Source organism: Sebastes umbrosus, chromosome 8 (assembly GCF_015220745.1).
Source record: "Sebastes umbrosus isolate fSebUmb1 chromosome 8, fSebUmb1.pri, whole genome shotgun sequence".
NCBI lineage: Eukaryota > Metazoa > Chordata > Actinopteri > Perciformes > Sebastidae > Sebastes > Sebastes umbrosus.
The window spans coordinates 20,508,134-20,796,491 of record NC_051276.1 but is presented as its reverse complement, the minus strand read 5'-3'; the positions used below and the strand labels follow the sequence as shown (position 1 = coordinate 20,796,491).

General features: G+C 43.6%; 4 protein-coding genes and 1 long non-coding RNA gene across 10 annotated transcripts in view; 1 reads left to right on the top strand and 4 right to left on the bottom strand.

The window, feature by feature from the left end:
* Positions 1 to 8,375, bottom strand: part of LOC119492259 — an 11,604-nt gene extending 3,229 nt beyond the window's left edge. Inside the window, exons 1-2 of the long non-coding RNA XR_005207749.1 lie at positions 8,240 to 8,375; positions 1,544 to 1,548 (exon numbers count right to left, since the gene is read on the bottom strand). This is a non-coding gene — a long non-coding RNA (uncharacterized LOC119492259). The remainder of the gene's footprint in view (positions 1 to 1,543; positions 1,549 to 8,239) is intronic.
* Positions 8,376 to 58,065: 49,690 nt separating this feature from the next.
* On the bottom strand, positions 58,066 to 75,479 carry mn1b (meningioma 1b). The gene is made up of 2 exons (XM_037777526.1): positions 70,765 to 75,479; positions 58,066 to 59,709 (listed from the first exon to the last, which is right to left on the bottom strand). The coding sequence occupies exons 1-2, from the start codon at positions 74,318 to 74,320 to the stop codon at positions 59,441 to 59,443; spliced, it is 3,825 nt and encodes a 1,274-aa protein (XP_037633454.1). The 5' UTR covers positions 74,321 to 75,479; the 3' UTR covers positions 58,066 to 59,440.
* A 5,569-nt stretch (positions 75,480 to 81,048) lies between these two features.
* LOC119493132 (phosphatidylinositol transfer protein beta isoform) lies at positions 81,049 to 100,918 on the bottom strand. 4 transcript variants are annotated; one of them, XM_037778233.1, is made up of 12 exons: positions 100,790 to 100,918; positions 95,975 to 96,005; positions 94,181 to 94,326; positions 93,858 to 93,949; positions 93,684 to 93,691; positions 93,463 to 93,537; positions 93,286 to 93,369; positions 89,969 to 90,046; positions 87,212 to 87,322; positions 86,826 to 86,948; positions 85,448 to 85,526; positions 81,049 to 83,865 (listed from the first exon to the last, which is right to left on the bottom strand). In XM_037778233.1, exons 1-11 carry the CDS (start codon positions 100,807 to 100,809, stop codon positions 85,479 to 85,481), a joined length of 816 nt encoding a protein of 271 aa, XP_037634161.1. In that variant the 5' UTR covers positions 100,810 to 100,918; the 3' UTR covers positions 81,049 to 83,865; positions 85,448 to 85,478. The 4 variants fall into 4 exon arrangements, with proteins under 4 accessions (XP_037634161.1, XP_037634158.1, XP_037634162.1 ...); XM_037778230.1 differs by lacking the exon at positions 100,790 to 100,918 and adding an exon at positions 100,565 to 100,692; XM_037778234.1 differs by lacking the exon at positions 85,448 to 85,526.
* Positions 100,919 to 102,215: 1,297 nt separating this feature from the next.
* Positions 102,216 to 280,093, bottom strand: LOC119492824 (tetratricopeptide repeat protein 28-like). 3 transcript variants are annotated; one of them, XM_037777599.1, is made up of 25 exons: positions 279,554 to 280,092; positions 275,982 to 276,281; positions 172,506 to 172,653; positions 166,533 to 166,805; positions 164,503 to 164,633; positions 139,068 to 139,575; positions 129,011 to 129,807; positions 128,330 to 128,874; positions 126,620 to 127,143; positions 121,600 to 121,709; positions 118,538 to 118,667; positions 118,207 to 118,425; positions 116,097 to 116,256; positions 113,033 to 113,173; positions 110,062 to 110,206; positions 109,769 to 109,948; positions 109,050 to 109,594; positions 108,468 to 108,715; positions 108,242 to 108,366; positions 107,892 to 108,123; positions 107,571 to 107,647; positions 105,909 to 105,932; positions 104,935 to 105,064; positions 104,717 to 104,824; positions 102,216 to 104,585 (listed from the first exon to the last, which is right to left on the bottom strand). In XM_037777599.1, exons 1-25 carry the CDS (start codon positions 279,581 to 279,583, stop codon positions 102,967 to 102,969), a joined length of 7,449 nt encoding a protein of 2,482 aa, XP_037633527.1. In that variant the 5' UTR covers positions 279,584 to 280,092; the 3' UTR covers positions 102,216 to 102,966. The 3 variants fall into 3 exon arrangements, with proteins under 3 accessions (XP_037633527.1, XP_037633528.1, XP_037633530.1); XM_037777600.1 differs by lacking the exon at positions 105,909 to 105,932 and having other exon boundaries at positions 279,554 to 280,093; XM_037777602.1 differs by lacking the exons at positions 275,982 to 276,281; positions 279,554 to 280,092 and adding an exon at positions 222,861 to 223,914.
* A 4,301-nt stretch (positions 280,094 to 284,394) lies between these two features.
* LOC119492285 (L-serine dehydratase/L-threonine deaminase-like) lies at positions 284,395 to 287,023 on the top strand. The gene is made up of 8 exons (XM_037776631.1): positions 284,395 to 284,545; positions 284,659 to 284,818; positions 284,983 to 285,022; positions 285,119 to 285,258; positions 285,396 to 285,487; positions 285,967 to 286,194; positions 286,306 to 286,430; positions 286,526 to 287,023. Exons 2-8 carry the CDS (start codon positions 284,663 to 284,665, stop codon positions 286,717 to 286,719), a joined length of 975 nt encoding a protein of 324 aa, XP_037632559.1. The 5' UTR covers positions 284,395 to 284,545; positions 284,659 to 284,662; the 3' UTR covers positions 286,720 to 287,023.
* Positions 287,024 to 288,358: the final 1,335 nt, after the last annotated feature.

Sequence of the window (288,358 nt, the reverse complement as noted above, 5' to 3'; positions counted from 1 at the left end):
GTGCTAATTAACACTGAATAGAGCTCATAAGCGCGGCCCTTTTGCCAACAAATCAGCCGACAGCAGCACAGCACAGAGGCGTTTGTCAATGAGCCGAGGCAGGGTCACACACTCGGCACAAAATCCAGCTCATTCCAAGGAAAAGCGCGCACTGGCACCTCCAGACACATGTGCAGCACATTGAGAATACATGCTCCTTTATTATGGGTGTAAACAGCATGACAAGGCACGAGACTTTGAGGGAATCGTGTCCTTATTCAAGTGCCCTTAAGCTGTTTTCACTCCCTGCTGCAGTAAACAGTATCATTATTTATATCACCATTGCCTATGAGGGTGTGTGCATACACTGGGAAAGCACAACACTGGCTGTTAGCGGCACACAAATTCAAACACACACACTCGTACACAACCGCTGGTCTCCTTTGAGATGTCAGCGATCTGCTCACGGTTTGGTGGAGCCATTGTTCAGAAGGGCTCATATTCTTTAACGGGGGGCCTTTTGTTGTTGTAAACAGCATGAATTTTTAATCCAGCCCAAGATTCTGGGCTGGTAATGAATGTGTCTCGGCAGCCAGCCTCTCTGGGGAGGGAGGCCCCTGGCTCCTGTTGCTAAGTTTCAGCAATGCCTGAGTTCTGGAGGAATCAGCCTGTTACGCCCCACCAATCTAACACACACGCACACACACACACAAATATATATATGTGCGTGTGGGCACACACGAGTACACTCTTGCACATACACCAACAGTCAATTGGGCACACAACCACTGACTTAATAGGAAGAAGAAATTTACCAGTGAAATTCCACGATTCTCGATACCAATTCGATACCACGGGGAAAAAAACAAAAGTAAAACAATAAATCCCATGTACTTCAACATACACTCCATTATTACCGCTTGCATACTGGTGTTTGTTAGGAAGTTAAACAAGTCACAATTCCCTCTCTGTTATCTATTTTATATTGCTGTGAAATCATGTCCTTCATACAACTGTGTTTATTCAGGTTTCTCATCAAAAACTACATTTTACAAGATTACATTTGAACACATCACGATAACGTTAGAATTCACCTCCACACAATACTTACTGAATAGAGCCTGAACGCATCATAATGTAAATCAATGGCACTTCCCGTGTTGAAATCGGCAGGACGAGAGCTAGTTAACGTTAACTGTAACAGCTAACGTTAACTAGCTCTCGTCCTGCCAAATTCAACACGGACTTGTTGTTCGCAATTTAGCATTATTAGGGAAAAAATAGGTTACATCCATAACACATTTGCTATCGTTCCGGGACGATGGGACACCGTTAGTCTCAAACCCTGGCGGTACCCGCAGTACTGTAAAACGAGTATCGTCACGTTTTCAGAATTTTGGCATCGACTTGGTATCAAAGTATCGGTTCTTGTGGCATCTTTATATACAAAGAACCTAAACTTGCTAATTTAAGACATATACACAATATAATGTATATTAATCATTATATTAATTAAATGAAAACAATACATGGACACACACAGGGGCACAATTGCAAAATATACTGACACTCAAACACCCAGGCATTCACAGAAAGACTGCAACATTTTTCAATTAACTCACCCCCTTCCTATTAAGTCTCTTCCTCAAGCCAAGCTGATTTGAAGAGTGGTTCTACGTTTCCCTTTTTCCAGCTTGCTTTTTTCCTCCTCAGAAAATCCATATCTTCGATTCTACAGCCAGAGGCTGTCAGTCATTTTATTAGTCTAAAGCTTGCTCGTTCAATAGTGTCAATTCCGAGCCTCGGACATTGACCTAAAGGAGTTCCTCCTCAACACCCAGCCCCAAATCAACCACTTCCTCCACAGAAATTTTCCTCCATCATGCACTTTCTCCATCAACAGTAAAATGCCCCACAACTCCTCCCTAAGAGCTCACCCCTGACCTCACAGCTCCAGCTAGAAAGAACGTATTTATCTGCATCTTTCAGTGCAGTTGCTGACGCTCTCAGATTGCACATAACGACTGTGTGCAAGCTTTGACAAAAGCGTGCACGTAGTTAAAAGCAAAAGCTCTACAATGGAAATCTCTCATTTACGCCTTGCTCTATTCCTGACACATTAACCGCGTCTCATCTGAGACTGTAGAGAGAAACAGCAGTTGTGTGATCATGAGTCTGAAAATAGATCTGCTCCCATTGGAGCCTCTCCTGTCATAGAGGAAAGCTTCAATAAAACTGAGAGATGTATACTATATGTCAAAGGGTTAAATCAAAGTGTTGCTTTTTTAAGTAAAAAAGCGGTGGAATTCTCCCCTGCCCTCTTTTTTTTCTGTCTTCCCCTCCCAAAGCGATTAAATTGCTGATTGATTTTTGTATCTCAGCTCGATTCCTTGCCCCTCGCTCTCCGTCTCTTGCCATTGATCCTCACAAGGCTGCTGACTCCAAAGTCAGAGGACCCATCCTCTCTGGCCTCCGGAAATGAACTTGTTAGATGGGCTGTGCGATTTATTGCTCATGAGGCCGGGGTGTCTCCGTGTGAATGTGTGTGTCTATAGGGGCTGTGTGTGTGTGTGTGTGTGTGTGTGTGTGTGTGTGTGTGTGTGTGTTAGCCAACTCTGCTTTCACAGGGCTTGAAATTTATTGCATGTCTGCATTTCTCTGCACACCAGTGCATGCGCGCGTGCGTCCGTGTGAGGGGAGCTAAGTGTTGAATTTATACCAGCATGTGTTAGTGTGCATGGATATTATTCATCTTTGACAATGTTATATATTACGCCACACAAGTTGGAGATCTTATTGGAGAACTTATGACAAGTTCCCGACCCACAGTGTCTTGTTTAACTTCCACTCTGTCCGATCTTGTGTAGCAGGTTGTGTAGCAGTTTGCCATCCAAAATGCAGAATTATTGATCAGGTTGAGGTTTTGTTTGGCCGTTTTCTGTTGAGGTAAGATGTTGAGATGTCCTGGTATCTCTAGCTGTACTGTTCACTGATGTGCCCCGTCCACCTGTGTGTGGCGTCAGACACAGCCCTGTCCTCTACTGCAGCCTCCTCTGACATATTGATTGGGTTCCGTTTAAAAGCCCTGTTCTCCCACTGTTATTTACTCCAATAGTAAATCTTTACAATGCCGTAAAAGACTGTTTTACGCACTCGGATTATACAATCTCCCTGCTGCAGCGGCCAGACAGGCGTGTGTCAGGCAACGAGAGAAGAGGAGAGGAGAGGAGAGGAGAGGAGAGGAGAGGAGAGAAGAGAAGAGGAGATGGGAGGAGACTAGAGGAGATGGGAGGAGAGGAGACTAGAGGAGAGGAGCAGAGAGGAGAGGAGAGGAGAGGAGGCGTGGGCTCAGCACCTCATCTCTCCCTGGAGGCAGATGCAGAGCAATGGCACCAGAAAGGGCCTTGGCACTACTTTAAAGGGTGCTCCGAGAGAATGAGCTGCCTGCTCTCCCTCAACTTCACTCTCCTCTCTCCAGTGTGCTTTGGCACTCCTCCATCCTTTTGTTTTAAGCTGCCGAATTTTTTTCTGCACTTGATACTGTGGCATTTAATTTGATAAAAGTGCCAGCTACTGTTATTGGTTTATAGCTCTGCAGAAACCAATCTTGCATAACTGACCCAGACAGACCTCAAATAGAAGCATTGTCTTACAATATCCGACTAACTGAAGGCCTTTTGTGTGGTTTCAACCATCAGCGTGATGGGAATATTTTAGTGATTATTTGAAGTGTGTGCCGCAGCTGAGAGGTATGGAAATTATAAATCCTCTACAAACAAACACAACAGAAGGGCTGAATGATTAGTGTGCCAGGTAGTGAAGAAGTCACACACAAGCTTTGACTCTCAGAGGTCACTATGCATCAGCGTAAATCATTCAGCTTGGATATACCCGAGGTCTTTATTTCATTAGAGGACATATGCTCCGCTTGTTCCCACTGCCTCTCTTCATTGCCGACCCCAGGCCTTCAGCCCTGCCCCGGCGCAGTGTTGCTATGGTCCACATGGCCAAGTCACACCGGGGGTAATAAGTACTTAATTTAGGAGCGGGGAGGCGGGCCATGGTTGGCGTTTATTGGTGTTGATGCCGAGCAGACTTCAAAAAGCCACTAGGCCCATAATTTATCTCTCTCCGCGGACCCCGAGTGTTTCAGGAACAGAGCGAGGAAGACGTGGAGAGTAAATGAGTGTGAGCGGGAGAGGAAGAGAGAGAGTTTGTGTCTGTCTTTTAGTGGGTGTTTAATACTGCTTGGCTGTTGACTTTGGTGTACTCATTCTTTGATGTCAGTAACACGATCATCAAGGATCTTTTCCCCAACCCCCTGCAGTAGTTTTGCACCGGCAGCCACGCATTTCCCCCCTCACAAACTCATCCAAGTTGAACTTGGCTGTCCAAATCATCCGTCGCTGGTTGCGCTCACATGGGATACCCAAGCTGAAAGTGTACACTCAAAAAAAAAAGATCATTTGGAATAAACAATAAATAATTCAGAAGGGCGGGTAAATAAGTAATAGTGTGATATCTATTTCTTTGGTGGCGCTATTGCCTTTCTTTATTTATTAATGGGCTTAATAGACACCGTGTCTTGCCATGAGGAGCAGTCTCTTGAACTGAGTCCTTACGGGAAAAGAGAAAGTTACGGCTTCGTTTATCTTGCCTATCTTCTCCATATGCCTTTTTGTCCGTCTCTGTGAAGTGGCGAGACGCAGAGCGCAGTCTAGACTTTTTATTTTGTGGGGGATACGCGGGGGGGAGGAAAGGGTCAAGGAGTGACATGGGCCAGCTGTGGAATCCTGATCACGGCGGCTCCCCCAAATCTTCCCCTCCTTCGCATCACACACACACACACAAGCATATTCCCATTCCCAGGTCTCCTGTAATAGCCATGAGATGCTCCAAAAATACCCTCCCCCACCACATCCAGAGGAGGATATCCACCCCTCTCAGGGGAGATAGAATGTCTCTCTCCATATCTGGCAACCATGACCGCAAATTAAGTGAGGGCTTCTGTGAAATATTCCCTTCGTGTGGCTCTGGGTTTAAAAGCGCCCAGAAGGATACAGGAACTCCTCAGTCTAGAAACGAACATATGTGTGAACACTTGAACATCAATTCACAATTAAGTGATACAGCAGCCTTTTCAAGCCCTCTCTAACTAGAGGGCTTACTGTCTCTGAGCCACCCGGCTTTGGCTCACAAAGTTGGGATAAGAACATTTGGGTGAATGCAGCTCACCACACAGCACACCTCTGAGCTGAGCAGATGTAAGGAAAACTATACTGTTACATGTATCCATGTGCCAGCAGATGTTTTCCTCCCAAAACTACTAACTCTTAAATCGTGAACAGTAAAATGTGATTAGTTTTTAAATGATTATATATGAGCTAATTGAAAACAAACTCATTAAAAGTTAACCACAAACAGTAACTATCACCTATACTAATGGTGGTAATGGCACGCTTCCTGTAATTCTGAAGCTAATAAAGGTGGAAGGATGCAAGTGGCAGTGAACTACGGTGGGTGGGCTGATGGGCTGTTGTTCAAGTGTTGACACCTTCTAATATGTTGACAAATGTGTGCTTCAGTGGCCAGTCAACAACTTGCTAATATACAACCACAACACTTTCTGCTGCTGAGGAGGAGGACGGAGGCGGTAAGAGGCGGCGCGGAGCAGGGCCGAGGAGTGTAAGCGTTTTAGCAGAGAGGTGGACGAGAACACGCCGTCATCCTGAAACATGGCCGGCTGCAGCCAGAGGCTGTAAATCTAGCAGCGCCAGGATTTCAGCGCTGGCTACAGCGCGACCAGGCACCTGCGTTCTGCAGTCTGCAATGTAGACGCCGCAGCGTTCGGTGGAAAAACACACTACAGACAACGACAGACAATTATGCATGTTTCTACCAGGATTATTACTATTATTCACGCACTCCAAGCAGAAGTTTGTGGCCGTTGCACAAAAAATATGTTGATACAGGTATATGCATACATTCAAAGACACACAATGCACACATCAGTCGCACGCACATCCCTCGCCATCTGAGATTGCCTGGGGTAGAAAGAGGATAAGAAAACATAGCCAGGTCTGCCCCCTCTGGTCTGTGGCTGTTTGGGAGGAGAGGATGCCTCTCGCCTCCCATTTCCCCTGGTCCACAGGAGGCCCATCTCCACACAGCCACTGACCCATCTGTCCCGCATGGCTAACTGGGCTCCTGTGTATTCACCACAGCGGAGCAACACTGAGGGGAAGGAGAGGTGAGGGAGGGGGGGGGGGCAGCTACAACATCTGGGAACCATCAAGCCAAAAGAGCCTTAGATCCTGAGATTCCAGTCTCCGACCCCTCTACTCTCCTCACCTCCCCCCCGTTGCCTCTACTCAACCCCTCCACCACCACTTTTCCTCTCCATCTGTCTCCCTCCCTCTCTCCTCTCCTCTCCTCCTCCCCTCCCTCCTCTTCCTCTCCTCCCCTCGTCCCGGCTGCCCATCATTTCCATGTCTCTTCGGCAGTGGGCCTAATCCAAACAGATTGTCTAACTGTTTCAAAAACATACTCCCTTTCTCGGCCCGCTCTGCTCCCCCTCTCTGTCCTGTGTTCATCCCGGGGAACAGACACTCTCTTTCATATAGTGGAGGAGGTGCTGGTGTCAGTCTGGTCCGGGTTAGCAGGTTACTGCAGCACAGAACCATTTCGGGAGGAATGAGCTTGCTAGGCCCCAAAGCACTTTGGCAGATCCCCATTTAATACTCAATCCTGACACATTACACGCCATCCAACCCTCTCCTCTTCCTCTTCCTCTCCCTCTCCCTCCACCTCCCTACTAGGTCTGTATAGGAATGGCCACAGCTGGCCACATAGGCACACTATGTGTGTGGTTCAAAGCCCATTGTCTCAGGCATATTGTCCAGCCCTGCCACCCTATTCCGCAGGCTAGTGCTGGGCCAAGAAAAGCCTTCGGGGGGAGAGCCCCAGTAGGGGGCTCGGGAGCTGGGAGGTATCCCAGGAGACCACCAGGCCTCCCACTGGGTCGCCTGCCTACATCAGAGGCTCCCCTGCCACTGCCTGCTGAACCCCTGCATACTGGGTTTTGTTTAGAAGGAAGCGCTGTCCCTATTTACCATAATTGAATTAAAAGGATTAACATGGTTCCAGTGTTGCTCACATCTGTGTTCTCTATGATTCCACCTCTCTCTCCCCGTGTCTTGGATTCTTGAAGGAGGGGAGACTGGGGGATTTGGAGCTTCTTAGAAAATATTTTTCCAACAAAATAAATGCAAGATTTTACATATTTAAAGCCCATTCTACAAAAAGCAAAAACATGCTTTAAAAAAGTCCATTAGATTGTACTGAACTAAATGTTCAGCAAAGGCTGAATATAAAGATGTTTCTATATATTGAGGTTTTAAATCAAATAGCATAAAGCGGTAACATAAGATGAAGCTGTAAAAATCCAGTGGAACTAGCAGGAGGATTCTCTGTGTTGATTTTAGCCCGTTGGTGAAGCTGCTGTCCCAATTGGATTGTGACTGAGGGTCAGGAAAGCGGTGGCCTGCAGATCAGAGGCTGGATTAATTGTTGACACTCTCCCAGTCCAAACAGAACCCCTTCTACCCCCATTACACACACACACACACACACACACACACACGCACACGCACACACACACACACGCACACACACACACACACACACACGCACACACAACCCCTCCCAACTACATCGAGGTCCTGACAGACACTTTGATTTATGTCTAGCCACCAACAAAAAAAGAGAACAAAATCAATTGGCTATTACCGCACTTAGCACTGGGCTGTCACCACCTGGGAGTAGGGTGTTGAAAATAAAAGACAGAGTCCATACAACTCTTCCATACCACTCCATATACTCATTCCCACTGGGGAGACACAGATCAGTGCTCAATCTCCATATACACACAGCTAGTCTTCAAACCGAGTGTCTGTAACACTTGTGCTCAGGGGGGAGGCGGCGGTAGCCCAGAGGTCAGAGAAGCTGGCTTGTGACTGAAGTGTCGATGGTTGAAATTGCCAGACTGGCTGGAAAACTGTGGGTGGAGAAAGCAACAATCGCTGCCACAACACAACACCCCGAAGCAAGCCTCTGACTTCCATCTGGCCGACAGAAGAGCAATGTGGTTGGACTGGACTGCTTGCAGGTGTAACTGTTTGTAACTGCATGAATATGAAGCACAATGTTAATGAAACAGATCAGACATTCAACATTAAATAAATGCAATATCTGAAAATACTGGCCATCTGGAACTGAAGCTAAGAGGTGAGTGAGAGCGGTGTGAAAATGGTCGGCAGACGCCGCTTTGTTTCATGTACGTATCATAACAACGACTTGTATATCCGCCGTCCTCGATCTTCCGGTTTTCCTTTTTGAATGACGAATACAGACTACCGCCGCCTGCTGGTGTGGAAGGTTATTTCATAACGCAGAATGTAGTTGGCCGTCAGCTGTAGTCTTTGCAGTGTGTTCGAGTGCAACTTTTTGGCCAAAACAAAGGAGACGTGAGGCGACGCAGCTGCTAGTTCTTTGATGTGGGCTTGGAGTGTTCCCAGCTTTAGACTGAGGTGACTTCCAGAGTCTCCCTTCTTTTTCTCTCATTCTCTGGCACTCTTTCTAATCTGACTGAGATCATCCATTCAATGCCAAGGGCAGCATCGGCTCGTTTGCACACCGGGTCCTATTCCCTGACATAATACAATACAGTCAGCTGTGTAAGGTTGGCTGAAATACCTTTTCTGTACTGTCACTGTACCCCTTCACCTTCCCCCAACCTCTCCGTCCTCCACTCGAAATTGTCCTGCTGTATTTAGGTCTTTATATTCCCAATGGAAGCTATTCCAAGCATGCATCATGTAAGCAACAGTGGGATATTTTTATGGTCAAGCTTCGAGGGGGTTGGGCGTAAGGAGGTAGGAGGTCGCTGCATGAAAAAAGCAGGGATGTGTAGTTTAGGGAACCATGATGATACTATGGGCAGACTGAGGCAGAAACGCTTACTTGGATACAGTGAAAGACGGTAGGAAACCGAGAAATAACACACTTCTGTATAACACCTTTTTCCCCTTATAGGGGCGTGCCAGAGGGAGCGCAGTTGTCGGCGGTAAAATGGGCCATATTGCATCACTCTCTCCCCCCCACCTCTCCATGTCATCTTGTCCCTCGCCGGCCCAGGAACCATGTCTGACCCAACAACTGTGTGTCTGCCAACTGGAATGCAGGCCAGGGTCAGTGGCGGGGGCCTCATGGCCTCCGAGGGACTATTCTGAGAGCAGGAGCTCATCTCTGTTCTAACCCTATACTGGCGTCTTGTGACTGTGGTTAAAAATGGCCCTATGTGCTCACTGGCTCTAAAACACAATCACTCTCTCTTGCTCTCTCTCTCTCTCCTTCTCTCATGCAGTCACACACAAGGCCTCACTGGGGAGCTGCAAAGTGGAAACTAGGGGATGTGAAGCCACAGAAGCCTCATGTGGTCCTGTGTTAAGCTTATTTTACATTTCTGCAGTGTTAGTCACAGGCATCATTACAATCAAATGTTCTCTGGGTACGAGGCATAATGATAATGTGGGGGGGGGGAAACGTATACGATCATAACATGCATGCTTATACAATCAAGCTCAGTCAGCACATGTTAAGTGGTGTTATGTTAGTAATGCATTAGATACATGCGGACTCACCCACACTTTGTCACAGTCTCAAAATGCTCATACATGTAGCATGTAGGCTACAATCTGCAAATCATCTTTGTGTCCATGTGCAGTTCCAAGTTCCAACCCACTGACCGTACACTGTAATCACTGTGTGTTTAGCGTTATCTTTAGAGAGCTGGCCCGCGTGAGACCTCTTTACGACACTGTAAACTTTAACTGCCTGGGTCTTACTGCTTTAACTCCAGTCCAGCCACCCGAGGGAACCAGGGAGCTTACGGAGGGAGCTTATGGGATTGAATGGGAGAAAGCCACTGTTGTCCATCTCGGCAGCAGCAGCAGCATGACAGCCCACAGCCAGCTGTTCTCACACTGCCGTGTAGCCATTAAGATGCAGTATTTTTGCAAGTTATGTTCACATGGTATACCTGTCTATACGCAATGGGGTACAATTTTTTGTTTTATTCATATTTGAAGACAATATGGATATGGTCTTAACAAGCACTTAGCTAAACAGTCCTCGTGATGTCAACCCCACCCAGCCCAGGCGTATACGCTACGTCAGACATGTTCAAAACAACCGCTAACTATAATTTGTATATTCTATTTCATCCATGGTTGGAGGATATGGATAAACTGATTCCCAATCCCCTAGTCTGATAGCTTACTGCCTCTCCAGCTTGAGTTGGCTTTTATCTCCAACTCTGCATGTGATGGAGAGGCTTCTTGCTGTTAAATCATCTATTTCATGAGTTGCCGCCACTCTAAGAGAAAAACCTAAAGGAGGCTATTAGAGCCCGGCTGCGTTAATGCAGCCACCCATTAAAAAATCCCCACGGAGCTAAGGAAAGTGGACTCTTACACTTTAAGTATTTGAAGGCTTGCACTCACAGATAAATTTGCATCCACACACAAAAACATACAATCATAGACACAGACATGTGCACATATACTATGTGCCTTATAAACAGGCGGCATCACAGACATCCACTGAATCCACACGTTGTTAAAATGAAAATATTTCTTTAAACATTTCCACAGATACTTGGGTGTAAACAAAGTCCAGAACAATGATATGGTACATATGCACGGACGTTGTGCAACACATTCCCACAGAGACACCTGTTGTGACACTCAGATTGCCGTAGCCCCTAGATAGTCGGTCATCTCTGAGTGCGCACTCACGTGCACTCCTGGGGGTTGGGACAGAGCCGCCTTCTGGTGCAATACAAACAGGACTTTTATAGGCATGTTTACGAGCGGGTGGTCGTAGTCCCCCGTTTCGGGACAGGCTGGGCTGAGCTGGGCTGAGCTAAGCTGAGCTGGGCAGAGCGAGGGGGGGGGGCAGGCAAGGATTGATGTCAGGCAGGACAGTACGACCCTGTCTGGGCGTCTGGGTCATATACCATGGCCTCTGCTCTCTCTGGTTTCAGCTCAAGTTGCTGTTTCATGTGGGCTCTCCTGCAGGGGGACACTAACTGTCAACATAGCTCCTCTGTGAATGGCATAGGTCAGTGCACACATGTGGTTGTAGGGTGTCTAGTTGGTGCTCACAATGGATCACGTGGAGAAAGCACCCCACTGTGAAAATGAACCCTATAAATAAGAGCTAAACATGCTGCTATTCCCAGTCAAACACGGTTATATTGCTTGGGTCGATGCATTGATGTTCCAATCACATCAAAGTTTACATTTAAGGACTGGATGAACTTTTAGCCAAGGCATGGCTGCTTTCTAAGCTTCTATATTGTGCAGTATTACCACAGCTCTGCTAAAGGCCAGATGAGGCCCTGACTCCGTGGGCTAAGGAATCATTATGGGCTCATAAAGCGCCCTGCGCCAAGCCTCTACTCAATAAGCCTGGATCCACATGGAGCCAATGCAGCTGATTAATTAGTCAAGCAATCAATGGGCTGCGCCTTCCATCCACTGATTTCCTCTAGTATTTTGCCCAGGTACTGCAGCAATTACTACACACGTACAAACGCACGCACACATGCACACTGTATGCAGGAAACCATACATACAGACAGACAAGCCATCACACACTTTTCCCTCCTTTACACTCACATACACTTGCCTACAAAATGATAATGAGATACAAAAACAAAGAAAAACACTTTGAATTGGGGATAAGAGGCGACGAAGGGAAAAAAAAAAAAGCTGTGGGAATAAGTAAGAAAGTTCTCACCTTCAAAGCGGTGAGAGCAGGCTGGCTGTCAGTCAGGAGAGGGAGGTGCCATTTGAAGGATCAGTCATCCCTGACAGTGCTGTCATGGAGAGCCTTAATTAGCCAGGATTACTTCCTCACTTAATGAAGCATGCGCTTCTTCGTCTCGGCCCGAATACCACTCTCCCCTCTCCATATTATTCCCTCCCTCAGGTTTTCTCCTCCGTCTATCTCCCTCACTCATTCTCTGTATAGCTCTTTCCTGTTCTGTGCGCTTCTCTCCAGGCAGGCTGCTCAAATCGCTCTTCATATTGGAGACTTCTCGCATCCCCTATCACAGACGCTCTGTCACTTTCACTAACCCAGGTGGGTGTGTGATCACTCTCCTCTCTACTCTCTTTCTTCCTCATGCACCCTAAATTTCTCCTCAATTGCAGCTTAAACTTTCACAGTTTTACTCAAGCAGAGCTCACACATCGTGCTTGGACAAGACCTGTTGGTTTGTTGTTTGTCTATTTGATTATCGGCCGACAGACAGTCTGAGTAATAAAGTTATTGAACAATTAATTTTGTGGTCCTTCCAAGGCCGCATTGCAATGATGCACCACATGAGAACTGAGATTTGAGCTAATGAAAGATGGTTGCTTCTTTAGGATCTTGCAGCAGATGAAGGCAGCATCCTTCCTGAAAATTAAGCGTATGACCTCAAAAGGGTCCTTCTCTTATCTCTTAACACTTTTCACTGCATTCTCGCCAATAAACGCAAATGCATTACAATTTTTGTAAGTATTTTAAACCTGTTGAAGGACTGCAGACAAAGATGGAATAGTTACGTAACACAGCGAGGATGGGGTGGGAAGGGAGAGGAGAGTGGTGATAGAGAGGGCTGACTAATAAAGTAGTGAAAGGATGGGCAGAGTATGAAGAGAGGAGGAGGAGGAGGAGGAGGAGGAGGAGAGAAGTGAAGGAGAGGTATAGGGCTCGGAGGAGCAAGGAGAGCAATTTGCCGCCACAGCGCACACAATGTCCCCTCCATGCCTGTGGGCCATGTGAAGACTGCTCCTTCAATTACACTTCACACTGGTCAGGGAGAAAGAGAGAGACAGACAGACAGACAGACAGAGAAGGTAAGAGATGGAGGGAGAGACAGAGAGAGGCATAGAGATCTCAATGTAGATATAGAGTGGAGCGGACAGCTAATGGGTCCAAATACACAATAATGATCTATGTTTGTTGACTAGCACCGATGAAACGGCTTTGATCAAAACACAGAAACTCAGCTGATTGCTGGCTCTTCAGTCAGCGAGACAAATTCCGAAGAGAAAAATGACATCATCCGTCATTTGATCGCATGCCTAAAATGGTGGAGAAGTGTGATTTGGTGGATTACATTCTTGGAAAATGTTCGCTGTTCTGTGGTTTACAGTATGATCGTCCAGGATTACTTCTGTTGCGCGTCTCGTACATTGTTAAATGCCACTCTTACAAACCATTAATGTTTGTGCATATTCCCGGGGTAAGAAGGATTCCTTAAGTGTGCGATTTCATTTCATGAATGGATGGTTACGAGGCTGGATTATTTGGAAGAGAGAACGCCAAATTGGTACAGAAAGCCAGTTAAAGTAACAGTGAATGATTTTCTTTTCCTCCCTGTCTGCCTGTCTTGTATTGTGAACAAAGAGCTGGTAGTGTTGCGTTATATATTCAAGAGATAACTTTTTTCTCCCCCTCTACCTTGACTTTGAGAACGGAGCCTCCATGCAAAACGGTGATGTACGTCCCAGCGCGACTGGTGGCAGCTGTGCAGCCATCGGCTACTATCAGAGCCCATTTCCGATACGATAGTTTATAAAACGTCCTATCGGGCGCCAATTAATTGGCCAAACCGATTAAACGGTCTGCCTCTTGTCCCAAGCCCAATCCTGACGACATCATCAGATTCATTTTCTCAGACTTGATAAAGTTCCTCCAGAACCCAGACATTGTAGACATTGTACAACTGTTTAGTAGTAAACTGATCTCCAAGAGTAAAATCAATACAGAGCCCCTTTAAAACTAAATTTGTGATTTTCTATATAAACGTATCCTATAACTGCACAGATGAAAATGTGGCCACACATGGTCCGATATGCTTCTACAGCATCATCCACATGAGAGTAAAGAGGATGGAGGAGAGTAAGACATCCAGTCCACATTGGACAGGACAACAGGCACAGAGGGACCTCCAGCAGGCTGCTGTCAGCTGGCCAGATGAAGTGGTAGAAGGACCACAGCCTAGTAGCTAACACGGCTAACAGATATGAAGCCAACAGAGTGGCTGAGTGAGGGTGACAGGAGGGCACGCTCTAATACAGGCCACAGTCAAGATGGAGGCTGGCTCCCCCCTCCTCCACCTCCCCCTCCTCAATAGGTCTCTCAAACATGCCCACCAGGCATGGGCCGGCTGCTGACGAGGAAGAGGAGGGAGGGAGGTACAGGGCTGGAGGGATTGAGGGATGGAGGTGGAGGTTTGGGAGTGTCGGGGGTGGGGGCGGAGGGGTGTGGGGTGTCTGTATCAATCCGTCACAGGCTGACAGCTGACTCCTGCGCCCGACGTGGCCACGGGCAACTGACCAGAACCAGGCCAGAGCTGGCCAGCTGTATGTGTTCGTGCATGTGTGTGTGTGTGTGTGTGTGCATTTGAGCTCCGCAACCCCCCGACACACACATATATACGTCTCATCTTCCATCCAACAGTAGCCATATCCTTCTCGCCATCTCTCTGCCTCTCTCACTCTCCCTGCCTCCCCAGCCTGTCCGTGACATCTTACAAGTCAATCAATCAGTTTCAGCGAGCTGGCATGAGAGCACTGCATTTATCCAGAGCACACCCTGCCTGTCATACTTGCTGAAGTATTTTTATTTAAACTGACCTTCAAACCAATCCACTTTTCTCCCTCTGTAGTGCCTCAGGTATGTGCAACAACATAAGAGAGTCTTCGGAGAGAAAGGAATGGCGGTGGGAAGGCAGAGAGCAACATCTGGTGTCTTTCAGTTCCACCCTCGGTAGCTTTTTACCTGCGCTCCTGGTATTTGAAAACCTCTGTCTCTGGTATGCCCTCAGAAAATAAAGCGATTGTTTCATCTGCGTCCATTTGTATGTGTGTCAGCTCCTGTGTGTGTGCGCGCTAGGGTTTACTCAAATGTTCAGGTGCTCTTTGGAAAAGAATTTGTTGATCCACTGCTGCTTAATTTAAAATCAGTATGTGTGCCCAAAATCATGGACTCTGTGTGAAACTAAAACGATGTTGCTTGGTTGTTTCTTTTTAGTATTGTATTACACAACATCATATTACAAATATATTATTATATATATTATGCAACTAGCAGCATAAACAGATAGTTTAATTAATCATAATTGTCTACTGCAATTTGTTGGAGTTGTCCACCTTACTCCCACTTCCATTGAGATTCTTGTGCTCCATATGTTTCAGTGTTTATTCTACACTCTTTGCTCTAAACACTCACACACACTGACACACACACACACACAGTTGCCCCCTTCCCTTCCTCCCCTCAGCTCCAATTCAAATTTGGGAGGACCCCGTGTTCCTCATGTCTGTTTTTTCGGCCTGATTTTACCCCCCTCATCCCCATTCTTTAACGAACCTCAACCCCCCCCCTCCCGCCGGCCCCTCCCCATCGTGCCCCCACAAGCCTCCCCTCCACCACCGCCACCGCCACCCCCTCCGGCTTCTGACAGTACCTCAGCGGGAGAGCACAGCCCTGATGGATGCCACAGATGGGCCTTTCCCTTGGAGCTCCCAGCCATGGCGCAGTGTGTGCTCGGCAGGGTCAGAAGCCAGGCCTCCCCATGAAATGCATGTTGTAACAGGAAACAAAAGAAGGGCCCCCATCCCCACCAACAGCCACAGCACCCCCTTTAGCCTCCTCTCCCATCCCAAAAACATGGGGGGTGGGGGGGCTGTGGAGCTAGCCAGGGAGGGTGAGCGAGAGTGAGGGGTGCTGGAGGGTTAAAAGTCGGAGGGGGTGGTGGGTCACAGAGAAGGGGGAGCAGTACTTAAAGAAGAAAACAAGAGGAGATGTGAAGGGACATTTTCAGCTGGGGTGTCAGATGGACGACTTCGCTCTCTCGCACAGGGGCTTTGTCTTTCGCTCTTTGTTCCGTGTAACAGTGTCCCTGCCACTGCGTGGGTGCGCGGCTTTCACGCTAATGCACACGAGTGTGTTTATAATTGGGTGTCTCAGAGCGCGTACATGTGCGCTTGTTGTTCGTCGTATTGTGACATACAGTCGTTGTCCTGTTGGAAGTCCACCCACATCCCACCCAGTCCTCAGCAGCCCGCATTGCACGTCAGTCTGCTGAATAGATATCTTGAATGACATTGAGAGACAGGCCTTCAAAGTGCAGCTCCTTCAGTCTGAAAGAGAAAAGCCTTTGATGCTGCGGGTATCGCTACCAGCATCACTTCACACTCACTGAGGGAAGCTGCTATCAGCTTGGACTGTTGGATAGACCCTCTAAAGGGTGTGACTAGTTATATAATAGCTCATTACAAACCGATACTGTAGATACAGTAAATAGAATAGATTACAGCGCATTCATGGATACATGTAGATGGATAGATAGATAGATGTAATGCTCCAAGTCTTATGAAACAGAAGTTTCTGGGGGACACTGAAAACTGATAAACACCCAAGTAGTTAGTAGATTACTGAATGCTAGATGTATAGCCAATAGTTCCGGTCATATTGAACCATTATAATCAGAATGTTAAACTAAAATGAACAGTGTACGCTAGTTTTTCAACATCATTGACGAGCGATTGACTCCAACTCTGGGCATTTCATCCATTTTTAGTAGGGCTGATTACATTTTTTAACGATTAATCGCATGATTGTCCATAGTTAATCGCGATTAAATCTCAAATTAATTGCACATTTTTGGTTTTGGTATTTCTGTTCAAATGAACCTTAAAGGGAGATTTGTCAAGTATTTAATGCTCTTATCAACATGGGAGTGGGCAAATATGTTTGCTTTAAGCAAATGTATGTCTATATTTATTAATGGAAATCAATTAACAACACAAAACAATGACAAATATTGTCCAGAAACCCTCACAGGTACTGCATTTAGTATAGAAAATATGCTCAAATCATAACATGGCAAACTCAAGCCCAACAGGCAACAACAGCTGTCAGTGTGTCAGTGTGCTGACTTGACTATGACTTGCCCCAAACTGCATGTGATTATCATAAAGTGGGCATGTCTGTAAAGGGGAGACTCGTGGGTACCCATAGAACACATTTTCCTTCACACATCTTCAAGGGACCCCTTTGAAAAAAGCCATGACAGAAACCTTAACAAAATTTAGTTTAAGTTTGGAGCGTTATTTACCCTCCTTTGCAACAAGCTAGTATGACATGGCTGGTATTAATGGATTCATTTGTTTTTTTTAGCTTTAAAAGTGAGCCCGCTACAACCTACATATCGCAAGTTGTGTTAATGCGTTAAAGGAATAAGTAGTGTCGAAACTATTTTGCGTTAACGCATTATTATCGTGTTAACTTTGACACCCCTAGTTTTTAGTGATGAACGTCTGTTGCGTTATGAACAAGTTCCAGCTCTTCCATGTTTTCTGTAGTTGCAGTGTGCTTCTTTATGCCGCATATGAGTTGTCAAATTGGTGAATACGATTTTCAATTCGCTTGTTTTAGTTATTTTTGCTGCATCTTTTTCTAAATGTGTCGTATGCGTTGTCAAAGTGGTGAACACATTGTCCATTGGCATGTTTTCTTAAGTTGCAGTGTGTCGAGCTATCTCAGCAACAGTGATAGATAGATATACAGATAGACATACCACATAAATGGACCGCCCACCTTCTCTCTGTGTCTCACTGGGTGGGTGCAGTGCCATGTGTGTGTGTGTGTCTGCATTAAGTTGAGCTAAGCTGATCCTAGTTAGATTCCAGCCTGTTGGAGCTGAGAGTCGCACCAGGCAGCATAGCCAGCCTCTGGCTATCCACTAAATTAAAGGCCTAATGCACAATCCTTCGTGCAGGCTGACAAACTAATGAAATGGAGAAGTAGGGGCCCCCGGGAGGATTGGGCGGCAGATGAAGACGCCTCCAATGAGGGATTCAACCCAGGAGCAACCTCCCCACCTTGTCTTTTCCATCCACGTCTGCCTATCTCTCTCTCTCTCTCTCTCTCTCTCGCTTTCTTGCTGCTTCTCTCCATTATTCTCTTTCTATCACTCACTTTCTCTTGCTCTGCACAAAGCCAAGGGTGTCAACAGCATGTCTAAGTGCATGGGGAAGGTGCAACACAGTTCTGCAATATGTAGCTATGTGTGTGTGTGTGTGGCATTGGATTATGAGAGATGAGGAGGTGGGGCAGGTTTTTTTGGCAGCGGCCTGTTTGTTGCCACCAAACATGACGGTCCCCACAGAGGACTGAACAGACTTAACCCACTAACCTTGAAAGAGGTGCTTTGTCTATAAATAACTCCCACCAATTAAAGCTGTTTTTCTGAGTCCTCCCCACTGAGCCTGGCACCTCGGAGTCCCCGACGACTCGTCTCTCGAGCAGCGCAGCACAGGAGCCACAACCCCGCTAATTAGAGTTGCTATCATTCACCTGCCCCTGTCTTCCTGCCTGGCCCTACTGTCACACACACACAAACACACACACACAGACAACTACATGCACATGACATATAAATGCAAAATACCTACGTTCATCCACAAAAAAAAAAGCTACTATATTACAATATCTTAAGCAGAGGATTAGCCCCGAGGAGATGACCCAGTAATTTAGTTATTTGCCCACTTGTTCGACATGGGTGTTTTATCAAAACTGCCAACAACGGCGTGCATGAAGAAATTTAACATTATAAAAAAAGAGGATGCGTCACAACCCTCCAGTGCTTTTGGCGAGCGAGAAAAGGCAATTGGAGGCGAGGGAGAGCGAACGCTACAGAGGGAAATGGGCTGAATTACACTTTAATTGCCATCGCTATTAATTAGAAGTCTTGGAAATCTGTTGCGGTTCCCCCCCCCCCCCTCCCTCTGGTTTGTCGTCCTTATGAAGCTATCTATTAACATCTTAATTGCCGCCTGGTCGGCTGTGTTATGCTGTGGCAGCCACAGTGAGTTAAACACAGCATTCCTGATATGCAGTTCTGGAGGCTGGCTGACTAGTTAGCTGGCTGGCTAGCTGGCTGAGGGAACACTTTTTGGCTGGATCATTAACACAAACAACAAAATATCCAATCAGCATTGCCTGCTAGAGGTGGGGGAAAAAAATCAATTCACCTATGTATCGCCCTTTTTTTTTTTTTTTTAAATGCCACAATCAATATATTTGCTTCATTTGAGTCTATGCGGAGGTAGAAGGAAGTTACTGCTTTCATTGTTGTAGTCTGAGTAACGTGACATCATATCCGTTCCGTGTCCGTCAACCAAAACAAACCGCAATCGAAAAATGGATATGACTTGAACTCTCACATTTTAAATCCAAAGTGGTAAACACTACACATACAGTAAAGTATAGAAACACATACACACGGTTTCACACATTGCCAGGAAAAGCAGAGCTAGACATCATGGCTAAGGCTGCATGCTGACTCTGTCATGGACAGGAAACATTATCATATTGCAGTAACGTGCGGTCAAGCCAACGGTCACTCGCATCTCCGTGGTCAAATCGCCCGATACTACAACTGTAGAGCACCCATATACTGATATTTATGTTAAATTCAAACGGCCCCAATGGAGCTGACCATGGATGTATAAAGAGAACGGAGTTGATGGTAAGAGCTACTGACGGACTTGGCGAAGTTAGCGAAAGTATACACGTGTGACTACGTCCGGTTTTCAAAATAAGGTGTTAACAAAGGGAACTGTACATACTACATACATATATGGAAATAAGATTGATGGATTATATTCACCAGAAGTATAAAACATTACATGTCCCTTAAACCATTAAACAGAAAATACCACTAATCTGTGAGGGAAATGTCTTTATTCTTTGATTTTTGAGTTGCTGAAAAAAAATTAATAATTCCTGACAATGATTGATAAATTTAACTTCAAGACATCTCAGACTATACAGATAGTGAAAATCAAACATTTTTACTGTATCAATTTAGATATTTTCCAAAGTAAAAGTCCCTAGAAATGTATGATTCAACTTTTTACCATGATCTAATGTTAAAAAAGTTAACAAACATCGCAATAGATCGTAATATCAAATTGCAATAATTGTAGAATCGCAATATTTAAAAACCGCAATATGTATCAAATTGGCACCCAAGTATCGTGATAGTATCGAATCGGGAGATAGGTGTATCATCCCAGCCCTATTGCCTGCATGGTGCAATGACAATTGCAATGAGTTTTATATTCGAGACAGAAAAATAAATAGCATCTACTATGGGGCATTGCTGAAATGCCTCATGCCTTTTTCATCCCTCCGCTCGTGTGTTTGTCATTGTCATGGGTGTGAAATTGGTCAGTCAGATGCTGATGATGAAGTGGGTAAAATGTAATGAATTCTATCTAGCCTATAAGTGGTTGACCTAGGGTTGATCAGAGGTTAACACCACTTCACCCCTAAGACAGGTCCCATTAGCAATTATATTGTGCATTAACAATCACAGTGTGTGGGTTAATGTTGGAGTTTGTGCATTGTCTTACATGTGTGTGTGTGCTGGTGTGTCCTTGTGCGCCATTTAGTGGGTCCGTTATCACTGCACAACTATTCCACAAGTAGAAAGCTGGCTCCATGATTGAGCCTAAGCATGAAGAATGGCTTGTGTGTCATTGACACCCACAGACAGGCCACAGCCGGGGACTGTCAGTCAAACCCTATCTGTCTATCAGCGTCTGCTAACCAGCCCGCAGTCGGATGTGTTGTGCTAAATGGCATTTTTACACATTAATGCATTTGATTACACTGAGCGATGGATGGAAGGCTGTGGCAGCTACACAAGACGCCCCCCCCCCCCCCCCCCCCCCCCCCCCCCCCCCCCCCCCCACCACCCACCAACACCATGCACCACACACACACACATGCGCTAATAACCCTGGCTTTGACATTTGAAGTAACATTATTATAGGGCTCATTTGGAGCACAGAAGCCCCAGGCAGGAGGCTCTGTTCATCAGGTAGGCCAGGGCTGCTTGAGACTGGAGGGTCAGGTAGGGTAGGGGGGCGTAAAGGGGGGGGGTTGGAAGGGCGGCGGGTGTCAGAGCCTCTGGGTTTGACATTCACAGCACAACAGACAGCAGAGAAGGATGCTGGGTAGCATTCCATCTATGCACGCATGACAGAGTCCCTCCCTGCACACAACCGCATTCAATCCCACATGTGACCTTTCAAGAAAACTGGGGTCAACTTCAGGGGTTTTTCTTCTGTTGCAGCGGCACTGACTCTAAAAGGCGAGACAACAATATCGCAACTCGTTTTTGATTCATGTAGTCAGTTCTCCTTTGAGTGGGTCTTTTCTCCTTTAGCTCCACCCTGGACACATCTTGAGAGAAGTTAGCAGCAGGCGTGCGGTCTGGATTAGTGCCAAGCTGCACACTATTACTAGCAGATCTAAAAAACTGGCAACAGGCTGGGTTGTGCGGATCAGGATCAGGGTAATCGCCTCGTTGTGGCTCCTTGTCCTTTCCCAGTCTTTAGCCTTTGGTCAGAGGTAGGTTAGGTGTGTGCATGAGAGTGTCTGTGTGTACATACGACCCATTTTGTGCTTTGTGTGGCTTCATATACATGTGCTCTCCGTGTGTGTCTGCGTGTTCTTGTGCAGGTGCATGTATGTGTGTGTGTGTGTGTACAGGTTAGATGGGGCTCACAGGGTCAGGAGATGCTGCAGGGCTCTGCTGACGGCTGCAGGAAACCAATCAACCTTGTCTGTGTATTCCCCGACCCGTCGTTTTCTTAATGACCTGCCCTGACAGGCCTGCTGCAGCCCTGGCCAAACCTCCCCGCACCGCTCAATGGATGACCGGCCCCCATCAGCAACATGCTAATGACCCAAAGAGAGGGAGAACAGGAGGGGGGGGGGAGAGGTGAGGAATGGGTGGAAGAGAAATTGGTGGAGGCATGTAGAAAGAGAGTAAGAGGAAAACCGAAAGAAAAAGAAAGGGTGGGGTGAAATAAAATAGACTGGTTCCCATTTTTACAAACAATCGAGGCTATCAAGGCACAGCTAGCGGGCAGGAAATGCATCTTTGCATGACCTGTATGACGTCATGATGTACAATGTTGGTAGCATTAAGAAATATTGAAATACATTAGAATAATAATACAAAACTGTTACGTCAAAGCAATATTATATTGTGTAGTATATATAATACACTTCTTTTACTAAATAAGTGAAATGACTCTTTATTTAACAACATGGTGCAGGGCTGTACAGTGCAAAACTTGCCACGAAAAAAGTAGTGTCTATCGAACAATTAAAATGCATGTCTCTGGCTGCATAGAGTCCATACATCTTTGCTGCCGGAGGAAAAAGAAAAAAAAAACAAATCACAAAAATAGTTGCTACTTCAGTTCTATAAGTAATAGTACGAGAACTACAAGGAGAGGAAGAGGGAGTGAGACACAGGCGAGAGATGTTATTTTATAAAAATGCAGCACAGTGACAAGACTAGGGAAAATCAGAGAATTAAATTATCCCCCTGGACTAATATATATATAAAAAAAGAGAAAAAAAAACAAAACAAAGCAAACTCACCACCACAAATACGTGTGTACAACACATATAGCCTGTATCCCAGTAAGAAAGGAGAAACACTAAAGTTTAAACACGAAGTTTAAACTTTTTTGCCAATTGATGGTTTTTATAATACCTGGTTTTGGGGGGTGCTGCAGCCCCCTCACCATCCTTACTTCCTACATCCATGCTTTGTATGCTATGGGCATACATAATAATAATAATAATAATAATAATAATAATAATAATAAATAAATACATAGGCCTGTATTTAAAACAATGTATTTTTTTCAGTACTAGAATATTCCTTTAAAAGTTCATGGAAAATTACTTTTTAAACTGTATTTTCGCATGCTCCACGCCCCCCAACACAGAATTTGAATAGTCTCGAACTACAGAGGACTTACTTGATAAACTTTCAATCTCTGTAGCACCAGTGCAAAAAACATAGTGCCCTGTGGTGAGAGTTTGCAGACAGAAATGAATCCTAGTTCAATAGTCAACTTGTATGATGATATGCAAAACTTTAAATGTAAAAGTTAAATCAGGGTTTAGTGGGTTTTCTACTTGCTTCCTTCCTTTCCACCTATCTTTTTTATCTTCATCTTTTTATCATCTTCCTCTCGGTCCGTGTTGATAAATTCCGTCACCTCACTTAAACCGGGTGTGTGTTCATCCATGTCTAGTCAATCAGAGTGCATTCAAGGGATCATCACGCATATCAAGCCAATGTTTCAGCAGGAACTTGGCCTGTTTTTCTGTTTTTCCATCTGAGCCAAGCCTCACATCTGTACAACGTACAAAATGGTGGACTACAGGACATGCGTCAAACACTTTTTCCATCCTAATTTTTGGCATAGTACGTAGCAAAAGATTGTAAACTTATGTAAGTGATTAAAACTTTTTGTTCCCCGTGTAATTTCAGTGAGGTCAGGACGCTTCTGTCAGTAGTGAAGAGAACACTAAGGCAAGTGTACCAATCACAACACCTCACTGTAAAGGAGCCAAGGTCAATTTACTTCCATAATCCATAATTATCATGAATTTGCTTTGCTTTTTTTATTATGTCTCTCTTGATGTTGCCAGAATGACAGTATCGTCCATTAGCATCAACATGCAGAGCCATTATAGAAAACCTTCTCTACAGCCTTGTTTAATCATTCTGATCAGCACATCTACAAATAGCACAAAGAAAGAAGCATCATGTAGGTGAACCTTGTCACACTCCTATTGTAGATGTAATTACAGTACTTATTGTGACATTGTACATGGCCATCAGGGCCTTAAGTATAATTGTACCACAGCCCACACTTTTTAAGATTTTTAACATTTTACATCATGGCACAAAATTATATGCTTTCAAAAAGTCAATGTGTGCATAATACATTTGAATTTCATTTCATAATAATCTAAATGTCAGGTTGTGTTCAATGCAACCTCTCTGGACTCCTGCCTGTTCTCAGAAAGTTTAATACCAGGATGTAAGTCTGTTTTTTGAAACAAAAATCATATAAATTTTCTATACTTTTAATCACACATGCCATATATAGTTACTGCTCGAAGAACACACCGTTGTTAGAAAAAAAATCTGGCAAAGCAGCAGCACAATGAGTAACTAGACACAAACATGCACCCAAGTTTATTCCATCCAGCAGAGCTCCTTCCAATAACTGTATTCGGTTATTGACAACATTTTGTACCTCTTCTCACTTGACTGAGTTACCTACTAATGGCACACTAATACTATACTTCTCTAAACTTACTGTGAGTTCCAGTACCCATACTACCATACCATATGCCAGAAGAAGATTTAGTATGTCCCAATACATAGTATGTCAAAAATACCAGGATGTCATACTACATCCGGTCGCATTTTACAGTGTGCAGGCCGGCATGCTTTTCTGGCTATTCTCACCCACAATCCTCTGCGCAGCGGATATATGAGCAAGAGTGTCAAAGTTCAAGACGCAATGTAATGAAGAAGCAGTATGTACCAATTGTATGCAAACTGCATGCAACAGTACGTACTTTGTAAAGGCAGCTGCAGTATGTACTAAAGTAAAAAGAAAAAGTATGCGATTTGGAACGTAGCCTTAGTGAGTTTTCTCTCTGATCAGCTGGAAGGTTGAACAACCACAAAGACTAGGGAGAGCTTATTTGCTCTGAACTGCACAACTGAACAACATGTCAGCAAAATGTGTTGCTATGGGGTCAGGGTTTCAATCAGGGGTTTCACCAACACTGATGACTGGCACTTTAAGCATATGGAGGTTTGTAGCAATTAACACTGCATTAATGTATTTACAGTGTATAATACAGGTGCAATACAGTGAAAATTGGCATGTTGCTCCATCGCAGAGTGAGCACGCAAATACTGTGTTAATGCAACAACTTAGCATCAACTATCTCCACAAAAATGGTCAATGATCGAGGTAGAATTATCAGAGGGAAAATTAGTATGTTGAATCACCTAATAATTTGCGACACAGCCAAATTAACATGCCGATATCATGCAGAAATAAACCTACAGTTTATATTTCTTCCTCATTTGATTGGGAAACGTATTTTGGCGTGGATTATGTTTGTTTTTTATGTATCACAAATACATTTCTAATGATAGTCCACGCATGTCCACGTAGGGAGGAGGTCGATGGTGGACGGGTCAAACAAACACAGGACTTTCACCCAGCTGTTCATGTCCCATGTGAAACCAAAAGTCAACGTTCATTTATATTAATTTACGTCCGTAGCTTAAATAACTTAACAATTATAGTAATTTTAATCCAAACCATGATGTTTTTATTAAACATAACCAAGTAGTTGCATTTTTGTTTTGTTTGAATTGACGTTAACCACGGGTTTAAAACTTTTTAAAACTGTTTAAAACTGCAACTGTAATCTCGGAGAAAATATGTTTACCTCGAAACGTAACTGAGAATGCAGTTTAATTGTTTGGGAACATAACTTTGTAGGAGACAGGTTTGCGCATTGTTGATCCTGCATTGTTTTGCCATAACCCTCTGCACTGACACCCTTGCTGCATCGACGGAGCTTCAACATTTAAATAAACGAGGGGGCGTTTGTTCAAGCAGTGCTGTTGTCTGTTTGAACACGACCTAACGAAGCTGAGGAATGAACAAGCAAGTTATTTACAACTAGAATGTTATTATGTCTGCAAACTTGAATGACATTCTTACCGTTTCAGTTTTTTTCTTTTGTCTTATAAACCATCGCATAGTGTAATATATACCAATTTATTGGCATATTGCTCTCACTGTGCGCTGTCTCTTAGTGCTGGTTTTTACACTTTTCCCCTTATTTGTCAAACTTGAAATAGTGTTGCAGTGAAACCTGCCAATATAGCAGATAGATATCTCTTCATCTGTCCTTCCCCACATTCAGGCATCCATCCAGCCAACCAACAAACCAACCACGCTGGTGTTCATTTCTCCACTTTCCATCCCTGCTCTGTGCTGCTGTCTGGTCATTAAGGTCATTGACCTGTAATCTGATAGCAGTCAATAAGCTAACCAAATGAGCCACCTAATATCTGAATCCTGCTGCAAGCACAGCCACTCTCAATAATGCTGTGTACATTAACTGCATTAACACAGAGGAGGAGGAGAAAGGGCGGCTGGAGAGGGAGTAAGAGAGGGAGTAAGAGAGAGAGAGAGAGAGAGAGAGAGAGAGACAGAGAGAGAGGCGGCAACACTGAGGATGAAAGAAAATAAGAAAACCTTATCTATCATTGAAAACACTGAGATTTTTTTTCCTGTTGTACGAGACACGGCTGTGCGTGCAATTCATCATCTTTTATTTAGAAGATGTACGGAGACCCATAAAGCCTAGTAAGATGAAATATGTCTCTTGAATAAATTGTGAATATTCTGTGTTTTCTCTCTGTGATGGAACAGTATTTCAATCCCTGTCATTATGATGCTGCCAGAATCCCCTGGCAGGCACAAGGAGGTTTGGGACTTTTAAGCCGTTTGTTTCATCTCAGGTATTAACCCCAATTTTATACCTACGCAGTGAGATAATCATGGTTTCAAGCTGTTAGTATTTTCTTCACTCACCAAATCTGCAGACTTTTAATCCCTGGAAACTAATTAAGATTTATATAATTATCATTTTTTTGCCAGTTTAGTTCAGTCGGTTTGTGTGCGCCTGAATTGTGTGTGTGTGTGTGTGTGAAGATTGAAGGAGTGGGCAAAAGAGACAAACCATAGAGGAAGAAATCGGAGGAAAGCGTGTGGACGTCTCGGAGAGGGAAGTGAATGAAGGTAGAGCGTTAGACAAGGCTTCTTTTATGTGTGTTAGGAGGCATCATGCTGCTGCGGTGCTTTGGGTGGGCACTGACTGACCACCTTCCTGAACCCCCTCACTACACTACACACACACACACACACACACACACTCCCCTGTCAGGCCCTGGAAATACCTCACATTCCTTCCACTTCACTGACTGCTTTACCGCCAAGGAGAGATAACAAAGGAATGGGCAGGCATTGAATACCAGCCTGCAGTGTGGGCTCCTCTTATTAAAACCACTGGACACCCACACCTTATCTCGCGCATCCCACACAGAGATGTCACTGGCTGTTCTGCTAATGAGATAGGGTGTACTGTACAGCTAAGCGAGCCACCGGCTTGGCTCACCTGTTAATCCCATTCAAGTGAAACCTCATCCTACTGTCTGCACAGCGTGTTGGCTCGCATTTGTACCTGGGCCCCGACTCGTACCCTGGCCGACTCCGGCTCCACCACTCTCCCCTGGGATGAGCTTCTCTCTTTCTCTTGGGCTCAAGTTGCCAGCTCGGGTGTCCTGGATTCCCTGGGTCTACACTCCTCCTGTTTCACCTCCTGTAACATGCCTCCTTTCCTTTTGCCATGCTCAGGTCATCTATACTATTCACCCCCACGAGTCTTCATCAAGATGACAAAGAGGGATGGCTAACAGATGCAGTGCTACTCATTCACTTGTATGTTTTGGTCCACTGATGCACAATCAAGATCAAATAGATGATATTGCTTGAACGGGAGAGAGCAGATTGATTTCCAGGGCCAGTTCATTATGGTGTAAGGGGAGAGCTTTGCAGTCAGGTGATGTTCCGGCTGAAGTCTCTCAAAAACCTCTGCTGTATGTTGGCCAGAAAACAGGGCTGACAGCGGAGGAGCACGTAGCCTGGAAGTGCGCTTCGCAACGAGACTGGCAGGTGGAAATATACTGTGATTCAACCATCACTAACCAGCTCACACTGTCTCTTATTCTAACTTCACGCTCTTACCTCTCCAAGACCATGGCCACCAATGAAACTGAATTATAAGCCGCGGTGTCTTTTTTATCTTTGTTCATTAGAGATATACTGTAATTATTCGTTTTCAAGCGATGATAATTCTATGGGATAAACAAATCAGTAATAAATTTGAGTGTGTACTGCAAACTCCTGCAGGATCAGCTGCCCTATCAAGTCAGTTACTGAAGGTGTAGTCTGACTCACCGCGTATTTTACGAGGCATTCTCCTCCCCTTCCACTTTATTTTGTGAGGCCACCATCGCTGCATTCGGTGCTAAGCGCCGCCCAATACGATTGTGAATGGTTTAAAGAAATACAAACAAGCAAGTGTTTTTTACCCATATAGCAGAATGATAATGTGTGGAGCCAGACCTTTCTTTCGTACAGCGCTGTGGAGATCTGAAGAGGTCTGGCTATGCGAGACTACTGAAAGTGTAACATGTAAACTTTTCCTGGATGAGGAATCTAAACTGCTGATCCTTGGTTTAGTATCTAAGGTATCAATATCTGGGGTTCTCTAAAAGACCCAAGATACCAAGATCCAAGATCTTACAGTTTGATTTGGTCACACGTTGACTTGGTGACGCGGTGAAGCGCCAAGCAATCATGTGTTTTTGTTTCACCCTGTACCATTCCGTCTGCAAAAATGCCATTAGCTAGTTCCCAGTGCTATTTAACGATATAACTACGTCAACGAGCGTTTGAGCAACACTTCCAACGGAAACTCTGCGACAATGTAGCTGGACATGATGGCCGTTTTGTTGTAGTTGATGCTTGTACTGAACATAGCTCCTCACAAAAACAACCACTGGCTTAGGAAAAATAATAGAAAAAAAATAGATTAAAAGGTCCCGTAACACAGTAACAAAAATATTACTGGCAAGAGTCAACAGCTAGGGGAAAGTGAGCATAATAGTTGCCGATGGTAGATACATATGTGGTTATAATGTAACTGCAACATCTCCTAACTTTAGTTATACTAGAGAGCACATGTGGATAAAATTCCTTGGCTCCATGCTGCCACGGATTTGTAAAGCAGCCGGCACCGCTACAATCTACATCAACCACTGCTTGCAAAGCACCACTGTACAAAAACTTTCTGATGTTGGCCTTGAGGCAAGAGAAATCATGTCAGTGACAGGGCATAAATGTGAATCGCCCCTTCAATCTTACTGGCGCCCAAACTGCAGCGAGAGAAGATGCTGTAGCGATATCCTCACTCCTGGCACCGCACAATTAAAATACACCTGTCCAGAGACAAACACCCCGGTACCAGCAAAGAGGAGTGCTAACATAATTGAACACTACTTCAACAATTGCACAATTAATGGTGATATCCAGTTAAATGTTAATAGTCACCCCTGCGTCTGAGTGTTGCTCGGCAACCGTTCTGCTAAATGTTGTTGAAGAACTACATTGCTTGACAGAAGAGTCTAAGAAAAAAGGGGTACATAAATTTTGTTCCTACCGGCCCATTGGAATGGCCCAACATCCAGGTGTCAGCGTCCAGACAAGATGAAGGGATCCACAAGCAGCGATGACGATCCGGACAGCAGATGAAGCAACTCCATCCCTCATTAAAAAACTGCACGCAGTTGGACAAGTGTGGAGAACAGGTATCATATAGTTTCATTATCCATATTAGAATTTATATAAACAATGCTTACATCAACTATGATCAATAAGTAATTTATCTCATTCTCTGTTCTGTTATTTCTATTTCAAAATAATGTACATCTCTGGCCTTTTACATATTTTGTTCTGTGTATACAGCTTTAACCTCAATTCACAATACTAACAAACTACCTTTATGTGCTTTACTGGAGCTACAGCAGCAGCTATATAGTGGAACATGTTTATATCGACAATGAGGTAAGAGGGGGGAAACATAAAATAATGGATAGAGAATTAATTTCTTGGGAACGTTTTTTGAGTTTTTGTATTATTTTGTGTTTTTGCTGCTTAGAAAGCCATTTACCCCAATAACAGCATTCAATGCAAAGTTCTGACATTCTATCAGATACAAACTGCACAAAGTTACGTTTATTCTGATAAGAGATGTTGTTATTGTTGTTAGTCATATAATATATCATTTTAAAGCTCTTTTTGTGCTCTCTATGGAACTATCCATGGGCACATACGATCAATATGAAGTTAGTTATAAGGGCATTTGGAGTGGCATTCAGAATTTGCCCAATTGCAGCATTAGAGGTCAAAGGTCAAATTATCTTGACCTCAGTGTCATGACAATGTGACTGATGGATAGATTATAGTCTAAGCTTTACAATGATATATGACTTTATGATATTGTGTGTTGGTTACCCTCTTTTATACTGGATGTATGTGTAAAATGGCAAAAACAGATGGAAAGATTTTAATGATTGAGGGATGAAAAAAGGAGTGATAGCACATAGAAAGCTACCATTCCTGCAATGCTATCATACATTTTCCAACACTAGGGACATTGACCTTTAAAAAAATCACTATGAGACTTGGTCCCTCCAAAGTGGCACGACCAACCCCCTGGCTACATACACATGCTGCACTTATCTGGGCTTCTAGGCTACAATTAAGCCGACAGAGGTGGGCAGCTAAACAGCTCATTAAGAACAACCATATTTACTTCACATCACACACGAAAAACATTATATGCAGCTTGGTTTTGCAAAACAATAGTGTATAGTAAAATAACACAACTCTTTTGGGGCGAAATTGTTATTCTAACCAGCTAGATGACGTTAACCTTTCGTATCTAACTCACAGGATAATCCACTTAGCGTTAATTGGAAGGACAAGCCAGACGAAGTTTCTCCCAGCATTCGCTCTACAGTTTAGCAGTTTTCTCTCTCTGGTAATAATGTCAGATCCACTCAGTTTCTAGTCCTGGAAACCACGTTATAATTGTATGATTTCACTCTTTTCACATCTAACAGAGCGTGTGTCAAGCACCTGTCTGGGTTGCATGCTGTCAAGACTCACCTTATGCTGCATTCAAGTAACGTCGCTAGAATGGGAAAAACAGGAAGTCACCCCAGATAAACAACCTAAATTAGCTACTTTTGTTGTATTATGTATTTGAAGTGCTTCATTAGCAGGTGAAACCAGATACAAACAAAAACAGTCGCCTATAGCTCCTACAAAATTAGCTGAATCGATTGTGTTAGTTATTTGATGTTATTGTGATCATGTCACTGACAGCAGTGGTGCATTTGCAGCCAAACATTAATTGCCAACTCGACTGAAAATGATTCCTGTTTAAACGATATGACATGAACGCATCATTAGTTTGTGTGGCGTTTAGGGAACATCTGTAAATTAAGGAGGCAGAAAATAACCTGGGGTACACCAGCATTTAACTTTTTTTTTTGTAAAAATTAACACATGATATGTCAATTGTATTTAAAGCAAAGTTTGACATTTTGGGAACATTTTAGGCCTATTCACTCTCATGTATCTACGGTAAATATGAAGTGAAACCGAAATGTAAAAACAACAATTTGCATTTTATGACTCATGGCCAACCATAAAAAGGCAATTTGCTTATTTCAAACATGTTTTTTTTTTTGTATGAATTAAACAAACTAGTTAAAACATGTTAATTAATGAGTTTTAGTGAGTCAGTTAGAGTTTGTAGAGTTGCTGCTTAGAAAATTGTGTTACCTTTTGGACAGAGCCTGGAATGAGAGTAAATGAAGATGGTACTCTACAACACAGGTTCCCAACTCGGGGGTCAGGATCCCCTCTAAGGGTTCGCAAGATAAGGTTTGAAGGGTCGCGGGATGATAAACAGGATAGAGAGCAGGAAAAATAATCTATTCTACACAAAATTATTTTATTTTTCCAAAATTTCTTCCCATCTTTGCTCTTTTTATCTTCTGAATAATTGGATAATTTTATTTCTTCAGGTCGCTAAAATGTATTTGTGTAAAACAGTGTTAAAAAGTCACTCATGCATAACTGATAGAGAACAGATGATGAGGGGTCGCACATAGTCATTGCTTTATTTTAAGGGGTCACTAGCCAAAAAGGTTGAGAACCACTGTTCTACAATAGCTACAATGGCATCCAATGTATGATATGCCAAATAAAATGAAATATGAACAAATGACATAGCCTACTGTACAATAACAACATTAGTTTCAAACCAAGGCAATAAATAACCACAAACAATTTCTTTGTGTGCATGAAAATGTCATTTCTCAGCATTATTCATGACCCAAGAAGATTCGAGGAGACAGACAGAAAGGAGGAGTCACTCAGATTTGGGTGAATTTTGGAGGCGTATGAAGAAATTGGGAGGGGGGGAGGGGGTTAGTGCATCGGGGCCGAGCTGTGAGCCCAGCAGGAGGCCATGTCCCCCAAGGGAGGGGTGTCCGAGCATGGCGACCCCCCTGGGGGCAAGACAGACAGACAGAGCCACATAGGGTTAACATGATGGGAACAGTGGCGGGCATCAGCCTCGCCTCCTCTCATTGCCACGTCCTTGCAGAAATGCCAGGCCTTTGGGTGTGGTGGGAATGGGTTTTTGGAAGACAGTGGGTGGGGTAGTGTGGAGCTAACGTGGTCCAGTCGTAATCCTACTTGGCACAGGCAAAGCCCCAGGTAGTGTTTTAGGAGAGCAGTGGCAGCTCTGTGTCATGGCTAGCCAGGGCTAATGTGTCAGCTGGGTGTTTCCCCAAATCAGCCTCGTCCTACACCAGGACAGCCCTCAACCACAATGAGCTGCTGGAGATGACATATGCTGAAGGCAGAGACTGACTCTGTGTAATGTGTAATTTATGTCACTTCATGCACACACACATGCACGCCTGTATGACTTTTTTTTTCATAAACATACGCATGTATTCATGGAGGTGTGTGTCTGTGTGTAAGCATCTGCCTGCCTGTCACTACATGTTTGAGTGTATACAGTGCACGTGTATGACTGAGCCTGTGTGTGTGTGTGTGTGTGTGTGTGGACCCAGACTGATGGTGGGGTGGTGGGGGTCTTATTGATGTTGATGCAGTCCAGACATCTTTATTTAAAGCTGATGTGGTTAAAGTAGCCTCTTAAGCCGCCCTCTCCACGCCTCTGTGGTCTAAGCCAGTGTGAAGAGGTGTGCTAATCGCTCTGCCATGTCTGCGTGCAAGACAAGCGGGAAAGTTCCCTGTAGCCCCGGCGATTTGATCACAGCTGATTAGAGACGCACCCATTGCCCACAAGGCGAACAGGTATGAGGGCAGATTAGAGCTGAAAAGTATATAAGGATAGAGCATTAGTTGTTAGCTCAAAGGCGACAAAGTATCTTAAAAGATACCACAGTGTGAAGTGGCAATCTGAGCGACACAGTTGGATCCACGAGTGCAGCGTATCCAATGGGAAATCTGTGGAGGGTTGACTCCGAATAGCAGCAGCAGCAGATCCTTCCCCTGCTTGCCAGCTCCTCTCCTGACAGAGCTGCTGCTGATCGCGCTGCCTCGGGCCTGTTGTGACTGGATGCTGCCGTCCAAGCCTGCATGTCAGTGTGAGACAGGCTCTCCCTGACCTCTCTAGCGCTAGGGGCCTCCCAGCCCCAAGGAGGGGCCCCCCGCTCCATCACATCCCTTCCAATTACTGACATCCTGCCGCCTTTGAACACACAGGAATCATAGTGAAGAATAGCAGAGGTCAGACTGCAGATGGAGAGGGGTGGAAACGGCAGAGTCTAAGTAAGAGGGAAAGAAAGAGAAAAGGGAGGGGGAAGAAGAGTGAAAAGCTATTTGTGTCATTGATGCCTCTGTAGCCCCTCCACCAACCCTCCATCCTTTTCAAGGCTTCTGACTGAACCCTAATCAGGAGCAACTGTTTCAACAACAAAGATGGAGGGGCAGTGAGAGTTAAAAAAAAAAAAAAAGGCCTTCCGATTGGTTTAAACAGAGAAAACAAAGCACAAACATGCCCTTTACCTCCTGACAAACACCAGCTTGGGTCAGTTTAAATGTGTTAAACATCTGACATGTTAGAAAATAAAAGACATTTTCTTCTCCTGATTACTATTCAAGTTAACATTCACTCATTAGGCCTCCCTAAGAGAGCATTTACTTTTAATTAATATGAAATGACATTTTACAGAGTGGCTCATAGACTTTTTGGAGTAGGGGACATGTACGGTAAATAAGCAGTTTAGTTATGGGAATGAGACACACAAGCTGCGACTGGTTTCAACGTACAGTTTGTTTCATAGCTGAAGTCACTGATGAATGAATGACTGTGCTCAGGGAAAGGAAAGGGGGGCGGGGGTGGAGGGTGTGCATGTTTGCGCATGTGTGCATGCAGGCTGTGGCTGTCCTATAACGAATGGCATATGAGATTGGTTGGTGCGCCTGGCAAGGGCCCAGTGCCCTTAAACCCAAATTAGCCTTTCCAAACCCATATCCCCCTGGCACAATGAAAAATCCCACACGCACATATAAGCCCACGCATTCACATATACAAACACACACACATATGCATTCATACACACACACAAAAAACACACACCAATGACCTCACTCTGACCAAACTGTGGTGAACACTGCCAGGCCAGAAATCCCTCTAAGGCCTCCCTTTCAGACTGTAAGCACTGTACTGCTGAGTCGCCATATCAAGGGTCATTATGGGGTCAGAATGGGCTGATATTAGACTCCAGCAATCCCTGCAATTCAAGCATATAAAATGTGCATTGCATTTGTGGTAATAGCATTACATCAAACTAGTTTTGACGTGTTCGCTGTGGTGCGGAAAGCATAAAAATAGCTTCCCTTAAACTTTACCATTTATTCTTTTTTGTATTTTTTGCCTAAGCAAATGAGTTTTCGTGTGCTTTTCGTTTCACCGAAATACACGATGTGTGTGTGAGCATGTGTGTGTGTGAGTGTGTGAAAGTAGAGTTTAAAGGGTGTTGAAAACTATTAGCCTGCTGCAGAGAGGCGCTGTGCAGAGAATGAGTGATGAATTATTGAAGTGGCTCTTTGGTGTGAATGAAGTGTTGAAAATGTCTATTGCCACGGAGCACTCTGACAATCCTGCACAAGGCTTTCAAAAGCATGTGTTAAAATGCATGTGTTGGTTCAGACGACTACCGTTCCACCACGCCTATTTCTTCGGAAACCATTAACAAAATGCAGAAAAGTGGGTGCCTAACTGGTCCCCTCTTTTATTAATCTGCACTTCACCCCTCGTCCTGTCAAAACATTTCACTTCCTTCTGTTACGGTTTCTTCTTCTTTTTCTCACTGTCTCATTTTCTGTCTTTTTCTCTCTTCCCCTGTTCTCTTCCTACAGGGGCCTCCAGAATTTCCTCTTGTTACAGCACATCCAGTGATCAGTCACTGTGATTCCACTCTTTCAAGTCTTCCCTGTTTCAAAGAGCCATTGCCGTTGGGGGGAGAGTGAACAGGAATCTGAACCAATGCTTTTCGACAGCAGGGCCGCTCCTGCACGTTACAGCCCAACAGCACCAGCGGAGAAGGGCGGGGAGGGGGAGGGAGCGAGAGAGAAAGAGGAGGAGGAGGAGGAGGAGGAGGGCTCTCAAATACACATCACACATGAAAGTCACCTCACTCCAACCGGGAGAAATCACGGGGCCCTGACGGAAAGGTAGCAGCCGGCCGCAGGCACCGGCCGAGTTGCTAGGAGACAGGGAAGCACTGCATGGTCGACGGGATGAGCGGATGGCTGGTTGGTGTATTCGCTCAAATGGAGCTCACTGACACGTACAGACACACTGACAACATACAGCTAAACGTAAACACACCGAGACATGAAGGAGAAGAGACGTATAACAGAAATACAGAATATGACATGACTGCATGGAATAACAAATTGGGAAAAAGTGTTTTGATAACTGGATTATGTTGCTGAATTTACACAACATAAAGACATTTTTAGCGTGGTAACCACAATACCAATCAATTCAGCCTCGTAATATGCATATTAATGCCAGATATATTGAAGGTGAACACAAAGTGTTGATCAGCGCCGCGTCCCCAGAGCTGCATGGATGCACACATACACTCAGTCTAGTAGTAAGGTGTTTTATGGTTGTGGGTAATAAGATGGCTGCTTGCCTCTCTCCTTGACCCGCTGCTGAACCTGCCATAGTTGACACGACTCCACTGGACGGATGGGAGATGGCAAGAGCCGAGCAACTATACCTGACAGTCAACAAGAGAGCCCCTGACTCATTCAACCTCTTAATTTCAATCTCTCCTTCTGACCCAGAATTCCTTCCCCTCAATCCGACACGTTAGCTCCTGCGGAGGAGAGCATCCTGGGGATTACAGGCATGACGTGATGTGTTTCCAATGATTTAGCCCCCTTGCTACGTGGTGAGAGATGCTCTGTGGAATGAGCCCTCAGATAGGGTTTTTTGGATGAGGAGCAGGGGGGGGAGGCTAACTCGCCTTATCTAAAGTATTTGGAGGGGAGGACACGGACGCCTTCTCTTCCATTATATCATTATGTAAACACAGGGCCGTGCCACAGGTTGACAGGCTGTATTTCATAAATCGCCAGAGAACAAGCCCGTCTTGATTAAGGCGCGCTTACATCACTGTGAGGAATCAATCTGTTTAATTGGTCTGCTTTTGTCAAATATATTAGCTTAAGACCTGTGTGAGACCATTATATTGAAGAGTGTAAATGAATATGCTTTCAGCAGTTAGGATCCACTGAGCTTGTTGTTGTGATTTATCATGCTTACTAAACAAGTTTCCCTTAGTTGACCACGCCGAGGCTGACGGAGGGAGGAAATATGAGGGGAAAAAAAAGGTGTAAGGACCGGCGCAACTCATCTCCAAAGTGGCTCATTTCATGATTGCGGTCATAATGATGCAAGATCGACTGAGTGTGGCCACATTGGGTGAACCGCTTATAAAATTAAATTCAATAAGTCTATTGTGTAATGCTGCATAGACCATCACCTGTGTTTGAAGCATATATCTACTTGACCTGTTTTGCATATTTTTTTTCAACAAAGCAGGCTGGGTTTATCTTCCTCTACACTGTTTTTACGTCAACCATTTTAGCATTCATGGCAAGCCACAGCAAGGCACAATAACAAGTGGTCTATTCAAATTAAATCAGTAATGGCATTGTCCATATTTCAGGCAGGTCATGCGTTTTTATTTATTCAAAGAATGAAGACAGGTCGGTTCCTCTCACAATTATCTCTTTTCATTTAAAGAATGAATGTGCATGTCAGGGCTTCTTTTACTCTCTTTCTTTCTATTCTGAGTTCCCCCCTCCGTCGCCGCTGCCCCCGCCATCACTGGGCGACAGTAGAGGTCGTTAGTGGAAGAGGGATGATGCCAAACTTGACTGGAGTCGAGCCTTATCTCTATTCTTTACACTCTCGCTTTTGTTTCAAGGGCTTTGTTTACACACGCCCCATTAATCACCTGCTGCCTTCCCACAATCCCATAGCATTTAAAGTGGGTGCTCGTCCCGGGGACACTGTGTGTGCAGCGCAGGTGCCAGTGTAAATCTCTCTTTCTTCTCCTCTTAAGAAGGAAATGAAGATTCCCAGACCTCTGGTCACCTTCTCCTCTCAGGTTCCCCTATTATCTCTTCTTTACTCTGCCCTTGGCCCCGATCGCTATCTCGACGTATCACTCCAACTCGGACGGGCCCCGCAGCGGTCTGATTACCAAACATTCACACGCTGCCTCAACCTGGGCACGAGTCGGTCTGGCCCACCGACGCCACCCTATATGCCGTTTAATCCAGTCCCGACAGCTGACTGACACTGCCCTCATGTCTTGACGGCGGAGTGTGAGGGTATGCAGACAGGATGTTGTTGAGCAAACATTAATCACACCACAGGAACCCACAGGCTGAGAGGAAGATGGAGGACAGGAGGAGAAACCGCCCGCCAATGGCTCCAAGGACTGCAGGGTCACCTCTAGAAGGACACCTAAACCCCAAATGGTATGCAGACAGTCCTCCATCTGCCTCACCGTAGGACGGAGGCCACAACATTGTCATCCATGTTCCAAAGTGTCCACATTTTTTTCCTTGTTTTCGGATAAAAAATACTGCATGCATTCCTGCACTGCCTTTGACACTCAGAATATCAATGAATGTGTGAAAATAGGTGAAAACAGGAGGCTATGTTATGCCATAATGAACACAGAACATGTGAAAATGTGTGAATTAATTCTCTGTGTCTTTCTGCAGATACACGGCTGCATTTGAATATTGGTCTTAGAGAGTATATATGTGCAATCCATGTATGTATGGGAGCTCACTGAGAGCGCTTTAATGCATAGCCCTGTTTAATTGCATAGTCAATGCATTCATCATTCAGAATGCAGAGCCCGGCTAAAATGAATTGAATTATCTGGCGGGGAGAACAAAGAGATGTACATTGAGTTTGTGCGTAATTTATTGTTGCAGAGTGAAGCGAGCGGGGAGCAAAGAGAGGCTGGAAGAATAAGAGGCAGAGAGGGAAGATGGAGAGACCTGGAGGAGGACAGGAGAGAGGGGGGGAAAAGAGAGAGAAGAGAAGGAGAGGCAGACAGAAAAAAAAAAGATGAGGGAGGAGAGGGAAGATAGAGAGGTCTGGGGGAGGAGAGAGGAGAGGCAGGGAATGAGAGAAATGAGTAGGAGAGAGGAGATAGGGAGGCCACAGAAGTGGAGGAGGGAGAGAGAGAGAGAGAGAGGAAGACAGGGAGGATGAGGAAGGAGAGAGATAATAGTGAAGCCTGGAGGAGGAAGAGGAGGAGAGATGGAGGGAAAGAGAGAGAGAGAGGGAGGAGAGGGAAGCTTGTGCGCAGAGCCAGAGATAGACCAGAGACAGACCTGACACCTTCCTCCAGATTCCTAAGGGGATAAAACACAAGCAGTGTGTGTGTGTGTGTGTGTGTGTGTGTGTGTGTGTGTGTGTGTGTGTGTGTGTGTGTGTGTGTGTCAGTTTCCACATGCCTGCACAAGTATGGAATTTGACAAGAGAGGGTTTCTGGGAGATTTCTTGTGTTGTTATACATGTAAATGTTGAATGAGTGGTCCGCACCTTTCCCAGGGTGAACACCTGGACGTATCCACCTACATTAAATCTCCCCTTGTCCACGGTCCCTCTCAAACACACACACACACATAGACACACATTTACTCTGCCAGGTCTCCATCTCTCTCCGTTGACTGTGAAGTAATTGCAGTGAGTATTGAAGAGAAAGCTTGTGGAGCCCGTGGTGATGGAGAGAGGGGGGGGGGAGAGCGGACTGAGGAAAATCTATTTCCCAATACTATCTAACTGCAGCTTTCCTCCAATGGACTTGCATTCCTGGTACTGGCTGTGTCCCATTGATTCCTTCCCAACATCATCTGAAAATCTATGAGCATAAAGGGCAGCTCCGCGAAGTACAAAGCGCACAAGTGCACACATCGTGTTCTATACGGTCACTGTAGGAGGAAACTCTCGATCTCACCTTCTCTCGTTCTCTTATTGCTCTGTGTTCTTCCTGCTACTTCTTCCCATTATTCTCGGCCCCGTCCTCAAACAGCGGGGGGTGGGAAGAATAGATCCAGACAGAAGGAGGGGAAGTAGAGGTGGAGGTGAATAAGAGGGAGAGGGGCAGAGGAGAGGCGCCGGGGAAAGGCCGTATGGATTATTCTGCGCAGGTTGTGACATCTCCTGACAGTGCATTATACAGCAGGGAGCTAAGCAATGCATGTCCACAGCCTGTTTCTGTGGAATAACTCAAACCTGGAAACCTACATGTAGCGCTGGCTTCTTGTGGCTTTAAGACTTGCAGATTATTTTACTTAAATAAGTCTCTTGTATTTAATTGTCTTCTTTTCTGTCTACACATTTCCAAACGAATGACACTAAACACAAAGGGTGTCTCTTAAAGCAAATATACATGTGCTTCTTTTCTGCTAAGATACAATGTCTAGACCTAAGCCCTTAGAATATGAACATGGCATCGGTACAACATTCCTTGGACGGATCTATACTGTCCTACACACATTCAAGCAGATGGAGTCGGTGCCAAACAGCTCAGTGCTTAGACTGGGAGTAGGCTAACTGGTTCCTCCTACTCCCAACGCTTGCCAAGGATTTAAAATTAGACTGTGAAGAGATGCACATTGTACTGTATGGTTTAGAGCCACTGCTGAGCATAACACCACCTTTCGATAAAGCGGTCTCGAGGCAAATATTCCATATGAAGATAGGGAGAGAGGGGGCGAGAGTGACGGGGTGCACTCAAAATTCCTGGAAAATTGTCAAAGCTGAAAAAGTGTTTCAAGGGACTTTAAAAATGTGTCAATAAAAAGCGCAGCTATCGATTGCCTACACCATGCTGCACCTAATGATGATTATTTCCTGACTGCAGGCTTTCCTCTAAGGCATTATGGGAAAAATATAAAGAGAACTTTAATGTTGATGGAGAATGCTGCATTTACGTGGAATCAGGCTGACGGCAAATTGGATATCACACTGTCCCTTTAAGATTATCTCTGCTCAAGTTTGATCTGCTCTGAATAGTGTCAACTGCAGTTTACATCTGCATTATTTCAAATTAGGTGAAATCATTTATTTTTTATTTATTTTATTTGAAAAAAAATTGATTAAGCCAAATCATCTCCATCACTAACTCCATTTTCATATCACTGCTAATAAGCCCATATGGAGGTATCATAGAAACAAACAAAGGAGTGGAATATATCACTTACTATTTAACACTTACAAGCAGAGTCATTAAAGGGAAACAACATATCACATACACACAAAGCTTACATTGGCTCACTTTACATCCCTGTGCTTGCTGCCTATTACTTTACCCCCAAAGGAACAATTCTGCCTCATCGCTGAAGGGAAGGAATACCCAGAGGCCAGAGGTCATTTGATGAACAGAGTGAGATTAAGATGCATTAGTGGTGGCTCAATGGTTGACAGGTCAGAGTTCGTCAGCAAAGCAGGTGTCATGAGTCAATGGAGTTAGGAACAACAGAACAGGTGAGATCACATTCTCCTCAAACACAGGAAGCTCCACCGTTATCAGCCTGAGGTAAATCACTCAGTTACAACTTAACAAAACTATATGTGTGACGTAAAATACTTAATGTCACCACCTCAAAAGTGAGACTGATCCATTTTTATAACCCCACACGCAAGAACGTGTGACTTGATGAGTTTTGACACACCCAACATGCCTGCAAAATAAACTATCATGCCCGACAGATTAGTTACGTTGCTTTGCCTCACACATAGGCACAAATAAACAACGACCAAACTGCCCCGTGGTGAACAAGCATGCAGGCACGGAGCCACAGCTGTGTCCCACACAATCGTGTTGACTAGAGGGCCTCAAAGACAACATGTCTGTGTCAAAAAAATGACAAAGCAGTGTCATACATGGCTACAAGCTGGAGCGAGGAGATAGGACGATCGTGAGCGATGTTAAAGTGACTTAAAGCTGGATGGAAGAGAGAGGAGAAGAGAGATAGAGAGCAAAATGGAGAGAAGAGGTCAGCGGGAGACGTAACAACCAACCACTGGCCCTGTCGTAAGAATTTAGTCAGATCACGCAGTGCATTTAGGTTAGCCGCTTGTGCAACTCACAGACACTACTATCCTGCAGTTTTAGCTCAAGGAAAGCTGGCGTTTTCAGAGAGGCTTAGATGAGAAGATGAATGGAGGGAGAGAAAGAGGGGCCAGAGAGGATCTCGGGCCCAGAGGAGGAATGCAGAGAAAGGACGAGTCCTTTTCTAAGAAGATGGGGGACAGCCAGAGCCGGGCGCAAAAAGAAGATCCTGTTTGCCGTCCCTTGATACAGTATACACACTAAATAGTCTTTGCAGCAGATTTCAGAGACAGACCCTTGTCTTTGTTCGGCTAATAGGCAGACCACTCTAAATGGGCTGTTTTTCAACCCTCTGACACAAAGACACTTTTTCATGACTCCTCGGTGCCATCGTTTTCCTGCTCCTCTTCTTCAGATATCTGGAACAGAGCGCTCTCTGTGTCTTGATGTGTCGCTCCCACAGCACAGGAGCTCCGAGCGAAAACTCTCTCACACTCTGCTCCCCATCGCCAGTAAAACTGCACTGCACAGCAGACACAGGCCAGGAGTGAGTAACTAACAGGGTCCCATAGAGTGAATATGTGAGCCATTAAATGACCAAAATGGTCAGTCATAATACCCAATGGCTGAACTCAACATTTTACTGCAGCCCATTAAGTTTTTTGCTCATAAAGATGGAATCAATAGTAGAAAATGATATCCCTACGACAGCTTTATACAGATTTGTACCATTTACAGAACAGCTCCACGACTGACTCACTCACTACAATCAGGAAATACATTTTAATGAGGTATGTTGCCCTTTCCTAAGATGGTCTGTACTTGTTGTCAGCTCCACTGTATACCCAGGAGTTGTTGTTACTTGACTGCTCTGAACCCTCAGGCTGTTTGGCACCTACTGGAGGTGAACAGAGTTCATTATCTAATAGCAATTTCCGCTGGTGGTTCTCAGCCTGTATCCCTGCATGCAAACAGTAAACAGACAAGCTCCCAACCAATACAGGCGAAGAAAAAAACAAATTACCTATACATCTATATTATATCTCCACTAGTACTCCAACTAGTGATAGATCACTGCTGTCAGGTGTAAGAATTGCCAATGCATGTGGGTTTTTTTCATTTTCAACTTTGGATTTGAGTGGATTTCATGGTCCCCAGAGTCATGAAACATGTTCCACGTATAATGAACCGTGTAAATATTCAGCGCGGGTAAAATCCATAAAACTCACCGAAAGCCAAGTTGCGAGGGATTTCCCTGACAGCTGCTTCCTCCTCAAAACTTTCAATTAAGTTGACTGAAAAAACTGTTTGATTAACAAATCGTTTCATCCGTAATTACGTCTTAAATCATTTTGCCATTAAAAGATTGAGATGTGTCTGATATTATCATTATTTCAAATAGAGTAAAATGTGTTTGGAGAGTAATGTTTGTATCTCTCTCTATGGCAAAGAAAACACGAAAAAGCGAATTGCAGTCCAAGTGACGATACAGATTTATTTCCAGTGTTGCCTTTAACACTTTGCTTCATAAACTCTTTAACCATCAATGTGCTGTTTTCATGAGTTTGGCATCAAATGTCACATAGGGCTGTCTGCAGACTTTGATGGATCAATCTCTCTCCCACCAGCCATCCCCGGGGCTTTCATCTGCTTATCTCTGACCACTGTCTGTCTGACTGACCGCCTCACTGCTCATTCACACTCGGAGGCTTCCGCACAGCCCTGCAGCTCTCACTCAAAAAAAACACCTACCACACATACCATACTCAATGACCACAACCATTAGCGGAGGCAGGTTTGCAAGTGAAACATCTCCCCCACCCCGTCTTCACTCTCTCCCTGTGTGCAATCTATGTGGTATGCAGACATATATACGTGAGCGCTACATGACTACTCACTACCGTTGTTGGGCCTCCCTCAAGCCCATTCATGTCCTGAACTAGAGTCATACATGTATAAGCAATTTGTCATCCTCTTGCGGAAATTGGGTAGATTCCATGCTCCCGGGCCTGCAGGGCGCATTGGTACACATCCATTATCTGTGGCATCTTTATGAGTTTAATCTGCACTCATCAAGTTGTAAGCATGTTTGTTTCATCTCTAATGTGTTTCTCTAAGTTTGTTCACGACTTCATCTCGGTCTCACACACACACACACACACACACACATACTCATACTTGCACTCAATCTTCCCCTCTTTTATTAGAAGTATACAGGCTTATTTACATATCCTACAGAGGCATATTCTCAATGTGACTGCTGCTGCTGGAGGCTTTCCCGCCCTCTCCAGAGGGTCTTTTCAGCCCCGGGGCTGCCGTAGTGATGGGATTAGGGGGAGGCCTGGAGCGTGTCCACGTCTGGAGCCGAGCAGGACCGTGCTCCGACGACCCACCAACCCCAATGCTATTGTCCTGCCTCCCAGTGACCCACTCCAGGTGCCAGGCAATAGAGGAGATGCTCCAAACTTTCCCAGGAATGAGGCGGACGGACTAAAATAGTTCACCTCCTTCCACCACCACCACCACCTCACTGAGAATCTGAAAAGGAGACTATCGTCAAAGGCAGAGGGGATGTCTTTCTTGCTCTTTCTCTCTCTCTTCACTTGCTCCCTCGCTCACTCTTTTAAATCTAAATTCCCTTTTTTTTGGTGGGGTGTGGGGGCCAGTGGGAGGACAGTTGTTTTGTCTCCCTCCATTGGCTGATTTACATCTCCACAGCTTCTCTATCAAAGTGGCCATTGTCAGTTCTGACCTATGAAAATTACAGAGGACACTGGGGGCCTTTCTCCTTTGACAGGCTAGCTAGCACACAGACAAGCGAGCACACACTCACACACACACACATGAACACAAACAGTATAAACACACACACCCACAAGATACACCCTCAGCTATTTTATTTATTCAGATTTTACACAGATGCTCAGCCCTTTTCTCCACTGTGCCCCTCTTTCTAAACATCCAGAGATGACAGAAAGGAGGGATAGAGGGAGAGGATGGAGGGAGGGGATGGAGGAAGAGGATGGAGGGAGGGGACGGAGGGAGGGAGGGGCGGGTCATCTAGGAATAAGGGGAGAGGCATCCATTTGCACACCAATTGTTTTTCCTTCTCTCTGAGCCAGGGAGAAGAGAAAGACCACCTCTCTCCCTCTGAGACCACCGTCCCTCCTCCTCCCTCCACCTCCCCCCTCCTTCCCTCCCTCCTCTGTGAAAACAGCGTGAATGGAGAGCCACATTCAGTGGGGATGAATGGGATGGGGTGGAAATGGGTAGGGGGTCATTCTGACCACCGCAGCCCTCCAATGCCAGAGCCACATGTGCTGCATATTAACATATGAAGCCTTGTCACTGCTGTGTGTCCACCCTCCCAACTGACCTCATTCACATTCACTCCCACACACACAAACACACACACAAACACACACACACACACATGGAGCCTTTGGGTCAGGTGTGATGGTGTTTTATCGCCACAAATCTCTCTTAGAGGGCTTGTGCACCAACAGCGGGGTGAACTTGTGGGCAACAAGGACACAAGAGTGGCAGAGGGTGAGTGGGGCCAGCGGCAGGCAAAGTGGGAGTCATGCCAAAAACGTAGATTAAAAAAAAAGAAGAAAAACAGAATGAGCCCCACAATAGCAATAAAAGCCAAAGCTTCCACCACCGGAATTAAAAGAGGAACCGTGCAGCAATCTTGCAAATCCGAAAGCCATTGAACTGCAGTTAAGCAAATTGGAAAAACAAGTGCAAAAAATGCGAGGAGAGGGCCAAAGAAAACGTACCTTGGGCCCTCGCTGCACAGGGACCTTTTTTAGACTGCCTTTCCTGTTAGACTTTCCCTCATCGAGACAGTGCGTCACACGCGGGGAGTCTGCGAGCCCAACACATGTTAACCCTTTGCAAGCTAAACAGCAGCTTTCCTGCAGGAGCGCTCCACAGGGCCTGTTCGCACACTGTCTGCTGGGTCCGCTGTGTTTGGACTGAGCCTCTTACTACTCCACCATACTCCACTAATCTGTTTTACAGCACAGAGGGTTTAATGATCATATTACAGCTTCTACCTCTCAGGAGTGCTTGTCTGCTATTTAAAAAAAAAAAAACACAGGTTTGGTTTGCGGCCAACTGGCACATGTTGAGTTGTCGCAGCCTTAAACAGTTGCATGGTAATATCATAATGTGAAAAAAGCAGCACATCCTCACCTCTGTGCTTACTGCCTGCATGTTGTCTATGTGTGTGTGTGTGTGTGTGTGTGCACTGGTAGGGGGCTAGTTATTAATCACTGCCTGAAAGCTGACATCAGGCAGCCAGTAAACGTTAATTAGGACCACCCAATGGCCAGGCCAGTGTCATTAGCTAATTGAGTTTGTTTATGTGTTTGTGTTTGTGGGGACTGAATGAAAAAGAAAATAAAAGAGAGAGAGAGTGTGTGTGGAGAGAGGAAGTTGGGAGGCAGAGGAGGGAGGGAGAGATGTGGGCCTGTCTTATCCAGTGCCCTGTTGTGGTGACATGTCCTTCAGCTCAATCCATAGGGAGAAAGAGAGATAGAGAAGGAGAGAGGGATGGAGCGACGGAGAGGGAGAGAGGATAAAAATACAGCCCCCCACCACTCGCTCACCCTCAGGAACCTGAGGCCTCAGCCACGACCGGAAACTTTCCCCACAGGCGAGCCGTGGAAAGAAAGACATACTTTCTCAGATATTTTTTTTTCACATACATTGTATTCTATATCCCTCCACAACCGCTGATTTGCATGCATCTTTTAGGAAATACATTCACACACGCATGTGAGAGCTCATGCTCCCTCCAGTCTCTCCCTAGTGTGTGTTTCACACGCCACCTCTGCTGCCTCCCCTGGGTGTTTAGAGCGATGCTGTGTGTGGAGAGCAACCATGCCTTCAGCGCCGCATGGTCTCAGATGGCCTGGTGTGGCTGGCTGTGGTTATGCCTGTTGAGTCCGGCTGACCACCACATGATGAATCACATCCCTCTGCTCCGTCCAAAACGACACAGGCTAACCCACCAGCACAGCTCAGAGCGGCCCAGGCAAGAGAAACAACTGTCCCTCTTCCCTCGTCGTGCATGGAGATTATTTTTAACAAGCCAACAGAGCTCTGAACAGCAGCACGGAGAGCAGGAAAAGCAGAAAATCCACCAAGGAGCAAAGGGGAGGAGGGAGAAAGCTGAGCCGCAGCCCTCTGCTGTCAGGGCCTCTCTTCTTCTCTCTCCGTGATTTGTGCCCTCGGCCAGGTCCGATTCATGTCCCACAGATAGCTCAGCTCATGCCCCAGTAGGCTTGTTAGAGCAGTTGAATGAACGCCTACATGTAAGGATTTCGCCCCAAAAGCTAGGACAAAAAACAACAACAAGAAAGCAAATCCAGGCGGACAGACGACAAAGTGAGACATCGCCCAGTTTGTTTTGTAACTTTTCCGCCGCTGCTTTTTATAGGCAGCACACAGCGGTCATTGAGATCATTGTTGTCTGCTGGTAAAACACTTCCAATTTCAATTACAGCTCGTGATACAAAAGAAGAAGAAGCTCGATTTGGAGGAGAGCATCAAATGTGCTCGTCCCATTTCTTCCTTTCTGCTTCGAGGGGCATAGCCTTTCTGTCTGAGCTAACATCAAACAGGAAACAACAAACTCACTGAAAGTAAGAAAACTGCAAAATGCCTTTGTTTATTACCCATTTGCACTAGAATGCGTATGCCTATGTCCATGTGTTCTACAACAAATCTAACGTGAAACATCTGGGCCAAATATTGTTTCTCATCAAACAAAACCTTGGAAAAGTAAAGTTACAAGCAACCCAGTGCAAATTGACATCTCTGTGACCCCTTCCAAAACTCCACACATGGATATAAATCATGAGCACAAGCTGGAAATCAATATCACCTCATACAGCTATTAGGTGCAGAGACTCATCTCTTGTTCAGTCTTAAGTAATCAAGGATTTTATTTGGAAAAGTCAATTTTATTCATTGACAACTGATGGTTTACAATCAGACTAGAAACTGTAATTTCAGGGAAACCCCAGAGCTCCTTTTTCCCACATTAATCATTGGTCTATGTGTGTAATTCTCCAGAATTACACACATAGTGGGTAAAATTACATTACGGCACCGTACCCAGTAAAACTATCCCAGTTAGGACACATTTAGCACTGACACCCGTGCATGTGTGTAAATTGTGTGTGCCTGTGCAGCTGTGTGTGTCCCATTTCGGTTCGCCTGACAGAAAGCTGCCTCTAACTGTGTTCACCACACTATTTGGTGTACTCCCTAATAGACCACCAGGGACCCTGCTTAGCCAATCACCTGCAAGCTTACACTCCTGAGTGGAGAACGGCACTCTTCCAGTGAATGGGGTGAACGGGGGAAAAACAAAAACAATGGAAAAAGAAGGAGAAAATCACCCATCAGAGAGGTAGATTCCTGTTACCATGGCACCTTGGTATGGTTAAAGAGCATAGAGCTCTGAGCTAACCCACCTCCCCCCAATGCTCCACCTTCCCTCCCCTCCAGCACACCTTTTTACATGCCCTGGAGGAGCGCTGGAGCGCTCGGCGGAGCACATCCACGAGAGATGCTCCCCAGCTAGGCAGGGGTGGAGAGACACTTCCAGCTGGATGTTGGGATCCAGGGAAGAAGCTCTAAAATTAGCCCCAGCATGGGGTGCAGAAACAGGGGGAGCAGGGGGTTGAGGGAGGAAGGGAGCGTGGAAGACGAGTAAAGAGAATGAGGGTGGGAGACTTGTGGAGGAGAAGGAATGCTGGGAGGCAGAGAGGGGGGCGGAGAGGGTGGTGACAGCACACATCTACCGAGACGCCTCTCTGCACATTCACCAGGCTGTGGCAAATTAAATGTCTGAACTAGCACTTCATAAATACACACACCTCTCCGCACACAATTATCCACGTTCATAACACCGGCTCTCACACATCCGCACATTCACTTCCCACTCACATACAGTACCGCGCACACACGGGCAGAGCACAGCACATCATTAAATGATTTGCTCATTGTGAGATCACTGGGTGGCTACGCTGGTGGCTTAAGCTCCGTGAATGGTGCAGTGTCAATGGGCATCTGTGTCCCCGTGTCCCACTTAGTCCCCCGCCGAGGAGCCCAACCTGCCGCTCAGTGTGGGAGAGCAGAGGGCAGATGGGTAGAGTCCGATTATAGAGTTGTCTGACCTCTCTCACAGGCAGCTCACTGTGCTCCGTGCCCAGGGCCGGCACAGAAAGAGTGTTTGTTGTTGGTATTAGGAGCTAAACGGCTTAACGGTTAGCAGACGTGCTTCTAGAGGGTCGGGCACATAGTTTTGACTTGCTGCCAGGGCTCTGAGAACCGAGGCAATTCAGGGGCGCGTAGACCGAGAGGGAGAGGTGGATGGAAGAAGGACTTAACTATAATTAAGAGTCACAGGTGTGCATAAATGGACAGTGTGCTTCGGGAAGGGACAAGATGTACTTTTACGAGTCTACACACTATCTTCTACCAATTTTGTTACGACCAAGTGTCCAGTAACACAACCTTTTATCACCTGCGTGTCACTGCAGCAACACGTATAAAGTTCTATAAACACGGCTGTGAAATTGAACACTCTGGCCCACGTGTCACTCAATCCACTGACTTCCTATTGGGGCTCTCCACTTCCTGTCTGGGTTTGATGTCTCTACAGCACACTGTACATCAGAGACAGCCTCTGATGTTGACAGAAAGTAGCAAATACATGTCAACATCTCCTTCAGCTGAGCTACTCAATCACACGTGTGCTGCATGTGGCTGTTTATTAATGTAAGTGTTGTACGTGGATAGTACGAGCCAGAAGAACACGAAAACTGACGGCTCCTGTTATTTCTGCGGATTTCGCTACAATCAAGTCTATGTACAAACCATAAGTACACAAACTAAAAAGTAAACCGCGCTCAGATTAAGTTGAAGTACCGCTAACAGACTGTGTCAACTGTGAGCGCGGGGCGAGATGAAAAGGGCTGCTACAGTAATCCCCTCCAGCCTGTCGATTTCCCTAATCTCCTCCTTTTGTTGTTGCTGGAGCCCAGAGGAGGGTGTGACAGGGTCAGGGGTGAAAGTTAAGAGCCTAGATGGATGCAGGAGGAGGAGGAGGAGGACAGGACAGATGAGGTTTCATGCCCTGAGAAGACTCCGTGCCTTTGGCTGAAACCACTACTTCCCCTGCAGCCCTCCCTCTCTTCCCCCCCACCGGGCGAGAGATAAGAGCAAAAGGAGGAGGGCCCTTTTGGAAACACAAACAGGTTTCTGACTCACAAGGGTCAAGGGTCAACGGGAGAACTTCCAGCAGTGAACACCTATCCCTATTGTACATCTCATCACATATACACATGCACATACATGCCCTCTGACTGAAGAGGGCTTTTGTCTCGGTCTATAGAGAGCAGAGCATCTATGAATTCCTTCACAGAGGGATTCCTCTTGTTAGATATGTTGCACTCTGCTATTATATTGTCAAACTAGTTTTAAACTTGTTTTGACAACTGTAGAGACAGCATAGTCGCGAGGCAAAGACTTAGTGACTATGACTGCGCTAATACCTGAGAGAAATATCTCGTGAATGTAGACCTACAGGAAAAGTTGAGACAAAAGACAACAGAGAGAATGCCGTCTTGGCTCTTCTTGCCTTTACCGCCATTTTGACGGAGGTGTGAAGGTCTCTCCCTCCAGCCAAATACCTTTGGGATTATTACCGCGCAGCCTGAAACACGCCTGGCCAAAAGACCTACCCGCAATCTGGGTAAAAAACAACATCCGAGCCGGGGCGCTGGAGAAAATCCCCGGCCTTTATGTGAGAGGTGACTGGAGGAGATGAGGTTGCACTAGCATGTCTTCTCCTCTGTGACCCCGGGGGTTGATAGGTTGAGAACAGTGGCTCGCATTGTTTGCCTGTACTAACCCCCCCCCTGCCCTGCTCCTCCACCCTGCCTTCTCTTCACCCTGTACCCCACCCAGCTGAAGATCGAGTTAACTCTTGCCTGCGGTCACTCCACCTCGCAGGAACTCAATCCTGCGCCTGCTCTGTATTTTTTTCTCTCCTGGGCCGGCTGGCGAGAGGTTAAAACTTCAGCCCCCTTTTCTCATATGATTCATTACCACCAGAGCCTGGCGGAGGATGAATAAAAGCCATAAGAGAGAGCTGCTGCACCACTGCAGGCAGATATCAATCAGCCAGCGTGCTGATATTGCGCGCTTTTGTACTCCTTTGAGAATTAATGTGCAAATGTATTCCTTGGGCCTTGTATAATTATCAGTTTGTGTGTCAATGCTTCAGAGGTTGCGATAATGTGTGTACGTGTGCGGTGTACGAGCGTGTGTTACAGTGTATGTGTACAGAGGGAAGAGGTTCCTTTGTCTTGTTCCCGATGCTAAGGGGCAGAGCAAGGGGAGCAGGGCCGGGCCTGCGACTCATAAATCACAGGAGAGGATGGAGAGTAACAGCTCAAATTAAGATAAAACCCCCTTAATTATCAGCTAAACAGCCTGGTGTCCCCTCTCTCCCTGGGCTATCTGTCACCCAGCAAGCAGGCCCAGTCACCAGGGGACAGGCTTTACTGCTCCTCACACACACACACAGAGTGGAGCTGCTGACACACACACACACACACACAGACACACTCCCTTCCTCTTTTTCAATCGCTTACAATCTCTCTCTATTTCACATTGCATCCAAAACTTCACCGGTGCATCTGGGGTTCACACACATCATCATCCCACACGTGGCTGTCAATCAAATTAACTTGTAACGTATCACCTCTTTGCATCTGTTAACCCCCCCCCACACACACACACACACGCAGACACACACACACATACACACACGCATACACACACACTCTCCTCCCCCTTTTCTCTCTTTGCTTATTCACCGCGCCAATTATCATTACCCTAATGACTTCTCAATGGCCCTCAGTCCTCTCCCTCTTCAAAGGCTATCTCTACCATGTCCTCCTCCACTCTCTCAATTTGCGGCCCAATGAGATGTCCTGACATTCTTGTGTGCCTGCAGTGACACACACACACACACACACACACACACAAGCAGCTCCTTTTGCCTTCCCTGGAGGTGTATTGTGAGGCAGTAGGTGGGGAAGTTTGGAGGTCCGGGTCTACTCAAAGCTGGAGAGCGTGGTTGAAGCACACTGAGGCAATGTGTGTGTGTATGTGTGTGTGTGTGTGTGTGTGTGTGTGTGCACATATTTGTGTCAGAGGAGAAGACAGAGTGAGAGAGTAAGAGGAGAAGAGAGAGAGAGAGGGTGGAGAAAAAAGGAGACACCAAAGAACTCTATTTTGGCATTCGTGGTGTTTGAGTGCTCTTTTTTTCACCAACTCTTCTTCTTTTTTTCCCTCCCTTCAGTTCTCTTGGAGGCAGCGTATTGATTTTATATTAGGCCTGAGCTACCATCTGGCTGCTTTTCATTCCTCTGTTTTTATAAAGCAAGGAGGAACAGAGAGTAGAGAGAGAGAAAGAGAGAGATCGAAAGAGACCGGGCTCAAAATTCATTATGCGTTAAATAAAGACAGTGAGAGAAAGGGGAGCATACAGAGTAGTGTGTGCATGTGTGTGAAACTGAGATAAAGTGTGTGTGTGTGTGTGTGTGCCTCAGCATGTATGTTTATGTTTGTGAGCATTATCTATGTGTTATGTATTGCATGCATGTATGTGTAGAAGGAATGCCGGGCAAACTGACAAAGTACAAAGAGTTCAATTTGACAGCATTTTCACAGAGATCTCTTCATACACACTCCCACACCCCCAAGTCCCCTCATCCTTTCCTTCATGGTTGTCCCCCATCTACAAAAAAAAGAAAATAGATAGTACCCAAGAGAAAAATGTCAGCCCCTGAGAGCCACAAATCTCCATCTCCCTCCATCTTTCCTTCCCCTTTCCCTCCCCATCCCTTAGGAGCTGCTAGGTAAGCAAGCACGCCGCCCTTTCTCATTCCCTCCTATCATCCATTGATTTGTTTCATCAATGTGTGATCGTCCGATGACAAATATTTAACATCCTGCCACGGTATTGATCTGACTGCTCGGAGTGAAAGGGGGGAATCGAGGATGTGTTTTTCTCCCACGAGGTCAGGCTTGTATTTGCCCTCTGTCTGGGGTTACATTCTGCAAAATGCATGCATTGGTTCCGTGTCTTCACTGTAAAGCATCGTCTAGGTGGGCCGCATCTGAAGCTGTGAAGTGGTACATTGATTTAAAATATCTATTTTAGATGTCAAGAAAATAGCTTTTAAGGTGCAGAGTGCAGAGTCCCAAAAGTCTAAAAAATTTGGAATATGAATCCCCTGGAAAATAGGAAGTAAAGTTAATGATTTGAGTTGGAAATGCACACAAATTGAAAGACAATTGAAGTGACAACAACACAGATGTAAGCATTAGTAGCTGATTGGCTCATCTGGTGTCACTTTGGGGTAAAATAATTTATGATGTATCTATACGGTTAGTGCTTATAGTGTGGCAGAAACTTCATGAGACACAAAAACAAAACAGAATCTTATACGGTTGCATTGAATTTTATATTCAATGGCCATGACGTACGGATGCTGATGCTGAGTGAACTGCCAGTGAGTGCTGGTCTATGGGGTACTCACAGCACTGCGCTGAGATCCAGGACTGGTCTGTGATTAATGGTAGGGGACGCGCCCCACTAATTGTGGTTCCTGACACAGGCACACGTCCCCAGACAAAGCAGGACAGGGCTGGAGCAGGGTGCCATGCTCAATCACCTTCCAGCAGAAAGCCTTGAGTGCTGCTCCGGGGTGGGGGGGTTCGGAGGAAAGAGAGGTCACGGGATATCTGGTGATGACAGTAGAGGAGAGCTCAGTAGAGACACAAGTAGAGAAGTAGAGGGGGATGTTTGAAGTTTGGCCATACGGCTGCGACGGGGATTTACCAGAGACAAACAGAATAACAGAAACTAGAGAGGTAGACCGTCCCTCACACGGAAGGGAGAGATTTACTAGGCCTTACTTTATCCTCACTGGATTATCCTCATTGGATTTGAATTTAAGTCTGCTTCTGGTCTGTGTAACTACATGCACCTGTTGCAGCAATATTTATCTTTACAACCGCATTGTTTGATTGCACACTGATGTGTTTTGGAATGATGTAAACGTATAGATATATAAGGAATTTATCACAAAAGTATGTTATTCCACTCTGGTCCCAGATCCAATAAACTCTCAGGAGTCTTTTTAATATACTTAAACTCTACAACATTTTACTCAGCTGACCCATGGACTCTGTAAAGGCAGAATAAATGGCCCCATAATGCAAATGCTTTGTGCCTCTCTTCCACCTGCCGGCATCTTTTGAGAGGACAGATGGAAGTCATGAATTGGCTGCAGCGAGGGACCCCAGACACTCAGCTCTATCAAGAAATCCCTTTATAGGGGGGAGCGAGGGAGGCAGACTGTTTTCATATTGTGTCTATCAGCAGAGAGAGCGCTACAATGGGAAAGTCGTCAGAAAGGCACTAACTTCAGATTGGTGATTAGAGCCCAATCATTTTAACACATTCACATTTGTGCAGTCAGTGTCTATACTTTAAATTGATAGTCATATGTTTGCGTTTTAGTGTATTCAAGTGTATGAACATTTCTTAATTGTACCTTCCCTATCGTCCTGGGTCCAAGTCATTCAGGCAGATCCCCCTTCGGTCCCTCTTTGGCCTCCTAGGCCCCCCAGGCCCCCGTGAGCTTCCCACAAAAAAGTCCACAATGCTATTCAAACAATAGACCAAGGGACAAAGAGCACATTTACACAAGTGGAGCCTTCTTTGAAAGCAAAAAGGCACTGTTTGGAAGATTTCCAAACCCCCCCACCACCACCACCCCCCAAAAAAAACCAGAGCCCCTTTTGCCCCTCCACACCCCACCTCTCAATTCCCTAGCTTAAAAAAAAAGTTCACCATTTCAGTGATGGAGACGTGGGAGCCAAATATACTCCACCAAGCCCAATCCCACCCGCCAATCCACAAGCACCCCCAATTTAGCCAAACCCCCTCTTTATAGGACAAAAGCCCTTTAGAGGCCGAGTGTATGTGAGGGCTCTGGTGGATACCATAGTGGCTTAAAGACCGTGGAGGCCTCTAAGAGACACTTCTTTTACTCCCAGTCTCCCTTCATTTCTCTTTCCTTCTCTCTCTCAGGCAGTGAAAGGTTCAGCAAGGGGTAGAAAGAGTTTGGAGAGGGGAGGGGGCAGTAAAAGGGGAGGAGGACAGGGGTGTAGAGGGTGCTCTTATGTCAACATTGTGGTATTTTCCCAAAGATGCATATCGCCTCTATACAAATAGGAGATGTATTTATAGGAGTACATAGAAAGCTGCATGAGAGGAGAGCGTTTGGCCGAGCTTTCTGGCCGCGGCCCCCACGGCTCCACGGATGGTCTTCATGGCTAGTGAAATTGTTATTCTTTAGATGCGCGTTGGCTGGGAAACACACAAGTTCTCAGGCGACCACACAGTACTCTCCCTCCCAATATGGCTGCCGCGCAGAGGAGCCCATTGAAGGAAAAGGTCCAGCGCCATACATCTTGGCCGGAGCCAATATCGCGAGGCCTCTTTGTCAGCGTGCCTGGCCACACGGCCGTGGCTAGGCAGCAGGCATGTTTCGGGAAAACAGGGTAACTTCTCCGCTTCTGGCTCCGTGAGACACACACCAGACAATTCATCTGCTGGTTTGGACCTAAAGTATTTGTTGCGTTCAGATCTATCACAGCAACGAAGTCTTACTGTGGTAGATAATAGAGTGATGCAGGAATGAGATATATATTTTTGTAGGCCAACCAGGAAGTTAGAATCACCCTGGGTCCCTCAACAAAAAGCCAATGGGATTTTTCCACTGGGTTTTGGATTATTGCAGATAATAAGCTCCGTGGCAAACAAACGTTTATGATACTGATAATATTCACAAAGGAACGCCACTTTTTTTTTAAGTGTGAATGCAATCGCGAGAAGTAAAAAGCTAATGCTAGGCTGTAAACGAACTACACCACGGTCGCATGAGCGCGAGTGAACACAACGAGACTGTAAAGGTGGACGAGTCGGCGTGATGACGTTTAGTAGTCTCATTTAGCCACTTGTTAGCAACCACCAAGACATAGGCCTATAAAAGCTTCAAAATTCACAAGGGACATGTACTAATGTATTTTATATTGTAGAACAAAACGTTAAAATCTCTTAAGCTTGTGTTAACCACTTTATTTCAGGCATCTATCTAAAAACCCATTGACTTGACGAGGGAACCGGAAATGCTCAAATGCTAACTCATTTCCTGGTTTTAGCGGCTCATTCTTGTTCATGTCTAGATGGTCAACGTTAGGCATTGACCTTGAATAGTTCAGGGAGAATAGGTCGTCGGGCAGCGAGTCTCGCGAAAGTTTTTGTAGATTTCAGATCAGATTTCGCAACTTGCGGGTTACCTTCTAAACACGCCGCTCATTCCTGCACCACTCTATGGGGACAGCATGTCATTTTGGACTGAAATTCATTCTTGCATTTTGTCTCCGAGAAGGCAAAGCTAGTCAACAGAGCTGCGGTGTGCACAACAATAACCTGTCTGTGCTCATCACCAACCTGTGAGCACAAGCCCTTTACCTGCCGTTAAAGAGGTCAGCCAAACCAGATAGGCAGGTAGTGTGTCACCACAGGAGTCTCTCCTGGCATACACAGACTCTTTAAGGAAATGTAGAACCTTGGCATGCACAAATACAAAGCACAAAGCACAGCTCAAGGTTTAGTCAACAATAGAGAAGCACTTGATCCGTAAGCAGTCGCCTGACCCGCCCCTGACAAAGACATACCTTTTGATCTATTAACATATGTAGTCTGTCGTGTTTGCACCATTGCCAAACACGACAAACCAGCGTCATTAATGACAGCGAACATGTTGTCACTTTGTACAATGTGTCCTCTGCGAACAATAGAAAGGTGACTAAATGACACGCACCAAACGTGTTATACGTGTTGCGGGATTAAGTGCTTAATAATATAAAGATATTGACATGCAAACTATTGTGTACACAAAAGCAGAAAACGCCTCAAATATTCAGACAATATTTGACTGATTCAGTGACTAAACCTTACAGAGAATCTCCGGCTTCAATTTCACAGTGAGCAGTGTAATCAGCATTTATTCCCCCAGCCGTTTGCCACTTTCTCTCCCCCACTCTTTCCCTCCCTAAACAGGCCCTCCCAGGTGACATGACAGCCTCTCACAAAACCAGTCTCTGCTGTTTGCTAACGCTGCAGCTCTCCGAGCATCACATTCACAACAGGCTGTGCAATCCTACACAGCGGGCGGGCGGGTACAGCAGCGAGCACAAACACACCTGAATAACACAGACAGGGTCCTGCAGGGAGCTCCAGTTTGAGTAGTGTGTGCATATACAGTATGTGTGTGTGTGTGTGTATCCTGGACAGCAGCGATGCAGGTTGATCACTAGCCCTGTTAGGTAGCATTGACGTCTCCACCTCAGAGCTGGCACACAGGGGAGTTATTGATTAGCATTAAGCATCCATGCAGATGGCCAATAAAGAGCAGGTGAGCCAAAGAGAGCCTGGGGAGAGGGGAGGGGTGTGTGTGTGTGTGTGTGTGTGTGTGTGTGTGTGTGCGTGTGTGTGTGTGTGTGCAGGGGGAGGAGCGGTTAGTAAGATGGTGCAGGGTCGCCAAAAACAACAGAGATGATGAGGAAAACAGGCAAATCAGAGAAGTCTTAATATTGGCGAAAACAAAATAGTGCAAGAAAGAGAAATGATTTTAAATTTTCATTTGGTTACATGCATCGTCTTTGGAGTAATATTCAACATAACGACTATTCTGAAGGTAAGTTTGTCATTTGTCATCGCAGTCAAGATGTCAGGAACGATGGGAGGATAAAATGCGACACAGGCTGTGAGCAGGTGTACATGGCATTAACCGTCATGGCTTCCTAAGCCACCAGGAAGCCACATTTTCTAGTTCTCCTGATGTTGCTGCTTCGGGTTCAAATATGGCGCAGCTTCCTGCATGCTTGTAGGATATTGTGCATCAATCCACAACTTCCCTGTCACATCTATTTCTGCAATTCTCTGATGATTCTCAGGGTACACACACACTGCGCTAGAGTACTGAATATTCCTTGAATAGAATATTTACTGTGCACAGAATACCAACTTATCTTTAGGGGTGTAAATAACAAGTTTCATCACGATAAGATATATCAGTTCTTTGGACAACGATACGATATTTGCTGCGATTTCGATTTGATTCATTCAGGGGCTTGCGATCGGCATGAGACAATATCATATGCCCATTTAACACAATCAGTTATATTCATATAAACTCACAAAAGGACACTAAAATATGATTTGACATGTTTATTAGTAGGAAGGAGGTGCGCTTGGACGGAAATGATGACACAGACTTGCCATTGGAACTTCAAAATAAAGGCGTATCTTAAAGATTGACGATATGTATCGAAGATTTCAGGTTGCATCAATGATATTGGATTGTTGGTCATTGAATCGACATATCGATCCAGATCGGTGTATCATTACACCCCTAATTATTTTTTATTTCATATTTGCTGTTGCGATATAATATATATTTTAAAGAATATTTTTTTATAAAGAACAAAACTAATCGCCAAAAGGAAATGCCACCAAATGCCACCTTTAACGTCATATTTATTGTTATTTAGTTACTCAATAAAACATATACAGATATATACAATATGCAGGAAAACAGACGACTGCACTTTACATATTATTAAAAAAAGAAAACAAAAAAAAAAATCAGTTTGTAAATTGCCGTCACAGTCCTCCATCTATTGTTTCAGAAATTCAAATTCAACAGAAGCTTTAAAGATTACAAGATTGCCTAACACACAGCAAATTTTTCTCTTATTATACATGTGCAATACCAATAGTCTTTTTTTTCAATTCCCTTATTAAACAATCCCTTGACCTCCATTTTCAGTTCCCATTGGCTGAATTGTACTCAAGCGGTTGAGCTTGTGAGGTCGATAGCAGAGGTTAGAAGAGAAGAGGGAAAGTTGTTCTTGCCGATAAAAATAATAAAGAACTCATAAATGATTAAGAGCAGCAAATGATAAAGTTTAAAATGTTCTTTGACAAGGAGGGGGAAAAGTTGTGTGTTCACAAAAAAAACAAAGTTGAGTTACATTCATGCAAAATTCCCCCTCTTCCTATCTTCCTCTAGTTCTGCCTCTTCTATTGAAACAGTAGGCCTCATTTGAGTGTGTGTGTGTGTGTGTGTGTGTGTGTGTGTGTGTGTGTGTGTGAGGGGGAAATCTCTATATTTCTGTGTATATTAGGAGACTGTAAATTTAGGGGGCAGATTTTGGGCAGCAAACAGTAGAGTAGCCTTTAATGGGAGGATAATTAGAGCTGTAACCAGAGCTGAGATGAGAGCATGCCGGCTGTAGTAAGCAACAGACTAAAAGCCATGAGATGACGGTCGCATCACAAGACTCAACGCTGGTATACAATCAGAGCCAATGACAACTGAATATCTCTTCTTCTTCTTCTTCTTCTTCTTCTGCTTCTTCTGCTTCTTCTGGTTTTGTGTTCTCCTCCTTTTGACATTTCTTTATTTTTCTTCAACAAAGAAAATAAAAGAGAAAAAAAAATATTGATTTGAGGTTTTCCAGATGTGGGCATTGTTGGGTAGAGCCCGCGCTGAATTGTCCAGCAGTATGTGAGAGAGTGTCCTAAAGTGTGACTGCATGTATCAGGAAAAAACATGGTATTTGCATGTGTGTGTGTGTGTGTAAGTGTGTGTGCGTGTGTAGGTGTGTAGGTGTGTGTGTGTGTGTAGGTGTGTGTGTGTGTGTGAGAGAGAGTGAGTGTCTGTTTGCGTTTATGAGTGTAAATGTCTTTCTGTCCCTGAACAGGCAGGAGCTGCTCGCAGTTGCCTCATCAACACTTTATCATCATCATCATCCTCATCATCATTATTTGTCTCTGAAGCTCGTCTTCGTCTTAATCTTCTCTGCGTCTTCCTGCTGGGCCTGCTTTTTCGTTCAAGTCAGTGCCGCCACAAATGTCCCAAATCGGTTGGAGATATCAGAGTGGAGAGAGCGCCAGGACGAGACGGGCCCCCCTCGGCCTTTACTGTCCCCCAGCTCGTCTGTGCAGTGGACGGACAGGCACTGCAGGTGGTTCCCTCCGCTGCTCCCTCCTCCTCCTCCGCCTCCTCCTCCACCTCCTCCACCTCCCCCTCCTCCTCCTCCTCCACCACCCCCAGCTCCTGGGGCCCCGGCTCCAGCCTTACTCTGGGACAGCTCTGATTCTGCAGACAAGCACAGAGAGGAAAAGGTTAATTAAGACAGTGTACAAAAAAAATAAAATAAACAACTTCAAGCGAATTGGCATTCTCCGATACAGATGAAGCATTTAAAATACACACTTTTAATTAAACCAGTGTCATTTTCACTTCCCACTCTAAATCTGCACTGTGAAATGAATTCAACACTTTTCCACCGCCCCGTCAATACCACCACCACCACCACCCGAAAAGGAGGCTGTAAGCAAAGCTTCCTCTGCTCACACTCCACCTCCTCCTCATGCCCGATATACACAAGTGAAAACACACACACACACACAAACATACATTCATTTGCTCCCAGTCAAGCGTGCAAATCTAGAGCGCTCCTGCATGACCTCCGGTCAGAGGGTCAAAGGGCGCTGAGAATACTGGCCTTTAACCCTGCTTGACCCAATTTAGTGGTATAATGACCACGCCACGGTATCGACCCTGTGTCACCAAGGTGTGGGGCCTCACATTAAATGGTTGCACCAAAATCCATACACAGGTTGATTATAAGTCATATAAAAAAATAGTAAATGCTGACGTCTGAGATGCTTCACATATGGAGAAAAATCACTTTGTGCCGCGTAACCAAAAAATTAGTCGCGGGGAGAAGATTGACGAGGACAGGAAGTGCTTGGCTAAACTATACATAAAAGCGCAGCGTCACACTTCATCTGCTGAGAGACATGCTGAGGGGAGAAGAGGGCAGAAATGAAGGAAAAGTTTTGAAGACACAAAATACAACAGGGGAAAGAGACACACAGCAACTAGGAGAGAGGTAATGTGTGTTGCGACACTAGTGTTGCAGCGTGTGCTTTGGGTTTTGCCTCCAAGGAAGCCCAAAGCGCAGGGAAAGCGTGTGTGAAGATGTTAGGGATCCCTCGCTAAAATCAGTCCGCTCATCTCCTCACCGCACAAAATCTACGCCTGCCTTGCTCCGTGTGGATGGTGAGCGGATCAGTGCGCTGCACAAAGACACAGAGCTTTAAGGTGCAGGGCGTCTTGAGTGTAGAGACAGGCAGAAAACAGCTCTGACAAGCTGAGTTACATGTGTCAGAGAAAGGGGAGAGGCTGTGATAGACGACACAGTCTGGGCACAGAGGCTGCAGATCACAACACTCCAGTCAGTCTGCTGCTCACCTGAGAGAAGCGACGCTCCGTATCATCCATAACCCCCCCTTTTTTTCTTTTTAGCTCATCCTTCTCTGCTACTTAAACTGTTTTTATTTTGTTTTGCGTACTGTTTTCATCTCCCTCCCTCTCTCTGCTTTCACAAACCCAGAGGCAGCAGTGACACAGTGTTAACAAAACACAGCCGGGGAAGAGAGAAGGCCGACCCAAGCCGGGCAGCTAGGACAACCAAGAGAGGCAGGCAGACATGCAGGCAGTGAGGCAGGCTTGCCCCCCAGCCTGTCTGGGCTGCGACCACTGGAATGGAAAAGTGGGGAGGGGGGGATTTGGTAAAAGGTCAAGCAGCCAAGCCTCCCGTTGCTCCCTGTTTCGTTTGTCTCTCTGACTGCCGGTCTCTGTAAATTTCTCTTTCTCTCTATCTCCATCTCCCTCCCAAGGACTAGCGACATGGTGGAAGTGGGGGCTGAGGGTGTAGGGGGAGAAATGAGGATTTAGAGCAGTGTTGGTGGTGGCGGTGACAAGATCTAACATTCGCCAGAGGGTCCAGTCATACACCTCAGCATGGCGGATCCCCACCCCCTGCCAGTATCAACCCCCCCCTCCACCCACTCACACTCCCTCTTCCCAGCGCTGTGCCCTCCAGCAGCCGCCAGCAGCTCATGCTAGCTGGGCACAGCAGGGTCCGCACCGGCCTGAATAGGCAGCCAAGCGTTCCCCTGGCTCACTGCTGACACACAGCAAACTGACAACACGCACAGCCGAAAACACACAACACGCCAACCGCTGCCGCCGCCGCCGCTGCCTCCGCCGTACCCACACCAGCCCTCAGCTGCTGCTCCACATGCGCACACACACACATACATACATACATATGGACGTGCACACACAATCCCAGCTAGACACGTCACTCAGTTTCAACGCAAGGACAAGAGTGGAAAATACACTGAGAAGAAAATACACACAGATCAAATTACAAACTCTCTTTTCTTGCACACACTCACACAAATGTATTGCTTGTATAATCCCAGGATTCATGTTCAGGTATGAGCTCATATAAAAACAGGACTTTTTTAAAAACATATAAACACAATTTAAGAAATGCTGTAAAAAGGAAAAATATATATATATATATTTCTGAATGGGCTGTTTGTTACAATACACTGTTCATTTAACAGCAAATGCAAAATCCACCACTTGTAAAATAAGCCAAACATTTGACCACCACAGGATTTAAAATATCACCTAGTATTACAGGGTAGCCAAAGGGGGATTCAAGAGATGTGATTTTTTTATGGAAAAATCAAGACACTACCCTTAAATTGTAAAAGCATTATCCATGGCGGCGCATTCCTTCAAAAGTGGAAGCGGCAGTGTGAAATTCTACATCACACAAGTCTAAATCCCAAATCACCATGACATTTTACAAGCAGGGAAATCGTTTTTTATATATATAATAAAGATCCATCTTGTTATGGCTGCTCATTGACTAACGCAGAATTCATATCCACGGTAATATCTCAATAATGGCCTATTCATCTGAGGGGGAACAAGTGCTTAGCATCAACAAGCGAGGGGGAAAATACCTAATAAAAAAGGGAACAGTAACAGCGCGAGCAGCTGCGCCGAGCCACAAATACACCTAAATATCCTTAACCACATTACAGCCAGACAAGATTACCACTGTGATGTGTTAAGTAAATACGGAATTTAATGTGATGCACTTATATCACTATATCTCTCGCCCCAAGTGCAGTACTTTGTTATTTAGTGCCTGGCGATGATGCTCACACACACACACACACATACACACACGCACGCACACACAGCAGTGGGGTTTTGGAGCCGTCTCACAGACGCAGCCAGAGACGATTTACAGAGATGAGTAGAGCTTCGAATGCCATGAAGGCTGGGAGCACACACAGCGCACAGCTCCGGTTGTCTGGATGACACCAATGTGTCTGGGAGCTGACGGCCTGACACGGGTTTACATGTCATATCACACACACTCGACACACTCCGAGCAACGCATGGGAGGTAAACAATGGCTGCTCGGAGACCGTGTTTTCTAGCAATTTAATAATAAGTGTTACAGCGTGCAATTATTTTTTCAATTAAGCCTACAAAACAACAAAATAATAACAGAGAAGCTGACACCGATATTGTGCGTATTTGTAAAAATAAACAAGTAGGGCAGAGAAGAAGCTGAATGAAATAAGTTCCTCAGAGCCGTCACATTGATTTCCCAGGCTCCAGAATCCCATGCGGCAGGCCTCTCTGCCCTTTCTATCCCGAGCTCTATACTTCCATGACGACACTTCACCTTTGACCCCGTGCTCCGGAGGGCGCGACCCCGTCCTCTTTAAACACAAACCGGCCCAATCAGGAGGCTCCGCTTCGCTGACAAAAACACCCAAAGGCCTGCGCTCCTATGACAGTGTGTGACATCAGGTCAGATTCCTTTAGCATAACAACTAGCACCACTATGGCCTTGTGAGAGGATTCTGTCTTTGTCAGCACAAAACGCCCCGTCACAATCCACAGAGAGAAAGTCGGATTCAAAAAAAAAAAAGTGGGGGCAGAGAAAAGGTCTGATACGGAACCAAAGAAAACATCTTCTCTGGAAATATAGCAACTTAAAGTTTTCCCATATCATCTCAGACAGTGACAGGACACGTCTGCCGAATACGTGAGCCACCGAGAAAATCAAATAATGTCCCTTAAGTGCAGTTATGTTGAGTTAATGATGTATGTGGGGGCTAACAGAGGTATTGCTCCAGCCCAGGTATCCCCTGCCTCAGGGTGGGTACTGACCGTTCCCTCAGAGCAGGGAGGATATCTAGAGGGAGCGAGGGGGGACGTTTCTCACACAGGGGTTATTTTGGTTTGAATTTCCTCTCTGTTGTTCTCTGGCCTGCAACATAAAGGGGGAAAAAACTTGCCCAGGCAGGCATTGCCCCCAGCATTCGTTACCTTCTCTTCAGCAACACACCCATTCCCATCCCCTCAAACTCATACCCACACACACATATATATACACACCTCCCCCTCTGGCCACAAGTGCTTAGGAAACCAGACACAAATCAGAACATGGGAAGTGATTTAGTGCCTCCTTCATAACTCACAACCATGTCCAGGACCTGTCCAGGATGTCGTCCAAGTCGGTGACATATTGATCTACTTCGCTGTCTCTATTTTGCTTCAGCACAGTGCTGCTGCAACACTTTGTGTTTTCACCTTTTTGGAAAAGGTCAACCGCATGTGAAAACAGTTACGATTTTGAGGTTAGAAGCACATGCATGACAGAGACATTTGTTTTAGATGAAAGTAATAGTCGGGGTAATTATTATCAATTATGTTCCAGGAGATGCAAAAAAAGTTAAAAAAAAAAAAGGTAATTTTAATCATTGTAATTAAATTAAACTTAAAAATGATATTCTCTATTTCATCTTTTGCTGTTGTGTGTTATAGTTATTTTAAATAGATAAAGATAAATATGTTCTTAAAACTCCCACACAGACTGAGAATGAACAATAGTCATGGAGTATGAAACTGATGGAAAACAATGTTTTAAATTGAATTATTTTCTCTTCCATACATGCAAACGGTAGCTATTACCCAGCCACTCGCCTCGTGAGCGAAACTACAGATGTTCTCTGAAAAAAAACTCTATCTCTCTTACTTTCTACTTCACTCCATCAGTCTCTACTTCTGTCACCCAGGAGAAACAGCTCCGGTGTCATAACCCATTTGTCAATTGCTCAATACAAATTAAAGGCGTCTGACGACTACCTGTATGGTTAATAACATAACCGCTGCTGGCAGCGTGACAACACCTACACCTCTGAAAACACACACACACACACACACACACACAGCTTTTAAAAGCCGTGCTTGTATCCCGGGGAACATATGAATGAACCCAGGACACCTTTCAAGCGCTGCTTTTTTTTTTCCCCTCGTGTCTAGTCACTCAAGAAGACAGTGGCCATTTGGAGGCACGTCACATACATCCACGATCGAAGGGTCTGAAACTCCTCGTTCTGTGCATCTCCCAGTCAGATAAACTCAGCTTTCCGTTCCCTGCTGCATCCGAGGAGAATATTTACCACATGCTGAGACAAGTTTTATTTTATTCTAACACCCTTCCCCAGGGAAAACAAAACACCGGATGAGCTGCTAGTTTTTTGAAGAGTTGAAAATCCAGCAAGGCCTGACACCTTTGTTCATCTTTTTTCTCTCTCTTCATCAGTCACAAGCTTCTTTAATAGGCTTCCTTTGACTGTCACTAGTGCTCAATGTCTTGCAAAAAAAGCCCGAGTACATGGAGCACACATGCACACGCATAGCATAATGTAACAAACACGAATACACACACTCGCAAAAATTCTAGACGCTTTAAATGCATGATAGGCGCTTTTCAGTCCCGCACTATTTAAATTACAAGTCAAGTAAATACTCTTAAATATTTTTCAACACATTAGAATTAAGTGAGCGCGTTCCACCGAGCGAGACACCTGAAGCCGTGAGCCTGACACCGAGTCTAAATAAATCAAACTTTATGTCTACACCTGACAAATCCACACTATCAAGTTGCAGTGTCTACAAACCTGCCCTTCGTCGTACACTCACATGCACGCCAGCACACAAACATACAGCGAGAAAGTGTTTTCTGTGTCCACATCAGGGACGATTTTGCTCAGGAGGACGTTAGTTTGCTCTGTCATTACAATCATGTACTTATGTTGCTGAACTCAGCACTTGTAGACATAAACTAGCTGTTCTTTGTGGCCGCTATGAACCCGTCAATAACAAAGTCAACTTACAGGAGTTGCCCGAGGATGAATTATGACTTTTGGAAACAATATTACCGAGGCTAATTGCTATGATTATCATAATGATTATCATTACTGCAGTGCGGGAGTGTGCGAGGGACTTGGTGGATGTGTGTTGTTGTAAAAAAGTCAATATGAAACACCTTGTAATGACAGGTAAAGAACATAGACTGCCCCGAGCTGTTTTTTTCCACATTCAAGCATGTGCCAATCACTTTCTCCTTATTTTTTTTTTTTTTTTAGAAAAAAGGAAATAGAAATTACTGGTGTGATTTGTGGGGTTGTTGTCGTGCTGAAATGTCAAAGGCAGCCAGTCTCACAGGATTGTTCTCCATGGTGGAATATCAATACGGCTCTTTCAGTGGATTTAAGTGCTTTCTAGTAGGTGTGATAAGATGCAAGTTCCCTCTTTTCAAACCTGTCAAAGTCAGAGCGGAAAGAGATTTGATCATGATTAGAGCTGTTTATGGGCTGATTATTGAGAGTGAAGAGTGAAACTATTCCACAGGGTCAACTGTGAAGTGTTTTAACTGCTGATTAAAAAAAAAAAAAAGTAAGTGTGTATGTGGCAAAAAGTAAAAATAACTGAATCACTTCCTACGCCTGCTGGTTTGCCTGTTATCAAGACTGCGCACGAGTTTCCAAATGAACCGTCGGCTTCTGGCTAAGATATACACAAGAGAAGGGAAGAGGAAGAGCGTAAAATAATTTTTTTTTTATTTTAAAAAGGGGAAATAATATTAACTGACGCCGTACAAGGAAAGGTTGCTCGCATACACCTCTCCCCCTCGCCTCTGTGAGAGCACACGAAGAAGACGTGTTGCACACACGAGACTCTGCAGGCCATGAGCTTACAGCGGCAGGTAGAACTGTGCCTTGGTGAAAAACTTGAGCTACATGCTGTCACAGAGAGATGAGGCCAAATATGGGGTCCAAAGGGGGCCATTAGTGCAGCACGCATCACTTTAAACAGGCACACAGGGAGCACAGAGAGGGTGAGCTGGGATGCACTGGGTGGACAGACATCAGCTCCGAGAGCACAGCTCCTCACATTCAAACATTCAGAGGAAGTTTGCTAAATATGGAATTTTGTATTCGAATCATGGCAAGATTTGTGGCTCCTGTCGTCTCTACAGTGCTGACACAAACGCACCTGGCAACAAACTGATCTGAGGTCCCTCTGAAGTTTCACACAACTTCGCTTTATAGTGAAGCTGCACTGAGCGATGGAAACATTCACCTCATACGACCACGCTGACCTTTGACCTCCCCAGCTCTTTTACTTTCACTGCAATCTACTCATCTGAAGCAAACTCTTCTCCATCACCAAAATACACACAACACTATAATTCACCACTCAAGCAGTTAAAAGTTAACTTATTATACAACAGCGATTAAAAACACACTACCTAAAACACAACAAATAATACGCATCATGTAGTTCTCAGGACAAAATCTCACCAGAAACAGATAATCTCATATTTTTAGTCACATTGAGAACTGAGAAATCACTCAAAGTTCTGCTTATAATTATAATATATTTAATTTAAATGAATTTTCAATTACATTTTCATTTTTAATTAGGTATTAACAATACATTTTTTGGTGTTTAATCAATGTATTAATTACGGTTTATCGCTATTGAATTTAATAACCTGATAGAATGCTAATTGTTTAAAAAAGAAAATAATCTATGCATGGTTCAACAACACAACTGAGAGAGAAAATAATGCTGATGACAAAAGGAGTTTTGGGAAGTGGACAGAAAAAAAAGTCCTATCATATCATATCTACCACTTTAGACAGCTAATTTTCTTAGTCTATATTTCAGACTTATATAACCCTTCAGAATATTTCCACTGCAAAAAATATCTTAACTGGTTATGTCATCTTGTGCTGATGATTAAAATGTTATTTCAACTTATTATGAGTGAGAAAAAAAAAAAATTCCACTGTCACTGGAATTACATCAATTAATTTCATCCTAATGAAAATGATCATCTTTTAAGAATTTTCTTGACCAAGCTACATTAAGTTAATGCTAATGGACTAATGAATTGGCCTAATTTAGTGTCACTGACATTATCTCCCTAATGGCAGAGTTTTTCTTCACTAGACTGAGGACTAGACTGACTGGCAGAGGTGGATATTTTTTTGCAGTGTGCAAAGCCTGTGGGATGCTGGCTCTTATGGAACTACACTGTGGGCTATGACTTATCTTAAATTATTATGTTATTTTGCTCCCTTCTGTGTAGCCTAAGCATCAGATTCAATCTCGAAATCCCCCTCCCCTCCCAAATACACCTCCACCCTTTTTTTCATCTTTGCTGTCTGAAGCACTCAAATGAGAAACTGTCAGGAGCCGTGATTTGTGCTAACTAGCTATCGATCGCTCCAGAGCTGCATGCCTCGTGTCCATGCAGGGAGGGCTGAGAGAGGAGAGGAGAGGAGAGGAGAAGAGAGGAAGGAGAGGAGAGGAGAGGAGTGGAAGGAGAGGAGAGGAGAAGAAGGAGAGGAGACAGGAGATAGGAGATAGAGGAGGGGAGAGGAAATGAGAGCAGAAATCAGACTATTCTGCTTTTAAATACCTACTGATTTTTATGAATTTATAATATTAAACCTGCTATCAGCCCCAGAGAAATTAAAACAGTGAGAGCAACAGGGTGACTGCTTATCAGTGTTGGGTTTCCGGCTCAAAAGAATACTCATTAATCAATATCAAAAGTGATGATGTTAGGCTACTTATCATCTCCTGGCATCAGTGGGCTTTTTCTTTTGTTTTTTTTGTCATCCATGCTCTGTTATTTTATTTATTTATTTTTTACACATATATATATATATATATATATATATATACATACACGTGTATAATATATATATATATATATATGTATATATACATATATACATATATATATATATATATATACATACACGTGTATAATATATATATATTATACACTTATATATTATATATTATATATATAAGTGTATAAGTGTAAGAGTATATATATATATCTATATATATAGATATATATATAAATAAATTAGTAGAACTGGGTTACCAATTTTGTAAATGATCATGGGAACAAAAAAAAGCCACAATGTTCAATGATCTTGTCATTTGTCCTGTAATTTAGCTGAGGACCAGTGGAGTCCAATTAGGAGGAAAACAAATAGCTGCAAGTGAACTGTAGCTGATAGTTTTGATCATTGTGGCTCAAATTAAAATGCTCACTGCTTGTTATTTTTCTGGTGATGTTATAATTGGGTTGACCTGTGATATAAGTCTGCTTCATCAGTTACAGTGCTGCTCGTTGGAAGTAATGGCATTAGTGTTAGTGCCGGACACCCTGAGCTCAGTGAGGCTCATATAAACAATGCGCTGCGCCTGCATGGGCTCCAGACTCGGCGCGCGCACCCGCCCCTCTCTGCACCCGCACCGCTCAGAACAAAGAGGCGCTCGAGACGCGCTAGGCGCTCTCCACAATTATAGCCTATATACATCCACATGACTATATATCCATACATCCATATTATTATATATATCCATACAGCCACAGGCCTGTCGGGAGCTTTAACCCTGACAGTGGGGAGCTCTTCCACATTTTCTTATGTTGCAACGTCAAAACATTTCCGTCTGCTGCTTTGGTTTGAAATGATTTGGAAATAACCAACGTTAAAAAAAAAAAAAGTAATAATAAAATAAAATTTAAAGACAAGAAATGTTAAAAAGAAATAAAATTATAAACATATAAATAAAACTAGCATATTCTAGTACATAAACTCGCCTAATTCTGCAATTGTAATGCACACTAATGCATGCAATTCGTTTTCTATTCAAATTAAAGCACACAAAATAATATAATAATGAAGTAGTAATAATATTAATAATAATAATAAAAAATATTATTATTATTATTATTATTATTATAGGAAGAAGAATTAAAAGAAGAAACTAATCCGCAGCAACGTAACAGTAAAATAGTTCATCTGCATTTAGATTTAAGAGTCACCATAAAAACAGAAAAACTACTTGTAACCATGAACCTCCATCTGCACACTGTAAGATCTCCGTCCTCTTTGCCTTTAGGCCAGAACATTTTACATTTTCCTTGAGAAACTTTATATTCTATCCTAAATACTGCCAAAAATATTTTTACACTATAAAAGGTATGTTATAATATTAATAAATTATTTAAAAAGACAATAATAAATAATAACACATTTCGTAACAATAATAAAACTGCAATTTTAAACTAGATACTAAATCATATTAAAAAAAAAAAATTCTAAATTAACTATTTCCCACGTTAAATAAATTTAAAAGTATCTGTATTCATTTCACCATGCCATCTAATCCTTGAAATCCTGTCCTGCCAATCTCAAATCAATCGTCGCTATTATCTCATGGTAATAACAAAAACAAACACGGAACAAGACGAGGGAAACCCCGCTGCGTTCAACGCATATCCTCAAAAAAAAGCTATTAATCTTCTCAATGTAGTTGTTCACCCTGAAAACCGAGATAAAGAACCGCAGGAAATGTTGACTTTACTTGAGCTCTCCTTTTGAAGAAACCAAGAAAAATACATGCAGTCGTAATGTTGACTTTGTTCAGTCAGATGGCATTTAAAAAGTGCTCCACTCTGGAAATATCACTTTTACATTCTTCAACACGCAGCAATTTAACAAGAAAAATACCACATAAATCTTCTTTTTTTATTATTTTCTTTGTAAAGACTTGAATGGCGCTGCCATTAAATTTATTATCTTCCTATAGGCTAAACCTCTAAAATCCAAAGAGCCTAGTTAAACAGAGACGGCTGCTTTCTGGCGCACAATATGGACAAAAGGTTCTCAGCGTTCCTAGAGCTTTTTACCTCTTATGCATGTCATGTTACACTGCATTTCACATCAAAATAAGAAGCATTTTAAGGAAGAAAACTAATTTTATGAGCAAAAAATGGATCAGGTAGTGTGTTGCATGTGTGAGACACACAGAGGGTGAGAGGAAGAGAGAAAGGAAAAAGTGGGTGAAATATAACCAAAAGGAATGAGTTTCATTTACCTTCTTTGCTGTTGTTTTGGCTCTTATTTTTTTCCCATGGTCCCATGGCCTTGTCATCCTCTGACCCGTCCATCATGGCCTTGTCACTGGGCACGTACCAGGTGGCGTGCTGCTCTGCCATGAGGGTGTCAAGGTCAATAGTGCCCATTGAGCCCTTCCCAGCATCCGGGCTGCAGCTTGCCAGCTCATTGTCTCCGTTCTGTGAGGGACAGTCGCCATTCTTCTTGCCATTCTTCATGGCCAGGGGCTGGTCCTCAGAGATACTGAACTGCTGCCGCTGGAGCTGGATCTGGGCCTGCAGGATCTCCAGAGGATGGATGTCTTCCTGGCCAGAGGTGCTGGATGGGGTGCGTACCTGCTCCACCCCGGGAGTGCCCGGGTGGCTCACCCCACTGGACCCTGTGGCCCCACCAGCGTTCAGTCCGTAGCTGTCTGGCGGCGAGGTAGTATGATTGTTAATGCCCATGCCGAGGGGCTTCTGTCCATTTATCAACCCGTGGTCGCTCCTCTGCATTTTGGGTGAGCCGGTGATCATGGGGCTGCGATTGGGCTTGGTGGCCGAGGCCCCTCCTGCGTCGGAGCTGGAGGACACCTCGTCCTCGTTGCCGTAGTGGGTGCTGACATCGTCAGGAAAGTCCACTCGTGGTGAGCTACTGTCAGACTTGGCGACACTTTGAATGCCACTGTCCAAAGAAGACATGAGGTCGGCCTGGTCCCCCAACATTAGGTCGCCTCCTTTTCCCCAAGAGGGTGATTGGAGGTGTTTCTCGTGGGGCGTTCCCCCACCCCTCTCCCCAACGCCAGCAGAGGGGGTCTGCTGGCCTGGACTTACAACAGGGTTACCATTGTCAGGGGAAAAAAAAATTCCAGGGCTCACATGTCCACTGTCTCTTTTTCTCCTGCCTCTCCCTCTCCCACTCCCTGTTGTTGCCTTCCCCTCACTGCATGGGGTAGCGTCCATGTTGTAATTTGGGGAGAGGGCACTGGCTTCCCCCTGCACCGTCTGGCTTTGACTTGCAGGCTTAGAGTTGCTATTCCCAGTGCCAGGCATCTGGCTGTTCTGGGAAGTGCTGCTCTGAAAATATTCAGGTCCAGCACTGCCAGTCCCATTAGATGTGCTGCTATTAATGTCCTGCTCTGTCTGACTCAGTTTTCGCTTGCCCTCATTTTGGTTCTTCTTGTTGAATGTTACGTTAAGATTGGGGGCCCCTAGGCTAGCGATCATGTTCTGGCAGGCCGTGGAAAGGGCCGCCAGGCAGCTCTGGCCGAAAACACTGTCTTTAGCGCTGGTTTTGCTGAAGTTCCCGAGGGACAGCGCTCCGAGCTTACTAACAGACGCCCGCTGGCCTGGGGGGAACTCAGACTGAGGAGGGTAGCTCCCTGGTGAGGTGTTCACCCCCTGGGGAGCACTGTGGGCCGGCCCCTGACGGTTAGCCCCCCCATAGGGAAATGTTGGCTGAGCTCCCATTGGAGGTGCGGGGAAGTCAGCCGGCCGCCTCTCCGCCGGTGCGTTCGGGTGCCCCGTCCCCGCTCCTGGAGACTGCATTTGTGAGAGGTTGCCCATGTTGCCGCTGAATTGTGAGTGCATGCCCGGGGAATGGAGAGCCTGTACATGCCCATCTCCTGGTATTCTCATGGGCTCCTGCATGCCCATGCCTGGCCTAAACATCATCCCAGCCCCGTTCTGCTGTAGCCCCATGTCATGGGGCCCTGATTCATTCCCCGCTCCACCCATACGCCGTGACATCATCTCCCCTGGTGGGTGGGACCCTTGGAACCAGGAGTTCTCCTGAGTTACATGAGGATTTTGTCCATCAATGTTGGGCATCCTGCCACCATTCTCCCTGTCGAAGCCAGGCTGGGGCATGCTCCCGACCGGGCCTCCGTGAGCCATTGGGCCGGGAGGTACATCGCCGTGGTGACCCAGCTGCTGCAGACTGGGCTGCCTCATCCTCTGCTGCTGGTTGCGAGAGGCCATTTGTTTTATCATCATAGCTGCATTCTGCCGCTGCTGCAGAGACTGCTGCTCGGGCCCCGGATGCTGCAGGGGACCCGGTGGGAAACCTTCGCTTACAGGTGGGGTGAACTCTCCAGGCAGGCCGGGATAGGCCGAGGGAGAGAGGTGGTTATCCATACCACCACACCAGCCCTCACCGCCATGTGCATTGGGAAAGTCAAATCTAGGCCTTTTTGCCATGTTCATATAAGGAGAGTCAAAGTGTTGCAGCCTCTGATTCGGGGGCTGCTGGGAGGGAGGGGGAGCTGGCTGTTGCATATTAAACATGGGGTCCCCATAGGGGTTCAGACCCCTATTTTCCAGTCTGTGAATGGGATATTCAAACTGGTTGTGTTGGCCAGGCATCATGACCCCTCCGTCCAGAATGTTAGGGTTAGTGGAGCCGGGCTCAGCCTGAGGGGGTCGGGGGAGGCCAGGGGGGCATGAATTCTGTCTGGCTATCAAGCCAGCCTGTTGTTGCTGCTGCTGCATGAGAGGATGCCTCGCGTTGACCCCCGGCTCCATTCCCACGGGCACCTTCCGGCCGTTTCCAAAACGCTCAAAAAACACTCCATGCTGAGGCTGCTGGGGCTGTGGCGGGGGCGGCTGGTGTCCTTTAGAGATGCCCGGCATACCTGGTGTCCGTGGCATGCCAGGGTTCCCTGGGAAATTACTGCCGGGAACAGGCCTTCCTGGGCCAAAATGGGGTAACTGAGATTCTGATTCTGATGGGGAAAATACATGTACATCAAAATGTCCAGATGGAGGCTCACTTGGGAAGTTATACTCTAATCCCTCCACAGCTCCCTGGTTGGGCATCCGCCGAGGCTCCAGGCCGTGAGACTCGGAGGAGGAGGACGAGGAGGATGGGAGACCGTGGAAGGATGCTGCTCTGTTGGGCGACTGGTCCAGGGGTAGACAGGGAGCAGGCACAGCATGGCTGCCACTGGGAGGCCCGTGATGTGTAAAGTCAGGCATGTTACCAGGCCGCTGCTGCTGCTGCTGCTGCTGCTGCTGGGGAAAGCCATCCCCTGCCTGTCCCTCAGCGAGAGGATCAAATCCTTCTCCAAAGCCCTGCTGTGGTCCCATGCCATTGTTGTTGTAGCCCATTAGCCTGCCACCATGCAGGCATGAAGACCCCGGCTCTGGGCCCCCAAAATTCCCACTGAAATGAGGGTGAGGTTGGTGGGGGTGAGGTTGATGGCCATGAGGATGTCCTTGATGAGGTTGTTGGTTGTTAAAAAATCCATGCATGGGTCCTTGCTGCTGCTGCTGCTGCTGCTGAAGTCCTCCTCCTGCATGCATGTCCGAGTGGCCCCTGGGGTGGAAGCCCCCATACTGCTGCTGCTCTCCGTTCATGTTCATGTTGAGCCCGAGCATCTGCGGCTCGCTCAGAGGGCCCATGCCGGCTTCCACGGCTCCAGGAGGGCCTCCAGAGTGAAAACCTGCTGGGCTTTTATAATGGGAGCCCATGTTCAGTCTCGGTTGGCTTATGTTTCTCTCTGACTGGCCAGGGTTTCTGCTATTAATCTGAGAACCAAACTGCTCCAGCCCAAACATACTCCTCTGCAATCAATCCCACATGACGGCCAGTTTGCCAGACATTGGCAACCACTGTTTGTCTTGTTTTTCTCTGTCTGTCCCCAAAAGCAAAAAAGCTAAAAAAAAAAAAAAAAAAAGATATACAAGAAACTATTCAAATGTTTGTTTCACTCTACTGATCAAACTGCTTTATCTTTTTTTAAATGTTAAAACTCATCAACTTGAGTTCTCATTGTTGTGAATTTTTGTTTTTTAACTTCTCCAAGGAGGACAGACTGTGTCCAAATACTGTGTCCAAATACGCACCTAAACTGTGTCCCTGCTCCTGTATTTATGCGTGCACTTGACTGCTCTTCTTTTTTCTTTTTTTTTATCTTTGACTAAGCAAACAAATATAAAACACTGTTATTTAACTTGCTGCATGAGTGACCTACCATATTCCACAAAGTTTTTTTTCTGTGCGCATTTCTTCGGTGCGAACATGACACAAAAACTAACAAACTCAAAAAAGGAGAAGGAGCGCAGGAGAAGAATTGGAGCGACCGAACAGGGAATATGGCAAATTACTATCAGCTAATTCATTATTCCAGTCCAATGTAACAAATGTCCCAGAGCGACTTTTTTGTAGAAGGTCCCATACTGGAAAACAAGGGGGAAAAGGAAAAGTCCAATTGTGTTGTTAAAAACTATCTCTGGTGGCTTTGAGGAAAAAATATATTTCTTTAAATAAATAGTGCCCACTGATGTCCTTAGACAACTGCTGAGCAGGCACGTAGCCAAAAAAAGTCCAATTGATGGAAAAGTCCACAAAAACACAGATCTCCAACCCAGGCACCGGAGAACCGGAGCGTCCGACCGGAGCAGCGCGGAGTGCACTAGCCGCACTCCACAACCACTTTGCGGCTTGACAGCATCCTTCACCCCGCTGCCGGTCGCTCGGTCATGCGCCTTTTTTGCAGTGAAGCGCCTTTTTTTTCGCCTTAAAGAAGAAGTCCTCTCAGTGCGTGTGTCCGCTCCTATAACGTGTGTGTGCGTCCCTCCGGTTACCGAGTCCTGTCTTGTCTGGTGATGGTCTGACTGAGTGCACTTTTGGAGCAGATTCACAGATACACTCTCACTCCGCTCTGCCGCTTGGCGCTGTGTGAGATCAACGCGTCCAAGAGGAGCCAGCAACAAGTTTTGCATTTCTGCAGCCGCTTCCATCCACGAGGGCTCAGCCAATCAGGACGAGCGGAGAAAAGCTCCGAGGGGGCGGGACAAACGCTGTTAAGGTGGTCCAGGAGATTGGGTAAAAAAAATCAGATGGCTTTCACTTAAAATAGTATTCTCACATTAAAACCCAGCATCACATTTGAGCTGGTCTTGAAGATAATTATAATTTCTCCAAAGGGATCTTTTTTTTTTAATAATAATAATGTAATATTTTTTTATTCTTATTTTATTCTAACGTTTTTATCTATTCTTTTGTTATTATACTGTTTACTTGCACCAACAAAACCAAAGCAAATTCCTAGTGTATACCTCTTACACCTGGCAATAAACACGATTCTGATTCTGATTTGTTCTTAATACCACTGAATTGTTTTACAGGTGAGGTGAGTGAAACACTTTCTGCATCTCTCATATCCTCCACTGGAATAATGCTTGAAGTGAAATTCAGCCCTCTTCACCTATGATTGGATTAGATTGTTTTATGATGTCTTAGGTTGTTTTATAATTTTTTTTCTCAGGTATTGTCTTATTTATTGTAGTATTTATCAACTGTACTATTTATAGATTTTAAGGGCTGAGAGAGAGCCAGGGTAAAATGCATTTCATTGCATTTCACTGTACTTTTAAATGCATATGACAAATAAACTTGAAACTTGATGAACAAACTTTTTCTAGCCTTTGCACCCATCTCATCCACGCAGTGACCACTTCAGTGGACCTGCATCATCTCCTACTGCAACAACATATAATAATGCAATAACTTGATATAGTTCCACACAATAACAAGCAAACCACCAAATGTTGAGGATGTTAAATTTGTTCTCAGGTGTAAAATGAAAATAATGTGCTTTTGGCCTCAGTAGATTATAATGTAACCTAAATATCTGTGTCTGTTGGAATGAAAGTATAAAATAGACTAATATTATTAAGTGTCGCTCTAACCCCCCAGTGACCAATCAAACTCCAGTCTTGTATGTGAATGTGTCCCAAGAGGGAGAGAAAAAAAATCCTCCTTAAAAGACCATCTGAACTAAATCATGTGGATGATATTGGGCTTCGGTTCCGATAATCAATAGCATTCTCTTAGTATTACAGTCTGTAAAATAGAACAGTTTTCCAAGGCCAAATTAGGATCATTTACTTTACAGGTTAATTAGCTGTATAAACCTACAATGGTCGAGGTGATCTGTGCAAGGTTAAGTGGTGCAATAGCCTGAGATAAGACATTATAATTGTTGCAAATAGCCTCTTCATGTTCATGGGAGTTTGAGACAAAAGTCTCAATTTATAGTGTAAAAATGTCAGCCTAAATAATGTGTTCTGGTATAGTAAGACAAAATAACCTACTGTCTGATATATTGTAATGTTATGCCAAAGCTTAGAATTCTGCAGAGGCATGTTTCACATGTATTTATTGTTATTATTTATTGCTCTTTTAGTGTATTTATCATATGTGAATTTTTGGAATCCCTTGGATCTTTTCGTCAATTTTGAGAGTTCACATTCATTTTCCTGTGTAAAATTTAAACTACTTAAGAAAAATGCTAATAAAGATGTATTAAAAATATCCTACAATTAATCCAGGACTGTGTGTGTGTACGTTTGTGGGAATCTTGCCTCCTAAAATTAACAATCATTATTTTGGAATAAAGGGAACATATGGGATTACTGAACTCAATGCACTTCCATTCACCACCATGGATATTTACTTTAGTGAAATGAGAACACCACATTATCCTTTTCCCGACATTGTGGACAGTGGGCATTTAGAGAATCTGGTGTCAGACAGCTCTGTACCTTTGGGGGTGAAAACCAGGAGGACTTCTACCAAACAGACACAGTGCCACCTAGAGGCTGATCACCATCATGCTGAAGCATTCAGGGAATAGTTTTAGAGGACATGAGGCATGTAGCTCTAAACTGGTATACATGCTGTAAATACAATTTTTAAATTTGAATAGGAATCTATTGCAAATAAATACTACAATTGTGGCTTATAAAACCAGATAAAAACCATATATAACACTTGGGTGTGAGAGTGTAAATAGGGAGATAATTTACTAGTTATCAATTATGGTTTTGTAGAATCTGTTCTATTTTTTTTTAAACTGTCATATATTAAAGCAGTGCATTGTTTAATTATATATATATATTAAAAAAAAAACACTATGTCCAGTCTCACTGAATCCTGTTATTTTAAGGGAATATGAGGGAACATAATCACCAACTAATGTCAACATGTTTCCTTTTCTTCAACCACAGCTGAGGTAAATGTAAAGTAAATGTAACGCATGTGTATGATATTTCACAAAAAATGTCTTAGATTTGCAAATAGAATCAGATATTCTATACTACACTGCATTTTCAAATTTTATGGATGTCTCAGGTCATTTTTAGCCATAATGTGTGTAAAGAAATAACCAGCAGACTATGTGCTAGGAGGCGAGGGGCTGTATATGTCAGGGCTGAGGCTGGAGACAGGTCAGGACAAGGCATTGGAAGGTGCTGGGATGTGTGTTATATTTGGAATTTTTGGGGTATGTGTGTGTATGTGCACTCCTCGCAGCGGAGAGGACAGCAGCTCAAGAGCGAGGAGGCAGGGGGAGAGACGGTGGTTGTGTTGTGTGAAGGAGACATGGTGTAAAGTACCTGTCTTCTCCAGAAGGAAGGAGAAGCACGTTGAGATGTTCTGAAAGCTGCTGTGCTCGTGTGGTGTGCTGCTGGATAAGAAAAAAAAAGAAAAAACACTTTTTCCTCAGTTATCACCTTGCTAGAGGACCGCTTTCATATCCGAGAGCCAGCTGGATGTAGCATCATTAGAGTCAGACAAACACAGAAGTGTGTGTGCATAACGCACTGTTTTAGCCGAGGCAGCCATCACTGCTCTGTGAAGCCCCTCAGGAATATCACGATTCATGTTCATTTCTCAACTGATAAAGGCCCGTTGTATCACAAAACCCCATCAACAACACTAGAAACAAAAAAAATCAAGATATTGTTCTGACTGTAATACCCCTGTGATACAGTTGCTGCCAGCTCTGACTCCAGTCTTCTCAGATGGAGACAGACAAGTTAAGTATGACAAACCGATGGCATGGTCTCTTTCCCCCCCTCTTGTCCCCAGTGATGATAAATGCAGCTCAGAGCTGCTGCTGCTGCTGCGGAGGCGACTCCATGACAATGGACAGTCTACGGGCTTTCAAGCACTGTCACAATACCACTCTTCTCTGTAGTGATTTAGGACTCAATTTGTCTCAATATTTCACTCAATAGGACAAGATAGCACAAGTGGGTGCCCTCCTCTACCCTTAATTCATGGCGTTCCTTGGGTAGACGTATATTACCATGGGGGTTGCCCAAAGAGACTGTTTCTTCCGTTGTTGGAGGGGGGGCGGACGGCGTCCTGTGCCGTTCGGAGCGGAGCCCAGTGTGTCCTCTATGGGCCTGTCACTCAGCGGAGCCATCACAACTCCCTGGGTCAGGGTGGGTTAAGCAGCATCTGTCATCCAGAGAAGAACCATTGTATTAAGGGGAGGGATGCGACAGAGACGACCTCCTCCTCCCTCCCCTCTAACCCTCCTCTCCTCGTCGGTTGGCTCCACACCTTTTCCACCTCTCCCAGAACAACAGGAAAACTCCGGAGAATCTCTGGAGCTAAACTTGACCCGAGCCCGGAGGATGAGGAAACACTCGTGACATCACTGCCAACAAACGGCCAGAAATAACTTTCCTCTCCAAGAAAACCTGCAGGCCCCTGAGCAAAATCTGGCCGCAGGGGAAGGTCACATACACGCAAACACGGCAGGGGTGGACCTGACTTGGAGCTAAATCTTCACTGCGCCTTTTCCTCCAAAAACAGACACTCTCACCCCCAGTCATGTGGTGCAACAAACAGTGGAAGAGCTTTTTTGTTTCTCGGTTTTGGAGGCCTACACAATTCATTTTGACATGGTAAAAAATATTGTTGCTTCTGTGTATACGTCGAAAGCAATAAGCCGGTCGATCTGGCTATCACAAAGTGTTTTTAGCACCGAACATCGAGTCTTTCCTCGGCATCACGCCTGGACGTCCTGCTGTGTCAAGTCTCGAGCCTCCCTTCGAGATCCATTCCCTCTCTTCATCTGTTGCCTCGTCTATTTAAACGACAGGGGCTCACTCATGACATGTCCCTTCATCTTCCCTGCGAGGGAGACACATGGATGGATGGATACATGCCTACTCGTAGACTAACTGCGAGCTGCCACTTAACAGGAGGTGTGTGGGCGAGCCTGCCCATCTCCGCTTTTAGAAACAGCATCATTTGCTTGTTCTGGGGGGCAGATATGACTGGTTTCCTTGCAGCAGGCGCATGTGACCATTCCTCCGCAAACAATAAAAAAGGCGGATATCTCAAGCAGCAGACTGGCGGCTCTTCCTGCTCTTTAGCACGGATTCCGCTGTTATTGTGTGACTCTTGTGACCTGCGGGTCACTGAGAGTCTAGTCCATGCTGTAACTTTTTCTGAGGGGATGTTTATCCTCTCTGATGTGCGTTTTACAGTAGAGAACTAGTATTTTTAGTCAAGCTACAGCCCTCGTCTAAACTACTCAAAATGAATTCAAGATGGAGCTCTTGCTACATTTTCAATTAAAATCTGTTATTGCGAATGATTCAGAAGTTAGTGGACAGTTGTTTTAAAGCTGTATATGTTGTGAAGACTGTATCCCAAGCTAGTATGCACGTCTACGGGCTTGCTATTGTCCACCCAAGGTTTTTATACGAGGGGAGAAACGGATCTGATTGCCCATTGGTCTAAAACAGGGGTGTCCAAATTTTTTCCTTTGGAGGGCCAAAACTGGAACTCGATGGGGGGCCACAGGCCAAAAGCAGACACCTATTGTATTGTATTGTTAAGATGCAAAATGGTACTAGGATCCCAAGCTCCCCTAAATGAATATTATTTTAGCTTTTACATAGTCAACCCCTTAAAACCCACCTGCTGAATACAATTGGGCTCATTTCCAGTAATACCCAACTTATGCAATTCCAAAAAGTATTAAAATACACTATTTTAGAACAGGTGAAAATAACTGCATGTGTTTATCATAAAGTGGGAATGTCTGTAAAGGGGAGACTTGTGGGTACCCATAGAACCCATTTTCATTCACGTATCTTGAGGTTAAAGGTCAAGGGACCCCAGTGAAAATGGCCATGAGTTTTTCCCTCGCCAAAATGTAGCCTAACTTCAGAGTGTTATTTAGTGTCATTCCCGACAAGCTATCATGACATGGTTGGTACCACTGGATTCTAACTCTAAAACTGAGCCTCCGAAAGACAGGAAAGTTGGTCGGGGTTGCCAGTGATTATGAAAGCCTTTTTAATCTAATTTTTTTTTTTTTTTAAATCGCAAACATCTGGCAGGCCAACTTTGGGCAGCCCTGGTTTAAAAGCAAACTTGAAAGCAAAAGGAAAGGAGTATTACCACATCCCCTTTAGGTTTAGCCTTCAATCTTCAACAACCACCTGCATACAATCAATACAACAGAAGCACAATCTGGAATTCAATTTTCCAGATGAAATTTATTTGATATTAAGATACAATATGTAGACTTAATGGCACACAACAAGATTCTCAGAAAGAAAAGGCACAAAATCTCATACATTCACTACCACGTCCCCTGAATTTCAAAAAGCTGATCAGAAACATTTAAAAAGCGAGCAGTTCAGAAATAAACGATTGTAGATTTTTTATAAATTAGAATACAACTGTACAGTTGCTTTGCGAATACTTCCCCTCTCCCCATATCATTGTCTTGACAGATGGCGAACCATTGATTGAGGCTGTTCTCTTTAGCCACTGCTTCTCTATTCATCAGACAGCAGGAATCATTAAGATAGACTTGGAAACACTGAAGATCAATTGTTTCGCTCTTTGAGACGTATGCATACACTCCCAGTACGGTAACAGAAACCAACTGGCTTTCTCACATACTGTGATGAAACGAAAACAGGCTATATAGCAAACCACGTCCCATCAACATGTTGACACTGTATTACCATATTTCCCACAGAAAAGAATACGGTATGGTGAAAAGAAGTCAATTGTTTGGGGCAACTGATATCAACAAAAGATCCTTGTGTCATATTGTTCACCTGAGATTTTGATTGTTTACAAAAATGTTGCCTCGCACAAATCGCTTCCAAATCTTTCCTATAATACCAGCCTACAAATGCTGAAGTCATGTAAACATTTCAGAAATCCATTCACACTCTTTGGACAAGCCAATAACCCATTTACTGAGGAGGTGATCACACTCCCTCATACGATTTACAGATAATAAAAACATTAAGCTCTTTGAACCCAGACTATTTCATTACGTAATCGGTGTCTTGAAAGGAAAAATATGGAAAATAGATCTCTTAAAAACAAACCCCAATTCCTGTTGCACAATTTAAGACATTGACACATCACACAAAAACAAGGATGAAATGAGGAACCACTTGTACTATTTAAGTATGTAACACTAGTGGTGGCCAACACTGTAGGCCAGTGCCACACCATTCTGAAGCCTGAGGGGAGAAAGTGCACTATGGAGTTTTGAAGAATCATTAATATGGCATATCAAAGATGTAAATCTGCAGCTCTTTGCACCAACAGCGGTGTACAGGCTGTTTCTGGCTGCAACTTACACATCATTTTTGCTTGCTGAAGGAATTGCACTGGCAACACATATCAGGAAACATAAAAGGGAGTCACATGCAATTCTTTCTGCAACCCAGAAGAAAATAAAGAGTCATCACAAACAACTCATAAAGCTCTGTCTGCCATGATTTACTCCTAACAAGTAGCAGGCTAATAGCTCGTGCTAACCTTTAGGTGTCAGGAAAAACTGCCAGACAGAAACAAGGGAGGTAGCTAGAGCAACAGCTGGCAGCAGAGGTACAGTAGGTCCGATAGGTCCAACAGGTCCGGAGATTAAGGCAAGCAGTGTGCGGTGCTGGTGTCGACTGACTGGTAAGGCCGTTATGAATCTGTAAACACACCTAGAATGAAGCAGGAGAGACGAGGCCTTTTTTTGGAAAACCGTCTACCTCGGAGAACCAGATGAGTGAGACGGGCCTCTGGGGGTGGGCCGGGTGAGGTGGGGCGAGCGGTGCGCTGCAGTTTGGCTTGTGACAGAGGCTCAAGGGGTGTAGCACCATCTGTGGCTGTTTTTCAGTGCAGTTTGTCTCTGGGGACATCTGTTAGGGAGGTGAATGCTGTGTTGTATGTTATGTGTGAACGTCTTCAGAATAGGGAGTGTGTGTGTGTGTGTGTGTGTGTGTGTGTGGAGGGCAGGGGGGTGGGAAAAAAAAGAAAGAAAAGGAAATCAGTAGGAGCTGTAAACACTTCCAAAGTAACATCCTTTAGCTGAACAAGCTTGCATGGATCTGCCCAGCTTGAGCTTTCAAGAGATCAGTCACGGCAAAGGCATCCACACCTGTGAGTGTGTGAGAGTGAATTCACATGTTTATCCTCATGTGCACGATGTATATGCGTCATATGCATGTGTGTATGTGTGTGTGTGTGTGGGTGGGGGTTTCTATTAAATCTGTATTTAGAGAGTGAGAGTGAATACCTGTACGGGCATGATTGTCAGTGTTAATAAGATGCAGTGCTTTGGGTGAGGTGGGGTGATGGGGGGGGAGGATTACAATGGGCCAAGGCGCCGAGGGTGTTAGTAATCTCTTAATTGAGGCTGTGGCAGGAAGGAACATGAGTATGACAAACAGACAGACTCATGCCGGGGAATGCAAACCGCTGAGCCACAGTGTGTACGGTTAAGACCGAGGAGGAGACAAAGAGGTCAGACGGGGCATCATCTTGAGAGGAATGTTTTTTGGAGAAAAAGGAAAATCTAAATATGACAGGAGGAAATATTTGGTCCAACATCTTTCACTGTGGAATCAAGAATTTGTTTTTGTAAAAATGTTTCTCTGCTGCAAGTAGCTCCTCTTCATACATCTCTCCAGGAAGGCTAGGTCTTGTCAATAACATGATGCTGATAGCTGGCCTTTCTCTGCCCAGGAGATCAGAACGAAGCAGAGTCTTATCAGCTACGATCGTGTTGGTTTCTAGAAATCAATTCCTCAGTGTATAGAATGTCTATGATTGGATGCAAGTCAGGGATCTGCTCTATTGATTGCAGGTAGCAGAGTTGCCCCCCCCAAACCTCCCTCTCCACAGCCTGGATCAGTTCTGGTTAAAAAAGTGGCACCAAAGGAGGCCTCTTAGCCGTCTCCGTCGCTGCCGTCATCGCGGGCGTTTAAAATCCTTTGCCTTTTCATTCGTCTGCAGCGCTGGTTCCTCGCACTTCTCCCCGTCTGCGAAGCTGTGGGGGAACAGAGGACACCGCGTTAGATTTATGTGAGCTGAACAGGTGAGAGGAAGGTTTAGTGGATGCATTTCAGTGGAACCCTTCACGAATGGCTGCTGGTTACTGGCGCACAAGTTTCTATTCATTATGCATGACTGAGTTTTACTTCTTGCATCATAAACCATAAAAAATACAACAAATGTCCTTTTTGCAAACTGAAATCTTTCGCCTTCTCCTTGGAAATCTGCTCCAACAGCCCTCATCAAGCCCCTTGTTTGTCTTCTAGGTAGATAAAAGCATCACTTTCAAATTCTCCCACCCTGAGGCTGATGGCTTTGGAAAGTCAATTAGTGGGAGAATCTGATAGCCGAACACCTTAATGGAACGGTTCAAACCAACACTGGCTCTAAACAGAGGAATAGACGGATCTGATGAAATGGCACGAGGATTCACCCTCCCGACTTCTCCATCCTTTTACCCATCCTCCTCCCCCCTTTTTTCTCAATCACAGCACAGACTCCTTCTCAACTGCAGAATTCCATTTGTATGTTAATGAGGAAAAAAGGAGCCATCTTGGAGACCCCCCTGCCCCTCCTCCTTTCTTGCCCTTTCCTCTCCTCATGCCTCCCCCCTTCTCCACCAACAGCACCCAACCAGTATACACGAAAAAGAGGCAGACATGACTGTTGGTGCATCTTCTCCATAGCGTGGAGTTTCTCATTCGCCCAGTGCATCTGTATGTAGGTACTGTGTCCTCCCATGCAGTCCCAACTGCTAACCCTCGAGTCCAGAGGTCCAGGCCTCGTCGGCCTCCTCACCACATCCCTCTTTGATGGCACCCGCCTGTTTACTTACTCCAAGGCAAAATGAGAAACACATGCTGAATTGGGCGAGATGTGAAGGGGGGTTGGGGGGCGGTTGGTAGTAGGCCAGGAATGTTTGAGCCGGGCCCACTTTGGCCAGTCCAGCCCGGATTCCTCCCTTTTTCTCCTTGTACGGCCAAAAGCTCCCAGACTGATATTTAGAGTAGTTCCAAGAGCAAACCGGTGGTAAGCTTTTACAGAGAATGTGATTCACAGAAATTAAAGCCTGTGCTTTAAAAAGAGGACTGTTTTTCTTCTCTGCCTTGTTTTCCTCTGAGGGGACGCTGTAGTTTGCAGGTACTGGTTGTGAGCAGGTCTTCTGTGTATGTTTTTAACTGCTGGATACCTCTTAAAAAACAGCGTGTGTGATTCTGAGAAAAGTTTGCCCAGATGTTGAGGCACTTGCATATACAAGTGTGTACACATACGCAACAGGCACTTATACAAACCATGGTAGGAGGTTTTCACTGGGTCAGCAAAACACCAGCCTAGCACATAAGTCATATTTCTCTGCGATCTGGTGTTATTGATTAACTAATTCAGAGTGAGCTATGGCGGTGCAAGTGAAAGCATACACACACACACACACACACGTGCACATATAGACATAGTGGACTTAAATCCCTTTCACAACACCGAAGAGTGAAATCAGCATTAGGCGTGCAGCAACACAGAAACCCAACAGCGAGCAGAGAGAGCACCTAAGAGACTGGCTTCTACTAGCAAGAACTTACACAGCAACACTCAGACCTACACCTGGCCTGGCTACTCTTCTGCAGCCTTTGTGCCTCGCACAGAGCCCTTCTTACGCATCTAGACAAAAATAAAAATACAGCAAATCACAGAAACAGGGATTAGGAAGCATGTGAGGGCAGCCAGGAGTAGGTAATCATGGAAAGTTGTTAATTATGCGTCCCAGAATGTATTCTGAAATGCAATGGGGATCAAGGAAGTCAAATTTGTACAGCAACATATCAACAAAGAAAAGCGTGCCAAATTGTTGGGAAGCCAGTAAAAAAGTTGTGTTTAGGGATATCAAGAGAACCGACAACGTGATGGTACTTGTCTTTCTACTGTACCGCAGGTAGCGCCGGGGTTAGAAACCAACGGCGTCCCAAGGACGATGGAAGATGTTTGGGACGCAGTAAACTCACTATTGACGCGTCCAGGGGGTGCACCATATTTTTCCCCAGATACTGCTACATTGAGAACAATAAATTGTGTTGAAATCGGCAGGACGAGAGCTAGTTAATGTCAGCTGTTAGCTCCGTGCTCTAACAGCTAAAGTTAACTAGCTCTCGTACTGCCGATTTCAACACGGGAGGTGCCATTGATTTACATTATGATGCACTCAGGATGGGTGAAGGTAAATTCTAACGTTATCGTGATGTGTTCAAATGTAATCTTGTGAAATGTATTTTTTGGTGAGAAACTTGAATTAATCCAGTTGTTTGAAGGAGATGTTTTCACAGCAATATAAAATAGATAAAACAGAGGGAATTATGACCCGTTTAACTTCCTAACAAAAACTAGTATGCAAACGGTAATAAAGGAGTGGATGTTGAAGTACATGGGATTTATTGTTTTACTTTTGTTTTTTTACCGTAGTATCAAATTGGTATCGAGAATCATGGAATTTCGCTGGTATTGGCATCGATTACTAAATTTCTGGTATCATGACATCCCTATTTGAGTTAATTGGGAAATCAACATCCTTCTCTTCCACCTCAATATTCTGAGTACTCCATGTTTCATCAGTGCAGTAGTTATTGTGATCAGGACATTAAACAGCACACAAAAACATGGGGTTAAGCCACACAATGTTTTCCAGCAAGCTTCCTGTTCTATCACGCTAGCATACCACTTGTCTATTCAACTTATCTGATGTTTAGTGATTAGAAGACAACCGCTCCACCAGGATAAAAAAAAAAAAAAAATCACTAGACGCGTGCTGCACTGGTTCATTTCAAGCTCGGGCAAGTTTTCAGAAATGTATTGCCAGAGACTGTACACTCTTGATGTTGGAGACAGTTCTGTGCACAAGACCCATCACTGACCAATAATAAGAACTTCAGATGCACAATGTTTAGAAGCTTTTACTTATGCACCCACCTCGTCCAGCTCCTTCTGTGTCTCTGCCTCCATCCGCCGGATATCATCCATAGTCAGATCCACCCACTTATCAATCCAACAGAAGAGCTGGCGGTGGAAATTAGTGAAGATCCTCTTCTCTTGCTGAGGGAGACAGTGGTAGTCTTGGTTAGGACTGGGGGATCACAATATTAAGAGTATTCTTTAAAAGATGTGTATACTCAATATGGAAAATGTACATAAACTGGCATAAATGACGTGTCAAAACTCTTAGCATCACGATACATTTACACTGGAAGTGAAAAAAACAATACTACTAAATGGAACTCACTGAACCAGAATGCAACTCCTGAGCCAAGATAAGCGACTGTGTGAAGTTTAACTGTGTAAAAACATGTCACGCTAACCTCGTGGATGAAGTTCTCCACTTTGCTCTGCAGGCCCCACCACTTGAACTTCACAGTGACCAGTTTGTAGGCACACATCCTCGGGCAGTCAGTCTTGCTAACCAGGTCTCTCTGTTAGGAGAAGAACAGCAAAAGAACGACAAGACTTTTAAAAGCTCAGGATCAGAATAAATAAGTCAGGACTTGACAGAAACTTCCCAATGAGAGAATAATCCTAAAAACAGACGGCTGAGAGAATATTATTTTAGACTAATCTTGGCCGCATTCAAAGCTAAAAATCATTAATACATAATGCTTTGGGTATGGAGCTTGCTGAAATAATTATCAATATGAAGATGTGCTGTGCAGACATAAAAGTGCCTAATCTACAACACACTTTCTAAATCCATCCGCAGCTTGCACTCTGTCTCCCTGTGAAGAAGAAGAGAAGAAAAGGAGGAGGGGGGTTGGGGCAGAGCAAAGTGGATAAACTCCAGATGAAGGGACCATTTCTCTGCCTCCGCCCTGACAGCGACACCGTTCCCGACAGGCATGCCTTTGTGGCCACGGAAGGCAGATAAAACGGCGCTCGCGAAGCGATAAGGGCGTCGCGGTGCAAAGCTGGTTACATTATTAACACCTAGGACCTCCTCGCCCCCAGAACACACACACTCTCCCTCCGAGAACACCTGTTTAATTAATCACTTCATTCTGGCTCGGCATTCCAAGAGAAAATGCCACAGACCCGCCTCAATCACCCTCATCCCACTGCCGTTTGATGCCGCGATCATGGAGGGGAGCGGGAAAATGAGAAACATTTCTAAATTTGCAGTGGGTTTAGAAAAGTTGTCATCGCTAAAGGAGAACTTCACATGAAACGGATTCTACATCAAAACACTTACGGTGACATTTCTTCTCTCCCTCTCTGTGCCCCACTCAAAGGAGCAGAAGTTTTCAGAAATACAAAGGGTACCGATATGCAAGCATGTGTGCATGCAGAGATAGACAAGAGTTTTATTGCTCTGAGAAGCTGGCAGAAATTGTGCCTCTGTTGTCACATAACTACTTTTTTTTTTTCTCCACCTTTTCAAAAACAGCCTTTTTCCATGTCCACAGCGGACGGGGAAAGTGATCTAATTAAAAAACACAAAATAAAAAGTTGTGCTTCTTTATTCATACTTTTTAAAGTTGTTTGGCTGCCTTTGTTCTTCAATTCTTGAAGCAGAGGAAAGTTTCCCATGGTGAACTTTGAGGACTCCGCTGCAGAGTAGAAATTCTCAGTGCTCTAACAGTGAGCAGGACCCGTTTGAGGCTGCGGGGTATACGGCGGGGTTTAGAGGGGAACGCAACAAAACTCCTGACAAAGTTTCTCTGTGTGGATGAGCTACGTCTTATTGTCTTATCACCCTCCATCAAAAGTACATCAGTCTTTATACAGAACTGCCGCTTGTCAAATTTAGAATCAATGTCCATGCGCAGTTTTTTTTTCTTCCCCATTTCTGTCTTCATCTACTGTCACACACGAAGTCTGGCAGACGGAGCTCCGAGTAAAACCTTTATCTGACCTGGTGACTAGAAATTTCTATTACATCCAATTAGGGCTGAGAAAGAGGTGATTTGTCTTCATCAAATTGCAGCCGTTACAGTTCTGTCGACCCCACTCCAGCTCTGTGCTCTCCTGTGCACAGAGCTATTCTGATTATTACAGGGGATGGGGCTGCTGTGGGGGAAAAAAAAGACTCTTTAATGTTTATGTGAAAAGAAATCTCTCTAAATTGATCTAAAAATATAAAAACACAAAAGAACTGATTGTGCAAGTATTCGCCCCCTTCACGTCAAATTTAGTGGTGATATCTTTGTTCAGAGTCTACCGTTTGTGAATAGGTCTGCATCCGTTTTGCACATCTGGACACTGCGATTTCTCTCCATTCTTCTGCTCACACTCTGTCAAGTTGCGTAGGGACCACGAGTGAAAAGCATTTTTCAAGTCCAGCCACAGATTGTTGATTGCATTGAGGTCTGGACTCTGACTCTGTAACCCCAGGACATGAGCATTGTTGTTTTTAGGCCTTTCCCCGAGTAGCTTTGGCTTTATTTTTGGGGTTGTTGTCTTGCTGGAAAATAAATCTTCTCCCAAGTAGCAGTTCTCTTCCAGACTGCAGCAGGTTCTCCCTCAAAGATTCCTCTGTCTTTTGCTGCATTCATTTTACCGTCTAAGACCTGCTGCAGAGGAGCATCCCCACTGCATGATGCTGCCACCACCAAACAGCACACAAAAAGCTCCATCTTTGTTTGGTCTCAGACCACTGAACTCACTTCCACTGTGTACCTTCTGGCAACACTAGCCAAGATGTGTTTTGTTTTTTCAACAGTGGGGTTTTGTTTTGTTGTATGCGTTCCGTCTCCCATCCCCAGCCATTGAACCCTGTAGCTTCTTCAGAGTTGGCACAGGCCTCTCTGTGGGGAGGACAATCTGCTCCAGACAGATTTACAGATGTTCCATATTCTTTCCATTTTATTATGACCCACTTTGCTTTAGTTAGTGCTTTGGAAAATTTCTGCACAGAATTATACATGGTCTGCAAAATATGTGTAAATAATAAAGCTGCGGATCCGGGTCTTGTGTGAGCGACAATGACCAGGTATAAACCCCCGTCATATAGTCTGGTATACAGAGTTCAAACATGGGTTGAATCTTTGTTTAGTCTCCTGTGACATTAATTACCATTTGGGTGTCAATGTGATATATGCAACTTCCACAGCTCACAAGAGCCTTACCTTCCAGGTGGGCCCAAGGGGTCCTCTGCCGGTCTTAACTGACTTGAACTTGGCAGGGTCCTCATCTGGTTTGTAGTCCTACAGCGAGAGCAATTTATATAATTAATACAGTACACAGCACATTGTATTTAGCTGACACAAACTGTTCAACAAGTGGAGGTAATCTGTATGACTGATTTGAATGTTTATACATGAATACTGCCATTCTATCATGAATTGAGTAAGTATGAACTGAGTAAGTATGAATTGAGCAATAAGTAGGTGTTTTGTTTTATTTGGCAACAAAGGTGTTAAAGGTACAGTGTGTAGGATTTGACAGCATCTAGTGGTGTGGTTGCAGATTGCAACCAACTGAGTACCCCTCCGCTAACGCCTGCCTTTTGCAAGACTGCGGTAACACCGAGTGCAAAACCGTGGTAATGCCGTACATCTCCCTCAGAGGCCATCCATACCATAATAACACTACTTTAGGAGCAACAGAAGTCAGACGGCGCCTGGCGGTACCACGGTTTTGCACTCTGCAGCTCATGTTACTGAAATTTCACAAGTGTGTCGAAAAACTACGGTGGCCTTGAGGTAACATAAAAACACAAAACTCTCTCTCTAGAGCCAGTGTTTGGTTTGTCCGTTCTGGGCTACTGTAGCAACATGGCGAACTCTGTGAAGAGGACCCGCTCCCTATGTAGATATGAAGGGCTCATTCTAAGCTAATGAGAACACAACGATTCTTAGTTTCAGGTGATTATATACTAATGAAAACGTAGTTATGAATATTATCCATCTCTGCTAACAGATCTCCTGAAATGTTACACACTGTTCCTTTAAGAAATCTGAATGTTTTGTCAAATTTAAAAAAAAAAGTCTGTTAAGATCATTTTTATTATAATTTTCTAAAACAAAGCATCAAACAAAAGAAAGTTTCATTTCATGATAGCATTCAATAGGTTACAGAATTGGTGTTGTGTTTGCTCTACACTGCTGTTCGTGCACTGTGCTGTAAACTAAGCAGCACAGCAGTCGCTGCCACTGAAAGGCCAAAGAGTACCGCACTCATTCTCCAAAAACCTCCCACCCCCCGGAGATAATGTCATGCAGCAAGACCAGAGCACAACTCAGCCTTAAGTGGCTCGCAGATAAAAGTGTGTATGGGGCGTTGATGCCACCGGCAACATCTGTTTAATTAGGGCGACACTGGTGCCGCTTCATAGACTTGAATGTGCTTGCATCTAGCTGCATGTGTGCTAATGTGAGGTTGTGTTGCAGCACACAAGTTGCCAAGTACAGCTGCTTTAACTGCAACAATACTCCCTACTCTATTTTTTTTTTTTTTTTTTTTACACACCCACACCCACACACTACATACAGTCATGTCCTGCTAAACCCATTGTAGTGAACTAACCACTTACTGCCCATTGCACTGGAGAATCTTGGTCCCATGGCAAAAAGATTTTAAAGCATATAGAAAAAATACTGAGCGCATATGCCAAGCACATGAGCACATGACAACGTTGACTTCATAAAAACAGGCGAGAGAAATAGTAATACAAATAAATGAAATGGCTTTCAAATTATCAACAGCTCAAGGGCCCAGCAATTTTAAATAAATCATGATGCGCCTGCAGCTAAAAGCTACTTTTCAGGGCTATCGGCCAACAGGAGGGTGCCAAACGTGTGGAAAGAGATAGAAACCCACCCCTACACATACACACACAGACACACACGATAATTTGGCTGTTTTAATGCTGAGAGCTCCATCACTATAACAATACACTGTGCTGCACTAATGAGGTCTGTGAATCGATATGCCGTGCTAGACGAAAAGGAGCTACTCCACAAGTAAAACAGTGTGTGTTAGACTGCGAGCGTGTTTGTGTCGTGTGTGTGTTTGTCTAGTTCCGGCATACGAAGCACTGTGAGCCTTAATTACACTAACAAACTCATCTGTGCTGGCGGTACGCCCCAGGCCCTGCAGCCATGCCTGAGGCTGAGGGCTGATAGGGTCCTCAGACACAACACACTCCTCCAGCAAGGCAAACACCTCCGCCTCGTTAACTACCCACCACAAACAAACACACACACACACACACACACAGAAACCAATGTTTCTCAGCCAAATAGCCTCACATAGATACACACACACAGAGAGCCACAGTGAAATGAGGCAATGTGATGTCAAATAACAGCAATAATGTGTAACATCTTCAAATGAGATTTCAGAGATTCAAAGAGTATCAAAAGCTCATATTTATATTTTGAAATATTACTGAGGCAATCTTAGGATGCTCAAATGGTGTGTGTGTAGTTTTCAAATGCTTTAAAATGAATTCAAGCTAGTGAAGCTCATGTCAAGGGGAGACCAAATGTTAAGATAATTCACATTTATTGACAACATAATGAAATGATTAAATCAATCTACTCCAACCGTCTAATGTGACTTTCTGCTGTCAGTTCTTCCCATCCACTGTCAGCCAGACAGTTATGTGTTTCATGGTATTTCACCTTCTGGTAATACATTTCACTAAAATACATTTTCCCGCTTTGGATCCACTATTTCTACTAAAACAGTTCCACTAAATACAACAAGTACTTCATCACTGTTCAGTGAGTGGGTTCAATAGCTAGATAAAATTATTCAGCATTGCTAAAAAAGTTAATTTTACAAAGGTAGTACATAGCACAACTAATCAGTCGATTAACAACATATTAATCAACAATTTAAATATTGCTAACTTATTGAGGTAATCGTCTAATAAATATGTCAAACATTTGTAGATTCCAGTTTCTCCAATGTGATGATTTGCAAGTTTTACTTATTATAATTTTAAATTTCAAATAATTTTAAATAAAATTAATTTATTAAAAGTTTTTTTTTGTTCTGAAAAATTAGCTACAGGATGACGTCGCCCCAGGCTCTGGGGATTTGCTATGTTCTTCTGACATATAGACTACAAAAATAACTGATAAACACAGACATAAATGAATGCTGATCTGCTGTACACATACAATTATAAATGTGACAATACTTATGTTTATCAGTTATTTTGTTCCTATTTATTAAATCTCCAAAATTTCTGAAATCCATCAACACAGAAATTAAAAAGTTCTTGTGTCTCCAGAGTAAAATCTGCTTAAAATGAAATGAAATGATACAATTACTGCTCATCATAAATAAACCAATAACCCCCATAAGAACAGTCCTTATGTAAAGTGGATTGGGTTTGGCAGGTAGCTTGGTAATGATCAGGCTTGTCCACACGAAGGCGCCAAACTGCATTTTTATCTTACACTGGAAGTTTGCCAGAAGAGTTTCTACTTACAGCATTGGACACTTGACTTCTGTCTGCAATGTCAATGGGCACAGTCGATACAGTCTTCCACGTGTAATTGTCTAGTTTGTGCACCTGAACAACCAAACAAAAATAAAACTGTAAGAAGAAGAGCATACAAACTCAGATTAGATTGATATTTGCTCATTAAGATGCAGAGGTACTCACGTTTTCTTGCGTTCCAAGGTCTGGTTTGTGCCAAGTCTCAATTTTAATAAAGAAACTGTCTTTCATATACTCATTCTAGAGGGAAGAGTAAGGATATGATATTACACAACTGAATGTATAGAAAGTACATGGAGTGTGCATAAACACCTTAAACTTAGTTGAAGGACTATTTTGAGAATTTAATAAATGCAATAAAACAAACGCTATTTAAGGTTACCTACCGTCACAACTGGATCACGGTTAGGCATGAGGAGAAAAGAGGCGGGAAAAACAACATTATATATAGAATAAAACAAACACTATAAATCCACACCAACAGAAAACACAAGTGTATTTAACAATGGAAAGGACTCAGGGTAAAGCAAAGGTAAAGTGATATGGGGAGGGGGACTCACTGGTTCTGCAGTAGGGGTAGGCATTCCAGGCTTTTTCGTGGAATACCAGGGAGCCTTCAGGGGCAAACAGCTTGACATACCCGGGGGCTTTACTGTAGGGTCGGGAAAGAGGATGGGAACGGGTTGATGCAAGTGGAGAAAGGGAGTGGGAAGACATATTGCCTCAGTTATCAGAGGTTCTACAGGAAAGATTGTGCAGGTGGAAAAACAAACAACTTGAAATGCCTCACAACAAAGCTAAGACAACGCTGCCACTGCCTGGTAGAACGATGCTATTACACTGTGAGAAGGTGCAATTATGGGATTCTGATTGAAAACGGTACCTCTCTAGGTGGTAGATTTTGTGTGTATACTGTCCTTTCTCGCCGTCTTTTTCATAGGGCTCATTCTTGAGTACCTCGATGCCCTCACCACCACCTGTCTCATTTTTACTTGCTTCAGCCACTGAGAACAGCTGCCCCACTTGATACTGTAACACATAAAAACACAACCTTAACACAAAAATACATCAGTCACTTACAGTACATCCAGGAAACAAAATAAAGCTGGTCTAAACCAACGTATTGATGCTCCAGGTTCAATGAGGTATAATAATAATAATAATAATAATAAGTAAAATATGCTCTGTTTTCTATTTTTATTTATATAAAAAGATATAAACAGAATCTCAGTAAATTTAAGTATTTCTTATTACAGGCTGCCTGAATTACTAGCCATGCCAATGATGTCAGAAGTTTTTCTATTCTTTGCATTTTATTTGTTTTTCAATGTTTTAGGCCAGTGGTTCCCAACCTTTCTTTGCATGTGACCCCTTAAAATGAAGCAATGTCTACCTCATCACAGACCATTACTGTGCCCATGACATGTGAGCAGTTCAGACAAAAAATTATGTTTCCTTTTCAGACTGTTTCATTAGGATTTTTTTGCAGGATTGTACAAGAGAAAGAATACTAATTGTAGAAAAGTCAGAACAAATATATAAAGCCCAGGTTGGGACCTACTGTGTCGTAAGTTGTGCTTATAGAGACATAGCACATATATCACTTTTTTTGTGTTTTAAAATTGACCACAGAAGCCAACATAAACTTACAAAGATGTGTTATTACACTGCTGTCACTGCAATAGATTGCAGATTTATAGAACGTGCCAAGAAAAACTACCGCAGAACTCAATAGTCAAATAAGCTTGTGTCGGACCTATTGTGTAGGAGCAAGGGTCTTTTTTTCCAATTGTACGGCTGTCTTTCCAAATTAAAATACAATAAAGAGCAGCCATAATCTGTACCGTCTATTTGCATATCAAACTTTAAGTCTATCCCACATTCTGCAGGTTCCAAGTTAACTAGTGTCGCATGACGGTGCAACAGAAGGGTGGATGTCTGCTTATATTTCAGCTACCAGAGCTCTTATTAGTGTTTCTCCCCTAAAGAGAACACTTAGTTTTCAATTATTTGGAATGAGCTTTGAAAAAACGCAGCACTAACTGCCAAGAGATTTTAATCACCATATAAGGCAGCACGGTGAATGTCTGGGATTGATGACATGAACCTTTATAAACACACTGCTCTTCATAAGAATTACAAATGATGATATTTTGAGACTGTGTTGCCTTAACTTGCAACCAGAAGCCAAACACTGGAAATGATAAAAGAGTAGTGCATTTGTTATTCACTGCCTTTAACCTTTGTGAGGATAATGCAATTATTTTTAAGAAAGGTGCATTACAGAGACTTGTTGTAAATCCTATAAACCCCCACTCTGTGACACACTTAAAGCCCAAATAAGGGATCATCCGGTTCTGCTGCATGTGACACTAACAGAAAACATGATCTAAGTGTAAAATATCTGAATAGTGGAACTGGATCAATTCATTCATATAGATTTCTTTAATTAAAGTTAACGTCGACCAATATTAAGGCTGCAAGAGAAATGTAGGAGAGAAATAAAGGCTAGTATTTCACATCCTCTGCACTGACTGGCATAGACTTGTTTGTTGTCATTTATAATGAGGAAAGAGTACAGGAAAGAACCCACAAGTTCTAAAATGAAAATAATAATACAGCCATTTTCAACATTACTCATTTTGTCAATGTAATAATAATAAGAGGGATTACTCACCTCCTCAACACTACAGGGTAAAACCACACGGCTGCGAGAGAGAGAGAGAGAGAGAAAGACGTTTGGTAACATTCACACAACACTTGTTTCTTAAAAGACACCGCTCAATAAGCACTCCTGCCAGAAGAAGCACTATAATTTTACTTTAAAGTGAACGACAAATATAGCATTACCACCAAAAATAACATTACACTCAAGGAAGATGCAGAAAAACATGATTCAATTCGATGTTTAGCTTGGACCATGATCCAAAATGTAAAAAACACTCAAATAATAAAAAAATCTCCACACATTATGAAAAAAATAAAATTAACCCACTGCAGAAGAAGCAGTAATGCCGTAGCTACGCATTAGAAATAACCTAAACAATGCACAGAAACCATCTCACTGCTAGAGAACAGGAAGCCAGTCGAGGTCAGCTCCCAGTTCAACACAGTAGTGCTGACATCAGCAAGATGAGAGGAACCCATCACTAAACCAGAGTGGAATAAAGCTGAGATTGTATATGGTTATGAGATGAAGAAAACTCCAATGAAAGGAGGCGAAAGAGGAAGAGGAGCAAAGGAAAATGAAAGCAGTGAGGGCTAAAAACATTGCTTAAAAACAACAAATGTGCTGCACAGACTAGTGACAGCACGTACAGCTGTTTGAAAAAGAAAAAAAACATTATCTGAATCTTTATAAGACAAGATATCCAAACTTTAAAAGACAGTGTTTACTCTTTGCATAGTTCAGGACACGGTAACCTTTTTCTTCATGTCTCAACAGACTACTACTTCAGGGCGTGGTATGCCAAAACCAACTGCATCATTTACCCCGATGAACATGAAGCTTCAGTCAGTGACCACTAACCTCACATTAGAGCAAGAGAAAAAAAGTAGGCGGAGGAAGTTTTCTCAAAGTATAAATCTAAAGCAAGGGCTGTATTCTACGCTGACATGTAAAACACTTGGTACAGCATTTTTGTTGTATTATTTCTGACTGCACTTTCCCCCCCCCCCCCATGTGCTCTTTTGATGATGAGCTGTGGCAACCCATGACAACAATGAGATTTAGCATTTTGTCCAGAATTAACTCTTTTAACTTGTGTGGAAATTAGGTTAATCTTAATGACACCAGTGACAGATGATGTTTTATCTCTCCAGGCTGCTGCGACAAGGTCACTGATAACTCTAAAGCAAGGCTTAATGATGAGTGACGTTGACTTTCGACACAATCAAGGGCACAGGGCACATCATATTAGTTCTCAAGTTTGATAAATGAGCTGGACAGGAGCATAGTTAGTGAGTAAATGAGGAGTAGTGGTCTTAAAACTATGCACGGCATTTGCTACAGCACTTAAGAAGAACATTACATGGGTGTGGATTAGGGGTGAAATTTTTTTTTTTTTAAAATCGATCCACCTATTTATCGCGATTTTTTTTTTTACGATTTTGAAATTGATTTTTTAATGCCAGAATCAATATATTTGCTTCATTTGAGTCTATGCGGAGGTAGAAGGAAGTTACTGCTTTTATTGTCGAAACACTTTGGGTTCCATACATTGACAGGAGAAGCAGAGCTAGACATCATGACTAAAGCTGCATGATAACTATGTCATAGACAGGAAACGTTATCGTATTCAATAACGTGTGGTAAAGCCAGCCGTCACTCTCATCTCTGTGGTCAACATGGCTGCCGGGTCACAAACTCTCATTTTACAGCTAAACAGTACACTACAAGATGTTTCTGAAAACATTTGAGGTGAGAAATAGACATTACAGTAACATAATATTGATTCATATTTGATCAGCTCTGCTTAGTTTGACCGTTTGATCAGAGTTTGTGAGTGATTGACAGCTGCTCAGAGACGGCAGGCTCCAGATCAGCTCTGATTTGTTGTTTTCCTCCGGTCTGTGAAATCTTGCAGATGCCGTTAGGAGCACCGGAGGACACAGAGGAACATGATTTTTTTCAGATTACCTGTCTCATGCACTACGGTTAGGATATAGTGACTGTTTTATAAAAACAAAAAACTAAACTTTTTTAAAATCATATATATATCAATTAAGGCCATGCAGCGTTGAGGTGCAACTAAATGTATTTCTAAACATGTTAAAAGTATTGCTGTATAATGGTTTTGACTTGGACACTGTGGTAACACGGTTTTACTGTACTTAGCTTAACTCTAATCTGTATATTGCCAGAGTTTCTGTGGTATGTGGAATTAAAAAGAGCAATAATCGTCCTTGCATCCACTCTAATATCCAAATGAACAACAGGGTGTTAATACCAATTAGTAGGGTTGGAAATTAAGTGTTTTGTCCACCTGCCACTGTGGCTGGATGATTCCAAAATCTACCATCCACCCAATAGATTACCGTTGTTTTTTTAGGCTGGTGAGTGAAGCAAATCTAGCAGCCATTTGCATATTTTATCAGCATTTGGCTGGTGGCAGGTGCTAATTTCAACCCTGCCATTTAGGCATAAACCACAACCACTGTAAGTGCAAATAAGTGGTTGCAATATGCATAAATACAAGGACATCTTAGGTCACATGTTAAAAAAAACAAAAACAAAAACAAAACAAGCAAAAGGTAAAGGCCTGTTCCTGAACAGAAATACAGTATGTAAGCACCTTTGAAAACCTAGGCTGCAAAGTGCCTTACAAAAGGATTAATGATTAAAATGAAAAAAATATGAGTACAACACAAACATTACAACAGGAGAAAATTGCACAATAAGAACAAAACAATAGAAACATCACAGCTCAATTTAGAGTACATGACTCAAGCACAAAAACACAGAAAAAAGGAAGGTATGGAGTATGGACAGGAATAAAGTTCATTAAGAGAGCCAGATCAAACCACTAATCATGCCACACTAATCTTTTTAACATTCAATCAAACAAATCTGGGACTTGTTTGAAAACGTTGCTGATCTTGCTTAATAAAGTTTACAATAAACTTAATATAGGTATTTCTCTATTACATTCTAGCATTCATTTGTTAGACTGGTGTCACGTTCCTGTGCTGCAGGATTTTGACTTATAGTTAATTTAATTTGAACAGGAGAAAAGAAACATATATTTTTTTTTATACTTTATTTTTTCGAGGTTGTTTTCATATATGCAATTTACAGTTCGGAATTACAAAAGTTTATAAACCAATTTTTAAGTAGATGAGCTTATAGACAAACTCCTTACGTACACTAGAGAAAACAACTAAAACATTCAAATTGAAATAAAATTAAGAAAAGAAATAATAATAATAATAATAAAAAGGAATAGAGTTAAAAACAAACAAAAAAAACAATAATAATACAAAAATACGAGAGTAATAATAAATTAAATCAACAAAATAATTTTATATTTGATTTGTTAGACTGGTGTCACATTCCTGTGCTACAGGACTTTGACTTATGGTTAATTTAATTTCTCCCTCAGATATCGTGGTGTACAAATATGGAACACCAAAATACATGTTATCAAGAGCTCGTTATCCTTAGAACATTTTAAAAGGAAACTCTCATCACATTTAATTAATGTCTAATTATCTTTTGATATGTTTAGATATATTTTCTTTTCTTCTGTACTGTTTTTTTGTATGCATTTCATTGTTTTTATTGGATTGTTTTCCACTGTTTGGTTAGGATTTTCTGTATATTTTGTGTACTTCTTGTTGTTGTTTAACTTTTGTTGTATTTTTGATGTTATGTTAGTTTAGATCTTTCTTCCTTTTTTGCTATTATTATTTTTTTCCTAGGGTTGGGGGAGGTACTTTGTATACCTCTCCTGACACATTTCTTGTTTTTTTTTTTCTTTGACTGGATTTTGTGCAGTTTTATATATATGTGCAAATAAATAAATAAAAAAATAAAAAATAAAAATTGAACAGGAGAAAAGAAAGTAAGTCTGGGAAGAATCATTTTGTAAACAGACTTCCTGCCTTGATTAAAACACACCTTTACTGATGGAGGCAAATTAAAACTAACTAGCAGGAGTATGATAGTTTACTGCTGTGGTTTGGCACATCTATCTCACTGATGATGGCTTTAATGTCAACACAAACATCTGTTGCTCCAGCTGCATACTGTAGCTCACACAGCTAACAGCTAGCTCACTCACTACTGCTAGCAGGCTAGTTGATTGATATAACATTAGCTTGGTTTGACCATGGGTTTGACACCAGAGAGCCTATTAATCAAAGTCTCTTATCTTGTATAAGATTAGTTGGCGCAGCCACAAGTGTACATGTGTGTCAAATGTGGTAAAGATAACATTAGCAGTGCTAATTCACGCTAACAGCTATACAAGGCCTATGGAAGGAGGATGGGACACGGGTCTTGGGGGTACGGGGTACTGCACATGCGCAGTGTAACTCAAATGTTGCTGCGCATGTGTAAAAGACACGATGATGACGAGTGTCCCATCCTCCTTTATATAGGCCTTGAAGCTAAACCGTTAGCTCAAGTTTTACAGCTTAAAAAGCACACATGCTGCAACTCCTATGTTCAAAACACACAACACAACCAGTAGACTGAAGTGTTTAGAAGCCAGCTACCTTTAAGTGAACACATGAGAAGATAAACAGCAGCTGTCACACACTGTACCGCTTGTCAACGCCGGTAGGCCGGAGCAGCAGCTCTTGAGCAATGCCTCCACCCTCCTGCCCTCGTGTGTGTGTGTGTGTGCGCGTGTGTGTCAGATGAATAAAAGTTTTCATCAGCGTCAAAACACACTGAAGAAACTGCCCCTGCTTAATCCAATCTGTTACCACGCGATGTAGTTGTTTCAACACTTTCAAAAAGAAGAGTTTAAAAGAGAAAAACACTTACAACTCCTTGATGAGGACCATGGTAGCTTGTTCCTCTCGGTAACTGCTGGTACTGCCCAGAGAGACCGCTATGGCTGCTGACGGATGAGCTGCTGAGCTGCCCCTCCTGCTGATTAGTATTATAACCAATAGAAGCTCTTTCTGGGGGCTTTTAACCCGCCTACTGCACAGCCGAGCAGCACCAGTTCTTTTAGGTCAGTCAATCATATTAACCACATTGGTTCCTAAAGATTTTGAGCATGCATTTTCATTATCTGCTGCACAGCCCACATGCTTAAACAATGACGTGTCCTTAGACCTGGTACCTGTCATGGGTGGCAGTGGTTCCAAACTTTTTTTTTTTCTTTCTGCAATCTACATTTGCATTTATCACAGACGGTGCATATCTTTGCAAATAAAAAAGTATTGACTAAGTTAATCTTTGCTTGTAAACTATTAATTCGAATTCAATGCAGAGTTTTTGAGAATTGATAGATACAGTATCACAAAACATAATATTGCAATACTCTATATTTTCGTCCACCCCTAGTAAACACTGAGTCAGTGGTAACAGACAGTAGAAATATGGATCATGTAACCTTAATCCCTGACTATTTTTAATTTAGAAATTGCTTTTTAAAAATAATATTTCTTAATATAAGGAATATGGCAGGTGGCCTGAAATGTTTACCTGCCACAGCCAACATTTACCCTGTATTTGGCAGGTGGCAGGTGCTAGTTTCATTCCCTGAGCACCAGTTCTTTTAGGGTCAGTCAATCATATCAACCACATCAGTTTCTAAAGATTTTGAGCATGCATTTTCATTATCTGCTGCACAACCTACATGCTTAAACAATGACGTGTCCTTAGACCTGGTACATGTCATGGGTGGCAGTGGTTCCAAACTTCTTTTTTTCTGCAAACTATGTCTATTTGTGGCCCCTCAATATATACTGTATATGTTCTTAATTTGCCTGTATATGTACCTAATATGCCTTGTACAAAGTATTTCTCATATATGCACATGCATACTTCCTGATATATATATGTTCTTAATATGCCTTGTACAAAGTATTTCTTATATATGTACGTTCATACTTCCTGATATGTATATGTTCTTAATATGCCCTTGTACAAAGTATTTCCTTTTATAATTGTAATATAGCTTATTATTTTAATGGAGCTTCACAGCAAAAAGCATTTCACACGATTGTACCTGTATAACCGGCGTGACAATAAACATCTTGAATCTTGAATCTTGAATCATATCCTTACTGTGGACATGTGATTTTTCCTTCTCAGACTGTTAAATTTGTTTTGTTAAAAGCCTGAAGAGGTGAAAGTATTTACCAAGAAAAAGGTATAAAAAAATACAAAGCAAAAAAAAAAAGTAAATCTCAATGGTACCTTACATCAGAATAATGTAAAGTCAGGAATACAACAAAGCAAACATGATGTTTTTTTTTATTGAAACAGTTTACTGATAAATGACAGATGGTTGTCATGAAACCTTCATGTTTAATCTCAAAAAATCATGGGCTAAAAAGTCATACATGGTACTTAACATTGAATAGCAAGAGAATCCATGCTTCAGAGCAGACACTCAATTCACAAAGAAATCAGGCAAAGTGCCCTTTTGATTTCAATAAAAAATATTAAATCTTTTTTTCCCCCACTCTATCCATCTTTACATGGTACAGGTTTGTTCACTTTTTAATAATATAAAAACGCTTAATACTGATTGTGAAACACTGGAATTAATTTACAAAACATAATAATAATAATTATTATAATATTAATAACAATAACAAACAATAATAACAATAACCATTCAATTTAAAAACAAAACAAAAAAATAGAATGGAGGAAATCAGTCATAGCTGTTGCATCTTGGCCCACACAAACAGCAAAGAAAAATACCAAATGGCATTTACATCTACCTGACACACAGTTACACACAAACACAGTATCAGGTCGTTGAGTATTTCTCATTGCCATTTACAGTGTTATGGGCACAAAGACAAGACACTCTCTAAAGCATTCATGTGCCTCTGCAGGATCACACTCACTGACCAATCGAATCCTTCTCACTGCCGGTCAAGCTCGGCGGACCAACAGTGATCCTCAAAAAGTGCCCTACTCCTCCAGCGCACAGGATAGTAAATGATAGATAAAAGTATAGGACCGTTTTAAATGTCTCAGCATTTAGAGGAAGGGAAAAATCTTCCAGGCGACAGGAACTTGTATCCGTTGCCAGCAGGTAGTCGGATAGAACGAGCACCAGGGCTACTGCTTGTGGAAATAGTAGGTGACGGGGCCATTTTTCTAGGGTTGGAGCAGTGGTGTCCATTGGAAGAGTTCTTGCTGCCCCTATCTAGTGATTGCAGCCCCAGCTCCCGCAGCTCCAGGCTGTCTTGGGTTTCATTAGGGGAGCAGTGGCGTGGAGAGAGGTTCAGAAGGCTCAGTACATCCCTACTGGCAGAAGCGAGGGGTCCGGGACCGCCGTGGACGCCTCGGACAGGACGTAGATGTTGCTGTTGCTGGGCTGCAGCGTTAGCCCAAAAGGTCTTCAGATTGTGGATAGCTTGGACTTTTTCATCAATGACCCCTCTTCTTAGCCGGTCCAAGTCCGGGACATCAGCCGATGTAGAGCAGGTGGAGCCCGTAGAGGAGTACGACAGGGCAGGGGATGGAGCGCTACCGGACGGGGACTGGTGACCAGAACTGGGAGACACATTACTCGGGGAGCGAGAAGAGATGTGGCCGCTGTACGGAGAGCTCGGGTACTTTAATCTGAACTGTGCGTGGCTGTCCAGAGTGGGCGAAGGATGGCTGCCCTCCTTTTGGGAAGACTCAGAGATTGCAGGGCTATTGTAGCCAGAGCTTATCTTCTGCAGCGAAGAGGAACGGGAGGGAGGTTTGGGCCGCGGGGAAGATTGAGCTTGGCCACTAGCGCTGCTGTTAGGGCGGCTGAATGCGCTAGTTTCAGAGGAGCGGAAGGCGCTGCTCCGCACCGAGGTTCCTCCAGCTGTCGCGCCCTCTGGCCCAGCCCGCTGAAGACTACCCACAGCCCGTAGATGGCTCTGAGTCTCCTCCAGAATCTTCTGGGCCAGCTCCTGAGGATCCAGAGGGACAGTTTTTTCTTCCTGAGACTTGACAGTACTGTCCGTCTCGGTACTGGACTGGTCAGATTCACCTGTATCTGAGCTGGTCACCTTACCAACCTTCTGGAACGGCGAGTTTGGGCTGGGCACCAGGGATGTTTTAACAGGGGATGTGGGGGTGCTGACACTGCCCCTTGACGATACTGATACAGTGTAGCCTCTCCCTGCTCCTGTGCTGGACCCACCAACACTCCCCCTGCCTCCACGGTGGTGGCGCTGGCTGTGGCCTGGCGGCAGGGGCAGTGAATCACAGTGGCTTCCCAACGGCTCGCTGCTGATAATAGAAAAGCCTTCGTATTCCTCATCCTCCCCCCGGGCTCCTGCCACTGCAGCAGCAGCTGCCCCATGAGGAGAGGAGCGACTGCGGGGAACATGAGGGTGCTTGTGGATAGAGTAGTGTGCGGTGGCCCCGCTGCGTTGCCGATGTCCGAGGAAATCACAGTCTGACTTGGAAACAAAGCTCATGGTGGAGGCTACAGAGCTGAGGCTATAGACAGAGATGGCATCGGACGCCTGATTGTCCAGGCAAGGAGGAGAGAAGGGAAGGCTTGAGTATCCCATGGGCATGGGGTTGGACACAGACTGGGCTGAAGCTAGAGACTCGAGGGAAGATGAGCTGTCCAGGCTTAGACGCTTGGGCAGTTCTGTGGAGTCTGAACAAAGACAAGAAGAGAAAAGGAAACAATGTGACACCTGATAAAAAGTGGTAAAAAGGATGAATGTACATTTTGGATGATTCCAATGTACAGCCAAGTGACTGAAATGTGCATATGAGTATATTTACCAAACAGCGCCAGCAGAGACTGGAGCGCAAAGTGCAAGGTGCGACGGTTGGCTAGCTTGCCTGTCTTCAGCACCACTTCTTCTTGGCCTACCTCACATAAGTCAAATCCTGCACACACACAAGAGCACCACAGTTGTAACTTACACATTTGACAATGTGTCTGTGAATCCACAGGGACACATGGATGCATGATGGGCAGGAACCGACAGTTGACTCACCTAGAGCAGCCAGAAATTCATGGCATCCTGGCAGTCTCCATAGCTGCACACTGATGGACACCTGAATGGGCAGGAGGGAGAAATCCTGTTCTTTCTCTCCTGTCTGGAGTTGGACTAGCACCTGGTGGAGCTGGAGAAGACAAAGGGGAGAAGACAAGTAGGGGAAAGAGGCATGGAGCGGTTAGGAATGAGTACAATATTACAATAAACTGGTGAATTCTACTGGAGATGTGATTAATGGGTAAATTAATTTGTGTGATCAAACCATTTCTATTCTATCGAGACCTTAAATCATCCAACTATTAAGTTATATAGTTCCATGCTCTCAATGAATATTGCTTTTTTATCTATCTAATATAATGACTAATGACAGCCACATCTTATTGTGGAACTACTGTAAACATATTTTCTGGAGTAGATATTGAGTCGTATGCATGAGTACTCAGGGCTACAGAACATCTGCAGTGAAGCAGAGCTGAAAGGGTATCAGCTTTATGGGGGTTTACAAGTGCCCTGGGAGCACACTGGCCTGTTTTGTTTGGGGATTACTTGGCTCGGGACAGAGACACCTTTGTCAACCTGACCTAACTGTGCCGAAAGTAGAAACATGCCTCGTCTGCTCACTTCATAATTATGAGGTTTGTTTTTTACATCATAGCTTTATCCCTTCTAGCACCCTGAAACATCTGACCTGTAATGAACCTGGGTTGTAAATCCTTTAATACTCAAAATCCCTAAGATCTGACTGCAGGGAACCAGCAATGAAAACATTATGAACACAGTAAATGTTTGCTCGGCTACACTACATGCATGCAAATGCTAAACGGCATGAAAACAGCAAAACTGATCATTAAATTGTCATGCAGCTCCTACGCAAGAAGGTAGTTTGTAGAAAAGTTTAGCAGGGCAGACAGTGGAGAGTGGAGGAAAAGGGTAGAATGGGATGGAGAGCAGGTAGGTGAAGGCACACTTACCATCGCCACCATATTTTTAACAGCCTTCAGACCGCACGTTAGGGGCAGGGGAGAGAGAATAGGCTTTTAATTGCATGCACACAGGCCATTCACAAAGGGTACAAGGGTTCAGGTCAACAAGAAGGATAACAGCAACAAGTAACAGAGGTGTTTAATAGTTTGATGCAATCAACATACATAGATTAAGCTGAACTTGTTCCATGTTCTTTGCATTGAGACCAGAAAACAAAAACTAATCCCCAACTAACTGGACTTTCGCTTAAAGCATGTGATAGCCACGTGTTACACGTAAAGAGGGATAAAGGCGTAGGATTAATTCTCTGGTGTCACAAGCTCGAGAACAGGACTCAGATTGTAGTTAAGACTTTGTACTTGAGGGACTGCTAGTTAGGCTTCCATGCTGCATTTCAATGCAGATTAAGCTGCAGCTTGAGTTGCTAGTATGTTAGTGTGTATCCAATCCTGACATAACCAAGTTATGCAATGATATATCCCTGATATTGGGCCTCATGCAGGAAGCAATATAAGAACAAATTTCCACATATTTTTTTGTTCGTATCCACAATTTGTTCTTATTTTGTTAGTACTCAGTGATTTCTTGGATTCACCAATGTTTTCTTATTGTTGCTCTTCTCTTAGGTAAGAAAACATTGTACGAGTGGTCGAGAGCCCTCTTACCAAGATAAGAAAAACATTTTGTTTTCTCAGTCCACAAATTGTTTGTCAAACGCAAGGAAACATGAGGAACATTAAAAACACATTAATATCATATAATAACATTTTGATTGTTATATGTTTTATTCGTTTTTTATATATAGCACTTTTAAAGACCTGATTCCTTTTATACTGCTTTACTCTGTTAATATCCTGTCGTCCACTTTTTATTGTGCTGCACCATCGCACTTTGTTCAATGTTATGTTTGTGACTGTTTTTGTATGTCTGTGTTTGCACCTTGGTCCGTGAGCAACGACATTTCGTTTTAACCGTGTACTTTGTATGTGGAAAAATTACAATAAAGTTGAACTTGTAACTTGTAACTTGTAATGTTTAAGAGTAATTACAATGGTTGGATTATTAAATTTATGGGCTAAAGAAATATTATTGGTCCTTTGATCCCAATTTTCCTCTAATGCCAGTACTGACGCTCTTGAAAATCATATTTACTTTGTTTAAGTTTATTTAACAGCATCTCAATTTCACTTCTTCTTCTTACAGCCTATTCTGGTGCATGTGCCAGAGTATTTGCACACGGCACAACACCTGCCCTTATGTAGTGTTTAGGGTGCGTTATCTATGCTAATAATAAACCATCGGCCACACGGCTCCAATTTATTATGATCATTCATCATTCATCACACCTGGTAAGAGGGTTAGATGGTCAAGAACGTTTTGTGCATCTGGAAGTTGACTCTTATTTTTTCTCTTAACAGAAAATGTTGAGAAATAAGAGAGAAATCTAAGTAAATGTTGCTGCATGAGGCCCATTCTCTTCCAGCAAGAACTGCATGGTACTACTAAAGTTTGAGAGAAAGGGACTGAGAGGGACTGTCTCAACAGCTCTTAACACTGAATAACAGCATTGGTGTTTGTCGTTTTGAGCCAAAGACCAATTTCTAACTTGTGCATTAGATTCAGAAAATTCAGTATCTGCAGGGGCCTACCCGATTGATGAGCTGCTCTCCTGCCTCTGAAGCTGTGATGAGTTTGCACAAAGCCTGGAGAGCTGGCGGCGGCAGACCTGAGGGACGGGATCAAAGGAAGTTCCTCATTATTCACACACAAGGCACGTCTTTTATACCCCAAACTAAGGAGCACTATGACTAAACAGGTGATCTGTGGAGTGATATGAGAGGACTCGCTATGGTGTATGTGGAAAACAATGTTAAAGAAAATGAAATAAATACAAAAACACCATATCAGTAAAACACTGGACAGATTCTGAATCTTATTAGACTGTGTAGAGCCTCGTCTCAGGTGCATACCCAGTAGTGATTGTAAAGTGGTGCTGCACTGCTGGAGCCTGTCTCCTGGATCAGCAGTGGGAAAGAAGACTGCAGAGGGCATACCGGTGCCCACAGAGTCGAGACGGAAGCCCACAGCTGTCAGCAGGGCCTGCCAGCCAGGGACACCTCCTACTTTGTTCTCCACACTTTGCTGAGATGTATACATGGAGTTACGCTGGCCGTTCTGTATCCTCTGGAGAGACTTCTCCACCTGCAAGTACCAGGGAAGTGCAGCATCAGTATTTTTGGTTGTGATACTTTGTATAGTAAGTCCTTGTGTGTGTGTATGTGTGTGTGTGTGTGTGTGTGTGAGTGTGTCCATGTCTTACCAGGTGGAGTAAAACTCTCAGAGCATCACGCGCTCGATCTGGATACTGTAGAATCTCTGCCAAAGCTTGGCCGATGAGGGAAGACGGGCTGTTAAGCTTCACATCGTTGCCAATCAGCATGTATCCTGGACAGAGAAAACATGCAATAAAGAGAGCTCCATTACAAGGTCATCTCTTTTTATTACGTGAATGTAGAATTAACACATGAGTGAACAACATCTCCAACCTGCCCAGTTGGAGGGGTGCGAGTACTGCTTGCTGCTCTGGACAGTCTTCATGGCGTCGGCCAGCGCTGCGCTAGCCTTGGTCCCGTTCAGCAGGGCACTGTAGAAGGCGTGGACAAAAACTTTGGAGGCCGCGACAGGGACAGGCCACAAGGACACGAGGGCGCACTGAGCCCCAGCGGCCAGGAAGGCCCTGGTCAACCCCACGACACCGTCTGCCGTCACTTTGCTGCTGGACTCCTGGTACGACCTGTAGCCAAAATGACACACAAGCGTATAATTGAATTAGAAAGCTATAAAACATTTAATAGCAATATTTCAAGCATTATTTGCTTTTATTATCTTTCTAGGCTATTCAATCCCATTCTCATCAGTAACATTATACAATCTTTGTTTTAGTACTTCAGTGTTTATAATGCTTTTCATGTCTGTAAATCAATCCTCAATTCACATTTACAGTGTGACTAATTTGATCATAGTTTTAGACATAAAATAACCTAATTAATGCCATAGAACTTAAAATGCCTGAACCTAAAACATAAAGACCACTATTTAAATGTGTCTCCCTGAACCAGCCAACCTACCCCAGCACCACCAGCTTGACAGGCAACCTCAGGTCCAATATATCTGCAGCTGTAAGCAGGAACTCCTGCAGGGGCGGACTGTCAGTGATGCTCTCCACGTCGCTGCTGTCATCCTGCATGTGGAGAGACTCTGGGATGGTGTAACCGCTTCCAATGGATCCCTTCCTGCCTCGACCGCTGCTGCCTCTTCTCCCCCCTGTACCTCTCCCCACTGTTCCCACTCCCCCACTGGCACTTGCCCCACCAGGCACGCTCTCCGGGTTTGGGGTGAGCACCAGGGCTGCCAATTTCCAGGAAATGTGGGTTGCAAAGTGGGCACATTCGGCCTGTGTGAGGGCACTCATCACCCTTTCCTTGGTGGCGGCAGGGCCGGCCAGGGGTTGGCAACCCAGCAGCTCAGCCACCATCAAGGCCTCCTCCTCTGCAGAGGGCATGGGTCCCCACAGCCAGCGGTCCATCACAGGTGAGGGCAGTCTGGGGTTCCCCACCACTGCTGCCATTGAGACACCACCACAGGGAGCTGGTCCAGGGCGCCGGGAGTGAGCCTAGGAGCACAACAACAAAGGTTACCTCTAAAATCTAACAACAGTAGTTCAGTATTTTGTTAAAGATGACTTCAAAGTAGAATTTGTGGCCATTAAAAGTCCTCATCAGTTTTTAAAGGAGTTTCAAATTGAAGTATTGCATTATTTTTCAGTAATCTGAATGAGAAGGTCAACCTTTGCACTGGATCCAAGGCCGTGGATGGAGGGAACAGCGATGAGGCTGAAGCGTTCATATAGGTATTCATTAGAAGAGCTTCCTTTTAGCAGGGCGAAGGGAATGAGGTACAGTTCTCCCTCCAGCACCATCACCAGTTGTCTGTGTCTGCCAACTGGCCCACTGGAGTGCATCAAGCCCTGTCAGACAAAAGGATTAGTATGATATAATTGCATTCTCTCTTATGCTCTTCTCTCTACCACACAACTACTACGCCAACAGGCAGGCGATGACCCGTAGAGGCAGCACTCACCCCCTCCATAGGTGCAATGAGCAAATCATAAAGTGCCCGGAGCGGAGGCTTTCCGAGGTTGCTGGAGCGGCGAGGCAGGGAAGAGTTGCCATCTTTGGCAGGTGACATGGTGTTACTGAACAGGCTGGTCATACTCTGGCAACTCCTGCACAAACACAACACAGAGGAATGCTGTTTTTATTTTGTACCTCATGCTTTTATGCTGCCAACCCAAGGCAGTTAAAGGCATCTTGCATTTACAGTTCAAGCTCCTGCATATGCATGGATAACATCTTTTTTTTCTGTTTTCTTTAAGTTACAAAATGACTTTCCCATTCTCCAGATATTCAAGATATCATAATGCTTTAGTCCCCAGGAGTGTCCTTGAGTCAATACCGGTATCAGGTCTAATCTGATATTATTCTACATAAAAAAGTTGAACAATGCACATTTAGTCCGAAGAAAACTATAGCTGCTTTTGTAACCTTAAGGTCAACAGAGGGTTTGTTATTGAAAATACTGTGTAATAATTAAAGTCTCCATTGTAAAAAACATGCATAGGCTGTAATAAGCAATTTAAAATCTATGTAAAAATCCTGCATACAAACCACCCTGCTGCGTTCAATGAGCTTTGCATATGAGTTGGGAACATGGCTCTATGTCTAACTTGCTGCATAGTGTTACATCAGATGCGGCTCTAGCAAGACACAAACTTCTGAGTTTGTGTGTGGTAGCAGTACAAAGCTGCAGCAGAAGAACTCTCTCTATCACAGAGGCCTATCTTTCTTTTTCTAACATGCTCCCTGTCAGATCTAAATCACACTGATGAAGGCAGGCCACACTGGATCTCCATTGTGATGTGCTGTAATAATCCCTCTGCGAACACGCATGTATAATTTCACATGACAGGAAGCAATACCAGTGGGAATATGATGCCAATATGAAACGCTCCACTAGATGGCAGTATTGCACTGTGGTAGTCTAGCGCTTACAGAAACACGAAGGAGCTTGCCAGAATCCCAACCGGAGGAGTCGGAGAGCGGGGCTCATCCCATCTTAACAGGGACCTTCTCTGCATGCAATCGACACTCAGAGCTTCCAGTTAATGAAAGATGAGAATGTGATGCACTGCCAATGAGTATTTTGCAGTACTAACAGAAATAAGGTGTGCGTTTGAGACGTGTCTGCTGTGTGACAGGGGTGACGGCTCCCCGCTCAGGCAGAGACACACAACATACTGAGAACTGTGCTAATGGTGGCCGCGGGGTTAGGAGCCTTTGGTGCTGTAGGCACACAGGGCTGAGCTTTACGGTCGCACTTGTCACTACTCTCCATCTGTTCCACCAGCCAGAGTTTCCTAAGGGCCCCAGCCAACAGACATCTATCCTGCCCTTCTGGTAGCCCCCGGCCACTGGCTTCCCTCCAGCCTCCCAACACTCTGTCTCTCTCTCTCCCAGGCCTTGGCATGAGCCTCCATGGGAAAGCAAACAATCGTTTGTTAGCCTGACAGGAAGAATGAGAGAGGAGGAGAGGGATAAGCCAGGAGAAGGTGAGTGTCAAGTGTAGAGGGAAACAGCGAAAAGAAAAGACTGCAGATTGCATTCAGTGACTGCCTATTTTGGGCTCCAGTTGAAAGACGTGTTGAAGTGTGATCTTAGAGGTGATACAAGGGTAGACAAGTTGGCCTCTATTACACGCACATTAAGCTTTTTATACTGACCTAATTTCTAAATTATTGCTAACGGCCACTCGGCTCTTTTGATGCAGGCGTCCTGCTCTATCAGCGCTTACTGCTTCTTTACTGACAACTTCATCGAGATCCTCAAACAATCTCATTATGCCATCAATGTGCATAAAAACGTATTCAATTACACAGTGAGAGGATTAGACACGAGAAGACTTTCATTATCACCTTCCCATAGTAATCCTTCCAAGCTCCCCGGTGGAGATTAGATCTCCGTGTTGAAATAGGGCAATCGATGATAACACCAAATGAAGACACCAAGAAGCACTGATCTTTTAATGTGAGTATATTGTACCTATTTTGATTTAAATGTCATTCAATTTAGAATTCATTATATTTTTTTATCCTTTCTCTTAATTATGAGTAATTGTGGAAATACTGAGGTATTCATACCACTAATAGCCTAAATCTTAACATGTTAGGGGAGGGGGATGTGAAGTCAAAGCAAGCCTTTGAGAAGCACATACATGTTCATAATCTGACATGAAACCCCGGGACGGATGACTTGAAATGACAATGAGCTTTTCTTCATTTTCCCTTGCTTTAACACTGTGATAGACGATAGGCTCCCAAGCACGAGGAGCTTTATAATTCAGAGTTTTTTGAGGCCCAAAAGAATGAGCGGATTATTACCGGCAGCCCATTAACGGGGCTTAATGAGCACCGAGACTCAATTAAAGCTGGAATTACCCTCTCATCAAAGAGCAGCTCAACTGTGGACGAGGACAGGGAAATATGACCCAGACACACATACATGCACACACGCGCTCTATTGGTATACATTACCAATCAGCACAAAGTAAATGAATACTTTGCATCGTATCGTTGAATAATATTGTGAGCGAGCCACTCTGGCAGGCTCCACACTGAAATATCCACAATCATAAATCTGCACCGCAAACAAACACAGGCAGGGCAAACATCTTAAAACCACATCGGTGTCTGGCATGCACACACACACACACACACATGAGGCCCCATCAGAGTAGGCAGTTGATAAGGGCTTTAGCAGCTTGGCTCTACTCAGTCTATTTAATAAGGAGGATTCACATGCTGCCTCTGCGCTGGCTAAACAATGGAGAAAAGACTCCTTTCACAGATGAGCCACAATACCCACCAATCTCCTTACCCAAGCAGATATTTTTAATCTTTTTCTGTGTGCGTGGAAAAGTGGGTCTATGTAGCGCTTGTTGATGAAGGTTGTCTCACAGTACGAGTGTAGGAACGTCCAGGTGATTTGCAACCCACCTGTTGAACAGGTTGTTTCTGGACACCATGCGCAGGAAGCCTGTTGGATCGGTGACGGAGTTAAGCTTGTTGTTGAGCTCCTCAAATTGTTGGTCCAACAAATCTCCTGCCTCGCTCTCTGTCTCGCTGCTCGAACACCCTCTGAAAGAGAAGAGAGAGAGAGAGATGGAGTGAGAGACATGAAACGTTGGCAAGAAAAAGGCCCTTCAGCGAAGTAGACAATACACAGACTTACATTGTCTCTCTGCGGATAAGTCAACTACACACACACACTCCTGATCTGCCCGACACACACACTGTTCAACCCACACACACTTGGCCTAATTTCCAAGGCTTGGTCCAACACCCTGATGATGATAAGCAGAGTTAAATCCTTTCATTATAATGCTGGTGATGCTGATCCAGTCAGTAGGGAGTCAACCACCACCCCCGCCCCACAATCACTACCTCGCCACCGCTTCCCCCTTCCCCATCTCTCCCTTCATGCCTCAACCTCTCCTCTGATGCACCCATATCATGTAACTCTTATGTCAGCCTCTTGCTCTCATGGTAGTTGAGTGTGAACTTGCACCATGGGATCTCTTATCATCTTATGCTCCCACTACCATTTTTTTTTTTTTAAATCCTTGCAGCCTGGCTTCATCTGAATCGCTTACTATGCACTACATATCCAATAGGTGTACTATCGTTCAAAATACTTTTGTGTGAATAAACAGTAGTATGTATCTTTTTGGACGCACTGAGCAGTAATTTACGTCGTCACTTCCTGAGAGATCTCCTAGCCGGTTGGAAATGTGTAACCATGGTAACCGGTACCAACCTAGTGAGACCAAAACAACGTTTTGTGAGAATCAAAGTCGGAATTAATTTAAATATATATTACGACTAGCAAAGTGAAATCTTATACTTACAGTTAAATTGAAAAATGATTAATGTTACAGAGCTGTCCGTCAACGTCTGTTATGAACGTTGTCCTCACTACCGCATTGCATTGTGTGATATTTATGCCGCCATAGTTTCCAGCGTTGCAAATTGTAACATTTCACCGAAAATAGTATGCAATTCACGGTTTCATACTAAGATTTTGGACATACTAAAATATCTCACATACTGTTTTAGCTTACTAAATAAATAGCATGTTAGTATGGAATTTTGGACGCAACCCATGTGGCTCATTTGAGATTCATTCTCTCAGGGTGTACATACTGACAGACCTATGTGGCCTGAAGAAATGTTGAATGCAGAGTACAATGCAGTTTTAAAAGATGATAGTAATAGAAAAAAGTCAATTTGTTAATACATAGATTTGTACTGTCACAGAGGCTGCATCCTCCCCTCACTATATCATCCTTCCTTTCACACACACATATGCTCTCCCCCATTCTTCTCCATCCCATTCATTTTCCCTCTCCACTCATTTCCCTTTCTCTCCACTCTGGAGAATGAATGGGCTGGTAAGTGGTGCCATATTGTGCCCATCCAGGCGCGGTGGCGTGTGTGCAGCTTCCCATTGGAGTAGTAAATGAGCTGGTAATGGGGCAGGAGGGCCAGGCTGCTGGGGTGGCGGAGGCTGGCACTGGGCGGACCAGCTGGGCTCTATGGATCAAACACCAACTAGAGAACGACGGCAACGCCAAATGCGGTGTGTAGACACACACTGATGTCAATGTGTGATTTTTAGCTGTCAATATATCTCGCCACATTTTCCATCTCCTCCTGCAGAGTCCCTCTGGCTGCGTTCCCTGTTGTCTGTTCTGGTCTTTAACCACCAGCCTCTGCTTCTTTGAATTTTACTCCATTGATTTTACCAGCGCATCTTAACCTTCTTCTTCCCATTCTTCCTTATAGTCTCAGGAAACCCCATTCTCTATTCCTTCACTTGTCAGGTTCGATGTTTGTTTGGCGGGTTCAATAGTCTGGCTATCCAAAGAGCCATTATTCCGTCTCATTTATTCCCACAGGAGGAAGAAAGAGGGGAGTACTTTAGGAAGGTAGTGGAGGCCTGTCATCACAGGGTGTAATGGGGCAGAATGACACTCTTTTACTCACACACACTTTCTGAATGATAAAATAACACTTCCTCAGAAATCTCTGTGGAAAAAAGTGTTGATCTTTGTTTTTGTTTGGGATACATTTTTAATGAGAAGTCATGTTGGTTTTACACTTGTTTGTGATGACAAACATTGTGATCTGTGCTGCCTTTCCTTCATTTTTTGGTCAATAAAGTGTATGTGGGTGTGTTTTCTTCTTTGTCTGCTCAGCTGTAATTACTATCCCTGCTCAGGACAAAACAAAAACAAAGAACAGGGTACAGACTAAATGGCTACCGGCTCATATAAATCAGTGATAGCAGCAAAATGGAATCTTTAGACTTAGATTAGATACCAGAGATGGGGACTCGAGTCTGCAACTTGTACTCGAGTCGCACTTAAGTTGCACACACAGTGACTTGTGATTTGACTTGAGACTCATCCTCAAAATACCTGAGACACCTGAGACATTTGGAACTCATGAACAATCATATCTAGACAACCAATGTGTTTAATTGTTTACTAGAGCAGAAAATTGTTTACAAGAGCAAGTTCTTCATAGATCTAGCCTCTTAATTTTGCTCTCAAAGTGCACTAGATTGATGCATTTAACTTGTTGTAACCATGTTATATTTATCTTTTAATAAAAATGAAAAATGTTATTCCCTCAATGTTTTTTATATTTATCGAAAATGGTATAGAATAGTCAATATTTTTAAGGAAGTTAGAAGTAGTCCAGTATAGTGACAACACTAATACTGTATGCTAATAAATAAAGGAGTGATGATGATACCGTACATGCTTTGAATTCCTTAGATGCAGTGATTTAAATCAGACCGGATGGCAAGGAGCAGATGATAGAACGCTCATTACAACCGTAAGAGACTTGAGATTTGACCTGTTAGATACCAGCAGCTGGCTCATGCAAACATCCTAGCAAATTACTCCTAAACAAGTGTGTTATGATATAGATAATGAGCTAACAAACAGACAGAAGAATTTTCATTTCATTGCGATAGCTGTAAACATCTCACCTGCTGTAATAAGACTCTACTCCCAGAGCCTCGCGGGCGCTGGCGATGTGCTGCTCCAGTGAGGAGCCGCTGATCACCCCGCCGCCGCTTCCCTCCTGGAAGTCTGACCCTACTTCTGACACGCCCTCGCCCAGATACACCTCATGAAACTTCAGGATGCCTGTGGAGACACAAGGGAGGGCAAACATGACCGGCTGCTTTCAGGTGTTCATGAAGTGAAAAGCTTAATAAGTAATACATGTGTATTACTCGCTCCCCGACAGGAGGGAATATTGGATGGTTTCAACTGGAAGCTGTGAGTGAGGCTACGTGCAGTAGCACATCTGTTGAGCAAAATGAATAAAACAAATAATGTTCAATAAAAGATAAGAGTAGGCTGCCTGTGCCATCTGCTGCCCGCCATGAGAGCTCCGCTGAGTTGCGAGCAGGAACATCAGAGCGGGGCGGGGACGAGCACACTGGGAGATGCAGTACAGGCTGTGTGTGTGTCAGTGCTGCATAAGTGGGTGTGCTTGCATGTAGATTTTGTATTAAATGCAATAAAATGAACACCAGTATATGTGATCCAGGTCTATAGAGTGTGACACTACTGAAGTAATTAGAACCCTTGTAGCCCGCTGTATTGCCTCTTTAGAGCAGGCCATGTTTGTGTGCCAGCTGGATGCCAGGGAATGCCAGGAAGTGACAGACAGGCGATTAGTGAGCAAGTGGCTCCCTCTTAGCCTAGGGTAATATTCAGCACTTTGAAGATCTCCACTGGTCCCTGTAGTGTTCCTCCCCTCCGTATGACTAGTAGTGCTGGGGGGTCAAGTTCATCTGATCGCCTGGGAGCTGGATTTGATCAAATGTTCAGGCTTGGCGTCATGGGACGTGGGTCACGGCTCTCATTTCCTCTCGGAGAGCAGAAGAGAGCCAAAGAACAGTTAACAGTATGGCAGCCACGGGAGTCACGCAACATACACTGTAGTTCAACCACAGCTTCGCTCATTCTCCTTGTGAAACTGGAATCTCACGAGTCATATAAACAAGCTGCATCTTAATCCCTCTGCCTCTGTGTTGGTGTTACTCGGTGTGTCAACACAAGAGACAGAAATGGAGAAGTAGATAAAGAAGTGCAAAAAACACAGCAATACCACAAAAAAAATCAAAAGAAAAACAAAAGAAAACAAAAACAAAAGAGACAGGATGAAAAGAGACAGAGAAATTATGTCTTGTCTTGGTGCAACAGCAAAGCGTTTTCCTGTTGGCATGTGCGAAGATTTTGCCGATGTTGTTTGGCTGCGTCACTTTCAATTAGCATGGTTCATTGGCAGATGCCTTCTGGGGTGAGAGGCAAAGCGGGGGGCAAATCCTAACAGCAGAGTGGCAGGTGGCACTGCCGCTCGGTGTTAAAGCTGGCCTTCTTACCCCCGCAGCTGAGAACAAGCTACAGCCTCAAGCCCTTTTATCCGCTTTGATTTGAACAAGCAAGTCTGTGTGTTTATTTTTGTGTACGTGCTTTCACCTGTGTGGCTGTTACAGCTTAAAACTATGTACAAGAAAGCTGCTTCAACACAGAAGAGATCAGCATTATTTATGTCGATATATTTACAGTATATGTTACATTTTAGTAAATATTTCAGTCCATCCCTGCAATTACATTGTGTTTGTTTGCTTTAGCATCTAGCGTTCACCGAGGAACTATTGTGTTATATTTGTTTGAATATGTTAATGCGGGTATTACAAGAAGAATACATGCTGCGTGCAATTTTTCACAGTGAATATAACAACTTCGAAAGAGAAATAGTAAAAATTGCAGAAAGTCTGTGGCTTAAATGTGTTGAACAAAGAACTGTGAGAAAAACAACTACAATCAGGAGTTATTGGCTAAAGTGTAAAATGGCCAGTCATAGTGGGACCATATGGCCAAATGGTATCATTTCTTTTACCTGAGAAAAAGGGGGAAATTGAAACCAAGTCACCAAATTTAATTGTTCGCATATGGTGGCTGACGGAGAAAATGTCTTAAGGCAGAAAAACAATAACAAGAGGACAGACATGATAGGATTTCAACACCCCAATAAAAACAATTTACAACCTGAGCAGCAGCCCAAGCAGAGTCGGTCCTTACCCGCTCCTGGAGCCAGCAGCCAGCTGTACAGGTAACCAGCCGCCATGGAGAAATAAAGCACCAGGGCCCTCTGGCTGTTGACGGTGTCCAAGATGTGCTCCACTGTCACTGGGGTGTAGGGGTCTGATTCCTGCTGGCCTGTCTGCCTCTCTACCAAGAGGTCGGCGAAGGCTCGCGTACGACCCCGCTCCGCCACCGCCAGAGCCTCATCATGGTGGCCTGTGTGTGTATTTGGAGATCAATGCTGATTAATAGCTAAACGCTAAAAGTTAATCTTTCAACAAACTGAAGGAGTGAAGGTATGAGAAGTGTCTATCTATGGGTGTCATACCTAGGCTGACAAGGACCCTTTGGAGTGCCTGGTAGCAGGAGGTTTGCAGGTCAAACAGGGAGAGTTTATAGTCCGTGCTGTGCTGGGCTTCATGGCGGATGGTCTCAAACAGTGCAGAAGCCCGGTAGAGCTGAGGATAAACAACAACAACAACAACAATCAGATATTCTTTGTTTGTTCACTAACAAAGTAAAACATCACACTTCGAATCAGTTCTGATTATTGAGGGAAGCATCACCGCTTGATTTACAAGTTTGATTCCTACTGGGTTGACCCATGCTAAAATTGAAGCTACAGTAAGACACTGTGGATAAAATTCATATACAACAAGCATGTATGCTTAGACTTCTGAAGAATGAGAATGATTGTGGCCGCTAGATGGCACCATCCCACCTCACTGGTCACCACTGAGGAGACCTGCTGCCTTCTAATCCTGCCTCTCTCCCAACTGAGGAAAGTACTGTAATGTAGCTTGATGAATCGCCTCCCAACACAAGTAAACCTCTCTTCAGCTCTTATTTGCCTCGACATGGGAAAGGGCGATGAGGAGCTAAACCATTAACCTGGACATCTTGGACAGACAGGAAATAAATGCTTTGTGAAGTCAGTAGGCCTGTCTGTGTTATTAGACCTTTCTCTTCAGTGCCAGATGTTGGATTGAGAGACGGAGAGAGACAATGGAGAGGTGGGGCGGCACGCGGTGTTGCACATTGGCCGAACAGAGCTACCCAGGACTGCTGATTCATGGGAGCCTTTATTGATTTCCTATTTCTGCGCCTATGGCGGCCCCGTAGGGTGACTGGGACTGCTATAGAGCCACTCTCCGGGAGTCCGGGGCCAGCAGAGAGGGTAAAGCACTCTGCTCACACTGCTTGACCACAGTTCAAATAAGACAAAGAGCTGCAGTGGAGAAAAGATTGTTGGTGTGGATGAAATGGATTCTATCAGCACAATGGGTTGGGTAAGAGAAAGAAAGAGCTCGTGTGTTTCTTGTGCGCACACATAATATGCATACACTGTAGCTCGTCTGGCGTATCCCAAGGTCATGCAGGAAAAGTGTGTCAGAGGGAGTGAATGGGGAGAGTAGAGATCAGCATAGAATCAGCGAGCTCTGCTGCATTAGAGCTAGTAGATGGAGCTGCTAGTCTCAGGCTGATTCTGCTGATAGGACTGTGTGGACGGATTGCTGCAGTGCTAGTTTAATCTGTTAGGCTCGCAGATATCCCTTTAAGAGTGAATCTAATTTCTCACGGCGCCTTTCCTCTGGGCTTGACCCCTCCTGGCACAGATGAAAGGGAAACAATCCCAAATGTGCTGCGTCCGCAACAGTGACTCGCCTTGGCTGTGGTACAGGTGAAATCTGCTACATTCTTCAGCTGCTATGCATTCAGATGGCACTCTCGTGTTTTACCGTCACTGACACTTACATGGCTTTTATCTGACATGTTAAGTGAATGTCAATGTCACAGTGAACCCGAACCAAGCTTGATACACACTAATGATTTTTGTAAAGTAACCTCCTCGTAATCTCTCTCTCTGTTTGACAGATGATATCAGAGGTAAAAAAAAATCCACAGAATACCACTGATACTTAAGTAAACCTGAATTTATTGATTCATGTTCTCCTCAGATATATGAAGGGAACGTGCACTGTAGAAATAGCTGATTAGAATCAGGACACGTCAATCTGCGTGACACGGTGAAGAGCGGGATCACAGCTACGGTGTTAAGCTTCAATTGGGTTCAAATATATAGAGAATGAGGAACAGGAGGTCAAGTACACTCATTCTTCCACACCTGTGGATGCTTTATGAATTTCAATACAAGCCTACACAAATGAGGTTTGAAGTGGGTCGGGGTGTTTACCAAGGTCATCTGTAGCAACAGGCCAGCTCATGAATAACCATTTGATGTGTACTCTGAGGACAACAGTGTCCTTTCCCACCACCAATTCGCCCCGGGGGCTACAAGCTGACACAGGGAGAATCGCTGTGGTATATGTGGGCAAAACACTGGATCTCTGTATGTTACAACAAAAACAACACAATGTTAATATGCACTACTAAGGTCTTAAGGGCACGCGTTAAACTGGAAAGCAAACACGCAGTGGAAAATATGTTGCATCGGCTTGCTAGAATAATATTTAGCTTTAATTGAACACAAATTCCTCAATATGACTCATGAGCCTCCGCGCTAGTCACCACCTTGGTCCAGTCTTTCTTTTCCAACTCCTGTTGCAGATAATTGCAAACAGACAAAGTTACTTTTTTGACAGAAAAAGGAGAGCTATCTGGGTCACATAGATGTACGTCGTGTGCGTGTGTATCATAACAGAAATGTTTTGGACTAGATTTTGAAAATGAAAGCAGCTGAATAACATCCCCACAGACACACGTGACAGCCACTGCTGTTGGCTGACTGTTCACAGACTATACGTGGATACACAAGCTAAGGGTAAAAAAAAAAAAAAAAAAAATCAAATCTTGAGCTGTGGTGTGTGGACAGACTGCAAAGAGAGATGTTAAGGGGATATTCCATGCTTGCCAGGTGGGCAGTGGGCTGAAGAGGAGCGAGAGTGTGTGATGCGGAGGCTTGGGACTCCTGAGACCATGCACGTACTGTAGATACAAAAAAGAAAATCTTCAGTCATCTGTCGCCTGTCTGCTGAGACGACAGCATTTACCAGCTCAACAGACTCCACAGCATATTGCCAGCAGCCGTGTTCGAGCTCTATAGCCACCTCTCCTTTATCTTCTCCTCCTGTTGTTCTCTCTCTGTCCTCTGGGCTCTTTCTTTCATCGTAAGGGCATTACTGAAAACTTATATTTCACACTCCAGGTGTTTGGACGTCTGCTTCCTGCTCTCATTTGTAATCTTTGCCGACCAACAGATGTGTGCTTATTAGAGGTCAGTTTTAACTACAAGAGGTGCTGGATTTGCTGGAGGGAGTCCAGATGGAGGATAGGATAGGAGAGGAGAGGAGACAAGAGGAGAGGAGACGAGACGAGAGATGAGTCAAGGTGAGTCGAGGCAAGAAGAGGAAGGCGAAGGAGATGCTTTACCTGATGTTGGGCCTCCTCCAGATTCCCACTGGCCCACAGAGAGAGCCCGAGACGATGGCGGATCTTCGCCTCGTCCTCACGCCGAGCCAGCTGCTCTGCAAGCCGCAGGCCTGTCAGGAGGGGAGGAAACGGGAGCAGGCGAGAGTACAGGAGAGTCAAAATTATTCAGAGCAGGCAGACTCTTAGGTATCTTTCAGAGTAACAGATGTAAGCATAGCGTGGTACTGATGTTCTGACAGCGAACAGGTTTGGATATTTGGCCCCAGTTGTAAGATACTGCTCACACTGGGGCTACAACACACACACACACACTTTCTTCTGCCATAGAGGGAAGCTGTTAGAGCACTAATCGGACTGCATAGTAATCAATGCTAAGCATCGACTGGCTGAGCAAACACAAACACGCGCTTAATGCTTGCAGAGAAGAAGTCAGACAATATCACAAAGACGTCTACAAATATTTGCAAACACATTGATGAGCTAATAATAGAGCGTGTGCAAACTCGCGGTGCAAAAGTCGACTTAATTGTGATATTTTGTGTGAGAGACTCTCACAGTTGTTTGGGAAGCCAGAGGAGGTTTAAATGTGTGTGTGTGTGTGTCTAGGTGTGTGTGCTCAGTGAGAGCGCCTGTGTCAGATCACCTGGCGAGCGCGCGGTTTGTTTTTCACTTCCAATCCCTCAAGCAGTGAGGCGTATGTCACATCTTTGCATGTGTCCTCAGTCTGGCTGCCGAGTACTTGGTTCTGCCCAATTACTGAGATGAAAATGCCACTCCGCAGAGGACAATGATGAAAAAAAAACGACAGCTGCTGGGCCACATATCACCCACAAGGTGCTAAACGCACAGCAAGCAGTCTGCCGTTTGCAATGGGCTATTGCTCATGCACAGTCTCAGTTAACGCGGGCTCTGGTATTTGCAAGTCCGTTCTCTCCGCTCGCTTGTGCGACGGAGGGGTCTAAACATGCTTTTGGTCAAAGAGAGGAAGAAAATGGGCCAAGCCACCCTCATCCGAGTCTGCTTTCCGCGGCATTCCTGGAAAACAGTCTGTGGCTGGACCAGATAAGCCAAGAACAGAGAGCGTGACCCGAAAACAGCCAGCCTATTCCGCAAGACCCAGCACACCACGCAGCCATAGACTTCATGGCTCCTCCATGGCCACGTTAGCCGGCAGCCTTTGAAGCCTGCAACAGTCTCCCCTCTCGCCTTATCTTTCCACACACCCTCCCCTCTGTCTGCCCTCTTCCCCCATGCATCTGCTGTGCTCCTCGCTCTCTCCCTCTACCTCCCGTATTCATTTTCTCATCTCCGTTCCTGTGTCTCTGGCCCCCCCTCTGCTCTCTCTACCTGTTTCATCTTGACTGTGGTGGCAGTGCTTGCGGGTACTCGGCGATGCTTAGGGCTCATTAGGCGCTGGAGCAAGAGAGAGGAAACAGATCTAAATTATCCTTTTCATTCTCTGACAGCCTCACCCCTCACTCATCTCAACTCCGGCTCTGAGCCTTTCATCTGCGCGCACACACAACCTCACACAAGAAATACTTTCTTTCTCTGAGCTGCTCTGTGATAGTTCTTTATGATCAAGCCTGAATGTCAACCAACTCTATGTTTTCTTTATTCTCCAGTTGACAGTGAAATAATACATGTGAATTATGACTCACGCCGATCTCTGTCTTTCCCCTACGCCCGCCCGCCCGCCTGCCATTCTCTTTCTTTCTTTCTTTCCCTCCATCCCTTCTTTCCTCCCCAACTCTCTTATTCCCTCTGTTCTCCCGCCCTGTATCATTCAGTGTCTGTCACTGTCACCGCGCGTGCCTTTGGTGCGCCCCGCAGGCACAGTCACGTAGCGGCGGCTGACACGAGGATGTGGCCGTGGCTGGCTGCACCCTGAAGAGCAACTAGAGAACACTTTAAAGGCTGCTTGACAGCTGGGTGAGAGATTCTCTGCAGCCCCTGAGGCCCGCGCACCTCTGGCTTCAGACACAAGCTTTAAATGCAGACACCACATACACGTGCGTTGGAACAAGGCAGCGAAATCTCATGCACTGTGGAACCGCAAGTGCGTTGCGCCGGAAACAAAATACCCAGGCTCATGACAGCGCAGTACTCTTTGATCATGACCACATGTGGAAAAGAGACAGTGTGTCATATACAGCAAGTGTAGCATAAACTATTTTTGTAGAGTAAAAATCCTGGAGACATTTTCAGGATACAAATTCTCACTGCTGTGACTCCCTCTTCTCCACTCCACTCCACCTCTGACTAGTCTAAACACTGAGCATGATGGGAAGTGTGACACTGACACCAAATTCATAAAGAAAATTCACATTGGTAGTAACAGTACAGACATTTGCATTAAGTTGAGAAGTAAATATTGGTATTTGTGAGAGCTTGCTTAATAATTTATGAGATAATGCTACAATAGGCTAGGTTTGTTTTTCCCCTTAATCAGATCAGGCTAGGGCTGGGCAATATATCGATTATATATTGATAGTGTGATACAGATATTGTAATATGTAAGTATATAAGTGTTGTTTCTTTCTGGTTTTAAAGGCTGCATTTCAGTAAAGTGATGTAATTTTCTGAACCATACTGTTCTAGCTCTTCTGTTATTGTCTTTACCCTCTTAATTATTATATCCACATTACTGATGATTATTTATCAAAAATCTCATTGTGTGAATATTTTGTGAAAGCACCAATAGTCAATTTTACAATATCGTTGCAATACCGATAATTGAGGTATTTGGTCAAAAGTATTGTGTTATTTGATTTTCTCCAAATCGTCCAGCACTAGATCAGGTCACTTCATATTGTCTTGTTTATTAAAATATATTGAGGTGAAGTGAAATATTTGTCTGTTTTGAGCCTAAGAAGTAAATAAATAAAATAAGAGAAATAAAAGCCTCAAAGATCTACAAAAGTTGAAAGAAAAAACAGTATATCAGCTGCTCATTATGCCACCAGTCAAACCCCTACTGCCACTTTAACAGCAACCAACATCCAAGATTTATAGCATAAAAACAGACACACTGAGAACTGTGAGGGGTCCATATATGATGATGAAAGGTCATTTCACACTGTGATACTTATCATCCAGCTGCATTAAGATTTATATGCCTCCTGACAAGCTGTCCAAAGTCCTAGCTACTCAAATGTGTTTTATTACAATTATCAGTGTTTATAACACTGCATAAGATCATCATTTATATAGTCTGTATATGAACCTACAATGTCTGTTTTGTCTTACACACGACTAAGGCCCCTTTCTTATAGATTATGCAGATAATTTATACAAGCATATGGTCTGTTCGTATGCAAATTATATAAATTCTACATTTTCTCCAGTAGGGTATATTCTGAATATTCCATATTTGTTTTTTATTTCTATTCTGCGTGAATCGATATACCACTTCATTTTTACAGGTTCAAATATTAAGCATCAAGTACGTTTTGACCAAAAACAGTCTCTGCAGGTTAATGTTGTATTGTTATTCCATTAGTTGTGGTTCCATAAACGAAGCGTGTAGAAACTTTAATACCTCCATTAGTCGCTACAATGACGGCATTGATTTAATGACACCGTCGCGTTAATCGTTGAAAAGTGCATCTTGGTGTGAAATGCCTCTTTTGTTTAAGATTGAGACAGCGATGTGCAATGTCCTTTAATGTAAAAACACAGAGAGATAACTTGGGGAGCAGTGTGAACACTTGGAAGTGACAGAAATTATGTCTAGCTATCAGCAAACTAATTGGTGTCTTCACGTGTCTTCCGCTGTAGCCTTGTCACTCCGTATTACTGCGCAACACAGACTAACCATCAGACAAACACACATAAATACACACGCACTGATTTGGAGGTCACATGTTGTCAACGGTATCTGCACTAGTTCAGAGCTGCCTTTCTATCCCTCCTTCCAATTAATCTTTTTCGATAAACAAAAAACAAGCAGTGCAGCATGAAGAACAAAAAAAAACACAACAACACACACAACTAGCAGTAGGAGTAGAAAAAATAGAAAAACTGAAGGGAAAAAAACCTTGCCAACTTTTCGGTCTGGGTAGGTTGGCCAGAAATAATTGGCTGTCAAGGATAGTGAAGGCACTGTTCTTTTTCACAGCCAGACCGAGGAACAATACAAGGACAATGCGGGGGACAACAGGAGGACAGGGTGGAGACAGAATGGCCTGTCGCCTTTGTTTCCATTAAAGCTCAACAAGCAGGCCTGCAGAGGGTGTATGGGTCACTGCAGGCCCGGCTAACTCTAATAGAGCGGACGGAGGAGCGGTAGAGGAGATACATTCCTGTTCCCTTGCATTCACTCCCCGCAGGGTGAAATATACAACTGTCCTCTTGCACGAGCTGCAATTTTCCCGGATTCAAACAGGGTTTGGGTCGTAAAAACGGCGGGTGTGCCTGAGAATGAGGTCCGCCAATGGGCACGGGCGAGGCTGGTGGTGTGGACATTCAGCTCACATCCATGGACGCTCTCACTTATCACATCCTCGGTGACAAACCCTTCCTGCACTGTCACTGACATAATGAATTTTCGAGGGCAGGCAAGCTGCAGGTTTTTATTTCACCATAATCTGCCGGGGACAATGAAGCATGAGAGGCAGGAGTCTGTCAGCCACTGTGTGAAAAGATCCTTTGGCACCTCGCTGCAAAGAACCCTCTGAGAAAAGTAGATATAGAGGTGTGAAGAACAGCTAGGAGTAAACAGGAAAAATGCCTTGGCGTGCATCCTGATGGGTTTGCACAGACACACACACACACAAATGCTGGTATACCTATACAGCATAGAAGACAACACAGACGCATAATACGCACACAAAATCCCCCTGTGCACTTATAACACATAAGCACAAACACACACACATGCACACAGACTAATAAAAATGTGGCAAAGGCTTAGCAACAAATAGTCTCTGCATTTCATATTCATGAATTCACAAACTCTAAGCCTATCAGCTCAGGCAACAAAGGCAATCCTCTCTCCCGTTACCCCAGACTCACTCACCTTCCTGCAGGTACATGACAGCTTGTGAGTAGTTTTGCAGTGCGTGGTGTGTTCTCCCCAGGCTGCCATAGGCCAGTGTCTTGGCAGCCAAGTCATTAGTCTGAGCCGCCACGCTTAGGTGCTGCTCCTGGAACACCACTGCCCGCTCGTAGTTTCCAAGCGACTCGTAGGTAAGGCCCAAGTTCCCATAGGCGCGGGCCTGGCGCGCGGGGCTGCCCGTTTCCTCTGCGATCTCCAGGTCACTTTGATGGCATCGCAGGGCTGTCTCGTACTCTCCCATAGATTGATACACAACGCCCAAACCGCAGCTGGCGTCGCCCTCCAGTAGTCGGTCCTGGGTGTCGCGGGCGATGGCCAGCTGACGCTCCAGACAGGAGATGGCCTGCTCGTAATTTCCCAGCTGGCTGTGCAGTGCGCCCAGTTCGCCGTAGGCCTGTGCCTTGCCTCCACACTCCCCCAGCTCGTGAGCCACTACAAGCCGCTTTTCGAAACACACCAGCGACTGCTGTAGGTTTCCCATGGCCCTGCAGGTACAGACAGAAAACCAATGAGATCAGGAGGGAGATATGTGAGATAAGAAAGCAACAAGACAATCTCAAAGAAAAACTGTCATCGGCTTTTTCTGTCCAAATTTAGCAAATACTGAGATATTTTTAATGCCCTCAACACTCTCTGCTTATCTCATATCTCGGGGCAAATGTATTCTGGATTATCATATAGATATTATTCTCCTGTAACAGAGTACTATTAGTGTGTCCAACACACTCCTGATAGCTGCTGATGTGGACTGACTGGAAGGCTATATGCGAAATGTCTGAGCACTGAATTTATAATTGAGGCTGTGTCTGAAGAGTAACACTGTCTACCCTCCTTTAACACGAGATGGGTCATCATCTGTCAAAGGATCCTCGCTTCCATACTCTGGTGAATGTGTTGACAGAGTGGCATTCATCCCATCCCGGCATTTTGTTCGCCTTCACAGCCTTCAAACAGACTTTATTCACACGCTCAGGCACACCGACAATCGCCGGATGCCGGTTCAAATGGAGCATTAAAAGAATAAAAGCCTTAAGCTTAATTAATGTTGTGTGATAATATATGTGCTTGACTAAGAGCTGTTAGGAGACGAGAAGGGTTTGAGTGCGATGTCTATTATTCCCCCCTGAACTCATGCATGGCTAATACTGCCGTGTGTGATTGCTGTGGTGCCATGCTGATGCCGCACAATAAGAAGAAAATCATCTACGAAATGAGGATTTTCAGCAAGCCTTTCGTGTTTTATTTTGCAGCGTAGTCTCCCGGGATGCTATCAGCTCTTTGAAGCATAAGGAGAAATAGAAAGGGAGAAAGAGACACGAGATGTAAGAGGTTGCCTCGAAATAACTGCGCTTCTCAGTTTCAGACGTCTGTGTGCCAAAGCCTCTTTGCATACAGATAAGGCCGGGACCACTGACGAGGCTGCTGCTGAGACAGCTAGCACTAGGCTCACATCCAGGCTTTGCTCACCAGCAAGGTGTCTCTAAACTATGGTGGTCCTTTATAGTGAGCGCGAGGAAGAAAATAAAATGCAAAGTAGGATTACTGTGATTATTAGTCAATACAATTATCTGCTACTGCGACGGCTAGGGGATATTGATACTGGAGTGTGTTTTCTAGCTGTGTGAAATAGTGAATTTGAAACAGGATGCCTTTCATTTAAAGCAGACTCACCTGTGCCCATTTCCTAAGCCTCTGTAGGCCTTCTCCTGGTCCTGCATGCGGTTGAGGCTCTGAGCCACTGACAGATACTGGTCATAGTACTTGATGGCCTCCTCAAAGTCTCCCAGCGCCTCATAACAGTCTCCCAGGTTCCCATAGGCCCTGCCCCTGTCCATCATTGCCTCGTTGCCACTCAGCTGCTGTAAAGTGGCCAGCTGCTGCTCCAGGTAGCCAATAGCCTCCTCCATCACGCCTACATTCATTTTAGTGATGCCCATATTTCCGTACACCTGAGCCTCCACGACGGGATCCTTCAGCCTCCGCCCTAGCTCCAGTTGCTCTTCGTAGCTCTTAAAGGCCATGGCGTACTTCCCCAGGGCCATGTAGACAGCAGCCAGGTGACCGTGGGCTTTGCACTCTCCCGGCACGTCGCCCAGCTCTTGATACACCTCCAGCTCCTGGGTGTGGTAGCCCAGGGCTTTGTCATATTTCTGCACGAGTCTGTAGGTGGCCCCGAGGGCGGCATAGGCACAGGCCTCCATCCTACGCTCCTTAACCTGAAACCAGATAGAATATCAGCACGAGGGACGTGAGTGAGTGATATCGACATTACATTCCACATGACATTTCCTATTTATATGATGAATTGTTCTAGTATATGTTGTGCTACATTTATTGTGTGTGTGGGCGTACCTGGTGAGCTAAGGCCAGTTGCTGCTCGTAAAACTGAATGGCTCCGGCCACATCTTTTTTACAGACAAATATGTCCCCGAGGTTCCCCAGAGCTCTGAAGCGAGCCTGTGCATTGTTCAGGGACTGGGCCAGCGACAGCAGGTATTTTTGACACTCCTCCGCCTTAGTGAAGTCTCCCAGGGCCTTGAACGCCAAACCGAGGTTACAGTATGCCTTGGCCTGGCTCAGTTTGTCATGAAGGTCCTTGGCCAGAGCTAGGTCTTGCTCGTAGTATTTGACGGCGTCCTGGTAGTTGCCCAGACAGTAGTGGGCATAACCCAGGTTGTGACAAACTTTCCCTTCGCTCTCCATGTCTTGGAGGTCGGGGGACAAGCGGAGGTACTGCTCGTAGTAGGGCACGGCCTGAGGGAACTCTCCTCGAGAGCAGTGGAAGTTGCCGAGGTTGCCCAAAGCCCGCGCCTCGCTCTGGACGTCTCTGAGCTCGCGAGCGATGTTGAGGTGGTTCTGGTAATGTTGCAGAGCGCGGTCATGGGCTCCCAGGGCTTGGTACGCTACAGCCAGGTTTCCATGAGTGGAGGCCTGCGACGCCCTGTCATTGACCTCCATGGAGATCTGCAGCTCCTGGCGGTGGTAGCGGACAGCCTGGTCAAAGGCTCCCAGGGCGTTGTAGGCGTTACCCATGTTACCATAGGATCGGCCCTGAGCAGCATAGTCATTCAGCTCCTGAGCGATGGCCAGGTGTGTTTTGTGGAGTTTCAGTGCAGTTTCATAGTCCCCCTTCATCTGGTGGATGATGCCTGTGGAGAAGGGAGAGAGCGCAACAGCACGAAGTTAAAGACCCATTCGGGGGGAAATTGTAATTGAGTGAAATTCAAGTGCCTAGTCAGCTCTTCGTGTACAAAACAAGTCATTTGGCTGTTAAAATATGCTCTCTGAGCCATCTGTTCTCTGCTTACACAACACGCTCTTCCACAGAATTATGGTCATTAAAACGTAGTGCAATCAAACAGAGTTATTGTACCACCAAAATAGAATCTTTTGATTGTCTAAACTGCCTTTGATGATCGTGTCTTAGAGGGATTTAACAAAACCAACAACTTTTCCACAGGGTTGGAAATGGTTACGAGAGAACAGGAAAGAAAGACAGAGGAAGTAAAAGTGGGGGGAGAGCTTGAAGAGCTGATGGAAAGCTCAGCAAACAACTTTAGAAAAACGAGATAAGTGTGGAGAAACAATAAATAATGGAGGAGCCGGTGCATTGAGAGTATTATCTCTGATAAAATACCATCCTCTGAAAAATAATAGCTTTACCCCACAGCCAGGCACACATACATACACACAACATCCAAACAAAATGTGCTCCCACGCCCACTCATACACACTGACTAATACACAGCAGAGAGTAAAGAGACATCACAGCATATCTACCGTATATCTCTCCTCCTTCCTCCTGAGACTCACCGCTAATCTCTGGGTCTCTCCTTTTTTGCATCGTCACCCAGCTTTCAATGATAATAATTGAGAGAAGACAGGATGGCTGCAGGCTGGTGGATGGAGACTGAGAAACCAGCTACAAGGCAAATAACTTCATCCACCAGCCTGGCCATCATTGCTTTGCTGCATCAGCACGGAGACTAATGGGCCACTAGGACGGGGGTTACAGCCGCTGATGGGACACCGGGGATGGAGAGGGCTAGAGTAGGTGGGAACCGGGGGGGCGGAGGGGGGCTCTGTGGCTTGTGGTGAATATGCGATGGTGCCGCCGGGATTAGTTACCGCCATGTGTGTTTTCCCATTTATTTCATCCGAAACCTGCCACATTACGGGCCTGAACACAGGCTACATAAACAGTGGGAGTGAAACTAAACAGACGGCTCGAACGACTGCAGAAGTTGAACGATAGATGTGGCTATGCATTCAGATGTTGGCTCAATTAAAATGAAGCACATTAGGCCAACGAGAAAAGGGGAAAAAAAGCTTTGGCGCCTCTGAAGTATGAGCCACTGGGCTGTATATTGGTTTGACACATTACCAGGTATGTATGGATATTAATACATTTATACATACAGTATATACTTTTGTAGGTTGGTGGACACGGAAGAAATCCATACGGAGTGAAAGATGCATCATGGGTATTTCACTCTAAATCAAGCCTAAATGAGGAGATTAGTTTCAAACTAAACCTGCCTAAATTGGGTGTCTGAGAAGAAATCTAACAGCTTTTTCTGCAGACAGATTGGATTTTTTGCTGGGAAAACATCATCAAAGATTCTCTGCCTACTTAATTCAGACCATGATTCAGCATGCAGCAGACACCTACTGACAAATCAAAACCTGATTTGCTGTTTGTTTGTTTGTTTGCTTGCTTGTTTGTGCTCTCAGGTTAAAGTGGTACAACCTGAACTCTGACCTTGTAATCATCAGGTCGCCGCCCTGAGGAGTTGGTATGCTCGGCGTATCACAGAGTAGAACACGGAGAGAAGCAGCGCTGCCAAATAATACGGGAAGAATTCAGATTGAAAATGACATAACTGTACAACGAGTGGTTCTTTGGACTATGTACAGGAGAAATACTGTAAAACTGTCTTTTGCTTGAGCCAAAATAAATTAATGAGGCGTTTGGTCTTTAAGGTTCCACTAGCAGAGACATTTCCTCCACCTTGGACAAACCCCTCAGCTTTGCCTTTCTTGGGAGTCTCTCCTAAGAGTGGGAGCATGTTAAGATTCACAGCAGGCTAGTTGGAAGAGCACTGACAGCTCTCGCCACAAAGTCACTCCCAAGGTTATGCTTCCCCCAACGGAGGCTGATCTTTCTGAGGATATAATGCCTACTGATGTATTACCAGCAAACATGTTCCATGCTGCAGGCTAAAAATGGATCTGGGGCTCGGCGATGGACGGAGGGGTAGGAGAGACAGCCCGGGACAGAGGCTGGGGGGTGTATGGCGGGGTCTGAGGTTGGGCTTGGAAGCTGCAGCCAAAATTGCCATAAGCCTTAGGCTATGCCTGGAGCCACACTTGAAGCAAGAAAATATTTTCTGCCCTCCCCCCCATATGGCAAGAGGATTAGGGAACCCTCTGGGAATAGCATCTAGCAGGATAGTAAATAAAACCGTACCAAACGTGCCGGTAAATACTGCTGAAACACAAAAATTTGGAATTAGTGCGGGTATTCTGGCTGAGGCGGTCACTGTGGTGTGGTATCCAACTGAAAATGACTCCAATCAGATTCAATTTAATTTGAGTCTTAACATTGTAAGTCTGTGGTGCATACTAAATGCACTTGACTGTAACATATTAAACAATACGCCTCAATTATTTCTCTTTTGTGCACAGCTTGAGACGACGCCTGTGAAAAACATTTCACACAGGGCCCTATCCATCCATAGCCCGCTCCATCCCCCCATAACCAAAGACATTAAAAGCATGGCAATGTGTTGTCACTTTTCATTACACAGCTGGCTGTACATAGAGGGATATGCAGCAGTGATGACTTTGAGGGATGGTGTCTTGTTCTGAGTAAATCACTGTGTCATTCTTCCAGGGAGCTGTGGAGGTCCAGAGCGCTACAGTCGGCTAAGAGGATTTCACCAACAATGGTGCGGCTGCCACTGGGCCAGCGTGATACTAGGAATAGAGCGGAGATGACCAGCCTGAGCCCGAAATAATGACTTGGGTGTGTTCCTCATTTATATTTTAGAATGAGGTCAACATTATAATTTGCATTCATGTTTGAGAAGTGAAAAACCAGAACCGGATGCTGGAATTGTGGTGTTGGTGGAAAACAGGTCTTGGCTCACAGAGATTGGCACGTGTAAAATACCATAATAGGGAAGTCAATGTTGGAAGGAAATTCCAATGAAACTGAGCTGCATTCACAAAACATTTTATTCTGCCATAGCTAGCATACTTAGTTTAGTGCTTCTGAATACCTTTTATAATTTCTAGAGCATTTACTTTAATTATTCAGTTTAGGGATAGTACTAATGGATGCAATGTGTCTGACAAATCAAGGCTATATCATGCTATATAATGGTTTTAAAATGCAGAATAAATAATATGTTTTTAAGTAATTGTGAGGTAAGTGAAGTAAGTGAAGAGACGCACTTAAAAAGGTAAAGGTAGAAAACCCTTCACGACCCTTTTTTTATTAGATGCACTAGTTTTGATTTTGTTTTCCTATTTTTCCTAAGAATTCTTCAAACAATAATTCAGTTCTTCCCCCACACAGTACAGAAAATCATAAATGGCAAACGGGACTAACCGCCTTAACCCATTTTTATACTTAAGGGTTCTAGTGTGAAGTCAAAAAAATAATCTAAATTCGCACCACCGAGCACAGAGAAAGGGAAACACCGGATTGAAACGGCTCATACCGAGTTATGTGCAACCTCCACAGATGATATATGGATGACTGTATCATAATACGTTGGATTACTTTCATACAGACTTCCACTCTAATCGCATCTGTGAAAATGAAAGGGTGAATGGAAGTTGAAAGACCCCATTATAATATGCAAAGTGTCTTAACTGAGTTGTATGATTTGCACAATATACATTAATGTATTTGTATGATCTGTGGGGGGGAGTAGTGAGCCGAGGCAGAGTCTAGATCCTGCTTGGGTCTGCAGGAGTCGGGAAGGGGCGGAGCTGGGGGGGGTTTCTGGGCTTGAGGTAGCAAATCCTCACCAGCAGACTCAGACATCTCCTACAGTCTGACTGACAGAGAGACAGGAAGGACGAAGATAAAAAAGGACAGGGCATGGATGCGTGCAGCGTGGGTGGTCTGCCAACAGAAACACACAGATCTCTCTGAACGTGTCCTCCTGAAGCACGGGCTGAGCTCTCATGACCCTCACCCCTCCTTCAAACCAACTGTCGCTGTGCTGTCCACACGCACGACATCTGATTCCTCCGACCACGTAATCCAACAATGTTCAGTCTCAGCGTCTCCACTTTTTTTTTTTTTTTTTTTCGCACAATCGCCTCTCCGTTTAGGAACAGATCACATTTCATGCTGAATCTGCAGATGTGCTTAACACAGGGCACAGTTGCTTAACGCAGAAGAATGCTACGGCTCTTTTGTTTCACTTAATAGCTCAGCAGTGGGGAGAATAAGTCTGCGTACAGTGAGCTAAAACTTTAGTGTAAGCATAAAGACTAGGGTGAGTGTGTTTCGCAGGGCCTCTAGTCCAGTTTTCTGGCATGGTCCTCTGTCAGGAGATTGAAGGGGGCCGTGCAGGGGGAGGCAGGGAGCGTCTGCTGCTTTTCCAACAAACAGAACATTTGGGGCCAGCTAGATAGCTAAAGATCTCTCCAGGACAGTAACATAACATCCTAAAAAGCCCACCTCCTCTTCTTCAACCATTGCCCCCTCTCTCCTTTTGCAGGATAATATTTACTCAAGGTATTTACCCAGTCATTAACGGAGAGTTGAAGATGTCACCGATCTCAGATAAATGCACTTCTTTATGTATTTGTTAGGCTCTCTCCCTGTCTTCCCCCCTTACAGCGGCCTTTCATTCATCCTGTCTGGGCCATTAGGCTCGCTAAATTCCTCTGTAAATTCAGCTCTCTCCTGCTCGCTTTCCTGGTCAGACTAATAATATATCTACAATCAGTGCTGTTTCCGAAGGCTTAGGTACAAAACGGAATAATCTCTATGCCTCAGTGCCCCAGGCAAGTCTATTCCACGTCTGTAGTTTGTCCCTGCTGAGAGGCAGTCGGAAATCTGTTTTGAAAAGGTACTGGATTTATGTTCATGTAACCATTGTTGTTGTTATAATGATGATAATGATGGTGATGATGATGCACTGGTGGTAAAAGCATGTCATGAGAAAGGATGTTTATCTTATCTGCTAATTATTTGATGATTCTGCCTATTTAAATGCCATTCACTTAAAAGGCTGACATAATAGTTCCTTTCACGATGCTGAAGAGCTCTCAGTCTCAGGGTCGCTGTTGCTATATTTCAACCGCCATCAAACACACAGCCTATTAAAAAATACAAATAACAGTGCTTAATCCACTGGTGTGACATTGTTACCGTCAGACACGTTACAACACCTGGTAATCAGATGTCTGGACGAAGCAGATTTCCGGAAACTGATTTTCTGGAATGTAGATTCTCACATGATCCGTAAGTGGAAAAAGCTGTAAAAGGGGTTTAACATAAAAGCTCTGAAACTAATTAAATGCAGAAGTTATATGCCCTGTTTTTAGATACCACTGATGCGATTTGAATACAGAGCATCGTAGTGCACATTGTCTGATTCTCTGTTGAACTCTTCTTCCTGTTGTTTTCCTCTCTCTGTTGCTTTGTTTTTGTGAGCATAAGCAGAAAGCAATCCCCGGGGATGCTGGATAAAAGGAAGGAGGAAAAAAAACGCTTAATTAGGACTGTTACCTCCGGCCTTTGTCGCCGATGGAGTCGACATTTCGAGTGACTTCTTTGAGACACATGGTCAAACGAGGAGGTGTGAATCGGAGGAGCACAAGAGAGACCGGGCTACAACACAAACGCTATCAAACAAACTTATTCAAAGCCTCTTTGAAGTGAAATGCAAGGGGAAAATAATACAATTTAGATTCTGTTTCATGAATACCAGAAATGCGAGCTACATGGGAACCCACCACTTCAGTCCTCTCCTCTCAGATATTAAATATTGCTGACTAGGGGGTAAGTTAGCCAATTAATGAATAATAAATGGGGCTGGAATGCAACATATTCATATGCTTTATAGGTCAGAGTGTGCCGAGCCGGGGCTGCTGGTACCGCTGGGCATCATGGTTAGATATTAAAGCATGGCCATCTCTATACTACTGTACCTCCGAGCCGTGTCAGCTGCTGCTCCACCCACACTACACGCAACATTAACGACAAGCTGAGAGGGCATAATAAAACTTTCTGCAACTTCTCCTTCCCATCTCTTGCACTGTGTTTTTTGCTTTTATCGCTGGCTCGTTAATCTTCACTCGATCATCCTTCCCCTGTTTGAGCACGGCGTAAAAGGCATCATTTTTTTTTTGAAGTCTGAAACAACATCCTGTTAGTTTTAGCCCGTATCTTATTGTGCTAAGCAGGCTCGCGGGCGATGACGACGGAGTAACAACGCACACTCCACCGCCGCAAACAAAAACAACAACATTGGGGCAATTACAGACTGATGCTTCGCAACCCTCCACTTCATTCTCTGTTATCTTCATTATTCAGCTCCTCTTGAATCAGCTATTAAAGGTAATTAAGCGATTCATCAAGTCAGTTTCAATTACTGGGAGCTTGACAGCTGCAGATTACAATCAGTAGGGGTGAGGGGAGAAAGTGAGAGAGGGAGGCGTCAAAAACTGAAAAGAGGAGAGGAAGAAAATAGACAAGAAGTAGTAACAGATCAAGCAGCACTGAGATGGGCAGGAAGCTTCTCGGGGTGTCAGGAGATACTGAATCCACATGATGGTGCAGCTTGTTCAGGCCGTCTTCATGGAGCAACAGGCCTCATAGCTACCACCCACTCTTTAGCTTCTACCCTGTCACCAGCTGGAGGTCTCTGACACTGCGTCAACTACACTATCATTACTCTGTCATGGACTGGCAGGACTGTAATGTTGCAACTAATAATGAACAAGAGCGCTCTTGCCATCATAACGGCGATCACACTACAGATAGGAATACATTTGCTGCATGACATATAGTCATTCGTAATAAAACTCACGTGTACTGTGCTGTACTGTAGGATCATAAAATGTTCTCACCCCCTAATTTATGACAACCAGTTACCAGCTCAGTTTTAAAATCAGGTGCATGTTGGTGCTAAGAGCACTCCAGGATGTGCGAACATTAGGCCGGTCAAAGGACGACTTCAATTTATGTTTGGCTGATTAACCCCCACTCTGTACTTGCACACTTTTACACATTAGGTTAAAGAATAACTCATCTGGGAGGAACTATTATGCCTTTTAGTTGTCCATTAGAGTCAGGTTTACAACGGTCTCGATGGCTATCATAAGTCACCCAGCGCAGGTTGGAACTACTGGACTAAATACAGGAGAATTGGCCATACCATTTATCTCATGGGGTATTGAATACCCAAAGGGACACCTTTATCACCAAGGTTCCTTTCATCGTTATACTCACACAAGGTTACCTTGCTAATAATGTCATTCTAGCAGGGTTTGGCTGTGGATTGTAAAAGGAGACAATAATTACATTTTAAGTTTCAATCAAAAGACCTGATTGTACATATTTAATTTCCCCCCCATCTCGTTTTTATATTTATCTTCACACCACTTTTCATTTCAAGACGTGATTAAGTCCAAGCTAGTGTGAAGGTGAGAGCAGAGCAGATTAATGCGAAGAGATTTCTCGTGATAAATTAAACATGTTTTACGTGGTTTATTTATACTCTGACAGTGTGCGTTACATGTTGGCATTCTGTCATCATATAACTTCCCGGGCTCATGAATAACTGTTGGCTCTCTTACATGCACCGTGTTCTCTCCTGGCTCCCATGCAGAAAAGCCTGCACTCCACTACCTTATGCTGCTTACATAATCTACTGGGTGCTGTTCACTGTAGAAACATACATAATGCAACCCTTAAATACTGTATCTAAAAACAACTTTACATAAAATAGTGATGATGATGATACAGTAACATACTGCAGCTGGCCTCGGCCTAAAAGTAACAAAAACACTCAGGTCTCACTAACCATAAATATCATTGGGAACAACTGTAAGTAAACAGCTCATTTAAATGAAGACAAACAAAGGACCGTAGCCAGCAGCAGCACAGTGAAAACACTAGCAGGAAATGGAAGCTCTCATACTGTATCCTCACAACAATAAAAGGGCAGCAAGCGCACCTTTCACACTGTCTTTTCTACCAGGTGCTTCCTTTTCTCTGAGGATGTGCTGAAACAGAGATTTATCACGTGCTGCTGGACACTAATCTTTACATTGTCCTTGAAAGGGTCTAGGAGAAATCTCAAAGGACAACTTTCACTAGATACTGTACATGCTGCGAGTGGATTTCCATTAGAGGTGATAAGATGATCTGTGTAAAAGGGATGCCCAGTATTTTGGGGGATCCAACTACTCAATTCTAAGGAGAAGTCTAATACCGAAGTCAGTCATGTGTCCCTGTACTGGGAGATTCACTCCAGTGATTAATACTCATACATTAGAATGGACAACTGCTGACTGATGAGGCTGCGTTCAGAGCAACAATAGAGGGCAACAGCAAAAATGGCTTAACTTTTGCCACAACGCAAAACAGCACCTCCAGCAAGGTGCTGCATTGGCCAATCAATGCATGCTAGTATACATCCCTGGTAGATTGCTTTGTATCCTGAACAGCATCAATCTACAGTTTGTGTCTTGATTGTCAAGACAGAGGATAAAATGATTGTTGCTATACTAACTTTCTGCAGTTGTAAAATCCAGTCATAGCATCATAAACCACTGTGCAGTGTTTTGGTGTCTGAAAGAAATATGGATGTATTACTTGTCTTAAGGATGGACGGCGTTATTAGCTGTAACCGCCGTATGAGAGAAGTGCAGAGCGGCGGCCGTGAGCTAGCCGGTGAGGCATGAACTTGCACAAAAAGCACGTGCTCAAGGCCCGGCTATGTCAACAAAGCACAGAGAAACTCAGATTACAACACACACAGAGGGAGAGGGACTTACTCCTCTATATATTTACATAGCAAATAGTTGTTTGCTGCTATATTAATGCTGGATAACGTATAGAGCACCTTCAACAGAGTAATATTCTTGGTCTCGCTAATCAAACTCACCGTATACTAATCCAACAAAAAAATAATTTTCTACCATAGACACATTTTAAACATATTTTGGATAAGATTTATAATTTATCTTAAAGGCTACTAGTAGTTATCACTTCCTCAAATTTGAGACAATGATAGTGATATATCCAGTATGCAGTATGTTAAAATGTTACCATAGAAAGCAAGATGATCTACCAGGAACATATGGAAGACTCTGGCTTAACAGCTACATGTAAATCATCTCACAAGTCATTTAGTGGATTTTGCATACATACCCAGATTGGAGGAGGCCCTTCCCTCTGCGGCCCTGTCCTTCAAACCCTCAGCTATAGACAGCTGCTGTTCATGGTACTGCTTGGCCCTCTCCAAGTCCTGCATGCAGCGAGCAGCATGACCCAGTCCCGCGTAGGCTCTCATCTCTATGGACTTTTCCTCCAGCTCCTGGGCAAGCTCCAGAACGTGAGTATGGTAGGACATGGCCTTGTCAAAGTTACGGTGGTAGTGGTAGGCACTGCCCAGGTTACTATAAGCCCGGGCTTCCTCTCGTTTATTCTCCAAGGCCTTGGCGATGCCCAGGTGCTGCTCGTGGCATTGGACAGCATTTTCAAAGTCTCCCATGGCGATGTAGACGGCCCCCATGTTTCCCAGCTCGCGAGCCTCAGACAGCTGATCCTTGGACTGCTTGGCCAGCAGGACACACTGCTTGTGGCTGGCAAGGGCGTTCGGATAGTCCCCAATGGCTGTGTATACATGGCCCAAGCTGCTTAGCGCCATTGAGGCAGCCTATGGATAAAGAGACAGATAGACAGCAAGTAAGAAAAACAGCAAGGTAATAAACTGTAGGCAAATGAAAAAAAAAATCTCAAACAGCCCCATTAATTATACCCACATTCCATCAACAGTGAGTCATTTTGTTGCCTTTGCATCACAGATTCCCCACCCGCACTTAAACGTCCCTTTAGCCAGAAGGACTGTACATCAAATGGGAAAAAAAAAGAAATCTGAATTCCCAAATCTCTTAGGGGGCTTACTGCTCAGAGACCAAACAACAAGCAAAACCTGATTTGATTTTGTCTTTGCTAAGCAAAGAGGGGGGGGTAAAGTGCGATGCAGATCAGCGCAGCAGCAGGCTTGTTTTAAAGCCGTCAGTTTGCCCACTGCAATCACGCTTCATGGCGTGCCACCACCAACGGAACAAAGGCCCTGCTAATCAGGAGGGAGAGGAGAGGGGTTTTAGCTCCACAGCAGCGCCGTGGGGGGCCAACTGGCTGACTGGCTGACTGCTGGCAAGACCTCTCGAGCTAACAACAGAGAGAACAATATTCTGTATATTCTCATCTTCCATTTTCTAAAGCAGCGTTCACCTGTGAAAATACAGCTACACTGAACACTAGCTACAACTGCATGAAGAGAGGTTTAACGGTGAAATGGAGAGGGTTCTCAAAATGCAGTCTTGACCCCCGATGTGACACATTAACTGCCGGCTTATTAACTGTTTATACAGAGGGTAAACAGCTGGGAATTGGGGTCAGCTGTCTTTGAGTGACCAGATGTTCAATTAATCATGCAGGGCCAGCTAATAAAGCATCTCCTTCCCGAGGTCCCACTCTGCATCCTCCAGCCAGGAAAGAGGGTTGGATGAAGGCCAGCAGAGAGGACAGACACCCTGACAGTGAAGGCCATCACATCTTGCCTCAGCAACAGGGATGACCTGGGTCATCTTGGGGGTATTTAGAGCCAGACAACTGGAAAATCAGCTACAGTAAAGGATGGACTAGTTTCAGCTGTGAGATGTTTGTGACAGCAGTTTTCATAGCCATATGTTGCAAAACTGGCCACTGATACATGCATTGGGCTTTAGAGGAGACACGAGCGCCACCATCTTCAATGCGAAATTTACATAGATACTATCCCGCATATACATCAAGATGTAATTTGAAGAAATGTGCCTGCAGAGAGCAGGTGATATTTTCTCTTTGCTCTGGCGCTACATAATGAAACTCTGAATAAATGAAAAGAAAAAGCACATAGCTGAGAAAAAAAATCAATTCAACTCCTGAAGACGTTTATAAAGACGCTTTTCTTTGAATCGTTCATACATTCTTTTTCTAAACACACACATGCGTACACCCCACCTACCTACCTCTCCTTCATTTCACATAGCTGCTGATGCCTGGAACCAATTACCTGCTGACATAAGGACTTCCAGCAGTTTGCTCAAGTTTAAAGACTCGACAAGGCATTATACAGGCCCAGGGAGGCAATTACCCTCCGTCACAACTGTTGCTGTTTCATGTTCCCAGATAGCCTATCTAGGGCTGCTCAATTACATGTGCCTTTTGAAGCTTCGCTCCATCTCTCCGACTCAAACTTCCACTTTTCTGAGCCAAAAACAGAGAGGATTCCTCATCTCTGTCTGTCTTCAACCGGGCAGGGTGGGAGACACGGGGAGAGAAAGCGAGATGGGGGGGGGAGCGCAATCTTTCTCCAGCTGAGATGAGTTGCTCTTGTGATCAGTGTCCCTATAAAGTGAGACTGCAACGCTGCATTTTCTCCTCAGATGGAAGCCAAGATAATGAGGAGCCAGCCTTGCTAGTCACAGAGGATGCACTGTGTTTGGCTCAGGGACAGACACTGGGACCATATCTTTCTCACTTCTGACTGCAGACCTCTCCCACCACTGCTCATTTTGACTTCCCACCAGTATCGCGAAATAACATTCTGTCTGGGAGAGAAATAATTGCCCGAAATACATAATTTCTGCCAAATTGACTTCATTCTAATTTGATTCCATTTCTTTTCCGCACTTATCTTCCCTCCCTCCCTGTTCTCACTCTCTCTCTCCCCCACTTCTCTCAATCCGTCTGCAAAGTCAGATCTGATTGTGTTTACAGAGTCCGGCCCTTCTCCGGATGTGTGCTGATTTGATTAATCCTAGCGCCGTGCTTTATAAACTGTTGATAAACCGCTGGCTCTTATCAGCAAACACATTTTGCGCCAAGGGTCTCCTAATGAAAGGTAAACTAGTTCTGCCTGGGAGAGATGGGAAAGAGAGAACGGAGGCAGCAGGGGAGGGCTGAGAGATGACATGTTAATCAGAAATGCTTGGCTCCAACAACATGATTCCATTTCTTTCCTCTGACAAGGACAGTGGTTTAGGACTCCTTGCTGATTGTCCTCTGTCAGCCTCCTCCACTAAGTATGTTTATATTCTGCAGCACATTAGAGAAATGGCTGCTTTCATAGCACATGCAAGAGGTAATGCATTGTACTTAGCATAATTAGCCCCTTATGTCATGCAGCAGAGCAGAGCTGCTCTTGATGGCTGGGTTTTGGTGCAAGATCTGTTCCTCTGAGCCCCCGGTGTGTTTTATTTCTTACTCTGAAACAGCGGAGTCGGGCTGCCCACCACTTCACTGCTGTGTTGAGCTGTGTGTGGTTATGCCTCGCCTTGCAGCTGTGTGAATATGCCTTTGAAAATCCTCCTCATTTCACTTTGGACCTCTGAGCTCTGATATACTCCAAACAACCAAGGCTATCATCACAGGCTGGCGGAGCTTGTGGGACAAGCGGGGTTGTCATGGAGATGTAAATAGTTGGATTAGGGCCTGCCAGGCCTTGTAGAAGCTCATGAACACGTGTGTGGAATCTCCTTCAGAGGGGACAGAAATAGGCAAACAAAGCAAGCAACCGCTGCTCTGACATCAACCGCTTTCATACAGAAAGACTTGCCTTCTTTAACTACATTTGCTAGTAGGGCTGTGTATTGGCAAGAATCTGGTGAAGTGATATGTATCATGATACAGGGGTTACGATTCAGTATATTGCGATGTATTGCAATACTGTAAGCAAGGCGATATATTGCGATTTTTAAAATAAGATATTCCATCCAACATCAAAGAACTACTTTTTGTTCAATCTGAGCCACTCTCTGCCACGAATCTTTGCATGTAAACTATTAATTAAAAATGAATACAGTGTTTTTGAGAATCAATACAGTATCACAAAACATAATATTGTGATACTGTGATTGTTGATTCAGAGCCTCCCTTGACAAGGTTTTGCTAATTCTACCTGAACAGAAATCACCAAGGTATAACCTGGTGTATCCTGATGCTAGTAAGACAAAAGTGTAATTATAATACATATTCGCTGTATACAATTTCGCTGATTGTCACACGGAAACTGAGGTGAGATGAGCATGAGCATGAGAGAGAGAGAGAGAGAAAGAGAGAGAGAGAGAGAGAGAGAGAGAGAGAGAGAGAGAGAGAGAGAGAGAGGCAGGCTTAGGAGGTGTAAGGTGTTAAAGAGCCCACAGTTTGCCCTTTGTCCAAACGCCATGTCCTGCAGGAGGGCAGGGCAGCCACTACTTCAGTAAAGTGCTGTTAATGGGATTATATGGGAGAGGAGAGGAGTGACTCTCTCTTGACAAGAGGGGATGGAGAACAGGTTTGATTCCATTACCGCAGAGGTGGGAACAACAACCCCGTCTTTCACTGTACCAATACAGATGTTACAGTAGGCTGTTGGCCTGGGAAAAAAACATTGCTCACACGACTGCGGACACATGAACTAACTGCATTCACTGGAATAAAGAAACGAATGATGTTACATTTCTATATAATGCCTTAAAGGAACAGTGTGTAGCATTTAGGGGGATCTATTGGCGGAAACGGAATATTATATAAATAAATATGTTTTCTTTAGTTTATAATCACCTGAAAATAAGATTCCTCGTATTTTCATAAACTTAGAATGAACTGTTTTTATCTACATAGGGAGCGGGTCCTCTTCACGGAGCCAGCCGCCATGTTTCTGTACAGTAGCCCAGAACGGACAAACCAAACACTTGTTCTAGATAGAGCCATTCACATTTTCATGCTTACACGTTTTTGCGTCAGCCTCTGTAGTTCTCCTATGTGCACACGGGAGAAGTTTCCATTGGTTGCAGTCTGCAAGCTCACTGCTAGATGCCACCAAATCCTACACACTGCACCTTTTATTACCATGGTTAAAAAGACAAATATTTTAATTAAAATTCACAGTATGAATGAATTTGAATTAATCATTTAACTGTCAATAAAATGTCAGAAAATTGTGAAAAATGCCCATTGCAATTTCCCAGAGATGGGAGGATGACAAGATCTTCAAATGCTCGTCTTGCCAGTTCAATTGTCAACAACACCAAATAAATTAACTTTAGTATAACACAGAGAAAAGCAGCAAACCTTCATTTTGAGAAGCACATTTTTGACAATTTTTGCTTGATAATTGATTAAAACTATTCATCAAATACATGATCAGTTATCCAAATTGTTTTCTGTCTATTGACCGATTCATTCCACAGTTGTTTCAGCACTAAAAACTGCACAGCTTAATGATCAAATATAATCCTGGGAAAATATTTGTGTGTCCAAAAGCTACAAACGGTTTGTATTGAGTGCAGACTGCTATTTAATGACGGGGTTGGACATCAGAGAAACAAACAAGCCACCGTGATACCAATCACTTCAAAAAGATGACTCGTGTGACTAAAAAAACACTCCACAGAAACACTACACACGCGCACACACACACACACACACACAGACACACACACACACACACACACACACACACACACACACACAAACAGCTGTCTAATTAAAAGGCAGTGCAGAGGGAAGGTGAGGAAGACCATGCACCAGTGTTTCCCTTAACGAGCTGGACTCAGGCAGCAACAGGAGCTGGCTGGCGGGGAACAGAACCGCACACACTGGAGGGAGCTGTGAGTGTGTGTGTGTGTGTGTGTGGGTGTGTATGTGTGTGTGCTGGGGAGGGGGGGCAGATAAAAGGCTATGGGAGAGATTGTGTTTGAAGGATGAGAGAAGAGAATGCTGGAAACATCCCCAGGGCGAGGATGTCTTTAGATCTGAATTCACCTGCAGAGACGCATTTTGACAAAAAAGGAAATATCTCAAGTGTAATAAACTGAGAGACGGAACAGACCAGTCAGAGAGGCGCTCAAAGAAAGACGCTTTCCAGGGATGCGTACTCTTGTATGTGTGTGCAAAGAGACATGTATGTGTGTGCATAAATGAGAGAGAAATGAGAGGAGGCATGCTGGTGATGCCGGTGTACAGGCTGGGGGCGGGGATGGATGTGATATAATATTCAGCTAGTTTTATGGGTGTGTACTCCATTCTTTTCCCTCGCTCAGTGTTTGCACACAGATATGGATCCTATGGGAGCCACCATTAGATCAGCCAAACGATTGCCTCTCTGCCATATCAAAACCTTCTGCTTTTTCTAACCAGACAAATGCTGCGCTCTGCCAAGTGAGGGCAGGTACAGCTGTGCCTGATTGCTCTCTTTCATACACGGACACACACAGAAGGATTCAGCGGCCCACTGTGGCGGATAAGCCCGGCACAGGCCAAGTTGAATTCGCTTCCTCCGGAGCCAAATTACAGACCCCCTTTCTCTTTACCTCTCCAAGTTTTGAAATGATATTCATGAAAGTCATCTCTCTGTGGTTTCCAGAATCACAAATCAATGCAAAACAGGCAGTGTCCTCCAGTATACTTTACTGTGGAAAAGCCTACTTATGGAAAAGGCTCTGGAAGAAAACAAACACAGATATCATAAGTTATCTGGCTGTTAACCAATTTCTCTAATCAATCATCAGCGCTAATCAGATCAATTAACAGTGGAGCCGCTTGCGTCTCCGTAACCTGTGTGACCTCCAGCTTGTAGATAAATGACGCCAGAGGGCCTGTAGGCTTGATAATTCCTTTAGCCTTCACAGCACATGTTCACAGAGGATTGATTGTCACCAAAGGTCAAGCTACGGGTAAGGGCACTCGTGACAGCTACTAGGCTGTCTGTCAGACTGTCTGCTGCTCAAACGGTCACACGCGCTACACATACTGTACACTCAGGGACAAGCACATAAACAACCATGCAGCATTTCATTAAGTGAACTTAAGACATGCTGCAGAGCAGACAACGCTTATGCTGGTGAAAAAGCTATTTTTTTGTCATCTGAGCTGCGGGTAGTCTGTGCAGTGGTGCCAGGCAAATGGCGGATCATTTGTGGTTACTCCAGAGACCCCAGTATACATTCTCTCACACATCCTTACGCAGAGACACAAAGTAATACACAAATGTATCCCAGAGCTCTGTGGCTTCTGTCTGTGTGTGTGTGCTTTTACACTATGCTTGTGCTTGTGTGTTTGTTTGAGGCCATATTGTGAGAGTTGGTGGCAAAGAGGCAGCCAAGAGGAAGAAACACAAGAGGCACCGAACAAAATTGGATCCGACAGTCTCCATTGGTGTTGGTGGAAAATTTGACTGTTCCCTTCAAGTGGTGTGGGGGTTTGATATTTCAAGCTCCCCTCCTCTCTTTGACAATACGCTAGACAAAACAAGGTTTACAGACACGGCCAAATGTTAAGTGAGGAAAAGAGAGGGAGGGGAGGTGCTGTAACTGAGCTGGAGCATGGCGGCTCCACCTTTCCAGCCTCCCCACAGCCCCCTACCTCAGTCCCAGCACATGTCCCCTTGTGACAGGATGTCAGCATTGTTCAAATGCACAAACAGCCCTCCTGCCTTCTGATATAAACACATGAATCTTAAGTCTGGTTGAGGAGGAAATTGAAGAGGTGGCACACCGGGGGAAGCGGGGCACTGTGAATGAATCTTAATGTACTCTAAATCAGAGCAAAGCCTTGAAGGGCTGCACGGGGCTGCTGTTTATTTCTGTACTGAAGTCAAGTCTCCACGGGCATAGCTGTGTGATGCCTGCTGGTGCAGGGAATCAATTCTTGAGAGACCTTGTGGTGGTGACAGAAGGGGAAATCACAGTGGTGTTTGAAAGTCATTCCAGGAGGGGTTTGAGGTAAACATCAAGGTTTGCCACTTTGCAAGGCCTCAAGCTAGGGACAGAGCAGAGAGAGACGCATAACGCTGTGGATAACTCCTTCTTTAAACACTAATAGGGGTTAGGAGCAGTTCAAGTGACGCTGCTGAATGTGATCAGAAATGATACAAATCACGCTACCTGTTGGCAGCAGAACTCTTTTGAGCCACAGCAAAAAAAAAAAATATCTCAAAGTCTATCCATTATAAGCTAATTAGCTGTTCTTATGGCTTCCTGCTGGGTCGGAGGACACAGTGCCAAATATAGCACCGCTTGCAGGCCCCCACTTGCATCCGAGAGCGTTCAGCAGGAAGCCAGGCAGTCGATCCAAGGACGCAAGAGTCCAGGGTTATTCAAGGGCGTTTTGGAGGCCCGGGGATGGGAGGCGAGGCGCTGTCCCCCCATCAGCCCACACAACTGGACAAATCAGGCCTGACATATAGGACCACACATAGTCCAGCCCTTTTCAGTGGGACACGAAAAATTCCATTTCTTAAGTGGCAGAGGAGAGGAGAGGAGAGATAAGAGAACACAGGTTAAGGTCTGAGGACCCGGATCAATATGAGCTGGCCAGAGCTGTTGCCTGCAGCAGCCTGACACAATGAAAGAAATGAAGAGTGACAACCAAATGTCCAGACTCTCAGCACCTCGCCGTCCTCTTTGAGAAAGAAGACAAGAGCCTTTGTGCTGCTCTCCTCTAATCCATCTGCAACAGCGAGTGCCTAATGCACTTAGACCAAATCAGATTTCTGTGAAATAGAAGGATGCATGGCTGCTTTCAATTGCTTTGTTTTTAAGTGTTTTTTCTTTTGTGATATGTAAAGGTGAGCTTCATGAAATGACTGCGAATAAAAAGAAGATCAATTTTGAAAGAAGTCAGGAGAAATAATTGGTATGGTGTAGATTGGCTGTACTACTGTATGTACCATATACCTTTGTCACCTTCTCAGTTCTTTCTTTTCATATCTAAGTAAAGTCTAACCAGATCTACAGTCAGTCAGTGTGTGTAGTTCTGGAGTGGTGAAAAGCAGATTGACCTATTCCCACCTCCTGTCATGTCAGTATCAGGTGAACAGCGGTGAAACAGAGGTTACCTTGCTTTCCTGGTTCCTGTTTAACATAATGAACTGGTGACTGCCACAGGCCAGAAGGCTCAAGTCTCTCTGTGGCTTTGCTTTAATTATGTGTTAGAAACGGTCCTGTGAGTGAACTGGATAAATGAACAGTTTGACTGTTAAGAGACACCCATGACAGCCTTTGAACTGTACCCGAGAGAGACGGAAACCAAATCTGCACAGCATCCAATTTCCATCAAGATACCCAAAGCTACACCAATCAATAACTTTTACATTAACAATAGATCAAATGATGTGTGATAGGTGAGGACAAACTCTGAGTGCAGCTCTGCAAAGCATTGTAGCCTCTTTTAGCTCACTGTAGATGTTTCCTGGCCCAAAAAATTCTGCTCTCATCAATCCCGTTTCCAGCAGCAGCAGACAGCTGTTGTCAACAAAATAGCTCTGATAAACCTACAGTATGCGACTAGGACAAATACTGGTAGAAACTGGAACATCTAGCAGCTTGAAGAGCCACAGATTTTTCTCAGGAGTTGGTGGTGACCATGACAGAGCTAAAAGGAGAGTGAGTATTGGACTTACATTGAACCAGGACTCCAAATGAAGGCCGATGGGCACGTTAACTATCACATTAAAACATTATATGTCAGATGTTGTGTTTTCAGCTTCTGTATCTGCCTCCAAGTGGCCAAAAAACTATTTTCACTATTAAGTTGAGTGGCTAGACTTGTTGAAAGTGATCAAATAAGGAAAATAAAAGTCAGGGAACAACTATGAATATACAGTATGCTCTGCATGCTGAGCCAATTCAAAGACGGCCGTGTTGACAGATCAAGGTATACCTAATGTAATGTATACCTCACCAAGTGCAGCTCAATGAGGTCTATGTTGTCAATGTGTCTATAAAAAAAACATAACCTCCCATCTCTCACCTGTAACTTAAATAGCCAGTTCTATCATGCCTTATACTGACACTTGTCATCATGCTCTGAAGTGTTGGGCGAATAAATCCACAATGACATGCAGCTAAGAGAGCGAAAGGACCTCGTTCTACCTCCAGCCCGGCACACAAACCATTTAAATCCCTTCCTCCCTCTGTGCTTTTATTCCCCAAATGTAATTACAAGCCTGCTGAGGGTGGCTACTGTGGCCTGGGAAGCCTGCAGAACACAGCATCAACACCAGCACTTGGTAGGATCAAAAGACGGGGCTGTCCCTCCAAAGCACCTCCGCACCTCACTGCTCCGTAGACTGTGGCTCCTCCAGGCCACACCAGACTAACCCCGTGCTTTCAGCACCGCTGGGTCCTCCGCCTTAGCCCCGGGCGGACAGAACTGGTCCCACTGATAAAGACTGAAAAGAGGATCTCCCTACTGGGCTGTATTATCACATCCATAAACACATTATGGTCATATGCACACTGTGCACACACACACATGTGTGCACACACTACCTCCCACTGTGACAGAGATTTAAGACCATGAGGATGGTAAGCTTCCTTAGTGCAGCATGATGGAAACCAAATCCCAGCAACATTCCTTCCCATGTCCCATGTAAGACACATCTGCCTCTCGGGGGGGACTGTCCCTGTTTTGAACGTATGTGTGTGTGTGTGAGCGGAAAGGCAGGAGGATCTAAACCAGAATCGCCTAATTAGTTTCCTTAAGTCCAAAATTTCCCAGGACGGTACAGCAGATCTCCACTGATTCCATTCATTTTGAGTTAATATGGACTACCGAGAGGCAGGCAGACAGAAAGATAAAGACGATGGCGGATGAAGGATTATGGGCGTGCCAGGTTGTAGCGCGGGGCGTGGTGCAGATGAGACAGGAAGGGACGATCAGGAAATAATCGTTGCTTTTAAGGTATGTTTTCCGGGAGATGCTGGGCCACCTGCCAGTGCTGCCTCCAGCTGCGAGCGCACGCCACAGGACTCTGATTGACAGGGAGGGTAAATAGTTGCTAGCAGGGGCCCTGATTGTATCTCTCGCCTCTGGCAGAATGGAAGCCAGAGTGGAAGGGTGATTGGCTTTCGTTACAGCCCTTCAGCAACAAATTAAGTTGGCATCTCAGCCGAGCCACCCGAGATGCACGTTGCTTAGAGCTGCTTTCTGCTCCTACAACCCGCCCGGTGCCCACAAAAAAAAAACTGTCTCTGCTACTTTAACATAAGCCTTCTGAGGAGCACATCCTAATGGATAAAGATACATGGAGGGGAAAGGGGGTGTTCAGGAGGCAGAGCTAGAAAGAGACGGCGAGCAGAGAGGGGAATATGTTTACAAAAAACGCTCTGCAGGGACTGTATTGGAATTTGAGGACCTGCTTTTTATGGAATGCATGTTGCGTTCAGGTCACGCAATGTAAGAAGGGGGATTTGCCAGTGTAGGAGGAATACTTGGCTCTGCTAAACTCTCCCCAAGCAACGCGACAAGCTGAAGCTAAAAAGAAGGTGCTGCTCCTTGCATGCTGAGCAAGAGCAGAAGAGTGTCAGCTGACTCAAAGCAGACGCATAAGCACCAATCGAACTCTACTTCCACCAGTCAAGAGCAAGAATGATAGGAAAACACCAGTGTGGCTTCAAGCAAAGTGGATTTCTGTCTGTGCTAGATTGGCCTCTTCACACTGGAGTGATGGAGCAATCACAGGCCACTTTTGCGCTGCCATTAAGTGAGAGGATGCAGGCTTCACAGCTTTAACATATGCCTATCTGCTGCTTAACAAAGGAGAGCGGCCTAGTTTAGAGTTCCTCAGAAAAAAGGGAGCAAAGAAAGGGGCGGAAATGAGAAAGGAAAGAGGAGGGGGTTAGAAGTACAGCTGAGCCAACACCAACAACTATTACATGACTCATCCCACATCTGCAGCCGCGAATGGCTCGGGTCTGGACTAAGGTGGACTGTAACCAGAGCTTAGCTGAGCAGTACAGCCAATGGACACACTGCTAAGTACACTAAATAAGACTAGACTCTTTACATAACACTTCCTGTATATTGTATTACTCAGGACAGGACCTGTCCAATAAGGCTCTGACAGTGTTGTCTCTGCATTTAACTTCTGTTCATATTAAAGGGATAGTTTGGATGTTTTGAAGTGGGGTTATATGAGGTCCTTATCCATAGTCAGTGTATTACCTACAGTAGATGACGGTTGGCATGCCCTCAATTTGGAGAAGCAGACAGGAGTTAATGCACAGAAGCAAAGCAATGTACTGCTGTGGACAGGGCCAGCAGCAAAACATTATTTTAACCACATAAAAGAAATGTCCATCAAAAAAATAGATATCATTTTAAGTGTATGCTGTATTTAGAATATTTTCACTGCTTTATCTTGCCGTCAGACGGCCCTTTCTGACAGGGAAGTAAAGCCGTTGGATTCATCTATGCTCTCACCAAAGCCACCGGAGTTGCTGGTCTACCGCTGCCTCGATCGGTTAGTTTGTTTGTGCTATGTGTGACTTTGGTAAATCCAAACTAAGCAAAGTAACAATAACACAAACAAACTAACCTATCAAGGGAGCAGTAGACCAGCAACTCCCTTGTTCTGCGAGGTACAATTTAAATTTTTTTTCCAATGGTGTCTGGTTGATTTGGCGAGAGCATAGATAGGGGCTTCAGTTCCACGTCAGAAACATAGACTGTAGCTGTCTCACGGCAAGGTAAACCAGCGAAGATATTCTAAATATAGCGTATACTTAAAGTTATATAGATTTTTTTAAGATGGGCCTTTCTTTTAGGATGCTAAAATACATTTTGTTGCCGGCCTCATCCACAGCAGTACATTGCTTTGGTTCCATGTGGTAACTCCTGTCTGCTTCTCCAAGGTGGGGGCTTGCCGACCGTCAACACACTGACTATGGATAAGCACCTCATACAACCCCAACACCTCATACAACCCCAACACCTCATACAACCCCACTTCAAAACTACGGAACCATCCCTTTAAGTCTTGATGTAAAGTTCGGTATGGCAACCTGGTTTAATGACACACTGACCCAGACATAAATCCTATTTGTGCAGTCTCCTCTGTTCAGTGTCTGCCTGCAAGTACCTGAGTGTGTATACGCGGTATGCAATAAACAAGCGGAGTACCCACTGGAGACAAGCCCATACAAAACTCATCATCTCTGAGAACGTGAGATTCCGACACAGCGCGGATAACAACCATAAAGTGATTTTTCTCTTGTGCATCTCCTCAGGACTGCGAGCGTACACGTTCAAACACACAATCTGCGCACACATGAAAAGACAACACTGAAAAGGTCCCTTTTGTCTGCTCAACACTGATGAAAAGCTACCCACTGCGAACTTCAATCACATTCGAAAATGAGTTGGAGACGTGCTGTAACCCCGACAGTGTCATTAAGCCTGTCAGTCAGTCCCCTGGTGTGTGGGGAGGGGGAAACCGCCATCGGCCTTCTCCAATGTGCCGTGCAGCCCTGAACTAGACCCGGAGGTACCGAGAGCCCCTCCTGAGCTGGATCCATGTCTGACACCAGCATAATGAAGCCATATGATTAGAAATTCTGCTATGTATGTCCATAAACCCCACAAATATCAAACATCCAGACAAAGGAATCATGCATATTCTAATGGTGTTCACGGTAGATGATGGCAAACACTCTCATGTGAGAAATGATAGCTGGAATCCCATCATATATGTTCCCACGCATTAAAACCCATGCGGTGCACACGCACACACATGGACAGACACAAACAATACATAGAGCAAGATAAGCCTCCGCATGCTGTCAGAGGCTGCTGTGTGATTGGCCTCTGTGGAGCTACTGCTTCTCTCATCATTAACTCTTCAGAGGATCACGCTACTCTAATCACGCTAAGCCTCCCTGAATGGCGATGAAGTCAAAAACGTGCCCATGCACATATTCACTGATGCCCAACTCATTACACACACACACACACCCACACACACACGCATAACGGCTTTTTCATCACCACAATCACAAAATGTAATACACACAAGCAGCTGTGTGCAGTCTGTAGAACAAGTCTTCTACCAAACACTGTGGGAACCAATTATAGACATTTTTCAGGAAGATTATAAAACTAAAGGATCACTTCTATATTCAAGGGCGTAATTACCACTGAGTTTGGGAAGTATATGTCCACCTTACTTTTCATTTGGGACTCTTGTCACCTTCAATTTTTACCATGTACTCGTAGCAATAAGCTTTATAAGCAACAGTGCAACCGTACTGTAATGTGCACACTTTTTAAACCTGGATTTTCTCTCTTGAGCAACATATCTTATTACTGAAGGTTGTTGGGGTTTTTAATTGAGGTAGGCCTTTATTTAGAGTTAATAGTCTCCTAAAAATGATACCAAAATATAATATCAATCAAAGTTTTCAGGCTATTAAATAGGTGTTATTGGTTGCTATGAGCAGCATAAATATGGGTCAATAGGGGCCTACAGTACTACATCCAATAGTAGGTTTTATCATCTATTCACATGGAAGATCACAGAAAGGAGGTATAAAAGAATATGACAGTGACCTCTAGCAACCGTAGAAATTCTGACAGGAGCAGAAGCAGAAGTCAGGCGCTGTAGTTTTGATAGCATGACACTCCATATGGGGTTGTGTTTGAGGGTGATGGATGGGTCACAAATCACAGGAGACTTTCACGTTTGAAACGTAGTAATTTTAAGCCAAAACACTTTTTTTTCTCTAAACCTAACTGTTTTTGTTGCCTAAACCTAAAAAAGCCTTTTTGTTTGTGCTCAAATCCTAACGTTTCATTCAGTTTTACAACATGTTGAAAAAACTAGGTCCCTATTGACCCCTATTGACCCATATCTATGGTGCTTATAGCAACCGATAATGCCTATTTAATGGCCTGATAACAGTCGAATCGGGTCCGATAAGACGGTAAAGCACAGTGCTCTTTGTAGTAAAGATGAAAATACATTATGTGTCGTAGTATGTCAAGTACCAGGTCTTGATCAGGGAATGTAAAGATTATTTTATGTTGTGTTAGTGCTTTAATTATGCGATCATTTACACAGCATTTCTCTTTATTATAAAACCAAAATATATGCCCTTGTAATCACTAATCTCATAAAAGTGTATGTGTGCAATTTTACTTGTGTGTGTGTGTGTGTGTGTGTGTGTGTGTGCGTGGCACCAACCTGTGATAGCCACATCTCCCCAAAAGCGAAAGCCAATGGCTACAATTAAATTAGGTGACAGCACCAGCAATAGCTACTAACTTTTCAAAATTGAGTGTGGCTACAATAAAATACCCGAGCAGCCTTTACCTCTGGGCCCCTCCACTGAATATTTTACAACCTTGATTCCATTCGGTTCCTTTCTCTATTTAAGACAGAACATTCAATAGTGTTTTTTTTTTGACGTTGATGTGTAGCCAGCGAAGGTCTGTCTCGACTGTTATTTAGAGACCGTACTGTGTGCGCTGCAAGGTCAAGTATAAGCAGAACCGTAGGCCTCCATCCCCTCCTAAGATGGAGTACTTTCATTTCACTCACTTGGGGCCTCGTATTTTCTCTCCATTTTATTGCTTTCTCTGAGCGCTTTCCACAAAGACACATTCCACCTCCTCATACAGACACAGGGCTCCCGTCCAAGAGAGAGTGGGGAAGGTCTGGATACTGTGCCACAGGGACAAGAATGCTGACACTGCTGTAACTCGGGACAAAAGCTAAAGATGAGAGTGGAGAGAGACAGAGTGAGGAGGAGAAAGAGAGTGTCTCAGTGTATAGGAGTTGTTAGGAGGCTTCAGCCGAGCCAAACTGAGGAGCTATAATCCCCGTCTTTGGCGTGATGTCAGGGAGTCTTGCAGAAGACCATTTCCTCACTCTGCAAAAATGCTGTCTCCTACATCCCAGTGTGCGCCGCAGCTATATATAATGCAAACATCAAACGCTTGTAACTGCGCTGACCTCTCTCTCCCTGGGAGACCCCTTGTTCCCTCGTAATACAGAAACCATTCCCCAAACACACACACACACACACACACACAGACTGGTTAAAACTCCAGCGCACCATCTGAGTTTCACCTTATCTCTGAGGACAAGCTCGTCTCTATTTTACAGATGGTTGAGTGGTGAGGACTAATCTGGCTCCTATCTTTGATTTCACTCTTTAAAAGATCTGAGAAAGAAGGAGGAGGGGCATTCCTTCACAGTGCATCCTCTTTCAGAGACAGGAGAACAAAATATACTGCACCATGATAATGAACATACAGTAGCTCCTTTCTTTGTCACTGTGCCGAGTGTTGTTAACGGGAATATCTCATGTATTGATAACAGGAATAAGGATACAGAGACAATTGCACATACATTGAAAGATAATTTCAGGAATGATGCACACATTGTTGATTTGTCTATTTATTCATTTATTGCTTACTTTGGGCCACTGAAAGGAAATCCATACATTTCTTCAAGATATCATTAGAGAAAACTAACACAATAGTCACCAACCAACTCGTCAAATACGGCAGCTTGGTCAGCGGCCCCACACTTTAAACTATGATGCTCTAGGAACCCCTCTAGCGTCAGCTTTGGGCGTGTAGGAGACGGTTACATGCATAGTGTCTTTTCAAAATAAACTTCCGTGTTCACAGGAAACGTACAGTTTCCACTCGTTGCATGCATACGGTCTCTTTGCAAAATAAACTTCCAACGTAGGTTTACTTAGTTTATAGATTTACAATTACAGAAGTACTTGGTTTGGCTTAGCAAAAGATTGTTGTTGGGGTTAAAATAAGTATGCTTGTTATATAAACTAGAATAACCGCCACGCGGTTGTATGCCTCCTCCAACCAGTCAAGTTGCAGTAAATCCATGTCTCTCCAAATGTCATCACTTCATCATTTTATCATGTTAGACATTTGTGTGAAATTGTCATAATTAGCATATGAACACAGTGACCTTTGACCCCCCAAAATCAAATCACTTCATCCTTGATTCTAAGTTGACGTTTGTGCCAAATTTGAAGAAAATCCCTCAAAGCGTTCCTGAAATATCACAAGAATGGGATAGACGTGAGGTCAGTGACCTTGGCGTAGTTATGGACAGACGGACGGACGGAAGGACAATCCAAAAACACAATGAAAATAAAATACTACGCTTGCTGCATAACTGCCGTTAGTAAAGTACAGAATTTATGCAACAAAATTATGGTCAAATAAGTCAACGTTGACTTGGTTTCACACGGGACATGAACAACGGTCTCCTGGGTGAAATTCCTGTGTTTGTTTGACCCGTCCAACCTCTCCTCTCACCCAGGTCTTTATACTACGCCAGTTGCTCTGCCTGTCTAATAATGACGCGAATGGGTTTACTTTGGAGTTAGTTGAAAGCCTGATGCGTCCCATGCAGATGCTAAAGCGGCATCAGACGCTGAGGGGCACTGACCAAGCCTCCTACCTCAGGTGACACAGAACCACCTTGGCTCCTTAAAACAGAAGGACAGAAAAGTAGTAAGAAGACAGGAGGGCATTAAATGTGACTTATTGTACAACACTCATCTTTATTCAGTGTTTTGTTCCAGGTCTCTGGTCCAGTTTGTCTTTTATCTGTCTGGATGTCAGTGGTTTTATCAGGGCACTGAGCACTCTTGACGTGTAAAGCTCTGGCTGACCAGAGTAGGTATTTGGCCATATGCATAAATCGACAATCATTCCCACAGTCGCACTGACTAATCAGGGATAGTAATTGCTCCAATGAGAGAAAACAGGGTTGGGCTGGGCCATTGCCCAGAGGAGATTGTTGCTCTACATCACTGGCTGTGCTTGACCTCTGACCTCAACTCCTAATCATCCATTAGCATGCAGCCCTTTTCTGCATATTGATGTAAGGTAAAGGGTATCAGCTCAGAATGCCTATTAAACAGGCTGAAAACAAACAAAAGTACAACATCAACAGAATCCCAAGTTAAACAACTGCTCCAAAGGACATCCTCTGCTTCCAAATGCAAATGTACACAAAGCTTTTGAAGCGAGCCAGTGTGTCGACTGAGGGCAGTTGTGGAGGGAGTAGCCTCGGATTTGTAGCTCTCCCTTGTCACAACAATATCTTTTTACCACAGAGCTGCTGACATGATTCATGAGCCAGAGGACTTGATGTGGTGTTGGTGTGCCGGCCAGATGAAATCCCCTCAGTCCACTAATATAGGTTTCTGTGTTGGGGTGTGCTTTACAAGTTACTGTAGCTAAGGAGCCATTTCACACGGCTGAGCTAGAAATAGGTCTTACTGTAGCTAAATCAACCCAGTCCAGCCCTCCCCTCCCCCTGTCACTGGAGACAGTATTACACACATAATTCTACACACACGTTCAATAAACACATACACATTCCTTTTCTCTCTCCCTTTTCCTTCCTTCCCTTCATAACTACCTTCGGTGGCTCTCCCTCTCTCCTTCCACCCCCCCTTTTTCCAAGTACCTCTCTTTCCCTTGCTCCTTCTCCTTCATTAAAATGGACTTCCTAAAGCCTCCATTCGTCTTGCTGACAGCTCCACTATCGATCGGGCTGGAGAAAGGGATGCAGTTCCAGAGCTTTAAATGGCTCTCTGGCCAGCTTGGATGAGGGCTGGGCTGGACTGAGGCCGGAGGAGGAGAGGAGGAGGAGGAAAAGGGAGTGCCGGGTTTAGCCGGGAGGTCTGCCCCGAGTCTGGACTCTGATGCATTTTTGGTCACCTGTGAATAACAGCTAGATTGCTGTGATGGCAGGGGTCAGGGCTGACATGAAAATGACTCACCGACTCTGAAATACAGCGAGGATTACACCGATGAGATCAGATAATGAATTAATCACGCGGGTTGAAAGCCAACACATTAGCCTGCCTCTTCAGGCTACTCGCCGGCTCTCCTGAAAGTGAGAACTATTATGGGACCGCTCATAAGCCTGGGAAGAAGTGGAGGTGGGAGTGTTTCAGTTGGCTACACTGACAATTCATTTCAATTTAAGCCATGCGAACTAACGTTCAGCTGGCTGACGCCTTTGATCGGGCTCTGTCCCTTATCGTCAGCCATTATCTAGGGAAGATGAGTTGGCACATTCCGTCTTCATCCCTCTCGCCGCATGACATCAAACCCCGTCTGCCAAGATTAATGATCGGATTTTTGATTTTCCTAATGATTAAAATCTCTACGGCGTACTCGGTGTCCTGTGGTGCAGTAGGAAGCCCCGAGGAGCCTGTTGGACTCCCTCCTCCCTCTGATGAGCACTATCTATGTCATCTATAATCATACAGTGCACCACAGCAGCGTATCAGAGAGCGATGGAGTCTCCTGTGACCATGTCACTGTTTATTTGTTATCTAATCCGTCCCTCTGTATTGTCCTTGATTGGAGCAGCTTGGGAGAAAAAAGATAGACAAGGTGTAATATTCAAGACAAATTACTCAACTTCCCAACTGTGAGCGGTTCAATCTACACGAGACACTGCGGTGTTTCGATTAAGGTCTTGTTAGAGTAGCATTAGCGGCGGGGCTAGTGATGCTTGTGTATTGACGCTTTGATCAGTAAATGTAGGAGTCCATACAGCATTCAGCTTTGCGGAGCCAATTTAAAAACCCAAGCCCCCGACGGCAGAGAAATCCTTTAACAGCGGATTGTGTCTGCTCTTCCTAAAGGCCACTCTCCCACACAATATGGTGACTGTGATTCTGTAAAATGGAGAAAGGATAAGACAAATAAAGTGAAAGGAAAAGAATTAGATGAAGAGAGGGGAAAAGGAGATGCGGTGAGACGGGAAGAGAAGTAAAGAAAGGAAGCGGAGGTGATGTGGAAGGGCGGAGGGAAGGAGAAATGGAGCATAGGGCGATGAGGAAGGAGGGAGGAGGTAGCGGAGAGGCAGAGAGCAGTAGTCGATGTAACGGCAGTCATTCATCTCTCTGACAGCCTTCCAAATGCTCCACTGGGGGAGCCACAAAGCTGCGTCACCTCGAATGCAGCAAATGCACGGCGCACATACATGTGCATACACACACACGGAGGAAATACATGTTTATGAACCTTGATTTTGCTGCGCGTGTACACACAGAGCTCCATGTTCGGGGTCAACGGTATGTTGCGGGTAAGTCAGTACATACACCATTACACTGCAGCCTGTAAAAGCACAAATCATAGCCACAGTCAGACATTCACACACGTTTACACATGCTTTCTCTCACTCATATGCACACACACATATCTGCTGATTTTTTCTGAACTGATGCACATGTGCTGCAACAATCAAATCAAGAGCAATACATCTCAAGGGCAGTTCAAGCAAACCTTTACAGTGGAAAACCATCTCGAGTTTTACACACATTTTACTATCCAACATTCCTCTGTGAAATGTGCTCGATATTTCTTCGCAAACACACGGAAACGTTTCGAGACAAACATGCACATGAACAGGACATTGGAAATACGGGAACACAGATGTGTGCTCCCATTAACACACACACACATCCTTGTTTTCCAGTTCTGGTCACGGCCCATTGGCCGATGCCTGCCGTCCATCTCTCACGATTCATGGCTAAGCGAGCTGCTGTAGAGCAGTTCTGAACCACTGGGCCGAGGAGAGCCTGTGTGTCATTAAGGCACAGCGGGCTGGACATGCTGTTAGAGCCGCTGCACCACCGCGGCCAGCTCTATGCCTCCGTGGAGCACACCAGGAGGTGAAGAAGCAGGTACCTCTATATATGTGGTTCTACTAGAAAGCTAATATCAACAGCTGAGTGCACCCTCAGACTACCTTTGCCCTGTGAAGTGAGAAGTGTTGCTTTTTATTTAGTCGGACACCGTTCCCCCCCCTACCCTACCCAGCATTGCAGCCAAATTAGCCCCTCTAATCATCCCCAAATCCTCCTTCTTAATCAGCAAAGCAGTGGAGGCTAAAGAAAGGAGACAGGGGCGCCAAGTTCCCCCCTCTGCCATCCTCTATTAGCGTGGGGCCCCAAGGAAGGCGTCAGAGGCACACGTCCATACCCTAATGACTCCTTAATGATCCCCTCCTCTGCGAGAGTGCTGACAAACACTGACAAACCCTGACCCTGACAAGAGGAACACCCACACTTGGCCCTCTTCCTCACCCCTTATTTAGAGGCTCATCTCTCAGCCGTCCGCCTCATTATATCAGCCGGGGTCCAGCAGAATCCATACAGCCCCAAACTAGCAGCAAGATAAACAGCCGTGATGAAATAGTCCGTGTCACTTTCAGAGTGAGGGGCAAAGTTTGAGTAAATTCCTTTGGGCAGATGGAGCGGGAGGGAGAGAGAGTATAGATAAACAAAGAGAGAAAAGAGAATGACGGTAGGAGACAGAGTAGAACTGTGGAGCCTATGGAAAAAGAAAAACATTGTTTGTATCCTTTTTCCTTTTCCCTCATCGTGATTTCCATTTCAACTTGGGGTTGGGGGAGTCGGCAGCGGAGCCTCTTTTTAACATCACACAAGACATAATTACAGAGTGCGCCACTGCCAGCCCGCCTCAGTTTCTCCTAAATACTCACACCCCAAAATTAGGGGTTACCTCCTTCTGGTTAAACCTACTATTTAAGATGAAAACGTCACAGGCAAACAGAGGGGACGGGAAAGGGAGTTGGGAGAGGAAAGACCTAGTTTAACAGCTTTGTTTCACAATGACAGAGAAGGCCTTTGTTAAAGATGGTTACTGGCAGGCCTTTTGGATAAAGCCAGGTGTGGAAACTGGGACAAAAACAAAAAGTTGGAAAAGACGCACGCAGCTAGAAAAGACTTGGGAGTGTGTTTATGTTCTATCTGCAGTATATATGACAGCTGAAAATCTGCTAAGGATATTTCCAAAAGGCAGCGAGCTAAAAGAAAAACACTAACTTCACGCTAGCCTATGACCTCACAGGTTTGGACCGCAGCTTCCAGTCCCAGTCGCGGATGACAGAGCACTCACTCTTTGAGCCTTTCCCCAGCTCGACCTGCATTTCTGTTTTCTTTTTTTTTTTTCTCAGCTCTCCGTCTTTACAGATGATTATCCTGGTCAGGTTCAGGGGGATTTATTAGTGTCTGCTGGTCAGCTACAGGCAAGTGGACAACACTAGAACTAACTTTTCTTTGCTGCGTTGTGCGGTTAAGAGCAACAACAGAGATTTTCTTCCCTAGAAGAAGAACAGAGATCCGATGCATGGCTCCATTACTGATAGAACAGGACCCAGGTACTGTACTGCCTCCTGATTTATAGAGAACACTCATCTGGAGTCTCTGTTTTTTGTCTCTCTCTGCTCCTTCATTACACACAGGCACCCGGTAGTAGAGACTAGTAGCTGAAGTGTTGTGGTAAACTTTGAGTTACAATAGTACTTAGCAGTAGTGGTGGTATCAGTAGAAGTATTAGCAGATATACGCAGAAGGTAAATGTTGCCTAGTGACAAACAGTATATCATATTACCACCTTTAAGGGATTAAGTGATAATGATAATAAAAAATAAATGATAATTCCAGTTTATTACAACTGTGTCTTATTTTCTGAGTTTAGTCCATCATCATAGTTATGATAACATTACTGAGATCTGGAAACAATGCTACAACAAAGTCCACCATGAAAAAATAACTCTGGTGGTAAAAATGATCAAACAGGTTGTAAACAAGCCAACAGCTTAGTCAGATTATCCAAACCAGAGGTTTTCAAAGGGGAGGCAGGCCTCCCAAGGGGAATCCAAACAGTTTCAGGCGAAAAAATATTATAATAGTTATCAAAAGAAAATCATGTTGAATAGGCTGAATGTGTTTGATTTGTTTAAAGAGATAGTTCAGAGATATTGTAGTTTACTGTTTTTCCCACTTTCCCGGAGTCAGAAACTAATAAATGCCGTAGGACAGACCTTTTTCATGTGTTTGAACTTAGTCTGAAGTTAAGTCAAACAGCAATATTAGAATATCTTGGCTCAGTTGTTGAGTGTCTATGGGATCAAATAACATAATCATGATCCCATAGGCATCCAGGAATTGAACGAAATGAAGTAAGTAAACAAAGGGGGGGAGAGAGGGCGCCTTTTTCTAGGGCTGTCCTCGACCAAAGAAATTCTTAATCAACTAACACTCTTACGATTTTTTCGACTAATCTATTAGTTGATTTAATCAACAGATCTGTGAATCAATAAGAATCACACAAAAGCACCACTTTAAATCTTGTGTTTACCAGAGATGTGCTCATAAATTACTTGGAAATAAACAAAAAAGCATAAGAAACGACTCATCTACAAAAGAAATCTTAGTCGACTGAGACCAAAACAACCAATTAGTTTGCTAATCGACTGACAGAGAAAATAGACCAGGCGCTGAAACTATCATTGGACATTGCGAGCCAGCCGCGGAGCTTTGTTGCACGGTGCGTCCTGTGGAAACAGCCCAATTGGTTTACATGGGTGCCGAAAGAACGTGGGCAGCGCTTCTCCGAAAATCCAGTGTGAACCCGGCGTAAGAGGGGGCAGTCCTACCTTTTAGTCTGAGGGGAGGCCCACAGTCTCAGACTTTGAAAACCCCTGGTCTAAACCATTTTAATTGGAGGTAAAAGTGAAGGTGAGTGCACCAGACATGTTGGTAATGTCGGATGTTTACAACTGACAGTTTGGGTAATTTTAGCATTCACCTTTACTTTCTCAGCCAGTGATATCCCCACATGCCCAGATGAGTACAATCTCATTGTAATCGATGGGAATGATGGCCAAAACAACAAAAACTATCTATCAGCGAACATAAAAAACTAGAGCTGACTATTGGGCTGGTTAGACACACACACCCACACACAAACTGTAACAAGTTCATAGAGTTCATTTAAATGCGTCTGTTATCATCTTCCAAGCCTTTTTTCCCACACGATCAAAACCTGAAGCTCAACAGAATCAAAAACCCACATCCCACGTCGTATCAAAGCCACATGGTCCACCAGGTCCTTTTATCACATCAAACATTTCACTATGGATATGATTTCATTAAAGTCTCCAGGACATTCTCAATGCACTCTCATTAAACTTATTACAATTCACATATGGCACACATTTCTTTATCACTGAGGATTGGAATCGATGCCACTTCTTCAGTCTAAAGTCTGTCTCTGTTCTCCACTTCTCCTAGACTAGTAGGCCGCACACTGGAAATCCAGTCAGAATCAACATCCTGTCCCCGGCCTCTAGGAAGTGACCTCAGCTTCAGAAAGGCCAGATAAAACGTCCACATCAGAAACAAAAACATCGGGCCGGCCGTAATGAGCTATCCGCCAGGCTCCAGTGTGTTCTGAGGGAGACCAGGTGGTGTGACACACATATGACTCTGATTAGGGGGCCTTCAGAGGAACAAGAGGAGTAAGGGGGGGGGGGGGGCGTGCAGGGCCAATCAGGACGTTTTCTATATGATGCAACTATCAAAGGTGTTCAATGACCTCCACTGGGTCCAGGGACCCTCTGGCACTCATGAGTGTGTAAGCATGGGGTTGCAGTTTGGGTATTGTTTTCCTCTAAGAAGCAACATGTGAGCAGCATGGGCCTCAGTGGCTGAGAGTGTGGAGCACTGTGGATTACAGCAGCTTGATACTGATATACGGATACCGTACTGCTAGGTCTTTAAACACCATTAGGAGCACACTCATACTAGTCTGTACACTGGATATGGTAGTGGCCATATACACACTCGCACGCATACAAGTTGAAACATTTAATCAGAAATTTGGCCGGCCGGTTGCTGCTACAGCCAACCATGTGCCGAGCAGTCAAACCCTCGCAGCAGACACTGAGGACCTTGCGTGTGTCCTCTATGACTCTCCCCCATCGCTCTCTCTCTAACCTCATTACATGACAGAGGTTTTTTGGCACTGCTGTCTGTAAACTCATAATCATACGTCTGCTCTGCACATATCCTCAAACTGTGGGAGAGAGAAGTGTCAAGGGGACCTCCGGCCTCATTCTTCAACCGTAAGTTTCATCCTGGCGCATTGTGCTGCCTTTGACTGGACTGTTTAAATGTCTCCTGATATCAGGGAACACAAACAAGCAGGCCTGGTGGGGAGGATAAGGAATGAAGGGGAAACGGAGGCCATTCTTCTCCTCGTGTGACGGGAATTGTGTTGGAACAAGCACCTGTCTCCCACCCCAACAATGACCACAGAGGTCGGGCAGAGAGAGAGAGAAGCAGGAGACAGAGTGAGGAAATAAAGAGGGCACCAAACGGAACAGAAAAGTGGATCAGTCTGTCTAACTAATTTCCCTCCTTCTCCTTCATTTTCTTCTTTCCCCTCCCACTCGTCTTTTCTCTCTCTTTGCCCCATATTCAAACAACTTAATCTGTGTAAATTGCATTCCAAAACAGCCGTACGTTACAAAGCCCCAGACTTACTGCTACATGGACCAGATAAACATCTGCATAATATCTGCATAAATGGTCTGCATTGATAATAAGGTGAACCAGCTGCTGAGGCTACCCTGTTGGCCTTTCCTTCAACTGCCTCGCACTCTATCTCTCCTCCCCCCATCACCTTCATCCGTTCTCCGCACCAACTTGACACCCATGTTTTTAAATAGACAAAGAGCAGCAGCATCTCTGTGTCCTTCAGACTCCTCCTTGAGATACCCTCTAAACAGCCAGAACAGAGGAATGCTGGGCACAGCACAATCCCATACCTACGACATGATAAGAGGCTCGGAATAAAAAATAACTTTTTAACCTCAATTCATTGTCCTCTGCAGTGACAGTTCGCCTGCTCTACCCTTTTAAAGACGTCTGTAACTGTGTGTGCTTCTTACCTCTCTGTCCTTCAGCTTCATGGCCAGAACCAGCTGGTTGCGATGGTTGGTCAGCGCTTCGCGGTAGTTTCCCTTGGAGAAGAATGCCGAGCCCAGGTTCCCATGAGCACGGCATTCCCCCGTTTGGTCACCTGAAGAGGAAAAACCAAAAAAGAGATGAGAAGAGAAATGAAAGAGTCGACAAAGCATATTTACAGTACAGCCTACGTGATTACAAAGCAACTGGTGTTTTATTTCCCCATCATCCCACCGCCACTGTTGAGCAGCGATGTGATGAACCACATCTATGCCACTGACATGCCACTGCGCCCTTAAAAGGGAAAGTGGCCGTTAAAAGTTCTCCACAGTAGAGCGGCTTCCCTGACAGCTGGTAGTGTTGATCTCAATGCTCCAGAGGGTGAGAGGGGAAAGCCTTATTATTTCTGCCTGACAGAGAGGCCCCACAGACAGGGCCAAAGTAAAGCGCGAGTCTCTGTGCACCACCTGAGAACCACAGCTCCTTATCTCCAGCTGCTCTGCCCAGTCATGTGTCAAACTGTGTGGGGGTGAGACGAGTGGAGCCAGTCTGTGCTACTCTACTCCTTTCATTTTTTCTCCTACATTACCTCAAGTTTTTTTTCTTTCCTTAACTGTCTTTCTCTCAAACCTTCTCTCCTCCTCCTATATTAACGCCCACACAGTGCATCCATACTTTCCGTATAGTTAGTAACATCTGTTTTTGACAAAGAAATGGGTCAATTTCTTGCATATTTTAAATACCTTAAATTTTTGTGCAAGATGCTCAAATGGGGAAAAATACAAAGAGATGAAAGGTAAACAAATCTTGTTTTTTCTTATCTCTGTGAGGCTATACTTAGGCACAGTGGTGCTTTGAGCTAAGTGCTTACATGCTGATGTTTAGCAGGTACTGTATAATGCTTACAATGCTCAAAACCAAAAGTAAAAAGTACAGCTGAGGCTGATGGGAATGTCATTAGTTTGCAGGTCATAAGTCAAAGTATTGGACAAATCATGATGGCACTAGGTGAAAAGTCAGGAATCATCAGAGACAGTAGGGTTCATCCTCTGGGGAATAGCAATGTCTGTACAAAATTTCATGGCAATCCATCCAATAGTTGTTCAGATAGTTGTGTCTAGACCAAAGTGGTGGACCTACTGACATACCGACATTGGCATCAGAGTCAAAAATGTGTGGCTGAAAATATGTGCATACGTATTAATCACTGGCTAAAATTAATCGCCAACCGTTTTGATAATTTATTGCCAAACATTGGCAAGTGAGGATTTGCTATTTTTCTCTGTTTTTTATAAGGTAGATGCTATTAGCACCCAGATGTAAGTAGCCAACAATATTATTTGCACCCGGGGTGCAATACTCAATGTGGCTTTTTACACCCAGGTTTATGTAGCATGGCAGAGACAAGCACCCTGGTGTTTGTAGCAAACAACCAGCCAACGACCCGGGCACACATTAGATACTGTATGTATATATGTGGTGTATGTATATTTTACCTGAACCCAACCAAGAAGTTTTGTTGCCTAAACTTAATCAAACTGCGACTGAAAACTGAAATTAATAAAACAGAAAATAATAAATCAACTTAGTGTAAAACAAGGCATCTCATGGGACTCAAACTCAGGCCTCCTGTGTGAAAGTCCTGAATTTGACCCATTAGTCCATCACAACCTACTACCTGCACTGACTTTGTTGCTCTTTATATTACTACTACTAATACTACTACTACTACTACTACTACGACTAAATCTTTCTGGCAGAAAGCCATTCAGCTGCCATGTGACTATTCTCACATGGGTGCAAATAGACACTCTGTTTATATAATTATAAATTGAATATATTTAGATTTTTGGACAAAACAAGCATCTTCAAGACTTGAGGCTCTGGGACAATGTGTTCTGCACTTGTGTTCTGACATTTCAAAGATTAAACGATTAATCAACAGAATAATCCCAACCCTAATCATTATCTAATCTACTTTATTATTCCTTCTTTCCCAGCTCAGGCCTCTTACCTAAGGTCTTGGCCACCTCCAGGTCCTGCTGCATGTAGCCAGTGCTCTTCTCGGTGTTGCCCAGGGACCAGTGGGCGCTGCTGAGGGCCGAGAAGACGGAGCCGCGGAGCTTGAGGCTGCACGTGCCGATCTTCAAAGCGGCTTCCAGCACCACAACAGAGGCCGTGTGGTGGCTCGCTGTCAGCAGCTCCTGGCCAATCACAGACACCACCACAAAGGGACTTTTGTCCAGCTTCATCTTTTGCAGCTGCTGATAGGTGGGCTCGAGAGACTCTGTACAGGAAGAACATGGGTAAGAAGGAGATTAGAAACAGGCTCCAAAACACGAAAAAACATAACCTTGTGCTGACGTGGTGACTGACAACAATACAGTATGTGACGTTGATTGCAGTAACTGTGTTGCGTGTTTACCGACCCTGACAAACATGACTGCTGTCTGAATTCAGATTGTACTTTTTTCCAGTAGTGGTTGTGTTTTGTCTGCCTGGATAAGAGTAGCCTGTAGCTCGGGCTGAGTGATGGCTTTCACTGACAATCTGACAATAAATCAACATATGAGCCGTTTTTCTGTTCCCTCCACTCTGACTGGGGTAATCTCAGGCAATTTCCAACAGCAGTTTAGAGCATTGTGGCCAACTGTCTTTACAAAACCACAAAGCGAAATTACATTTCTGCTTTCTCTCCGTGTCAGCTGATATGGTTGTTTGAGGAGAATACAGAGGGCTGAGTGGGCTCTGAGATAGAGTTTAAAGAGTGACGGGGAAACTAATGCAGCTAATGCACAACAGTAGCGGCAGCAGAGGAATGCAGAGCAAAGGAGACACACAAGGTGACCTTTGAAGAGACTGAAAATGCACACAATGACATAAATCAATGGTGGGCCGCGCGGGATTCGGGATCCACAGCCCCTCCAGATTACAAAGCCCTCTGGCAGACACCAACATCGAACAACAGGAAGGGGGGCAAGGGAGGCACGCCCAAGTGTGTCTATTGATGCATTTGTGTGTGTCAGGGTATATTTGCATTCATGTATAGGAGTGTATCTGGGGGATGCTTAATTCTCATGGTACTGTATCTGCAAATATTTTGAGCAGCATTGCTACTAATTAGGTCAAAGCGCTTTACAGAAGACTGCATGGTGTTACTGTGCCTGTACAGCTGTAGCTATGTGTGGCTGCTGTTTTGTGTAGTCTGCATTTCAGCATAAGGCACAAGCTTTCATAAACCATATCTTTCATTTATTTAGACAAACATTTAGGCACGACAAGTGAATAGTCACAATAGTTCTTGGAAACACACAGACACTAATTCACCTAGACACACGCGCGCACACAATATGAGATGCTTCTTCCCCACACAAGCACTCAAAAGCATAACTGATGATGCTCTTTCAAGAGCACTGCCTCTGTTCCAGCACTTGGCAGAATGTCGTGCTTACCGAGTCGGTGTGTGCATATAATATCCATTCATAGCTTGTAATTGCCTTCAGAGTGACACCGAGAGTTGAGTCATAAATCACACGCGGAGAAGAATCCTTTTTAAAAAGGTGTCGTGGCTGCCGCATTCATAAACAGGTAGTTATGACAACATCGGCGCGTGTTGTTTTCACACATACACAGGCACACATACACAAAGTCAAATGCTAAAGTGTTTACTGAGGCTTGTATCAAGATGTGAAGCAAGACTTACAACCTCTACCTCATTGATATGCACACAGCTAACAGGAAGTCATAACAGAGAGTCATTTCACCCCCTATCTTTCTCCTCTTTTGTCTTGTACTGTGTGTAAGGCTTTTTAAGGGAACGTTTGCAACCAGGACCACACCTTACTGTAATGACAGTATACTCATGGACGGAAATACACATCTGCAATGTACCAAAGAGTTATTCTGCCTGACATCTCATGTGAATAAAAACCATTCATGCTCCCTCCTGTATTTGAGTAATGCATCTATCATTCTGACTCCACTCTCTCTATGTCCATTGGTTCCTACTGAAGATGTACAGTTTTAAAAACGGGTCACAATTTTATACTTTCATTATAAAAATAGGGCTTGATCATTTCCTAAAACTATGATGTTGATGGGCTATGATGTTTTTTCCGCCATGGATTTGGTGCACTAGTATAGTATTTATGGCAGTAGGATGGTGTATGTGGAATCATCTCAAAATACACTACAATGCCCTTGATTGTAATGAAGGCACATGTCACCCAGTGCAACACTGTGGCCCACTGATGTGTTTTATATAGTTTTGGACTATGGAGCTTTATGGTGTAAGCTATATCAGGCTTAGGCTAAACAAACTTTCTTGTTAGTAGGCTCAGTTCATTATAGGTTTTGGTCTTTTCATTGGATTTGTTGACAATAAGAACTTATAGACGGAAACCTTTTATTTTCTAAGGCGAGACACGCCAGGCTATTTTGAGATTTAGGGCCATTTTGCTTTCATAACATGTCTTCTTTAAAACTAGTGGAAAGAAAACATCCTAAAGACACATTTAGGTGTTTATTTTACAACACTTTGTCTATTTGCGTCTGCAGATTTCTCCTAAATCCACTGAAAGTTAGCACTAGATAATGTCTCATTTGCATATTTAAATAAATCATTTCAGAAAACTTGTAATACAAAAAATAATTGTCTTAATGTAAGTAATCAACAGGGGAAGTTTCATGGTGATATCTATTAGTTCAATTTTTTACCCTGTTTATCTGTAGTGTTGCAAAATGTGTGGATATTTTACATTACATATCTTTAAAGGCTGTTTTCTCAAAATTATTTTTAATCTCCACTTCAGTAGTACTTACATTCACCAAACTTTTCATTCGCATCTATATTCTGAATGTTTCTACAAAGAGAGGTTTGTTCATATATCATTCATAGCCTGATTTATAGAACATTTTATTCCAAAAAACATGGCAAAAATTGATTTTTTTTATGGCTGTTGACAGTCTTTTCTGATTTATGGAGTAATACAAAGAGCTATCCAAAATTCCCTCTTTAAAAACATTTGACTCTAACATGTCAACAACATGAAACAAGAATTTTGAACCTGGCTTTATCCAGATTTCTGTTTTGGAAAGGTATGCAAATTAGCACATATTCAATAAGATAATGCCTCATTTGCATATTTAAACATAAAACAAAAAAAAAGAATTGTAAAATAATTGCCTTAATATAAATAATTAGCTGGGGTCGGGGAAGTTTCATGGTGATATCTATTTGTTAAAATGTTTTACCCTATTCACCTGTGGTGTCTCCCCTTTAGTAATAATGTGATAAATTATTGATTTGTCGGAAAATTCTCCCCTTGCTCGTCGTCTCCAGGGAGATCAGCTGTCAGGGTGAGTTACATAGAAGCCCCTCTGGCACTCGTGGTGTTTAAGAATCAAAAGCACTTTGCTCAAAGGCTCCTCAGCAGGACAGATGGTAATGAACACAGGCTCCACATCCTCCAGTTTGAGGACAATGTTTGTAACGGCAAGTGATCCAGCCTGGATCAATAGCTGCCACGCTGTGAAACCATCTCCTCTATGGTTTATCTGGAGGGATCATCAAGTGAAAAAGCCCCTTTTTAGTTGGCATATGTGAAAAACAATCCGATAATTAACGGCTAATGGACCCTTTGCTTTTTACTCTCTCTGGCCCCGAGCAGCCGAGTGAGAGACAGAATTGGAGCAGGATGAATAGGAAAAATATTACCCATGTGATTACATACATTATGAAACACAGCGTCCAATACATAAAATTAGGAGAGGCTCATTTCCCAATGATACAGATGGACAATGCTGATTTTTTCTGGGGGGGAACTGCTGCCGGGATGATCGGAAGAAGCAGATGGGGAGAGACAGATACAGTAAGAAGAGAGAGGTGAGAATGCACCAGTTTCCACCTGTGTGAGAGCCTTTTGTTGTGGGAAATACAGTATGAATCGCATGAGAGCACAACAGCTGCTTGACTCTGGAATAATGAGAGGAAACCTTGATCTATGCAAGGAGGAGTGGGAGTGTGTGTGTGTGTCAAGGAGAGAGGGCTGAATTGTATATGACACACTAAGAATTGGGGCATTATACATATAATATTAACTTTACTGCGGAAACAAAGCAGGCTTTGATGAATTCACTACACTGTTTCCTTGAAGACATATGCCTTGATATGGTGCTCTGAGGTTCATTATTTGCTCTTCCTCTCTCCTGATTTATTTATTTGCTCATTTGGTATGGATGTCTTCGGATGCATCTCTTCGCTCTGTGGCAGAAAATAAACATAAAGGTGCTTTTGGGAGGACTGTAAACATCACAGTGTGCCGAGAAGTCTGTGTGGTAAGACAAATGAGTAAGATAAGTGAACACTGCAATCACAGCTAGATACAATCAGCGCTTTCTTGGCAACATGGCAGCAACATTGAGTTTATACACAGGGGGGAATAATGCAGTGTTTGCAGAACTGCTATAAGAGATTAAAATGGATTACAAGTGTAATTACAATGTTGTTACAACCCAAAACAAGAAGGTGGAAAACCATCTGTGTACAATGACTTCATCTAAATGGGCGTATAGCGACTTGAGAAGCCATTTTTGTGGCTCAAGGTGTTAAAGAAACATTTCTAAAAAGCTTTGGCGTTGCTCAACTGAAATGACATTGGTGGGAGGGGTATCAACAAGCTGAATTCTGGGATGCTACTGTACGTGGTTGACAAACACGGCTGGCAAGAACGTGGCGCTGCTCCTCCTTGAAGGAAAGAACGCTCGCCTACCTTTCACTTATCAGGGGACTTTGACTGCGTAACACTGATTATCCTCCCTGTTTGCTGGCGTAACATTGATTATCGTCCCCCTGTGCCAGGAGCCCCTCTGAGAGGATCATCATTGCTCTTAATCCTTTGACCTAGCTACCTCTCCTCAACACACCTTGGATTAGGTCCTCTGCTGGTTGCCTGGCACCGTGGGAAATAAGGTAAACAATTAAGAGATTAAATGGCTCGGGCTAAATGTTGGTCTTCCCCTACAGAGAGGATCCATTCTGGTCCGTGATGCTCAGGTCTGGGCTCGCACCCAAACCCTTTTCTTGTTTTGGCTCCAGCGACAGGCTTATACACTCAATGTCGCTCAGATGGGCTCTCCATTCTTTATTCTCTTTTGCAATATTTTTTTTTCCTTCTGCATTTGCACACGAATATTCAGAGGAGCACTGTATTCAATCAAAGAAAAACTGATTCCTCACCGAACAAAGCCCTTCAGAGCTGCTGATCTCATTGTACAGTTCAGTAAATTTTGGATTACAAAACACACAAGGCCACGTTTATTCACAGGCGCTGTTTTCCGCACACTTAGGAAAAAGAGTCGATGACAAAGCAAGACCGCAAGATGACTCAGTCTTCGCTGGCATACAGATCTGAAGAATATCAAATCCTCTGCAGTGGTCATCTAAGGTAAAATTGCTGCCAGGTTTGTTTTGAGGCTCATTAGGCTGGCCCCACGCTGATTACTCATGGACAATCAGGTCACTGCAGTTGGCTGATACAACAGATAATAACAGAAAGAACCCATTTTAGTAACAGTCTTGGGCTTGAATGAGCTACTTATGAATCCACTCAGCTTTAGGAGAAAGGCTTACACAGGGGCAGATGCAGACAATGGCATTAGTGTTGGATGCTCATTAAGATAACGGGCTATCTGTGTGTGTGATCAGCCCGTCTGACAATAAGATATGCTGAAGCTGCAGGCGTCAGGCCTCAAGAGTCCGGAGGTAAGTACTTGACACCAGCAGTCAGTCACAAAAACGGAAAGACGGACAGATGGAGAGATGGCCTGCCTGCCGAACGGGTGAAAAAACTGGCAGGTAAAGTCACCCCAACACGCTTATTGACTGACAGAGTGTGAGGATTATTTCACAGACAAAACGTGGAGGTGGCAAAGCAGACAGACAGGAAACATGAACGCGCTGTCAACACAAACGTACGACATTTCTTACCTCGTAACGGCGACTTCATGGCGGCTTCTACCATGCCCACCAGTAGCTGTAGGCTCTTGGGGTCTTGGGCCAGCCCGGAGGCGAAGGCGGCCAGTGCGTCGGCATGGCGACCAAGGTACTGAAGGGCAACACCCTGTCGGAAGTATGCCTGTAGAGGGAGAGAGAGGTAAGAGTCATCAGCTCCAGTCTAGTGCCACAGCATGGGGCTCTATACAAACACATTACTAGACACACTCATTTCACGCCATTTGCATTTTTTCCACATGAGCAGTTTTCTGAACATGGCACCTCTCTCCTTTGTATTCCCATAATAGAGTGATCACTGGGGTTTTTGTACTTATTAATTGGATTATAAGTTTTACATAAATGCACATGTTACACTCTGGCTGGCTGCCTCGTCAGGAGCAACTATTGTTTTTCTCTTCAATATTTTAGTTTTCTTGTGTTTGCTGTGGGAGTGAAGTGCACACAAGTAGAGAACTGGGATTTCTCTTGGGCCGTGTTGGGAAAAAAGTAAAGAGAAAGAAAAAGGAGAATGAGAGAGAGCTGCTTACTCAAGTCGGTCTGCAGCTCAATAACAGAACACCCATAAATACTTCAGATTGTGCATTCCCTTTGTCGGGGCACTGTTGTAAAATAACAACACAACTGCCCGGAGTCTGTTTTCATGTCATGTTTTGGATTTGTGGACGGCTTTTGCAAGCAGACGGAAATTAAATGCATTTGTCGTCCAGTCAGTTATTCACAGAGCTGAGAAAGTCACATTGCGGCGGAGGATAATAATTCAGCACCACTGTGATATAAACTGCATGCGACTGCTGACATACTGTATCTTTCTGTGAGAGACTAAATTGTTTTGGAACATTTTTCAGATTGAAAACTAAAACAGACGCCGTCTCTGGGATCCAAAGCTCCATCAATAAGTGTGTTTTTTTTTTCTTCTTCACAATGTCTGTTTGGACTCACCATCAGAGAGAAAAGAAACGTTTTATCCAAGCAAGTTTGTGACTCAGTATGCTTGCGTCTGAGGCCTGATCAGAAAATAATCCTAGTGAGTTGTTAAACCTGACTCGGGTCCAGTCTAACAACAGCAGCAAGGAGAGGGATGGAACTAGATCCAGCTCATTATTCACCATCCAAACCACTAAATCCCCCCAAGAGAAAGCAAACCGTCTCAGAATAGTTATATCTGGGCTCGCGTGTCAGAAACGAACAATTATAGCAGCACAGCATGAGGGAAAAATGAGGGACGAGCATTTGAGTGAGGCAAAGAAACAGCAGAATGTGTCTAAATTTTAAGCTATCTGTCTTGTTTTAACACTTTCCTTCTCTGGTGTTTCTGTGTGTTTGTGCTTGTGGCAGTCCAAGCTGCCGTCTGGTCACCTCCTCACCGAGCAGACAGTCACTCCACTCGCAGCCTCCAAAAGTGACACCAGGGCTAATTTGCCATTAGCATCTAAGAGGCCTTTTCATTAGTCTTCCCAAGCTTCTCCGTTAGCACCGCGAGGCAGCGAAGGAGGATTAGAGAAAATGAGACATGACATCGAATTTATAGAGACCAGTAATTAATTTTGCTTCCGTCCGAGCCCCCCGCTGACTACCAATCTCTCTCCAGAACCTGCTGCCCCCCTCAACATCTCTACCTCCCTCCGCTTGCATCACAACTCCATTGAAAATGACGAGGACAGAGATTAGATTCAGAGCATTAACCTTTGTTCTAACACTGTTATTATATGAGGGGAGTGCAGGCCAGGGTAGCCGCTCAATATTAATTGCATCTAGTGGCGGTGGAGTTTGGGCAGGACGCATTGGCGAGAGCAGGGAGGCCCACAAACGTTTCGCCCGGGGGAACAAAAGACATTTAAAAGCACTTCTCCCTTTGATTAGATTTAGCCTACAATATGACTGCTCGCCCAGAGATCTTTCTTTCATTCTCTTATGCGGCGTGCCCTGACTGAGACGACCAGGGAAAGAGGATGACAAAAAAAAAAAGATGAATAAAAATAAGGCTCGCTTCAAACTAAAAATCTTCTTTAATCCTTTTTATTTTACCCTTTGCTGTCCTACATACGGCTGAAAGACTAGACCGTGTGCGGAGAGTGCATTAAAAATACTGCAAACACAAGCAGGAGAATAAATGCATAAACGAAAGAGCCACGGCAAAAAAATGACAGAATCAATGTGCCGTTCAGCCTCATAGGATTTTTTTTTTCTTCCATTATTCTCCCACTGCCTTCAAAACACATCATGTAGCTGCACAAAGACATACACGCACGATATATAACCTCAGCCTTTGCATAATCCAACAAGTCAATTCATCCAGTGATGCCCATAAAACAGAGGGCTCACTTGAATTTACATTAGCTGAATACGTCCTAGCGTAGGTAGGGGAATGCCAAATAGTGCATAAGAGGACAAAGCTGCAGATATGACGCCAAGAGGCTGGCTACGCTATTGGCATTATGGGAGAGGGGAGAGCACGATTTTTACCCCTACACAACCTTTTCTTAATTCACGCTTAACAGGATATTTTTTTAAAACACAGCAGCATCTGCTTAGAGCTGCTGCTACAGTGATTAGCACAGACATAGAGAGATAGAGAGAGGTACAGTAGAGGGGGGGAGAGAGGAAAAGAGAGGGCTCAACAGATTAACTTTGCCCTGTCAACATACAGCAGAATGGTACAAGTTAGTGTTTAATCTCCCAGCTAAAAAACCATCTCTCTGAACAGGAGGTATATTAAGAGAATGACTCCTCTAAAGGCGAAGCTCTCACAGAACACAGGCCCTCCTGAAATGTGACGCATCTCTCAGGCATCTTGTACAACATGACATCCACAAACCAAGACTTCTAATAATGTGTTTTGCCTGAAATTCAATCTAGGGTAAATTATTGAACCTTCCCGCATCTTTGCCTCCTCTCTGTTTAATGCAGCAATGTGCTGATACCACAGAAGAGTGGATAGAGTGGGAAGATTTGTCGTTCTTACCCGTGGGTAAATTCTGGGAGTGCTGATGCGCATGTGTGCCAGTACATGCTTGTTCATATGTGTGTGTATGTGTGAGAAAAAGAGAGAGAGAGAGAGAGAGAGAGGGGCTAGAAAACACATACGAATAAGCGAGAGGATAAAAGCTTTTCTTGTTTCTCGCACATTTTAATATTTCATGAATGCGTGTTTGATGTCGTTTTAAATATTCATGTTTTTATGCTTTGGAGGAAGAGGGAAATGATGCAAAATTAAAAAAAAGTTATTCACTCCGGTACACTGTGCTACACACTGCGGGGATCCAACATTCTCCGCACACATGTACCCAAACAAGCTCATGCACACCAGTCGCATAGGCTCTCTTTCTCTCCTAACAAGACACTTAGAATGAAACATGGACAATTTTCTCTCAGCGACAGCTCTGTTGTTCACAATAAGGCCCCACAGTCGGAGCAGCTGAACAGAAAGTTGACAAGATTAAGATTGTGAGTTTGGTGCAAGACCAGCTGTTAGAGGCTCCTTTCCTATTAGCAGATTAATGCCTCGACATATGTCCTTGCCCCCTTCTTAGACTCCTCGTCAGTACCCTGTAACCCCAGGGGTGTCATCAGCCCCTGGGAGCATGTCTATGTTTGCGCTTGTCTATCCCTGTTCAAGATCTGGGCCTAACAGGCTTAAAGGAAGAATTCATTGAAAATATATTTTGTCTATCCTTGCTAAACGGATGTGAACAACAGGAATATGATTTGTTTTTTTAGCATGGTAGATATGCTGTATGTGCATTGTACAAAGTTCCTTATCTATCATCTTAAAACAGGATGAATGCTACCAAAAACACACAGTCTCCCACGGATGTGGAAAACCTTGTTCAGTCAATCAACCGTCTCCTAAAAAATTACGTTCCATACAACAAAACTGCTGTCTTTTCTCCCGGATTACTGTCGCACTTTTAAACACATGGTTAACGTTGTAAATTGAAACAACGTAATAAAACTACAAGGTTAGGTCTACTAAAAAAAAACATCATGATTAAAATAAGTAAATGTTGACCAGGTGACAATGTTGACAGGAAGCCAATGCCGAAGTGCCTTAACCTTAATAGCCAGCAGGGGGCGACTCCTCTGGTTGCAAAAAGAAGTCTGATTGTATAGAAGTCTATGAGAGAATGAGCCTACTTCTTACTTGATTTATTACCTCAGTAAACATTGTAAACATGAGTTTATGGTCTCAATCGCTAGTTTCAAGTCTTCTTCAATACAGCATGATGTTCATTTAGTAAATTATGGTCCCATTTAAAGTCAAATAGACCATAAAGCAAGGTATGCTTTATGGCGTGGCTACCTTGTGATTGACCGTTGTCCGGTCTGGGAGTTGTCCATGTTTTCGTCGTAGAACTGTAACCCTTTCTCAGTGTGTTTTCAGTTCATGACAGTTAATTATAACCTTTTTTGGTCACCTAAAAATGTCTTATTCAACGTTCGGTTGTTCTTAGCTCAACCCTCTCATGTCACTTCTGGTTTCAAAAATCCAACATGGCGACAGACAAAAACCAATTGACCTATACGGTTTATGATGTGGAGTTTTAGTTTCACAAGGGACACAAACACTGGATCCTTGGCGAAAATCATGTGTTTGTTTGACCCAACCACCACCCTGACCTCCTCTATGCGGACTTCCGCAGATTATCATGACAAACGTATTTGTGAAACGTCAAAAACAAACGTAATACGCAACAAAATACGTTTCCCTCAAAACATAATTCTCAATGCATTTTAGTTGTATGGGAACGTTTTTTGAAGGAGATAGGGGTCAATAGGTCGTTGCATATTTCCAAGAGCCTATATATGTATCCTACATCAAAATTAATTTGCCCAGGTAGCACTATGAGATGTATGCAGTGCTTACAAAGCCAAAATGCTTACTAAAGACTGCCAAATTTATTTGTTTACCCTATCCTGAATCTGTCATTTTCAGCAAGAAATCAAATAGCTACGGTAATTTGTAAATCCTTTGTGTCGAGGGTACTGGAGCTGGAAACCCGCCCATGTAGTCATGTTATTTACAGACAGTTGAAGCTGTTTCCTGCCACATTTTTATAGTTGTAAAAATCTCAAACACAATGATGTCTCTCTAAACAAACAGCATAACTCCTCGCCAACAAGCAGTGCAGGCAGCCTGTCATTGAACCGACTGCTCCAGCTGTGCTCCAGCAGCCCAAGGACTTACATGGCTTGCTGTGCCCTGATCGGTGATCAGCAATAATAGAGATGCTCTCAAATGTGGAAATCAATAGAAGCCGCGTAAGCTCCGTTTAGACCGTGCCACGCCCTTCACTGCTGTAGTGTGTTGAGGATACGCCTGCTGCAGATGGTTTCTGATCACCCACAGGGCGGTTGGTGCCAATGCGGCGACTCTCAACAGAACCCCTGCTGCCGACATAATGGAACCCAAATCAGACCATCAAATAGGGACAGCGGGCTGCAAACACACTGCACACACACACACAAATACAAACTGGAGAAAAATACATCAATAACTCCTCGAGAAAACCCATCTGTCTCAAACAAACATGTATTACTTGAAATCAGCTTTCCACACAGGCAAGGACGCTGGGATCAGATTAACACTAATGGTGTGACAGGAACAAAGGGATTGCTGCCTTTCTTCCCTCTGTTTCTTGGCTCTTTAACTATAGGTGTCGTTGCCTGGTTTCCAATGTGACCCAGAAATGTCATGTGTCGACCAGGGTTTCAGACATGTGCCTCCGCCGTCCCTCGCAAATCTCTGCCACTACGCTTTCAAGGTGACACAGTCGATACGCCGGGTACACAAAATGTCAACTGCTTAATTTAATATCCAGGGATAACTGTCGGCCATGACAAATTAGCTGGGAGAACAGCAAAAAAAGAAAAAAAGAAAAAGTGAAATGGAATGATTGCTGCTTTGGGCCTTCTGCCCTTCAACTTGACAAGCTGAAAGCCACAGTACAGCACAATGCAGCCTGTACTTAATTAAATCTATTTCTGAAGCCAAGTCAGTGAGTTTCTACCTATCTTCCTGTGCCTCACAGCAGGTACAGATCTCTTTCCCCCAGGACTGAAAAGGTCTGAGGTCGGTCCTCACAGAGGCGGCGGCGGCGGCGGTGGGGGCATCACACCCGTCGCCTCGGGCCAAACATAAACCTCTGGCCTCGAGGTCACTGGGATAGAATCATGACACAGCTGCCTGTCTATTACCATCTCCCCAATCTAATAAGACCAAACCCTAAACCAGCAAACACCCCTGACCTACATCGATCATGTGTGTGTGTGTTGCATCAGTGTAGAAAAAACATTGACAGACTCATTTTTCCTCACACGGAGTGAAAGATTTCTGCATTAATCCAGCCAATCGATGAAAAATGTTGCCTTTTCAGGATTTTGTTTTGTCCTATATGCTGACCTAGAGGGCTTTTGTGGAACAACCCCGTTCAAGTCTAAAGTGATTTTATGTTAACAACATAAGCCACACCAAAGGTGCATGTTAGGCACTTATGCAAGTCAAACTGAAACACCTTACAATCTGCATGTAGGTAGACGCTGTAAAATATTTATGATCCATTGATGTATGCCTCCCTAAGGGCGCTGTAGACTCTGGTGATTGCTGTTCCATCCAAAGCCCTTAATTAGCCCATTAGATTAGATGGCTTTAATGAGAGCAAATTAAACTGATCTTTCTTTGTGGAGCCGGCAATTAAAGGGTAAATGTTTCATTATTCAGTGAGTGGTGACAATAAGACCCAGGTAAAAAATCCAGAGTGCCTGGTGGAGCCTTCAGCGTGAGAGACTCTCTCGCGGCTGCGAGGAATCGATTAGCCGGCTCACATCAAACTGGCAGCCAGCGCCGGACTTCAGATTGGAAAAGGTCATAGTCAGGTATGTGGAATCAATGCTGATCACTCTGTATTCACTGTGTCTCGTATTATCTGGCTGGGGGGATGGTTTAACGTTTTCTAAAAACAATTACCAAAAGACAAAGAGAAGCTTCAATAAAAAAGGTCAGGGCTCGTGATCTGGGAAGTGTCAGGCGGTGCACATCCATTGTGACAGTCAAAGTGAAATAGAAGGGGAAAACGTGATATTTCTCATTCATCACAAACAGATGAAACGGCACAATAGTGGCAAGCTGTGTGGGGTCGCGCGATGACGCGCTGTCACAATACACTGTTTGGCAGAAGGAATTCAATTTTCTTTCCACTGCGTGCATGTCCACCATATCTGAGGGCTTTCACAAAGGAAACACACCAACGGAAAGTGATAAACCGGCAGATAAAATGGCAATATGCCTGTAGCTCATTCCGAGCATGTTAATTCCAATGTTAGGAAAACCATGTCACACTCTTCCACTATGATTTATAGCCCGATTTGTCACATGGATGCAGCTAGCATACGTGCATTCGTATTAGCATCTTAAGAGTCTTGAGATGCGAGGCTGAGAGGGTCAGGGTGCTAAACAGATTTCCGTGCCCCTCTCAACTAGATCCTTGGCTCTGCTCTGCCTGAGCGTTGCACACGAACCCCACAGCCACAGGGGCTGACTCTCAATTAAAGTAGGCATTAATTACTTAAAGGAGCTTTAATCAATCAAGGCCAGATGGTGAACCTGAAAAAGAGAGCAAACTCTAGGCTGCAGAAGTGCTTTCCACCCCGACTAGCCTAGAGGTGGCCATAAAAGGCTTCATTACAAAATCCCCACAAGGCTAACATTTTACAGAGTTTATTTTGCTACCAAAAAGGCTTATTAAGCAGGGAGCTGCGATCTCCGCTGATGATTGTGTTGATTGTCACAACTGAACTTCCTACCAAGCTGTTAGCAATCTGACGGCCAACATACTGTCATTCAGAGGCTGTAGCAGGCATAGTGTTAAAGCTAGAGCGTAGGTACTGGTATCATATGATCGACTGGTACCAACTATGTCATGCTAGCTTGTCGGCAACGGAGGCTAGATAACACTCAGCTAAATTTTGGCGAGGGGAAAACTGGTATAGCCATTTTCAAAGGGGTCCCTTGACCTCTGACCTCAAGATAAATATATAATGAAAATGGGTTTTATGGGTACCCATGAGTCTCCCCTTTACAGACATGCCCACTTTAAAAAAACATGCAGTTTTTTTGCATAAATGTGTTATTTTTGCATATACTAAAATGGTAATATTTGTAATATTCATGCATACCGGGGTCTCTAAACAGTTTTGGAATTACATACATTGGCTATCACTGTAAAGCTGAGACTCTTGTGGATCCAAGGAGCCCTATCATATTCATGTGTGATGATGTTAATCCCCAAAGTCTATTTTTTGACACTTGACCTCACTGTATAAAATTACCTGCTGTGACCTCTAGGATAATCACAGCCTCATGAAACTTTACAGCCACAAACTAGAGACCTAGAGCATTCAGAGGACATATGGCTTTCCTAGCTAGATTGACAATAAGGGGGTTTACCAAGCAGTTTACAGAACAGAAGTGCTCGCCATCCAATCGCCGGAAAATGCAATTCTTACAGAAATCTCCAAATGTTTAAAGTTTTTGATACCAAATCACAGCATGGCTTTTTCTACGGTTTTCTTCAAGATCTTGGAGTCTTAATGTTGTATTTTGGAGAGATTTTTTCAAGAATGTTTATCAATTCTTGAGAGGTAAAAGGTGGTTAAATTTAGCACCAAATCTGTGTAACAAATGGTATCAACCCAAAAATTGCTGCCAACAACTTATGAGCCATAAGTGAGCACTTGAATGACCATCATTTATCTACCCATGAACATCCCCTGTACCCCACCCCTCTAAAAAAAAGGAGGCAGAATGGTAAAAGTGCAACAAATAAGCTAATGATGGAACTAAAACACACTCTTTGTAATACAAATTGTAGGTACTGATTATGCAAAGCCAATACCATTTGAATAAGCAAGCCTGACCATATGTGTCCCTGACGTGTTTAGCCCCACAGTGCCGACAGAAGAGGCTACTTGGCCCCGGTGCTGTACTCTCCTGGCCTGAGGCACCACATCCTCCATCTTCATTTGTACTCCCTTAATTGGCTTTGACAGTGAACTCAAGCATGGCTGAAAAATACCTTCCTCTTAGTAAACACTGGCTGAGAGACACATGTTCTCAACATGTGAAACCAGGCAGCTCCATTAGCCATTAGGATGGGTAGTCATGTCCAACTGACCCTCTCTCAATGCCTCTTCAAAGCATGACACTCCGAGCTTCACATCTCAAACGTTGCTGCCATCTCAACGGACGTATTGGATTTCTGGTGGGAGGCAAAGGCCGATGTAGTGCACAATGCAACATGCAATTCACAAACCATTTAGCCTGTGCAAAATGAAAGCTGTTCAAACTGGCATTTTCTGAGGTGTAAAATCGACTGCCAAGTGAAAGAAGTATTTCTGAGCCTGAGGTGTTTTTTGGGGGGTTGGTTATCATTACTTGCTGAGTTTGAAGGTCCCAAAGAGAAACAAAGTCCACCAAGTCATTACCCCCCTCACACTGCCACACAGTAGGCACAGCTCCTTGTCAGTGTCAGCACTTGTGTTGGGTTCATTAGGTTGCTCTGGCCTCGGTGGGAAGTTGCTTCATCAAACAAGAGTCAGCAGCAGCACAGGCTGCTTGACAGTGTGGCTTCTCCAGAGTTGCCCCTGCAACACTTCAAAAGACTCACAGCCTGCCTTTATGGAGCTGGCTCTAATGAAAAGCATGGCATGAGCCCCGCTGCTTTTGATTCTGGTAGTAAGGAGTCATACATGATTGAGTAAAAAGCAAGTTGAATCACAGATAAGGCGCTGAGAGGTTGAGAAGACTGGAGAGAGAAGAGGGCAGGGTGAGGAAAGACAATGATGATGTAACCCGAAGGGTTAGACGTATACTGGAAACTAGGAAGAGGAGTAAATACAGAGGAAGAGGGCGAAGGAGAGAGGTAAAGGTTAGCACATGAAGGACACACAGAGATGCCTCTTGTTATTCCTTCCTAGTGTGCTATACATGTCGGCTACCATCCAGGCTATCAGAGCTCTTTATTGCGTATGACCTGTTTCTCCTTCCCATCTCCCAGTGCAGCAGCAGCATCAGTATACTGGGCTGTTGTGGCCTCAGTGCCGCTGCTTTGCCATGCTTGTGCACACGGAGATCTCCCCAGCGATTACCAGATAAATGCACTTTAATTCACAACACATGCGGCAGGAGTTTATATATAGACTCGCTAATTCCCCCTCGGCCACACTGCAATATGAACTCCATGCTGCACCAATTTAAGTGCGTGATGAGTCCCACGCGGACAGGCTCCTCTGCTTATCATATATATGACATGCTCCAGCACATTGCTGGGATAGGGGGAAATATCAGAAGCTGAAAAAAAAGTAAGATTATGGGCTGGACCAGTGTGGGTTTTTCATTATTAATGAGGAGAGTGGTTTTCAGGGCTGCTTTCCTATTGAGAATTATCAGTCAATCCCAGATGTAGTCGAGCTTAACAGTGGTACCATTTTCACAGGAAATGTCACACCCACAGAGGGGAAAAAACACGCACATTTTAACAAGCACAATGCTGCTAATGCACACATTAGAAAGAAGTACTATTTTAGACTGAAATCCTGACAGTCAACTCCCATAATTGGGCTAATTGGCAGAGTTCTATTGAGAGGAGGTGTCCGCCTCTGATAACACTGAGCGGTCCTGTAACACATCTGCACAGCCTCTGCGTTAGCTCATTAAACAGCGAGTTCCCTCAGCGTTCTTTGGCCATCACCATGCATCATTAATTGCGGCCGCCTGCTAATCACGTTAGCTGTATTTCCCTGGCTTTGATATCTACCTCTGCGCGTGCTGCGTGACCCGATGGCCTGTCCAGTAATAAAATGAAGTGAACAGGTTTCCGTACCACCTGTGGACACTTTATACGTAAAAAAAAGTAAATATGGTAATTGAAACTCCTCTGGCAACTAGTCTCAACATAAAATAAATCCACCGCCAGAAAACACGCACATACACACACACTTGCTCAGAGCTATGAGTCATACTGTGGGTGCCAACAATCAATGGGGCTCACCGCACCCAGCTGGCTGTAGTAGCAGAATGTATTAATTTTCCCATTTAGAAACAAATATATACTACAAATAGATTAATGGTGTTTGATCAGCTTGGCAGAGCGATGCCGATTAGTATGCATGGATGGCAAGAGGCATGATGCTTGATTTTTTTGTATGTGCTGCTAAAAGCATATGGCAGCTACTAAAAAAACGACAGAGTTCAAACGAGATGACATGACTACCCGTCTCACAGCTATATTGAAAGGCACTGTAACTCCCATGGAAGGGGTTGCATTACAAGGGAAAAAAAAGAGGAGAAGAGGACAGTGGAGCCACGGGAGCCAGGAGAGCAGGAGCACAAGCGTGGAAAATTGAGGCTATGGTTAGCTTAGGACCAGGGAGAGGTGAAAATAGCCCTCATTTCATACTACACAGAGTTTGGCAATTACTGGTGACAGCGCCTCGCACCAAGACGGGGAAAAGATTGATCCGGACAAGCAGGACTCTGTTTGCTTTGTTAAAAGTAATTAATCACTGTGGCCACGGAGGAATGGCGCCTTGGAGTGCTATATGCAGTTCTGCTGAGTGTGTTTGCACGTCTGCGTGTGTATAGCCATATGTGAATACAAGTACATGCGCGTGCCCCAGCATACATTTCTGCACGCATGTCCGAAACAGCTGAAGTGCGAGGAGGTGGTAAGGAGAACTTTGGGGAAAAAGGAGGGAGAAAAAAAAGCAGGCAGATGGAGAAAAAAGGGTAGAGAAGGGAGGAACATGCGCACACTGCACCCATTTATTCACATGCATGCACTCAAGAGGACCAGTAGTGCAATCCATCATAAGAGTCCTATCCACACCCACTGAGCAGAGAACTACAGTCAAGGGGAACTGTGGATAAAGGAGGTGGGAATGGGGGGAAAATAAGGAAGAATTCTCCTTCCTTCACCTTCACTTTGCTCTGAGTGAAATGAAGGGGTTACATCTTCTGCTGCAGGCAACTTACTTCTCCTTAAAATGAAATAAACAACATTCCCTCTGTTTCATCACGGCCAGTCTCTCCCTCTCTCCAAATCACTTATTTTCCTTCTGAAAAGAAAAACTGGAGTGTTTCAGCGACATCCTTAAAACCAATTTCGCATCCATCACATTTTAATTGCTCGTACAAACAGTTTTTAATTGAAAGACGAATCTATAAGTGGTCTTGTTTTTATCACATTAGACACCCTACTCCTACTTACACTTGCAGTGATTCTAGAGAGCATGTGTGTACACACACTGTTAATGTATTCTCTCGCTACCTTTCTACCGCTGGACAGTTACTGTATCTAGCTGTCGGACCAAATAGGCCGTGATTATGGCCAGTTTAATTGTGCAAATTGTTGTGCTTATTGCAAAAATTAGAGCTAAGAGAAAAAGCTGAAACTGAAAATACACTGTGCATACTGTTAATCCCATTAGATCACATACACACACACACACACACACACACACACACACACACACACACACACACACACTGTCCTGAGGCTCTCAGTGCTGTGAACCACACTCCCTCCTCCTCGCCCTCCTCACTGCAGTGATAACAGCAGCAAGGGGCTCAGAGCCACAGAGACCTGATCAATAAGAGCACACACACACACATTCACAGGGGAGTCCAGTGATCCCGCAGTATAGCTGGGGGTCTTAGGGGAATGGGCGTCACCGGGTGATGGGAAAATTGGATGTGAAATCGTGAGTGGGGTAGAGAAGAAAAAACAGAGGGGTAGGGGCATGAGAATACTACGGGTGTTCTCTAGTGTCATATTTCTATCCCTAAGCTAGAGAGTTAGAAGGGCAGCAGCTGCAGCAGAGAAATGGCCACGCGTTGAGAAAGCGCTCATTGAAGTGTTGGCTGTGCAGCCGCGGGCCTATACGCTAATAGAAACAGAAGCCAGGGACCCCTCTATGTCAGCGCCTCGGCTGAGCAGAATACTAAATTCTCCTCTCGTGCTAATGATTACCCCGAGCAAGGTGCAGGTCCGCAACACACCACTTTGCAAATGAACATCAGCAAACCCGCAAATTCAAATTAGCACATTGTCCGGACCTGCCGGTCGGCGCATGCAGCCCTGTGGTGCGATACCTCGAGGACGCCGTTTGGCTAATAAGAGGAATGATTCTCTGGCTCAAGCTAAATACTGAAGGCTTTGTATCTCCCCCACACGGCACTTCTCGTCTCTCTCTGTATTAATGCAACAGTTTGCCTGCAGACCAGTAGGGTTGGGGGTTTTAGGAATAGATGTGGCGTGATAAATGGTGAAAAGGCGCCGACCCCCCCCCGATATAGCAAAGGTGTATGAATTACCTATCAGGCTTTCCAGGGAGTGATGACCCCAGTCGGTGTAGCCAACCCCACTGCCATCATTTACTGAGCAACTTGCCCCTCTTTGAGACCCTGCCATAACTTACGCACACACACACCCTCTGGACCATTTAAGGAGGACTCATAACTTATCATTAGACGGCACTGTGTATGAGTGATGTTCTATTACTTAACTACAATACAGATATTGAAGCATATTATATCATGCTTACTGAGCTAATTATAAAACATGAGCAAAGGGTCCCACGCCATGTCGTCCGTTTCGTTTAATACTGTGTTTACCTGCAGTTTGTACGCCCATATTAGACTTTATATGTCAGCACATAACACAAGCACACGGTTTCATTTTTTGCTTATATTCTCTTTTCCGCTAAATATGTTACTGCTCTCCATGCTGGAAAAAAAATATGTTACAACATATTTTCTAACTATTTCCTAACACTATCCTCCCTGCATCATTTATCATGTTGTGGCATTAAGATAACATCCTGCGCTAAGCCATCTTCTAGTGCTACTCTATGAATAAACTTCCTAATATCAGCCAGTGATGGCTCATTATGCTGGCCTATCATGCTGGGCCTCTTTTAAAGTGTTTTCTCTCTTGGGTAAGAAAAAAAAAAAAGTCCATGCGCTACTATGCTTTTTCGGTGCTGCTGGATTAAGCATCCTGTTTTAAACATTTCTCTGCTGCTTTCTTCCCCCAGAGCCTGTGGAGATGAAGAGAGCTTTGGAGTGTTCAGAGAGAATTTCATTCAACCTGTAGTGCTTCATGTTTTCCCCCAAGGGGGGGGGTTTCCTTTCCTCTGTCAGGGGTCTGAAAGCTAAACAACCCTGAGGAGAGGTCCAGGGAGCCACTCATCTACTGTACAAACATGGTAAGCATAGACATGGTGGAGCGGCAGGCTGTTTACAAGCCTAACCAAGCAAATGGATCACTCCTGATCACTCTCTCAGAGGGCCTCTGAACGAAGGGGCCGTATGAAGATATGTTCATACACAGTAATAAGGTTGTGTCTAGAAGGTAACACGCCAAGTGTGAAACTCTCGCAATATGGTTAAGGTTAGGAATTGAATTTGAATAGTTAAAGGGGAACTACGCCCATTTTCAAAGTTCATACGAGTTATTCCTATGGTCTATGACAGTCCAAAAAATATTAGTAAACATGAACAACTTTCTCCCATATCCAAAAACTAGAATGCTAAAACTGAAATTTGTGATGTCATCAGGTATAAAGTGTGGAGCTGCTCCATAGACAATGAATGGGGAAAGATGTTATAAAAGGACACCCAGGGGAATGATCTGAGTATATGGGAACATTTTCTGTTTCACAACTGACAACACTACAATAGAATAAAACTCATTTGGGTATAAAAAAGAAAACAACAAAAAATCAGTCAACCATTCATTGTCTATGGAGCAGCTCCAGACTTTATACTTTATGACATCACAAGTTTGAGACTTACTTCTCTGGTTTCTGGCTTTTTAGAGAGAGAGAGAGTAGCTCATGTTCACAAATATTGATTGAACTTTACTAGGTCATGGAAATAACATTGAAATTCTTCATTTGGGTGGTGTTCCCCTTTAAGGTTAGGCATTGACCTCGAGCGAGTCTCACTAGAGTTTTTGCAAGTTTTCACAATTTGAGGGTTACCTTCTAGACAAGACCCAGTAATAATTACAGTATATAACAGATACATTGAGACTGTGAGTAGGGCTGCCCCCACTTAGTCGACTAATCAGCCATTTTGGTCTTAGTCAACTAACATTTCTTTAGTCGGATAGACATTTTTTATGCTTTTTTCATGGTGAATGACTTATTTATTAGAAACTTAAGAGCACATGTTGGTAAACAAAAGATTTAAAGTGATGCTTTTGTGTAATTTTTGGTGGAGAAACTCAGTTTCACAGATCCGTCGATTAAATCGACTAATCGATGAATGAATGAGTTTTAGTTGACTAAGAACTTCTTTGGTCGAGGTCAGCCCTAATTGAGAGTTCTTACAGATGAAAATAAATGAAAGCTTGGGACCACAGGAGGTTAACTGTGACAAATAGCTGTTTAAATGAACATTGCTTTGAGGTTTTGTTGTTTTTTTACTCAGTGGAAATGAAAAACAAGTTCTTCAACAACAGGTAAAAGAAGATAAAAAATTCATATCTCTGACCACTGCCTTCAAACAAAAAGTCTCAAGCTCACCATAAATGGTAAAAAAAATAATCTTAATCTCCTGAAATCCTCGCCATCAAACACAAAAACACAGACATGAAGAAACTAAAGGTGACACCACAAAGGTCTAGGTAATGTTTGTGTGTGGTGATGGTGTGCGTGCTCCCCTTCCATCACTGAGTCGTCTTATTAAACCCGTTGCCTGGAGAGACCAGAGTAATTACTCACTCCCTACACAACACCTTTTGGACTTTGGGCCAGATTCGATGTGCTGCTTCAAATGTCACACACCTTAGCTGGCAATTAAACGCCGCTCTCCCTCAGCGCCTGTTTTAATGGGCTTCCTCTACTCTAAAATAAATTCTCATATCACATAACAATAAAGGGTATTGTGTTTTTATAGAGCTTAATTCATATATTATTCGCAGATATATAAGTTATTAAGCTCAATTAGAGCGACATGATGTCTTTGTATTGTATGAGTGAAAACATTCACCAGGAGATACGGGCAGCCCATTATATTTACAGTATATTGGCATTTGTAAGCTATAACACTTTTTTGTTGCTACAAGAATTGATTAGGTTTAGTTTTAAGTGTCTCATCTAATTCTGATTTGTTTGAAATTCAACCATTTGAATAGAAATGATCGCCTGTGCCTTCATTGGCATTTTTTCCTTATTGTGATGTCATTTCTTGGAGAATCTTCAAATGCATTATATCCCTAAGATCTGTACGACCTAAGCTAAAAGGTTATGTATTTCAATCAACCATAATAATTGATAAAAGTATTGAAATTCATTTTAAAAAATAATACGTTTTTTCTTAAAATGTTACTAAATAAACGCGCAAAACATATTGATCCAAAAGATTTCTAAATATCTAAACATCAACAAAATATTTCTTAATACTCCAGAAGTTATTTGAACTATACAAATTTTTTAGTTATTGACATATGCTCACATTTATGAGCAGATGCAAAAGTGTTTTGATAGTGTCCTAGTTTTGTTACGTATGCATGTAACATAACGTAATGACGTCATCACGAGTTTACAACATGATGACGCAAAACAATCTCTGTACAAGGTCCGTTTTGAAATAGTTGAGCTATTTCAAAATATGACCAAAGATTTTATAAAGTTTTCACTGAGGAAAAATATTTAGTAGCTAGCAGTTATATCAATTAGGATGGTGCTAAAAATATGCATCCCTACTTCGCATATTGTTTTTGTCATGAGTGCAGAAACATTGGGTGATAGTTGCCTACAACGAATCAAAACAGGAGGTCAGAGAGCATCCACACTTAATGCTAACACCAGCCAGGTCAAAGTTTGACACCACTCCCCTGTCAAGGCTCATTCAGTGAGGCAAAGTCACACGCACTGTCCTCAATCTATTCTGTTCACCCCAGTGTCACTCTGCAATGCGTAAAGTCCAATTAATGGACCGGTATCTATGCATGCGTGTCACAATGGCAGCTGCCCCCCCTCTCCTTCTTCCTGGGCACGGCTACAACGGGTGCTCAGTGTTTATGTCACCTCTTAATTGCATTTTTTCCCCCATGGTAGAGGTATGGCTTTGTACAGACGCCCCAAGGAAGAAAAAGAAGGTCAGGCTGCCAATTTGGAGCTGGCAGGTCGAGAGTAGCGGCAGCACTTAGTTTCGCTTGAGAAGAGAATGGAGGGCTGCTGCTCATCTATGGAAACCAGGACAAACAAAAGAGATAAGTGAAGGGGAAAGGAAGACAAATCCCCCTCCTCTCTTTGCTGTCTTCCGGCTCTGAGAGAGTGACACCGTGCTTACAGAGGAGTCCCATGTTCCACTGCTACCTGTGATTGAACAGGGACAACGCGGAGCAGGAGGGAAGGATTTGAGAAGGACATTTTAATGTCACGTACCACTGAGAATATGCAAAGCAAACACACGAGAACATCTCTAATATCAATTTACACAACGTGTTTGTCATATAGGACTGCATGTGTTGCTCCAAATATGAGCATAATGAAGTAAATCCCCTGAATTACTACCTTTAAAGCCAATGAACTGTCAAAGCTTTGACCTCTCCACTCATTTAAATTGAAGAATTTAAAGGCAATGTTGACACTGACAGACAAAAGGAGTATTAAATGACAGGTGGTATTTTATAGGCGGGAAGCACCAGAGGCCCCACGATATGATATTATCACAATACTTAAGTCACGACACGATCTTATTGTGATTTTAAACATGCTTAGTATTGTGATAAGATATATTACGATTTATTACCTTTTTTCAACTGCAAATTATGCAGTTTGTCAACATCTGTTTTATCTAATAAGATACAGTTTTCACTCTCAGAGTTTTCACATATATTGAGGTCAGAGGTCAAGAGACCCCTTTGAAAACGGGCATGCCAGTTTATCCTCGCCAAAATATAGCGTAACTTTGAAGCGTTATTTAACGTTCTTCCCGACAAGCTAACATGACACTGGTTGATTCCTTAGGTTTTAGTTTCATGATACCAGTATCTTCACCCTAGCTTTATGACTGAGCCCGCTACAACCTCTGAAAGTCGGATTTTTAAGATAAAAGATTGATATTTGATGTCCGTGTATCGATACGATATTGCCACGCAAAATATCGCGATACTATGATGTATACATTTTTTCCCCAACCCCTAGTACTTTATATTTTCAAAGGCACTTAAAGAACAAACAGTGAAACGGAAGTAAATCATGAAGGAACCTTATGATAAAACATCATGTGGCCCTGAGACATTATGATCTGCCTCTGGTGATTAATGGAATTTGGTGATCTGGTCCCATTCAATGCAGTGATGATCTGTAACCCTTAACAGATTGTTTGCAAAGGAAACACATTCCCCAAAGATCCCAAAGTCAGATGGAGGTTTTAAATAAACTAAATAAGGAATAAAGCATGTGAACTCAGGACACTGTCCCTCATTGTTAACAGGGAAGAAAGCGCTACAGTCATAAAAGACTCCACTGCAAGCGAAAGAAAGGCAGTGCTTACACTGCCTAAATAACAAATGGCCTTTCAGCAAAGTTAAGAAATGTGTGCCCCAGTTGCTTCTGTGCCTTCTCTGACTTGAACAGATACAGTTTGACAAAGAGCCAGTGAACCCTGGACTTTTTCGTTTATTTCCATTTCTGAATAATTTCCATTAAACCATCTCAATGTGGCAGTCGGGGAGGTGAGGGAGAGGGGAGGAAAGAGAGAGAGAGAGAGAAAGGATAAGGGGCAAAGGTAGTTAAGAGGCAGCCGGTTTAGGACTGCATACACACAAAAGAGAGGATAAGATTAGGGCCAACCGTATATCTTTCACCACTGCACTCTGTTTGAGCCCAGCCGAAAGTAGTGCCTAAAAAAAAAAACGACGAAAAAGAAAGGAAATAATTTGCTTGTGACGACAAATCAGTTCCAGCGAAACTACATTTTGCAACATGAAAAGAAAAAAAGCACCTATCTCTTTGACCAGGCCTCTCCGGCGGGGGGTGACTTGCACACCGAAGGAGCGAGGCTATTTAAAAAGGCAGGCAGTATAATCTCTATAGATCCCCCTATTTGCATTCCAGTGTGTCTGGGTCAGACTGTCAGTCTGTCTCTCGCTGTCTGTGGGTCACAATCCAGAGTGTCACTGCACCAAGTCAGGAGGACATGGCAGCTCTGGTCAGGAGTTCATCATGGGTCAACTACCAGGTCCCCACCCAGGGGGACGCCAGCTATTGTTTATGGAAAGGGATCTTTTCTGCAGGCAATCAGCCGTGAAGGTCTGGTCTTATTAATGCAAATATATCTGCATTACACAGGGCGGAGGTGGCGGACTAATTGCCAGCTGATACGATTAAATCATCGTATTTCTTCTCTCGGGGTGTACAGCGATACATCATGTTAGGTAGAGAACGAGAGTGAAGGATGGAAGAGAGAGGAGGCAGGTGAAAGGGTGAGGGAAGTTAGGTCACCCATCAAAAACACACCCATCACTCCAGCGGTGACCCATCTGACCTGGATAATTCACCCACACACACACACACAGTTACACAACAGCAGATGCTGCCACGCAGTTCCTGCAGCCGTCTCTGCCCTTCAGTCATAAACCAACATTCGCTGAATCCAGACAAACAAAAGTGAGTGGTTTCTGACACCCTGGTCAATTACAGAGGTATATTTATCACACAGACCTCACGCAGAAAGGCTCAATCCAAGCGCTACACCACGACTAATATCTCCTAGCGGCAGATGTGAATATGGCTATTACAGGCTAGTTATCCTCAAACGGCACCGTCCACAAAACCCCCTCGTCCACCCGTGACCCAGGCCACTCTCATGACCCAGTGCAGCAAAAGGACACGGCCATTACTGTGAATCAACCTAAACACTTGGCTTTCAACTGTGCTGAAAACCGGAGGAGCCTTTGAACATCGTGCCGCATGCTGAAAGAGAGCCTCAGTGCCGGCCCCAGGGGGACCCTGAGCCTTGGCCTCACTCTCTCATGTTTTTCAATACACAGCCATTGACACAAATGAAAAGAAAATAAATTTGAAGGAAGAAAAAAAATTGCTAAGAGGAAAAAGGGACGTGGCAGTAAAAGGGGGCAAGATATTTCAATGCCCCAAAGGACCTAAGCAAGACATCTGAGGTAATTTCTCCACAGATATAAAAGTTATTAAAACAAAATGAATAAATGTCTTTTCCTGCCCGGCTCTCTTGAGGTCTTCCTCCTCCCCATGCAGCATCTCTTCCCTTTTGGGAGTGAATCCCTCTCAGAAGTGCTCGTTTTGATGATGCTGACTCTTCTCGGTCTCGGAGGAGCAATTACAGCTGCCCTGTCAAATACCACAACGCTCCAAAGGACCAGTTCACCGCCTGAGGGGCCCTCTCATACCCCTTGAAACCCCAATTTCAACCCCTGTGAAAGTTGGTGCACGCCAACCCTTGAACTCTAATGAACACAGGCCGAGACAAGACCAGGACAATAATGAAAATAGCATCCTAGTCAACAGTGGGATCCACCGCTATATCTCAACCTAACACAACCCCCACCTAAAAACCCTACAGGCACAGCTTTCAAAGACAACCTCCATCCATTTTTTAACTCCCTGGTGAGCAAATCCTTATTAATGGTGGGAATCCAATCCTGTTTCCAAGGCGGACCTTGAGGTCCCCAGTAGCCCACCCACATCTGAGGAAGAGGTTGCCATCAGTGACGACTCTATTCAATCAGCTCCACGGCCGGGAGGTGAGAGACCGGACGGGGGGTATCTAAACGCTCCTCATCATCACCTCAGCGTGTGTTTTTTAGCAAGTGCGATCATCTGGTTGGCCCTCCGCCTTAATTAATCACCTCCTGAGGTCAGAGTGGCACAACAGTAAAGGGCCCACCTAACACCACGGCTCCCTGAAGGAGGTGAGAGGTGACAAATGTAAAGCACACACTCCCCATGCTAATGACGGCGTAAGCAGGTGGTAGGCTCCCAGACCTGAAACCTCGGCCAATTAGATGCACCCACAGAAGGGATGGCAGTGTAATACTCATCGCATGAATATCACACCTCCTGTCTACCGCACGTCGTTAGGTGTGATTGGCATGAGGGCCATCACCTTCCTAGCTCGGGAGTCTGTGTGACAGGCTGCCTGATATAGCATCCATCCAGAGGTAAATATATCGTCGTACTTTTCTCTTGCAGCGCTGCGGTGATGGAGCTAATTATCAGGGCTGAAGAAAAAGACCAGGCTGGATAATGTAAATGTCAGTGGCATGAGAGAAAGGCTCTGAGCTCGCATCAGAATTGCTTTGAATCTTGCGTCAGTGATCAAAGGCGTGCAGAGAGAGCAGCGCAGAGCCAGGCCCAGTTTAATGAAGGTTAGAGTATTTCATACGCTGAGAGAGCTGAAACATTTAAACCACAGTCATCTGCAATAATGACTTTTTGTCGAGTTTCAGCAGCTTTTAAGGCTCCACCCATAATTTGGGGCCCTTATACCCATGTGTCAAGGCTCATATAGGAAAGAATAAAGCAACACAGAGATTTAGAGATGAGATAAATTAGCATGTCATGTACTATGAGGACAATAGAAGAGGAATGTCTGTGTTATTATTCCCCCATTCTCTGCCTTTATGAATGAATAAACAATCCTAATCAATGTTTTATAGCAAGACAAACCCATTCTTAATGACAACCTAATGCTTTTTTAATTGCAAGCCATGCAATTAACCCGCCGTGTCACTGTACTTTAATGTCTTGAAGGCCTTGGCAAGGCTGCTCCACACAGCAACATGTAGCTAGTTGACACACACACACACACACACACACAATGCGGTAGACCCTCCTCCCACCATGATGGAGAACCCATGTGTCGGTTCTCTGTTTCTGTTTTCGGGGATTATCTGAGGAGAATATACAGGCCGAGAGTAGATTTATAAAGTGTGCGTGTGGGGGGTGAGTAAATGTAGCCCCTGTGCTGTGCGTTTCAATCAGATTGAGCGGGTGCAAGCGCAGCACATTATTCTCCCCCCTGCTCTGCATAGCGCTGCGCTAGGCTATGTCCTCCTGCTGTATTAGTGTGATGTATGACCCAAACGCTGTGCTGCGCCACACCACACCGCACACACTCCTACCACACTGCTCCAAACACCCTCTGCGGCTTTTTCATTCCACCTGTCAAACAGTTATTCATCTCTCTCCCTCTCTCAGTCCCTCCCCTCCCTCACACTTGCTTTATCTTTCCACCCATCCCTACATCTCTCTGCCTTATTGTATCCATCACTTTAGTTTGTCTCCGTGAGCATTCCTGCAGCTTTGTTTTCCTCAAAAAGAACACAACATAGCACATAGCTTACTGTGAATGTTACGCATGCATCAATATACGGTATTCTGGCTGCATCAATGCCAGCCCGAGACTTTAGATGCATATTATAAATAACTGTTAGAAGTGAATGGCAGAGATGTGCAATTCAAAAAAGGCACCAAAGGTGTTTTGTCACATATTTGTCCACTGCGCAGGGGCCGCTCTGACAGCGAGTGACGACTCTTTCCATCAGCGGCGCTGGAGTGTGTGACAACCAGTCAAAGAAATAGGAGAGAAAGTAGCTCTTAAGTTCTACAAAGTAACAGCACGTCTGAATAACACAGCCTGTCAGTTCAATGCCGCTGCGCTTTGAGAGCCGAGGCTCGCTAAGAGGAGGAGGGAATGAGGTGCAAAGGTTAGAAATGTAATCTGAGAAAGACAATTACCGTCACTTATGGCGCCTTTTGTGAAGCAGGCCTGTTTTTATCATTGACGCTAATTTATCTCAATGGTATTTACAGAGGACCTGAAGAGGACGGGAGGGAGAAACAGAGAAAAGGCTGTCAAACCAATTCCCACCAACCCCCGCTTCCTTCATTATCTGTGGCTGTTGGCTAAAGAAATACTTAATTAGGTGGCTGGGTGTGTGCTGTTGCTTTGTCTGCCTCCTTTGTTCTTCATATGTATATATGGTTTATCACTAAAACACAGAAAGATGAGAGGTGATGGCTGCTTTTATACTAAAGATGTGTGAACAAAAAAAAAGGTTAATAATTCTGATTTCTATTTATGTCTGTGTGAAAACGACATGCAGCCCATGTGAAAGATTTATGTTTCACATTATAAATTCCCTCATAAGACAATATGGGTTTAATTACCTCAATACTTGAATGGTGGTGTCACTGGTTCAAATAGACTTTCCATATTCAAAATACCAAACATATTTCCTTCCAAACTCTGCAGTCACGTCTCCCACTGAGCAGCTTTGATCATGTGCGTTTGAGCGGAGGCAGGTGCTTCAGGCACCCAGCAAAGACAGGCCGAGACCTCTCCCCTGAACTCCGCTAAACTCAGCCAAAGCCGGAGCACCAGCGCAGCCTCGCGCAGGACACTCGGGCCACCGGCTCCACGTTCTTAATCACAATGTGGAACTGATTCAATTCATTTGGCCTGGGAGCAGATATGGAGCCATTACGTCCTTATTAGCAGAGTGCGGAGGTGGAGCCACACCTGAATGCTCTGGAAATGGGCAGAGCGCTCAGCTGATTCCACCGCAGGAGGAGGAAGGGAGGGGAGGGAGGACTGCTATTTAAAAATGTGGGAGCTAAATTTGATTAATCCATAAACTGATTTACTACATCTGATAATGTGCTGGTAACACATCCACACAGGGACTGCTATGATTATATCAGTTATGGTTCATGGCCATCTAAGATAAGGTTAAGCTTGGGGCTCAGAGGAGGGAAGGGCGTAATTGAGTTAGAATTAGGGCGATACCACGCTATGAATCTCTACCAAGGTATATAAAGTGTGACATGTAGCTTGAGGATGCTTGGCATTGGCTAGTTAGCCCATGACCTGATTCCCAGTTGGAAATACAGTTATCATTTAATTAGCAAAAACCTGACTGTAATGTTTTCCTTTAAAAGGTGCTAAATACAGATTTGGGAGCATTTCTATTGCTCCTCAACATGGCGACGGCGAGCCAGCGACTCGTAGCTAACGTTGCTATACAGCGCTATGCAGTGCAAACAACGGCGAAAGTGCTGACAGAGATAACAGTGTTTACCTGAGGGGGGACTGGAGGGTGGGTGCTACACTTCCGCGATGACACCGTCGGTCGAGACGGCGTTATCAGCAGTAACTGCCATATGAGAGCAGTGCAGAGCAGCGGCCATCAGCTAGCCAGTGGGACACGCTCACATGCACGAACACGCACTAAAAGCGCGTGCGGCCGGCCCGGCGATGTCAACAAAGCGAGGAGAAGCTCGGATTACAACACACACACTTCATTCTCTGATCAGGTAGACATTACTCCTCTATATCTTTATATAGCAAGTAGTTGTGTGCTGATATAGTAATGCTCTAGATATCGAATTTAGCACCTTTAAAATATATTTTAATGTTTTACAGAGTCGAAAAATAATGCAACTTAATTTAGTAACTTTTAGTTCCTTAGACCTTTTCATGGCGTATTTTTCTCTATTGTATTATTTGACTTGCCAAAAGGTAAAAGCCACATATTAGACCAAAAATTCATAGAAATGGCATGCCAAGCTCCATGGTATCCTCTTTTTGTGGGTATAAAAAATCTTAATCTGTGCTATAATAATCACCTATAATCACAGGGGGGAAAAAAGTGATATCAAACTGCCAGTGGCACAATACGATAAAATAGAACTGCTCGCTCCATAAAAAGGAACACATGGGTTATATACATTGAGTGACAGCTATGAACACGACAAGAGTAGAAAAAAGTGTGAGCAGATGGATGGAGCACAAAGTGCCAGCTGATCGCTCCATAAGGGAACTGTACACACATCACTAGACCTCGACAGGAGGAGGAGGAGGAGGAGGAGGAGGAGGAGGAGGAGAAGCAGGAAGCCACTCCTTGGCTTGGTGGCCAAAGACGGATCGCCAGGATGGTATTTCCGGAATGTTTAACCAAAGCCTTGAGAAGCTCGAGGGATGCTGAAATTATACACCCCCGCGCGCAGGCTGTGCAAGTCTGCGAGCTGTTACTCACAGCGAAGAAGAATGCAATTTATGCGTCTGTTTACAAACACAAGCACTTTGTTCTGAACCCCGGGAGAGTCACGTTCCTCCACCAAGTCAGATTCGATTCCCCATCAAGGTAAATACTGTGTGAAAGTGTTCCCACACACTGGAGGATGATGGAAGCTGGCTCGAGTTTTCCAGACTGATCAAAGAGAGAGTTTGAGAGTCTCTTCTGTTCCTACGCTCACATGATATGCGGGGCTTCACGGTTCACGGCGCGCCACATGCTGACGTCAGAGAGGAGCAGAGGGGACTCATAAAAACAACACAGGCATTACGTCAACAGCAACAGAGCAGACACACACTCCCTGAGGCCCATATGTTTACCTGACTGTAGCTGTGATACCACAAAACCAGGGGGATTCTGTTGTGTGCTCCATTGTGTGGCGAGCACTTAAGATGTACGCAAGACCGAAAGTATTCCTGTTAAAACTCTTTTTTAAACTCTTTTCACAAGAGGAGCCAAGGAGAGTGAACTTGCCTGAGCAGCTAATAATTACAAGTCGTGAGATAAGAAGAGAGAACAAAGCGAAGAAAAAATACACGTTTGAGTGTGAAAGGCAGTTACGCCGCCGCCATCGCCACCCACCGCCCCCTCGGGCCTCCCTCTCAGACACATGTGTCATTAGCCATCCTTTCTCTCAGGCTTGATTGATGTTCCCTCTCTTAACACAGCCATGCGTCACTAATCATTTCATATGAGACTACACGCGTTCTTGACTAACCATTAAGAAACCATTCATTGCCAGAGGACGGCATTAACTGGCTGACATTGACTGGTGCCTTTTCATTTGAAGTTCACCCTCATCGATGGCGTGGGAGAAGTCTGTTTATTTAGCAGAGGACTATAGAAATATCTCAATCTATTTCACTTTTCAAACACACACTGCCGTTGTCTTTTCACTGCTGTGGAGGCTTTTTTGCAGGTGCCTGACCCATATTAGCAATCCGCTGATGATGAATGCATTTTTCCCTCATTGTTTTGTTGTCCACACTGTTCAGTGTTTGGTCAACTGGCAGGCGTAACGTGGACTCGCGCTAAGACAGTGCCCTCGCTTTCCAGCGGGGTTGCTGCTGAATGTGTGCGAGAATGATAAGCTCAGACTAGGGGAATCCTGGGAAGGCTACGAGGCATTTTGTGAGTAATCTGACCCAGAGGGCAGGCTTAGGCCGAGCCATGTAGTAAAGGACAATGAGCCAGAGCGGTGGAGAAACTCATACACAGCGGCTTCCCCCCCCAAATGACTTTAGACACGCTTCCATCCGCAGAAACAGATTATTGCTGTTTATCCTCTTTTCATTCGGAATTTTTACATGCGTGAATTGGAGTCTTTGGCCTGATAATGGCGGGTTCTCCACACCTCCCTCTCAGCTATCGGCGGTCCAGGCGCTCCGATGTGTACTTTTTAAAAAAAAATCAATTGCTACAGCTGTGAGATGAGAGTGTAATACTGAATACATTTTGTGTTTCCCCCTTCTAATCTTCTCCCTCAACACGTCAGACAAATTTTGCTGCCTCTGCCAAATCTAATATAACTGCCCCCCCTTCTCCTCTCACAGTGTGCGCATATATACACACACACACACATACATACAGGAGGGCAGACTGGAAGTGGTGAGAAATGGAGATTGACAATGTGGTGAGTGGTAATCACAGCCAGGAGAGGTTCAAATATGTATGAAAATACCGCATTACAGAAAAAAAAGCGTATTCTTCCCACCCTGGAGGATAGACCGCGTATGTAATCTGCACGCTGTCTGTCCCCAGGGTCCCGTGTTCCTGCTCTTCAAACTCATTCACCCAGACCTGAATCATTTGTGTTTTTGTATTGAAAGATAACAACTGCCCACAATGCATTCAGAATTCAGCCATTTAAAGCCCCCCTGTGCTTCCCCTGTGTCATGGTTAAGTCCCCTCTTCCACCTCCCATCACATTTCCCATCCAGTAGCTTATCGCCTCCTCTCCCCCTTGAAATGCCTGCACTTCTTCCCTTTTCAGCAAAACTGCAATTCCACCACTCGGGGTAATTCATGCGGCGATTTATCACGCCACATCTCGTGACCACCTGTCATGCGGAGATAGAATTCTTGGTACTATTAAGCCAATGCAATTACCAGACAGGGGGTCTCTTGGTTCAGTCAGCATCTTAAACACGCAGCAGACTTCCACCTTATGACCGTGGAAGCTGCTGTTATAAGCAGGTCTGCTGGAAGCCCTGACTGCTGGCGTACGAGCTCTGCATCTGAGATGTACAGACGTTGGACAGCGTGGAGCTCAAGTGTCTCAGACGGGATCAGGAAGAGAAGGGGAACAACGTTGAGGGGAAAATGAGCCATCATCAAAGCATGTGCGAAGGCTGCAGACTGCCCCGGAACGGCAGAGTGCCGCCGTCTTTCTAATGACAGCCAATTTAATTGAAAATCCACTTCTTTGTCTGAGAGCAAACAATCCAGTGTAGAGGAGCTGGGGCACTATTCCCTGGCTCAGTAGTTAACAGTGAAATACCAAGAGAGAGGGAGGAGAGGGGGGAAGAGAGAGAAATGGAGCAGGAGGAATAAAAAAGTAAGCAAAGAGAAGGAAAGTAATAAAAGAGGGCACAGATATGGATGGAGGAAGGGAGGGATTACAGATTGGACTGAGATAAAGAGGCAAAATGATGTGAGGGTGGGAGAAAGATAGAGGGAACGAGTGAAGAAAAGGGGGGAGGGGAGCAGAGTAAAATCCAAGCTCAGCAGTCCTCCTCAGGCTCAATTTCCAGGACATGATTAGTTTGGAGTGATGACATGTAATGGGTGCAATAAAAAAAGGGCAGCTCCGCTCCTACTCTCTTGTTCTCTCAAAGAATCATTCTTCCCAAAAATAGAAGCCTGCACTAAAGCTTAAAAAACTCTGGGGACTAGTAGCCTTCATCTCTCCTTTTGTTCCACAACTGCCATGCTTGTAAACCGCCACTAAAACAACCCGCTAAGTATCTGTCAGTATCTCTGTTGTTTTTCACTGCAAAGCACCCTTGGGTGGTTCCAGCCAAGTTGCCATCACTTCTTAATTCTTAACTCGAGAGCTGATCCTAAAAAAGAGGAGTTCTCGCTGTCTGCTTTTGGCAGGAAATGTTGGCTGCTTATTTTTCACCCTGCACAGTCATGTGGCTGCTGGCGGCACCAGCACGGCGACAACCTTGTTCCTCCCATTTGCTGTTTTCTACTAGGAATGTTAGTTCACATCGATTTTGTATGTCCTGATGAGCAATAATCACAGCAGTCTGGCTCGCCTGACCTCTCCAAGACTCATTTGTTAGCATTTAGACAACAATAGCAGAATGTTATTGTAAAGGGCAGGTTTTAGAGGAGCATACATATATTGCCTTCAACGAGGAAAGGGATTTGCAAATAGGACAAACATTTATAGAAGAGCTTTTTAAGGAAAAAAATTGGCTGAATTGTGGATCCGTAATGGTTCGAAATGTTGCCTTGAAAGCATGCTGTATATATTTTCAAAGGAGGAAGGAGGGCAGAGTGAAATATATATCTGACAAACACAGAGAGAAAAGGAAAAGATTTGGCCATTTCTGCAGGGAATGTGATGGTTGGTTGACACAAACACGAGCCTCGCCTAGCAAAACACTGCAACAGTGTTTGCGGAGAGCTTGGGACTGAGATAACTGAGCAAGAGAACGGAGAACAAAGGGAAATGGAAAAGCATGAATATATCAGGAAGAAAGCTAATTGACTCCAAAACACTTGCAAGAGGTTTTTTTGGGGTTTGTGAGCTCCCCTCACATGCCCTCCCCCTCTCCCGCTGTGCTTGCCTTCCTCAACTTGTAACCTCCTACTCTTCTTCTCCTTTTATGTTCCTGTAATATTGTCTTTCTTCGCCTCTGCAGAGCAGCAGCACAGTTCAACTTCCGATTTTTGAAGCCTGTTTCGATCTTTACACAAACACAGCTACTCAAATCAGAGTTCCCACTTGGCCTACCTGTCCTGCTGACCCCCTTATTAGCCACACATGCAGACAGACTGGACTCTGGCCCCCACCCGGACCCCCTGCTGCTGCAAAGTCCCAGACAGGGTGTCCTGGCCTGGCTCTACCCCAGTGAGCCACAACCTGGTCTCAGCCCTGCACACCAGATTGACTCCGTCTGTGTTAGCACCCGGGTGGCTAATGCAAATACAGTCCATCTGCTAATTCTAATCCATCCACGCTCGATTGATGTACAGGCACAGACGCACACGCATTTGCGTATATGTGTGGCATAAACACAGTTCTGAGGGATGAGATCCCGTCCTATCTGATGGAGCACAATACTGTAAACGTGATTAATTGATACCATCACTGTTGTTATAAAGCCTTTGTGCGTCCTATCACCTGATGATCAATGATGATAAAATAAATGGCAGGCTGCTGCTGCAGCATCTCTAAACATATTCTTGTCCCTCCGGGGAGCAACATCCTCTGAGATAACGGCATCCACAGGAATTAAACTGCATCACAGAGCAGACACACACACACACACACACACACACACACACACACACACACACACACACATACACAGGTAGACAAACGTGTGACAGACATGCACGCGCTCAGCCACCACAGTAAGGCATACGCTTCTGAGCAAACACGCGACAACATCCACACATGCACGCACACACAGCCTGAGGAAAAACATGAAAAGAGATAGAGTTGAAGTGTAAACATGGAGAGGGAGGATCATGAGAACTCTGCAGTTCGGGGATGCTAGGAGATTAGCTGCGCTTAAACAGAGCAGATACATGTACTAATAAATATGCTGCAGAGTTGTTAGGCTAATCGCACACATCCTGGGGATTAGCCCATATACTTGTGTTAGAGGAAACCCAAGCAAGCCAACGCAGTAGGCACATTAGTGAGGAGAAAACAGAGTCACAGACGGAGGATGCACTGTCACCACAGAAAGAAAAGAAAGAAAGAAAAGCATCATCTCTGCAGGAAACCAGGAGGGAATGAGCCCCAATGGAGTGCGGCCTGCGTGTGTACTGTATGGGTGCACATGTGCATTTGAATGTGTAAGTGTGCACTGTATGTTCACATCTTTTTGTGTTGATGCTTAAGAGTATGCAAAATAGCTTACACTGCATGAGTGCAAATGTGAGAGAGAGTGTAGTCGGTGTGTGCCGAGCCCCTGACTTTGCACATCTCACGCATGCTGGATGAGTTCTTTCCCCATAATCTCATTTACACCCCCTTCACACACCATAATTCAATTCTCTCTTCTAGACAATGACCATGTCATCTTAATCTGGCAGGTAGATTATACAGCATCCCACACAAGACTGCTAATGCCGAGGAAACGGCTCTGGCTATTGTAAGCTCCTTCAAGGTTGGATGGGCTGCTATAGATTGCTTTAGAGGATTGCTTCTGCCACTCATGTTTTCCACCACTGGTTTCTCGCTTTTAATCTGAAGAAGTCTTTTCCTTCTTTTTCGCCACTCGGGAATCCTGCTCATGTTTCCTGTGGGTTTGATTGGTTAAACTTCAACAACCCCAATGACATGCCGCTCTGAATACTTTACTCTGCTCATCTGTTTCCTTACATGGCGATGTAGCTTCTGAATATTCATTAGCTCCCTTCAACAAGAGCCACCAATGTGCGGGCCTCTCATCACAGGAAGATGTCTTGTTCTAACGCCACAACATTACACACAGTCCCACTGACCAAACGGCAGACCTGGTGTAAAACGCTTGCAGGTGTTACGGCGGGGGAGCTGTGGTGAGCTGCTGGAGATATGGAGCTGGCAGAGCTCGTATCTAGATTACGAGCTACAGCTCCCACGAGAGGCAAGTGGGTAATTGAGCCAAAACAAAACCAGCTAATAATCTGAATTTCTACAAATCCCGCTTGATAGTGAATCCGATATAATTAGAAATTTTAATTACTGTCAGTAATCAGCTAGAACATTGAGATGAAATGGAGTGGCAGGTGTGAGCGCACTGGTTGTCTGGCTGTGAGGACCTGATGCCGCCCGCATCAAGTCTCCCCAGCGTGCTCAATCGGATTATAGCTAAACCATCCAGCCATAACGGGGCCTATAAGGCCCCCTTCATACCTTAACCACTTATCCTGCCTTGATCCACCCAGCAAGGCTCCCTAAACACTGGGCACAACAGCCCTGTTTGCCTTGGGGTGTGTGTGCGTGTGCGTGCGTGCGCGCGCGTGTGTGTGTGTGTACAGTTTTAAGTGCTATCGCAGAAAGATAAAGCCAACTTAGTGGTGCATCAGACATTAAATTAGAGGAAGAAAAAGATTATCATTTTATGTGTAAACCAATCAGTCATGTGGACACATTAGCATATTAACAAGCAGCACTTGAGTGAAGCTGCTTCTGCCATCCAGTCCTGCTTCTGACCACAGACTAAATGCTGGAGCCGGAGCCTCAGAATCACAGAAACACTAATGAACTGTGATGTAGGAGAGAGAGAGAGAGAGAGAGAGAGAGAGAGAAAGAGAGAGAGAGAGAGAGAGAGAGAGAGAGAGAGAGAGAGAGAGAGAGAGGCATGACAGGATTACAATAGCCTATACGTGCTTTAATCCCTCCCACCCCTCCTTACATCATGGGTCAGACTCTCCTGACGCAGTCCAGCTAATGAAAAGCAGAGACCCAACAGCATTCCTAAGCAGAATGGTACGACAAACAAACAGATACCAACGCAAACAATGAACCACACAATGAAAATAGCATTACAGTCCGACCACAAACCTCTGGAATATTGTAGAAGAATAGACATGGGGTGCAGACAGTCATGAAATTTGCTTATTTTGTGTGAGACCACAGCGAGTCACTTTAAATCATTAGTTTAGCCCCCACAGAGTTCTAAAGCTTTTTTTTCTATCAACACACTAAAGCCACATCTGCTCTCTGGGCGTCAGAGAGTTTGACTGGTTTGACTGTTAGCCAACCAATAGCTCCACGAACTGGAGTCATCTTGTTGAGCTATCATTTAAAGGTGTGGCCGGCAATTACGAGCGGAAGCCAACCACCGGCAGAGCAGAAGCAGAGACTGCTGGAGCGTGTGCCAAACTGTGATCCAAGCATCTACGTACATCATGTGGCATTACTGAGCTCAGGCGGCGATCACATCAGTGGAGTCTGCTTTCATCCTCTGAGCGTTTGTCTCCTCAGAAGTAGATTTGACTGTGGAACAGAAGGTTCCTCCTGCCTCCGGGTTGTTCCTGTGAAGGTCCTCTCCTCCTCTGATCAATCCCCCGTGTCTCTTTGTGGGTCGTCCAACAGGCCCGGCCCAAGCAGACAGGCTAAGTCAGACATGCTTTTCGCTTACTTTCGTCTTGCTCTGTTGACCGGAGGGAATGCTCCCCAGCTGGACTAAGTTTGCCTCCCTTCTCTTTATCTTCGCCGTAGCAGACTGCAGTTGTTTTGGGTGACACACTATTGGATTGTCTCCGCCATGTGGATGTGAATATGGATGTGCGCGCTGAGGAAAAAGCGCCAGGATGTTCACTACTATCGTAACCTCAGAGGAATGCATCGTCTCTCTCGGCAGAATATGTCTCTGTGTGTCTCCATTGTGAGCTTCGCAGAACAATGCAGCCAGTGTGAGCCAGCGCTGTAAAGTGGTCTGTGGCGCGACCAGGTGTCTCCTGAGTTGATCCCAGGGGTCCCATGTCAAGATATGCTTCTGATATCCTAACACCTCTCACTGCTTCCAAGGAGGATATGGAGAGCAGGGGAGCAGATCGGGCAACTTGAGAGGCCCCTGAAGATCAGGTCCCACCACAGACGTATGCTAAACACACAGGAGGTCATATGTACAATTTTTCCAACACTGATTTTCAGATACTGTGATCTATTCAATACATTTATATCAATATCCTTGTGAAGTTAATTACTGTTATGATTACAAGACTGCGCTGCCATTTCATATCAAAGCCCAGTGTATATATTATTGTTGCCAATGCTGGAAAGCCAAACACTACAGTAATCTCCACAGAAGAAATGAAGGCACTTGATCTACCAAGCAGCCAAAGAACTAAATTCCACATTAATATATTTATATACCAAACAGTTTCTGTCAGCATCCACTATAAAGAATTATCAGCAACCCAAAAAAAATACTGCCGCTTCGCCCCGTCTTTTCCACTTTGAGCGTGGACAAAGACGTCAGGTAAATGGATCATGCCATTTGGTGCGTGAGCGGCTCTTTGATTTTTTAGATATTAATCCGAGTCTGTCTTTGTACTTGTGCCTCGCCGGGTTTTCCAGATGGAAACTGAAATAAACTCAATCTCTTTCCTTTGGAGAACTTTTACCGTAGTCGAAAACACTATTTTTTAGCTAATGTATACTCCATTTCACAGTGTTCTGAAATTGGCAGCGTTCGCAGACTCCGTCAAGTTAAACTAAGAAATACACGTCTCACAGTCGTCTGCAGACATCTAAATTAGGTCTGTGTGCCAGTCCAAGTTTTATCCTCGTCTAGTGTCCGCTATATTCAAAAAGGACAAAGCAGAGGTTCTCATACAGAGGCAGGGGCGAGCTGCGTAGAGAGGAAACAGGGCTGTGTTTGGAAGGACATGGCTAAATATAACCTCCCCCCCTCTCACCTCCCACTCTGGGTCTGCCACCAGTTTTACTCGCCGAGGTCCCAGTTGTACCCTGGTCATAACCAAATAGACAGCTGGCAGTCAGTTATGTTCCCACACTTCACACAGCGAACAGGCTCCCTCAGCACCTAGCAATGTCAAATGCACCATTCAGACACCCCTAAATATTTAATCAGGACAAGTAGAAGGCAATCTTCTACATCCACTAGCATTAAACATTTAATACCCGCCTGACATGATATCTAGTCAGCCGAGACTTAGTCAAGACACGAGTGTGTGATGGAGAGCTACAGACACTTCTTACACTTCCTAGTTAAATCACACAAAGACAAATCCCACGGGAAAAATAAATAAATACAGAACACAAGTGTAGGTCAAATTCAAAGATCTGACAAACACACCCACACAAACAAACACACTGGCAAAGGTAAATTTCTTCCCAAACATATATCATCTGTGAGAGGCGAAGCAGGGAAGAGGCTTTTTGAATCCCATCAGTCATGGCTTTAGACTAAGGTTAAAAGCGGGACACGGCAGCCACCAACCAAGGACAGAGAGGGAGGGCTGAGGGCAACATGCTGTATACCGTAAAGATATAACATCACAGATCTACACAAGGGCAGAGTTTGTTATGACACTGTTGCGTTACAGTTGTTGATGCAACGAACCACAAGGAAGTCAGTCCTCCCAGTTAAGCTCCACCGATTTTACACATCAAAGTCTGTTGACAGGTCTTGGGGAGTACAACTGCATATGTGAGAAAAAGTTGTATAAAGCTTTTTGTGGCTCCATAAGGAGCCGCTTGAAATGTTATAAATTGCCTCAAGTGATGTCACTTGAGTCTGAATTAGCTCAAGGCTGAATTAGCCACTACTAGCACAATAATCTATACGAACATATTCTACATTCATATGCAGAATCTGAAGGCAACGGGACAAGATTTTGGTATCGGTAGCGCTCTGGTTTCCGTCTGTAGTCCGAGTAGTATTGACCAATCACGTTCAAGCAGACTTTAGTTGAATGCATGTAAACAGTCCATGTGGAGAGCAAACGAGGCTGAACGCATTGGCTGAAATTAAATCTCAGCCCTCACTTGCTTTTTATTGGTTTATAAGTAGCTTGTAAACTGGCTACTTGACTACAATCCGGTCAAACACATCATCTCTTAACTCAAGTCTCGCGTCTCAAGTTGCTAATCAGACTGTAAACAATGAGTAGCGCACTGAAAACAAAGTCTTGGCCCGGATATCTGCTGGCTACACCAGGACCCCAGAAATACAACCCCTTATCCCCAGAGGCTTATCTGTCGTCAGACCGATAGCCGATGGGTTCCGAGACTGTTAGCACAACACATCAGAATCGGCGACCGAACTGTCCTGTCGGTGATTGAATTGCCTTGTGGGTGATGTAGGCACAAGGTTTTGAAAAGGAAGAGGATGTGTGGAATAAGAAAAGACAATATCTCTGGTTCTGCTGCATTGATTTTGAACCTTTTTTTTTTTCAAAAACAGTCCATGATGAGTCCAGCAAAAAGAGTGCAATGCTCCATCGGTGGACTCTTTTAATGAATGCTGATACCAAATAGTTAAATCTATGTCTCTATTTTAAAGTAAATGACAGACAGCATTTAACTGAATGTTAGAAACATAGATTTATGAGTAGAGGTCGAGAGAGAATTTGAGTCGACAGAGGAGAAGGTACATGAGACTAGAAATTGTCGTTCTGCAATGAATCGACTGCCAGAAACTTGCTAAATATATTGCACGCATCAAGTCACAGCCTCTAATTTTGCTTGTGAACATGAGAGCGAGTTTGTTTGCTGCTCTACAAATGTCGTCAGTGTCTGGAGGAAGATGGTGTGTGTGGTCCAAGTCGATAGTATCAAGTGGTGTTGGATACAGTATATACTATACATACACACACACACACACACACACAGATACAGATGCAGATACTGGAGGTGACCCAGCGCAGTGACAGGGTGGGACGTGACTTGATTAAGAATGGCGAGGTAAGAGTGATAAAGTACCATCTAAATCCACCCACATCCTGTGACCCTGCAATAAGTCAAACACCAACGACAGCCACATACACCATAAATAACGCTGTCTGATGTCAGGCTGGAGCAGCCCTCCCTCTGCTCAAGTTTAGATTCATTGTTTGACTAAATGTGAGACTAAAAGTGGTAAACTTTGCTTTCGGGAAAACAAACACAAAGCAGACAAACCCCACATAACAACTAATAAGATGCTAAAGGCGGCTAAATCCAACTTTCTGTTCTCTGTTTTCATGCTCTCCTGGGCAACATGCACAGAGGCAAACACAAATAGCACACACACTGAATTGTAGCTCGCGATAATTCGTGCAATCACACACCGACGCATGAACGCATCATGTGGGGTTAATAGAGCAGGTGTCCACTGCGGAGCTCTCTCTGCACCCTTGGCTCCCGAGCCAACATTCTGGGCTAATTTGAATAAAAAAATCTGCAAACATTTGCTGGACCATTCAGGCTAATGTTCAATCTGCTGCTCTTTGACACAGTGCCACCGCGCATCTCATTTCCATTCCTGAAGCCAGCACTGCAGTGTCATGCCGTGGGACTAGAGAGAGGGGAAAGAAGTCAAATTCAGGCGAAGAGGGAAAGGAAAGAGGAAAAGAATGACGTGTTTTTATTTGTGCGAGAAGAAAAACGCTTGAGTATTCAGGTTAAAAAATAATATGGCTCGCGTACGCAAATGTGTCAGCAGAACATCATCAAGGTCAAGGTAGGAAATAGAATTCTGTTGCTCTTTTTACACAAACCGGCACAGGTGCAGGAAAGTGCAGCACAGATATTTGACAGGGAAATAATGGTGTGAAAAATATATGAAATTGTAATCGAGTCTTGCGATGTGGGTAAACATTCACCACAGGTACTGGCATTCTCAAGATGATCTAGGAGAAACACACATCTATATATATGTATTTATATATATATAGCAAATAAATGAAAACTGACAACAGCAGGATAGTCTCTTTTGGAAAAATAATAAATGAGGAAAGAAGGATGCTCCCATGATGATATACCGCTGGCTTTTATGCATAGCAGAGAGTTTCCACTCAATTTCCTCCTCTTATTTTGGCACCATCCCGAAGATAATATCTCTCTCCGTCTCTTTCTCTGTTCCAAAGGCGTGATGAGGGTTGCATAAAATTAGCTGCTTGACAAGGGGAACGTGTCCAGAGGCAACATGGAGGACCTTGTTTCCAAAGAGTCTCGACACACTCTGCTCAACCCCCCATGTCCCCGAGTAACAACACACAAGATCAGATAGAGAAGGGAGAGCGGGCCTGTTTAAAATAGCACCCCACAGACACTCTTCTGAAGATTTGAACTACCAGCAAAAAAAAAATACAGAGCGGAAAATCAGGAAGTCAGCGTTGACATTTTCTACACGTTTGGCTTTTACCACCCAAAATGAATAACGGGATTAAGTATATATGTATCGCGAATGGATGTTGTTATGTTGTTTATCGCAGTCCAAAAGGAACAGAAGAAAAAAAAACATGGGCTGTCATCTCGTACCCGTCATGCACTGCAAATAGACAGGTCGGAGTCTTAAATGCTTCATCTACTCTCTGGTATCCCAGTCCAATTACAACTCGTCCCACCAAGCCCTTCCTTTCCACACTCTCACGGGCTGTCAGATTCTGATATGGAAGGGCGTCGCAATACTGAAGGTCGGTCAGTCTGCGCACTTAAACTCATTTCCCCAACACTCTGCTCTCTGCTTCTCCCAGAAGAGCCTTTTGATTGGTGTCCATTTGAAAAGCGGGCTTTGGGTTTGACGGGAGGGGCACGGAGGGTAGGGGAGATCAGAGCAGCGTTCGCCGTGCAGCCCGAGAAAGGAGCTTTTTGGAGCACGACTCCTGACTGCAGTCAGTTATAATGGTTTTCAATTAACCAAGGGAAAAGACTAATCTGGGTTAGCACAGGAGAAGCAGTCATGCAATATTCATGTACACAAACTAATGAAAGCCCAGATTAGCCTACATATTTACACGGGGTCGGTGGCTGTGTCGTCCACACATTAAAAGGAGTCTGCTGCCAAGCGGAAAGTAAAAGACGAGAAAAAAAAGGGGACGATGGTACGTTGGGAAATGGAATAAGGCAGAGAAGAGATAATGAAGAGTAGAGAGGAGATCAAGAGAGAGTGGAATCAAGGAGAAAAAAATGAGAGGTCAACGGGACACCGGGAAGACCTTGAACGAAAAGGAAATGGGATCATGAGATAAAGAGGTGAAGAAAAGCAAAAGGAGGTGCTACTCCTCAAAAGAGATTAAGGATCATCTGCATTTTGCCTTTTTCATCCGCCTTCGCCGTAATCATTCCTCTCCAAAGGCAGACACCAGCCCCCCACTCCAAAATGACACCAATCTGAATGAGTGATCTTGACAAATTGGGCTGCTTGGGAAAAGAGGGTGCTTTTTTGGTTGCAGACAGTGGGGAGTCGACGGCAGGACAAAGATATAACTGTAATTGGCTGCTACACTCCCCCTTCCTTCCCCTAATCTCCAACCACGGAAAGTGGCGACTGGGGGGAAAATGGGACAGCGAGCACGAACAGATTGCCACAGCAGCAAAAAGTGCTCTGCAGCAACCACGAATTTCAATAATGTCTCAAATGTTATGTACACGCATCAGAACAATATGGGAAATTCATCCCTAATCCTTAGTAGGTCACAAAAGACTTAAAAGACTTCAAAGCTGGATTAATGTGTGACTGGACATACCAATTCCACACTGGGTAACTTCTTACCAAGCATTAACATTGTATGTCAAACAAGAAGCTAATCGTGGGTTTAGTTTGAAAATATCCTTTGACCTTTTGTAGAGGTCTCAGAATTAATTTTATGCTCCACAGATATCTAATTTTATGCTTTTATGGACTTACACATTTGCAGAATAATGGAAATGTCCTGATATTCTTCTTGCCTGGTGTGCTGTAAAATGTCCTGTGTTAACTGCCTGCTTCTGTTTCATTTCATGACCAGCATTTAAGACGCTTGTGTACATACGCTGATGAGCTTACGCAGCAACAGAAAGGACACAATTTCTGGCTGATTTGAGAAAAAAATTCTCTTGTTTCATGGACCCGGGGAGACTAATGAATTCACAGTTCTACCAATGTGCTGGGCTAGCAGCTTCTCCCCCCACGTCCCCTACCACACTCGTTTCTACCTGCTTCAACTTTCGGAAATGAAATGTGAGAAATGGGCCAATTTACAGCTAAAGGCTGTTTCTTCCTAAGAGGCACCGACATAAAGATGGAGTACAGAGGATATGCAGAGGTAGATGGGGAAGAGATGAGGGGTTTGAATTTAGACAGAGAGCGAGAAAAAAAAGGAAGAAAAAGATGTGAGACAGGAAAGCAAGACGTTGGCGCTAATATGAGTGTCATCTCTGAGGGGAGACAGAAGTGCTTGAATTGCATTTTTTGGCCTTTAACTTCTCTTATACAAAGAGACTGGAGATGAAGAGCGGCTCTTGATCTTTTCCAATCAGCTACCATGACAAGAGCTGCTCAGATATTCAACAAGCAGAAACAAAAGAGGGTGTCAGCATGAAGAAGTTCGCTACACTCGGAGAAGTTTGAGAGATATGAAGAAGTTGGAAGAAGCAGGCAAGAACAAAGGCGGTGGAAGGGAGGACGACAGAAACGAATATGAGAGGTCCTCCCGCCATCTGTTCCTAATTATGTCTGGGGTCCACACTGCAGCTGAAATACTCTGTAGCCCACCATTTCCTAGGATAGTTAGTGTCGTAGCGCTGTTACGATATCTAATCACACAGAAAAAGCATGATGCAATTAATGTTCAACTATACGTGTGTGAATTGTTGACAGCAACATAACATGTGGAGGTGTTAGCTGTCTGAAGACACGTGTAGAAACCAGGTCATTGTTTTTCTGTAACACTTAACTGCCTTTTTATTCTAAATTAATTAAAATGGTGAGACACCGACAGGATCTTTGACAGACGTGGTGTCAGTTTCACGGCGCTCGGTGGAATAAACTGAGCACTGATGGAGACAAAGCTTCCCTGATTGCTCTGACATCACATTTGTTAACTCCTCAGCACAGCTTTGAGAGGATGAGACCAGGAGGTGAAGGAGGAGGTGGGAGGCTGGGAGGAGTATCATTTCTCGCCTCTACCCCCCCGCCCCTCTCCTCCCTTCCTCATGGGACCAGTTACATTTTCATTTGATAGGAACTGGAAAACCACCATCTGTAATTAGATTACAAATAGATAGACGGAATGAGAACAAAATCTTAGGTAATTAACTGAAACCATATTCTAATCAGGTTCCATAATTCCCCCTCCTCTTAACAACCTCCGATCTGAATCCTCTCACATATCCCCCGGGACTCGCCATCACACACGCCAAGAAGAGACCGGCACTCAAACAAGATCATTTGACGCTAATTTCCCAAACAGGAAAGCACTTAAAGACGCGCTCTGATTGAGACAACTGAGCACGTGCATCAATAGCTGATGAAAAAAAACTGAAGTAACAGAATGCACTCTGGATGAAAAACATCTTTGTGTCTCGTGTTGTTTTGTGTACGTCTCCCGAGATGAGCGGTTCCCGTGCGAGGCCGACAGTTTCCGTCATATCAGGAAACGAGGACAGGGAATTAAATGAGTCTCCCTTTATGGGAATGGGGACAAGTGGCTGTGATAGCAGTCAAAGAGGTGTCTCAGAAGGAGTGTCGCCCGCCACATTCGCATCTCCATTATCTGTCAACCTGCCAGTCCATCTGTCTGTGTGCCATACAGTGCTCAGAAGACTGACAAACTCCACTGACAAAAGAAACACGTGTCACATGTACTCTGCAATGAGGGGAAAGCGGCACGCTGATCAGCAATTTTGCCATTGTTCGACATTTTTCATCAGTTTCTAATTATTACTCCTGTAGTAGAAATAAAGAATTCCAAAGTATTTGATCAAAGCCGTCTCCCCGACAGTCATCAGACTGACAGCTCAATCACGCAGCCATTACATTCATTCACTTTGATTAGAAATCCATTTCAAATGTCAAGTCAAGTTTTATTTTCCAGAACAAAAGCAAAGCATGAACAAAAACAAAAGAGGACAGACACCGCTGAAGCAAGAAGAGCAAGAAACTACTATTAATCCATATTTATAACTGAGCCTATTCCCTACTGCTTCTGACAATATGCTTTCTTGATGAACAACGTTATTGTATATCGTATTAGGGCTGGATGATAAAATGATCTCCAAAATTTCCATGATAAAATCTTCCCAGATAATGATGATCAATTTATGAGATTTATTTTCAATAGTTACTTTTACCGGTTGCCGCCTCATCAGAGCTGTGCGACGTGGGTCGCTGGCTTGGTGGGTGCACGCTAAATAGTCTTTGTATCCGGCTGATGGACCTGACGCTGGGGTGCGATCGCAGTGGGGGGGTGCTGGAGTTCCCGTCCGGTGCCCCCAGTCCTGGCCCGCCATATGGAACCTTGACCCAAGTGTGGTGCACCTCCGGTAGGGCTGGGCTATCGTATTATTTTTGTGCCCAGATCTAGAAAATTATGTTTTGCTCGCAGCCAATCACCGCGAGTGTTTTTCGATTTATTGCAACATGTGATTGGATCACTATCGCAGCAGCTGCAACCCGTACAGCCAGAAATGCCTGCCTGCACACGGCTCTTACAGCGCTAACAAAGGCAACAAGTGCTGACAGATCTAACACTTAACGTGGGGGGGGAACTGGAGGGTGGCCGTTACGGTTCCGCAACAACGCGGCCCCGCAACCCATTGGTCGGGGGACGGCGTTATCAGCGGTAACCGCTGTTTGAGCGCTGTGCAGTGCTGCAGCAATTAGCTAGCCAGTGGGACACTCACACAGCTTCCATTCACATGATGGGTATCGAATAACATACTCTATTGGTATCTGTATCAGTTTAAGGGTACTAGTATTGGTACTGACATCATAACTTTTTAAACGATACCCAGCCATAGCCTTCGGGTACTCTACTCTCCTCTCTCTTTCAAAGGGAGGCGGAGGGTTCAATGTCTCCTCGTCATTTGAAACAAGGCATTTGATGTGATGGGAATCACTGCAGTTGTTTACATATTCATTATTTTATTTATTCAGTTTGTCATCTTCTGGTTTCTTTAGGGTTCTGTCCTAAGGAGAATAGACTTACTGTAAAACTGTAAGTTGAGCTTTATTGTAATTATTATTAAATATACATCGATCAATATAAAAAAACATATTGTGATAACATTTTTGGCCATATCGCCCAGCCCTATCGTACCAATAACAATGCATCTGAGCCAGGATTTCTATTGATTAAGGCCTTGAACCATGTAATTTCATCTACTGCAGAATCACAGCAACAGGCACAAACCAACTTATTAAATTCGATTTTTAACATCGTGCCAAAAAGACACACTTCAAAACACCAACTGGCACAGAAACACCCAGCATTGTCAACAGATTTGCAGCGAACAGGATTTTACCAGATCAGAATTGTTCCTTTGGGGGCCGAGAGTACGTTGGCACATGGAGGACTGCTTTAATTTCTAAACACCTGCTCTCTCTCTACTTAGACCACAATATACAACCGGCACAGAGCTTTTCCTCCTCTCCAACAAACAATCCTGGTCTGCCATTTCACTGTGAGTGGCACCACAGCCAACCCGTCCCCCCTGAGTGTACCCATGCATGTGTGTGCGCGCGTCAGAAGAGCCACCATCGCAGCAGCCTGCACCTGCTCTGCCTGAGGCCCTACTCTGTTAGCTGGGAGCAGCAGCACAATGCAGAGATGGAGGAGTGAGGGGATGGAGTGTTAGAAAGCTGGGGGAAACGGATCTGCTGGCGTGAATGTCAACAGCCCATGGTGCATTTGAGGGGCCTAATATGAATTCATATGAGTTTCAAGCTGTTGAGCTTGTGTGCACGGCAACGCTATAAATAATACAACGTCCCAGTTGCATTGGAAGAAAATAAAAACCCCAGTGCTTCCAGGTAAGAAGTTTGTATGCAAGTTGAGCTGTGCAGCCTTTTCGGGGACTTGCTGAAGGCAGGCAGCTTAGCCTGTTTGAGGGCTTCTGCTGCCGGTCAGAGCCTGATGGACACATGCAGTCGTGTTCACTGACAGTCTCAGGCATGGATAATTTCACATGTCCAAATGCCAGCCAGCATGGCTATGTTACAACAATGTCCCCAGGGCACTGTTGTAAAACTGTGCACTGCCCAGCAGCAACAAACGAGAAGCATTCAGTGTCTGTACAGTATAATATATCCATTCATTATACCATAAGGCTCGGCAGCTTGAGTCAGCACCTGAGCTGTGCCTTAGCTTCATCCGGACCTAATGGGGCAGCTGAACTGTACTATTCTGTCAGAGACAATATTGCAGCATTTTTGCCTGGCAACTACATCAGTTGCAGCTTTTCTCTGCAACTGAAAAAGACAACATTGTTCACAGGAGGACGCAGAGGAGGGGGCTAACGCTTACTCCCAAATGTAAATTGGGAGGGTAATTTCACACCTGAAGCGTTACACCAACTGTTGTGTGCCAACTTACGGTCTTTTGTTCCAATGAGTGATTATGTATCTTTTTTTTTTTACAGCCCTCATTCAAGCAGCTGGACCGAGTGCATATACCCGTTTTTATAGCAGAAGACAGAGTAGCATTCACAGCACTAAACATGTTTCTGTTCAGCTTGATTTCATCATGCAGAACACCCAGACAGGTGGCGAAGGCGGCAAACACATTTTACATGGCTATAAAGGCAGGCATTACTTAAAATAATGTAACGTCACACCAGAGACATTGTGCAGTGTCTGGCCGGCCCCTGTAGCGGTGTTCAGCCTTGTACAGTATATTTAAACAGCTAAGAAGCCGCTGATGCTTGAGATTTCACAGTGGTAACTGGAGCACTCTCCAGACTGCTGAACAATGCATGCTCTAATGTGGCCTCTGACCCCAGTCACAGGAATATAGATCAAGAGCTATAGGGCTGGAGGAGGGGAATAACGGGCTGCCGGAGAGAAGGAAAGGGTACAGTATTTCAGCATCTCTGATGGATGATAATATTGTGCAGCTTCCATAAATCATGTCCTATCTGACACAAGCATATCGCTCACTTGTCAAGACAACCATTTTCTGAGAGACTTCGAGACAAACATTTTAAAATGCACAAATACACACAGCACATGTTGACACGTTATATTCACGGACACACAAATAAATCTTTTTGTTTTTCCTACACAGCTCATTTAAAGGAAGGTGGCAATGCAATTTGCTGGAACCCGGAGGGTGGGGTATGCATTAAGGTTCAAGTCACATCCACAAATGTAGGGCTGCAGAGAAACAAACAACCAAAACACTTTCAGGTTTAAGACGCAGACAACCGAGAGAACGTGAACAACAGAAGGTACCATTGTTGGGGTGGACATGGAGGGGGCAGAGAGGAGCCACAGTGAGGGGGGGAGGAGGCGTTGTACTGTCAGTAGCTACGGCTCTATTAGACTGCAACAGAACCCCTACTTAAATATATAAAATCTATGAGGCATGAGATCATTTGAGATAGGGAAGCATGGGGGTTTGTTCTGTAGTCCTCATTACGGAATCTATCTCAGCGTGCCTGTCAGTCACCACCTGTCGGTCTGCCTTGTTAAGGGTGCTGGAATCATGAATCTCCCTTAGGAGACAAGCTCACGGAGTGTATGGAGGCGCTCCTGGCCCACATATCTTAGCGACTATAAACATATGCCTGACATAAGTATCCCAGTATAAGCCTCGTATAAATAAATCCAAACTTACGAGAGGGAACGGCAGCTACACCAAGCCCTGAGAGACAGAGAGGGAAAAGGGCTCAGTGGGTCGTGCTCGGCACCATTTCTCCTTCCTTCCTGCAGGATTTTACAGCCGGCAGTAAAAAAGCCTCTCTCTTAGCTACCCTCACCACATTCAGCATGGCAGGAAAAGTAAGGAGAGGCAGGGCCAGATAGACCAGAGTGACGGCGAGGGGAACTAAAACAATCTGCTCTCGTTTTGGTTGTTTCTGTGACCCCTGGAGAAACACTCTGCTGAGGCCGTTTGTGTGTGTGTGTGTGTGTGCTATACTGTTTGACTGCAAAAACATTACACAGCACCTAGTCCTTTTCTGAAGGGGGAAGAGAGGCTCAGGCTAATCTTGTTTGACTCTCTCTCACACTATGCGCCATTTATTCAAGTGGGCAGTGGTCGTGAAGATCCAGGGGTTAATTGACTCGTGTTTTTTCACGGTCAATAATCATCAATAATCTACTCAAGAACTAGATACTGACCACTCAGGTGCCACACCCGACCGTCAATCCAAGGAATGGCATGTCTACATGAAGCCTACAGCTAAGCCACGGACACACTCCTGGAAAATTGAGCCTTCAAAGGAGGGCTTATGAATCCCATCTCTGACAAAAGAAGAGATGGAATTAGTGGGATTTAGGGGCTTCAGCATGAGGCAGGGTGGTATTAGTGGTGCTCTTCACACGTCTCCATCCAGGCTGGATCACAGGCCCTCTTTGGAACACACTAGCAGCAAATGTCTGTCACAACACACAGCACTGCGTTGGATGGAGACAGCTGCGGGGCCTGAAGCCTGAGCTGATACTATGCCCGGCCCACTGGAACCAGTCCAGTGTGGAGTTATAAAGGAATGTAGGGGACTGCGGTTTTGGCAGCTGTGCTCTGATAAATGTTGTGAAACAGAGAAAAGTATGCATGTTTTTCAGGCCTTATGCTGAAGGGATGTGTCTAGAGTGCCACTGACAGCCCTTATTCAAAACATGTTTTAGCCAGCTTAGGTCTGAAACACTGGCTCTCTCAGTATATGCAAGACTGAGTGCATAATACAGAAGCTTAACCAGTGAAAAGAATGAAAAGAAAAGAGCTTAAATCCTGCAGAGGACTGTTCCACCTCATAGAACAAGGAAATGTGTTCCTATTGATGTGGTCCATCAAGTCAGGTTCGCTTTATTCCCCCGTGGAGGCACCCAGAGGCAGGCACCTCCTGAGCCCCGAGAGCAGCTGACCACACCCCTGGAACAATGACCTCAATAAACTCAAACATGGCTCCATTTGCTCCAACAGAAGCACTGGGGGGGTAAAGGCACGCTGTAGCAAATCAGAAATGAGTGCTCCGAGGCTTGGAGGAAAACATTACAAATGGACCGTTCTACACATAAATCAATCTTTGCATTTACCACTTGCTATCCAAAAATCCATCTCCACACTCGCAGTGGGATGTACAGGTCCCAGGAATGAGGATTAATGGGAGCACGATGGCCCAGTCACCGTCGTCTCTATTGTTTTCTCCTGTTGTATTTTGACAGTGGACTCCCAAGAGTACCTGGTATATACCTGCAGCTTGTGCATTCAGTATACTGCAGACCACTGCGTCACAATACGACTAAGGAAGGCATTCCAGGAGGCTTCTTCTTTCCGTCCTCCATCTCTGTCCAGCTCTCCCTGTGGGAGGCGGTGGACTGGGATTAACAAAGCGAGTACAGCACATAAATTTCAGCTGTATTGCTGAGTCGCTGTTCCCCACGCAACCCCCTCCTTGCCCGCCCCACCCCTATCTTTTTTCACGCCCCAGGAGGATTGGCCAGGGGGCTGGCCACGCAGCCGCATCCCGTTCCACTCGGCATGCTGGGCCGTAAATACTGCGCAGCATCAAGAACAGCAGGTGCTATCACTCCCTATCATTAATTATCCCTGCTGCATCACTCTAGGGCCGCTCGCTCCTAAACTCCAAATCTCCTGTACCATCTTATTCTCTAGCCGCCAACCCTTTCCCATTTTCTCTCACTTTCTCAAATTCCAACCATCTCAAATTCTGTCGGCAGCTCTACGGCAATTCTCCACCTCAATATCCAGCCATTTATCTCCTTATTTCCTACAATCCCACAATCTAGCCTTCATTCATTTGTTCCCTGGCGTATCTCAATCTATGTCCAGCACTCTCAGCTTCCCCCAAGTGAATCCTTCCCCCACTGACAGCCTTGCCCGCTTTCTTCTCCACTCAGATGTGTCTTCTGGGCGCTTCTCTTCACATTCTGATGGGTTTTCCCCCGCTGTAAATGTATTCCAAAACTGCTGCGCTGCTGCCAGCCAGGAGACGTCACAGGGACTGATGGAGCGCTGGAGGGAGAGAGCCCTTTCCCCCCGCCGGAGAGCTCATAAATAATACCGAATCAAAGAGGAAAAGCAGCATGAGAAACTCCCCGAAGTGAAAAGCCAATGAACACGGTCAGGGATGTAAGAGTGCGCCTGCTGGATGGTAAAAGTCCGAGCTCCCCGTGAGCCTGGCCGCAGAAACATGAGCAGGGCATCCTGTCCCTCTCAGGTGGGAAGGCCTCATGTCAACTGTGTGGAACCCACAGAAACATCTGGCACAACCACAAAAACAAACAGTCGCTTCCTTCTGACTTGGTCACACTGCCACAGGGCATAATGTGAACTTAAAATGCAGAGCCTGGATTCGTAATATGAGACCACCCAACATATTAACAGCTTGTGAGCAATTTTGCCCAAGAAAACATAAGCTGATGATGACTTAAAAACACATCTGGCAGCAAAAAAAGGGGACGCATGGAATGTTTTTCAGCTGTTGCAAAAGAAATTCATGGACAAGGAAAAGCCGCAGTGGAACTCAGTGTCTGATACAGACAGGTATAAGTCACATAGAAACTTGCCAAGCCGCTGGAGTCCATAATTCATGTCCAAACCACTTTGGACTTGTGTACACACAAGTGTGTGTATATGCACACACATATACACAAACACATGAAAGCACCCGGTGTCTTAAAAACCAACAATCCCACAGGTTCTTCATTCTCTGAATGCAACCTGGTGGCTTTCATTCCTTTCAGTGCACTTTAGGCACGCTGCCATCTCTTACCTGACTCAATGAGTTAGCTCTCCCTCAGGACAGCTGCTGTCCACATTTTTTAATGCTTACCTTCCTCTAATACAACCCGACCACAGACGACTGCAGTGGCTGCTGCTGTAACACCCACCCTACCCCAACTTAACACATCAGTGTCTTTTTACTTTAAAAGGAAAAGGGGCTATGTGTGCATTGTTGCACTTGGCTTTCAAAAAAGCTATGTCTTCAGAAAACATTGATTATGGCCAGAGAGACAGTCTTATCTAACCTTTATCAGAAAGCCTTTAGTCATATGTCTCCCCTTCCACATTTAAACATTGTGTAATAGACACTCTCTCTGAATCGGCTCAGGTGGTCAGAGCAACTCAAAAAGCACAGTATAAAAAGTTAATCGCATAAATCCCCTGAAAATAAAACGATTTTACTCTCTTTCTCTTTCCAGAGCAGATAAACCTATCTGCCGGCAACATGAAGGTAATAGCTCTAGATTCTCTTCAACATTTTTGACTCATTAGTGTAATCCATTATGAAGAGGTGGACAGGACGCTCACAGCCTGAATCAATTTGATTCTCCCACACTTTCTATTGATTCCCATCGAACTACAAGTGGAGTAAAGAGACAGATTGAAAAGCGGATAAACAAGAAGCCAGAATGGGGAAATTGAGGGATCTTTTGTGGCATCATTGTGTGTGCACTTTTGAAAGGGGAGCACTGCGTTCTACAGAAATCACTTTCTTTAGCATGTGGAGCACAATAGCTTGTTTTTATTCAAGTGTCCTGCCTGCTATGTTCAATATCTTAGTCTGAGGACGTCGTTGGCAATAAACCAGAGGCCAGGGTGAAGAGGCAATGTCATACACACACGATGTGGATGGCAAGTAATTTAAAATATTGTGCACTGCTGTGTGTGTGTGTCTGTGTTTACTGCTCTGAGTGCTTGTGTTCATACGTATGCATCCAGCATCCAACCTGACCAACAGGTTAATTAATCAACACCACACAAAACACAGTAACCACTTCCCTCCTTGATGAGAGTGCTGTCTCTGGTGTGCTCATCTTAGTACAAATCTATGATGAAAAGAGAAATCTACACATGAAGGACAGTGTTAATTTTAAGAATTTTTAAGCTTGAGCACATACGACTGCAGTCAGTGTGGCAGGAATCAATTCCTGCAGTGAGGAGAGGCTTTTAGTCCTCAAAGGGGGGTCTTGTGGATGATTCTGGCAGATACAACCACAGCTGTAGAAATCATTAGTGCATGCTCACAGCTTTTATTTTCTCTGTTGATAACTCAACGTTAAGAAGAAGCTTGGTTTTGATTATTTACTTTCATCTCATCTTTCGGGGTGAGATCATCCACATTAATGACACTTGATGTGGAACAAACTAACAGAAATTAATTTATAGGCAAAGAGATGGCTAGTTATCATACACACTGAAGTGGATTTCAGCTCCTATACCAGTACCAGTAGTGGTGGTGGTTATACTACTTCTGGTACTGGTAACTATAGTGCTCTTTATACTGGGTAGTTGTAAAGACGTGACATCATCATCATCATGTCTCAGCTGAGAAGGCAGAAATATCGGGGCCAAAAGGAAAAAAATCCTGCAAATGTTTATGCTGTTGTTGAACAAAGTCTTTTGGGGAAAAAGACAGTTTAGGATGATGCAAAACATTTGATGGAGGACAGAAAACAGTTGTTCATCCTTTCATTTTTTCTTTCTCTCACTCTTGACTAGTGTTAAAGCCCACTTCTGCAAAGGAAGGCTGCTTCTTGTCAGACAAGTGCCCCCTGCTGGTAAAAATCCGAACCATAGGCATTTCAGTGCTACCAATTTTTTTATAGACCCCAGATGATTTTCAGATATTTTCCATGTTGTAATACTCCAAGGCTACGAAAAATGGGGCAATAAGAGAATGCATGCAGAATGCAAATTTGTCTCACAAAACGTGTGTCTAATCATGGAAACAAGAAAACCAAGACACATGTCTTAGTCTCTCTTACAGAATCCTCTAAAAAGATGGAGGTATTGAGGGGAGGGGTGCCAGTTCATTATGAAACTTTTAGGTGCAAATCTTTCACTCTTCTACATTCAATTATCAAAAAAAGGTTGTTTTCTATTTGGACCCTGGTTTGGAACATGGTTTGTGCCCACAACTCCAGATATTCCCTACAGGATACATGAATCACTGATGTCTTGATTAGTCCAGATAAACAATGTATAGGCCTGTCTGATGTTGTTAAGAGGTGCAGAATTAACAAAACACAGGTCAGGGAATAAAGGATTAACATATAGCAACATTATAGCCCTGGATGAGCACTATTAATAAGCAGGTATGTTATATGTCCTATACATTACAGTGAGAAACAGTTGTCTCTCACAATCATTGAGAAGGACAGTGAGAGGAAAATGTATAAATAGCCACAAATGGAAAGGATTTAGAAACTTGCTTATCCTTATAAAGTACTCTTTTGGTTACAGTTCAGTGCTGATCTGGATATGACTATCTATAGGTCCTTGCATTTTGTAGTAAACGAATAGAAAGAGCAGCAGCCCCTCTTTCCAACTTGTGCTCTACATAACAGAGAAACGTTTATTTATCGCCATAATTAGAAGATATAATAAAAAATAAATCAGCCAGACTCACCTTCTTCCGGGGCTGCCATTTCATCATATTTGTAAACCAAAATTGAACAGCATTAAGATATTATACGAGAATGGAATGTAGATGCAAAGAAATCCAGAGCGCGAGTCATGCTGCCTCTCGACTTCCCTCAATTTTGCAGCTGATTTTCTCCAAGAAGCGATGCATGGTGGTGGTGATGTGCAGAGTCTCAAGCTTTGCGGCAATTTTTAGGGGGTTGAGACAGCGCAGTCAACACAAATCATATACACCGGTTAAATCCACAGGAATAAATCAGAGACGCATGGTGTCGACTGACAGTGTTTAAGGAGAGGAAAGGTTCTTGTGCGTAAATCCAAAGTATGAGTCCCTTATACGAACCCCACTCCCTCTTCAACACAAGGATCGGCGCCTCCAGGACCGATCCAGACTGTGTGTTAGGAAAAAATGTATTCTTAAACTTTTTAAGTGTAAGTAGGCTACAACAGCATTAGTCCAGACGGATAGGCTGTGTCCAATCTGCTCGCTTCGATCCAGAGGAAACGACAGGATGTGTGCCAAAACGCAGAAATATTCATCACAGTGGTCGAATCCCGTTTTCCAGCGGTCAAAAACACACTTTTTTTGGAAGTATTAGAGGAGAAAACAGTCCAACAGAGAGCGGTGGAGACAGCACGACAAGCAGGGAGATTACTTTCAGCAGGAGGAGGAGGAGGAGGAGGAAGAGGAGGAGGAGGTACAAGCACCAAAAAAAATCCCTGGAATTTTCTGCGAGGAGCTGGAAGGATATCCTGATTCCAGCAACAGCAACAAACTGGACTACAGCTCTCAGTCTCAGATGACTTCCTTACCAGCAGTTACCAGACTTGGAGCGCTTGGAGCTGAGCAGCCTGGAGAAGAAGGCAGCAGGGTCATAGCGCCGCCGGACACACGTTGTGCCGAAGAGCTTTTACGCACTGAGCTGACTGACGCTGCTGCCGTCCAGACAGGAGGCAGCAGGCTGTGGTTTGGGTGTGTGTGTGTTGCTCAAGGACACATTTCCAGGAACTAAACCTCTGAAGAGTCACTCTAGCCACATGCCACCCTGCTGTGCCAGTCCAACATGCTGCATACGCACGATACTGACCCATTGTTTGGTGGTCCTCGCATGTAGGTCCCCAACTAAATTTGGTTACAAAGTGAAAGTTGTCACTTTACATTAAACTGTATTTTCTACTTTATTTTTTCAAGGCTTTTTTTTCATATAATGCAATCCACTGTTTGTAATTACAACAGTCTATAAACCAACTTTTAAGTAGATGAGCTTACAGACAAACCCATCAAGTACATTTAGAGAAAACAACCTCAACATTCAAAACCACAACAAAACCCGTGAAAAGAAATAACAATAATAATTAAACTGTATTTTCAACAGATTTTCTATTACCACAATGCAACGTGTAGCAGGACCTATAATAAACGTGCTATATGGCCACCCACAGGCTGTTGGAACATCATGAAACCTTAACTAAATGTCCATATTTGATTTGTTTAAAGGGACTGTTTGTTAGAATCAGAAATGCTTGTTAACAGCGACACCTGTGGCCATTAAGTCAACGAAAGTCAGCGTCTGGCTCGCGCTTGCTCGCTCTACATAGACATGAACGAGCATCACTCAAAACAGTGAGGCGACACACGTCAGCTAAAACCACAATATCACTCTATATTTCAGCTGCTTGGCAGTAATGTTAGCTGACCAGACGAAGGTCTCTCCATGAATCACTGCTGATCCTAGTGTTGGCTTTTCCGGCTGAAGCAGGAAGAGAAACGTTATCGTCTCCAACCGCGGTGGGACGGAGACACCGGCATTCGGTCGGAGACGATAACGTTTCTCGCTGCGGAGCTCCGTCACTTCACAAGACACGGGAAACCTTTGTTGGTCTGGAGGAGCTGCAGCATTTATTTCTGCACAAAGGTCCACTGTACATTCACTAGATATTCTCAGAGCTAAACTAACTCTTCTGCAGTGTGTAGTGTACGCGCATGCACGTGTAGCGGTGGAGCAGGATTTGCTAAAATTGTTGTAAAATCTCTTACTCAAGAGCTTTACTACAGTTCAAACTCTGACACAAAGAAAAGTGACAACAAGGTGCATCCGCTCAAACCGTACAATGCTACACAAGCTCATCATAGTTTAAACTTGTGTTAATGAGCTAAGGGGATTCAAATAGTATCACACTCCACCAACTCGTTGCCTTGATATCTATAGAGGCTACAGTTCTTGATTATTTATGTGGGAATAGTAGATTGAATTCTTGCATATAAAGACATGATTCACAAAGGACCGAGAGCCTTGGACGCTGGAGACAACTAAAGCCCTGTTTGTGTACATTTTCCCCGTTTCCTCCTTCTGAGAGCAGCTGTCACATATCATACACTGTGCAATATTTTACTGCACACGGCCATCAGAGGAATAACATTGCCAAGGATTTTTGTTGGGCATTATTTGCCCGGAGCTTTTCCAGGCTTAGACTTTTTTTTTATCATTAAATGTGGAAGCGCGCTGAATAAAATTCAAAACAGAGGGCATGGTTATTCTGGTAAGAAACCTCCCACCACAATCACTGCCACAGTCACAGAAGGAAAACAGCTATCAACAGTTACTACTGGTGCTTAACCCACGTTGCTGCAGCACAAAACCAAAATATGCATCGCTGGATATGTGACAGCATTAATACACTAACAACATTATTGTTTATTCATGAGGAATTATCTCAAAGTGAAGGAAGGAAGGGTGAGTCAAAGAAATGGTCGATACAGAAGCGAGGTGAAATTAGTTTTAAACAATAAGCGTGTGATTTAAATTGGTTTAGGTTAATGGACTCTATGGAGCTGCGAGTTGGTCAATAAGCTGATGTCTCTTCAGGGTCAGCTGGGTCCGCAGTGAACCTAAGGGTCACTCAGATAACAAAAGACAAGTAGGAGGAGGGGGGGGTGAGCTGGCATATGGCCTAATGGACAAACTCCTGCTGTGCACAGGGTGTCCATGAGATATTTGGTATGTCCACATGGATGAACATGAACAAAATGCTTGACATTACCTCCGCAGCCACAGCTGGCACCCAAGAAGAATGACACTCGGTGGTCAAGCACTGTGATCAAAGCACACATTTGTAGTCAAAAGGAGGTTTTTGTGTGTTTATGTGTTACTGTATCTATATTTTTTTGATAGATCACCTTTATTCATATGGCCAGCTAGTGACTGACTCCTGTATTTACATTTATGTTCTCTTTCAACCACACGCTCACACACAGACATTGAAGTCCCCACCATCTAAAACAGGTTTACACAAGCGATTGTTTCATAAAAGGCATGTTTGATGATCAATCAAAGGCCACTTCAGCGTGCTGTTCAGCAACAGTCTGTTCGCAGTGAAGCCTGTCATCTGGCATCTCCATACAGAAGCAGACTCCCTGTGCGTGCCTCTGCTTTCCCAATCAGAGCCGCACAGGAAATCAGACTCCACAGCCTTCAGAGGGAAACAAAAAACCCCCTCTTTCATTTTCCACAACTTGGAGCCGATTTAAAAAGTGTGCGCTTCCTTTTCTTGTTCTTGCCAATCATGCCCTCAAAAATGTCTCTCCACTGTAGGTTGTGATCACGGGCTGGTTTCATAAAGATGGGTTAGAGAGTGGCCTAAAGAGTTAAGTTCGGCTCTGGATGAGACAGCTGCTGGACAAAAATAAAGACTGACTCATGTTAAATGTTAAAATCTCATCACCCTAGGGCTGTCTCAGAACTAAGAGCTGTGTTTCCAATGTCAGCTGTCTTACAACTGACAAAAAGAGGAAAACATGGCTTATGTTGTGGTATGCTAACAATAGTCTGGACTGGGCAATGTGAAGGGATATAGTTAAAGGTACAAGCAACCCTTAGGAATGCTACTTCCAGTGCCGGCCCTGAACTTTTGGGGGCCCTAAGCAGGATTTGGTTTGGGGGCCCCCCTCATTGCAACGTGATGCCACTTCACATGGCACTGAACCAACTTGTGTATTGTAAATATATTAGTTAAAGGACACATAATGATGTACAAATAAGCATGTAAAGACTAAAGTGGGACCTATTAGCAGTAACACAATCCTTAAATTTACTAGAGTAAATAGCTACAGCATTTATGTATCACCCATTAACCCTTTGAATGGTCCTTCTCTAGTGATTCGTTAATCAGCAGGGCACCTCACATGCACTAAAATGAGCGACCAGACTGGGTATGTCCAGTTACAACACACACAGAGGGATAGTGACTTCACTCTCTGCTCAGGTGGACATTACTCCTCTATATCTTTACATAGCAAACAGTTGTTTTCTGCTACATTAATGTCCTGAATTTCAAATTTAGCACCTTTGAATCATCATGAGCTGCAGTGCAAGCAAACTGTTGAAGAACAGCTTGTAAAGATACTTATCCCAGTTTGTGTTGACTTTTGTTATTGTTTTCATTTTGTTTAAGTTATCATATCTAATACAACCGCAAAATGGGATTTTTCTTTTAACCACAGAATCCTGGGAGCGCTCGTTTCGTAGGGGATAGCAAATTATTTACTTCGCCTACATAAATTGTTCATTTTGCCCGTCTCTGAGCTTATTGTTTTGTCATTATTTGTTGGCAAAAATGTCATGAAATGTCAGTTTTTAGAAGTTACATTTTTATTTTGTTATTGTCTTGAATCATTTCTAAGGGGGCCTCAGAGACCAGGGGGCCGCTTGTATCGCTTAATGGGCAGGGTCGGCTCTGGTTACTGCTATTGATTCACTTAATCACAAAATGTTCCTAGTAAAATGTCCTTGTAACGGTTACATTTCTTTACAAGGCACATATTTTCCAAATGAACACTTAGTAGCTTGAGGTTGCAGCTCAATCAGCCACATTTTAATATGGCTACATATAACAAATCAGTTCCATTTTAAGATTTAAGTCAAAAATCAGACAGCTCTGTGGAACCTGTGACGTTTTATGTCTAACTGAAATCTATCTTCATGAAACCATCACATCTGGTGTGGGTAATACAATTTTGTACACAGCTGATCATTAGCCAGGATGTATCTGGCTGCTTGTGTGTTTATTAATAAGTCCACATGGTGTGAAAAGTGCATCAACCAGGGGATACAGCAGTAACAGAGGCTGTTTGGAAAAAAATAAAACTGTCAGAAAGGTCTTTAATTAAAGGCACAATGAGAAGGATTTGTCGGTTGCGGTTTGTAAACAAAGTTGGCCCTTCCTCCCCGGCTCAACGGGGATTACGGTGCTCGCTAATGGGTGAACGCCAACCTCAGATTCACTCTCGTTTTGGAACGAACTTTGTCTACTTGGCGTTTCACCTTGCTATATTTGAGGTTTTCCGCCATTTTTGTAGCTTCCTCTTGGATGGTAGACATCCAGAAACATCCCGAACACAACAAAATAAGAAAATACAGGCAGAGGGCAGGATCTCTCCAGATACAGATACCACCACACACTTCTAGTTGTGCATAAGTGATGATTGAGAAGGATTTTTTTTGTACAAGTCTAAACAGTTTTTAAGGAAAATCAGACTCATTGTGCCTTTAAAAACCCCACCGAGGAGCAACACTCTAAAAGCTCTCCTGAATGTGTGATGATAATTTATTTTCACACAGACGCTTGCTCTTAAGTCATGACACTGGAGTGTCGCTGTGCGCTATCTGCCACCCGTTTGAATAAACAGCAGCCTTTTAATTACAAGGGCTGGAGTTTCAAGGCAATAAATTCCACAGGAAGAGCACAGAGATATGTACCCTAATGCCACATGCACAGACGTGTGTACATAGCGATATGCAATGTGATACTACGCACACATAAAATATTGTCCACTCTTTTCCAAGGTCTCATTTCTTCATGCTTGTATGGAAGAGAGCATACATATAAATAATAATGACTATATTAAAGAAAAATATTACAAAAAACATCACCCAAATGCACGATAAATAACGAAGAGGGCCGTTAAAAACTAATTTATTATATTTCCAACATGGAAATTTATAACAGGAGAATATAATTTACAGTGTCTGACAGATTGCTTCCACTGTAAGATGTGACAGATGGATGAATCTGTTTTGAAATGCTTAACAACATTATAATAATAAAAGTGTTAAACAGCAATGACACCCACCCACTCTGTTGTGCCGTACATCACCGAAAACAAATAACCCTCATCAGCATTCATTCATTCACCTCTTTTACAGTGCTCTATTCTTGGATGATGTTGTGTCAGAATTTAGCCTGCTGTGGATCATGTGAGACGGGTGTGCATGAGCGTGTGTGTGTGTGTGAGTGTAAGTACATGCATGCGTGTGTCTTAGTTGGAGCTCGGTGTTGATTAAGTGTCTGGAGCCTGAGGGGGGATAATGAGAGGCTCTAATTAATGAGCCTGTGCATATCTCGGAGTCACAGGGTCCTATCTGCAGAGAACAACTCCACACGCACCCATACTCAGAGCACACACACACACCTCAGTGTACCGTAGGGATCTTTCCCTGCACTGCACAGCATTTTCTCCAGGGAAGCCCAGCTGGGAGTGTGTCACTCTGGCTGCTGTCCCTGATAAGTGTCCTCTAATAGGGATGGATGGGGGTTAGGGAGCCCCGCTATGAGAAGGTCACATGCACTGACCACCCAACGTGCCCCAGAGCAAAGGCTGATGTTACGGAGCCCTGAAAACCATTCCAAATCTTATTTGTTTGCTGGGTCCTGTCCACGGGGAGCAGAGTGTCTCATCTCGAGAGTAGACTCACACTCACTCACACCAGGATGAATGAGTCAGGTGTTCAGCTGGAGGCATCACTACCCACTATGCAGTTTAATAAACAGTGGGATGATTAGGTCTTGAATGACACAAGGTGTTTTCTAACAAATACACATTTTTCAAATTTCTTTCTTCAGTGCCCTTAATTCAACATCTGCTGGTGGGCGGGTTGCATTGCTCAGTAATGTGCGCTGCAGGCAGATCACATCACACTCGACAACATTGAGCCCATCTAGAAGCACCAATTCACATGAAGTCAAGGGCAAAACATTCGCTCAGCAACATAGAGACCCAGGTTCATCCTGGAAGTAAATACAATTGCTATTTTTACTAGTTGGAATAGGCAACACGTTCTTATCCCATTTCATCACATACTGACGCTTTGTCAGAACACTTGGCATCACTTTACAGTCGCCGTAAATACGTGCATAACGTTGTAACAAAACCACTTACTTAGGTTTAGGAAAAAAACGTCATGGTTGGGCTTAAAATGACTACGTTTGTAAAGTGAAAGTGAAGCTTAAGGTTGTGACTACAAGATACAAACAAACAGATGCTTGTAAAGTGAAATTGAAACTTAACGCACGAGACACAAACATCGATCTCCTGGATGAAAGCCCTGTGTTTGTTGGACCCATCCAACAACCCTCCCGCCCTCCTTATGTGTGTTTTTTCGCTCTTTAAACTGCATTACCACATTCCCGGAGCACTTTCTCTGAGCATTTCCTATTGCCGTAGATGGGTTTACATTGTAGTTACTTGAAAGGCCGGTGTGCCTCATACAGGCACAAAAGGGTGCCTTGTCTCGGTATTTACACACCGAGGGATGCATGACAAAGCATCGGTATTTTTACGCCCTGGGAAAGAGAATGGGCTGGAATAGGAGATGCCTGTTAAAATAAGTTTCTGAATGTGTATAAAAGGAGGCAAATGGCTGTCCAAAAAATGTCAAAACACACATGATTGCACCAGAATAGTTGTATACTGTAACTGGAACAACAACAACAAAGCCTATATCACTAAATATCAAAAACTAAATGTGTCACTTTCACACAAAACTCACCTCATTATAAGTAAGCGCTTTCAATTACCCACATCATGTGCTTATTCTGCTTCATTACATCTGACAAAAAAAATGACTGTACTTTTGTTATGAAGCATTTTTTTTAAAAAACAACTACTTAACAGATTTTAGTGACATTTGGTGGAAAGTTAGACAACAAGCCAAGGAAATTGCCACCATTTAACCATTTGTGAAATGAGTCAGTGAGTCAACACACCCATTTCCACCAACACATACTGCCCACAACTGTCATTCAGTTTTTACCAGATTGTTAACATAATTGAATGAGCCAGGCAATTAGTAAAAACAAGTGTGAATGGTACACAATAAAGGGATGCTATAATAACTGTATAAATATATGGATTTTGGCTCCTACGTCCCTGACTGCTAATCCCGAGACAAAACTGCCAGGTTTCATGTGTGAATTAGAGTTAATTTGTGATGTGTTGTTACATCTACATAAAGAACATCCGTGCATGCATACACCCGAACATTCACAGATATTTGTGGAGGCCCCCGGAGTGTAAATGTTTTTTCCCGATGCACCCAAAAGCTCATCTTTAGTCGCACAGAGAAAAAACATTAACACCCTTATCTGTATTCTGTAAAGTGTGTGATAATGAAAATGTTATTGAAAGCTTTTCCTTTTGAGACATTATAGTGTTTAATCAATGATTCTTCACACACAGCGTGATAAAGGCATATGATTATGATCTTTTTATTCTCTTTAAATCCCATCTTCTAATTTTCTTTTCTTTTCCTTTTTCTAGTCCCAATTACACTAATGAAGAAGGGCTTGTTTATCCCCTGGAGACGCTCAACAGTAGATTTGTGTGAAGACATTATGCAAAGGGAAGGACCATTTGCTTTAGAGATGTGTTTAATAATTCAGCGGTCTTGGACATGGATGAAACAGGCTCCAGCATATTGTTTAAATCAGGCCGGCAGTAAAATAGGCGCTGGGGTTTGACGTCTGCGGCAGGATCAATAATAACAGCGTTGCCACATACTCCGACGCATGAGACAGAGATTCTGTGTGTGGTCCTCCTCCGTCTATGTACTAAACATAGAGACGGAGCAGGACAATGTATTCAGATGTGTGTTGTGTCTATCTGTTTCCACGAATGCGAATACACACACGCACACATAAAAAACACACAAAATCATGCTGTGGTCAGACCCACCCATCTCTGGTCCCTCATTTAGAAAACCCCAAAACCAAACTCATACCTCTCTTTTTCAATTACCTTTTCTTCCCACCATCGTCACCACACCAAATCTATCTAAATTCTCCCACAGTCTCTTTTTTTCCTTTCTCTGTCTCTCCTATCAAATGTATCCATGTGTTACCATCACAAACACACACCCACACACACACTCAAGTCACACAGCACAATCTGGTAATCATAATAAGCACATTAAAGCCACAATTTATGACTGATGATCTCTTCAACAGACTACAACAATTAATAGCGCCAATTTTTTAACTACTTCTGCTGAGATCCTCTGTAGCTTCTCGTTTGGTTACTGCGGTTGTTAAAATGCAGATTTATAAAAGCTAAGCAGGGCTGAGCCAAAGCCAGACCAGATACTGTGGCTTTTGCTTCAACAAAACATTTTTTTCCTTCAATGATCAGGCTATAATACCTTAATACTTAAAGGCTTATTATGCCAACGACAGCTCTGCCTACCCTTACTAATCTAACACTGTGAGAGCGCATGTGATTTAACCCTTCTGAAGTGGAGAGGGAGGATTCAGTAATGACTCCCTTTGCGGAGTAAGAAAGGGAAAAGTAAATGAACACAAAGTTGTGGTACAGTAAATACTGTAGCGTGAAGCCAGCGTGTACCTGTAGTTTCTGGTCACTGTTGTGAAGGGATTAAGCCAGTCTACTTCTTAAATCACTCCGACTTCAGATCAAAGGGGTTAAAGCAGGATTAGGATTAATCTGCCTTGGTAGAACAGGTGTTAATCCCTTAAATTAGCCATGTAGCACAGGCAGGCCTCTCTTTCATCTCAACACCTGACTGATGGGTTTGAATACGGAGAGCTCAGTTACAGGAAAGCAGCGCTGTTGTTAGTTGTCCTCCCTCGCCCTGACCGCTCTGATAACAGGCCCCGCTTTAATGTATCAGCAAAAGATGACTTCATTTGCATGCAGCCGGCGTTTTGAGAGTGGCTGAGTCAAACAGCTGTGCTCTCTGCCTCCTTTGAAACGAGGGTTACGTAAAGCATACTTTATGATTTGCCATGTTAACGAGTGGCTTACGGGATATCCTCGGGACAAGGTGCGGCGAAGACTTCACCAGGAATAAAGCAGCTTGTGTTATTGATACACATCGTGTAGAGGCTCAGGAGGTGATGTAGCAGAAGAAGGAAGTCGTAGGGGGGCGGGGGGGGGTTTGACTCCTCTCCAAGGACAGGAACGCTCAAGTCCTTTCCTATCAAACTCCTCAACACATGCTGCCTCTCACCCCCACCAACTTCCTCCCCTGCTGTCAAACCTCCTTGTCATCGGTTTTCTCCTCGAATCATCTTCACCCCACTCCGGCTCAGCCTCCTGTCAGCTGAGAGTCCACAGTGAAACTGTGAAAGAGCGCCGGGACAAACCTGTGACTCCACTTCTACGCTAAAGCTACAGCACAAATCCAGGAGTTTCACTTCACCTGTCCGAATGCTAAAGAGAGCTAATTAGCATCTTTTTGACCGTGGGGGGAGTTACAGTGGCGCTGAAGCCGCTTCCCACAGAGCTCCTGTCTGCTGCCACAGTCACCAGTTTGGCCAGTGGGTTTGCCCCAGTCCGAGTCTCCAGTCCCGGGCTAGACCCCGCCATCTGGCTGGCCCGGTAACAGCCGGCCCCTCTCCCCTGCTGGCCTGCTGCAGACAGGAAGACAACCCAAGGAAGGTCAGGCCACCCTACGATGGCCAGGAAGAGAGAGAGAGAGAGAGAGAAAGAGAAAGAGAGAGAGAGAGAGAGAGAGAGAGAGAGAGAGAGAGAGAGAGAGAGAGAGAGGAGTGGATATAGTAGTGAGAAGGGAGGAGGAGTGACAGACAGACTAATGGATGAGAAAGAAAGTAAGAGGGACTGTAAGAGACAGAAAGGACACTGCTTGCTTTAAGCTGCCACCCTCAGCGTGACTCAATGACTGATGAATCCTTCTGCCTTTGCCTCCACAGTGTGTATGTGTGTGTGTGTGTGTGTGTGTGTACACTGTATGTGAGCATGTGTGCACGCATGACTACAATCCCGCTTTTCTCAAACAGATCATGACAGCTCACAGCCGGAACGAAAGCTTCATTTACCCACAATTCAGCAGTAATTCTCCGATCCACAGCAGGACTTCCAGTATAGATGACCATTTGGAAGGTCATTAGAAAATGGGGTTAAAAAAGCCCACAGGAGAGGGTCTTTTTTTTTCTTTTCCATGCTACAATGTGAACGGTGAAGTAATTACGTTGACATTACTATGACACTGTAAAGAATATGAATGTGCTCAATCTTGGATCATCCTCGAAATAAGGTGGAGAAAAAAAATATGATTTACGCCGCCCGCTGGGTTTGTTCCATCCCAGCAGGGTATCGTTCTCTTCATCTTCAATCCCAGTTCATGTTGGAGAGCAAATAGCACGCAGATATAGCATAATTTGGTGCTGGTTGAGAAGTTAAGACATGGATTTTTAATGTGTTGCGTACTGTGCAAAAACACTACTTTCTGTTTTTTTTTTTAAATTGCAATACATCTTTATATACTGTATTTCATCTGGCATTTCTTCACTCTACAAAACGAAAGTCCTCCTAATACATGAGGATAATGTTCTTTCATATTAATGCAATAATTGTTACATTTTGATCAGGGCTAAAAGACTTAATACTCAAATATACTTAGCAGAGCCCCCTGCGGTAGAAAATCGAAAGGCATTGAACCAAGCTTTAAACATTTATAAATAAAAAGATATTTTCCTCAAATGAACTTAATCTAAAAAATATGTATCCTCAGACACAAAATGTCTACATTTCCATTTCCATAGTGCCTCTTAAACATCTACTTTACTACACTTATGAATCTTATAAATTAAGTTATGTTTACACTCAAAATATGTCAAATTTACACAAAATTCTGCGGCCAGATTGATGCAATTTTAGTGGTAGACCACTATGTTTTATTAGCCATTCTGCTTAAATAAACACAGACAGAAATTTGCTTCCATATCTTAGGGAATAGGGAACATGTTCATGATCAAAAAATCAAAAAACGGAGTTAGTTTTCGTTAGTTATTAAGTGTTAGCAGAGGTTTCTGTCCTTCCAGTGTCTTCTTCATTGACATGTTGACCTTCACAGGTCTGACAGCTGAGGAAGAATACTTCCCTGATGCTGTTTGCCTGATATTGTCTGAGTAAATGCAAATTTAAGCGTGAAGCGGCCGTGCAGCTCAGAGAAGCAAACATCAGCAATTTTGAGAGTAGGTTAGTCTCTCTCTGACCCTCATTCTTTCTCCACTCTCAGTCTCTCCATCTCTGTCTCACAGTCTCCTTCCCCCTCCCCAGTGCCGGCCAGGACTTCTCTGTCCTTCATCCTCATTCTATTTCATGCCTCGTCCTTCTCTTGCTCGGTCCTCATCCATCACCACCCGCACCCTGCGCTGCACACCCTCCTCCCTCCCTCCGGTATCCAGCCCGGCCAGAAACAGATACAGCCTTCACTGGGCCTCAGTGCTGACACACTCCTCTGTGACTCATCACTTCATCGGACTCAATTTGGCATTCATCACATCACAACATCTCCATCAGCAGCCGACTGAGACACATCAGAAAAACAGCGACTTCAATCAGCCATATTTTATTCCCTAACTATGTCATGCCCTTTTGTCGGAGCACTTAATAAAAATTTGTGGCAACTCGTAACTAAAGGCTACGCGATATTAAGATGCATGCAGTGGTACTTAATGTGACAGTGGCCTATTTTCTGGATTTATTATTAGCTTACAATTGAATCACTTCATGGAGTTGAGTCATGACCAGGTGATAAACACAAGTGACAGAGTTGAACGGTGACCATAAACATCTTAGCGGGTGTTCAGGATGAAAACAGTGATGCTTTACAAAAACACAAGAGGCTGCGTTAAGGCTTCAGTATTCTTGACACCAGCTAGGTCGTAAGACGTGACAAAAATGTATATACCTGTTCTGATTGGCCACAATTGAAGGAAAAATCATTACTGCCACCCTGATCTTTTTTTTTTTATATATAAATTTTTAACTTTTGCATTTCTTCTTCTGTGGTGTCCAAGCAATGAACCATACAAATAGAGATGACGGCTTGCACTACTCAGTCTCTTCTCAAAGGCATTCATGACGTTGCACCAGATTGCCCACATGAAAGACGTCAAATGGAACCCCTCCTATTCCTGATGTCGGAGAGGTCATCCAATAGGTTTATTTAAGCATACAGAGGCCCTTAGTGCGGGCCTGTTGCTACAGGTTCCGATGAAATAATAAAATACAATCCAGGAGCTCCGGCTTCAGTAATACATCAATGACTTTAACGACTACCAGACGCAAACACACTGCACAGTGGTTTATAATACAATGAGGAAGGATTGTACCACTCTGCAAACTTATCGCAGCAGTATCGTTTGATCGGGCAAATCTGGCAAAATCTTAGGTGCAACAGCAAAAAAAAACAATTAGTAGAAAAATAGAAGTTACTTAATGTAACTTCAGTTCTATGAGTGCCAGAACTGCAAGGACAGGAAGAGGGAGTGAGACGGGGCCTGGACATGGACGACACATGACCAATTCAGCGCAGTGATGATACAGACATTTCATACACCAGACCTGCTGATGCACATTGGACCTGTTCATATGAGTCAGCCAACACTATGTCACTATTAATAGAGAATCCAGTGTGCAGTGTAGTTCATATACTTCACTGATAAACCAGAGAAGTGTGCAGTAACATTGGGCTTCACGATTAAAGAAAGTTTTTGTATCACGTCTAATCCATAGACATATGGACGTAGTCTGCGTGACGTCACCCAAACGTTTCTGAAGAGCCGTTGTGAAGCGCAAAGTGGGCAGTTCCGGCCGTCGCCATCTTGGCAGTGGCGACACAGCTTAATTCACGGCCAACTTCAAGTCTTAATATAATTTAAATGGGGAGTTATTTAAAAATTCACACCCGTACAGTTGTCATGAAAGGGGAAATTAGCTAAAGAGATAAAAGAAAAAAAACTTTTTTGGACCAGGCTGTAAACGTGTTTATTTCTGCTGTAAACTTGAGCATTTTAACATGGGGATTGACTGCCGTTTGGAGCCAACCTCAAGTAGCCATTTGCAGCACTGTAGTTTTTGGCACTTCCACGTTGGCTTTATTTGTCACCAAAGGAGTTTGCCGCATGGTCTACACTTCAACTGTTTTTTTTGCTAGAGCCCTCTGAGTCAGGACTCGCGCTCTGCCAACACAGTGGCATCACTGAAATGAATAAAGATGCAACGATGTTCGATACAGCAATATTGTCAAACTAAACACGTTCTTACTTGGCAAACAGGCTGTCGAAGCTGAACGTCTTTTAAACTTTAATCATCCCATTTGTTTTGGGTCAGACTTTGAGTTCACAGGTGCCCGAAAACATGAATACAAGAATACCAGGTTTCAGAGAACCAAAAGCCCAGTGGAGCCCATCTACTGCCCTTCCCTGTCAACAAGCCTCGCCTCAGGACCGTTTGATGTGGTTGTAGAAAACGGCCGAGGGATGATGTAATGCTGGTGAAAGCTTGAGTTTGAGAGTTGCCGAGTTTCCACGTCGCGTCCCAACTGCAGTTTCCCACACCCCAGCACCTCTCAAAGGGGCTGGGCATCCCTCAAAAACTCCCCCGGAGGAGCACAACAGATGTGTAGATGCTCTGCGTGCATCAATCATCCATTGTCTTTCATCACGCTCACTGCACACAGTGTGTGGTCCGTGTAGAGATAAGCAAAATGACGTAATGCGCAAGAGCAAACAACTATAATCTCATACTTTGTAAACTGCATGGATTCTATATATAGCTAGAACGCAGTCACACAAACATCTCAAAGGACGATTTGTAAAATGCTTCATGTGTGTGTTTTCCTAATGGCAGAGTACATAAATAATGAATAAAAGAAAGATCAGAAAATCTACCTCCCTTGGTACCAGCCTAGATCTGATAACATATGGGAAGCCACAGTTTAGCATCAAGATTTGAGCACCTTTGATCAATTTCACTGCGTAGAAAAAACTACCAGCTGTTCAACAGTGTGTAAATCACTGTCTGGGCTTCACAACCCACACTGACTAAAAAAAAACACACGCAAGTAGGCGGCATTAAGAGTGGATTATGCGCTCATTAACATCGACGCAAAATTTATTAACACTTAGAGATGAAACCAAAGGTACGATAACCAGCATCAATTGAGAGGTGCGATGCTCATTTACACCTTCCACTCAGGGAAGAGAGCTCCACAAAAGGCTGAGCAGAAGTGGTGCTTGAGGTGCGATTACTACAGTAAATGGCATCTCAACAAGAAGTGGATTTAGGGATAAAAAAGTGGATTTTCCCATCAACTGTATTCCCTGTTCAGGCATTTCTGTTCAGTTGGCTTTATCAGAAACCCTCTGAACCGGAGAGAAATGTGAGCAGCATAGAGGCAGAATGAGGGGGGAAGCTGATGCTTTCACACCAACGCTCAAACGCTGATATCTGAGGACCCAAACTTGCGTTACACTTCTCAAATCTGACAAGTGACTCCCGGCTGTGAAAGCTTTCAGTGTTAAGTGTTCTATCTTCATAAGTCTGTAGCGATTATTACCGAGGCATAAAGGGCTGCTTCTGAGCATGAAAGTTGTGACTGCTTGGGTGACTCTTTGGGAACAGTGTGGACGTCCGGGGCGCGACTGTACTGATGAGGAGGGCTGAAGGTGAGGAAGAAATCTGTGAGATTGTTCTTAGCTGCTGAGAGGAGAAAATACTTTCTGGAGCTCAGGGCGAATTGTCAATGTATTCACAAAGTCCTGGCTGTTTGGTGAACGCTCTGCCAGGTTACATTAGCGTCTGTGTGTCAGTGTGCATGCAGGTGAATTGCCATTCGCTCATACTGGATGTGTGAGTAACAAAAGGTATAAAAGGAGTAGAGCGGTAATGTGATAGGCATGTCATTATCACCTGAAGTTTTGATGCACCAGAGGTGGAGCTGCATCTGAGGCTTTCTTGCTATGCAGATCCACAGTTCTCTAAAGAGGATAACTGGCTTTGCAGCACTATCAGCCCATCCAGATGGTATACAGGGCAGCTTTGACAGTCCAGAACAAGCTCTCCAGCTGCTCTGCCACCCCCAAATCTCCCTGACCTAAATCTGCTCCTGCTTCTCCCAAGCAGAGAAGAGAGCTGAAGAGTGGACACCTTCAAATATCACATTTTACACAGCGTTTTGATATCGTTTTGCTAAACGCGGTTCCATTTATTTCAATTCATCAAGACGTTTCTCCGTTTTTGATTCTCCGTTCACCGTGGAGGCTCTTCAAGAATTCAAGGTAACACGCGGTGAGTGATTGATGTACAAATGTTCCTTTTGTTGGTGAAGTATTCTTTTAAAATCTTCCTACTTCACATTTACACGGTCACCTACATCAACACCTTCCTCCTTTGCAGTGTGAGAACAGTTCTCAATCTTGATCAATGTTCAGCTCTACTGCAGCAGTTTGAGGTTAGGTGCTTTACTAAAGGGCACCTCTGTGGCAGCTGCTAATGTGAGCGAGCGAGAGGAGAATACTACTCATTCACCTGAAAAAAGTAAAAGTAAAAAGAAACAGTCTTGCATTGATATTCTTATAATTTTTGGCAAGAGACCGATACCCAATCAAGCTAACATGTCACAGAGAAAAAAAAAAAGAAAATCTGTGCTCACTATTTAATAATCTGTGCTCCTTAAATTTGTAATTTCTGCATACAATTTAATAATTTGTGCTCTCGAATTAATAATTTATGCATGAGATTTAGCATATCTTATCACCTTCATGCCATTAGTCGTTCTTGTGTGTATCCTTCACACTCTCATTACGCATCCCTTGGATTTTATACGGTTATATTTTGAACTTGGACTGAGATACGTGGGTTTGAGATCCCTGAAAATATATTTTACAGGATAATACATTGTTTCACAACTTTGATGATATTACTGAGATCATCCAGTTCATAAAAACTCAGCTTCCCGGGTTCTGGGGCGACGTCATAAATGTCTTCATCATTTTCTTCAAACGTCTGACTGACTGAAGGCACCAAAGTTGTTTGCTGCCCTCTACAAGAGGGAGAGAGACAGAATATATAATAAACCGAGAGCATGAATTATTAAATTGTGCTTTTTCTGCATGACATAAGTAATTAAACACCTCTTTGTCCACAGTCAATCTCTAATCATCACAAACTGTTTGCATTTTTCCAAAAGGTCAATTAAGTTGTTTTGTTTGAATTTGTAAAGAGACAAAAGATACAAAACATATTTTTAAGGGCAGCATATCATGCCAAGTTATAAGCTATAAAGTCCAGGTCTATTATGGGTGAAATGCTAATTATATTCTTTGAACAGACCTTGCTCCTGGTGTAACACTACTAAATTTGTGCTCAGAGGGCAACATTTTAATTTCAGTTGTGATGAATGTAGGTGCAAATTAGAACGTGCCATGGTCTCAAAATACTACAAATGACCCAGTCAAGGAGAATGCGGAGCGAATGTGTCAAGATATATTAGAAGCCTCCATCTTACCGGCACTGCCATCTGACAAACACATGCCTGGCATGGAGCCCAGAGGAGAAGGAAAGACAACAGATGCCACCCAAAGCACACCATCCCTCCTATATGAGCTTGGCTAGGATACATTAAAAAAAAAACAAGTGCACCCCAAGAGAACAAACCCAAACCCTGCTTCACCTAGTTCGCCATGGTTTAACCAAAGCTCTGTATACAAGCCCAAACGCCGACTGTACACAAGGTATTTCGGTGCTCAAGTCTCATCACAAACACACACAGGAAGATGGTATTTCTGTCACCTGCCTCCTCGCCCACGGAGCCAAAAGGAGGTTTCTGAGAGCATTATTAAGAGGGACTACAAGGGAACTTCAAAGCTCTATTCCAGCACAGTTTGGTGGGTGGAGATTGTGTAAATTAAACCATATGTTGTTATGAGGCCAATGCACAGAGTCCAAAAGGTAAAAACATACACATGGTTATACTTTCCATATCATCATTTAGTTTAATTCAGTTTAGTCCAATATTTGACTAACCGAATCAAACAGAGATGCACGAGATATGAAAAGATTCCACTGAGAGAGATATGATACGCCGCCTTGATTGTTATTCCGCACACTTAATTAAATGGCTCTTTATATGTGATCTAATTTTTCCACTCAAAATGTTCTGGTCTTGCAAAAAAAACAGTATAATGGGATGCCAGCTTCAGCACCTCCACCAGAAAATAGGCAGTTTTCAAGTATGAAACACAAACGTCATCTTGGCTGCTGAAAATCATTTCAACACTCACCCCCCACTGAAATGTGGAGTACTTTCAAATTGAAAATGGTGAGAAGCAGAACCGCTTCATTCGGCTGCCGCAATCCTGTGCAAATTAAGAGAAGTGGCGATGTGCAATTACCACTCCAATAGCCAGTTCAATAGCCACAATCGCACAGTCGTAGCTGTCACTTCTCAACAGAGGCCGCTTATGGAGGTCCACATCTGCAAAGACAGGACAGATGAAGCAAGGAGGGTAATTTTTAAAAAGGCCCTGTGGGGTGACATAAGGCAGTTAATACACGGTGGGGGATAAAAACCACCGTTGGAGAAACTCTATTGATGTGTTTGACAGTGGCATCTGGGCTAATATTGATCAGCTATCGACTGCAGCCCCCTTCCCACCGCTTTTTTTTAACAGCCGTTCAAAGCACTGCTTATAATTGCACACACACAGAGGAGAACAATACAAGGCATACTGACAACTCAAAAGGACGTGTTCTCAACAGACACACAGGCCTCCATTGTGAGAAAACATTGATTATGAAGCTATAGCACAAATACTGTGCATATCTACAGAGGAGGAAAATGAAAGGAATGTGTCTACAGCAGCAGCAGCAGCAGCTCTCCCACCACTGGATCATCAATGGTCCACATCAACTAACCCATCTACAAAACCCTTTCAAACACAGATGGAGATACAGTAGGCACACAGTATTGCGAATAAAGTGCTTTCTCAGTGGATGGTTGAAAGCACACACACAGTGCCTCCTGCTGGGTAGCAGCTGAAACCCCTCCCTGGTGTGCCAGCCTCACAGAACAGAGAGAAAGACAGGGCTACCCAGGGACAAGCACGCCTTTCACATTACTATTCATATATCTATTCTACAAGCTAATACTGTGAACCAAGAAGGAAATATAGTGTAGCTATCCAGCAGGCACTGCCCCACATATCTCTCGCTCGGTCTCACTCAATCTTGTCCTCTTCCTCTCCATCAGGACCCTCGCATACGTACACTTCGCCGTCGGTGCACTCACTGCTCACCTCTCAGGCACGAGGGTTTTTCAACGGGAGACTGAAGGCTCACCAAATGGTGCGTGAAATAAAATAGTGACACACGCCCCAATGAAACCTAATAAGACATCACATTACAGAGATGAGAAACTATATGATTACCATGGCAACTGTGAGGAGCACAGCCAGAGGGCTGGCTGGGTGACAAGAAAAAGAAAAGGGTGGAGGAGAAAAGGATGGATAAAAAGGCGAACAGGAAAGAGGAAGGTTGTAAAGAAATGTGCATGAATGTAGAAATGGATAGAATTGGGGGGGTAGGATATTGACATCTACTCCTCTCTGAGTGATAAGTGTGTAAAAGACGGCGTTAACAGCCAGTCTCTTCTGTCCCTGCTGTCACATGATAACGCTCCAGCTCACTATTTCTCCTTGACACTGTCAATGCTAACCGCTAATTAGTGCAGAGCATAATTCCACTATAACCCACTGCCACTCTCAAGCAAGCTCCTGATGAGTGGCAGGATTAATTGCCGTGCTAAGCTCAGATGACCCCCTCAAATGGAGCTCTCACTGGACCAAAAGCTACGATTTTATGTGTGAGCAAATGTCAAAGTAAGAGAGAAAAGTGACGGCTCCTTTACTGCACATCTTATCTGTGTTTTAGTAATTGGGCCGTGTTCATGAAGCACTGAAACATTAAAAACCCCATCTGTGCTCCAACATTTGCTTCGTTCATTATCTTATTCAAATGTGTCAAGAGTAGTCTTTAAAAGAGAGCGCTGAGCAAGATTCGGATGTGCTGAAACTGCAGTAATGTAGAATAATTTTGTGCACGCTGCCCGTGAAGAAACGCCGACTGAGCGTCTATGAAATCCCAGCCTTTCAGTGGCAGCTGCGAGCAGTCTGGGGGAGCGAGGGGGCTGCAGTGTGGACGGCGTAATTTTGAGCATCTGGAGCAGCAGGCAGCGCTGTACGCCGCCTACAAGCCGCCAGATCAGAGGGGCACTGCCAACACAGAAACCACTACCCTGTTTATTTCTAAACCAGCTGGTAAAGGAACAGGAGGTTGGATAAGGTGTCAGAGTCATTCACAGGCTGAACAATGAGTGGAAGGTGAGAATCGGTGTGAAATGTGAAAGAGAGTGAAAAAGGGCTGAGTGTGGAGCTGGTAGAAAACACACTGAAGTCCTTCCATTCAGTTACAGGAAGCCAAACACAATGGGCAAGTTAGTCGTAGAAGAGGAAATGAATGAAAATCTAAAATGAGGTGCTCAGAGTGTATGTGGAGTACAGTATACTGAAACTGGGCAGACTAGAAGAGAAATAGAGGTTTGAATAATTTATCGTGGTAATACAGTCTAATGTGACTAATCAAAATGCTGCAGCACTGGGCAGTCTATGGGCCAAAGAGGCCAATACATTATATAGCTGACCAATCAAAATCCCACAAGTTGGATGATAAAAAATCCAAAGTTACTATTTAATTCATTGATATTTTAAATAATTAAGCAGACTATCTGGTGCTACATCGCTGTAGGGCGGCAGCACATGATGCTTTAGCCTCCATGAAAGAGATGCAAAGCGCCAGCGTTTAAAGCCATTAACATGACGGACGGCTGGATACGGAGGGGCTGGCAGGCGTGTGAGACTGTCTGTCTCCATGTGCATTGCATTACCCCACGTCAACAGTCTGAGGGGCTAAAACAAATATGAGGCACATGCAAATGAAGCAAGACGCTGAAAGGACCCGAGGTAAAGCAGCACGCTGTTTGGTGCAAAAGAGTTTAATATGTATGCAAAAAAAATAAATGTTTACCGTGCAGATAATGAATTTCAGATGAGGTCACAATGCGTTGCTGTGAAATGCATTATTGGCGGAGTAATGAAATTCAATTAAGAATATGAATGGCACAAATGTAGAGAATGAGGAAATGCTGTACAATCTTTATTTATTCAGAATTGTACGACAGCACATTGACCTCAGTGTACACAAATAATGCCGTTATTAGTTAAGGCAATTCTACAGATAACTCTACCTAGATTCAGCTCTATTACCTCGGAAGCCTCAACAATCAAATATTATTGAGATACAATAAATATCACATATGTTAAAGTATAGCAAGTGTTAGAAAATGTAAATAAATTCTGTTAAAAAAAAATTGTAAATGATGCATATACACAGGATGCTACAGTAGCGGTTATATTAGTTCTCTGTTTATTCCATAAAGTTAAATTACCTTATTGTTTAAAAGGCAGGTCCATCTGCGTTCTTTTCCTTTTTTTTTCCAAATGGAAACGCCCACTCAGCCGTTAGGAAAAAGCAGTGACGTAGGTTACCATAGTAAGCTAATTAATAAGATTATGAATAATGTGAACTAGCTGAGTCAATGATAGCTGTGCTAAATTTGGAAATAAGTGAAAGGGTTAGTTCAGATTTTTTGAAGTGGGGTTGTATGTATACTCCCCCATTCTGCGAGGTTAAATTACTGTTTTTGTGAATGTAGTCTGGTGGTTTTGAAGAGACTATATAACTGCTTCAGTTCCCGGAAAGAGCTGTCTGATGTGAGGTAAAGCGGCTGTGGACGGGAGCAGCATAAAAATATATTTTAGCCACCTAAAAAAATATATATATTAGTTTAAGTGTACGGTATATTTAGAATATTTTAATCCTTGCAGACAGCCCTTTCCTACAGGGAACTGAAGCAGTTTTATCGCTGTCTTCATAGTCACCAGACTACATTCACAAAAGCAGTACTTTTACCTCGTGGCACACAGGAGTTGCTGGTCTACCGCTGCATCGATCAGTTAGTTTGTGTTATTGTGTGACTTTCGGATCCGAACTAACATGATGTCCACACAGCAGTACATTGCTTAGCTTTCCTTGCGGTACTCTCATCTGCTTCTCAAAACTGGGGCCGTGCCGACCACCATCTAAGTTACTGTATGTAACCTTAATACACTGACTATAAGGCTGTATATATAATGTACTGTATGTAGCAGCATCATCATGGTTATGCGGGAAAAAGTTTTTAGAAGGGCTTGGGAAAATAGTATTTTGACACTAAAACGAACCTACTTGAACCAAATGTGAATGTTTGGATTCAAATACATAAGAAACACCACTGGGAAGCTACAGAATGATATTAAAACTAAAACTAACTAAATACAACAGTTGATAGAATCAAGCAAGTCACAAAACAGGCTAAGCCAAATGACTCCGATGTGTTCATCTTAACACTGAATCTCATGATCTCTCCACATACTGTATGCTGGAGAGTGTAAACTTATTGCTGAAACAATTCTTATGTTACATCATGAAGTGAGCAAAATTGTCCGCGGTGATATCAGCCGCAGAGAATTACTGTCTTACTGTACAGTTCATTCAGTGACTCTATATTACACTCCCTGTTTGCATCAGCTGTTTGATCATTCTTCTCATGTTGCATGATTCTGCTTCTAGCATAAGAGGGCAGAAGCTAAGGTATCTCCTAACAAGCACAACATGTTATTATCAAAAAAAACTCAAAGAACATCCTGTCAAAAATACTTAATTTTTGTTCAAAGTGATTGTGACTGGAATCTTTTGGTGGGAGTATTTAACTTCAGCTCTTATAAAAAGAAATCCTCAAAGCAATCACACGGTTTTATAATAAGGATTTAAGAGTAGGCAGTTTCCTTTCACCAGTTTTAAACCTGCAGTTTTGCATATTGTTTGTGTGATGTTCAATCTGTCAGAGGCTGTAGCGGGCTCAGTTTTAAAACTAGAGTGAAGATGGCATCATATGAAACTAGAAAATCTAAGGAATCCATTGGTACCAACCAATGTCATACTAGCTCGCCATTTTCAAATGGGTCCTTTACAGACATGCCCACTTTATAATAATCACATGCAGTTTGGGGCAAGTCATAGTCAAGTCAGCACACTGACACACTGACAGCTGTTGTTGCCTGTTGGGCTGCAGTTTGGGGCAAGTCATAGTCAAGTCAGCACACTGACACACTGACTACTGTTGTTGCCTGTTGGGTCTTGAGTTTGCCTTGTTATGACTTAAGCATACTTTTTATGCTAAATGCAGTACCTATATTGCAGTTCCAATAACGAATATGTACATATATTTGCATAAAGTAAGCATATTCGCCCATTCCCATGTTGAGAAGAGTATTAATTACTTGACAAATCTCCCTTTAAGGTACATTTTGAACAGATACAAAATGTGTGATTAATTTACAAATTAATTGTTGTGACTTCTCTCTGAGTTAAAGGTACCTAAACAAAGTTTCTGTTTACATTCAGAGTTACTCAATTGTGTATAACCTTGAGGTCTAAAAATCATGTTGAATGCATTTCCTTCCTCCTACTGTAAAACATTTGCAAAGCCGATATTTAAGTTTGAAACCTCCATGTTTACTTGTGAGCATTCTTCTTCTTCTCAGCCTTTGCTGGGACACTGCTGCATTTCTTGGTGCGTTACCGCCACCTGTAGATCAGTGGAATAATTCAAAACCATTGCAGGCATGTGTATCCCGTCACCTGTGTGCTCGGGCAAACAAAACGTTGACCCACACATAAAACATTGCTCTGTAGTGCTACTAGTGGTCAGAAACTCCACAGGGTACCGTCAAGTTGAAGTCTGGTGTAGGCATACGTGTGTGTGTGTGTACTGCCTAAAAGGCCCGGATGCACTACACTCGAGAGTACTTTAAAATGAGATGCAATCCACTACGGGTCTCTACACATGCATTGTTCAGAAAAACAAGAACCAAGTACACATATTGCAGATGAGCTCTCCAAGTTCATACACACACACACAAACACACACAGATAAGGAAGCAGCATTGCAACTGAGAGCTTTTAAGAGCATCAAGATGGGTCTACGGAAAAAAAGGTCCTGCACTCCATCAATAATTCATAGGCTTGGTTATTTACTTTTGCTGGGGTGCTAACACCAGTTCATCATTCAGAAATGGCTAAGGCTCTGCTGCATTTATAGGAAAGAGAGAGAGAAGGAGGAAAAAGTGTAGGGCGCAGTGCAAGATGAATAGGAATAAGACGGAGACCATTTCCAAGACAAAATACTGTATTTAATCACTCTAGAGGATCACTGAAGCACTGATTCTTCCAAGCAGATTCAAGCTGCTTGCCTGCTTCCACCCTGGGGCCAAGCCGCGCTGTATACTGATATATGTACTACGAAATTATGAGGTCCATACACCCTAATACGATGCATGATGCTGCTGCTCAGAAGACACATTATGAGTCTTGCTCCACAGCGAAGTGTAGTGGCAGAAGAGAGATGTGACCCGGACAGAAGCCATGACAGTATATTGAAGAGGCAGGTAGGAGAGCGAGCAGCGTGGGGGTGAGTCATTCCCCAGCAGCCTGAGATGGAGTAGAAAAAGCTTTTTTTAAACACTTGACTGGAGCCGAGTGCGTCGTGCCATGTTTAAGGGTCATCTCAACCAGACCCCTTCTTTGTACTGGTGTCATCACTCTCCATTTCACACCGCCTGTCATTCTGGCACTGCTGTGACTCAGTGTTTGAACAACATGGAGGCTCGTGATCTGACTGGTCGAACATGATGTTCTCGTGCATGACCGCATATACAGAAAGGCAGAGAGCTTAATGTATGAGTAACGTGCACATGTACCTGCATTTATTTGTCGTTTATATGCAGGCAAGAAAGGAACTGAGGAAATAAACAGAGTTTAAAGACAGGATTTTGTATTATGGAGTCGGTGGGCTCTGTTTCCATGTTGGCATGAGGCAGGTTGATTCCAGCCAGTTGTGATGGGAACAAGGCATGTTTTTAATGGCCTGCACCTTTGGGTGAAGTGGCATGGCTTAGGATGCATTTATGCAGTGCATTTGGCAAAGTGTAATTTTGGCATACAATTGTACCTACACTTTCGCTCAAAGACCATCTCATCCAATCTAGGGCACACAGGAACATCTATTCAAATGGATTTTTACTGCCATAAGTACAGTTTACTTGATATAATTTCTGACATAATGCCACAATCTAAATTGCCTACTTCATTTTGAAAAAGCATCACCTTTATTTTATGGTTAATCAAAGACAAAGTTGGCAGCTAAGACTACTGTGTCTGATGTTGGTGGCCTGTGGTCAACGTATGACATTGTTATGTCAAATTAAAAATGTAAAAATGGCCCTTCAATGGCTTACACTCAATAAAAGCTGTGTGTTGAGCATCAATTCATGCATGTTTAATGTGGGCATTGGGTGTGCCTTGTCTCCTCTTCTGTTTGAGGTATTTATAAAGACAGGCAGTGGTGGCGCAGCTCTTGCTTTACCAGTTCAGTTTTTTGTTCCAACCCTCATCTGAGATCACAGAGAAAAGCGTGACGAGATATCTACAGGGTGGCTTGTCTAACTATACATAACCGGCCGCTGCCCTTGTCATTGAGAGAAGTCAGTTGAGGTGATGTGGGCACCAAGCAAGACCGCCTTTTGGCTGCCTAACTTTGGAGGTGTTCCCGACACGACTAACTAGGAGGAGACCCCACAGTAGATCCAGGACGCACTGGGTGCTCCCCAAGGGTCATGTCTAGAAGGTAACCTGTGAGTTTGGGGAAACTCTGATGAGGTGGTTAAGGTTAGGCACTGATCTCGAATAGTTAAGGTTAGGCATTGACCTTGAATAGTTAAGGTTAGGATAGGTTGTCGAGCTGCGAGTCTCACGAGAGTTTTTGCAGATTTCAGATTAGATTTTGCAATTTGCGGGTTACCTTCTAGACACAACCCTCCCCAAGAGGAACTGGAGGAAGTAGCTGGCCGGAATGAATCTTCACCACGTCGACCATATTCAGGACAAGTGATTTGAAAATGGTTGGATCGATTGTACAGCCATCAGTGTATCCTGTGTATAGTGTGTTTTTCGCAAGTGGGTCATACAAAAGCCATCCAGAGCAAGAAACAGCCAGGATTGACTGACGATACGTTAAATCCCTTAAATCCAATCCTCCACTCCCGTGGCCTGTGCTCAACAACATGCACAGATGCTACATACCTCACTGTCGCTTGCAGACACATTTTTGTCTACCCTCCAAATAAATACATAAGAAAAGAGAAAACTAATCAGGTCTGACTTTGCTAAGAGGAGCTATGTTAAATGATTACGCCCATTAATGGCTACCAAAACCACTTTACAATACTGAATTAATACACAATCATGAAGTGAATGACTGAAGAAACAGCAGACAGGTTGTATTCACAGTAATGCATTGTACGTGCCTATGACCTAATGTGCCTTAACTACCATTCCTCCACTGTGAGGAACTTCATTATGACTGGAAACAATTAGTGGGAGCAACGTATGTAATGGGCTCTCAGCTTCCAACAGCACAGTCAATAGCCTGGAAATGGAAACTCTGCTCTAATCACTAATGAGAAAATTGTGGAGGGGCAAGAGGGAGGGAGAGTCGCTGGGGAGTAGGGATAAGATGAAAAATCAGCTAAACACCAGTACAGTGAGCTGTATGATAAAAAGGTAGTGTAATGTTAGACTATGAAATAAGAACTAAATCTGGCTTCCATCATCATAACATGGATCCAAATCATAATCTGATTTCGCTGCTTATCAAAAAGGTAATCATCCGACTTATTACTCTTCATCTGATCATGATCTCCCCATGAATAACTGATGCGTTTACTGCCTGCTTTGTAATTGACCCAAGCCTGGGGAAGGGTGTGACAGAAATCACACTGGCAATCAGCGCGATAATGGATTAAGCCTATATCCATAACAGGGACCAGCTCCTCCATAGCAGCGAAAATGAGCAGCCAAAAACACAAGAGGGAGTGCTTCATAAAGCCCACTCAGCACCTGTGGTAGAGGCTACAGAAGCTGCAGCTAATGTGTGCAGGAATTCCTCTGTGTTTCAGTTTTAATGATAGCCGCTACTCTATTTCCCTCCCTCCATCTCAACAGAAATCAATGCTAAGGAAACACTCAAGTTCCCACCAAGCAATAGCAATTTCTGCCTAGACGGCTACATTGCGAGGAGGTGTTTTATGGTGGTAATGCCATTGCACCATGGGCTATGATTGGACATTTAATAAGCAGGCCCAGGAAACAGCCCCGTGCTCTTCTGGGCTCGCTATACACTACCTTTTCTCTTCCTCCCTCAACTACAGGGTTTATAAAACCAGATGCCTCAACGCATCAGTAAATTAAACTCTCTGCTTGTGGGAAAAACAGCTTCTTTGAAATCAATGCAATCATTAAGGATTTTTATGGGTTCAATACATTTATATTGCTGTGAAATGCTATGAAAATAAATGGCGTTGCTCAGGTCTGGTTCATTTGCACGGTGCTTGGAGAGATGCGTTATTGGTATCGGTATGACTCCCCTATACCTTTACATCCTGTTTCCCTAGCAATACCGTTGTGAATTATTGATGTTACCACCATGTCTCCCTCCCTCCCTCCCCCAGTCCCTCACATACCAGCCCCTCTGCAAGGATCTCCAAGCTTCACTGAGTCGCCTAAGAACAGACTGCACACAATCCCAGTGACAATATCCAATAAAGTAGAGCAGGGGGAGGGGCGAGATGCTCCCTGACATTTAAATCAATTGCTTTCTAACAACAACTCTATGATTTTTAATCCATCTTTATTACCATCTTCACTGCGATGCTTAAAGCAACACTGCTGTTTCTGTCACAGCAGAGAGAAACAGCAACAGCAAAATGAACCTCTCCGTATCTGTTCTGGTATTTCAGCCCAGATGGCAAAAATTGAGTCTTAATATTGATATAGCTTAATGCGGTAATGCTCCTTGTGTTGAAATTCAAACGGGGGAGACCTAGCTCTGGGTGTCAGTTGTTTGTTAATGTTTCATCCCAAGATCTCTATCTGCAAACAGTGTGTTTAACAGTGTGTGCAATAGAAAAGGCACAGATGTGTGTGAATTCCCAAGGTCTCTGAATGCATGTTTTATCACTCTGCCTCAGAGAGGTTGTGGAGGGGGGTCCTGCCACCCTGAGTAGAAAACGATAGTAGCTGCTGCTGCTTCTCCGTGTAGTGTGAAGAATATCTACAACAGAAACATAACAACTGCATGATTTATGCCATATATTCAACAGTAATTAATATTATGTGTTGCAGCTACAAGAGTACTGGATTTCATCATTATCATCTTCATTTGTTAAGTGACATCACATGTGAAATGGTCACTATTTTACTTGAAATATATGCAAATGGAATTTAAAGGATCCATCTGCGTGCTAATCTGTTTTTTTTCCAAATGGAAAACACCCACTCAGCCATTGCAAAAAGCATTGACTTATAAAATACGTTTTTTAGCCACCTAAAAAATGGACCACCTAAAGAAAAATCAATATCAGTTTAAAGTGTATGCTACGTCTAGAATATCTTCACAGTTTTACCTTGCCATCAGACAGCCCTTTCCGACAGGGAACTGAAGCTGTTATATCACTGTCTTCAAAGCTACCAGACCAGACATTATTCACAAAGACAGTAATTTTACTTTGCAGAACACGGGAGTAGCTGGTCTACTGCTGCATCAATCAGTTAGTTAGTTTGTGTTATTGTGTGACCTTCGGATTCAAACTAATGTGGTGTCTACACAGCAGTATGTTGCTTAGCGTCCGTGCCGGTATTCCTGTCTGCTTCTCCAAACAGGGAGTGTGCCGACCACCATCTAAGTTACTGTATGTAATGTTAATACACTGACTATAAGGCTGTATATATACTGTACAAGGATATATACGTAAATTGTATATGTAGCAGCGTCATCATGCAGAAACTTACATCAGGTCACATGGGAAAAAGCTTTTAGAAGGGCTTGAGAAAAAAGCATTTTGACACTAAAATATACATACTTTGACCAATATTTGAATGTTCGGATTTGAATACATAAGGAACACCACTGGGAAGCTACAAAATGATATAAAAACCTGAAAAAAAAAAAGTCGTCCACCCTTTAATGCCTGTATTTGACTCCAATAGTTTTCTGACACGTCCACTAATCCCACCAGATCAAACGACAAAATACGGGTTTGATGTTTCATGTTTTGAAAGATTCACACAGAGCAGTGAGACAAGACAGACTGGCTATGTCTACATGCAAAAAGAATTGTGTTTATAACCCAGTCAAGTAAAATAACTTTGATTAAGGGCTGTATTGTATACGTCAATACAGTCACAAATGTTTAGTAGGCTACAGTAAGTTTACCAAGTTTACTTTTGAGACCTCCAGTTAAAATGTCTGGCTGTAGTCTTACTTCCCTACAGTAGGGAAATACTGTACTGTATATTACTTTTTGGATACTTTACTTAAAAGGTGCTAATTGTGAGATTGGGAGCATTTCTATTGCCTCCACACGGTTCTCAACATGGCGATGGCTGAGCTGGCGGCTCGTAGCTGGCTGCTCGTAACTAACGTTGCGCACAGCGCTAACTGAAAAACAGCAGCAACAATGCTGACAGAGCTAACAGTGTTAACCTGAAGGGGAAACCGGAGGGTGGGTGCTGCGCTTCAGCAACAGCGCCATCGGTCAGGACGGAGTTATCAGCTGTAACCGCCGTATGAGCGCATTGTTGAGCCGCGGCCATGAGCTAGCCAGTGAAGAAGCTCAGATTACAACACACACAGAGGGAGAACGACTTCATTCTCTGCTCAGGTAGACATTACTCCTCTATATCTTTACATAGCAAACCGTTGTTTGATGCTATATTAATGCTCTGAATGTCGTATAGAGCACCTTTAAATACAAATCTGAATGTTCAGTACTCCTAATTACAAGTGAGAAAGTTGCATACAGCATGTGTTTAGGAAAAGTGTAATATCCTATTCAATGGTCTACTCGGGGAAACTAGGACGCTCAATCTGTATCAAAAGCCTGTTCAAACAGCTTATCCTGATTACCACTTGTATTGAAATATGGCCAATAGTAAAGTTACACCATGCGTGTAAATGCATGCGAGTGAGAGATGAAGAGTCCAAACCGACACCATTGTCTATCGCTGTTATCATTTATTATTCATACTTCTCTTTTTATGATGCCGTTAGCCGAGGCAGTGAACAAAACATGGCCGGCACATACACAGAAATAACTCATGTCTGCGCTTTAATATTTGAAGAAGCTGAGACAAATAGTTCCCCGGTGTGAAAACCAATAGACAACATTAAGTAGTCTGCTTAAACAAAAAAAATTGAAATGTTCTAATGGATGTGTTTTGTTAATGGTAAGTGGCAGCTGATTTATGCTGACAACTCTTGTCCGGGGTATATCGGCATCTATTCCCAGGTGGGCTTCGGTCTCTATAACCTCTCAAGCAGCCAGGCACTTAAACCAAATTGCTTAGGTAAATATCCAACAATATATATCGATCACACAATAAAAAATGTGGACCAATTAAGTAACACAAGATTCCTCTGGAAAAAAAACACAATAACAATGTTGAACGGACAACTAAAATGCCTAAAAATCATAGGGAGCATCAAAATGTTGCTGATATCTGTGGAGGTAATTATCTTGATGATGAGCCTTGCTCAGCAGATTGCAGAACTTAATCCTGTGCTTGAATCTCCCCTGCATTACACACCGCTTTCTGTGTTGTCTGAGGTATCAGAAAACGCCTGGAGCGCATCACTGGCAAGACGCAGAAGCCAGTTAACACTAAAACAGGTAAGGCAGAGAGGGGATATCAAAAGGCTTTATGTGCTGAAGCCCCTTGGCTATGAAGGAAACACAACACCAACCTCAGCCTGGAAAGACAAAATTAATAAATGGACTTAAAGTTACAATCAGCGGGCGGGGTTAGTGCTGCAGTGACAGTTCCAGGAAAGTGAGACAAAGAGAGGGAATGTAAGATAAAGGAAGAGAAGATACGCACTGAAATGTCTGCAGCACATTAATTGTTCATGAGAAGGTGCATACAGGCAAACAAAGCTGTGATGAATGGTCTCATTTGTGCAATGAGTAAGGCCCCGCCCAGCTTGTCTGCTATCCAGCTCCAGTCCCCTCTTTTGCTCAGGCTTATGCAAATACGGACCTCCATTAGCTGTGTTAACAGGTAACTGCTCAGAAGTGACCCCCATCGACCAGGACGCCACAGCGAGGTGATGGATAGTCCACCGATACTGATTCAGTGTCACTCAGGGCAAAGGGAGGAGACTTCATCCCTCTGGAAATTATGATTAACAATCACAATCTTAAATTGCACAAACACTTCAATTCATCTTTTGTCCTGTAACTTTTTTTAATATGTCGCCTTCTCTCGTAGAATTACACACATGTGAAAAAGAACACACACACACAACCCATATCCCCTTGTAGGTAAACTAGAGCGGGAAGCATGATTAAATCATGAAACATTAATGATGACACCCTTGTCTATTCCCTTCTCCTCACACAGCAATGTCTCTGCAGGGCAAATTAGGGCTTCCTAATACTCCAGAGCTAGCGGTTCGGCACCAGACGCACCCACATTAATAAGGAGAAATTAGACAAACACAGAGAGCTGTTTATTAGGGAAAAACATGCCCTCTGAGACCTCACTAGTGGAATAATGGGACCAGGACGGTCCGCATAATAAGATGGAAACAGACAGACAGAAAGGTGTAGGAGACGCAACATGTGAACAACCATAAAGAAAGCCTCAAAATTATGGTGTTTTTTACCGTTATTCTCTGTTATTCACTCCATTACAAAAAAGAAAAAGCAATTATAGAAAAAAATGAAAGGTAACTGGGCGGCCAGCTGTAGCAGTGATGACCACAGCTCTCTGTGGGATTTCTCTAAGCAGTGAAATACGGCCAGGTCCCTGTCCTACTTCTACCTCTAGATCTACTGATTAAAGTGCTTTCACAGATAAATATGGTTAATGATGTACCAGAATGTACTCTCATTTGAGTAAACAGAGAAGAATTGAAGCCAGACAGGAAAGAAATTAGGTCCAAACAACAGCAAAAAATGTGAGAAAGCTCATAATCCCCAAGCATCTGTTTGCAAATCTACCTTCATGATGTATACTACTACATGCCATCACACTGCCGTGAGCGGGCGCCGGTTTTGTGGTGGAGCGTGCCGTCTTGTGAGCTGATGTCGCCAAGGGTCAGATTGACACCTGTGTTGTGAATAATGCATGACCATGTAAAGAGGTTTTCTTTTTTTTTTCGTAATAAAAAGGCCACCAAGGGAACTGCTAGAATGAAAATGCCACAAAAGCAGCAGAGAGGTCCTAATTAGTGCAACCCCCTATATGCCTGTAGCCCCCGACCATAACAACAGCATTCACACCACAGGGAACAGATACGGAACATGTATCGCCGCCTCCACCGAGGACTGAGGTTTACAATCTACGGCATTAAAAATGTGTGTCACATAGCCATGAAGCTAATAAGCCCCACCAAATAATGAAACATCTATGTGCGCACAAAGGCACACAAGGTTAATAAAAACAAAGAAAATAAGGCTTTGTGCGCATTACTGCTACACCAAGATTCATTTACCTTTTTATTACAAGGGAAATTACCCCAGTGGTCAACTGAGCCTCCAGTTGTTTACCCAGAATAATACGTTCCTATTTCCACTAGACTAAATGGATTTACTGAAAGCAATATGACAGCTTGAAATCTTATCATAAATAAATCTAATGTGCACCCGGCATGAGCACATTGTCAACATTAACACAAAAGTCAAGCAGTAGATGGCTCTAAAAACAATACGCTATCATATCAACCTGCAAGCTGTCTGGTAAACACGGTCTCTCTTGAAATACTGTCACGTTTTCACTGAAATTAAACTTTATTGATAAACGATACAGCGCACATTATCTGCATAAAACAGGCACAGTCTGATTTTGCTCGCATTTCATTGGTGTCATGTAAGAATGATGTCTCGGCTATAAAATTTGATGGTTAGCTCCATCTTTCTAATAGCGTGTCATGTGGAAAATGATATTTTTCAGCGATAACAGTGCGGTATCTTTTTTCATCATCACCCCTGGCCCCTTCTGTACGTCTCACATCCCTCTCAGGCTCTTTCAGCACAGGAAGTGTCTCTCTGTGAGTGACAGGAACGCGGCATTGAGACGCTGTAATCCCGGTCCAGTTCTCCCCTCTGTCCCCTGAGGATTTGTGGAATATCAGCCGGGGCCCAAAAGACGCACATCCACACTCACGCACACACAGAGACACACAAAAAAATCCCATCCCTCCTCATCTATACCCTTATCACCAGCTTTGACCCCTCACCTCAACTCCAAAGTGAGACTCTTTATTAGTCTGCCACATCCAATAAAACCTTCCTTATATAAGAGAATGAAACCCAGCCTCCCTTCCTGCTGTTGAAGGACCAGGGCAGGGGTTGAGACAGCTGTATCAGACGCTCTTCAGCCATATCATAGCCCATCAAGACGTACTGATAGGTAACCGGCCAATCACCCAGCCAGTAACACACAGATGCTCTAACTACCCTGGGTGTAATAAATTCTCAAACACAGGCAATATTTCCAAACAGTGATAGTCTTTTTCTGCCCAACCCACGTTACTGTCCATGTAGAGCGGAAATGGATGTAAAGAGATCGAAATGCTGGTGTTGGCAACTATCTGCTCTTTCCCAGCACGAGTAACACTGTTAGCTATGACCCTGAGGTCTACATACGACTCTAAACAAAATTACCACAAATATATGTTACTTAGGATTCTGGTCAGGAATTTAAGAGCAGCATTAAGATGGTGACATAAATAGGCCACAATAATTACTATGTCGACTTATTGTACAATATGTAGACATGACCTCAATCATTTTTGCTGACCTTGATATGTCCGTTGTGTTTACATGCATGTTTTGTCTGCATAAGAATGTCACCAACATGTTAGCCACCATGATGCCAGAATAGACAGCAGGCTTTTCCCTAACATTATAAGACTTGAGCATTGCACAGACATTGCACATTTTTGTAAATAGAGCCCCACAGTCAATTTTTTTGTGTGGTTTTATTTAATTATTTTGGATATCTTAATATTTTTTTCATTCCAATTCCAAAGTCTGAATATTCTGAAGAAATAAAGTTCATTGTTCTTTTAAAGCTTAAGTTGATAACTTTGAGCAAATATGATTAAAAGTTAAATTCATAAGCTGTCAGGTGAGAAACAGGCATTACAGTAACAAAATCCTAAACCTAGTTTGACAGTTAGATCGGAGTTCAAGAGTTTTGCGAGCAGTGATTGATTTCACAGATTATCTGTCTCATGCACTACTGTCAGGATATAGTGACAGTTTTATAAAAATGACATTTCATCATATTTGCTCAAAGTTACCGACTGCAGCTTTAAAGGATATCCTTGCATTATTATGCTATTATGTTATCATTATATCAGTGGCATAAAATGGTCTTTCCGGGAACAATATAATGCCCAAAAAAAATAGTTGTTATCTTGACAGGCCTAGACATAAATATCAAAAAGTTATTGGCAGATACAGAAAATATTAATAATTTGACTCCCAAATGATCAGTATTAGATAAAAAGGCTGTACTTAGGCACACAGCGATGCTTTGCAATAAATGCTAATGCTAGCACTGAAACACGTTTACATTGACAATGCTAACATGCTGATGTCTAGCAGGTACAATGTTTACCATCGTCACCATAGTTTAATGTGTTAGCATGCTAACATTTACACTTGTGTTTATTGTATTCCACATAAAGCTAGGGCTGAACAATAAATCTGAATTTTATCAAAATCACACTACACCTACAGCAATTTCCAAATCCAAGGGAGGTCTGTTAAAGGCAAAATCTGTATCAAAATACCATTTTAAATTAAATATTGTCGTGCTGCAGAGATGTCCTGGCCTACACATCATAGTCTATAGAAAACATCTTTGTTTGATAGAGATCCCTGCAAAAATCACTCCATAAATCATTTTAATGTTTGTCAATGAAAATTAGAATAACGATGTAAAAATGATCATTTCCTCTCATATTGCAAATCATATCCCAATTGTAATATTGCTAAAAAATATATTAATAAATAAATGCTCTCAATTAGACATTTTTTTCAAAATCGTTCAGCTCTACTCGAAGCTCAATCTGTCTCTTCCACGTCTGTGTGGGTGTTGTTCAACCTTCCCAGACAAACAGATAACTACACACACACACACACACACACACACACAAACACACACATAGATGGATTACATTTTGCTCGTCATAATGGAACCATCTCTGTGAAATGGCACCAAACGGTCCAGGGTATTGACCATAACGGAGCAGCAGGGATAAAGATGAGAGAGCAATCAAACAATGCGTTACGATTCATCAAGGGAATAGATCAACAATGATCAGAATGAGAGCAATGTGACCAGAGCCTTCATCCCTGTTATTGCCAATATTGACAGAAAAAACTAGCCCTTTTAAGCTGTAGCAAAGCCTTTAGATTCAATCATATCTACGGTAATTATATACTGTATCTATCAGAATATCACAAAGACGACCGATGCTTTAGCCTGACAAACGGGTCTGAAAAAGCTATTTAATTAAACGTGCCAAGGTGAATGTGAGTCCTATGACACTGAAACTTCTAAACAAATAAAAAATAAATCCAGAACACACTTCAACTTGTGATTACATGTCAGGTAATGTATGGTCTCTGCAACAAGTGAAAGAGACAGTTTCATTACTGTTTGGAACAGAGAGGAGTTAAGGCAAGGTTAGTTTTCTCCACTATATTAACACATCCTGTCAGCTTCTTTGTGGAGTCTCTCTGAACATAACCTCTAGTGAATTATCAGTAAGGCTGCCTGCAGGATTTAGGCCACACAACTGGAAACCTTTGGCAATTCACCAAGGATGCTCAAATATTACGTATTAATATAGCTTACATTATTGTAAGACATATATCAGAGCTTCTATAGCAGATGACGTAAGCCACAGTAGTAGTACTACATTTGGTGAGAACACACTGAAATGCTAAAAACAATTAAGCACAGTGTGTGAAGGCAATATTCAGATGTATATTGTATGTCTCTATTGCTTGCACTGTCCAGCCGTGAGCTTGTGTTGACCTCTGCAGACCTACCAGACTGCCTTCCCCTCCTCCCGTCCCAATTGGCCAAACACGCCTATTTATTAATCCAAAAACATGTCAGACAAAATAGATTTTAATTCCCCTGAGGGCTCTATCTGCACGTACACATAAGCATCTTGTTTAATTAGGCTTTAGTATAATGTGCGCCAAGGACTGACATCCAGGTGTGCACAAACATACACGCACGGAAATGCAGAAAAATAAACACAAACATACACACATGGAAATGCAGAAAAATAAAATCACATAAAAACACACATTAGCACATATACACATTAGCTTTTATGTATAATTCTAACCATGTGCTAAAATAGCAGCATTATATATCACATTATGGAGCAATATATAGTATATTATCACATATATTTTGTTGCCCTATTTTTCCTGAAATTAAAACTGAATGTTTCCACAAACAGACCCCAATAATGTAATAGTAACCACAGACTTTGTAATGGTAAAATCCCATGTGGCATGAATGAATGTGTGTTGTGCCATAAGTGTTGCTCGGGGAAATGAGCACTGTGGTGGTACTGCGGATGCAAATATGCAATTACATGAAGTACGTAGATGAAATCTAAAGGAGACTGCATCATAAATAAACATGCCAATGCTTAGGGTAAATGCGTAATTTATTCTATTTATGAATCAATGAAAACTGTGGAAGTAATTAGAAACATTCGGATTCTGGATACATCTATATTTCATTATGATGCTCAGTGCCTGTGTATCTGTAAACAAACTTAATAAAGACTGGGACATAAACTATGATAATATCAGATAAATAGGTTTACATTCCAGTGTGATCACTGAATAGCAACTTTGCAATTAAAGCACATCAGCCTTTAAAAAGGATCAGTGTGAAAATGCTTTACAGCGAGGCGAGTCTTCATAATATCTCCAATAACAGAGTTCTATCTTACTATAAGCAAGGAATCTCTGTATGTGAGTTTGTCCTTCACATATCTCAAGAACCGCTCATCCGATCTACTTAACACTTGGCGGGTGTATCGCTGGAGACCCCATAGAGTGCTTTGTCGAATTTGGTGCAATTTGGGCATGCGACACGTTCAATATTAATAAACTATGAATAAACAAGCGATAGCACTCTGTGCAGCAGCGGGTGCGGGGCTTCAGGGTTCTGCAAACTGAGACGAGCATGTCGTCTGCAGCGGGCAGACCGCGGCTCATTGACTGCAGTTCACTTTAGCTGATGGACCTTGGATATATTCTGCTACCGCTACACACGGATGCTGGACAACGTTACAACTGAACTTTTCTTCACTTCCCTGGAGCACGAGCAGATAGCCTACAGGAACAGCGCCATCGCAACTCAAAAAGTTTTTGCCATACTAACTTATAACTTCACCGCCAGCAAAATACCTCCACTCATTAAATCCATGCTCTACTTTATAACCGCGGTGGTCATATCAAAGCAAGCAACTAAAATGCCTATTATGGAAATGAATATGTCTGTGTAAGTGTATTTCACCGATGTTTCTGACTGCGATTAGCAGCAACCTGTGCATGTTTGTTTTTTCCCGTGAACCAGAGTGTATTTCACCGGGCTTTCTGTTCATGAGTAGCCATGACTTGGGTGTGTGATGCAACTATGTGGCAGGTGTATTGCTTAGGACAAAAGGAAGCACAGTGTGAAGTTGTTTGTATGAGCGGTTCTCGAGAAAAGCTGCAAGCAACAACAAGACAGGCCAAGCATTCAGGCCGTCCTGGATTGGCACTGCACTACTGTGTGAAATGAGGAAACAGTCAGTGTGTGTCAGAGTTGCAGGAACAACTCATGAACTGACAGATGTGAGTAATAACCCTGAAATCTTGAAATAAACAGTCATTATTTTTCCTATGTGGTGCTAGATGCTGATACTTGAACCATTATAGTCTATGTTTACATCAGTCTGGGTTTATCAAGTGAAAAGTAAAGATTTCCTCAAAGTGTTTTGATTTTTACAGCTACAACCGTGACCCTGGCAAATGCAAGAGGTCATTTCCGAGCTTTGTTGACAAACTTCCCAAACATTTTCCTGTTTTCAGCTCATTGTTAGATATGAATTTCCCAAGGACGGTGTGCACTACGAAGGCTCTGACCTCATTTTTCAGATGGGTCGTTTCACACGTGTTTTTTTTTGGCGGAACAGAGAGAATTTCATGTGGCTGATGCAACGTCAAACGCTGCACTGTATGTTATCAAACCAAAAGTGAAACAGTCTAATGGAACAAGATGGGTGCTAACGTTGCATGCATGGCGGAAAAATGCAAAAAACATCACGTGTGTAAAATTCTTCCTTGTTTTCACGTCAACTGAGGTATTTGTGTAAAATGACAAATGGGGAACGGTGCTGCAGAACAATGTTTTGTGGAGACATTTGATAGGAAGGGCAGTGGGTAAAAGTCATTCTGCTGCACAGTCACAATTAAAGTGATTGATTAGACTGCTTCACCTCTCCTCTCAGAGTGAAAATAACTGCATTGCACTGGTTTCCTCCCAATAACCTGATAGGTGGGTTGTTTTGCGAGACAAAGATTTCTGTGAGCAGTGTTTACTAGAGCACAACCTTTATCACAGTTGGTCAGAGCGTTTGATTCATCCCACCGTTTATACAACTACAAGCACACATCGGCAACAGATTATTACTCCAACTGTGCAGCTACAAAGTCTTGAACAAGCAATTCATGTTTCTTTAATAGTATTCTTTTTACAGCTTTCTTGTCTTTCACAATCTTACATCATTTAGCCAACATGTTTAGGTGCCGAGCGCTAATTAGGTAGCATTAATCAATAATAAACAGACATGCTGGAGCTCACCACACCCCAATTATGGATACAACAATTCTCCCAGTTTAATTTGACACATTTATTCCTGCAGTCTTTTAAATTAAGTTGTAACTGAATGACTGAAATCTATAGAAATCACAAAACAATGTACATTTGCTTTAACAGACGACTGAGTAAGAATAAAATAATGATTTGATCAACATTAAAGAGTGTAGACGATGAAGGTGGGTTGATATGCAACAAACCAACGTATGCAACTGCTCACAAGCTTGTGTGTGAGGATTAAAATGGTATTAGTGCTTTAAGACTGATAAATATGACTGTTTGGAACAAACCGAGCATGCAGATGGACACTGCAGAAGTTCCCGTGGACGTTTTGAGTTTTTGATACACAAAAGATGGATTTTGCCAGATTAAACGCTCTGCTGAGCCTGCATGATGCCACCTGTCTAGATGTGGGTGGACATAATTGATGTTCACATCAGCATCATTATTGTCCTCCCCATCCTCTGGATAATTGTTTAAATTTTAGTAGTAACAACATAACGTGGTTAAGTAAAATAGTATTCAGTGTGACACAACACTTACGACATCTGCTCCCATAGTCCAATAGGGAGACATTGAAACAGTTAAGTGTGTGAAGACAATTCCGTGTTGATTTCCTTTCTTTCAGCCATGAGTAACGTATGATATCTGTGTATCGATAATAACTACATCACTAAGTCACTGGTCTGGTTTGGTTCGCTCTCACACAGGTACACATAAAAAGTATTTGTCTCAGCCAGTCTGATTAATAATTAAATGATAGACAAACATCTACTCACTAATTTAAGACAACTCATTTGCGAGGTAATCATTATTAGGGTTAATAATAATTACCTCCTGTAGAGACGGTTTTTAATCAGAATTTGCAGTAAACAAGGAGGATAACGGGGGGTTTTCGTATTGAACAATGTAGTGAACGTTAAAATGTTTTGCCTTCAGCCTCATTTCCTGATTTATCGATCTATTTACTTTTTCTTTTTGCATTTATATTCTGAAAGACGGTGTAAATGTGTGCCTGCTGAAGCGATATCTGCCTCATATTTTTTAGCTGCCATCTCCTGTTAAACAGGGATATGGATTATGCAATTATGTTTTTTATTTTTTTTTATTTTTTACCTTTTCCTTATTGACATAACCTTTTCACTGTCATTTGCCAAAGTGGAAGATTACACACAAACAACATGGATAAAGGTTTTTTTAACGCAAAAAAGTGGTTGCCAATAGGAGCGACTACACCAAATGAAGTGGCAGACAGTGGTCCAGATGTGGTTGCCCAGGGTTACTGGACAATTATTAGTGACGTGGATTGGACATAGTCATGATGGTTAAGGAACTGTTTTGACTCAGTGGTTAGTCTAACAATCCATTGTATCAAGGTCGATAAATAGTGATCTTATTTCCATTGTTTGTGCTGCCTTCTTGATACCCTTTGCATATAAAATGAACACCCCGGCAACCTAGCATCTGGATTTACGGGATTTTTTCAATTACAATAAAAATATGTTTTATTGTAATTTGCGTGACCTGACCCTGGCTAACCTTGGCGTTTTGGTCAGAGAGAGGACTGTGTGAAATATATAGGGCCAAAAAAGGAGCAAAGACAGAGCAGTCTACACACCAGCAGGGGAACATAACAACTAATGTAAATTACATTTATGACAAAGAATAGCATCAAATTTGAGAAGCCGCCTGGAACCAGAGAACTGATGGAGGTTTTGGCTTAAAAACGATAGAAACAATCAATCGATTAAATAAATATCTCTAGATAAAGGCTGACAAATCGATTAATCGACTAATGAACTCCTTCTGAGACAGATTTAGTCTTGTACAAATGCAAAGATCTACACTCAAGTGATCAGAAAAATAAAAACCCGGCTGCCCCTGCAGTCAAAGTGGTACCACTCATTTGCATATGTATCGCTACGTAAACAGGTGCATGCAACAGCAACTCCAATTCCACACTTGCTTTGCATGTGAATGGGTTAACAAAAGTGGCCTTAAATCATGATCATGAACAGGCTTTGAGAATGATTGTGGGTTCCAGGGAGGCGGGTTTGAGCACTGCCAAAATCGCAGAGTTGCTACGCTTCTCAAAGGCAGCAATCTTAAAAGACGTACAATGAAAGGAGCAGAATACAAGACACTTCAAAACATTTGCTCTGCGGGAGGAGGCTCCTGGCAGGAGGCTCCTGGCAGGTGAATGTGAGGGACATCATGTGGTTTGGTCCTCAAGTACATGTAATGGAGAGTCAAAATATGTAAAAGCTTTTCAAGCAGATGACCAGGCAGGATATTCTCTTGTTCGCGGTAAGCTGCAGAAGGCATTTACTGTGGGCTAAGAAACATCAGTAAGATTGGCTGGTAGACTCAGGGTGTTACCTACATGGGACGATGGGTTTGTCTTACATACCTGTACAGTAGGGTAACACAATATTATCACGATACATAAGTCAAGATATGATCTTATTGTGATTTTAAACATTTTGCATTATGCCAAGTATTGCGATAAGATATATATATATATTGCGATTTATTACCTTTTTATAACTGAAAATTATGCAGTTTGTCAACATCTGTTTTATCTAATAAGATACAGTTTTCACTCTGTTCATCTCAGAGCTTTCATTCTCATATCTTGAGGTCAGAGGTCAAGGGACCCCTTTGAAAATGGCCATGCCAGTTTTTCCTTACCAAATTTTAGTGTAACTTTGGAGCGTTATTTAGCGTTCTTCCCGACAACATGACATGGTTCGTACTAATCGATTTCTTAGGTTTTCTAGTTTTATGATATGATAAAATTTCACTCTAGCTTTAAGACTGAGCCCTCTGAGTCCCCTCTGAGAGACAGAATAGCAGGCGGGTGCGCCAGCGGGCCGTCAGATTGTTAAGAAGTTAATCATTTCAATCATATCTAATCAGTTATAATCAAAGATCAACTTGACAGCCGTATATCGAACTATATTTCCACACAAAATATCGCGATACTATGCTGTATCGATTTTACCCCCACCCCTACTGTACAGTAAGTAAGTGTGATGGTTTTTGGGGGCATTAAAACTGTCATACACTGGCTTCATTATTATACAGTATGTGTCAGCGCCTCAGTGTTAGAGCATCCTGTATCATTGTACTGGAACAAATGTTTTCATTCATGGCCATCATGTTCCCAGGATGATGGTACTTTCAGAGAGATAAGTGTCCTTGTACTCCCTGAATAGGAGAGGAACATTATGTAATTATGCAATATTTGTATTCACTCTCATGCACTGCTACTTAATTTTAGTTATTTACCTTCTCTCCCCTTTTTTTCCTCATTTATTTATTCATTTTTATTTTCTACTGTCTTTTATTTTCTTATATAGAATCAATGTCATTGCGTGTTGGACCTGTATCTTGATGGACTTTCAAGGTAGGGGCGGGAGGGGATGGGTGGGAGGTGGTTATAGAAAAAGAAAATGGAAGGAAAAACATTGCTTCCGTTGTAACATTGTGTGACTTGCATGCGTCCTTCAATAAAAAAACATTAAAAAAAGATAGTGTCCTTGTCAAGGTGCAAGAATCAATGTGTGCATAGTCGGATTCAACCGTGAGGAGAGACCTGTAGCTTCACAGGTCTCTCCGCCACAATGCCTGCCAGCTAATATCGGGGCCAAAGATGCTTCAGGGTGCAACTGAGCCGAGGTTTATGTTTTTCTGGTCACTGACTGTATATTTGATTGTCCAGCTCATTAAAACAGCAACACACTCGAGTCCTGTTCGAGAACACGTGTGTGTGATTTTTAACGCCTGACTGGAACAGCTCAGCCTCTGGTCAAATACCGAGATTGTATCCATAACCACGGAAGTCATTTGTCAGCTTCGCACACATAAATACACCACCTGCATTCCATGGTCTTTTAGCTAATACATCTCCCCAGGCATTTCCATTTTTCTACTGCTGTTGTTGTTGCTGGTGCATTTCCCTGTAAAACTCATTACGGAGAGAAAGAATTAGAGGGAAGTATCAAGGTAAGACACAACAGTGCAGGCACTCAAACAGCTAATTGTAATAACCTGACACAAGTGAGTAATTTAGCTGCCTAAAAACGAGCCCTGAGATCTAGAAGGAGCACTTTAGAAGAATGAATTAGGCTGGAGGCCATTACACACTAAGACATTTAGAGAGAAAAAAATGATCCATCTTTAACTGGGCTGGATTTGAATATTAAACGATCCTGCTTACCGTTTTAGCAAAAAAAAAATCTGAGATTATCACAGAAGCAAGTTAACATAATATTGTGCATATTGCATTCTTTGTTCCGGACTGCCTTCCGAACATCCATTATTTATTAGAAATCATCCATCATTAATCATTCACGACATGCCAGTTAAGTCAGTAATTACAGAAAAAATGTGACCATGCAGCACTCACTTAACGGACAAAATTAGGTCATACTTAAACTAAAGCCTGATTACATTTCATGTTCTGGTTCCACATGAGCAACAGTGACAAATAGGACTTTGTGTATTCTTTGCTGATGCATCAATTGATTGCTTCCGAATTAAACAGTGACAGATTTTAAGTGACATATTATTGAACAAATGTGTTCTATTAATGTGCACTGACATTTTACACTGGTGTATACGGTGCTTTGCAAAGTAAAGAGGCCTGTTTCTATCTATAAAGATGTCCTTGCCACTATTATTTAATTTAGCATGTGGAGTTTTTGACCACTGATGGCGCTATAGAGCAATGTGGCTCCACAAACAATATATCAAACTTCACCTGCATGTGCACAAAACATAAATATACTATTTCTGGTCATGTTTCAGGGCTTTAAGGAGGTAAAACAACCTCAAAGCAGTGTATTTAGCTATATTTTGGTCAAACTAAGACTGTTTAGAACATACTGAGACTATAGCTGGACAGCAGAGGAGACGATTATGCTGCAGAAGTCATCTGAGAAGTTTGTGAAGACATTTTAATACATTTTCTCTTGTTAAAACTTCACCTGGAATTCACAGTAACTTGCATTTCAAGCCTATAGGGGTGAGTGAATGATACTAATAACAATAGCCTTATTTCAGGCTATTTCAAGGAGCTAAATGTGAGATTGGGAGCATTTCTATTGCCTCTCAACGGCTCTAAACATGGCGAGCTAACGGTGCTAACAGCGCTAACGGTGCAAACAGCGCTGACGGTGCAAACAATGGTGAAAGTGCAAAGATAGCAGTGTATATCTGAGGGGGAACCGGAAGGTGGGTGCTATGCTTCCGCGGCGACATCAGCTGTAACCACTGTATGAGCTCGGATTACAACACATAGAGGGAGAGTGACTTCATTCTCTGCTCAGGTAGACATTACTCCTCTATATCTTTACATAGCATATAGGTGTTTGCTGCTAGATTAATGCTCTGAATATCAAATTAAGTTTAACCGTTAAACTGTATAAAAACTATTACGTAATCCCTGTATTGTAATTAAAGATTTACCGAGAATAACAGATCAATATTTCTTTCGTTTTATCCTTATTCAAATAAAAGACACATAAAGCTGACTAGATGACAGTAAAAACAATTAAATTAGATACTGAGACAAGCAGGGAAGTCACTCGGAAATGGGTTCACAAACAACTAGATCTAGACCCACTTTTTTTTTCAAGTTAGACCTGATTTCATGCTGATTCTCTCAAACTACTGCTATACTCCTCTCCTTTCCAGAAATGCTAGTCAGCCACCTGGAAACAAAATTAGTGGCACCTTTATCCCTACCAATTTATTTCTCTGGGAGGAACCAGGGCATATGACTCATTCTGGGAAGGGGGTTACATCATGAATAGGTGCCGTATGAAACAGACCACAAGCTCAGAGAGGAACACTTTCCACTAAAGCACGAGCACAGACCAAACCTTGCACCTCCTTAAAGAGGTGAAAGATATAACAATATATCTGGGATATTATGCATCAGCAGAATGACTTTTCTTTCTTCTAATCTGCATTGTAATATTCGTATGTGTCTGACACAGCTGCTGGCACTGACACAAGCGAAACAAATGAGTGCACTCGTCACCTAAAGTTCAGAGGTGAAGACAAAGGGATCAGGATGCAGATCAGAGCGGGGAAAAAATTCTCAGCTCCACTATTCATCTTGCCATGCTTATGCAGTGTATACTAATGGGCTTCTTGCAGGCTGCTCTCTGCTCTACCCTATTTCCCCAATGGGAGTGCTTCCTCCCTGCAGCAGAGCCAGGCTGTGCTAATTCTGGAGACATCCAGGTCTCGAGACCCGAGCTTTGCCAAGCTCTCCCAGGTGGGAGGGGCCGGCACAATATGAGGCTGACAGCGAAAACGAACCCCTGGAAGAGAAAAAAAAATAAAAGAGCATCTGTATAACCTAAGAGGTTATGTGCTAGGAGCAGGGTGCAATTGTTTTCCTCATTTCCTCGGGCTTGTAAAGCTGATCCACTATCAGCGACGGGCTGTTATGCCACGAGCATGGCAATGAGCTGGCTTTCACTGGGCCTTTTGACATTTCTTGCCATGTAATAGCAAGCAAAAAAGCTATTAAGCTGGTAATCAATTGATGTATCCGGAGGGAAAAAGCATTCTGAGTGCGCAGACGTTCTCTAACATGATTGAAAGTTTCTTGTTTGTGGTGCTTACCTAGGCTTTGACACATTTCATTTCTTTTGGGACAAAGAGGCCGTGGCATTTAATTTTCTGAATAGCTTATCTGCAAAATGGCATTACAAAAAAAAAGAAAGAAAACCGATTTATTCAAATCTAACACACTAAAAGTTCAATACTGACCAAATTAGCTAGAACAAAAACACCCCCACACACACACACAGAATTTGGACTCAATATATTTTGGGTAGAAGATGATATAAAATCAGTGTGAGCTGGTCGGTAGGTGTTTGATAGGGTGTTGATGGGCCTGACAGATTATACTGAGGGTGACATCAGCTCCCAGTTCTGACTCATCCGTGCCCCCAGGTCTAGAGACAGACAGCTGTGGGGTGAGAGGGAGGTCATCACACACACATCAAACCACATTACATCATCCGACACTGATTTTTTTGTGAACTTTGTGGGATCCAGCAAAGCACCGAAGATATATACTGTACAGAGCTTATGGTTAGCGTAAAAAAGAAAAGACCAATTTTCATTTTTTTACTGTATGTGTGTGTGTGTGTGTGTGCGCCTGGTGTTTCTTGAAAGCAGATTCAATTTTACTAAACACTACAATTTGGTGGGGCGCCTGGGTGGCAGAGAGGAAAACCACTTGGCCACCATCACAGCGATCCGGGTAAGCAGGATTTGGAATCAGCCGTTCCATATTGTAAGAAAAAAAAAAAAAGGAAAAAATACTGAACACATCAACAGTATATTGAGTTAGTGGACTAAAATAATAGCGGCACAATGCTGGATATAAATTCTATCAGTCATATTACTGGCATGATTTACGTGTTGAGCGTGAACTGTATTACTCACTGGCAATTCAACAGAGACAGAAGCAGCAACACATTGTAGAAAATGGTAATGTGAGTCGATTTCTGTGTTGGATGTTGATGCGTTCAATTTTGAGTAAGTTATTAGACTGAAAGAAGGGGATGTGATTTGGGGTGCAAATTGCATCCATCAGGTTCACAACAACGCAGTCGCTCAAATACATTTAAGCTGCGTATTACTGACTGCTATCACATGGGATACAAAACACTTAATTCAAGAAAGAAGCATCTTTCAGCAGAACGTCATGTCCATAAAGATACCAGAGAGAGCAGCGCTGCTGACCAGACAGACAACAGCAGCACAGGATTAGTTTCATCTTCGTAAAGAACGACATAGCTGCCAAAGAAGTGCTGTTGAAATCAAAACAGCCGACTCAGTTTGTGTGTGTGGTCACTTTCCCTCCATCATGGCCCGTGCATATGTGCAGCGCTGCTTAGCCGCAATGGCCTTCTAAAGGAAAAAGACAGAATTTAACTGCTCCCGCTCATTTCGCAGATTTTCCAGACAAATAATTTCAGGTTTGTGCCCCGCTAGCGCCAACCCTCTGTCCATCCCGCTCTCACTGGCCTATAATTACACGCCATTCATTTGATTTGTTCATTAGTTCAAGCCTCGGCTGGGTAGAAGCAAAACGGAACCCTCTTATTAGTGGTTCATGACTCGACTCTCTCCATGGCGAGCTCAGGAGGTACGGTGGAAAACAGCAGCGGAGCAGTGGGAGAGGGGAAACTGGCGGGAAGACCTTATTTTAACCCAAAGCACACATCTTCACCAAGAGAGACAGCAGGGCATGCACACTGCCATAATAAGTGTATATCCGTAAAACCTCTTACATAGAAACACTGCTGTGGTGCTCAGAAGGTCAACCAACCCATGACCACCAAACGCTGATATTACAGATAACAAAAAACTAAAAGCATGAACCAAATATCTGGCAAAGAAGCACTTTTTCTGTGTAGATCATAGGAGCAGTTTTTCCATATTATGCACTGTGGTGCTTTTGAGACAATTTAATCAAATCAAAGGTGCTTTAATCCACAGAACATACAGTTAAATTGTGCACAACAGCTATATTTATACTGGAATAGGGGAGGATCTAGAACTAGGACTGGATACTTGATCTTAGGGTCTAGTATGTTGTCACAGATTTGAGTTTACTTTGGATAAGATAATATATTCCTGTAAGTCACACATCTTCCAATAAATGTATACCCTTTCCTCTACCTCTATCCAGCTCATTTATAACATTTGCTAAATGTTTCGGTAAGTAATTTGTGTTTTTTCAATTCATATGTTTTTCTTGTTGTTGTTTTTTTTTACATGTATGGAGCTCCTCTCCTACGTCAGCCTCACCACTCAATTTTAAATAGCTTGAGCTCCTCTGAACACTTCATAGTCGTCAGTAATTACTTGACAATTACAATCCCGAAATATGCCTCGTCTGTGTAGCAGGATCTTGTGAAGGAGGTGCAGTTGTAGACGAGCGCCTGTGCCCCATTTTTCACTATAACCCAATAATTTGCAAGCACGAAATAGCAAGAAGCAATGTGCTACACGGAGAGCAACTTTCTCTGCACACTATTATGAGTATCTGCTGTCAATCGGCATTCTCGTGACTAACTAGAAGCATTCATATTTAAAACTGTTTATTCCTAACTAGGGGAAGATATGCAGGTTGATGTCAGCTGCATTCAGTTCTTTCAAATCAAACTAATCATAAATATGCAGCATAGGATATTATAAATATTCATTGATACATACCTCGGCCCCAATATACATATAGAGTTAAAAAGAATTTGCATTTATTTTCTATTTTATCTGATTGGATTTTATTTTTTTATTTGTTTTCAAGTAGTTGGTGAGGAAATATATGGGCTCTAAACAGTTAGCTGTTTTAATTTCCAGACTGAATTAAATCTAAAACTGCACAGGACAGCATGGGGAAGACAGTGTTGTTAGAGCAAAACGTTCAAACTACAAAAATATCTTTCGTTTTCTAAGAGTCTACAGTCATGCTAGGCCACAGTTGGGCTGTACTTGAGCACAGTAGTGCTTCAGGCTAAAGGATGTCAGCATGGCTTGCTAACATAGACTGTATATAAGAAGTGGACGTAGTCACCATGAATTCACCGATGGTTTGTGGACTGCTGTTTTGAATCCTCGAGTTCGGCATTTTGACCGTCGGCATCTTGGTTTTTGGCCTTCACCATCTTGTTTTTTTGCAACCAGAAGTGCCACGTGCCAAACGTTGAATAAGACATTTTTTTAGGCGACCAAAAAATGTTACAATTAACTTTCATGAACTGAAAACACACTGTGAAAGAGTTAAAATTGTAGGATGAAAACAGGGAAAACTCCCAGACCGGACAACGCCGCGGTAGCGACCTGTCAAACACAAGGTAGCCACACCGTAAAGCATCCCCTGCTTTATGGTCTATTTGACCCAAAATGGGACCATGATTTACTAAATGAACATCATGCTGTATTGAAGAAGACTTTAAACTAGCGACCTAGTCTAGCCTTGAGACCATAAACTCATGTTTACAATGTTTACTGAGGTAATAAATCAAGTGAGAAGTAGGAATCATTTTATCATAGACTTCTATGTCAGACTTCTTTTTGCAATTAAAAATTCTAATCTGAATATGGCGCTAGAGGAGAAGTCAGGGGATTACCAGTGGCTAAAAAGCCACAGAAAACAATGTAAAAGAATATAAACTCCTCACTGAATACACACAAGTGATGTATATCTCTGTGCTATCATAGTGCATTAAAACAAACAGGCAACCTAATGCATGATCTCTGCTCTACAAACACAAACACACATGATCTCTGCTCTACAAATACAAACACACGCATGTTTTAGCTCACTTGCTGTAGCTTCACTGAGGGTTTCAGTTCATTATTCAGCAAGTATCAAAATAATAGCACAGGTCACCGAGATGTTATGAAATAAATATTTCAGACGGTGCGAATGAAAGCCAGAAGAAAGGCACGAGAGCTATAACCACTCTCCACATGAGATCAAAAGCCAGGTTCTTTATTCTTTACACACACTGAGATCAGATGAGAGCTGGTTTAACGGACTGTCATACCAACAGGGGAGCATTACACCCCAGTGGTTTTCATCCACATGAAAAGCAGAGCGCTGCCGAGAGTGGCAACGGATGAGGTCTTCAAATCGCACAATTCCTTTTTTCTTCCTTTTTCCTGTACAGTAACCGCACAAGCCAATGTCATCACCCTGCACTGCAGGAAAAAGAAGCTTTATGCCTCATCGGGGGTGTCAGCATCCACTCCTTACACAATTACTGGATATGCTGCTGCTGTAATTAAAGTCCCCTTTCAGCACTCCACACACCATGACCTTTTCCAATGCAAACACTCATTGTCTCAGTTAAATCCAAGGCCCCTCTACTGGGATGTAAATGGACGTTTTTATGTTGGAGAAAAAGAAAAATGTATGCAAGTATGCTCATGCACTGGGAGAAAAATGTGTTATAGCCTCATCTGGGAAACAAGGCTTGATGGGTTTCGAGAGGGTGTCGCGGCAGCAACACTCGAGGAGACAGAATACCCTTGATAGGCACCATCATAACCTATAATCAGAAGATATGCAAATGATAGAGATGTTTCCCGTGACGCTGCAGTGCCAGTCGTCTTTCGGTTCCCTGGGAGCTCTCCTGTCAGCGCTCACGCAGGAAAATGGGAGTGATAGCAGAGAGGGCTGTTTGTTTAACCTGTCACTGGAACAGCCGGGTTGAGAGGGAGGGACCAGATGGAGGAGCAGAACAGACAGGGAATCCATCTAGAGAGGGTATTGTCCTCTCAGTCACTGGTATACGGTGCGACACAGAATACTCACTGGAAATAGAAATGTTTTTCCAACTCGCACCAACGTCTACCAAAAAAGTGTTGGCTGAAGTTGAAGAGTTTGCTGCAGAATCATTCCTTTTGTGCTTAAAAATTAATCATGCACAGGAAAAGAAGCTTGATTATATTCTCACAGTTTCCCTCTCAGACTGGCTCACAGAGATGAAATGTGAACAGACACACACACACACAAGTGTCTATGAAATGACACCCTATTTTGTTCTCATTTAAGCTTTTTATATTCAGTAAGAGGGGTGAGGTACAAAGGGCCTAAAGCTGTCTTGGGTCATTAAACCACACATTTTCTTTCTTCTTTCAAAATGTGTTTTCTGGCACTTACAGCAGGCAAAGCTGACAGATTAGACAAGAGGAGGGGGGTGTTCCTTCACAGGCTGGCTGTGGGCTTCGGGAGGGTGGGCTGCTCACTGTTGCTTGGGGCAGCGAAAAAACCACGCCTGTCACTGTTTGACGGGCCAATCCAGAAGTGCGGTCATAGGGAGGTATGATTGATGATATTATGTACTCACACAGGATCTGAATGCCAGCACACTCCTGTGATTTAATCCCTGTTCCTTCATCAAACATCCAGGCGTGGCAGATGGACTGTACGACGTCTGTACCTCTCTTTCCCCCAGGCCAACGCCATAAGTGTCAAAGCCACCATTACTAATCAATTCTTTGAGGCAGTAATAACTGAATACAGGAAGACATTTATATGTATGTACTGTATATGTTCAATCCACTATAGTGTAATGATACAATATTATCAAATTCTGATTAAAATATCAGAATTGCGTTGTTTTTTTTCCCCTGACATATCAGATTAAAAAAATGGAGGATGGATTTGTTGTGACCTTGGCCTCCGTCTGTACATTAACCAAGTAGAAAAATGGTCTCCATGGCGGCTGTGTTGATACGTGTTTAAGCACATTTCTATATTTATATGAAAGCCAGTCATGATAAGCATTTCCTTGAACCCAATGAATTTAGAAAAAAAAAGCCTCTTGGCAATTAAATTGTCTGACAAAATGCTTTGATCAGCCTTCCTGTTTGACAAGACTGACCCCTAGTGGTCACTCAAGACACTTAATTTAAAACATGAACATGCACCCCTCTGTATAATTGTCAATACCACAGACATATTAATCCCTTTGTCTCATGTTACAAAGTAAAACACAAGGGTCAGGCGGGCTGTACATCGGCACCGAGTCTGCTAACACAACCTTCAGCATGAGAGACAGTCAAAGCTGTCAGGCAGTAAATCCAAGAATAAGCAGAGCTACACTGCCTAGATTAAGCCAACCATCCCCCAGTCAGACCACAAAGAGCTTCATTGTACTTGGATAGCATATAAAAGAGGAGAAATGATTTTGGCAGTGATTTTCAATTATAGTTTGGCCTCACTGGCTTCAGAGGGTTATGAAATCTCTCCCGAATGAACGAGATGTACTGTATGTTAATGCTCAGAGATGCTGCAGAGGGAGAAGTGACAACATGGAGGGGAGACTATTGTTGTAGAATGGGTGATATCAAATGACATAGAAAAAAAACACTGTACTGAAAAGCATCTAAAACAATAGCTGGACAGCAACTGTATGTCCATAACAACAAAAATATGAAGAACTACAGTAAACAATAGGTGCAAGAAGAGCATGTGTGATCTATGTAATAAAAGGCAACAGTGTCAGTCGTCACTGCGGTGCCACAGAGGAAACCTACCTGAGCATCCGAAAGACACACGACCTCAGATCAAAGAAGAGGTGGCCACTGATGCATCATTGGTAGCGACAAATTATCATCAATACCACTCTACCACATTATCATCAATCTCTCTCTCGAAAGACAAAAGTATCTCTCCATGCTAAATCATGAAATCAATGCGTTTCTATCACTGAGAGGAATTGGTCTCCCAGTGATCTCTGCGGCTGAGTAATGTGAAATCTATCGCAGGTTAGTCCACGTGGCCCGGACAAGATCAAAGACGAGACCCCAGAAAACTTTGTATCGATCACAGGAACGCAACTGAGGAGTGACAATGGGAGTGGAATTTGAAACACTTCAAATTGAAGATAAATCATATTTTACCTGCTGTACTATTATCACCTACTCTATTGACAAAATGTCACTTTGTTTTGTCAGCAACACTTTTACAAAAAAACACAAATATTTATTAAACATACTTGAAATTTCACGTTTTAAAAACAGCACATCCCCATTTCAATCTATGCAGCTCAGTGCTGATAATTAAAGTTCCAATTGGCAATGATATGGACATCAGAGTCCACAAATTAGATTTGATGTTTGAGATTTACAATTCTTGATAAGGACGCTCTATTGGTGCGCTTGAGAACAAGATAAAATGTTATTATAAAATGCAGGGTGAAAAACTTCTTCCTCATGTTGTTCCACTGTTCAATGTTAGTGTATACATAGTTTAAGCTGTTGAGGCACACTTACCTTGGGCCACTTGGGATTGAGCTCGCAAGCCTTTTCAGCATCATCCAGCGCCGACTGGTGTTGTCCCAGTTTGAGAAGCGCCGCTGAACGGTTGCTGTACAGGATGCAGTTCTGTGGGTCAGCTTGCAAGGCATTGGTGTATAAATGAACGGCCGACTGGAAGTCCCCGCGCTGACACGCCTCGTTGCTCTGCTGCACTTTCTCCATGAACTCGGCTTTGCTGAGACCATACCTGGCACCTTCGTCTCCAGAAATACATCTGATAGGTCTGCCCGCTGTCCGAGAACCGAAGATGGAAAACTGGAGAAATGGACAGAGAGGAGTGAGAGGAGCTATAATCAGTCTAATTGAAAAATCTCATAAATCTTAACTGACAGGAATGCACTTGAGCAAGGAACTCAATAACAAACTGAATATACTGTAGTTAGAACGTGCAGCGAAAATGTGAAGGAAAGTTAATGTGTGAATATGAAGCAGGATGCTTCTGCAACAGTGTATCACACTGCATGTACGCCAAACCGACTAATACTCTCCCACAGAAACAATGTATACTGTAGTCCTATGTGATAATTGAGCTGAACTGACCTTTTTCACTCATGAAACATTTTTTAATGAACATAAATAATGTCTGAGTTTGATTTAGTATGGCCAGCTCCAGGATTTTGGTATTGTGCATGCAAGCTCAGTGTTATGGCTTTCTGGGACAAAGAACTAACTTAGCTGAGCCATTGTAATTTGTTCCACTTGTGCGTTTCCTGTTATGAAAAGTGAACACCAGTGTCTGCTGTGAAAAAGATAAAAACCAGGGAGGATCATATAACTGTGTGGAGGTTATGTCTCTACTTTAATTTAGCTGAAATCACAAATTACTTTACAGATAAGCACACGGACGGGGTACAAAATCCACTGGAAATCCCATTGTTTGTGATATAATAATGAATAAAATAAAACTAAATGAATGATCAATTGATCTTTTGGGATATATTGTGACATGAGATTCCAAAATAATCCAGGTTATTTTGAATTGTTGTTTTTTTTTCAAAGAGGACTCTAGTAGAGCTGTCCCGAATACCATTTTTCTGGGCTTCGAAGCTTCGGTGAGAAATATTCGAAGGTATTCGAAGCTTCGCGGTGCAGTGCGTCAGGCTGTCAGTCTGTCTCCATCTCCCCCGTTTCAGTGCCCGGGACAGTGCCGCTACCGCACTACTGTACACACACACACACCTCTTAACACAACAAACAGCGATAGCTGTCTGAGAATAACTACAAATAATTAATGTTGAAAATGAATAATGAATAATGTTAGATTATTCCTTATTTCATGGGCTACTTCGGGATTTATACATTATTATTATATACTTAATTATACTTATATATATGAAAATGAAAACGAAACATTCGAATAGTAATTTGGAGATTGAATACCATGGCAACGGTCGTAATATAACCTTTAGTGCTGAAGTCAAAGTGAGGTTAATTCAATAATCTCATTTTTGTCTATGAAGGTCCACCAAGGTTAAATATAAAGGAGGTCTTTAGCACATACTGTAAGGTTTTATCTCTCACATCCAGTTGGTTCGAAATAAAGCCTGTATCTATTCAGATGTTCAGCCTTTTACCTTTTATTCTTCTCTAGACCTTTTCAGACTTGACAACCTGTATTTTCTGTTGCAATGTTTATTAATGCAGTAGCTGACAGGAAATAATCTTGGACCAAAGCTGTTGCCCTAGCAACATAATGGCAATGAAAACGTCTATACCGCAGTTTAGACACACAACAATAGCGAAAGTTCAACCGGAATAATAGAGATATCTTCATCGCGCTGATAAATCTCCTAGGAAATCAAGGTAATATCTGCCTTCGAGCAAGGCCATCAGCATTAATGTGGGATTGAATCTATTATCGTCCTCATTCATATTCAACTTGTCACACTCCTGAACAAACTGGCAGGCAAACCATTTGACCATAAGACCAATTATCATATTTAAGTCTTACTGTAGCTGCATCCAACCAGTATACAGTCTGATTGATTAAGTAGATGAGCGCCCTATCCATTTATCAGGGACGGTTTGCTGAGTATTACTGAATCATGAAAGTCCTCTCAGGGTTGCATGTTTTTAGGGCCAGCTTCCATTATACCTCTTTCTCACCACACCTCCTCAGACTGCATTCTGGGATAGGGCAGGCTTGGTAATTACTTCCAGAGGCCCGTGGAGTAGACGCAGCAAATATGAGGGCTTTGGGTATCAAGTAGATTCAACATCAAGTTACAGTGCAGCGCCAACCAGTTGCTTTCTTTCTGTTCACCCTTTGACCTTCATCTTTTCTTGTTCTTCTATGTATTATATTAAATGAATAATAATAATAAAACGAATAATAAAAATCTTTTCTATCACATGCAAAGAAAAGACGTCCTACTTTACTTTGACTGAACTTTAAAGTGTTTAATATTGTACTAAGGATAAACAGGAAGGCAATCCAGGCACTACAAAATATCAAAAAAGTAGCAACGAGGTGGTAGTGGTTAAATCATTTAAAAAGCCTGCATGTTTCGACCACTGTAGGTCTTCGTCAGGGCTTACAATATTGTTTAATATTGTACCTCTAAGAGCCAATTCAGCACCTGTGGATTGGTAAAAAAAAAAAGATCAATTATGCTGCAACAGGTAAACCAGTGGGTGGATGTGCACAGATGTTTTTAAAACAAGTGTTTACTGCTGGGTTTTGTTGCTGTACTGTAATTCCCATGGAGAGGCAGACGACCTCTCAGGAATACACAAACAAGACTGAAGAGAGTTACATCCACACACACCACAACTGACAGCACAACTGTCACGGCCATGCTGACATTCAAAGGCTTTGCTCCCAAAGAAATGTCAGGAGAAGAAGCATCTATTATAGATTAGTTCTTCCAGAGCATGCTGGTTTTTCCCCCTTTACAAACAAACACTCCAGCAGCTGATCTCAAAATGATTAGCAGAGACAAGACAGAAGGGAACTAATCAGAGGGATTTTTACAGGAAGGTCCACTGTGAGTTGCTGCTGTCTCATCTGCTCCAACAACACAGTACTAGGGGGGGCTGCCTACTGTATGTGGGCAGGAAGGGTGGAGATAATGAGAGCCTACACCAATACAGAGGACACCCTACCGACTTAATCACAAAGAGGCAGAGATCAGCTCTCCAAAGTGCAAATATAGTCTGGAATGCACTTTTTGTTTGGGGAATTGTGTAGATTTACTCAAAACTTACTGCTACTGTGCAAAGCTTCTGTTCATGCAAAAAACACAAAAGCATGATTTTGCATGTTGACATTTCAATCACATTGATGTTGTCTGCAGCAGGAGAGCCCCACACATCCCAGTGTGCAGTTACAGTACAGTATGCATGACTGGAAAATCGATAGAGGTCTTTTTTTACGAGTTTTTTTTTTTGCAGGAATGGTCATTTTGGTATTTCCTGTCCAGGATGCGAGGTAAAAGAAAGTGTTATTGTGTGCCAACAAAAGCACAACAAATAGCAGCTCGCATGACAGTGTAGCAAAAGTGGTTGTTCTTTTTTAATCTATTTACCTTTTCTTTGAGAGTAGCTTGCTTCTCCATCCTGTCTGTTGGTTTGTGCGACGGCTTCTCATCCCCTCACACTCCTTCTTGGCTTTTTTTATCCACTGTTTATGTATCACGAGGTGTGCAAAAAGTGACCTAAAAAGTCCACGAAGTAGCAAAAGAAAAGCTGCGAGGAAAAGCCCCACAAAGACTGAGCTGTGTGTGGCGTTCAGGAGGAACTTTTTCTCAAGGAAAGTGCGCCATGTTGTCAAATCTTTTCCTTTTTTTTCTTGTCTTTTTTCCCCCTGTTGCCATAGCGGATCTCTGCAGCAGCAGAGGAGGAGGAGGAGGAGGAGGGAGGCATGATGAAGGTCTGTGAGAGCCTAGGAGTCAGGAGGAGAAAAAGTACACTTAATTAATGTATCACTCGGTTTTATGCTTTGTTTGTTTGTTTTTTTTAGACGTGTTACATACCTTTTATAGAGTGGAAGTCAAAAAAAAAAAAGCAAATGTTGGCTAACTTTTATCCAGAAGCGTTCACAGAGCGTGTGATGACGCAGGGTGAAGGTGAGAAAGGGGGCACCTGTCCCCGCGCGCGCACCAGCCTCTTGGTTATCCCCATTGGCTGAGGTGATGCTGCGTTCAGGTCAAATTGTTCAACCATAATTATGACAAGCCAGGTGAGAATAGCCATTTTGATGCAGTTAACATTTAACATAATAGATCAATTAAGAGGAGCTGCACACAGTTTGTATCTGGTTATACTAACGAATCACTCCAAATACATCAACACCGCAAAAGTACCTGAGCTATTAAATGATGTGACGATAAGGCTACCATCTTTAAAGGGACTGTTTGTAAGAATCAGAAATGCTTGTTAACAGCGACACATGTGGCCGTTAAGTCAACGAAAGTCAGCGTCCTGTTGCTCGCGCTTGTGCTCGCTCTACATAGACATGAACGAGCATCGCTCAAAACAGTGAGGCGACACACGTCAGCTAAAACCACAATATCACTCTATATTTGACCTGTTTGGCAGTAATGTTAGCTGACCAGACGAAGGTCTCTCCATGAATCACTGCTGATCCTAGTGTTGGCTTTTCATGCCTCAGCCTCCCGACCGCGGCCGGAGGAAACAGGGGAGACACCGGAGTTTTGGTCGGAGACGATAACGTTTCTCGCTGCGGAGCCCCGTCACGTCACAAGACACGGGAAACATCTGTTGGTCTGGAGAAATTTATTTCTGCACATGCATGTGGTTATACTAACGAATCACTCCGAATACATACCGCCGCAAAAGTACCTAAGCTATTAAATGATGTGACGACAAGGCTACCATCTTTGAATAATGTTTAAACAATCCCATTTTTGCCAACATCGCATAAACGCAGCATGATTTATATTAGGAATTACTTATTTTTGTAGGCCGACCCTGAAGTTAGCATCTCCCTGGGTTCCCTGGACTAAAAGCCAATGGGATTTTTCCATTGTGTTTTGGATTATTGCAGATAATGATAATCCATGGCAAAAAACACGTTTATGATACTTACACGTTTTGTTCAGCAAAATAATCTGTACAAATGAACACCACTTTTATGATTTTTGAAGTGTGAATGCAATCGCCAGAAGTAAAAAGCTAACGTCAGGCTATAAACAAACTATACCACGGTCGCATGAACGTGAGTATTTAAACAACGCGGCTGTAACGGCGGACGAGTCGCCGTAATGACGTTTAGTAGTCCGATTTAGCCACTAGTTAGCAACCTCTTTTTTTTAAGACAGATGAAGGCTTCAAAATTCACAAGTGGAGTGTTTATGTATTTTATGTCGTAGAACAAAACGTTAAAATCTCTTATGCTTATGTTAACCACGGATATTATTTCAAGCATCTAACTAAAACCCATTCAAAAACGCATTGACTTACAGACGAAGGAACCGGAAGTACTAAAATGTTAACTCATTTACAGGTTTTAGGACTCATTCCTGTAGCACACTATTATCGCCTGACTCTGCAGTTCCTTTAGCTCTAAGGAGAATTTTAGTGTCTTTTAGCTCAGTTTTGTTTCCAGCCCACAAACTCCACCCCATAGAAATCTATGCTCCACCCTCATCAACCTCTTTTCCAGCCACAGGAGGCAGCTGTTTTCAGTGAAAAAGCTCTAAAGGCTCTAAACCCAACCCCATTTAGCAGTTAAAGAGACCGATATTTACCTCAGTAAAATTGGCACAGAGCAAAACTGAGCTAAGAGTGAATATTGGCCTTACATTTGTCAGGATTGACAGAAACATGACTCCAAACGAATCCTATAATGTTGTTTTGTGCCTGTTAAATGTGTCGTCGGCAACTGTTTGCAACATGTTCTCCACAACAACTTCACATGGTGATATATCAGTTTTGTGTTTTCAGATTCTTCCGCTGCCCTCAACATTTTGTCACGTCATAGGAGGAGAAGCACAGGTGTAATTAATAACATACATGACTGCAGTCCATTCAGGTTTACCAGTTCCAGGCTTACTGGTGCACTTAAATGGAACAGAGCCATTATAAGTTATATTTATTACACCTGTGCTTCACAGAGTAAATTCATTAAGGGGAAACCTCTACACTGCCAACTCCTACCCGTATTTCATGTATTTTTTGCTCAGTATTTCTGTAGCATTTAACAAAATCAATAACCTCAAGGCTAACTTGAGATATGTATCGATAAACTATTTGTAGCCTGCAAAATTATGATGAATAAAAAAGCAAGAAGTTTGTCTAATGGGCTGACCTATAGCTCACCCGTTAACCTGAGTCCTTGGCAATGGCCTGGGTTCGATATCAACCCTTTGGCCATTTGAAATGAGGCAGACTGATGCCATTGCAGTGTGCTCTTAGATAAAATAGATTTAAATATATAAGTTGTATGTGCAGCTCTTCACCAACAGATGGTGTACCAATCCTTTAGAGTATAGCCTTTGGCCTTGACACCAGCAGTCATGTAATTCCCTGCAAACTGAGAAAAAAAGTAACTCAAATCTTACAACAAGCCTTTTTCAAAGCAGACATTTTAGCATGCAGGAAATCTGTTTTCAGCTGAACTCTTGATGTGATTAAATCAAAGATATACACATTTTTAACCCTCATTCTCTCCATTGTGTTATGTTGAGGGGCTCGGGTTCCCAGCCAGGAAGCTGTTATAGATTTCTTTTGCTATTAAAAGTAGTATTCTCAATAAATAAATAAATAAAATCTTTATCTGTCATATTATCCAGAAGTATGCCCAGTATAAAACTATGACAGTTATAACAGATATATTGCCTTACTTACAGTATCACAATATATCGTAATATATTGAATCGTAACCACTGTATCATGATACTGTACGTACCCAGATTCTTGCATATATATATATATATATATATATATATATACTGTATATAATGCTTGTATAATTCTTATTTAATATAATTATATGAAATAATTAGAATTATTGTCATTTAATCTTCATCATTTTATAAAACAATAATGTAGATTTTATGTTAAATCTTAATCTTTACAGTAACTACTGATAGCTGATACTTCGTTTTTCATTTCAAACTTTATTTCGAACATGTAGAAAACAAAAAAAATAAAGAAATAAAGAAAAAGAGAATGATCATACCAACAAGTGGACCGTCAGAAACAAGTAGTATTTACATACATTGGGCGGCTGTGGCTCAGAGGGTAGAGCAGGTTGTCCACCAATCGGAAGGTTGGTGGTTCGATCCCTGGCTGCTCCGGGTCACATGTCGATGTGTCCTTGAGCAAGACACTTAACCCCAAATTGCTCCCGGAGGCATAGCCATCGGTGTGTGAATGAGTATTTAGATTAAATCCTGATGGGCAAAGTTGGCACCTTAGTAGCCTCTGCCATCAGTGTATGAATGTGTGTGTGAATGGGTGAATACTGACATGTCCATTTACCATACAATGAAAAGCATAAGCAAAATAAATTGTCAAACACTTGATGCCTTGATTTACATATTCAAAAAGGAAGTGAGAAGAAGTATAAACTTATTTAATCCCACCCCTTCTCCATAAGTCAATTATTAATTATTAACCAGCTTCCTTATTGAGCCATACATAAACTCTAATTAAATTTTCCTAAATGTACTTACTTTATACTTGTGTGTAATATATAGACCTATGTATATATAATATGTAGTAGAAAAAATGGAAAATAATCAAGTACTAGTAGCCTTCCTGAAAATTGTAGCCTAGGCCTACTTAGTTAAATGCTACCACTTACATTGTATTTAAGCCCAATTTAAAGATATTAATGTAAATATATATTGACAGAATGAGCAGCACTTTCTGTTCCAGTCATCCTGGGACAGCAGCTCACACTGTAGGGGAAGCAACACCGGATCATTCAGGTTTGAGCCGTCCACCCGGAGCCTGCTTTTGGTAGTCATCAGGCATCGGGGCCAAAATAGTAGCGACTCTTTTGGTAATGCCGGCTGTGCGAGCATTTCCTTTAGAGGGGGAGAGGAGCAGGCCAAGGACAGCGTGTCCAAATGTCACAGGGGGTCTCAACGGAGGCGAGAAGAGGGTGACATTATGTAATGACTTGTTATGGTAAACAAGTTTTTATAACATGCTTTCTATGGATTAATATATTCCCTCTTAATTATGACAGTGTTCTCATTTAATCCCTCCAGTCACACCATTGTAGACTGTTTAAATATCCCAGTTTATATCAGACTATATGATACATCCTGGAAATAGTTTGTTTGCTACCTAAGAAAATGGGATGAAATTCACTGTGGATGAATCTCTCTTCATCCTTCAGTGTGCACTCTTCATCCTCACGGTCACTGGGAGGGTTTGGTGGCAGAATGCCTCACCCTGATTGGTCTGGAAGTGGGCCTGCTTTGCCAAGCCCACAGCACCAGTGGGTATATATGCATGCAAGATGTCAGAGGCAAAGTTAATAAGGAAGTTTGGGATCAGTGATATTCAGCACAGCTTGTTATCCTGCCATCCATCTGAGACTGGTAGGTTGACTTTTTTTTTTTTTTTGAGACATTTTTTGAGCAAATTGATGTTTTGATTATTTGGTCCTTGTCTCTTGAGAAACCACATTTCTCTGCTTGTGTGTTTTCCACAGTGAGATGAAAACCCAGCAGGGGCCTCTTCATGTGGCCACTCCAGTGAGGCAGAGCCTTGCCCTGTCTAAAGTAGCCGGGACCTCTGTTTACCTCAAACTGGATTCATCTCAGCCCACCGGATCCTTTAAGATCAGGGGCATCGGACACCTCTGCAGAACCGTGAGTGATGCTCCTCTGTTCTGTGTGGCCAAAATAAACCAGTATGCACCAGTTTAAGTGAATCAGTTCCAGTTTGGACACTGAGATGATCTGCTAACATGTGTTTCTACCCTGTGACTTTAAGATTGTTGACTGTAATGCCTCTTTTGTTTTTTCTTGTATAGTGGGCAGAGCGAGGATGTGAGCGGTTTGTCTGCTGTTCAGGTGAGCACTACAGCAAAAAAAATCAATATTAGAGTTTGTCTTTGCCTTTGTTGGTGTGTTTGAGTGTGTAATCTTTGACGCTTTTGGTCCCCACAGGAGGAAATGCTGGGATGGCAGCAGCTTATTCTGCCCGTCAGCTCGGGGTCCCTGCGACCATAGTGGTTCCAAGTGTTACACCAAACCCAACAGTGGAGAGGCTGAAGGACGAAGGCGCCACCGTGGTTATCCATGGCAAGGTAAGTTCATCTCATAGCATTTACATCCATTATATTACACTTTTAAGCATAAATGTAAGTAGCCTGGTTACATTTTCTTCACAGAGAATGCAACATGATTCATCTCATGAAATGAAGTCATCTTTTGTCTCTTTCAGGCTCTAGATGAAAGCATTGAATACGGACGGCAGCTTGTGGCAAACAACCCCAGCTGGATATTCATCTCTCCCTTTGATGATCCCCTCATCTGGTGAGACCATCTCAGTCTGTCTGTAACTTCAGGGATTGTAACAGCATGTACAGAAATCCTTGCATAGCACTGTAATCTATCTGTCACGAGGAGATAAAGAGAGGGAGACGTGATTAGACAGATTCTTCTCTACAAATTGAATTGTTTTAGGATGTGCAAAAGACTGATAGTAGCAGCTGTCTTATCAGGGGGGGGTGTCATCCACGCTCGTGCATAGAAGAGTTGAGGTGTTATGTCAGATACACGGCATCTTATCACAGTGCTAACTTTGCCAGATAATTCATTTACACATGTCACAGACCATAAATTGCTGACATTAAAGGGCTACTTGTGATGTGACCTGAATTATAACTCTTCAAGGAATTGGATTCAGGGTAGAATTAGAAATGAATCAGGCTGTTTCCTTCTTCACTTTACACTAAAAATCTAATCTCATTCCTATGAAACTGACAGTGGTGTGGTTGTGTTTGTGTGTGCAGGGAAGGCCACACGTCTCTGGTGAAGGAGCTGGAGCAGGACCTGAAGGAGAAGCCAGGAGCGATAGTGTTGTCGGTGGGAGGCGGAGGCCTGCTGAACGGCGTGGTGGAGGGACTGCGTCGTGCCGACTGGGCTGACGTGCCCATTGTAGCCATGGAAACCATGGGAGCACACAGCCTCAATGCAGCAATGAAGGCTGGGAAGCTGGTCACCTTACCTGAAATTACCAGGTACAAAATCTAATTGTACTCAAATAATAACACAATCCCACATTTTTCTCACATAGTTCCTCTGTGTGTGTGTGTGTGTCGAAGACTGACCTTTCCTTTTTTACTCTCTAGTGTTGCAACCACACTGGGCCTGACCAGGGTGTCTGCTCAGACTTTTAAACTGGTGCACGAGCACACGGTTTTCTCACAAGTAGTCACAGACCAGGAGGCTGTGAAAGCTGTGGAGCGTTTTGTAGGTGAGTAGCTTCAACCTGCACCTGAACAGATGCACAACAGATCTAAAAAGCTGTGAAACTGATCTCTCTCTCTCTCTCCTGGTGTCGTCCTTCAGATGATGAGAAGGTCCTGGTGGAGCCGGCCTGCGGCGCCGCCCTGGCAGCTGTGTACAGTGACATTATCAAAAAGCTGCAGGGCGAGGGCAAGCTGGCCCAGCGCCTGGGCCCGGTGGTCATCGTGGTGTGCGGCGGCAACAACATCAGCATGGAGCAGCTAAGTAGGCTGAAAAAACAGCTCGGTATCATCTAGCGTGGCCGACTACCTCGGGTCCTTCTGACCTTTCCTCAATCCCTCCATCCATCCCTCTTCATCCACAAACCCCATTATTCATGTGCTCCATAGACCGAATCATTCCAGACTGTGAGACTCTCCCGAGCACTGAGACTGACACATGTGAGACTGAGCTGCTGGAGGGACTTTTATTATATCTTGTAAAAACATTGTTATGTTGCATTTGTATTTAGCGTGCTTGTATGTTGTTCTTCTGCTTTTTGTACATTGAAATATATTTAAGAATTAATAAATTATATTTCTGAATATTCTGCCTAAAGAATTATTTCCCTGCCTTGACAGTTTCTTATTCCTGACTGCAGATGGTATGTAAAATACAGATTAAACCAGCGAAAGCACTGTTTTTATACTGAACCTGAATGATAAATAGGCCAGACTGATATCAGCTTATTGCAGATATGCTGTAATGTATACTGTATATCTCGAATTACTATAAATATCAAGTGTTCGATGAGTGTTTCATTCTCCAAATAGATTTAGGAAACACATCCAAAGAAAACCAAAGTACTTCAGTAAATAAAATGTGTCTACTGTAGGTTTACATAATGTATATGTATTGCATTTGTTATGTAAACCTATGAAAGGGATGTTTAAACAGTGCAAATGTAAAGTTATTATAAAGCTTAATTACAATCTCTCCCATACCGTTAAACTATTAATTGTACGACAATTCATTAATAGCTCTGGTCTCAGTAGCTTACTTTCTAATTAAGTTCCTCTCTCCTCAGCGAGTGCTTTGGCAGGCATGACGATGCATACAGAATTACATCCTTGAGCAGCTGTGATCCTCATGAATGAATGAGTAAATCATTAAGTTTTAGATTTGACCTACAACTTTTTTTCTGTTATGATTTTTATTGTTTCTTTCGCAGACATCAAAATAGGCAGTCCCATGTGTTTTACAGATGAATATTCACAACAAAAATATATTAAAAATATGAATTATTGATTAATTTATAATTTATTATTAAATATTTTTTTAAAAGATCAAATATTGAAAGTGATATATCAGCATAACAAAAGTATTTTTTATTTTTTTTAAATAACAGAAAATCCTGTTACTTCTATTAGTAAAGAATACTTTATTTTTATGGTTAGTTTTGTTAAAATTATCATGCAAAAGCTGTTAAAAACAGATATTTAATGTGTTCCATTTAAACAGATTTTTTGTTGTTAAAACACATGACACATTTCAATAAACAGTTAATTATTGTAATTGTTACATTATTTTTCTGTCTTTTTGAAATACAGGGGAAAAAATGTTAAAAAAAAAATTGAGAAAAACTGTAAAAAAAAAATGTTGGTTTTCGTTTACACTGCAGGTATAAATAAACAGAAGGGACAAATAAAATAATTAAAAAAACTATTGTCACCCATCTCATAATCCTATCCCCATCCCACCAGTTGAACCCGGAGCACTGTAGGTTGGTTTTAATTCATGAATACATCAGATTTATTATAGTTTACGTTTTCCTGATCTATGTTATATATGGTGTCCATTTTCCCATTGATTATGCATATCAGACATTCATAAGAAGCAGATACGTTGGGTTGTTCTCCCCCATCCAGCGCCTCAGCATGACCCTCTTAGCTGTAG

Coding starts and splice junctions, on each gene's coding strand:
- LOC119492285 (XM_037776631.1), top strand. CDS start 284,663: ATGAAAACCCAGCAGGGGCCTCTTCATGTGGCCACTCCAGTGAGGCAG. Junction 284,819..284,982: donor TCGGACACCTCTGCAGAACC/GTGAGTGATGCT, acceptor TTTCTTGTATAG/TGGGCAGAGCGAGGATGTGA. Junction 285,023..285,118: donor GCGGTTTGTCTGCTGTTCAG/GTGAGCACTACA, acceptor TGGTCCCCACAG/GAGGAAATGCTGGGATGGCA.
- LOC119492824 (XM_037777599.1), bottom strand. CDS start 279,583: ATGGAGAAGCAAGCTACTCTCAAAGAAAAG. Junction 127,144..128,329: donor GGCTTAGGAAATGGGCACAG/GTGAGTCTGCTT, acceptor CTGTACCTGCAG/GGCCATGGGAAACCTACAGC. Junction 116,257..118,206: donor GCTGCTGGCTCCAGGAGCGG/GTAAGGACCGAC, acceptor GTGTCTCCACAG/GCATCCTGAAGTTTCATGAG.
- LOC119493132 (XM_037778230.1), bottom strand. CDS start 100,677: ATGAAAACTTTTATTCATCTGACACACACGCGCACACACACACACACA. Junction 96,006..100,564: donor CCTACCGGCGTTGACAAGCG/GTACAGTGTGTG, acceptor TCTCTCTCGCAG/CCGTGTGGTTTTACCCTGTA. Junction 85,527..86,825: donor CACAGAAGGAGCTGGACGAG/GTGGGTGCATAA, acceptor ATTTTTGTCTAG/ATGCGTAAGAAGGGCTCTGT.
- mn1b (XM_037777526.1), bottom strand. CDS start 74,320: ATGTTTGGGCTGGAGCAGTTTGGTTCTCAGATTAATAGCAGAAACCCT. Junction 59,710..70,764: donor CCAAAACAACAGCAAAGAAG/GTAAATGAAACT, acceptor GCTTGTCTGCAG/AATCAGAGCTGTCCCAGAGT.